The sequence below is a fragment of the Periophthalmus magnuspinnatus genome, chromosome 24 (genome assembly GCF_009829125.3).
Source record: "Periophthalmus magnuspinnatus isolate fPerMag1 chromosome 24, fPerMag1.2.pri, whole genome shotgun sequence".
NCBI lineage: Eukaryota > Metazoa > Chordata > Actinopteri > Gobiiformes > Gobiidae > Periophthalmus > Periophthalmus magnuspinnatus.
Genome location: NC_047149.1, coordinates 23,964,688 through 24,226,517, shown reverse-complemented (window position 1 = coordinate 24,226,517; position 261,830 = coordinate 23,964,688). Strand labels below are relative to the sequence as shown.

At 40.5% G+C, this 261,830-nt stretch overlaps 1 protein-coding gene and 1 long non-coding RNA gene across 2 annotated transcripts in view; both read left to right on the top strand.

Annotated features, from left to right (window-relative positions):
- Nucleotides 1-31,346: 31,346 nt before the first annotated feature.
- LOC129457394 (uncharacterized) lies at nucleotides 31,347-145,867 on the top strand. Its single transcript, XR_008649230.1, has 3 exons — nucleotides 31,347-31,725; nucleotides 64,446-64,514; nucleotides 145,788-145,867. It is a non-coding gene; the product is annotated as an uncharacterized LOC129457394 (long non-coding RNA).
- A 53,468-nt stretch (nucleotides 145,868-199,335) lies between these two features.
- Nucleotides 199,336-261,830, top strand: part of LOC117392565 (kelch-like protein 29) — a 566,396-nt gene continuing 503,901 nt past the window's right edge. The window contains exon 1 of the mRNA XM_055232188.1: nucleotides 199,336-199,396. The gene's annotated coding sequence lies outside the window, so the exon portion shown is untranslated. The remainder of the gene's footprint in view (nucleotides 199,397-261,830) is intronic.

The window sequence follows — 261,830 nt, the reverse complement described above, 5'->3', positions numbered from 1 at the left end:
TTGACGTCTCATAAACGTAGAATACAGAGGTTGTATTAAATAAAAGCAGTACTCTGGGACATGTGGACTGACCCTCTGCTCTGAAAATCCTGCTGTGCTGCTAATCTCCTGATGCAATCCAGTCTGTACTCAGATTAATATTAGCAGCTCAGATTAACAGAGCGGCCCCTCCCCAAATGGAAAGATACAGAAATATGTCTGTGGAGCTTCAGCTGTGAAACACTGAAGGAACAACGAGACCGTTTCAGACGGAGATGGAGAAAATACACAAACTACTGCATCTGTGTTTAAGTTTCAGTGTAGAATTTAACAGTTGTCGAATGAACTGATGTGATGAGCTTCTCAGATTCGACAGAGGGATGATGGGAAATTCACAAATGTTGAACCTGATCCGTCCATTTTCTTCATCTTCATCCAGTTTCAGTCGAGGCCCAGACGTCCCTCTCCTCACACACACCTCCAGCTCTCCTTAAATCGATTTTTTCATGTGATACTTTTACTTTTACTTGAATATTCTTTTGCTCCTGTATCTGTACTTTTACTTAACAAACTGAGTACTTCATCCCCCAGTGAAGAGCAGTAATCTCGTGCCCTCTGCCTCAGCGTGTCCTGGGTCGTCCCCGGGGCCTCCTCTCGGTGGGACATGCCCGGAACACCTCCCCAGGGAGACGTTCAGGTTCTCTAGGCATCCTGAACAGATGCCCGAGTCACCTCAGCGGACTCCCCGTCGACGTGGAGGAGCAGCAACTCTACTCCGAGCTCCTCCCGTGTGACCGAGCTCCTCCCCCTGTCGCTAAGGGAGCGTCCAGCCGACTCTTTCCGGCCACTCGTATCCGTGATCTTGTCCTTTCAGTCATTATCCAAAGCTCGTTCGCATTAGCTTAATTTTAATGTCAGTTAGCATTAGCTTAATTTCAATTTTAGTTAGCATTAGCTTCATTCTAATTTCGGTTAACATCAGCTTCATTTGAATGTCAGTTAGCATTAGCTTCATTTTAATTTCAGTTAGCATTAGCTTCATTTTAATTTCAGTTAACATTAGCTTCATTTCCATTTCAATTAACATTAGCTTAATTTCAATTTTTTGTTAGCATTAGCTTCATTTTAATTTCAGTTAGCATTACCTTCATTTTATTTTCAGTTAACATTAGCTTCATTTCCATTTCAATTAACATTAGCTTAATTTCAATTTTAGGTAGCATTAGCTTCATTTTAATTTCAGTTAACATTAGCTTCATCTGAATGTCAGTTAGCATTAGCTTCATTTTAATTTCAGTTAACATTAGCTTCATTTCCATTTCAATTAACATTAGCTTAATTTCAATTTTTAGTTAGCATTAGCTTCATTTTAATTTCAGCTAACATTAGCTTCATCTGAATGTCAGTTAGCATCATCTTAATTTTAATTTCAGTTAGTTAGTTTGTTAGCATTAGATTAATTTGAATTTCAGTTAGCATTAGCTTCATTTGAATGTCAGTTAGCATTAGCTTCATTTGAATGTCATATTTATTTGAAGCTAATGCTAACTGACATTCAAATGAAGCTCATGTTAACTGAACTTAAAATTAAGATAATGCTAACTGAAATTAAAACGACGCTAATGCTAACAAACCAACTCACTGAAATAAAAATTGTGCTAACACTAACTGACGTGAAACATTATCGTCCTGTAGAATGTGGTGATTTCATCTGAAACAGCCGTTTACTCTTTATTTAACCAGAGGAATCCAATGAGAGCAGAAGAATACTCGAGTAAAAGTATCAAAACAGGAGGCAAACTCAGAAAAATACACAGTTACCAAAATTTATTGCAGGTCCCTGTGGAAAAATAATACATATTTACAAAATTAACGATGTTCAACTAAAGTAAAAGGAACAGAAATGAACAAACTGAGGAGAAACCCACATGACCCCGGCTGCACTGATCCTCTTAAATACTCTCCTCAGGACTGTACCATCTACTTCACGGGCGCTAAAAGTGTAAATTTAAACAGATCTCCTCAACAACTGCGCACTTTCAAGTCGCTTTCACTCAAAAGTGTTTAAAAATAACCCATAAACACTTAAATATCGAAAGAAAATGTGCAAAGACACTGAAACAAAACAAAAAAACGAAGAAAAAAACTCCCCTCCACATGGTCCGACCCACAGCCACACCCAGTGCTTTCAAAATGGCCGACACAAGCCACGCCCTCTCTTTGTCTGGACCATGTGGAGACTCAGGTAAGAAAAGATGCATGTGTTTGTAACTAAAATGAATACATTTAGCCAAATAAATGATTTAAAGTGACAGGTGTAAGTGTGGAGTTTAACTTAAAGGTCGAATAAATGAAATATTAAACAAAACAAACGCGAGATATTTACGTTTAGTGTTTAGCTGCGTGTTAAAGGAGTCACATTTCACCTGAAACGCATCTCCTTAAGTAAAAGTATTAAAGTATCTGTTTAAAAATGTACTTAAAGAGTAAAAAAAAAGTAGATTTTGATGGAATAAATCTTCAAGTGTAGTGATGATGTTTGATAATTTTGACTTTTAATAAGTTTGCACTGAGTTTTGCTCAACAGAAACGGTTAAATCAGTCGTTTTTTTCGCTGTTTTTATCTGTATATTTTTGTTTTTGCGCAAATTATGAAAATGTAACGGCCTTTTCCAGAGTTTTTTTTTCCGTGGGTGCCCTGTTTAAAATGCAAAACAACTAAAAAACAACGTACGTAAGTCCATATAAAACATTAAACACAGGTGCAGGTGTGTATAAAAGTGCATTATGACATTATTAAATTACTTTTGTGGCACCAGAGAATCCAGTTTTGCTTCACCTAGAAATGTTTTTTTTCATTTTTTCAAGGCAAATTGTTCAAACCCTCTTTTTCCTGTCTCAGTTCTCACTATTTTTGCGATTAAATTCTGTTTTAAAACACTGAAACTTGGACGGAGAGATGGAAGTTTACGTTATTAGTCTGAAAACGCCACAGGTTTCATCTTTCTGTATCAGTGCTGGAACGTAACGGAGTACAAGTAGTGAAGTACTGCACTTAAATGGGTACTTTTTACTTTTACTTCACTACTTTTTTGCACAGGACTGAACAGTAAAAGTGTTTTTTGTTTATTTTTTTAACATGTTCATACTTTGCACAAACAAAAATATACAAACAGCTGTAAAAAACAAAACAAAATATAAATATACAGTTATTTCATTTAATTCCAACTTGATATATTTACTGTCCATATATATATCCAAACTTTTGACCCATAGAGTATTTATTTATTTTATTAATCCCCATCACAGTCACAACGAGCAGAACATCCATAGTTTTCAGAACAATTAAAACAAATGACCATCGTTTCTGGTTTGATATTTTTGAAGTACGAGATGTTTTGTCTTTCACTTATTGCAAGAAATGTCATTTTAATTCATTAAAAACAAAAATCCCCACTTAGCTTCATTAGATGGATAAGAGACTTTACGTACTTTTTCAAATTCAAAAAAATTAGATTCCAGACGGCAATTTTTGGAGACCTGGACTCCATTTTTGAATTATTTTGAGGGACTAAAACATCTCTTAATGAAGGGAACACTGACTAATTTCACCTGTACATTTTTATTTTTTTATTTACTGATTTATTTATTTTTTATTTTGTATTAGTACCATTATTGATATTATTATTTAATTTATTTATGCATTTATTTTCAGTGCTGTATATTTTGTCCTCGCTTTGTTTCCTTTGTTTTGTTTTTTGTTTTTATTTCTATAATACAATAATAATACAATTGTAAATCTTTTGTTCACTTCTGGAAATTGTTTTATTGAATATATGATGTACCCCAGACTTTTTTCACCGCGGGCCGCAAACTGAAGCGTATTTGAAGCGTTGGTCTATGTCACGATGCAAAGTGATGTTATTCAGGTTATAGAAGTAGAATCTCTTCAATTTGTAGTAAAAAAAAAAAACAAACTTCCTGATCAATTGAGCCAGTTTAGGAGGAGGTACGAGGGCCGACAAAAATTGGTCTGCGGGCCGCATTTGGCCCATGGGCCGTAGTTTGGACAACCCTGACGTGAGGGTGTATCTTGCAGGTCAGATGGAGTTGAACATTGTTGTGCAAATAAACAAGGAAAAAAAAAAGAAATGACGATCGTTACCATAGCAATGAACAATTTAACCCAAAATATATCATAACATCGACGAACAGGAAACGCATAAACAGATATTTTACGCAAAAAGTCCAGAGTAAATGGGCTTTAGATCCGAGCTGGAAGAATCCTCGGTTAAACTTGCTAACATTTATAAATAATTTGAATCTCCCCTCGCTGTTTTAGGACCCCCCTGCGTTCCCTTATCGGCCTATTCGGCGCCGTTAGCTCAGCCCGGGCGCAAAATTAAGCACTGCTAATTCTTTGGTGTTTTGGATATTGCTTTTCAGACGGGCTCTACATCACATCAAGCAGAAGGAGGCTACTTTTCTCACCCATTGTTGCGCGGTAACTCTCCAAGTCTCTGTATTTTGCAATTCAATTAACTCGGTTTCGATTTTATGCAACTCCAGGGGACGATAGCCGCGTCTGGATGGGCTGAAAGTTTTCCTCTGCGCTCCCAAGCCGCTCCAATTAAGGCTAATGGCGAGCTTGTGTAACAGTCCCATCCCAAATGCGGTTCTTATCTAACGGCTCGCTGTTTTGTTTTTGGCAGAGTCATGTGATGTGGCGAGGAGGTCCCCCGGGTGCTGTTGTGCCGGCGTTTGGGGCCCTCGGGTGCTTTGCCACAGAAAGAACACGTTAGGTAAAGTCACTTCTGTTGGATTTGGAGCTGATGAAGTGTAAGGTAGGTGTTTAAAGTTGTTCTATGGAACCTTTTTGGTGCTAGAAATTGTCTGTGGCTGCTTTATATCTGTCTGAAGGGAGGAGCTAACCACGCTGAAACGGTAAACAGCTTTTGTCTCCGGTTTCAGCTTAAACCAGACATGTCAAACTCAGACCCGCGGGCCAAATTTCGCCCTCGATGTGATTATATTTGGCCCGCGAGATACCGAATGTGTATTAGAGCTGGTCCGCCGGCCGCCGCACTAGAAACGAGCATGTACCTCTAATACTACGAATCCCAGAATGCTTTGCAAATGTGATGTCGCTGGCTTCTGTTGACACTCATTTGCATCTGCTACCTGTCGCCTCATTTAAATTTAATCCAGCCCTTCTGAAAAACATGCAGATGTTGTTGAAATTTTTCAGTAAATATTTAGTCTTTGGTTCTTTGATTTAAAGCACTTTCAGAGACAAATGGTCTATAACACATGTGTCAAACTCAAGGCCCGGGGGCCAAACGCGGCCCGCCACGTCATTTTATGCGGCCCGTGAGAAGTTAAATTAAAAGGCACGACTGTCATTTTAAAATAAGTCTCTGCTGCTTTAATGTTTGCACTGACAATAAACGAATGAGATTTTCCCAACAAGTGGAACTGAGAAATATTTGCAAATAATCATCACAAAATGTTCACGAAGAGGAAAATTGTTGGAGTGGAAGGAAGAAAGGTGAAGGTGAATACAAGTTTGTGGTTTGATGAGGAAAAACCTGTATGTTTTTTGTGTTTTGAGGCAGAGTCGGTACAATCTACGTCGACATTTTGACACCAAACACGGAGCTAAGCATGAAAAAGTGAGTCTTCAAGAAAAACAAACTGTCCAATAATTAAAAGGCCGTATTTGAAGCAGAACTGAAGGTCTGTGAGCAGCTGTGTCCCGATCAGAAACACACTTTTAAAAATGTCAGTTTATCACAGAAACCGTTATTTAACAAGTTAGAAAGTAATTACATTTATTTTACATGACATTCAGTTACATTTAGTGACATTTACTCTGCCGCACAGTCACATCTGGCCCTTGATGGCGGCCATTTTGCTGATGTGGCCCTCGGTGAAAATGACTGACGCCCCTGTCTATAAAAATATGACCGTTTACCATTAGATTCTCATTATACTGGTCGCCTCTCCTTAGATCTGACCTGTAACTTGTCCTGGTGGTGTCGTCTGGTTGTTTCCATGGAGATAGAAGTTAATTTTACTGCGAAACGTACTCGGCCAAGTGATACCATCTCAAAAAGAGTTGGAGATGAGCAGGTTTTGTACATAATTTTGTCATTTTGAATCTGTTTCTATTTGTTTAGTTTATTTTTTCTTTATATTTTGGTTTAGTTTAGTTGTGGATTCGTGCTAGTCCCTGGTCTGACACTAGAGGGAGCTCACCATCCAATTCTCAGGCTTTTTTTTTTTTTTTTTTAGGAAAATATCAAAAGTACTAGATATAGATTTAAAATACTTTTGTAAACGGTTGTTACATGTAGTAAAATAAAGAGTATATATATATATAAAAAACTTGTATATGACCAGTTCCAGTCGCTTCGTTTTTGGAGAGTTTGTCCTCTGACCTCAAGGTTGCCGGTTTGAATCCCTTGACCCACACTTTGCTGATGTTGTTGTGTCCTTGGGCAAGACACTTAACCCACCTCCCCCTAGTGTTAAGTAACGGTCTAAACTGTACTGAACTGAAATGAAATGAACACGCAATTCCAATGCAGTATCGAAATGTAAAACAAAAATTACTAATCTACTGCAGTAAGTACGAAGAACTGGAAGTCTGTTTGCAGAATTTTGTTATTTTGTGTTAATTTAGGCGTTTAATATTTCAACTGGGCAATACTTTCAGTGCTAGTTAACCTCATAGAATACAAGTGACAGATGAAGTACTCCATTTTGTTAGGGGATATTTTACTTCTATGAGGTATTTTGCTTCTGTGGGGTATTAAAGAGGAGGTATTTTACTTCTGTGGGGTATTAAAGAGGAGGTATTTTACTTCTATGGGGTATTAAAGAGGAGGTATTTTACTTCTATGGGGTATTAAAGAGGAGGTATTTTACTTCTATCAGGTATTAAATAGGAGGTATTTACTTCTATGGGGTATTAAAGACGAGGTATTTTACTACTTTGGGGTATTAAAGAGGAGGTATTTTACTTCTGTGGGGTATTAAAGGAGGTATTTTACTTCTGTGGGGTATTAAAGAGGAGGTATTTTACTTCTGTGGGGTATTAAAGAGGAGGTATTTTACTTCTGTGGGGTACTAAAGGAGGTATTTTACTTCTATTGGGTATTAAAGAGGAGGTATTTTACTTCTGTGGGGTATTAAAGACGAGGTATTTTACTTCTATGGGGTATTAAAGACGAGGTACTTCTATGGGGTATTAAAGAGGAGGCATTTACTTCTGTGGGGTATTAAAGGAGGTATTTTACTTCTGTGGGGAATTAAAGGAGGTATTTTACTTCTGTGGGGTTTTAAAGAGGAGGTATTTTAGGAGGTACTTAAGTAAAAGTACAGAAACGGGTAAAATGTTCCTCAAGTAAAAGTATCACATGAAAAAATCCACTGAAATAAAAGAATGTAACTACCTGTTTAAAAATGTACTTTAAGAGAAAAAAGTAAAAGTATTTCACATCAGGTTTGTTTATTTTGGTCACAGTTCAATCAATTTCTTAATTTTTCTCGTGAATTTTATGTATTTTTGTTTTGCTTGAACTCATAACATAAAAATAACCCCTCAAATCATATGAAAAGTACTTTTTACTTTTCAGTCCTGTTCAGAAATGTAGCGGAGTAGAAAGTACAGATACTGCTCTCAAATGTACTGAAGTAAAAGTAAAGAAGTATCCACTGTAAAATGTACTTAAGTAAAGTTCAGGTACCTAAAATACCGTATATACTTGTGTTTTCTCTGGACAGATTGTGCCGGTCTAAATGTGTCTTAATAATGAGACTTCAGATCCAAGTGGACAGGAGTATGTGCCAGTACTTTTATAATTACACACAGTACATGGAGGCATCTGCTGTGTACTGCTGCCAATATCCGCTATTAATAAAGTCACGTTCAGGTGTTTAACTCGCGTAATTATGTCTTTGAGTTCTCTTTGAAATAGTTGAATAATAATAATAATGATAAATACAATAATAATAAAGAAACATATTAATAAGTAGAAGTAACTTTATATTTTCACTTGTATATTTAAAATGTTTATTCAACATTTTGGCTGAGAGTGAATTTAAAATTGGTGGCAGAATCATAGTCTTGAGGTTTAGTCCTGGTCAAAAGATTTGGTTTAGACCTGGTTTGGTCCTGGTCTGGTCCCGATCTTGTCCTGGTCTACTTTGTGTTTAGTCCTGATCTAGTCCCGCTCTAGTCCTGATCTAGTCCTCTTTTAGTCCTAGTTTGGTCCTGGTCTAGTCCTGGTCTAGTCCTAGTTTAGTCCCAGTCTAGTCCTTTTCTAGTCCCGCTCCAGTCCTGATCTAGTCCTCTTTTAGTCCTCTTTTAGTCCTAGTTTGGTCCTGGTCTAGTCCTGGTCTAGTCCTGGTCTAGTCCTGGTCTAGTCCTGGTCTAGTCCTGGTCTAGTCCCGCTCCAGTCCTGGTCTAGTCCCGCTCCAGTCCTGGTCTAGTCCCGCTCCAGTCCCGGTCTAGTCCCGGTCCAGTCCCGGTCTAGTCCCGGTCTAGTCCCGGTCTAGTCCCGGTCTAGTCCCGGTCTAGTCCCGGTCTAGTCCTGGTCTAGTCCCGCTCCTGTTCTCTTTTAGTCCTGGTCTGGTCCTGGTCTGGTCCTGGTCTGGTCCTGGTCTGGTCCTGGTCTAGTCCTGGTCTAGTCCTGGTCTAGTCCTGGTCTAGTCCTGGTCTAGTCCCGCTCCAGTCCCGCTCCAGTCCCGCTCCAGTCCTCTTTTAGTCCTAGTTTGGTCCTGGTCTGGTCCCGCTCTAGTCCCGCTCTTGTCCCGCAGCCTTAATACTTGTAGTAATCATGAATCTGCGTGACTGTAGTAGCAGTACTAGTGGATTTATAGTAGTAGTAATCACAGGGTCAGTAGATGTATTTTTAGACGGGGCAGAAGTATTAGTGGGAGTAGAGGTTGTACAGTCACAGATGGAAGTGGTATTATAATAACAGGAGTACTGGTAGTAGTCACTGTAGTGTAGTCGTAGTAAAAGAAATAGTAGCAGTAGCCAAAGAAGTAACAGTGGTAGTATTTGTAGTAATCAGACCTATTCTACAAAATCAGTTTTTCATTTCATTTCATTTTTCTCTCTTAATTTGCTGTTAAAAATACGGTTTATGATCAACTGGGCCGGTTCAGCAGGAGACGTGAGGACCAATAAACACTGGTCTGAGAGCCGCATTTAGCCCCGGGGCCGTAGTTTGGACACCCCTGCCATAAACAATACCCAACCAACCAACTAAAAACACAACAGCGGTGTCGTAGATTATAACGATATCGCAGACACAAGCACAATAGTTCTGCTTTAAATGTGTCGTCGTAGTTCAGGTTCTATCTATAGGCGCCAGTCGTCACCTTTAATTTGAAACAGCAGCAGACGCGGTGAAGCCTCCATTTTCCGCACGTAAACACACGACCCTCTGTGCAGCCCTTTGTACTCGAGTCAATGCCCCCGTGTTGTGCAAAGGTATTAATTAGCAGTTAGCAACACCTTTAGCTTAGCGCGTCCCTCGGGACCGTGTTCGCTCTCCAAACTCTTTCAAAACAGAGGAAATCTGCCCTCCGAATTTCTTCTCCCTCGTTAGAATAAAACCACACAACTCCTATTAGCTAATATTTTTATACTTTCCATTTGACGCTAAAGTGTTTGTTTCTTATCAGACGATGCCCCAATTATGTGGACAGTAAACATCGTAATCAGAGGCGCGTGGTGACGGCGTAAATGCTCTTCGCTCGGCTCCTCTTCTGTCAATAGGTAATTACGGTCCGGGCCGCCGCTGTCGCCCTGATACTGCCGCACTTAAAATAGCTCCTTTTTTTTTTTTTGCGGTTAGAACATTCCCATTGTTTTGTAATTGCGACAATCCAGAGCGACTTGGCACATTGATCTCACGTTAATGGCGTTTAAATAGTTCAGAATAGACACGTTTCACGGAGCTGAGGAGTCGGCGGGTCGTAGAGCGTTTGACTGAAGGAACAAGTGGGTGGGATTTTGTGAGTTTAAAATAATAGAAGTTGATTAGTTTGTGGAGTGTTGACGAGACACGGCGAGTTTATTTGAATTACTTTGTACCAATTGTGCCGTACAAAGTGTTTTACAGGATATGAAAGACATGAAAATTACAATACGACTAATCAAGACATAAATAATAACAAATAATCATCATTAAATTAACATTAAAGGAGAAAAGTGCAGAATAAACAAGATAAATAAAAATAAAACTGTTATAATAAATCAAATAAGTAAAATTGTAAATAAATAGAAGTGTTTGGAGCCTGGACTTAAACATTGTCAAAGTAGAGGCCTGTCTCACATCTTCAGGAAGAAGATTTTAGCTGCACAAAACTGAAACACTGATTGACCGTGTTTAGTCCCCGTTTAGTCCTAGTTTGGTCCTGATTTAGTCCCAGTTTGGTTCTTGTTTAGTTCTGGTTTAGCCCTGCTTTAGTCCCGCTTTAGTTCCACTTTAGTCCCCGTTTAGTCCTGGTTTGGGTCTGGTTTGGTCCTGGTTTAGATCCGGTTTAATCCTGATTTATTCCTGGTTTAGTCCATTTTTACTCCTGGTTTAGTCTTAATTTAGTCCTGGTTTAGTCCTGGTTTAGTCCTGGTTTAGTCCTGGTTTAGTCCTGGTTTAGTCCTGGTTTAGTCCTGGTTTAATTCTGGTTTAGTCCTAATTTAGTCCTGGTTTAGTCCTGGTTTAGTCCATTTTTAGTCCTAATTTAATCCTGGTTTTGTCCTGGTTTAGTCCTGGTTTAGTCTTAATTTAATCCTGGTTTAGTCCTGGTTTAGTCCATTTTTAATCCTGGTTTTGTCCTGGTTTAGTCTTAATTTAATCCTGGTTTAGTCCTGATTTATTCCTGGTTCAGTCCTGGTTTAATTCTGGTTTAGTCCTAATTTAGTCCTGGTTTAGTCCTGGTTTAGTCCATTTTTAGTCCTAATTTAATCCTGGTTTTGTCCTGGTTTAGTCCTGGTTTAGTCTTAATTTAATCCTGGTTTAGTCCTGGTTTAGTCTTAATTTAATCCTGGTTTAGTCCTGGTTTAGTCCTAATTTAGTCCTGGTTTAGTCCTGGTTTAGTCCATTTTTAGTCCTGGTTTAGTCCTAATTTAATCCTGGTTTTGTCCTGGTTTAGTCCTGGTTTAGTCTTAATTTAGTCCTGGTTTAGTCCTGGTTTAGTCCATTTTTAGTCCTGGTTTAGTCCTAATTTAATCCTGGTTTTGTCCTGGTTTAGTCTTAATTTAATCCTGGTTTAGTCCTGGTGTAATTCTGGTTTAGTCCTAATTTAATCCTGGTTCAATCCTGGTTTAGTCCTAATTTAATCCTGGTTTAGTCCTAATTTAATCCTGGTTTAGTCCTGGTTTAATCCTGATTTAGTCCTGGTTTAATCCTGGTTTAGTCCTGGTTTAGTCCTGGTTTAATTCTGGTTTAGTCTTAATTTAATCCTGGTTTAGTCCTGGTTTAATCCTGGTTTAATTCTGGTTTAGTCTTAATTTAATCCTGGTTTAGTCCTGACTCTGGGCTCCAGCAGGAGGCCGGTCCCTGAAGTCCTCAGAGTGTGTGACTCGTGTGGTTAAACTGACTCTTGTGAGCTTTAAGTCACATTTTAACGCTGTTTCCTCATTAAAAACAGACCTGGACTTGTGTTTTGTTTCACTCACACATGTTTGAGTCACATCTGCAAAGCTCAAAATGCTCTATTCCACCTTGTGATGTCATGAAGTGGTAGTTTGTAGGTCTGTTTTTGATGAGGAAACGGCATTTTAACATAAAAACAGAGCGGTCTCTTTAAGTGCGCCCGTGTCAGGTGGGGTTGTCATATTGCGCTGAGGTGATGATTACACTGGAGATGTGTCAGAGTCATTATAGAAAATCCATGTCTCCTCAGAGCGCTGGATCCATTCTGCACAGCCCTGTATCGCTGTGGACAGTAATTATAGACATTTGTCAGGACCGGTGCGGACACGTCGCTGCTGATGTTTGGAGGCGAGTGTATGTAAATGTAGTTAATGTTCAGAGAAGACGTGAGAAGAATCTGCGCGTGTTTGAGGACACTGTGACGTCACTAATCACATCGTTTTGTAATGTTTTTTGTTTAAATAATCAGGTTTTGAATCCCAGTTATTCTAAAATTTGCACAGTTTCAATCTAATCTAAGGTCTGAGTTGATGCGGCCAAGTTAAAGAGGAGGTATTTTACTTCTATGGGGTATTAAAGAGGAGGTATTTTACTTCTATGGGGTATTAAAGAGGAAGTATTTTCCTTCTATGGGGTATTAAAAAGGTATTTTACTTCTATGGGGTATTAGAGGAGGCATTTTAGTTCTATGTGGTATTAAAAAGGAGGTATTTTAGTTCTTTAAGGTATTAAAGAGGAGGTATTTTCCTTCTATGGGGTATTAAAGAGGAGGTATTTACTTCTATGGGGTATTAAAGAGGAGGTATTTTACTTCTATGGGGTATTAAAGAGGAGGTATTTTACTACTTTGGGTATTAAAAAGGAGGTATTTTAGTTCTTTGGGGTATTAAAGAGGAGGTATTTTACTTTTATGGGGTATTAAAGAGGAGGTATTTTACTTCTATGGGGTATTAAAGAGGAGGTGTTTTCCTTCTATGGGGTATTAAAGAGGGGGTATTTACTTCTATGGGGTATTAAAGAGGGGGTATTTACTTCTATGGGGTATTAAAGAGGAGGTATTTTACTTCTATAGGACATTAAAGAGGGGGTATTTTACTACTTTGGGTATTAAAGAGGAGGTATTTGACTTAAATAACACATTTAGATCACCATGTTTCCTTTTATTATTTTGTAAATGCCATATTCACCCAAAAAACATATTTAAATATTTCAGTTTCGTTTTTTGACGTTCTCAGTCCCTCCTTTCCTTTGCTCTCTGCGCTAAGTCACTCCCCCTTCAGAGCACCATCACAACACAATCAGCATACATCCCGCTAATGAAACTTCTGCACATCGCATCAGGTTTGTGAAGTCGTAGTGCACAGTTTTGCATCATGTTTTTGTATATTTGCGCAGAATTGTGTGGGAGCGTGGGCGATGTAGACGGTAGACGTGGGGGCGGAGCTTTGGACGCAACCCTTTATTATTAGTCTATCTGCGTAACAACATTAGAACATAGATTAAAAAAAAAAAAAAAGTGTAATCTGGGCCTTTTTAAACTGTTCATTTGTGTGTCTCCTTTTCACAAATCCAAGTTTTCGTTATCTCATCCTCGCAGACCACCTGACTCTTTACATCCTTACTTCACCTCTCCCGACCCAGTGAAGCAGTCACGTTTTCCTTTCATGACAGTTCCATAATTAAAGTTTGCTCCCTGAACCCCTCGTGCTACGATTTGACTCGCACATAAACTCTGGCGCAGCAGTGGCACATACAGATATAATTACACTTGTTAATTGGAACAAAGCCTCCTGCGGCACAAAGGGGAGTTGACCATAAACGAAGACGAACTATACGAGTGCTTTTCATCTGTTAAAGGAGTATTCTGCAACTTCTCTGGTGGAGTTTCTGCTGTGTGCTTGTTTCCATGGAGATATAACAGCTGTATGGCATTAAATAAAAATGGCGATTGATGTGTGAATGGGTTAGCGGTTCCTTGATGTAAAGTACTGTGAGCGAGGAAAATTGTTGCTAAAAAACATTCTTACTGTCGGGATCGCCTCTCCATAGATCTGACCTGTAACCCGGTGTTCATGGAGGTGGATAACTTCAATGCAAACATCCCACACAAAGCAATGAAGAGTCTATGGAAACAAGCGGAGACCTTCTACTGGAAAAGTGACATAGGCCGTGTCCCAATTCGCCAAATCCACCGTCCGAAGTACCGTTCAAAGTGCTTTTTGAAGTACCCTTCGATGTACAGTTCAAAGTGCTTTTTGAAGTACCCTTCGATGTACAGTTCAAAGTGCTGTTTGAAGTACCCTTCGATGTACCCTTTGATGTACCTTTCGAAGTGCCGTTCAAAGTACCCGCCCGACGAAGAGTACTCCATGTAGTGTAGTTTTCGTGTCAAAGGGACACGGAGCGTACTTCAACCTCAGTCCGTGCGCTTGTGGAGAATTTGGCCCTGGTGAATAAGAGCCCATTCTCCCCCCTCAGCCGGATAAATTCCCTCTGCTCGTCGCTCCCTAAAGACAAAAGAATATTCTTAAATTAGGACGAATATTAAACATTACGATAGCTACACTAATATACAAGTGTAAGGGATAATTCCGCTAAATGTTTGATTACTGTAAACCCAAAGGACTTCAGTAAGTTTGAGTCGCCCCGTACAGTTTCATGTCGCACCGTTGTAGGTGCGACATGAAACCAGTACTTACATTTAAACGTATATTGCGTACCGTACTCCATTTTTGTCTTTTTTGCGTAGGCGTGGTACATGACGGGATATAGCAGTGCGTGACGTGTTCTTGGATGCACGCTTCGGCTACGGTCGATCTCCATGGAAAAGCAGGGCACATTTTTGGCCGCGTTCATCGGGGGCGTGAAATGGAACAGCATTTGTCGCAGCAGAAATTACGTAAGCCCTTAAATGCACCGTTCGAACTGCGCATTTAAGGGCACGTCAGCGAATTGGGACATGGACACGGTGTCGCTTGGGGAAAAAAAATGCATTCTTACTGTGAGCACGGTCGCTACTCCATAGTTTTCAGAAGGACGATTCTTAAAAAAAAAAAAAGAGTAATTTGTCCTAGTGATTGATCCGTTTAATGCCATTCTTGGAGCATCCCAGTCAAGCTAATTGAGAGGAGCAGACCCTGTAAGAAGTCACAAGGGCAATATTATTCACACGGAGGAAACATTCAGGCACAAAAGTCACCCACTGAGGCGCGCTGCTGCCACCTGTAGGCGCCGTCTGGGAGTCAGGGACCGTGAAGCGGAGCCGGGTCGCAGCACGGGACGACTGTAGAAACATACGCCGAGCTCAAAGACTCAACACAAACACTTTCTGACGGAGAGAGCGGAGCAGAGGCACAAATGTCATAATGAGTAAACACAGGGCACGCCGCTCCACCTGACGGCCTCCTGCTCCTCCATCTGCATTCCCAAAACCCGGGGAGGAGGGAAGGGCCTCGTCTCGCATGTGAATTTGGATTACAAGCAAGTAAAGAAGAACTGTGGCAAATGTGGAGGTGTCATTTTAGTATTCACCTTCCTCCGAATGAGCGTACATTGTGTTCTGCGTCCTGATTGGCTAAGGGACTGTGGACCATCGTTAATTTACATAAACGTTGGATCTCAGTGTGACTCTGAAGTGCTGTACATTTGCGATTTGTTTTCTCCCCGACAAAACCCACAATGTCGATGAAACGTTCTGCACCGACAAAGACGCCTACGAAGGTTTGAACTTTGAGAGAGTTTAAACGAGAGAGAAATGTGAGAACATTCTTTTTCTTTTCCTTCCTTTCTCTCTGTTCTTTCCTTTCCACATCTCTTTTTAGAATTCTTTCCTTCATCCTACCATTCCGGTTTTATTCACTTATTCATTCATTTATTCCTTTCTTTCTTCTTTATCCTATTCTTTCTTCTTTCTGATTTCATCCTCCATCCCATGCTTTTCTGTTTCTTTTTCTTTTCTTCCTAGTTCCCTCCTTTCCTATTTTAGTTTCTTTCTTTCCTTCTTTCCTTCCCCTCGATTCTCTTCTTTCTTTTTCTTTCCTTTTTTCCTTCTTCCTTTCCTTCCTTTCTTCCTTACTTCCCCTCGATTCTCTTCTTTCTTTTTTCTTTCTTTCTTTCCTTCCTTCTCCATTCTCTTCTCTATTTGCAATTTGTTTTCTCCCCGACAAAACCCACAATGTCGATGAAACGTTCTGCACCGACAAAGACGCCTACGAAGGTTTGAACTTTCTGAACTCCAGATCTGTTTGTGATGATAAAACATAGAGGAGTAAAACCGTGTAAGACGTGCAGTTTAATCAATGCAGTAAAGAAAAGGCATGTTTTATAAATCTAATACCATTTTTGAACAGTTCCTTGTTACAGCCTTGGCCCCGAGTTCTTTTCATTTGCTGTTATTTGCCTGTTGTGTTCGTGCGTTTGAATCTCCTGTTTCCTCATATAATCCCGTCTGTGTGAGCTCTCGTTGTGGGTCGGACGACCATTTTCCCACCTGGCCAATCCCGACGCTCACCTGCAGCCGCCTCCCCCCATTTAAGGAGACTAATTGTGTGTTTATCTGCCACATCACTAACCTGAAAGTGACCGTTTTTGACAGTTTTTGAGACAGTTCTGAGTTTGTGTTTGTCAAAGTCAGAACTGAAACTATTATTGCAAAATTTGTTGCTTAGTTGAACTTGACCTTTGTTACTTTTGTTTAAACCTCGCGTGTTATCGTTTGTTTGGATATTTTTGATTCCTTTTGTTTCGTTTATCCTTTACATTCCTGTTCATTAAATTCTTTATTTTACCAATTTTCCACTTTCATTTTTGCTACTTCCTTGACCCATAGCAGCTCCTTTTACCCTTTTTTTAGTAGACACTGGCCATTCCAGAGCTGAAATCATCCAAATCACTCTATCCATTCATCCATTTTCTTCCGTTTATCCGGTGCTGAGTCTCGGGGGCATCAGTCTAAGCGGGGACTCCCAGACTTCCCTCACCCCAGACACGTCCTCCAGCTCCTCAGGTGGGACCCCAAGTCGTTCCCAGTCCAGCCACGAGACACAGTCCCTCCAGCGTGTCCTAAGTCTTCCCTACGGCCTCCTTCTGACGGGAAATGCCCGGAACACCTCTCCAGGGAGGCGTCCGAGTCCACCTCAGCTGCTCCTCTCCTCTCCATTACCACTTGATGACATCACAAGGTGGAACAAAGCATTTTTTTTTTTTGCGTGAGAGAAGAACTCCGCCAGAATCTGCAGCTTGTACGCATCTCCAGATTTCTTTTGCGACGAGGAAACGTTAGAACAGATCAGAAAATGGTGTAAAACGGGGCTTTTGACGTAACTCGAGTACAACTTTTTAATAAAATAAACGCACAACGGCGTCTCTTTCTCTTTGTACAAATCCCGTGCGCGTCGTCGTGCCCTCGCCGCGCTGTAATGTTCACGTCAAACGCAGAGTAGTTCCCAGACTCGGTCCATCAGACGGATATGGATTATGCCGAGGCTGTAGACTGTGTGTCTGCTCCGGCTCCTCTTAACAGCATCAGTCCACACCCCTGGTCCCGGGACTCTCACATCCTCACACATCCTCGCTCTGTTTGGACTGGGCTCTGCGTTTGTCCGGGTTCAGACGGGAGACGAGGCGCTGCCGCTGTCGGGCCGTTAATGCACGATGTGATTCATTGGAAACGGATATCGATGCTTTTAAAGAGGCACTAAGTAACTTTTCTGCCCATCACCTGCTCTGGCTCCACGGTGGTGTTGTAATACTGGCTGAAATGTTTGACGACTTCATGCAGATGGGCCGAGTTACAGGACAGATCAGTGGAGAGGCGAGCCCAGATATGTATTAATGCTTTTAAAGAGGCACTAAGTAACTTTTCTGCCCATCTCCTGCTCGTCTCCATGGAGATGTTATAGTTATTGGTTGAAATGTTCCATAAAAACGTCCATTTCCATCTTCCACGTTTCATAGACAAAAGTAATGCAGATAGGCCAGGTTACAGGACAGATCAGTGGAAAGGCGAGCCCAGATATGTACTAATTCTTTTAAAGAGGTACTAAGTAACTTTTCTGCCCATCACCGGCTCGTCTCCATAGAAATATTATAATTATTGGTCGAAATGTTCCATAAAAACGTCCAACTTCCAGGTTCCATAGAGACAAGTCGTGCAGACAGGCCGAGTTACAGGACAGATCAGTGGAGAGGCGAGCCCAGATATGTATTAATGCTTTTAAAGGGGCACTAAGTAACTTTTCTGCCCATCTCCTGCTCGTCTCCATGGAGATGTTATAATCCAGGGCAGCCCAAAAGTCCCTGACACTTTTAAATCATCAATAGCTCCTATATTTCTTAAGTTTTACTCACCAAAACTGAACCTTCTGAGTTTTTTGTCAATATTTACAGTTATAATTGTCACTTACACTTGAACTTATCACTACTTAAACTACAGGAACTAAAAATTATCTAATTTTTGTGTCCACTATTTTCGTTTTCACCCTGAACAGTCCGATCCAACACACTTTGCGTCACATTTTCAGCATTTTCGGGCTTATGTCTCTTATTTGATCCTCGATATTACGTTTTAAGTCGTTTATTAAGTCGTCTGAGGTTTATTCACAAACACCTTTTCTTTAAGATCGTCCCACAGGAAGAAATCAGGACGAGTCAGGTCTGTGGAGATCACATACTGCCCCCTGCCTGTGAAAAACACTTATTATTCCTTTAATGGCGTTTACGCTCGGGGCATCTCTGGTATTAAAATGTTGACTCCACTGTACAATATGTATTAATGCTTTTTAAAGGTGCATTCTGCCTCCTGCTCGTCTCCATGGAGATGTTATAACATTGTCTGAAATGTTTTACAGTAGGGCATTAAACCTCTCCACAGAGACGAGCCGGTGATGCAGCCAGGCCAAGTTACAGGACAGATCACTGGAGAGGCAATCCCGTTCACAGCTCATTCAGCAATAAACACTCCTGTAATTGAATAGATAAATCAATCAGACAAGTTCAGTGCCATAGTGCGGAACATTATGGGTAAAGCAATAACATCTCCATGGAGACGAGCGTATACCAGGAGTTACAGAAGTCCGAGCTCCTTAAACTGCAGGAAAGTGACTGAGTTATGTTTGTGTTATGACCAGAAGTGGATGAAATACTCAGTTTAGTCAAGTAAAAGTGCAAATACGGAGGCAAAAAGTTACTCAAGTATCACATAAAGTACATTTCAAACGGTACTTAAGTAAATATATAAGTATAAATGTAGTTATATTGATTCGAAATGTAACAAAACTAAACAATTTCTTACCTTTTCTTATGAATTTTGTGTTTTTATTTTAGTTTTTGCTCAAAGTCGAAGCTCAAACTCGAAAACTTTAGTCAGGATGTTTCCACGAACATGGTAAAAATAACCCCTCAAATCAGATGAAAAGTACTTTTTACTTTGCAGTCCTGCTCAAAACTGTAGTGGAGTAGAAAGTACAGATACTGCGCTCAAACGTAGTGAAGTAAAAGTAAAAAGTAAAGTACAGATACCTAAAAATGAGGCTTAAATACAGCACTTAAATGCAGCAGTTTTCTTCCATCACTACTTTTGACTGCAATCTCAACATTTCATTCCTTATATTATTCGGATTTACTGGGAATAGCACTCGCCTCACGTCAAGAAGCTCCACGGTTCAATCCCCGCAGCGTATAGACTCCGTACGCGTTCCCCGTATCCATGTTTTTACCTTGAAATAATCCGCTACCGACCAATTTCAAACCAGCAAACGTCAACTAGAAATCCGATCCTACGCAGCCCAACCCCGCTGTATATATGCGACGCAGCTCTACCACTGAGCCACCCGGCAGCCCACGTTTGATTAGTTTTGACACAGTGAAGGCCAAAACACAGCTGAAGCAATATATTGGGTTTATTTCAGACATAACGCTGGAAAAAGGCGTCTGGTTCTCGACCGAGCGGAGTCCGGGGAGCTCCAGACAGATATATTAGCGCATGTAAATAATAGATAGAACGTGATCGATTGAGCCGGAGCAGAATAGCTTTGGCTAAAAATCACATGGTTTCAGGTTTCTTACTCCAGACGCTGCATTTCTCGCTTTAAAACTCTGGCTTATTTTTAAACGTCTCATATTACGCTGTTTTCTGATCTGTTTTAATGTTGTTTTTCTCGTCACAAACCGCGACTGTACCTGGAGTTTTTGTTTCATTTTCGCACGTTTAACGCACAAACTCTGCGTATTTAAGCTGATTTCTTCTCTCAAAACTGAAAAAAAATTCTGCTCCACCTCGTGATGTCATCAAGTGGTAATACAGGAAGTGCTCTACTGCGTTTTTAAACTCCACACGCGAAAGGAAGTAGCAAAACCCAGATGGTAAAAGGGTCAACAATAAGTGGATTTTTAATTACAATGGGCCCTCGTTTATCGCGGGGGTTACGTTCTAAAAATACAAAGCGAAATCCGTGAAGTAACAGCTTTATTTTTTACGATTATTCTCTATGTTTTTGTCTGTAAAACCCCTCACCACACACTTTATACACTTTTCTCACACAGGCGTTAACATTCTCTCAAATCAGCAGGTTTTCCAAGTAAAAGTCGGGTATTAACACGCAAACTACTGCCTCTTCATGACATCACAAGGTGGAACGGGGCATTTTCAGTTTTAGAGACGTCAACAGACCAATAATAAAGTGTTTCTCGGACACGTGAATGAAACAAAACACGACTCCACGTCTGTTTTTGACGCGGTAACGCCATCACAACACGCCTTTAAATCTCACGTAAGTCAATTTCGTGTAATATTGAACCTTTAACCAAAAGTTGAAGATTACGTTTAATTCCTCGTTGCTCTATCCCGACGTCCCCGGAGCCCAATTACGGTTGTTTACGGGCTGCGGATCGGTCACGCCAAGTACAGTAAAGGGCAGGAGAGGCTGAATAACTCCAGGTAATTGCTACGAGTTGTGAAAAAGAGAAACGTAAATGAGCGTCACTGCGGGCTGTGGACCTGAAAAACACAGAACTTACACAAATGCACCGGGATAACAACTGCGCTTTTATTTTGAAATTCAAATCCGTCTCTGGCTGTGCTTTTAGGAGGCCTCATAACATTCTGAGCCTGTAGTCGCTGCGTGGAGACGGGAGCGTGACTCACTGTGTAACTTTCTTTTGCTTGTAGCTATGGAGATGTTATTGCGCGGTGTGTTCTGCAGTGGAGTCGTACATTTGCATTTGGAGGCAGGGGGCGCCGCCAGGTCGAGTTACAGACTTTTTTTTTCCAATTTTTTAATAGCAATAACTCCTGTGATTGTATATACGCACAATATGGACGTGTATAATCACTTTAATGTGCAGTTTTTTTGTGTGTGGTTGGAAATGTTTTCACGAGATCTTTTATTTTAGTTTTGCTCTTAGTTTTGCTCTGTACTTAAGTAAAAATATAAGTATAAATGTAGTTATATTGATTCAAAATGTAACAAAACTAAACAATTTCTTACCTTTTCTTACGAATTGTGTTTTTATTTTAGTTTTGCTCAAAGTCGAAGCTCGAACTCGAAAAGTTTAGTCAGGATGAAATACTCACTTTCGTTAAGGAAAAGTGCAAATACGGAGGCAAAAAGTTACTCAAGTATCACATAAAGTACATTTCAAACGGTACTTAAGTAAAAATATAAGTATAAATGTAGTTATATTGATTCGAAATGTAACAAAACTAAACAATTTCTTACCTTTTCTTACGAATTTTGTGTTTTTATTTTAGTTTTGCTCAAAGTCGAGTCAAAGTTTAGTCGCGATTTTACCTCGAACATGGTAAAAATAACCCCTCAAATCAGATGAAAAGTACTTTTTACTTTGCAGTCCTGCTCAAAAATGCAGTGGAGTAGAAAGTACAGATACTGCGCTCAGACGTAGTGAAGTAAAAGTAAAAAATAAAGTACAGATACCTAAAAATGAGGCTTAAATAGCAATAACTCCTGTGATTGTATATACTTACAATATGGACGTGTGTAATGACTTTAATGTGCAGTTTTTTGTGTGTGGTTGGAAATATTTTGACGAGATCTTTTATTTTAGTTTTGCTCTTAGTTTTGCTCTGTACTTAAGTAAAAATATAAGTATAAATGTAGTTATATTGATTTGAAATGTAACAAAACTACACAATTTTTTACCTTTTCTTAGGAATTGTGTTTTTATTTTAGTTTTGCTCAAAGTCGAAGCTCGAACTCGAAAAGTTTAGTCGGGATGAAATACTCAGTTTTGTTAAGTGCAAATACGGAGGCAAAAAGTTACTCAAGTATCACATAAAGTACATTTCAAATGGTACTTAAGTAAAAATATAAGTATAAATGTAGTTATATTGATTCGAAATGTAACAAAACTAAACAAGTTCTTACCTTTTCTTACGAATTGTGTTTTTATTTTAGTTTTGCTCAAAGTCGAGTCAAAGTTTAGTCGGGATTTTACCTCAAACATGGTAAAAATAACCCCTCAAATCAGATGAAAAGTACTTTTTACTTTGGAGTCCTGTTCAAAAATGTAGTGGAGTAGAAAGTACAGATACTGCGCTCAAACGTAGTGAAGTAAAAGTAAAAAGTAAAGTACAGATACCTGAAAATGTGGCTTAAATAGCAGTAACTCCTGTGATTGTATATACGCAAATTATGGACGTGTATAATGACTTTAATGTGAAAATATTTCCAACCACACACAAAAAACTGCACAAGATTTTGAAAAAAAAGTTCCCGATTTAGTCTTGAGCTGGTTTGTAATGGAGAACCAAGAGCAGCGTTTTTTATCCTTATACTGCGGCTCTACATGTTTAATTGAAGTGTATTTTATTTGTGTTAGTTTTTTTTTTTATTGTACTTCGAAATTGGCAGATTATTGTGATCTTGGAATATTAAGACGTAATTATATTTACATTTTTTGTCGCTCAAAATAAGATTCACACCCCTAGAAGCCGGTGTACCCGCCAAAATAGCGTGCATTTATCGAAACTTTCCGTCCCCGACACCGACATAAAGCTGAAGAAATACGTATTCGAAGTCCTGTCGATGTTTGGATCCACGTTCGTCTCTGAGCAGCTTTTCTCCACCATGAGCCGTGTGAAAAACAAACAGCACAATTGCGGCCCGTGTATAAATGTTTTGTAACGGGAACATAAGAAGTACTGCAGTAAACTTCACTACGCCTCTTATTTAGTCCTCGTTATCCGGCCTATATCATCAGTAGGTATAATACTCCCTACAAAAGAGGCATAGACGTGACTGGACAACCTTTCCACAGTGAGTTTTCATGTCTGCAGGTCCTGTACTGATGCTAAATAAACTTTCCCTCAAACGTTACATATAATATTCCAACGTTCTATATTCAAATCTGACTCAAAACATATTAAATCTATAAACCTGAAGTCTGATTACCGCCTGCGCTCGGATGTGAGGATCTTTCTTTTTCCCGTTGAGCCCGGAGCGGCGCAGGTGACGTCTCAAAAAACACCTTAAACAAACTGATAAATATTTATGTGCAAATGTGCTTTTAAGAAATGGAAATTTACCTCCACCATCTGTAAGCAACACTCATGAATAATGTGTGAATCGTAAGCGCGTACCCCCAAAGTGCTGTTACTGCTAAATAGAACAAAATAGAACAAAATACTAGAAAATAACTTACGCAAAATGGACTTAAACGGCCTGCGTGTTTAAATGAGTGTAGCTTCTCTTGGTAACGCTCATAATGCTACGTCTGTGTAATAAATATAATATACTATTACAACAACTACAGCTACTACTACTATTATTATTAGAGAGGGGCCCATGTGAGGCTTGTTGCCCCGGGGCCCCCAAATTTCTGATGACAGGCCTACTACTTATACTACAAAAAACACAACTACTACAGCTACTACTACTACCACTGTTAGTACTAGTACTGCTATTAGGGGCCCATGTGAGGCGTGTTGAGCCGGGTCCCCAAATTTGTGTCAACGGGCCTGCTACATCTACTACAAAAACTACTACTACTACAACAACTACCAATATCACTACTACTACTACCACTTTCACAACTACTACTATTACTACTACTACTACTACTACACAGAGAAGGCAAGAGGGGGGAACATTGGGCTGTGTTGTCCCAGGCCCCAGGGTCTTGGGGGCCGACATTTAGACCCTCTTCGTATTCATTTATATTAAAGAGGGGCCCCCAAATTTCTGTCGACATGCCTAGTACTTTTACTACAGAAACTACTACTTCTGCTACTACAACAACTACTACTCCTACTACTTTTACTTTTAGAGAGGGGCCCATGTGAGGCTTGTTGTCCCGGGCCCCAAAATTTCTGTCGACTGGCCTGCTACTTCTCCTACAAAAACTACCACTTGTACTACTACGACGACAAATACTACTATTACACAAATAAGTCAACAGGGGGCAACAACAGGGTGTGTTGTCCCAGGCCCCAGGGTTTTAGGGGCCTAGATTTGAACCCTCTTCCTATTCATTTATATTAGAGAGGGGCCCATGTGAGGCTCACTGTCCCGGGCCCCCAAATTTCTGTCGACAGGCCTACTACTACAACAATTACAACTACAGCTACTACTGCTACAACTACTACTACTATGGGCCCCTCTACTACTTTTAGAGAGGGGCCCATGTGAGGCTTGTTGCCCCAGGCCCCCAAAATTTCTGTTGACGGGCCTGCTGTTACAAAAACAACTAAACTACTACTGCTACAACAACAACGACGAGGGCTGCTGCTGCGACTACTGCTGCTACGACGAGGGCTAATACTACTACTGCTACTACGACGAGAGCTAATACTACTACTGCTACTACTACTACACAGAAGTCAACAGGGTGTATTGTCCTAGGTCCCAGGGTCTTAGGGGCCCAGATTTAGACCCTCTTCGTATTTATTCATATTAAAGAGGGGCCCCCAAATTTCTGTCAACAGGCCTACTACTTTTACTACAAAAAACTACTACTTCTGCTACTATAACCACAACAACAAGCACAACAACTGCAGCGACTACTACTATTGCTACTACTACTACTACCAGTACTATTAGAGAGGGGCCCATGTGAGGTATGTTGCCCTGGGGCCCCAAAATTTCTATCGACAGACCTGCTGTTACAAAAACTACAACTACTACTTTCCACTACTACTAACCACTAAAAATATAATAGTATTTGTGTTTTTCTCGTCCAAACTGCTCGGTTAAACATGTTTTCTAAAATGGTTTGGTTAATACTTCATGACGGTGAAATAAACTCCAGGACGTTCCATTATTTGTCTTGTCACTTCGGTTTAATGATTTCTCAAACTGTGACGCTGCTTCGTTCACACCCTCAAAATGAAAAGTACTTTTAATTCATGCCACTTCCTGCTGGTACAGACACTGGAGTGATCAGTACTGCGCCCGTCTCATGTCACGACGAGGAAATACAAGTAAAACACGGCCATTGTGTGTCACTGGGAAAAGTACTTTAATTAAGACGAGAGTGATTTTTGTAAACTGTATTTGAGCATCTTCTACTATCACTACTATTACTACTTCTTCTACTGCTACTACATCTGCTACTATCTCTACTACTACTACTTCTTCTACTACTACTTGTACTGCTACCTCTACTACTATTATTACTACTACTATTACTACTTCTACTACCTCTACTACTTCTACTACCACTACTACTTCTACTTCTACCACTACTTCTACTACTACTATTACTACTTCTACTGCTACCTCTACTACTATTACTACTTCTACTACCTCTACTTCTACTTGTACTACTACCACCACTACTACTACTTCTACTACTACTACTACGTCTACCACTACTTCTACTATTACTACTTCTACTTCTACTACTACCTCTACTACTATTACTACTACTACTACTTCTACCACTACTTCTTCTACTTCTGCTACATTTGTAGCAGAAGTGTTAGATATTTGGCTGAAGTCAATTTAGGCGATAGCGATAATATTTAAACCATAAAACAGAAGTACCCACACAAAAGTACTCTAAATGTGCAGTATTATTAAATATTGAGTTGTACAAATGAACTGCAGATTTGAGTTCGGTGGGAATTGAACCACCAACATTTAGACCACGACCATAGACCAGGGGACGGCGACACGCGGCTCCGGAGCCACATACGGCTCTTTCATCCTTAAACTGAGGCTTGGGCAAATGAATTATAAGTATTTAATTGAAGTGTATTTAATTTTATTTATTTTTTTTATTGGAAGATTATTGTGGTCTTGAAACATTAAAATAAAGTAATTTTTTATTTATTTATTTTTTCATAGCTCAAAGTAACCGTCAGACTCACGAAAACCAGTATAAAAATAAACCGCGCTCAGGCCTCACAGACGACGGCTCAGTCCTGATCTGCAGACGTCCCATTAAACAGGTAAAATAAATAACTATGCAGATATTTTTGCAAATACTAGTTAGTTGTTCATACAAAGTGTAGATGGAAAAAAAAAAAAACAATATCCACAGTGTTGTCTTCATTTTAGATGTCAAAGTCTGTGCGGCTCCCAGTCTTTTCTTTTTCGTGGAAACCAGGTCCAAATGGCTTTTTTGGGGTTAAAGGTCACCTGACCCCTGACCTAAACTGTAAAAAGAAGTGAACTGAGTGAGTGTGACGTCACCCACAACGTTTCGCTTCAGTCAAATGAAGCTAATCGAGGCTAGTGGTTATAGCAGCGAATTTGAAGCAGAGTTTCATATCTGGAAGTCTGACCACGAGTGTCATGGCAACCAAAGAGCCAATCAGGAGCCAGTTTATTGAAGGTAACGCCCCTTCTCACTCGCACCACTGGTTTCGCAGGGAGAGAAAGCTTAGCGACGCTGTCAATCAAACCTGTTGCTAACGGTAGCGGGAACAACTTTGGGGGAAAAAAGGCGTCTGATTTGTCTGTTATTAATGTTTGTATTTTACGTTACAGACAAAACGGCGAAAATAAAAACCCCAGGATCACGTAGAGCGGGTTAATACGAACATTTAAGACCAAAACGACGAGTCTGAAGTAGTTACACGACGGCTAGCAGGTTAGCTACATCCATTTATACAAACAGTCTATGATCGTGGCTAAACGCTCGTTTCTTGATCCTTTTCCCCCCAAACTTCTCGCTGAAACTGAACTCATTTGATCGTTTGAAACTCGAACGCGGACGAACAGCTTAAATCTGTTTTGAAGTTTGTAGCGTGTTCAATTACCTCATCACCCGCTCCCCTCGTCTCCCCCTCGAGTCGTTAGCGCCGTACCGCTACGCAAAATGCTCTATTAATGCAATTTTATGTAATTCCACTTTCATTTCGGGCTTTCTGCTGTTTAAAACGTCTCAAAGCTGCATTGATCTTTCGCTGTTTGGACCGCGGCTCATTCACATTCTCTTCACCTAATCAGGATTTGACTTACAGCCCGGATGCAAACTGAATGTAATTACCTGCATTTAAGGAACGGGTTTAAAGTGGAACGGACGATACTCCAGCCCCTTTTTGGACCAACAATAATTAAACAGTGAGACGTTTATTTAAAGCTCCTTTTTGTGAGATTTAAGTCGTGTTCTTATGCTGTTTCCTCATTAAAAACAGACCTGGAGTTGTGTTTTGTTTCATTCACACGTTTGAGTCGCATCTCCAAAGCTCAAAATGCTCCGTTCCACCTTGTGATGTCATAAAGTGGTAGTTTTCAACAGTTTTTACAGCTCCTTTTGCCTTTAGTTCAGTAGATTGCGGCTGAAATCATCCAAATTCAATGTCATGGTCCATTTTTTTTTTTAAACAGACGAGGACAGTGACAATACAAACGTTGACATTTACGTTTTTAAAAAGACGACACCAGAGTCTCACATCTTGGACTGAAGCGTTTTGGACTGAATCTTAACTTTGAGTGACTTTATTATTTCGTTTTCAAACTTATTCCGCTGCAAATAAACCTGTAACGTTCTCAGAGCGTGCAAAGTGTGCAAACATCTGGGCAAACTAAGGCCCCGGGGCCACACACGGTCCTTTGGGTTTATTAATCCAGCCCCGCGAACACACACCTCACATACAGACACCACACATACACACACACTACACACACATATTCACATACAACACACCACACACACAATTGTAAATAGCTGTTATTTATTTACTTATTTTTAAATATTTATTTTTTCTCTCTTCCATTTATATTCTCTTCCTTTTCACTTACACAACACACACACACTCACACCACATATATAAACAAACATACACACACACACACCACATATATAAACAAACATACACACACTCACACCACATATATAAACAAACATACACACACACACACCACATATATAAACAAACATACACACACTCACACCACATATATAAACAAACATACACACACACACACCACATATATAAACAAACATACACACACACACACCACATATATAAACAAACATACACACACACACACCACATATATAAACAAACATACACACACACACACCACATATATAAACAAACACACACACACACACCACATATATAAACAAACACACACACACTCACACCACATATATAAACAAACACACACACACTCACACCACATATATAAACAAACATACACACACACACACCACATATATAAACAAACATACACACACTCACACCACATATATAAACAAACATACACACACACACACACACACCACATATATAAACAAACATACACACACACACACCACATATATAAACACAAACATACACACACACACACACCACATATATAAACACAAACATACACACACACTCACACCACATATATAAACACAAACATACACACACTCACACCACATATATAAACACAAACATACACACACACACCCCCACACACATATAGACACACCCACACACACACAAACACACACACATTGCAGTGACATGTCCACAGTGATGTTTAATTTTAGTTGTAACGTTCAACACATTAGACACAAAAATCAGGATGTGTCGTGTGTTTATTCTCTTTGGTCACACACAAGTGAAGGTGTGTGGAGTTTAAAAACACAGCGGAGCACTTCCTGTATCACCACACGATGACATCACGAGGTGGAACAGGGTGTTTTTCAGTTTGAGAGAAGAACTCAGCCTAAATATGCAGGATTTGTGCGTTAAACGTGAGTGAAACAAAAAAACACGAGGAAACATTATAGCATCAAAAAATAATGTAACCTGAGCCGTTTAAATAAGCTTCATGAATCTGTAACTCCATATTCTAAACTTTTGTTCATGTGAGTTGTAGTTTTCTGTTTTATACAATGTTTTTTTGAGGAATTTTCCATGTGCAGACGTAAGAAGAACATGCAAAATCCCAGTTTAGGAAGTCAAACCCAACACCTCCTCGTTCAGAAACAAAACAGATTTAACAGAAATATCCAAACAGCAAATGCAAATATAACTGAGGTGGTGGTACTTGTTACTTTTAGACCTGACACAATAACAATTTTTGGAGAAATATCGCGATAAATGATAAATATCGAAACTATTTAATGGCACTGATGCAATAAAAATAAATCGGGGTAATCCCATTTTTAAAAATATACAAAATCATAAAAAGAGCTGCAACTAACAAATAGAAAAACTGTAAAAAATGAAGTTTACACCTTAAAGTTACTTATTCAACCCTGTGTTCTCCCCCGACTGCAAATAAAATAATATTAATGTCCAAAATGTGTCAAAGTTTCCATAAATCACTGTAGTGTTTATTGGGACAGACCGAGTTACATTTACATCAGCAACTTTTAAAATAAATAGTACTTTTCAGAGTACTTTGCAGCGTACTTTTACTTTTGAGCGAGTCTAAAGTGACAAAAGCTTTACGTCGACAAAATGATCTGAACGTTTGAGTTTCTTGCAGATTCTTCAAATATGATTTAATTAATTTTTTGTGTTTATCCTTTGAATTGAAAACAACAGATTTTATTATTTTTTTAAATGTTGTGCTTCAAATTAACTTCCTTTTAACTTCAAATATAAATAAACGGAACATCCCAAGTTGCTCTTTAAGTTACTCTTACTTGAGCTGTAGTTTTGTCTGTACTTGAGTATTTACTGGACCACTGCTTTTTTCTTTTAATTGTGTGATATTATTTTGATGTGACGTTACCAGGCACATTTTTGGTGAATCAGCTCAAAGAGCCAGAGTTTCCCAAAATGATCCTGTCTGTGATTATTTATCCTGCTGTTTATTCTTAAACCAAACCATAAGAAACACTGCAGTAGAATTCAGTGTTTGTGTGTTTTGTGTGTTGTGTGTTTTGTGTATTCTCAGTTAAACTTCAGACTTGTACAGAGCCGCATTTACTATGACATAATCTGAAACTCAGTAAAATTTACTGTTTAGAATCAACAACAACAACAACAACCACCGAGCCGAACAACTGACTCCACTGATCACAACACTATTCATTTTATTTATTTCATTATTGTTTTTGTTATTATTATTAGTATTAGTATAAATTAATTTTATATTTTTATTTATATTTTTTTAGATTACACACACAAACACAATTGTAAATAGCTGTTATTTATTTACTTTTTATTTTTTAAATGTAATTATTTTTCTTCCCATCTATATTCTTTATTTTCCTTTTTCAGTTATACACACACACATACAACACACATATACACACACACACACATGCAACACACACACATACACCCACTCACGTATACACACACACACACACACCCACCCCCATACACTCACATATACACACAGACACTCACACACACACACATACAACACACACACATACACTCACACACACGCAACACACACATACTCACTCACATATACACACAGACACACTCACTCACATATACACACAGACACTCACACACACACATGCAACACATATACACTCACTCACTCACATACACTCACACCCCCCCCCCCACATATACACACTCACATATACACACTCAGTACACTCATACACACACACTCTCATACACAGACACACACACTCAGTACACTCACACACACTCATATATATACACACACACATGCACTCGGTACACTCACACAAATACACTCTCACACACATACACTTATATATACACACACTCACACACACCCCCACCTACACTCAGTACAAACACCCCCCCCACACACATTTAGACACACACACACACACACACACACACACACACACTTGTAAATTGCTGTTATATCTATAAACCTTGTTAAAGTCTTGAGTCTTGTCATTTGTCACTGTTGTATATTTATAGTCACTGTCCTGCATTAAATAAAATAATAAACACAATAAAAATAATCCAATGCCATTTCCAGCCAAGTCTAATTCCCTTCCCCTTAAATAAATAAATGTGTGTGTGTAAATATACATGTGTGTGTAAATGTATGTGTGTGTACATGTGTGTGTGTAAATGTAGATATGTGTGTGTAAATATGCGTGTGTAAATGTACATGTGTGTGTGTGTAAATATGTGTGTGTAAATGTATGTGTGTGTAAATGTGTGTGTAAATGTGTGTGTAAATGTACATCTGTGTAATTTGCTGCTCATGCCTCTTGTCCCTGCAGTTCCTGACAGTCGCCGGCAGAGGGCGCAGCAGGGCTTACTCGAGTGCAAACAAACTGAAAGGGGAGGAGCGGCAGCATCGGGAGTAAAGTGGCCACACGGTGTGCCAGTCTGTCCGAGGCAGAGGCAGCAGCAGCAGCATCTGAGAGCCGCCTGCGCACAGACACAGACACGAGCCTCCCCGTGCGTAAAAGGCTCCACTATCCGGGAACGTGCGCGTGACCAGAGCGTGGAAGGACGAGTTTACACTTTACCCACAGCTGCTGTCATCACCATCCGGCCCGGGCGCGCTGTCTTCGCCGCTGTGTGATGTAAAATGCAACGGGAAAGCGGGATAAAGCCACGGATTCGCGCATAAGCAGCAGCAGCAGAAGAAGAAACAGCGACGGAGCGAAACAAGGACAAACCCAAAGCCCAACCAAAGGGGGGAGCAAACGAACCAACCAGCCAGCAAACCCGAGTGGGGACAGCCACGAGAGGCAAACCGAGGAGGTAAGCGCACAAACGGGCACGGGGTAAGCGGAGGAAACACGCTCTCCCCCCCTCCACAAACACACACACACATTACGCTCCTCTCATTACGCACACGGATAAAATGTCAGGTAGTACTTTAAACCTCCAAACCCTGGTCTAATTATGAATGACACAACACAATCCACCCAAACACACACGTACACGCACCCCCCACGTCCTGACAGGGGGGCAAAAATGAAACTCCACCACGAGTTGTAGTGTTTTTTGTGTGTGTGAAAGTGAAAATATCAATTGGTCCTTGGAGGTGAGCGCGCGACGTACCCAACAGCAGCCTCCCCTTTCCCCAAGCACGTGGTGGTGGTGGTGGTGGTGGTGGTAACGGTGCCTGCGAAATGAAACGACCCAAATCATATCAGGGGCTGTTGTGCCTGCAGCTAGACACACACCGACACACACCGACACACACAGAAACACAACTATCACAATAATAATGTGCGTTTACGAACATATAGAGCGGATAATGGAGCGAGCGCGCACCTGGACTGTTGTTTTAACGTGAAATTACGCACAAAAATAAACGTTTGCAAATGCGCTGCCATCGTGGATTTGGGTTTTTATTTGTGCACGTGCTGGTTTTTTAAGTGTTTAATGGTTTCAGGATGACATAACAGTCCCGTTTTGTCAGAGTATTTAAGCGATTAGGATAAAAAAGTGAAGTGTTTGGGTGAGGAAAGGTGCAAAAATGGTTCAATTCTGGATGAAATCATCTCCCTGCAGCCTGGAAAAACTGTTATTTATGTGTAAAAATGTGGATTAAATGCAAAGGACAGACATTATTCCAAACTGATTTCACTCTATGTCCACAATTATAATAAAAAAACACTCTTTTTAAATAAGAATAATCATAACAATAGTATTTTTAATTAGCTTTGATACGGACCATTTAAACATCCATTTACGTCGTATTTATGTGTTTTTTTCCAGTGTTTATTATTTTTAGGGTCAGTTTGGACCAAATTAACGGTCCCACTTCGCCGTAGCGTTTAAGCAATTAGAATAAATCTATTTTGAATAAGGAAAAGTGCAAAAATGGGTCAAATCTGGATGAAATAATCTGCCCGCAGCTCATGAAAAACTATTATTTATGTGTAAAATGTGGGTTTGCGTGGGACAAATGCAAAGGTCAGACTTTAATCTTAACCTTTTATAAACTGGATATTGTTGGGATAGTGGAATTATTTCAGATTTGATAAGACAATTTATAATAAAAACACACTCTTTTAATAAGAATTGTAATGACAACAGTCGTATTTATGAATTGGCTTTGACACAGACCATTTAAAACGCACATTTATGTCGTATTTCTGTATTTTTTCAGTATCGTGTGCACAGTATCTTTGTCAAACGAGTGTTGTTTTGATCCGAAAGTGGAACAAAACATATTTATTCAACAAATATCAAGTCCCGATACTAGTTTTAGCGTTTAAGTAACTAGAATGAATATATTTTGAGTAAGAAAAGCTGCAAAAATGGTTAAAATCTGGATAAAATCATTTGCATTTGCAGTGTTATCAGCCGTATATAAAATGTGGGTTGCGTGGGTCAAATACAGAGGACAAACATTGACCTTTAACCTTTCATAAATTGGATTAACGTTTGTCAAGATTGGATAAGGAGAACGCTTCACTCCAAACTGATTTCACTCTGCACAACCGCGATTATAATAAAAACACACTCTTTTTACATAAGAATTGTAACGATAACAATAGTATTTATGAATTAACTTTGACGCAGACCATTTAAAACACACATTTATGTCGTATTTCTGTGTTTTTTTGCAGTATAGTGTGTCAAGTACTCAGTATCTTTGTCAAATGAGTGTCGTTTTGATCCAAAAGTGGAACAAAACCGGGGACAAAACTCTCAAATTGGTCGAGGGCGGGGCAATAAATCGACGCAAAATAAAAACTCTCCTTTCATCCTTTATGTGATTATGATAAACTGTGTGGATACTGTGTACATTCTGATATATAAATACTTTGTTTTTACCATAATTCGCTGTTTTTTATAAAGCTTTAATGCAAGAAAGAGGGGGACACTCGTCAGAAAGGGCCCCCCGTCCCCCCTGAGATTTCCGCCCATGAACAAAACGCATTTATTCATCGAGTATCAAGTCCCGACACTAGTTTTAGGATCAGTTTGGATGTTGATATGACTTTTTTTTTAAATAATCCTAATCCAGATTACACTTCTGTTGTGTTTTATCGTGCGTCTTTAACCTCCTGTGCTGTCGTCGTATCCGAGCGTGAGTACGATTCCCTTCTCCTGATTTTGTTTTCATGATGTGGTTTTGGTACAGATCGTTTTAGTGTATTTTTGGTGCGACGTTTTTGGTGGGAAAAGTGCGACGTTTTTGGTGGGAAAAGTGCGACGTTTTGGTGGGAAAAGTGCGACGTTTTGGTGGGAAAAGTACGACATTTTGTTAAGGAAAAGTACGGCATTTTGGTGGGTAAATTATGACATTTTGTTAAGGAAAAGTATGGCATTTTGGTGGGAAAAGTGCGATGTTTTTGGTGGGAAAAGTGCGGCGTTTTGGTGGGAAAAGTGCGGCGTTTTGGTGGGAAAAGTGCGGCGTTTTGGTGGGAAAAGTGCGGCGTTTTGGTGGGAAAAGTGCGGCGTTTTGGTGGGAAAAGTGCGGCGTTTTGGTGGGAAAAGTGCGGCGTTTTGTTAAGGAAAAGTACGGCGTTTTTGGTGGGAAAAGTGCGACGTTTTTGGTGGGAAAAGTGCGACGTTTTGGTGGGAAAAGTGCGACGTTTTGGTGGGAAAAGTGCGACGTTTTTGGTGGGAAAAGTGCGACGTTTTTGGTGGGAAAAGTGCGACGTTTTTGGTGGGAAAAGTGCGACGTTTTTGGTGGGAAAAGTGCGACGTTTTTGGTGGGAAAAGGGCGACGTTTTTGGTGGGAAAAGGGCGACGTTTTTGGTGGGAAAAGGGCGACGTTTTTGGTGGGAAAAGGGCGACGTTTTTGGTGGGAAAAGGGCGACGTTTTTGGTGGGAAAAGGGCGACGTTTTTGGTGGGAAAAGGGCGACGTTTTTGGTGGGAAAAGGGCGACGTTTTTGGTGGGAAAAGGGCGACGTTTTGTTAACTAAAAGTACAAATACTGGAGCGAAAAAAAGCATCACATGAAAGAATCTATGTAAGTAAAAGTATTAAAGTATCTGTTTAAAAATGCTTAGAAGTATTTCACGCAGGTTTTGAGTCTTTAAAGCTTCAAATGTGGTGGTTTTGATAAAGATTTCAGTTGATTTTTGTTTAACAGAAACAGAATCGATCGGGTTTTTTAATCTTTTTTTTATTTGTATATTTTTGTTTTTTCAAATTATGAACATGGTAAAAATAAACCCTCAGGCAATAATAAAAAGTACATTTACTTTTCAGTCCTGTTCAAAATGTAGTGGAGTAGAAAGTACAGATACTGCTCTCAAATATAGTGAAGTAAAAGTAAAAAATATCCACGTTTTCTTCTTCTCTCTCCTTCTCGAGCTTAAATAAAAAAAATAAAAATGTGAAATGTGCGTTAAGTGAACTGGATACATGTGTTAATGAATCTGCTCAAAACAAATATACTTTAAAATCTACTTAAGTATATGTTTTGGGTATCTTCACTTTGATTAGGTGCAGTACTTTACTACTTTTACTCTGTTCTGTTCCACCAGGTCTGTCCAATTTGTCGTATTTTAATAATATTTTATGATTTTATGATATTGTTTATGGCCCCGTCCCTATTTATGACCCAAACACACAAAAATATATTAAGTCTCAAGTTCCAATAGTACTTTTATACTTTTATATATTTGCACGAATTCTGAACGTGTTAAAAATAAACCCTCAGCCTTTTATCTCAAACTATAATGAAAAATACTTTTACTTTTCAGTCCTGCTCAAAAATTCAAATCAATAGAGTCAAAGTAAAAAGTATCTACTGTAAAATGTACGTAAAATACCTCAAATTTATACTTCATTACTGTACTTTACTAGTTTTGCTTTGAAAGGTCTGTCATATTTATGTATTTTTTTAAGTATCGATACTTTTTCAAATAAATATCAAGTTCTGATACTAGTTTTAGAATCATTTTGTATTTTCCGATCAAATTTCCTCCATCGCTGACCCTCAAATTTGTCGTATTTATGTATTTTTTTCCGAGTACTCAGTATCTTTTAAAAAATATCTATCTTATTACTCGACCTGGGGTATATGGAAATGTGATGTTACTATTATCACGGCCAAGATAATTGCGATTAACAATTAAATCACGATAATTATCAAAGTTTAAACATGCTATGGATATGAATATTATAATTTTAATAATATAATGAAGAATTTCTGTATTTAAACAAGAGAAAACATAAGTGAAAACAGTGATTTAGAGGAAACCATCAGGGAGAAACGGCTTTTTTCACACGTTAATTTATATAAAATGTATCGTTAACCCTTATTTTCTCGATAAATGACATGACTGTTTATGTTTCCATCCCTCGTTAGGACCAAAACGTGGACCAAAATATATTTAGCAGGCAACTCTCAAGTTCGGATGCTACTTTTAGAATCAATTTATATTTTCCGATCAAATTTCCCGTCTACGCTGCTGCCGTTTCTCCGTCGCCGGCTCATTTAACCTGCCGTACCTGTGTTGATTTTGGTCGTCTATCTGGAAATAATTGGGCTCCTCCGTGGCGTTATTTTTACTCGAGAGCCCGGAGCGAGTCGCTGATGAAAAGCCCAAACTGCTGCTAATCCCAGTTTTATCTGTTTTAATCTCGGCACATGATTGGGTGTCACATCGTGCCGGGGTGACGTGTTTTGTCAGGGTTACGGGTTTTGTCCGGATACTTGCTTTGCAGTGGTTGCGTGTTTTGTTTTGCCAGGGATACGCGTTTTATGTTGCCGAGGTTACGTATGTTGCCGAGGTTTGCGTATTTTGCCGGCATTACGTGTTATTTTGTTTTGGTTACGTGTTTTGATTTACCAGGGTTACGTGTTTTGTTTTGTCGGGGTTGCTTATTTTTCTGTGGTTACGTATTTTACCAGGGTTACGTGCATGGCCAGCGTGACTTTTGTGTTGCCGGGTTTACGTTTGTTTTGTCAGCGTTACGTGTTTTGTTTTGCTAGGGTTACTTATTTTGCTGTGGTTACATGTTTTGTTTTGTCAGGGTTACGCGTTTTGCTGTGGTTACGTGTTTTGCCAGGGTTACGTGCATGGCCAGTGTGACTTGTTTTGTGTTGTCAGGGTTACGTGTTTTGTTTTGTCAGGGTTACGTGTTTTGTTTTGTCAGGGATACGTGTTTTACTGTGGTTATGCTTTGTTTTACCAGGGATTACATTTTGTCAGGGTTATGTTATATGATTTGTTTTGCCAGGGTTACGCGTTTTGCCACGATTACGTATTTTGCCAAGGTTACGTGCATGGCCAGCATGACCTGTTATGTCTTACCTGCGTTATTTGTTTTGCAGTGTTACATGTTTTGTTTTCCCAGCGTTGCATGTTTTATTTAGCCGGGTTTACGTGTTTTATTTTACCAGGTTTACGTGTTTTATTTTACCAGGTTTACGTGTTTTATTTTGCCAGTGTTACACGTTTTATTTTATCGGGTTTACATGTTTTATTTTGCTGGGTTTACGTGTTTTATTTTGCCGGGTTTACGTGTTTTATTTTGCTGGGTTTACGTGTTTTATTTTGCTGGGTTTACGTGTTTTATTTTGCTGGGTTTACGTGTTTTATTTTGCTGGGTTTACGTGTTTTATTTTGCCGGGTTTACGTGTTTTATTTTGCCGGGTTTACGTGTTTTATTTTACCGGGTTTACGTGTTTTATTTTACCGGGTTTACGTGTTTTATTTTACCGGGTTTACACGTTTTATTTTACCAGGATTACGTGTTTTATTTTGCCGGTTTACGTGTTTTATTTTGCCGGGTTTACGTGTTTTATTTTACCGGGTTTACGTGTTTTATTTTGCCGGGTTTACGTGTTTTATTTTGCCAGTGTTACACGTTTTATTTTGCCAGGTTTACGTGTTTTGTTTTACCGGGCTTACGTGTTTTATTTTGCCGGGGTTGCATGTTTCCCCGCGCTGGCACTGCTGGCTGTTTACAGGAGCGTGCGTTACTAAATATATCCATGAATGAACGCTGCTCGCTGTGTTAAGACGACGTGTGGTAAAGGAAAGATCAGATGAGGAGACGCAGAAACACTTCTATCCCAGACCGAACGGCATTTAACCAGCTCAGGATATCATGAAACAGGCGAGGGATTAAAGGCTTTAGTCGTGGGCGTATTTGAACAAGCGCTGAGCTAAGACCGTGGAGTTTTTACAGTAGTGAAGGTCCGGTCGCCGTTGACGCGCATGTTCTGTGACGGGGAGCTCGGGTAGATCGAACCGAAAGTGCGATTTGAAAATGCTCTGGTCCACTTTGTGATGTCACGAACAGGGATGAGGTAATAAACAAAAATAATACAGTTTATCGTGATTAAAAAAGGGTTGACGTTAATCATTTGTGGCACTTTTTATACGTGTTAAAAGTAAAACCTCAGCCTTTTCAGCAGGTCTCAAACTACAATAAAGACTTTTACTTTCCAGTCCTGTTCAAAAACTCTCAAATGTACTCAAGGAAAAGTAAAATACCCACTCAAAAATGTACAAATACCTCAGATTTATGCAGTATTTTACCACTTTTACTTTGTTCCGTTGCACCACCATTCAGGAAAAGTCCATCCGATTTGTCGTATTTACGTTTTTTTCAGTATCAACACTTAAAAAAATAAAATAAAATCAAGTTCTGATACTAGTTTTAGAACCGTTTTGTATTTTCCGATCATATTTCCCGTCTACACTTGTGTCTTATCTCCATCGCTGACTCCGTCCTTAAAACATTTCACGAAACGTCCCTCAAATTTGTCGTATTTACATATTTTTTATTTATTTTTTTGCATTCAGTTCCTTTTTAAAATGAGTTTCTTTATGACCAGGGCTGGGACGATATGGAAATTTGACGTCACTGTTGTCACGACCAAGATAACGGCGATTAACGATAATATCACGATAAGTTTAAACATGTCAGGGATGTGATTATTATAGTTTTAATAATATATATTTTCACTGATGTTTTCACTTAGATTTAGAGGAAACCATCAGGGAGAAATGGGGTTTTTCACACATTAATTTATATAAAATGCATCGTTAACCCTTATTTTCTCGATAAATTATATAATTGTTTTTGTTCCCATCCCTCGTTATGACCTAAAAATATATTTAGCAACCGACTCTGAAGTTCGGATGCTACGTTTAGAATCGATTTATATTTTTCTGTCGTATTTCCATCGTTTCCATTGTTTTACTCTTATCACACGGACTCGTACGCGCTTTGATTTAGACCATTTTTAAAACATTTCAGGAAACAATAATCATTCGCTGCACTTTTTATATAATCGTGATAATCGGCAGCAAAGATAAATCGCCGTTGTCGCTAGAATGTGCAGAAAAAAATGACTTAAATATAAAACGTGCCCTTTAATAGAGTGTTTTTTATATATATATATGTGCATTTATTGTGAATTTTATAGTTACACAACAGCGTTAATAGTTTGTTTGTCCGTCTTAAGCTGCTGTATCTGAAACGCTGAGCTAAGACTGTAGTTTTTACAGTCCTGAGGTGTTATGTAACAGGGAATAAGGCTTTTTCAATTTGAACTGCGATCAAATTGAAATTACGAGTTGAATGGAAGCAGCTGGCGAGTTTTAACGTTTGGAGTTTTATTTTTAATCCAAGTAACGTCTCTGTAGTTTTGACGTCTACAAATGTTTCTGAAATGTATTTGATTCTTGTAGTATATCACGTTATGTATTGCTGAAATGTTAACACTTTTGGATTTATAAAACTAATCTGTTGTAGAGTTTATGAGGAAAAAAATCCAGTTGAATTACATCAGAATATAAATATGAACTGATAAAACGCATTTTTAAATCAGACCTATTCTGCAAAATGGACTTTTCAGAGCGTTTAAACATGTTATAGTTGTTTTCTTGTCGTTTACTCTCTGAAGTTGTATTTGGAGTGAGTCGTGTTTGAGTTTAATCTTTAATCGTTTATTTTCAAGACGCCATTTTGTCGAGCAACCCTCCGTTTTCACCTCCACCTTGACACGCCCACTGTGACGTACGCACTTAATTCACGTACCGCAGTTTTCTAACCCGGAAAACAGCGGATTTGTTTCTTTTATCGAGCCGTTTTTTTAAAGAATATTGTGATTTCAAATGTGTAAATTAAAACATAAGGATCCACGGGTGTCATAGATTATAAATATAGAGCGACACGAGCGCAACAGGAGGGATTTAAATAAAAAACATGATTTTTGTTCTTTGCAGACGACGTTAAAACTGAACCAACGCAAAGTGATTTTTCGTTTCGCTTTACAAACTTTAACCGTCACCAAAAATGACACGGGAACATGTCGTGTTATGATTTGTATATTTTGAAATGTTGGTTATTTCTTAGTGAAGTAACTAGTTTTAAGTTCTATTTCTTTAATACTACTACTACTACTAATACTACTACTGATCATAATAAAAATATATTAAAAAATGCATATATAGAAAATGAATACAGAATTTAAAAAATGCATATATAAATAAAAAAAAGAATACATAAATACAAAAAATACATAAATTAATACAAAAATGCAGACATAAATGCAGAAATAAATAAATAGAAAAATGAAGAAATAAATAAATAGAAAAATGAATAAATAAATAAATAGAAAAATGAAGAAATAAATAAATAGAAAAATGAAGAAATAAATACAAAATGCAGAAATAAATACAAAAATGCAAAAAGAAATAAATGCAAAAATGTAGAAATAAATACAAAAATTTAGAAATAAATAAATACAAAAATGCAGATATAAATAAATGCAAAAAGAAATGAATACAAAAATGCAGAAATATATACATAAATAAATAAAAATAATAATGCCTTGGTCGTGTAGCACTGTTTTCCAGGCGGTTCCTCACTCTCCTCCACACTCACTTGGTATCGATGGGTGAAATGTTCTGTAGCCCGTCTGAACCATTTTGGAAACACATCTGCCATTTGAAATTAGAATTTTCTGGTGTTTCCTGCCGCCCTGTTCTGTAGCGCATTGTAAAGCAAACGCCAGGGATGGAATGAGACACGATTCCCACAAGACGAGACCGGAAACTCAGGGTTAGATCGACGAGAAAGAGACGAAATGGAATTTTTTTTTTTTTATCCATTTCCAACATTTTTCATATTTATTTTATTTATATTTCGTTGTCCTTTTGCCCTTTTAGATCTGCAGCTTCTGAACGAGACGTAACTCACCAGTTTGTCACCCCATTTGTCCAACTCAAATACAAAAACGTGACTCATTTTCATCTTTTTTTTTTTTTTGACCCGCTCCTTCAAACATTATCCCTCGTTAGCTCATAGCCGGTGCAGTTTAGCTCCACCAAACGCAGTGCATTCTGGGTCGCTGTTCCCGGCGTGTTGGTGCTTTTGGGTCAGTGTGCTCCACCTTTGTCTCTTCTCTTCTATTTCGAGACGCTTCAGTGAGATTATCGCTGGGGCTCTGTGCGTAGTATAATGTCACCACAGATTACTGACCCACTACTTCAACTTTTGTGTTTGTATTTTGTGTATTTCATAAAACACACCTTGGAACGGTACTTTTCTGTGTGAAGTACGACGGAGCTTTTATTTATATCGTATTTATTGTTAGCCCAGACTATGCAACACCTTTTCTCCCTGGCATTTAATACGGAGCGTCTTTTATTGTATTTTTCTTTTATTTTCTTAAGTTTTTTTTATTGTTCTGTTCCTATTAAACGTGAGACGATATTGAAATTTACTGTTGCGATTATCACGGCCAAAATAATTGCGATTAACGATAAATATCACGATAACGATTAAAGTTTCTGACAGTTTAAGAATGTTATGGATATGAAAAATTATAAAAAATCCTAATAATATAAATAATGTTAAGAAAAAGTTCCATGTTTAAACAACTTTTACATAATTGTACTTTATTAGTGAAAAAAAACGACGATATTTGCAGCAGAGAATGTTATGTATGAGCAGGGCCGTCAACAGAAATGTGGGGGCCCGGGTCAAAAAGCGTTGCATGGGCCCCCCACAATAAAAAATTTATAGGAAGAGGGTTCAGTTCTGGGCCCCTAAGACCCTGGAGCCGGGACAACAGACCCGTTTGTCCCCCCCGTCGACTCCGCTGTGGATAAGTCGCTTTTTTCTGCACATTGTCGTGATTTAACAGCGATTTTCTTTGTCGGCGTTTATCACGATTATATAAAATGTCCCTCGTTAATCACGACAAACGATATTATTGCTTATTGTCCCGCTCATTGTTCCTTTATATCATGTTATCTGTATATATTTTTTGTTGAGTTTTATATTAAATGTGCTGTAGGAATAAACTTGAATTGATGAATTTTAATTTTAAACAAACGTTACCATCTGGAGAAAACTGATACACACCCTCATATTCAATGTTTGTTCATTTTTATTTAAACATTTTATACACACACAGAAGACGTCAAATAATATACATATAAAGTAAGATATATGGAATTATGTAGTAAAGAAGAAACGTTAAATAACTATTTTTTTTTCTTTTTGACAAACCAAAGAGTAGAATATAAATTATAAAAGAGTTTTGAATATAAACGATAACAAAATTTAGTAGATATTTACCTGTTTTTCTTTTTTTTGCATAATTATATATATTTTACTTCATATATTTGACGTCTTCTGTTTATAAAATGTAAAAAGTAGTAAAAATAAAGACAAAAAATATGAGATGTAAAAGGTTAAGATTCCACGATATACAGAAATAGATTATTACAGGATTTGCCGTTATTTAGCTGAAGTTTTGATTCATTTTTCTCACCTCGGATGCAGAATACGTGAGTCTGGTTTTCAGATGGGGCGTGATTGACAAGTGGATTCGGCCAATCAGGGACAAGTGTGGGCCGTCACAGTAAATCACAGGAGGCTGAAAAACACGGTGGATTTCTGCATAATCAATGAGCGAAACGCAAAAATCTGTTAATCTGAAGTGAGAGAAATGTGATTTTATTTGTAAATCACAGGTGACCAATGAGCTCCTTCGTTTCACACGTGTCACTGGAAAGAACGGCTCTGATTGGACGAACACGTTTGACTGGGTTTGAGACGAAACAAACTGATAAGTCTAAAAAAACGCACGAGAGATCAGTTTGGATTCACCAGGCGTCCGTTTTTCAGTTGAATGTACATATTGAATAAAAAATAAATTAAAAATCCATGCACCAATTGATACAAAACTCAATCGTCTTTTTCGCGAGTATTGATCCTGTAAAAAATCCGGCGAAACTGTACCGTTCCAGATGGCGTCTCTGTTGTGTTTTGTTGAACAGTCGCTTCTTTTGTATAAAAAATAATTGGGGAATCAAAATAACGTCTGTTCCTTATTATGCTAATTGAGTTATCGAGTGCGTTTTGTTGTTTTTTTGTTGCGTTTTTGTGACGACGCTTCAAAGACTCAGCCGAGCAGCGGAAATCTGAAACTTACACATCCTTATACTTAACATATAGAACATTGTCGCTCTTTTTTTAGGCATAAAAATCATGTTAAAGGAAGAATCAGCCTGTACTTTTTCCTTTTTTTCCACACAACTACCTCTATTTTACACATCCGTCCTTATTTTTCCATTGACACATTAAATAATTGTATAAAATCAGTTTAAATAGAAGAAAAATATAAAAACAAATGTACTTTTGAGTAATGTTAATGCAAGTAAACGAGGAAAAAACTATGTGGCAGCTCAGAAACGCTTTAAATTACATATATGAACAATAATCAACATTTATACAGGAGATTATCGCTTTAAATAACTGACTGGAAGAACCCGGCGGCTCCTGCGCTCCGATTGGTCGTCTGAGTGTGACGTAAACTCATTACCGTAATGACAGTGACATATTTAAAGAGCCCCACGCCTCTGCTTTGAGACGCCGTTTGGATTTACACGAAGCGCAATCGGTCGCGGAGTTACGGTGATGGAAAGTCCACAACCGCGAGTTTATCGGTGGCGTTAGCATCCGACGCTATAGAGTTAAAGGTCCTGAAAAATGTGAGGTTTAAGTGTTATAATGCTGTTACGTCCTCAAAAACAGACCTGGAGTTGTGTTTTGTTTCACTGTATTATTAGTCTGTTACATCTGCAAAGCTCAAAACGCTCTGTTCCACTTTGTGATGTCATCAAGTGGAAATTTTCAAGTTAACAGCTCATTTTTTACCCTTTTAATTCAGTAGAAATTGGCAGTTCCAGCGCTGAAATCATCCAAATTAATCTTAGTGAAGGTGCGTGGATACAGTGGACAACACAGCAGGGCACTTCCTGTACCACATGATGACATCACAAGGTGGAACAGAGCGTTTTCAGCTTGAGAAATCAACTCCGCTTGCAGGATTTGCGCGTTTTTAAACATGCGTAAACGAAACAAAAACACAACTCCGGGTCCGTTTACGACGACTAAACGACATCAGAACACGGCGTAACACGTGCGCTTTAATAAAACTTTACACGTGTGCGTTTACTACGAAAGTGGGTGATCGTCAAACGTCCGATATTACGCAAAAAAATCGAGGTTTAAGTCGTGTTTTAATGTCCCCCTCTCCCCCATCCTGCTCCCTGTTTGTCTCTTCTCTTTGTCTCTCTCTCCCCCTTTCTGTCTTTCCTTCCCCCTCTTTTTCTGTGCCCTCCTCTCTATCTCACTCTCTCTGTCCCCCTCTGTCTTTCTCTCCCCCTTTCCTCCCTCTTCCCCTTCCCGCTCCCTGTTTGTCTCTTATCTTTGTCTCTCTCTCCCCCTTTCTCTCTTTCCTTCCCCCTCTGTCTCTGTGTCTCTGCCCTCCTCTCTATCTCCCTCTCTGTCCACCTTTCTCTCTGTCTCTCTCTGTCCCCCTCTGTCTTTCTCTCCCTCTTTCCTCCCTCTCCCCCTTCCCGCTCCCTGTTTGTCTCTTTGTCTCTCTCTCCCACTTTCTCTTTCCTTCCCCCTCTTTGTTTCTCTGCCCTCCTCTCTATCTCACTCTCTGTCCCCCTTTCTCTCTCTGTCCCTCTCTCTCTTTCTCTCTCCCTTTCCTCCCTCTCCCCCTTCCCGCTCCCTGTTTCTCTTATCTTTGTCTCTCTCCCCCTTTCTCTCTTTCCTTCCCCCTCTGTGTCTCTGTCCCCCTCTCTCCGTCCCCCTTTCTCTCCCCTCTCTCTTTTCCACTCCCCCCTTTGTCTCTTTCCCTCCCCCTCTCTCTCTCTGTCCTCCTCTCTCTCCTTCTCTCCCCTCTCTTTTCCACTCCCCCCTTTGTCTTTCTCTTTCCCTCCCCCTCTCTCTCTCTGTCCTCCTGTCTCTCCTTCTCTCCCTTTCTCTTTTCCACTCCCTGATCGTCAAACGTCCGATATTACGCAAAAAAAATGGAGGTTTAAGTCGTGTTTTAACGCCGTTATCTCGTCGAAAACACGCCCGGAGTTGCGTTTTCATTCGTTCATATACGTCTTGAGTGATCCCGTGTTATTACTCCGAAGCTCAAAACGCTCTGCTGCACCTTGTGATGTCATGACGTGGTAGTTTTCAAGTTAACTTATACAATATTTGCGTAGGGAGGAGAGGAAAACTAAAACATTTCAGGTCGTGTTAAAGGTTTTATGTTAAGCAAATGTGACTTTTGTGAGCTTTATCTTTAAACTTTACACGTGTGCATTTACTACCAATTCTATTTTTTTTTGCACAACATCGTTAATCGTCCAGTTCGTCCATTTTAATCTCAATTTCTCTGCGTTTTTTTCCCTCCAGTTTGTCACCGGCGTCCTCTGTAAACCCAATCAGGCCTAATCCCTCTATATCAATGTGATTTAGGGCCGCGCTAGAGCTACTTTGGCCCGAGGAATTCATTTAGAAATTACCCAGAGGCATTTATCCTATTAGGAAAGGCCAAGCACAAACCCTCTTGTGTTGTTCTGGTCGGCACATCACAGCTCCGGCTCTCGGACATGGAGTTTATATACTTTTTTTTTCCTCCCTCGTTCGGTTTTGCGAGGCCGAGCTGCGTGTGCGGTTTATAATTTTACACCCGGGATGTCGACGTTAATCAGTTGCTGTGATTAATCGTGGATGTTTTGTGGAGGAAGTAGAGGGGCGTGTCAAAATATCGATCTGTTGTATCGTTTTCGTTTAATTATGTTGATGTGTTGATTGATCTTGGGCCGATTTATATCAGCAAAAGTGTTTTATTTTATTGTTTTTTTTTGGATGTTTTACCAAATTATTCTGTCACAGCTCCTTTTACCTTTTCCTGTGTCTTTCTCTCCCTCTCTCCTCCCTCTCCCCCTCTTTCTTTGTCTCTCTCCCTCCCCCTCCCTGTTTGTCTCTCTCCTCCCTCTTTGTCGCTGTCTCTTTCCTTCCCTCTCTCTTTGCCTCTTTGTCTCTGTCTCTGCCCTACTCTGTCTCCCTCTCTCCGTCGAGGGAGGAAGAGAGAGAGAAAGGGTTCTCTCTCTCTCTCCCTCCCTCTCCCCCTTTGTCTGTCTCCCTCTTTCTCTCCTTCCCCCTCTCTTTGTGTCTCTGCCCTCCTCTCTGTGTCCCTCTCTCTGTCCCACTTTCTCTCTGTCTCTCTCTCTGTCCCCCTCTCTTTCTCTCCCCCTTCCTCCCTCTCCCCCTTCCAGCTCCCCGTTTGTCTCTCTCCTCCCTCTTTGTCTCTCTCTCCCCCTTTCTCTTTCCTTCCCCCCTCTCTTTGTCTCTGTGTCTCTGTCCCCTCTCCATCTCCCTCTCTCCATCCCCCTTTCTCTCCCCTCTCTTTTCCACTCCTCCCCTTTGTCTCTCTTTCCCTCCCCCTCTCTGTCTCTTTCCTCCTCTCTCCCTTTCTCTTTTCCACTCCATATCTCTCTCCCCCTTTCTCTCTATTTTCTTCCCCCTCTTTGTTTCTCTTCCCTCTTCTCTATCTCCCTCTCCCGTCCCCCTTTCTCTCCTCTCTCTCTCATTTCCACTCTCTATCCCTCTCTCCCCCTCTCTTCGTCTCTCTCTGTCCCCTCAGAGAGAGATCGGCAAATCCACATCTGAAACGATCCAGATGATTCTAGTTCAGGTGAAGTTTAAAAACACAGCGGAGCACTTCCTGTATCGCCACACGATGACATCACAAGGTGGAACCGAGCGTTTTCCGGCTAAAGACGCAGCGTTTGTGCATTTTAAACACGCGCAAATTAAACAAAACAGAACTCCAGGTCTATTTGCGACGAGAAAACAACATAACACATCAGAAAAAAAAATAAATAAATCACAAAAAGTCCAAAGTGCTGCACAAATACATTATAAATAAAAACAACTAATTGACTAGAATAAAATAGCAAAATCAAAATAATAAATATGTATATAAAAGCAATAAAACAATAAAATCAAATAAGACGAGCAAATAAAATCAACAGGACCAAATCAATAAAAGTGGGTCTTAAGAAATCACTAAAGAAATGTCACTTTTTTTTTTTTTTTTTTAATGTAACGCCGTTTTTAATTCATTTTTCTTAAACGGTGAAGTGTTCGTTTGTCCCCGGCGTGCGCTCAGATCGTCCTCGCGTTTCCGATCTCTCGAATCTCTCCGATGGCGTTCACAGTTAACCCTCGGCGAAGACGCTGGCGAGCTCGTTATGAGAATCGCACATGGAAACGCGTCGTCCCGTTGCGTAAGAACCGGCTCTTTCGCCACAGTCATTTTTTACAAGTGCTTCTGCCGCTTCCCACACACTTGGACGCAGCTCTATTTTAATTTTTGAGCGATGGAAACGCTTTAATGTTTTTTTGTGTTGGCGATTAAACAAAAGGCTCCACGTTATGCATCAGCTCAGATAACAGTCAGGACGGCGAGACGATGATCCGCCGTCACCCACACTTTAAAGAAACAATGAGATTTTTATTTTTGATGGATATGAAGCTGTTAGAAAAAGACTCGATTTAGACGAGACCAGCGCAGTCTCTCTCTCTCTGTCCCCCTCTTTCTCTCCCCCTTTCCTCCCTCTCCCCCTTCCTGCTCCATGTTTGTCTCTCTCTCCCCCTTTCTCTCTTTCCTTCCCCCTCTTTGCCTCTTTGTCTGTGTTTCTGCCCTACTCTGTCTCCCTCTCCCCTTCTTTGTCTGTCTCTGTCCCACTCTTTCTCTCTCCCTCCCTCTTCCTCTCCCCTCTCTTTTCCACTCCCCCCTTTGTCTCTCTTTCCCTCCCCCTCTCTCTGTCCTCCTCTCTCTCCTTCTCTCCCTTTCTCTTTTCCTCTCTCTATCTCTCTCCCCCTTTCTCTTTCCTTCCCCCTCTGTCTCTGCCCTCCTCTCTATCTCCCTCTCTCCATCCCCCTTTCTCTCCCCTCTCTTTTCCACTCCCCCCTTTGTCTCTCTTTCCCTCCCCCTCTCTGTCCTCCTCTCTCCTTCTCTCCCTTTCTCTTTTCCTCTCTCTATCTCTCTCCCCCTTTCTCTTTCCTTCCCCCTCTGTGTCTCTGTCCCCCTCTCTCTCCCTCCCACCGTCCCCCTTTCTCTCCCCACTCTTTTCCACTCCCCCCTTTGTCTCTCTCTTTCCACTCCCCCTCTCTGTCTCTGTCCCCCTCTATCTCCCTCTCTCTTTCCACCTTTCTCTCTCTGTCCCCCTCTTTGTCTTTCTCTCCCCTCTCTTTTCCACTCCCCCCTTTGTCTTTCTCTTTCCACTCCCCCTCTCTGTCTCTGTCCTCCTCTCTCCTTCTCTCCCTTTCTCTTTTCCACTCCCTGATCGTCAAACGTTCGATATTACGCAAAAAAATTAAGGTTTAAGTCGTGTTTTAATGCTGTTATCTCGTCGAAAATGCGCCCGGAGTTGTGTTTTCGTTCGTTCATATACGTCTGAGTGATCCCGCGTTATTACTCCAAAGCTCAAAACGCTCTGCTGCACCTTGTGATGTCATGAAGTGGTAGTTTTCAAGTTAACTTATACAATATTTGCGTAGGGAGGAGAGGAAAACTAAAACAAACATTTCAGGTCATGTTAAAGGTTTTATCTTAAGCAAATGTGACTTTTGTGAGCTTTATCTCCTCAAAAACAAACCTGGAGTTGTGTTTTGTTTCATTCACGCATGTTTGAGTCTGTCAAAAAAGCTCAAAATGCTCCGTCCCACCTTGTGATGTCACGAAGTGGTAGTTTTCACGCTAACCGCTAACTTTTACCTTTTTGCTCAGTCGAGATCGGCAACTCCAGGCGCTGAAATCATCCAAGTGATTCTAGAAATGAAGGTGTGTGGAGTTTAAAAACACAGCGGAGCACTTCCTGTATCACCACACGATGACATCACAAGGTGGAACGGAGTGTTTTCAGTTTCGAGAATAAGCCCAAATACGCAGAGTTTGTGTGTTTTAAACATGTGCGAATGAAACAAAACACAACTCCAGGTCTGTTTGTGACGAGGAAACATTATAACATAGATCAGAAAATAGTGCACTACGTAACTTTTCTGATCTGTCGCCGTGGAGATGTCTTTTTTTCGCGTCAAATGTTACACTGTACGGCCTAAAACTGGTGTATTTTGCATTTATTTAATTACAGGCAGGGGAGTCGATGAGGAGGCGGGGCAAAGGGGGCTTTTTCCCCCAGAATTCAACCTCCTTCCTATTAATTTACATTGGAGGGGGGCCCCAGGTGCAGCTTCTTGCCCCCGGGCCCCCAAATGTCTGGTAACGGCCCTGCTCACACGTGTTCTTAATGCTAAAAAAAATACCTCGAAGCAGATTTGCCTTTCCACAGATCTGTCGTGTAACTAAACCTGGTGTCGACTGCGTTTTTTTTCCCGATAAGACGAACAAGTTTAATGTAATACTTCGGAACATTCCAGGCAAAGCGATTGAACTGAAAACTTCCATAGCTTCCACTTATTTTTTTAGCGTTAAACAAACTTAATTTAATCGATTATTATTAGAAAAATATTAGTTCTCGTTCACGATTTACAAGACGAACGTATAAATTGTTGTTCCTCATTTTATTCCCACGTTTATTTCCGTCAAAACGATCAAATCTAAACAAATCGATACCAAAACGAGCGACGTGTTTTCCTCAAATTTACTTCATTGTAAAAAAAAAAAAAACCAAAAAACTTCTCCCTGGTCTTCCCCTTGTCCCCCACAAACTCCCCGGCGCACCCATTTATCGTTAGCAGCTAGCGCGTCTCTGTACCCGCGCTCCTCCTCCGCTGCGTTTGTGCGCCCCCTGCTGCGCGCGGCTCAGCGGGGGGCGAGCTTAAGCCGGTTTCACGCGCGACGACGACTCCGGGGGTCAGCTTCACGCGTATGCAAAGAGAACTCCTTTTAGGAATTTGAAAATCTATCCCCCCGCGCGCGCTACTCTCTCTCTCTCTCTCAATCCCATCCGCCGCCGCCGTCGTCACCGTAGCCCCGCTTGTTTACGCCCATTAGCTTTAGCGGCTGTACGCGCATATTTCTGCCGCGCGGTTCGCTGACAGCCACTGCTCCCCCGGCGTCGCCTCACGATTCTCCGTCATTTTAATAAGGTGTGTTTTACTAGCTTTAACTTCGCCGTGGAATAAGCGTCGTATATAATAAAGCCCACGGCGTTGTCCCGCGTATCGCACGGGCCATTACGCCGAGAAGCAGCCGAGGGGTCGCGCAGACGTATCGCCGCGTTATGTAATCATTTATTAGAAAGCGAATAAGCCCGAAGGTGAAGCGGCGGCCGCGCGAACAGATCCGTCTAAAGTTACCTGGACTCGGGAAGTCGCCTCGGAGGGATTAGAACAACTTTCATATCGGATACAGTTGTTTAGAAGTTTGTGTTTTGTCGTTTAATCAAAAGTAAATGCGGGAAGTTAAAAGCGGACGGATTATGTAAAATGGAGCGTTTAACCTTTAGCCCGAAGAAGTGGCGTTTAAAGGTGATTCCGCGAGAAACGTGCGTGACTTCGGTCTCCGGTTTGACTCGTCTTAATTCACTTTGGTTCTGTCGTAAAATAAAGACTTTAGTTTGAATGTGGTGAATAAATGAAGAGGGGAATGGGCGTGTTTTTATGTGGAGGTTTGTCTCATTCACACAGGCGGGTTAAGTGTCTTGCCCAAGGACACGATGACGGTGTGTTTTTAGGTTTTGGAAAGAGAGGGAGAAGAGAGAAAGAGGAGAGGAAGAAGAGAGACAGACAGGAGGAGGGAAAGAGATAGCGAGATGAAGGGGGGGGGGTGAGAGGGAGTGGAAAAGAGAGAGGGGAGAGAAAGAGGGGCCCAAGGAGACGGAGACAAAGAGGGGGGAGAGGGGGACGAAGAGAGAGATGGGGGGAGAGAGATGAGGAGTGGAGGAGGAGAGACAAAGGGGGAGGCAGTGGAAAAGAGAGGGGAGAGAAAGAGGGGCCCAGAGAGACGGAGACAAAGAGGGGGGAGAGGGGGACGAAGAAGAGAGAGACAGACAGGGGGAGGGAAAGAGATAGCGAGACGAAGGGGGGGGGGGGGGTGAGAGGGAGTGGAAAAGAGAGAGGGGAGAGAAAGAGGGGCCCAGAGCGACGGAGACAAAGAGGGGGGAGAGGGAGAAAGAGACAAAGGAGGGAGAGGAAGAAGAGAGAGACAGGGGGAGAGAGATGAGGAGTGGACGAGAGAGAGGAGGAGGAGAGAGACAAAGGGGGAGGGAGTGGAAAAAAGAGAGGGGAGAGAAAGAGGGGCCCAGAGAGACAGAGACAAAGAGGGGGGGAGAGAGGGACAAAGAGAGAGAGACAGTGACAAAAAACAACAAAAATGCAATAAATGGCAAAAAAAAAAAAAAATGCAATAAATGGCCAAAAACAACCAAAAAAAAAAACAAAAATGCAAAAAACGCCAAAAAAAACCCCTCTCAAATATTGTAACCTTTCTATTCCTGTCTGTGTGTACTTTAGTGCTGTGTGTCATTCAGATTCTCCAAATGTTCCGGCGGCTCGTGTGTCTTTCAGCTCTGAGGATCATCGTGGCGTTGGGAGCGTCCACGCCGCACGTCTGTAAACGCCTCGTTGTATTTCCGAGCTGCTTTTAAAACACTGGCTCGATCCCAGAGACGAGACGTGATGAATTTCAGCGAGAGGTTTACCGTCGGATAAAGACGCAAAAAACTGAAATGACGACGAACATTAATTGTATTTGGTGATTAAGAAAGTGTCAGAAAACAGAATGAGTTTACTCTGAGAGGGAGGGAGAGGGGGAGGAGAGAGGGAGGAGAGAGGGAGGAGGGAGAGAGGGAGAAAGAGGGAGAGATGGGGGGGGGGAAGAGGGAGGGATGGAGAAGGAGAAAGAGGGACACGGGGAGAGGAAGAGACAGAGGGAGAAAGAGATAAAGACATGGAGAGAAAAAGAGGGAGGAGGGAGAAAGAGGGAGCGATGGGGGAGAAAAAGAGGGAGGGATCGAGGAGACAGAATGAGAAAGATGGAGAGAAAGAGATGGAGACGGAAAAGGGGAGATAAAGATGGAGAGAAAGAGGGGGAGCAGGGAAAAAGAGGCACAGGGGGAGAGAAGAAGACAGGGAGAAAGAGATGTAGACAGGGAGACGGGGAGATGGAGAGGAAAAAGAGGGGGGGGGGAGAAAGAGATGGAGAGGAGAGGGAGAAAGGGGGAGAGATGTGGGGAGAGAAAAAGAGGGAGGGATGGAGAAAGACAATGAGAGGGAGAGATGGAGAGAAGGAGACAGAGGAAAGAGATGGAGACAGGAAGATGGAGAGGAAAAAGGGAGGAGGGAGAAAGACAGGGGGAGTGGAGAGGGAGAGATGGGGCGAGAGAGAAAAAGAGGGAGGGATGGAGAAGGAGACAGAATGAGAGGGGGAGAGAAAGAGATTGAGATGGAAAGGGAGAGATGGAGAGAAAAAGGGGTAGGAGGGAAAAAGGACACAGGGAGAGAGAAGGAGACAGGAAGAAAGAGACAGGGAGATGGAGGAGGGAGAAAGAGGGGGAGGAGGGAGGTATGGAGAGGAGAAGGAGGGAGAGAGGGAGGGGAGGTGGGTGAAAGAGGGGGTAAAGAGAGAGAGGAGGGAGGTATGGAGAGGAGAAGGAGGGAGAGAGGGAGGGGAGGTGGGTGAAAGAGGGGGTAAAGAGAGAGAGGAGGAAGGGTGAGGAAGAGGGAGAAGGAGACGTGCAAGAGGGGGAGAGAGCAACAGTTGGTGAGGAAGAGGGGGAAGATGGAGAGAGGGGGGAGAGAAAAAAAGAGAGAAGGACATATCAGGGGCGTCAGGGGGAGAGAGTAAGTGAAAGAGAAAGAAGGGGGTAAATGAGGGCAAGGGAGAGAAGGTAAGAGACAGAAATTAGAGAGACAGGAGGATTTAGAAAGAATATAAAAGAACAGAGAGAGCGAGGGAGGGAGGGATGGAGGGAGGGAGTTGTCTGTCAGGAGGGTCCAGCTGTTGAGCCTGATACAAACTCGATGATGAAATATTGCGCGGCGTCTCTTTCATTTCCAGAGACGGAGGGTCACACGAGCTAATGGGAAACATCAAGAGAAGAGACACGAACATCAGAGTCAAACCGAGACCGGCTCCCGTGACTCCGCCTCCTCTTAAGTCAAACGCACGAGCGACGGGACACGCGGCGAGATCGTTACGAGGCGGGAGGAGTCGGTTAAGGACGTTTGACAATAATCATTCGTGGGACGTTTTATACCATCGTGATAATCGCCGTTAAATCTCCAAAATGTGCAGAAAAAAAAAAAAGTCTTATCTACAGGGGCGTCGAGAGGAGGGGGGCAAAGGGGTGTGTCATCGGGGGCCCCAGGGTTTTAGGGGGCCCAGAATTGGACTCTTCCTATTAATTTGTATTACAGGGGGCCCATGTGAGGCTTATTGCCCCGGGTCATTTCAGTTGACGCCCCTGCGCATCCATAATGTTCAGTTATAATTATTCATATCTATAAAAACTTTAATAATTATCGTGATATAATCGTTAATCACAATTATTTTAACAATGATAATCCTCACATAAAATTTCAATATCGCGTTTGACAGGTTGGTTTAACGTTATGATCCTTATTAGCGCTGTATTCGCTACGCGCTAGTTGACGTTAGCATACTTTCCGTTTTTATTTGAGTTTGATTTCAGCTGCAGTATTTATTTAAAATGTACTTGTACACAGTCACACAGCTACTGCTTTTTAGTTTGTGAAATTTGCTCTTGGTAATTTTATATTTTTTTAAACTCATATTAAAGTGCACGAATTACGCTGTTTTCTGATCTACGTTATTATAATGTTGTTTACTCGTCACAAACCGACCTGGAGTTGTTTTGTTTCATTCCCACACAAATCCTGCATGTTTAGGCTGAAAAAAACACTCTGTTCCACCTTGTGATGTCATCGTGTGGTGATCCAGGAAGTGCTCCGCTGTGTTTTTAAACTCCACACTCCTTCACTTCAATCATTTGGATCATTTCAGCTTCTGGAATTGCTCATTTCTACAGAACTAAAAGGTAAAAAGTAGCGGTTAGCTTGAAAACTACCACATCATGACATCACAAGGTGGAACTGAGCGTTTTGAGCTTTGGAGATGTTACTCAAACATGTGTGAATGAAACGAAACACAACTCCAGGTCTGTTTTTGATGAGGTAACATTAGAACACGACTTAAACCTCACAAGAGTCAATTTTGTGTAATATAGGACCTTTTTAATCTTGTATTTTTAATAAATTCTCATTATTGATGCTAAAGGCAGTTATCACAGTTAAGACAATGCAGTGCAGTACATAGTGTATTTGTTGTAGTAGTCTGTAGTAGTCAGTAGTAATAGCATTAGTAAGTAGCTGTAATTGGATTTGTAGGGCTTTTCTCTGTGATGCTTTAAATCAGATCTATTCTACAAAATGGACTTTTCAGAGCGATTAAACATGTTGTAGTCGTTTTCTTTTGATTGTTTTTGGACTGATTCATGTTAATCGTTTATTTCCAAGACGCCATTTTGTCGATCAACCCCCGTTTTCACCTCCACCTGTGACGTACGCACTTCGTCCTCCAGTTTTATTTTCTTAATCGGTGATACTCGTAGGATTCGGCAGCATCGCGTACAAGTCATAAAACAAATCCGCTGCTCGCTAGTGTGACGTGCAGCTGTCCGTAGGGGGCGCCGACGGCTCCACGGCGCTTTGTTGTGACGACGTTTACGGCGACGTCAGCTCCTATTGGACGCCGTAGTTTTCTAACGTGAAACTCAGAGGATTTGTTTCTTTTATTAAGTCATTTTAGTTGAATATTGTGATTTAAAATGTGCAAATTATAACATAAAGATCCACGAGTGTCACAGATTATAAATATAGAGCGACACAAACACAATAGGACGGATTTAAAGTGAAATATTTTTGTCACTTTGCTCAGCCCTGGTACAATAAGTAACAATAATACTGTTAATGTTACTTTAAGTCAGAAGAATACACAGTAGCAGTAGTAGTAGCAGTATAAAACATAGTGTAGTAGAAGCATCAGTAGTAGTAGCAATAGCAGTAGTAGCAGTAATAGCAATAGCAGTAGTACTAGCAGCAGTAGTAGTAATGTTTCCGATAGCATTAGTATTAGCTGTGAGTGGGTGGTGCTGTAATAGTGTTGATAGTAGTAGTATTAGCAAGAGTAGTAGTAGTGCTATATTTGGTGATAACATTAGTATTTTCTGAGTATCTCTGTGGGCTGTTGTAGTTGTAGTAGTAGTACTGGTGTTAGCAATAGCATTAGTATTAGCTGTGAGTGTCTATCTATGGGCTGTGCTGTAGTAGCAGTAGTGGTAGTATTAGTATTGTCTGAGTATCTCTGTGGGCTGTGCTGTAGTAGTAGTGGTGTTGGTGGTAGTAGTAGTAGCGATAGTATTTGTTGTGGGTATCTCTGTGGGCTGTGTAGTAGTAGTAGCAGTAGTATTATCTGAGTGTCTCTGGGCTATGTAGTAGTAGTAGTATTAGTATTATCTGTGAGTGTCTCTGTGGGCTGTGTAGTAGTAGTAGTAGTAGTAGTATCTGTGAGTGTCTCTGTGGGCTGTGTAGTAGTAGTAGTAGTAGTAGCAGTAGTATTATCTGTGAGTGTCTCTGTGGGCTGTGTAGTAGTAGTAGTAGTATTAGTTGTGAGTGTCTCTGGGCTGTGTAGTAGTAGCAGTAGTAGTATTATCTGAGTGTCTCTGTGGGCTGTGTAGTAGTAGTAGTAGTAGTAGCAGTAGTGGTAGTATTAGTTGTGAGTGTCTGTGGGCTGTGTAGTAGTAGTAGTAGTAGTATTAGTAGTATTAGTATTATCTGAGTGTCCCGTTCCACCCGTCTCTTCCGTCTCTTCCGTCTCTCCCGTCTCTTCCGTCTCGTCTGTTTTGCATTCAGAGCCTCTGCAGCGTCGTCTGTGATAAAACCTCCATAATGTTAATAAGCTGCTGGAGGAGCGTTGTAAAGAGATTGTCTTTTGTGGCGTCGGCGCCCGTAGCTCCGGCGTGGCTTTAGAGCCTTCCCAAAGTCCACATTTCCATTTCTGTGTGAGATAGGCCTTTTTCAGAGCCGCTCTCTGCTCTCATTACACTCGAGGATAGAATACTTTTAGGACGAGATCTTTACACAGGAGCCGGAGCAGGTCCTTTGACGCTTCTGTGGTTGTGGGACGTTAATGTGAATCACTGGCTTTTTTAAAATCGAGGTTAAGTTAAATATGACATGAAAAAAACACTGTATTTGCAAATATTCCTCTGTCAAAAAAGCCCTCGACCTCCATATTTCAATAAGTGATCATTAGACTAGTCAAAACTAATCAAAATCGAGAAAAAAAAAACATTGATAATTGCCGTTTTATATTTTTTTTAATATATTTATATCAGTGTTTGGATTTAGTTTTCGGATTAGACGACCTCAAGGCCCGGTTTGGATTTCGGACCATCAGTTCAGCCAGGCAGGGGCGGGGCGAGGCCATTAAGAACTTTAAAAAACAAAAAGTAAAATGTTAAAATCAACTCTAAAAGAAACAGGAAGCCAATGGAGCGAATAAAGAACTGGGGCGATGTGTTTGGTGTCTGGGTGCTGCGGCGTTTTGCGCAAGTTGGAGGCGACTCGGGGACGACTGGGAGACACCGACGTAAAGTGAGTTGCGATAATCTATTCTAGAGCTGATAAAAGCGTGAATCGTTTTCTCGATCATGTAGAGAAGTGTTTTTGTTTTTTTTTTGCCCTCTGAGTTATGACGGAGATGTAATGGAACCTCTTGGGGGAGTCAGTTATGTCATTTCTTCTGTGTTTTTACAAAAATCTAAAAAAAAAAAAAGAAAAAATCTGCTATTTTTTCTGATTGATTATATATTTTTCTGGTTATTATCCATGCATTTTAACTCGCAAAAAAAAATGTCTATATAGTGAATTATGCACAATCTCGCGTGTGTCTTTTTGGCGTCTGATTGTGAATATGCGTCTCACGACTATCGGTTGATTAAACTAAAGGGGGCGGTCCCTTAATTTATATAAAAACGGAGCGGAAGGGGCCGTCCTCACAGCTGAAAGAAGGTCAGAGCCACCGGAACGTCAGACGGTGTGCGGGAGTTTCCTTTTTATTCTTCACACACGTCCAAAAATCCAGAATTAAAACCCTATGTAATTCCTCCAGGTACTACAGACACGTCCATCTCGCACATGAATCTAAATAAATACGCTCGTGAAAACTAAAGAAACACATAGACAAAACAATAATTAACTTAATGAACAATAAAGACGTTCAACAATTACCCTTTGAAAATAAAATACTGTGGACAAACTGTTTACCGAGAGGGATTAACTGAAATATCTTCTTTCTTCTTAAATGTATCCTGAAACTGCAACCCAATCGTCTGCTTTTAATCGTGCCACTCTTCTTCTACGCTACTAGCATTGCTTCACGTGTGCGCAGACCTTAAACTGCGCCCTCTAGTGACACTCCACAAAATTACACCTAAATAATATAAAACATGAAAACTAAAAAGTGGCAGTTACACCCTAAAACGCCAAAACATCCACGTCCAAAAGCGTTCAAGATCGTCCCAAAAGCGAGCGTAAATCGTGCGGCGTTTCCCTTTTTTTAAATCCACTGCGTAGCGCTTCAGTCCTGGCGGTTACGTGACGATGGAGCGCTGCCAGGACAGTTTCATTATTAATGCAGGGGCCCTATCTCTCGGGCCCTAATTGGTCTGTGCTGATTGCAGAAAGTTCTGATTAAGAAATACCATTAAAATTGATGTATTGGGCGTCTAAGTGTTTTGGTTTTTTTTCTTTTTTTCCCTCAGTGAGACGCTACAGCCTCAATCAATTGATAATTACACAGATGATTAATCGCCAGGCCTCATTTTGACAAGTTTACAATAATTGGCTTGGAAATACTTTTTAGCAGAAAAGAGTGTTTCCTTGTGTCGGGATGGTTTCCTTATCAAAGCCGAAGTACTGGAACAGAATCTTTTATCTCAAATGTAATAAATTTGATGATTTATGTCGTCCCCGGTGATGGTTTGTCTTGTTTTGGGATTTTTAGGTACCAGTTTTTTTTTATTAAATTTATTTGTCACATTAATACAGATGAACATAGATTTTAATGACTTTACTGAACATAAACTGTAAAGATATTTCACACAAATATTACCCAAAGTGTCTTAAACTGATCGTTGATATTTAGAAATGCGTGAGTCTTAATTGCACTGTACCATAAGAATGTCCTTAATCTAGAGACTGTTCAGTTCCAAATGGTTGAACTCGTTTATTCAGACTTGAACCGTAGTCGCCAAACTCCTTCGTTATCGTCACTTTGAGCTGCTTTGTTTGGAAAGTCGTTTATCGCTGTAGTACGTGGAACTGGACAATACTCCAAGAAGCTTCAGGGCCACGAAAAATTGGTCTGAGGGCTGTCAAATTAATTTTTCTGTTTGCAAAAATGTGCAATTGACCACCAGATTAAAAAAGAAATGTAACTACTTTTTTAACTTATTAACTGTTTCCGTATTTATTACTTACAAATATAAATTACAAATGTTGCATATGCGTTTGCAAAGATGTAAAAAATATGGCTGTGTTAACTGTGCATCTCCTGATAAAATGTCATTTTAAGACCATCATACCTTTAATTTACCCTGTCGTGGGCCACATAAAATGATATGGAGGGCCACATTTGGGCCGTGGGCCTTGAGTTTGACACATGTGCCCTATGCCCGGTTCAGATATTGTATAAAATAAGTTTGTACATGGTCTGGATCTAATTATAAAGCGTTTTATTCAGTCAGAGAATCAGGAAGTACAGTATTAGCTTGCTAGTTGTTGTTGGCGTTACCGTGACAACCTCGGAAAGTCTAGAAAAGCCTGTGTGAACTCATTGGGGTGAATCGTTGGGATGATCGGCATAAGGCAAGTGAGGAATAAGTTTAGACTGTAAACTGTTTAAAATGAATTAGTTCTGTTTTTCAATTTTATTTTATTTATTTTTAAGATGGTAAAAAAATGGGAACAGCGCCTTTTATGTGACATTTGTGTTAGTTTGAACTAGACATGGACGATATTGAAATTTTGTGTGACAATTATGGCCAAATTAATTGTGAATAACTATTATAGACAGACAACAGACCCACTACTTCAAGTTTGTGTTTATGTATTTTGTGTACTGCATAAAACACTTCGGACAGTATTTTTCTGTGTGAAATACGACGTGGGTCTCATTATTTATATCGTCATTGTTACCCCAGACTATGTAACAGCGCCCCCTGCCTGTCAGATCATCTCAGGCTTTAAGACTAGACTGAAAACCCACATCTTCTCCCTGGTATTTAACACAAGCTACACAGGATAAATCTCGATGTTTTATTGATCTGTTCCTATTAGGCCTGGGACGATACTGAAATTTTGTGTTTTTGCGATCATCACGGCCAAAACAATCGCAATTAACGATAAATATCACGATGATGATTAAAGTTTCTGAAAGTTTTAAAATGTTATGGATATGAAAAATGATAATTATTCCTAAAAATAAAACATAATATGAATAAACTCCATGTCTAAACAACTTTTATAAAATTATACTTATCGATGAAAACGAGCGGAGAATTTTGCGTATGAGCAGGGCCGTCAACAGAAATTTGGGGGCCCGGGCCAAGAAGCCTCGCATGGGCCCCCCGTAATACAAATTAATAGGAAGCAAACAGTCACATCACCCCGGTTCTGTGCTCCCTCCACTGGCTCCCTGTACGTTTCAGGATTGATTTTAAACTTTTAATGTTTGTTTTTAAAGCTCCGCGTGGTCTTGCACCTTCACATCTTTGCGGTCGGCCAGTCCACACCTGCTGGACGTCCCCCGAACCAAAAGGAAACGGTGGGGTGACCGTTCATTTTCTGTGGCTGGTCCCAAACTTTGGAACTCTTTGACCCTAGAGTTAGGCTCAGTCACTACTTTGTCTCTGTTTTAAAGCTAAAGACTCATTTGTTCATGTTTGCCTTCAGCTAATGACTGTTTTTATTGTTTGTTGTTTTGTATATAGAATTTTTATTGTTGTTTTTACATTTTACACTGTACATTTTACATTTTAATGCACTTGAAAAGCACTTTGGTTCCATTTTTGCTGTTGTAAAGTGCCATACAAATAAAGTCTGATTATATAAAATGTCCGACGAATGATTATTGTCGACCCTTTTTATCACGATAAACGATATTATTGCTTATCGTCCCGTCCCTAGTTTGATGTCCATACCTAAAACTGCACAAACTGTATATGTTTACGTGCGCGGCGTCTGGCTCTTGGGTCGCGTACGCACAGATGTGAAGAGGCAGCAGCTTCCGTATCTGCGCAATCATCACAATGGAAATCCGTCTTCGGAAGCAGCCACAACGAAACGCGCTCCTCGTTCCATTTTTCACTTTAAAAGGAAAATCCAGTCAAAATAATGTTCGACAGACTATTAGGCCCGGCTGATGTATTCTCCCCACAAGCTCCAGTCAGCGACGCCTGATGAACGAGCGCGCAACGTTTTACTTTTAGCGCTTTCGGACTTACGCTGATCTGCGCTTTTACGCCTCTGAGCGATGGGTACTGCAGAACGGAGACAGAAGTACTCGAGTGGAAGTATGTTTAGGAAGTAGTGCTGAGGTTGAGGGAGAAGTAAAAAGTGTTTGTCAGATAAGTTTTTACTGTCTAATGGAAGTAAAGTGACGCTGATGTGGACTTTTACGGCGCTAAGTGCTGTGAGTACTGCAGAAGAAAGACCAAAGTACTCTAAAAGTGTGTTTAGTAGTTACTTTACTTCTCCCTAACTTCAGTACTACCTAACACACTTCTACTTGAGTACTCTTGTCTCTCTGTGTAAAAGACATCTGTGTCACTTTTCTTAGTATTTGTCAAATAACTTTTACTTCTCCCTAACCTCAGTATTGGGGAGTAAAAGTAGTAGTACTGATGTTAGGGAGATGTAAAAAGTATTTGTCAAGTAACTTTTACCGTCTTATACAAGTAAAGTGACGCTGATGTGTACTTTTACGCCTCTGAGTGCTATGAGTACTGCAGAAGAAAGACCAAAGTACTCTGGAAGTATGTTTAGTAGTTCCCTAACTTCAGTACTACTAAATATACTTCCACTTGAGTACTCTTGTCTCTCCTCTGCAGTACTCATAGTGCTCAGAGGTGTAAAAGACATTGGTGTCACTTTGCTTAGTATTTGTCAAATAACTTTTACTTCTCCCTAACCTCAGTATTGGGGAGTAAAAGTAGCAGTACTCAGGTTAGGGAGATGTAAAAAGTTTTTGTCAAGTAACTTTTACCGCCTTATACAAGTAAAGTGACGCTGATGTGTACTTTTATGCCTCCGAGTGCTAGGGGTACTGCAGAGGAGAGACAAAAGTACTCAAGTGGAAGTAAGTATGTTAGTACCTTTAACTTCTTTCTAACCTCAGTACCACTGAACGTACTTCCACTTGAGTACTTTTGTCTCTCCTCTGCAGTACCCCTAGCACTCAGAGGCATAAAAGTACACATCAGCGTCACTTAAGTTTTATTACATCATACAAGTAATCTGACAAATACTTTTTACTCCTCCCTAATCTCAGTACTACTAAATATTCTTCCACTTGAGTACTCTTGTCTCTCCTCTGCAGTACTCATAGTGCTCAGAGGTGTAAAAGAACACATCAGCGTCACTTTACTTAGTATTTGTCAAATAACGTTTACTACCTAATACTTTTACTTTTCCCTAACCTCAGTATTGCGTTGTAAAAATAGTAGTACTCAGGTTACAGAGAAGTAAAAAGTATTTGTCAGATAAATCTTACTACCTAATGGAAGTAAAGTGACGCTGATGTGTAGTTTTAAGGCTCTGAGCGATGGGTACTGCAGAGGAGAGACTGAAGTACTCAAATGGAAGTACTGCAGAGGAGAGACTGAAGTACTCAAATGGAAGTATGTTTTGCAGTACTCAAGTATATTAGGTAGTAAAAGTTATTTGACAAATACCTTTTGCTTCTCCCTAACCTAAGTAAAGTGACACTAGTCTGTGTTTTTATGGCTCTGTGTGGTGAGTACTTTTGTCTCTCCTCTGCAGTACTCAAGTGGAAGTATGTTTTCGTAGTACTCGGGTCAGGGAGATGTGTACTGTATATACATAATACACCTGCTCGTCTCCATGGAGAGATGAGTTTAACATCATATTGTGGAACATTCCAGGCAAACTAATAACAAACCATGAAGACAAACAGACAAACAGGTGGCTGACGTTGTGCCAGAAAAGTTCCGCAGTGCCCCTTTAAAACGTATCGACGCTCCCTCTTCTGTTCTCGGTGTTTGTGTCTAATTCAGGCGTCTGTGGTCAGTCTCAGTCAGTGCCTTGGTGCGGTCACAAACAGGGCTGTTGTACGTGTCACAAAGCAGCCTTTTGAAGTGCCCTCGCCCCATCTGCCCCTTCACCCCTTCACCCCTCTGCCCCTCGGCCCATTGCCCCATCTGCCCCCTCACCCCTTCACCCCTCTGCCCCTCGGCCCATTGCCCCATCGGCCCCTCTCCTAAAACACGCATGTACTTTTACTCACTTCTGCTTTTCCTTCACCCTGTACAAAAGTGAGGAGGAGTCAAAAAATTGTGTTCAAACAAGATGATTACTTAAAAAAAACAAAAAGATAAAAAAAAAAAAAATAATAATAGAAATATGATACAAAAAACCCAATAAAAACTATTAATAATAATATATAAAACTAATACAAAATAAACAAAAGTAGTAACAATAATAGTAATAGTGCTGCTAATAATAATAATGATAATAATGATGATAAATACAATGTAAAAAATTATAAAAGTAGTTGTAATAATAAATAATACATAAAAATAATACAAAATAAACAAAAGTAGTAACAATAATAGTAATAGTACTGCTAATAATAATAATGATGATGATAAATACAATGTAAAAAAAAAAGATAAGTAGTCGTAATGATAATAATAAATAATAATACATAAAAATAATAACAAATACAGGTAAAATATAACATTTAATCATAACAATAATAATAATACATTTTTTTCATAAGAGCCTTTCAAAACGAGGTGTCCCTGGGCAAACCCTCATCTGTGTGTTAATGTAAATGTAGCTGATGTTAAAACCCTGCTCTAGTAGTGATGAATTCTCCACTGACCCACAGGTTGGCGGTGCGATTCCAGCTCCCACAGATGAATGGTGTCGTCGTGTCCTTGGGCAAGACACTTAACCCGCCTCCCTCCAGTGTCTGTGTGCACTGGTGTGTGAATGTGTGTGTGGTTTCTTGACGTAAAGTGCTTTGAGTGACTTGGAGGAAAAGCAGTATATAAAAATGTGACTATTGATGAAGACCGTAGATTATAAGGCATTAAAAAATAAAATTGTCAGCTATAGATTAGAGCAGGGGCGTCAAACTCAATTTCACCGCGGGCCACATCAGCAAAATGGTTCTAAAATTTGCAAAGATATATATAAAAAAATGTCTATGCAACTGCGTAACTCCTGATAAACTGACATACATTTAAATTTACCTTGTTGCGGGCCACATAAAATGACATGGCGGGCCGCATTTGGCTACCGGGCCTTGCGTTTGACACATGTGCGTTAGAGGTAAAAAAAACAAAAAAGTTGAAAGCCAAGTTGTTAGCCAAGCTTTTCTGATGGGCTTGAGTCTCCATATAGATCTTGGAATGTTCCACTATACTGCATTAAACTTATCTGGAGACAAGCCATCATGGGGCCAAGTTAAAAAGTCAGATCTGTGGAGACGCGAGCTTGCCTAAAGTAAATACGAACGCTTTCCAAAGGTGTTTTTCAGCCATTAAAAACACCCGTAAAGACAAATACAAGCTGGATAACGCCATACCGCGGAACATTCCAAGCCAAGCGATAACATCTCCCCGGAGACAAACAAGTAGCCTGTACACCGCCTTTTTAAATGTTACACAGTGCAGCTTTAGTGTGGGATTATCCTATTTGACCTCTGCTGTTTTCTCTGGAACGCTGGTCATTTTTCGATAACGTTTCCCATCGGGTCTTTTAGCGAAATCATCTTTTCTTCGCGCAAACTAACAAATCTCGTGACGCACATTTTAAAATAATCTTTGGCTGTTTTTCCTGCCGAACAGATGGTAAAAGGGAGAGTTTTGGGACCAGATTCATCGCAAATTAATTTCAGTTTTTAAAAGCCTTATTCATGAAGTCTTATTGTTTTCTGCAGGTGAAGACGGCAACACTCCAAAGATCTCATTTGCCTGTGATGAGCAGCTCCCTCCAGCAGAGACCAAAGGTACGGAGAGATATTAAAATTCATTATCTTATGTTGCAATAATAATTTTATCATGGCGCGCACAAGGCCGAGTGTGGATTATGTGGCTGTGTCTTGTCCTGGTTTCTCGCTACAGCGGTTTGACTTGACAGTTGGCGTTTGGGTTGTTTACGTTGGATTTTTCTGCCCTAAAATTATAAAATTGGACATGGATAACTTAAATTATTGTTATATTGTGTTGTTTTCTTTTTGAATACCTTTTAAAACACTACAAAATACAACTTCATTTACATTTAAAATCAAGACGATTCACATTTAAACATTAGCATCTTGTTTACAACCATTTTTGATCGACTTTAGAACATGTTACTGATATTTTTGTGGAAGTATTATAGTTTATTCATACATTTTATATAATAATCGAACAAAATTACCATAATAAAATACTTTCCATCGCTGTCAAATGATCAGTTCAGTCATTTAGCAAGAAGCAGGGCCGTTTACAGAAATTTGGGGGCCCGGGGGCAAGAAGTCTCACATGGCCCCCCCGCTATTATAAATGAATTGGAAAGAGGGATCAATTCGGGGGGCCCTTAGACGCTGGGGCCCGTGACATCAGACCCATTTTAAGCCCCTTTGGTCAACTCCCCTGGCTTTTGTAGTATTTTATAACGGATGGGGGGGACCAGTTTTTCCCTATTAATTACATCGTGTTTGTTATGAAATATCCAAAAAGTTAATTCACAAATGTTGAACCTGATTATTTTTATCAATGACTCAGACATTTAGCATCTTGTTTACAACCATTTTTGACCGACTTTAGAACAAGTTACTAATGTTGTTGTGGAAATAGTATAGTTTACGTTAATAACTTTGTGAATTTACGTTGTATTTGTCATGAAATATCCACAAATGTTGAACATGATTTTATTTTTATTAATGACTCAGACATTAGCATCTTGTTTACAACCATTTTTGACCGATTTTAGAACATGTTACTGAAGTTTTTGTGGAAGTATTATAGTTTATTCATACATTTCATATAATAATTAAACAAAATTACCATCATAAAATACTTTCCATCTCTGTCAAAATGATCAGTTCAGTCATTTAGCTAGTGACAGGGCCGTCGACAGAAATTTGGGGGCCCCTGGGCAAGAAGCCTCACATGGGCCCCCTGCCAATATAAATGAATAGGAAGAGGAACCAAATCGGCGATACCAAACCTACAAATGACAGAATAATAAACAGATTGTGTTTATCTAAATTAAATATTTATTCTTATACATGTCTGGTAACTCGTATAAACAAATTTAATCGAGATGAAAACACAATATTTTCCAACTAATTGCTCCAGTGTGTTAATGTTCTGTTTACACACAGATGTACACGGCTGAAACCGGCTCCAGTAAATTGTGCGTCGTGAAATAATTATGGACAGGTTTTCATGATAAAGGCGGCGTTTCAATGAGACAAGAGGATTATAAATACTGTGGGATTTTTAATGACAAATAATCCTCTTAATAATCGTTTTTTTCTCTGTATTAATGTGCCTCCGTTCACCATTTGGCATATTTAGCTTTAACTGGATTATTAAAAAAAAAAAAAAAAAAAAGAGGAAAAATCCAAGCCATGTTGATTTTATTTTTTTATTTTTAACTAATCAAAAAAAAAAAGAAAAGAAAATCCTTAGTAATTTTTAAATTGTTAAAAAAAGAGGAAAAAAAATCCAAGCCACATTAGATTTTTTTTTCAACACCCCCCCCAAAATTTTTTTTATAAATAAATACTGTAAATATAAATAAAATATAAAATTCTTAATCTTACAATTGTAAAAATAATAATAATAATAAATAAATAAATAAAATAATAATCATAAAACAAACGACATAAGAATTTTTGTCAACTAAAAATAAAACCAAAAAAAGTAGTAGACAACACATTTTTATTAATTGTTTAAATTAAGGACAATAAAATAAAACATAAAACACAGTAATAATAAACAAACAATAGACACAAATACCTAAAACATAAAACAACAAAAGTCACAACCCCTTAACCCTTTAACCCAAAAGACAGAATAAAAAGACACTATACAAAACTGATAGTAAAATAAACAAAATAGTTGTTAATTGCAGCATAAAAATGTAATAAAACTCCATGTATGATGATGTAACCCCCCTCCTCACCTTTGACCTTGACCGCTTCAAACCTTTCACATTAAAAAGGAATCCCATTGTTTTCCATGATAAATTCTGGAAAAGTTTCGCCTTAAATTTGACATTAAGTAGCGTTGATTTATGTAAAATGCTCATTTGCACCAACAGCTCAACACAGGATACATTTATGTTGAATTTAGACAGTTTTAATTAAAAAAAAAAATCCTTTAAAACCTGATTTATTTCATGACTCAAGACGTTTGTGTCAATCCTTTTTTGGTTTGCAATTAATGGTGAAAATTTGGTTTGTTCCATTTTTTGGGGGAAAAAAAACGAAACAAAATACAATAAACTTCATTCACGCACTGCCCCCTTTTGTCTGGGAGGTTTTAAAACAGCTTTTTAATCCGAACTTGAACACATTTCCTTTCAAAATCGCCAGCTCTATTCAAAATAATACAACCCAAATGACAATGGCGGCGCCCACGGCCACTTCCGCAATAAGACGAATAAAAAAAGACATTTATTTTATCATTATTCCATTGAACATTTTACCATGACGACGACAAAACCCGACTATAACCTCCCGCCGTTTCTACCATTATGATGATCCCATTTAGCCGCGTTATATATCGCTCCGTAGGCATCATTTATTCATGAAAAGCAGAATCGTACGCGTCGTAGCGACCTGCGTAACCCGTTTTAGCCGCGGTTTCCTTATCTCGGCTGAAGCAGGTGAAGCGTGGAGCGTGCGGGAGGTGAGAGAGCGCTGTCCTGGTTTAGCGGGGGGTTGATCGCGCGGAATCATTTGAAATACAGCGGCGTTAATTCTGCTTGACTTGTCCGCCGTGTCCGCACAACGCGCTGTCCGGTCTGGTTTGGTTTCTGTGCGGTCGGTATAAGGAGAGAGTTTGTAATGTAAAGAGAACGGGGAGCGGGGTGAGCCGTTAAAGGCGGTTATTGCGCTCGGGTGGAAGTATTTTTGACTGTTTTAATTTTATTGCTGGTTGTAATTCTCTAAGTGTGCGGATAAAAGCGGACGCGTTGGCTCGGGAAATACGGCCTAGTGACTTTTTTTTTTTTTTTTTTTAAGCAGTTTGTTTTTGTATTATCACTTCCTGGGGGCAGTTATTTCATTATGTTTTTTGTTACTTCAGTGTTTCGTTTCTTCACCGTTTACGTGTTTTTTTAAAAGCTACTATACGTAACATTTGGATTTTAAACTGCCTTAACTTTTCTTTCTGTACCTCCAGATGTGATGTAAACATGTTCAAATCAAATATGGCTTTTACTGATAATTTTAATTAACATTTTACTTCTGTTATACTGAAAATGAGGGGTGTCCAATCTACGGCCCACGGGCAAAATGCGGCCCTCAGACCAATTTCTAGTGGTCCTCAGACCTTCAGGTGAACTGGCCCAATTGATCATAATCACTGCTTTTTACGGCAAATTTCAGTAATTCTACCAATATAACCTAAATAAATCACATTGTGTCGTTATACAGACCTGATATTAATATTTCAAGCCTCCGTGTCAAATATTTTTCAAGATACGGCCCTCGGTGAAAAAAGTTTGCGCGCCCCTGCTGTAAATAATTTGCTGTTTTGGTTCTCAAGACGATCGTCCAATCACAAAACAGAATGTGTAGGGACGGGACGGTAAACAATATCGTTTATCGTGATTTAAAAGGGTTGACAATAATCATTCGTGGGACGTTTTATTTAATCGTAACAAAAATAATCGTCATTGTATCACCGGAACGTGCGGAAAAAAACGACTTATCCACAGGGGAGTCGACAGGGGGGACAAACACGTCTGTTGTCCCGGGGTTTAGGGGGCCCAGAATTGGACTCTCTTCTTATTAATTTGTATTAGAGGGGGGCCCCATGTCAGATTTCTTGCCCATGGGCCCCCAAATTTCAGTTGACGGCCCTGTTCATCCAGAATATTCAGTTCGATCGTAGTTTTTTTTCACTGACGACAAAGTACAAGACTATAACAGTTAATAAGAGTAAAATTATAATTATTCATATGGATTCAGATGGAATTTGACAAAACAAAATGATAAAACTGAAAATAAAAGGTAAAAAATATATTAAAATACGTTAATATATGACATAATTCAGAGTTTTATAATAATCGTAATAACTTTTATAGAGAATTAGAGGTGTTAATGCGGATTGTGTTGTCTCAAGTGCATTGCTCAAAGGCACAACTGCTGTATGTGTGCCTGGAGGCGACGGTGGCTCAGTTGGTAGAGCGTTTGTCCACCGATCAGAAGGTTGTCAGTTTGAAAATCCCGCTCCCAACCGTAGTCGTTTCATCCATTCCGTCCGGTCGAGTTTCACTGCAGGTGCGATTCCCCCTGAAGTGTCTTGCCAAAGGGACACGGTAACGCTGTTTGTTTAGGCAGAACTGAAACTGTTGACTTTGTGGTTGGCGGGCGAATGCTGGACCGGTTATTTTTACGCCTCATAAAGTATAAGACACATGATCGTGCGCCCCACAAATGTAGAGAGTGCGTCACCGCTAATAAAGTCGTCTTAATGAGGTCACCAGAGTAAAGATTAGAACGGTACATCAGACCTGAGAGTGTGTGTGTGTGTGTGGGAGTGTGTGTGAGAGAGGGAGAGGGTGTGTGTGGGTGTGAGAGTGTGGGTGTGTGTGTGAGGAGGGACAGGGGGAGGGGCGAGTGTGTGACTGCCCGTCCTGGGTCACTGCTCTCCTCATATCCTCCGATCATTATCTCTTTCTCTCTGTCTTTGTCTTCTCTCCCTCTCCATCTTCTCTTGCTCTTGTTCTCCCCGTCTGTTTCTTCTCTTTCTTTTATATCTCTCCCTCTGTCTTCTCTCCCTCTGTCTTCTCCTGTCTCTCTTTGCTTTTCTGTCTGTCTTCTCTCCCTCTTATCCCTCTCTGTTTCTTCTCTTTCTCTTTCCTCTGTTTCTTTTGTCTTTGTCTCTGTGTCTTCTCTCAGTTTCACCTCTTTTTGTCCGTCTTCTCTCCCTCTCTTTCCGTCTTCTTTCTTCTCTCTCTGTCTCTCTCTTCTCTCCCTCTATCTTCTCTCGCTCTCTCCCTTTCCTCTCTCTTTTCTCTTTCTCTCTGTGTCTTCTCTCCATCTCCTCTTTCTTCTCTTTTCTCTTTGTCTCTCTGAATCTGTCTTCTCTCCTTTATCATTTCCTCTTTTCTTTGTCTGTCTTCTCTCCCTCTCCGTCTTTCCGTCTTCTTTGTTTCTTTCTTCTCTCTCTCTCTGTGTCTTTCTCTCCCTCTTTATCTTCTCTCACTCTCTCCCTCTCCCTTTCCTCTTTTCTTTCTCTGTGTCTTCTCTCCGTCTCCTCTTTCTTCTCTTTGTGAGTGTCTCTTTTCTCTTTGTCTCTCTGCATCCGTATTCTCTCCTTGATCATTTCTTTTTTCTTCTCTGTCTTCTCTCCCTCTTTATCTTCTCTTACTATCTCTCTTTCCTCTCCTCCTTTGTCTCTCAAAACAAAACGTACATGTGAAAAGCAGAAATACAGAAATATGTCGTCGTTGTGCGTCTCAGTTTAAACGTCTTCGTTTAAATATCGTGGTTGTGCGTCTCATGTTTAAATGTCGTCGTTGTGCGTCTCATGTTTAAATATCGTGGTTGTGCGTCTGTTTAAATGTCGTTGTTGTGCGTCTCATGTTTAAATATCGTCATTGTGCGTCGCAGTTTAAATATCGTGGTTGTGCGTCTCATGTTTAAATATCGTCATTGTGCGTCGCAGTTTAAATATCGTGGTTGTGCGTCTCAGTTTAAATGTCGTTGTGCGTTGCAGTTACACATGTTGTACCTGTGATCACACGTCCTGCTGCGTCCCACCTCTGTCACACACAAACATCATGTACCCACACGTTTACGGACGAGGACTTTTAACGCGCCGCTGAATCTTGAGACGATAAATAGACGGTTTGTAAAAGTAAGATGCCCCCAGCCCCTAGCCCCGCCCCCAGCCCCTCCCCCCTGCACTCTGTCGTCTACAGAGCGATTCAGACATGCAGTTTACTACTTTTACTCACTTTTATTACTTTTTCCCCCTTTAATATCACCATAATTTTATTTATATTCACACATTTGTTCATTTTCAATCATTTTTCCGGACGTCACTAAACATGTGGACATCCCGACACAGACTTTGCCTCCAGTGTGTTTGACGGGGCAGTACGGTTCATTTCACGAGGCAGAGGGAGGGTTATTTGTGCAGTGGGTTATTTGCTCGGAGAGGGGTCTGACTCTGGAGGGTCCCGGCTCCCACGGTGGGTCTGGGGGCCGGGACGGTGCGGCTCCGGGGATGTGATTTTAACTTTTCTACGGAGATATATTTGCGTGTTTGGGCAAAATATGAACAGTGTGAGGGTAAAATGTAATTGACCTGAATGGGGCCAAACTGACTGAAATATCGGGATTGTGCAATAAATAAAATGTGCAATATTTTGGATGGTGTGCAAGTTTTTTTCTTTATTTTATTTTTTGCCGCTTTGTGACCCCAGCCTTTGGAACAACGGAAATTAGCCTTTGCCTATAATCTGGTGTTTATATTCATGTTGTACCGTGTCTGTTTATTAGCATGCAATGTCCCAAATAAATAAATAAAATGAACAAAATAAATAAAATAAATAAAATGAATAAAATAAATAAAATAAAAATAAAACAAATAAAATAAACAAAAACAAAATAAATAAAATGAATAAAATAAATACAATAAAAAATAAAACAAATAAAATAAACAAAATAAAGTACAATAAATCCAATAAATAAAATAAAAAATAAAACAAATAAAATAAATACAACAAAAAATAAATACATAAAAAATAAATGAATTAAAAAATAAATAATAAAAAGAAATTAGACAAGAGAACACAGGGTCAGACAAAAACAAGACAGCAAAAAGTCGATATAAACATAAAAAAAAAAATTCTCACCAAATGCTGACTTGATCTTGGGTTAAACCTGAAGAAGTTTAATGTTTACGCTAGCATTAGCTTTAGCCTCGTCCTGTTTGGTCATTCCCCAAAGTTCATGATCATAGGTGAGGGTAGGAACGTGAAGCTAAACGAGGACTTGAACAGGACTTAACTAGTACAAACCTGTGGTAAACACATTATACTGTGTTGTGGTTGTTGCGTAGGGCCAATTTTGACTATTGTAGTAAATTAAAATGATATAATTTTAGGAACATAAAGCTCTCTTATCGAGTTTAAGTGTATTATTTATGCAGCTGGTGGTGTGTTCTGGAGATTTAAGGTCGATAACTGACACGCTACAAATATCTGCCCAATACACTGGTCAAAAAAGCTCCTAAAAGGTTGATTTTTGCCTCGTTTTTTAACATTTTGGGTTGATTCTTTCTCATATTTTGCGTGTCCAGTCCAGTGTTCCTCCTCCTCTTCCTCGGTGTTGTGTTGTTGTGTTGTTGTTGTGCCTGAGGTAAGCTCCATGCCGATTCCTTTGAGTACACAGCCCTGTTTTCTCCTGCGTGGGCTTGTCATCTGTCATTACATGTACTGGCCTTGAGAATGATTCCGGCCGACAGCTCAGGCTTACCATCAGGGGGCGCTCTACGTAAACACACCGCGGGGCGAAACGAGAGAGATGATGACCACTACTTCAGACGGGACGCTGCAGATAGTCCTGTGTGTGTTGTGTGTGTGTGGGGGGGGGGGGGACATTTTGAATTGGGTTAATTTAGAGCGACTGAACTGGAATGGAGGGAATTCTGCAAGATTCTGTGTGAAAAAATAAATTATTATTATTAAAAAGTGTTAAACTGAGAAAAATGTACAACACAATATATATCGGCCACGCCAAAATCTGTGCGGTGTCCATGGTGATGCAGTTGCGGAGTCAAAAGGCAAAGTTCTCGATTTACCGGTCAATCTACGTTCCTACTCTGACATATGGTCTCTGGTTCAGTCCTGGTTTAGTCCTGGTCCTGGTCTTCTCCCCTCTCCTTCTCTGTCCAATTCTCTGTTCCCTCTGCTCCTCTCTCTCTCTCTCTCTCTCTCTCTCTCTCTCTCTCTCTCTCTCTCTCTCTCCCCTCTGCTCCTCCTTCTCTCTCCAGCTGTTTCTCTGCTTCTCCTCCTCTCCCCTGTCCAGCTCTCTGCTCCCTCTCTTCTTCCTTCTCCTCTCTTCTCCACTGCTTCTCTCCAGCTTTCTACTTCCTCAGCTCCTCTCTTGCTGTACTCCACTCCTCCTCTGTCCAGCTCTCTGCTCCCTCTCTTCTTCCTCCTCTCTCCTCTGCTCCTCCTCCTCTCTCCATCTCTTTGTTTCTCTCTCCTCTGCTCCTCCTCTCTCCTCCACTCCTTCTCTCCAGCTTTCTGCTCCTCTTTCTCTCTCTGTCCAGCTCTCTGCTCCCTCTCTTCTTCCTCCTCCTCCTTTCTCTCGCCCCCTCTCTCTCCTCCACTCCTCCTCCTGTCCTCCATCTCTCTGTTCCCCCTGCTCCTCTCTGTTTCTCTCTCCTCTGTTCCTCCTCCTTCTGTCCAGCTCTCTCCTCTCTCGCTCTCTCCCCTGCACTCCTCTGTCTAGCTCTCTGCTCCCTCTCTTCTTCCTCCTCCTCCTCTTTCTCTCGCCTTCTCTCTCTCCCCTCCACTCCTCCTGTCCTCCATCTCTCTGTTCCCCCTGCTCCTCTCTGTTTCTCTCTCCTCTGTTCCTCCTCTTCTGTCCGGCCCTCTCCTCTGCCCCTCTCCCTCTCTCTCTCTCTCCTCCACTCCTCCTATCTCCATCTCTCTCTTCCCCCTGCTCCTCTCTGTTCCTCTCTCCTCTGCTCCTCCCTCTCTCTCTCTCCTCCACTCCTCCTCTCAATCTCTCTTTTCCCTCTGCTCCTCACCAAAACCCCCCACCCTTTTGCATTACTCTGACACATTTACTTTTCTCCCGATATCGATTCCTACGCCATCCAACATCACGATATCGATATTTTCTCCTGTCACGATATCGCTCTGTTCGCTCTCATCCAAAATCAAACCCCGTCATCTCCGAATATCCTGAAACGCTGCCCCCGGTGGAGTTGAAGGACGAGTCAAACGGACAGATTTCCCCACGAGACCCTTAAATCACCTTAAACAGACCCCAGTGCTTTTCTCTAAAACAACATTATGTAACTTCACCTTCCAAATGCACCAAATCTGGAAGAAATTAAACTAATAATCTGTAATTAACTGTAATTGGCTGTTGACATAAAAGGTGAAGAATTTGCCATGTGTTTTAGTGAGACAGATGTTCCACTATGTAACTCAGAGCCTGTCTCATTATTGAAATTGATAGAAACTTGTTGTAGCGCTGAACGATTTGGATAAACTGTCTAATTTTTTTTTTTTTTCCAAGCAACTGTTGCGATTAGATTTATGTTTTTAAGGTTCTACACTCGCTAAAATGGACTCTTGCGTGTTTTAAGTCATGTTTTAATCCCGTTACCTCATCGAAAAACGTACCCGGAGCTGTTTCTCTGCGTCTCCAAAGCTCAAAATGCTGCGTTCCATCCAGGGCCGGTCCCAGCTTTCAGGGGGCCCTAGGCTGAATTTGTCTGAGGCCCCCCCCGACAACATTCTGACTCTGCGCTCATCACTTAGAACAGTTGTATTTGTGTTTATCCGACCGACATCAGACTGAAAACGTCCAAAATGTCACAAAAACAGAACACAAACGTATAAAGGGGGCCCCAAGATTTTTTTTTATTTAACAAGTTTCTGGTGGATTTTAATGTGTTCCAGTTGGCGACAGTCGGCGTAAATTTACATCATGTCGGGTCCTTGCTCCGGTGTAAACACAGAGCTGCCCTCACCTCTGCCCGACTCAAAAACAAACGTAGCAGGAGTAGATGTTTTGCTACTATAGATATAAAAAAAATTAATTAAAATGTACCGTATTTTCTGGATTATAAGTCAAAAAATGCATAATAAGAAAAAAAAAGCGGTTGTCAGTGTGATCGTAACGTAGATGTGAAATTATATACTCCGATACGACTTCCATATTCTGAGTATAAGTCGCCCCCCCCTGGCCAAACTATGAAAAGAAAAAAAAAAGTGTGACTTGTAGTTTGGAAAATACGGTAATTGTTTTAGAGGGATATTTAAGCTGCTGTAAACACACAAGCCCCGTGTCCAATAAAACTTGATGTATTATAATATTTTCAGTATAAATATATGGGCTCTTGGGGGGCCCCCTGCTGGCCTTGGGACCCTCAGCAGCTGCTCAGTCTGCTTACAGTCTGATCCGGCCCTGGTTCCACCTTGTGATGTCATGAAGTGTTGTTTTTTTTTCCAAGCTAAAAACGACACTTTTTACCTTGACCGATTGGGAATTCCAGGTTTGAAATGATCCAAATGATTCTAGAAATGGTGTGTGGAGTTTACAAACGCAGCGGAGCACTTCCTGTATCACCACATGATGACATCACGAGGTGGAACAGAGCATTTTCAGTGTAAATATGCAGGGTTTGTACGTTTAAACATGTGCGAATGAAACAAAACACAACTCAACGCATCCAGAAATTGACAAAAAAAATCACATTTAATCACAATAATGTTACTTTGCGTTTGCGATTTGGCTAATTACTCCCACTTCATTTTGGTTTTGACTCATTTCTCCGGCTCTTAACTCGCGGCGAAAACATAACCGCGTCACATTCCGTTTCCTCCTGTAAAAAAAAGTGCGAGTCTGCGGCGGTCTCCTCGCGTCCTCTCGTCCTTGAAGCAGACGTCTTTAAAAGTTGCACGGTCTTGCTTTAAATGTCAGATGAGGGGAATACAAGTGCGGTTTCTATTTTCGTTGCCGTCCGCCTCGTCTCTCCTTGAAACAAATGCCTAACTGCGCGTCGGCTCGGAATACAGTGTCCTTTCTCCTGACAACAACGTTTCCTTGGTCTGTAATGATTCAGCTTCAGTAAAAGTGATGACAGTATTAAACGTCCATGGAGCCTCATTAGCATATTACCTTCACGGAGCAGCTAGCGTACATTTTTGTGTGTTAAAGTCAGCGTTGGAACGTTATGATTGTATATACAAATGGACAAAGCTAACCTGCTACCCGCGGCGTTCCGAATAGGAAGCGAACACGTGCGATTCTGGCTCCGATTCACTTTACATTGGAAAACTGTCGCCGCTAACGCCATAACCGCTGACGTCAGACTCGTCGTTTCGGGCTTAAATGTTCGTATTTAACCCGCTCTACGTGATCCCGGTGTTTTTATTTTGTTGTTGTTGTTGTGTTCGTAAATCAAGATGTGAAAGTTAATAACAGATAAATTAAGTGCTTTATTTCCCAGAGGTCGCTCCCGTTAGCGTTAGCAACAGGTTTGATTGACGGCGTTCTCAAGAGCCTGGTCGCTGCGAAACCAGCTGTTCAGACGGGAAAGTACGTTACCTTCAACAGCCTTGCTTTGGCACAGCTACTACTACTACTACTACTACTACTACTACCACAGTATAATATGCAGTTCTATTAGTTTTACTGTAACTACTATCTCCACTACTACCATTACCACTACCACAGTATAATATGCAGTTCTAGTAGTTTTACTGTAACTATCTCCACTACTATATAATATGCAGTTGTATACTACTACTACCACCACTACTACCACTACCACTATATTGTATTCTACTACTACCACCACTACTACCACTATATTGTATACTACTACCACTACTATGACCACCACCACCACTACTACCACTGTATTGTATGCTACTACTACCACCACTACTACTATATAATATGCAGTTGTATACTACTACCACCACCACCACCACTATTACTACTACTACTAACAACTCAATATAATGTTCAGTTATATTAGTTTTACCTCAACTATCTCCACTACTACTACTACTACTACTACTACCACTATATAATATGCTGTTCTGTTAGTTTTGCCGTAACTACTATGTCCACTACCACCGCCACTACCACTACTACCACCACTATATAATAGTTATATTAGTTTTTACTGTAACTACTACCTAAACTACCACCACTAATAATACTACTATATAATATGTAATTCCATTAGTTTTACTGTCACTACTACTAACACTACCACTAATATTACTACTACTGTTACTTCTACCACTAGTACCACCACCACTACTACTACTACTACTACTACTACTACCACTCTCACTCTATAATATGCAGTTCCATTAGTTTTACTGTCAGTACTACCTAAATTACCTCTTCTTCTTCCACAGTCTCAGTCCTGTACTTCATCCGTCGCTTCCCGTCGTGTCTGATCTAACATTTGCATAACGTCTACGTTCGGTCCTTGGTCCGTTGAGGCGCTGTCAGAGCCGTCCGGCGTTCCTCCCGTTCTCCGATGCAGAGCCGTCTCCCGCTGACGAAGTACAACGGCCTTAAGAGGGGCATTTGTCTGGCCCGGCCGCACACACACACTTAGCCCTACAAACAAAATGGATGTCGTCGTTCCTCAGTACTACGCAATAAGCAGAAAACTAATGACCCGACCCGTGACCCGCGCCGCCTTCAAGTACGCGTTTGATATTGCGTTTCGCCGCGGTGAGCAATCAACTGCGGAGAAGGAATGTTGAAAATAAGCAGGACCTCTCCCCCCGTCTGCCTTTCACAGCGCGACCTTTGACCTTGACGGAGTACCGCTGCAGCGTAATGATAAAGATGGCCGACTCCTTCCTCCTTCCACATGTTTTTTTTTTTTTTTTTTCCAGAGGATTTGCCATAGTCGCTTCTTCTTGTTGCTGTTGTTGTTGTTGTTGCCAGGGCGAAAAGATGAGACGCCGCTGAATCGAAATAGCAGTTTGAACGAATCGGCGTCGGGTAATTCATCAAATTTTAATCGCAATTGAGTTTCCGTCATGTCTAATTGTCAAAGATTAGTTTGGGTCTTCCCGAGGTCCACGGACTGTTCTCTAACGGTGAAAGAGAGCGGTTCAGAGCAGAGTTCAGACGGCGGACAAAACGAAATTGTGCCGTTTTTTTCTTGTGTTTAAATGGGATGTGTTTTAAGTCTGGCCTGTTTTTGTCAAAGAAATCAGAGGTAAAACTGTTTTTGAGAAGAAAATTGGACGAGTACGAGGGGAAAAAAGAGGATTAATTAATGTTTTTGTCAAAATTTCAGTGTTCACAATTGGCAAAGTAAAATGACTTGATAGTAAACTGTGAAACAACAAATATCATGTTTTATCTTGTAAAAAAAAACAACAGCTTTTCTTGTATTTTTATTATTATTATTATTTATTTTTTTTGCAATAGTTTGGCAGTTTATATTTCCCAGGCTAATCCAGACTGATCTCTCTGTACTTTTTACACAACTTGGTCCACGTCCTCAAACCTCGTTGTGTCTCAAACCCGATCGTCCAATCAGATCGGTTCTTTCCAGTGACACGTGTGAAACGAAGGAGCTCATTGGTCACCTGTGATTTACAACTTTAAGGCTTCTTCGCTCATTAATTCGGCAGAAATACACCATGTTCTTCATACCTTCTCTTTAATACTCCATAAAAGTAAAACACCTCCTCTTTAATACCCCATAGAACTAAAATACTCCTCTTTAATACCCCATAGTAGTAAAATACCTCCTCTTTAATACCCCATAGAACTAAAATACTCCTCTTTAATACCCCATAGTAGTAAAATACCTCCTCTTTAATACCCCATATAACTAAAATACCCTGTTTAACACTCCATAGTAGTAAAATACTCCTCTTTAATACCCCATAGTAGTAAAATACCTCCTCTTTAGTACCTCATAGTAGTAAAATACTCCTTTTTAATACCCCATAGTAGTGAAATGCAGAGCTCATTGGTCACTTGTGATTTACAGTTGTTTTAGTGCTTTGCTCATTAATTCTGCAGAAATTCACCATGTTTTTTATTCCCGTGACATATATTTTTTCCTTTTATTGTTTGACGGACCGTGTGTGTCCCTGATTGGCTGATCCACCTGTCAATCACGCCCATTTGTAAACGGGGAGATTCACTGGTGATCAGACTCACATCTTCATAAAGTTTTCTCAAATGTTGGTTCTCTAGTGTTCCGAAGGTTGGCGGTTCGAATCCTGCTCTCGACAAAAAAAAAAAAGGATTAGCCGTGAGCGAGGGATGCGACGATAAACAACAATATCGTTTATCGTGATAATAAAGGGCGACAATAATCATTCACGAGACATTTTACGTAATCGTGATAATCGCCAACGAAGATAATCGCCTTTAAATCACCAAAATGTGCAGAAAAAGCTACTTAACAGGGGCGTCGACGGGCGGGGGGACAAAGAGGTCTGTTGTCGGGGGCCCCAGGGGGAGTTAGGGGGCCCAGAATGGTGAAACTTCTTCCGTTTAATCCTTTCCTGTACTTTCATGTAGCTGTATGTTCCTTTATCGTAGGAATGTCCAGGTAAATCTCATTGTTTTCCAAGATAAATTATTTATTACAACATCGTGGGGGAGGATAACTGTAAAGTAAAGGAATTCCAGAGCAGAGGGCTTTGTGTGTAGTCCCAGGAAATATGTTTGTTTATGTATCTCACAAGTCCACAGTGTTAGTTTTGATATGAGGTTTTGACAGCTTTTGTTACATCCCTATTTCAAAGCATAATAAAATACAAGGAATACTTAGAAATACTGTGACAAAAACAGTTTTATTTGCGCGTGGTCGGCTACGGAGGACGTACTTGATGTGCGACACAAAGCTTTGATCAGCGCTATCAAATATTTAACTTGGTTCTTTGTTGGGTCTTTGCGCTCGTGTCAGATTTAAAAGTAATTATGGGCAGGAAAAACAAGCTCGCGTCACAAGTTACAAATCTGTTTTTTTGCTTTTTAAACATGAGCAGTTGAACTTGTTAGCTTAGTCGGATATAAGGATAAAAATATCACTGTTAATGAAGATGTTAAACTACTGTATGAGCGGCTCAGCTAAGGAATAATTTATTGTAATTTATTAGTTGATAAAAATAGAGGTAAGAAAAATACTAACACACACAAAAAATAAATACAAAAAAATTTGGTCAAATATTTTCTACAGATTTTTTTTTTTTTTAAGCAAATCTATCAATTTTTTTCTCAGATGGAAATAGCAATAAACCAGTTAGCATGTGGATGTAAATGTAATTTATTGACAAAACACACAAAAAAAATCAGAAATTTGGAAAATATTTACTACATCTTTTTTTTGAAGAAAATGGATGAATTTGTAAAAAAATAAAATAAAATAATAGTATGTAGAAAATATTTGACCAAATGTAGATTATTTTTATTATTTAAAAATAAATCTTCTGAACAATCCAAGCTCAACTAAACCGAACTCTAATTACAAACATCTTTTAAACAATACAAAGTTTGTAATAATAAGAACCAAGTGTTTCAACAAAAAAAAAAAAAAACTCCAAAGAAAAACAAGTTACCGCAGCTAAGAAACAACTAAAGAGTAACAAGAGACACAGTTTGAGTCATTTAGCGATCTCTTCTGGACCCTATTTGGACACTTACGGTGAGCGGGAAGATTCTGTCCATAACTCCGCCCACAAGTCACGTCACCTATTCCCCTTATTTAATACTCCATAGATGTAAAATACCTCCCCTTTAATACCCCATAAAAGTAAAACACCTCTTTAATGCCCCATAAAAGTAAAATACCTCCTCTTTAATACCCCATAGAAGTAAAATACCTCCTCTTTAATACCCCATAGAAGTAAAACACCACCGCTTTAATACCCCACAGTAGTAAAACCTCCTCTTTAATGCCCCACAGTAGTAAAACACCTCCTCTTTAATACCCCACAGTAGTAAAACCTCCTCTTTAATACCCCACAGTAGTAAAACCTCCTCTTTAATACCCCACAGTAGTAAAACACCTCCTCTTTAATACCCCACAGTAGTAAAACACCTCCTCTTTAATACCCCACAGTAGTAAAACCTCCTCTTTAATACCCCACAGTAGTAAAACCTCCTCTTTAAACGCTTGCTCTGGTTTTGGTCACACTGTTTTCATTCTGGTCACATTGAGGCATCGTTTGGCGCCCGCCCCCTGATCTGATTAAGACGCCGAGGGTTAAAAGAGCCAGAGAATCCAAAGAGACAAACACAGAGCCGCACAGCGTGGGCCCACTACGCTCGCTTATCCACCGCATTCAAGCTAATATCTGTGAATGACAAGCGCGTTTTAAACAAGACTATCAAGATGGAGAAGGACTTTGTTTAAAATTCTGCAAAGGGTGAAGGCGCCGCATCAGATACACAAGTACACAAAGGACGTACGCGTAATTCAAAAAGTCCGTTTTAAAAAGAGGCCGGACAAGGGCAAAAAGCTCACGTTAAAAGTTGACGCGGTTCGGCTGTCGGATCGCGTTTGGATCAACCCCGTCCCGTCCTTTTGATAGCACTACAGTATGCTAATGTCCAAAATATAACCAGATTTGTTGCAGCTTTGTGTAGAATTTTAAAAAGTGCATTAAGTTTGGAAGGAGTTCAAAAGCTTCACCGGACCTTTAGAGTTTAGCGTTTTTGTTTTGCTAATGGGAAATCTGAAAATGCGGCTATTTGTTCAGTCAAGACGTCAAAAGAATCGAAAAAACAGACGCAAAATGATGCTAAAATGAAAGTATCGAACCTGGATACTCATCTCCATCCATTTGCTTCTCTCTTTTTCTCTCTCCCTCTTTTTTGTTGTTGCACATTTTAACTCAGAAGTGACGCACAATAAATGTATTGTTCAAAGTCAAATTCTCTCGGTCTGTCGCACTTTCTCTTTTTTTCCATCATTTCCCTCTGCCCCTTTTTCCTCTTCAGTTTTTTCCTCTTCTGTCGCTATCCTCTTTTTATATTTTTTCTACTCCTCCCTCTCACTCTTTTTTCTCTCTCTCTGCCTCTATGTATCTCTCCATCTCCTCTCTCTGCCTCTATCTCTTCATCCATCTCCTCTCTCTGTCTCGGTTTCTCTCTCTCCATCTATGCATCTTCTTTCTGTCTTGCGCTCTCTCTCTGTATCTCTCTCTCTATCTACTCTCTATCTGTTTTCTCTCTCTCTCTGTCTCTATCTCCTCCCTTTGACTGTCTATATATATATATATACTCTGTCTCTAACTCTCCATTTATCTCCTCCCATTCTCTCTCGCTCAATATCTAGCTCCTCTCTATCTCTCTTTTCTCTCTGTCCTCTTTCTTTCTCTTTCTATATCTAGCTCCTCATCTCTTTGTGTCTCTTTTCCTTCTCTATCTTCTCTCTCTGTCCTGTCTCTTTCTATCTATCTAGCTCCTCTCTCTATCTCTGTCTCTCTTTTCTCTGTCTCTCTGTCCTGTCTCTTTCTTTCTCTTTCTATATCTAGCTCCTCTTGTCTCTCTCTGTCTCTTTTCTGTCTCAATCTTTTCTCTCTCTCTGTCCTGACTCTATATCTAGCTCCTCTTGTCTCTCTTTGTCTATTTTCTCTCTCTCTGTCCTGTTTTCCTTTCTTTCTATCTAGCTCCTCTTGTCTCTTGTCTGTCTTTGTCTCTCTTTTGTCTCTCTCTCTGTCCTGTCTTTCTTTCTTTCTAGCTCCTCTTGTCTCTCTGTCTGTCTTTATCTCTTCTCTCTCTCTCTCTCTCTGTCCTGTCTTTCTTTCTTTCTAGCTCCTCTTGTCTCTCTGTCTGTCTTTATCTCTTCTCTCTCTCTCTCTGTCCTGTCTTTCTTTCTTTCGATCTAGCTCCTCTGTCTCTCTCTGAAGTACCGATACTAAAGTCACATTCACAGGACGTCACAAATGAACGTTTCCTGAATATAAAACAAAGTCCAACCATTTAATGTTAAAATTATATTACTTTGTCTTTATCGTTGTGGTATCGGACTTCGTATCGAGTATCGATTCTATTCCTTAGTATCGAAATCAAGTTTGAACTTTTATTATCGTGACACCAGTGTAAATCTAAACATGGTGTGTCCCCCTTGTTACGTTTCCTTCATATTCGCGACAGACTTTCCTGATATGGGCGCCATTTTGAGGACTTTTTACCATTTAAACATAAGCAGTGTTTAGTTTCCTCCTTATTCTACATCAGTTGATTTGAAACTGTTAAACAAATGGAACCAATTTGTCTGTATCAAAACGATTCATATTCCTAATCATAAATACTGCTGCGTTATTGTTTGTCCCGGAAAATGAGATGCAGAGAGATAAAAAACATTTGTCATCTGCCAAATGAAATGGTTTGGGATAAATCAGACGTATAGAAAGAGAAAGTATTCTGTCGTTCTCATTATGCCCATCACACTCTGCTCCCATCTCCACACAGCCCTAAATAAAATTACTCTTCTCTCTTTTCTCTTCTGTCTTTATCCAACATCTCACTCCCTCCATCTCTTTCTGTTCTTTGTCTCTCTTCCCGTCTCTCCCACACTCTTTCTGTCTCTCCCTCTTGCACTTTGTCTCTCTGTCCCTCCCTCTTTCTCTCTCAGTCTTTGTCTCTCTCTCCCCCCTCTTTCTCTTTCTCCCCTCTCTCTCTCCTTCCCCCTCTCTGTCTCGCTCTCCCTTTCTCCCTCTTTGTCTCTTTCCCTGTCTTCCTCTGTCTCTCTCTCCCTTGTCCTTTTCTTCCTCTCCTCTCTCTGTCTCGCTCTCCCTCTCTGCCTCTTTCTCTCTCTCTTCGCCCTCTCTCTTTGTCTCTCCTCCCTCTTTCTCCCTCTCTTTTCCACTCCCCCTCTTTTTCCTCCCTCCCCCTCTCTCCCTCCCTCTCTCTCTCCTCCCACTCCCTCTCTCCCTCTTTGTCTCTCTCCCTGTCTTCTTGTCTCTCTCTCTCCTTGTCCTTTTCTTCCTCTCCCCTCTCTCTCCCCTCCCTCTTTGTCTCTCTCTATCCCTCTTCCTCTACTTATCTTTTTTTCCACTCCCCTCTTTGTTTTCCTCCCCCTCTCTCCCTTCCTCTCTCTCTTCCCACTCCCCCTCTTTGTCTCTCTCTCACTCTTTTCGTGTCTCTCTCCCTGTCCTTGTCCCTCTCTGTCTTACTCTCCCTCCCTCTCTCTCTCTCTTTCCAAACCTTATATCTAAATCAGTTTCTCTCTTCCCCTCCACTCTCCAGACTCTTTCCATCCGTGGAGTTCTGTCTTTTTTTCGTCTAATTCACTGTGAGAATCGAACTATAATAGAGCAGTGAGTTAATGCAAACGCTGTGACAGTATCTCTCCATCCATCTCCTTCACTTCGTCATGTCGGCCTCATACCTCCGACCACATCCCCCACTCTGTCTATTTTCTCTTTCTCTTGTCACCTCTCTCTCCTTTTCTCCCTCTTATTTTGCACATTAAGTGACAAGTGACGTATAATAAATGTGGTGTTCAAAGTCAAAATCTCAGTCTCTCACTTTCTCTTTCTTTCTACCTTTTCTCTCTACCCCTCTTTCTTCAGTCTTCTTCCTTTTTTCTCTTTATCCTCTCTATATTCTTTTTCTTTTCAATCCCAACCTCATTATCTTTGTCTCTTTCTGCCTCTATCCAGCTGTGTTCTCTCTCACTTCCATTTTCTTAATTTGTCTCTCCCTTTATCGGTCTATCCTCTTTCTATCTCTCTGCTTCCTCTCTCTCTCTGTTCCTCTCTATCTCTTTCTCTGTCCCTCTTTCCTTTCTCTATATTCTCTTACCCTCTCACTTCCATTTTTTCTTCATTTGCCTCTTTCTCTCTCTGTCTCTGTTTTTCTTTTTTCCTCTCGCTTTTTTCTTCATTTGTCTCTTCTCTCTCCCTGTCTCTACTGTGTGTCTCTCGCTCTCTTTCTCTTTGTCTCTTTATCTGTCTCTGCCACTTCTCTCTTCTTTCTGTTTCTCTCTCTCTCTTTCCCACTCTCTCCTGTCTTTCTGACTCTTCTCCCTCTTTCTGTCCATCTCTCTCTTCTCTATCTTCTCTCTCTCCTGTCTCTTTCCCTCTCTCTTCCCTTCTGCCATAGTTCCGTTTCCTCCAGAGCGTCGTGTCCGTGCGTGGCGTTCCGTGCGTGGCGTTCCGTGCGTGGCGTTCCGTACGTGGCGTTCCGTACGTGGAGTTCCGTGCGTGGCGTTCCGTGCGTGGCGTTCCATGCGTGGCGTTCCATGCGTGGCGTTCCATGCGTGGCGTTCCGTATGTACTGTATGATTTGTGGCGTGTTCCTCTCGTGTCATATCAGTCGTCTCTTTGGAGCCTGGAGCTGGTCGTGGATCTCAGGGGGCTCTTGATTGATTTCCATCCCAGCTCGGTGGCCTCGTCTGTGGGGAGGTGTCGCGCGGCGCGGCCTGGGTGTCGCCGAGAGCTGGATGTCATAACTTGTGATGATGGCGTTTGACCGTCCACTTCGGAGACTCACAAAATGTCCTCCACACGCAGCGCTCCGGGCTGAGGCTGGGAAAAGTCACAACTGGGAAAATATTACATTTGCGTAATATTTAAAGCCCCACTGCGTAACATTTCAGGCATTAAATACACACTGGAACTGCTGAAAAATACTTTATGATGAACACGTTGGCTTCTCTATAGATTTACAGGCGTGCTTATGCGTCGTCATGGAGATATTGTGTGGCCTGGAATGTTCCACAATGTCATTAGACTCGCTACCATGCCACAGGTAACAGGTCAGATCTGTGGTGAGGTGAGTTCGCGTTTGGTTGTGTCCTTGGGCAAGACACTTAACCCACCTCCCTCTTTCTCTTTGTCCTTATCCTCCTCTCTCATCGTCTCTCTCTCCTCCCCCCTCTTTGACTCTCACTACACCTCTCTCTTTGTCTCTGTCCCCCTCTCTCTTTCCTCTCCCTCTTTGTCTCTCTCTCTGTGTCCCCGTCTCTGTCTTCCTTTCTCTCTCTGCCTCTTTGTCTCTCTCCTCCCTCTCTTTCTCCCTCTCTCTGTCTTTCTCTCCCTTTTTGTCTCTCTCCCTCCCTCCCTCTCTCCGTCTTTCTCTCCCTCTCCCCCTTTCTCTCTGTCTCCCTCTCCAATTCCCTCTTTCCATCCCTTATTTCTCTCCCCTCTCTCTTTTACTCTCCCTCTCTCTCTGTACCCCTCCCTCCTCTCTTTCATTTACACCCCCCCTCTCCCCCTCTCTCTTTGTCTCCCTCTCCAATTCCCTCTTTCCATCCCTTCTTTCTCTCCCCTCTCTTTTACACTCCCTCTTTCTCTGTACCCCTCCCTTCTCTCTCTTTTACACTCCTCCCCTCTGTCCCCCTCTTTCTCTCCCCCTCTCTCTTCTTCCCTCTCTTTCGCTCTCTTCCCGAAGCCCAAATCTAAAACACTGTCATTGTGTCCTTGGGCAAGACACTTAACCCATTAGTGCATGAGTCATTGTGACGTCCTCTTTATAAAAACGACCATTTACCATCACTTCATGTTTTTGACCCGTTACATTTTGAGTGTCTTGCTCGGGGACACAACAGAACCCCCTTAAGCCCCGCCCCCTGTTTACCGTCTCTTTAAATGAGGCTGGAGTTATCACTTAAAGACGCCGCGACTATAACGGCGTCAGCGTTTTCAGCGCCGTGACTGTGGACTTTATCCGTTTTTCATGAAGATGCATTTCACACATAAACGCCGTCTTTTACCGCGGCTCTTGAATCTACTCCGAACGTAATGCAATATTTGAATTTGTCAAAACGACGTATTCATTCTCGCCGTTTCGTTATACGTCAAAAACACTTTCCTCGTCCGTCTGCTGTCAGGTACATTTGAACGAATGTCGTTTTCCGGGCCATGAAAAACGCCTTTAAAATCGTGATTATTTTCCGAATCTGAAGAATCCTTACGTAATCCCAATCAGGAATTCTCGTCAATGAATTGGCTAATAATGATGCGTTAGCCTATAGCGCTTTTCCACACACTCCGAGTCGTTTTACAATTCCGTGTGCGTTTCATTCGCTCCGTACTCTTCGCGGTAAGACGTTATTGTGGTCGCAGCTGCCCTGGTGTAGACAGACTGAAGCCAAGCGGCCGATCTGCGCCACGTTTCAACCGCTCTGACCGCTACCTCTTGCGCACGGACCGCCTTAATGCTAATGCGAGGTGGGGGAAGTGTCTTGCCGAAGGACACGACGCTAGAACCACTGCTGCCCCATTGCGGTCTCCATCCAAGTGCCGTATTTTCCGGACTACACGTTGCTCTGGAGTATAAGTCGCACCAGTTTGTATTTTTTTATATATATTTTGTACAGGGCGCCCATGAAAAAAAAGTCTGCTATAAATAAAGATAAGTAAATAAAATAAATTTGCAACTTTACAGCTGATTTCTAGACAATTACCGTATTTTCTGGACTATACGTCGCTCTGGAGTATAAGTCGCACCAGCTAAAAAATGCAAAATAATGAAGAAAAAACATGTATAAGTCGCATTTTTTGGGGAAATTTATTTTGCAAAATCCCAGACCATGAACGGACATTTTATCTTTAAAGTCAAGTTATAATAAGAATGAAGAGTGAAGATGCGGTACTTCAATATTTTTACTCAAGTAGATTTTCCATTTGATACTTTTACATGAGTATTTCTTTACTCCGGTATCTGTACTTTTCTTAAATAACAACATTGAGTATTTCGTCCACCACTGATCAGACATAAGTGTGTTCATTTTGATTGGAGTATTTCCTTTTTTGATAAGACCCCGACTATTTGATGTTTATGTCTTATGTCCTGTGGTATTTAAAGCTGTACTGCGTAACTTTTCTGAGGGTATTCTAGCTGATTCTGGCTCTACATGAAGCACAGACAGAACTGAACATGTGTCTGGTTTAACGTAAGATATTAATAGTTAATCAAATATGCTACGCTAACGTAACATGCAGCTTGTCCACAAACACGAGAATCATGAGATATTTTACTTTTCAACTGTTTCTTAAGTAGTGCTCTGTTAAGTCTACGCATCAGCATAAAAGGCGAAACCGGAAAACAGGAAGTAGTTTTCCCAATTTTAAACGAGACTTATGATAAAATAAACATTTACAATATTGTTCCAAATTAAAAATGATCACCTTTATCATTTGTCTTATAAATTAACAGGAAATTAAATATGAAATGTGTAAAAGAAAATGAGTCAAGTAGATTTTCTCACAGGTATTACAAACACACCGGTGCCATCTATTGGTCAAACAAGTGAACTGCAACATGTGTGATCAACTGTTACCGAACACATATTTATTCAGCGACATGAAGCACAGACAGAACTGAACATGTGTCTGGTTTGTTAACGTAAGATATTAACCAGATTAAACAGATAAATAAAGCAGAAAAAACAAGCAACAAGTTTACTCTGGATCTCACTGCAAATCAATAAATCCATTAAATTCTTTGTCCTCGGTGTCACTTCTGAACAACTTCGCCAACTCTGGAGGAAGTTCTGCTCCCTCTTCTGCAGAATACGATTTTCTTTTAGGGGCATTTTTTACATTTTCATTAGATACTGGTCCACAAGTCTGGAGTGTCCTCGCGAGGTCGTCAGTGTGAGAATAACGAAGATGTGAAATTATATATTTTAATAATTTCACATATAAGTCGCATCTGAGCGTAAGTCGCACCCCCGGACAAACTATGAAAAAGTGCGACTTATACTCTGGAAAATACAGTACTAACCATAGGCCATAGACTGTTTATATAAATACACATAGCTAACCCGCTAGCTGCCAAATGGGAAGTTGGCATGGACGCGCTTCTGGCTCCATCGACTCTGACAGCAGCAGTTACAGAGAGAGGACAGTTTTTCAATAGAAAGTGAATTGGAGCCAGACTCGTCATTTTGCTCTTAAATGTTCGTATTAACTCGCTCTACATGATCCTGGGGTTTTTATTTCACTTTTGTGTCTGTAAATCAAAATATGAACAACAACAAAAGAATCAGGCGCCTTTTTTCCCCTAGCGTTAGCAACGGGTTTGATTGACAGCGTTGCTAAGCATCCACTCCGTTTCCTTCAACAGCCTCGCTCTGGATTGGCTCTTTAGTTGCTATGATACTAATGGTCAGAATCCCCCCCAAAAAAATGGAAATCGTCTCCAAATTCGCCGCTATAACTGCTAGCCTCGATTAGCTCACTTAGTTCTTTTTACCGTCTATGAACAAGGCTCAATCTCGTTTAGCTTCTGAGATCAGATGAGATTGGGGATTGACAAGATATTATAGCCACATATTTGTAAGAAAGGACCGTATTTTACAATTTTTTAACTATATCGTACGAAGTTTTTACCGTATTTCTCGTTTCCAGTCCGCGTTAAACCGTTTGCAGAGGCTCACAGCTTTACCTCAGCTACCTTACGCGCTCCGAACGTCTTTAGTATTCACATCGAAGAGTTTATAATCCCTTTCACAGCCGCAGAGCTTGGCCACGACGGTTAAGCTAACAACAAACAGCATGCTAACACACATTTCCTACTTATCGGACAATAAAAACGCTTTATAATTGAATCCAAATGGCGCACAACGGACTTATTTTGACCTGTCTGTACTGGAGTAACACACATTTTGCTCAAGCGCATGTCCACGACTTTGAATATACAGTATTTTTCTGGTATTTATTGAAAAGAAGCGCTCATACCTGCACGCCAAATACACAAAAAACACGTAGTACCATCCGTAGACGACTTCGTAAAGCGCTGATGTCATGCGAGCCACGTCGACAGTAACTCGATCCGCTTTTTCCAATAGTCGGCCATGTTGAGTTGATTGATGTCTTTTAAAAGGATTCCTGTGTTTTTATAGATAGCTAGCACATGTCCAGCAGATGTCTAACGCTAAAGCTATAGGAGCCGACTCTTGTAAACGCGCTCGACTCAACATGTGTTTTCATGCAGCGATCCCCCAGACTACATTCACAAAGTCTCTCACTGATCAAAGCAACAGTCGCTATAGAGTCAAATGTGTATATTTATTATTTATAAATGCGATTCTGTGTTAATATTTTATGAGGTTTTGAAGCTAAACTGCTAATCGTGTTTGTAGCGCGTGGAGATTATACTAAAGTTCGGGTTTTCTCTGCGTTTAGTTGCGTGCGGTTTCGTTTTAATCATTTCAGTGACTCGTCTGATGGTGTTTTTGGACATTTTTACACGAAATTTACACAAAATCTGGACTGATAATTGTTAACGACACGCTAAGTGAGCGTGACGTCACCCACATGAAGCTAATCGGGGCTAGCAGTTATAGCGGCGAATTTGGAGCAGTGTTTTATATTTGGGAATGCTGATCATGAGTATCATAGCAACCAAAGAGCCAATTCGCACCACTGGTTTAATGGGGAGCGGCTGCTTAGCAACGCTGTCAATCAAACCTGTTGCTAACGCTAGCGGGAGTGACCTCGGAGAACAAAAGGCACCTGATTTGACTGTTATTAATGCTGAGTCACGGACACAATAGTGAAATAAAAACCCCAGGATCATGTAGAGCGAGTTAATACGATTTTAAGACCAAAATGACGAGTCTGACAGCTAGCACGTTAGCTATGTCCATTTATATATACAATACAGCGCTCCCTCTCACATTTCTCTCTCGTTTAAACTCTCTCAAAGTTCAAACCTTCGTAGGCGTCTTTGTCGGTGCAGAACGTTTCATCGACATTGTGGGTTTTGTCGGGGAGAAAACAAATTGCAAACGTACAGCACTTCAGAGTTACACTGAGATCCAACGTTTATGTAAATTTGTCTGAACACATTCTGTACTGGACAGGAGACACGGCACGGAGGAGACTGATGGACAATGGTCTACAGTCCAACAGCCAATCAGGACGCACGACACAATGGTCTACAGTCCAACAGCCAATCAGGACGCACGACACAATGGTCTACAGTCCAACAGCCAATCAGGACGCACGACACAATGGTCTACAGTCCAACAGCCAATCAGGACACACAACACAATGCATGATCATATGGTGAAGAATAGGGAGAGACATTCATAGTCAGAAATGGATCTAATGCCGCTGAAACTGGCGCAGAATCGAGGATCTGCACCGTCATGATGCCCTGTGCCAGTTTTTTACCACTGGCGCTGTTGTTTCACTCCACAAAGTCCTCATTTAAATTCGTCCTTCTGTAGTTTCTGTATATTTTGGGTCTTCATGACGACGCCTTTATCCACCTCCTCAAGAAAGAGAGAAACTCGTATATATGACATATTTGTGTAAGTTGAACGCAGGTTAACCTCACCTCTGCAGCAGTACATCACATCAGGCTCACACGTCCCCCGTCATTCTCCCTCCTCTCCTTTGACCTTTGACCTCCGACCTCTGCAGCTCAAAGTCTGAATCAAAGCCAAACCTCCAGCTCCGCTCCTCCGCAGGTGCAACTTCTCACCTTCTCCTACACATTTATTTTATTTATAAATATTTTTCGCCACAGGTATTTTTGAAGTGTCAGCAACGCACAAATACATATACACACAAATACACAAACATACACATATATACATACACTTATGCACAAATACACACACATACACACACACAAATACTCACACGAATATATATACACACACATACACAAATACACACATATATACACATTCACTTATATACATACACTTATGCACAAATACACACATACACACACACACAAATACACAAATATATATATATACTCACACATACACTCATACACAAATACACATACACACAAATATATACATATACACATACAACATATATACACTTATACGCATACACGGATATACATACACACATATACATACACACACATGCATACACGGATATACACACATACATACACACATACTACACGTACTCACACATACACGTACACACACACATACAAACACACCCCTTTGCACAAACATACATACACACACATGCACACATATACACACACTCACTCATACACATATACACTCACATATACACACACACATACATATACACACACTCACACATAGACATACACATACACACTCTCACACACACACACCCTCATACACTGTTGAACGCCCCGTGTCTTTTATATTGGTAGCGCGTTGTCGTCCCGTTTCATCTCTTGCGTCGCTTCATGTTACTTTGCATACACCGCTGAAGTGCTGCCACCCGCTGGGACGATATTAAAGCTGCGACGTTCAACACCAAACAGCGAGGAGGGCGCCTGGAGCAAAGCATGCTGGGACAGACTGACACGGTGACACGCTGCCGTCATGTGTGACAGACGAAAGACGGATCCTTCGATACTTTACACCACGATGTTTGTCTCCGTGGGGATGACACTGTATTGCTTTGCTGAGAATGTTCCACAGTACGGCATTAAACTTATCGTCCTCGTGTTTATTCAGTTACAGGTGTTTGTTTTTTTTTGCTCCAAACGTGTGTTCAGATGTAACTTTGTTTAATGCCACATTGCGGGATATTCCAGGCAAAGCAAAAACATCCAGTGGTGAAAAGCAGCAACATTAACTTTTCACTTTGACAAAAAAATAAATAAAAATTACAAAATGTGTTTTTCTGGATGGTTATAATTTGCAGTTTGAATTGAAATCACAATTTGAGTGGACGCAGTTTAAAAAATTGCAAAGTGTTTTTTAAAGTACCATAATTTCTCCCACAAACAACAAAAACTATCCTGTTTTGTTTTGCATAAAAACTAATAACTGCGTAGTTTAGATTTGTACAAACACGTTCTGAAATGTCCCTGTGTCAGATGCCCTCCCTGTGTCTCCGTGGGGGTTTATTCTGCATGAAAACTGCTAACCCTGTACTTTTAAGCTCTGAAATGTGATGTTTTTTGTTTTTTTTTACTAGTTTGCCTGTTCATATTTCACCCTTTTTGTCAAATCTTAAACGCTTTTAAAATGTGAACTTTTGAACTATGTCATATTATTAAAACATTAATCACTCATCTAATCGCAATCCCACAGTTTGTCCGAAAAATTAGATATTTTTCCTCAAAACTTACAGCCCTGTTGTGTTGTGTAACTTAGCGTCATTGTTCCTCCATTTCCATTTAAGCTCTGGAAAATGAAACAAAGATGGCGTCGTATTGTTTTGGTTTGAGCAGACTGGCGTGAAATACCAAAAAAAAAGTTTAAAAGTAAAATCTACCTATCCTAGCTCCACCCACCATGTAAAATCAGAAACATGACACCAGTTTGGATCAATCAGAGCGCTGTTTGCTAACGTGGGCTAGTAGCGTGGGCTAGGCTAAACCTTACAAAGCTAACTTTTACGATTTTTTTGAGAAGTTCCCGTTAAAATCCAGAAGAATCCTTACAAAACCAGACTTTTGTGAACGCGGTGGATGCCCCGTCAGCCGAACATTCGCAGTTAGAATTCCCCAAAAAATGCATTGCGCGCTACTGGACGGCTGCAGTACCGGGAATGGCCACTAGTTGCTCTCACACGGAGACGGAGGAAATGCGTCGTATCCAGTTCTTCTTGCACATCCGTGATTTGAACTCACCAGTCTGTTTAAAAAGCAAAGAAACTACAGCAACTTACAAAAAAAATCAGTTTTCCTATTGCCAATTTTTACCCTGTACGTTGAAATTCCCGACAATCCATAGTCATTCCTTCAACCGCGACCGCTTTGAGCACCGCTGTCTCTTCTTATTGCCCTGAATTGGATTTGGATGTATGGTTTTCGTGGGCCGGTTTTTCGCTTTAATACATTTTTTATGAGATTTGGGCTAATCTGGTTTGTCTGGGGGGATCGCCGCGCACATGTCGTTGCTAGTCTTTAGTTTCGTCGGAGACACACGGCGCGACGGTTCTTCGCTCTTAACGTTTTCTTCATCAAAAGCCCTGAAATGTTTAATTACTTGAGAGGAAGCTAACGAGCGCGGGCTACAGTGTTGTCCCCCGGTGTTTGTGCGGATCGTGTGACGTCTGTTGATAGAACGAAATTGGATATTGCAGGACGCGTTGGTATAATTTTGGCTAGCTGTTTTTACTCGTATAACTCATTTAAAGTTACAGGGAGCTAACCAACGCAATCTGTTGTCCGCTGTGCTTACGTTATATTGTGTATCGTCCAAATTGGAAAGCAACGAATTGGATTTGTGAGTGTTTTTGGGGTAATACTGTTGTTTTTCTTTATATTGTCTCCTTAAGTTATATAAGTTGATTTGAAATGAGTTGAAGTTTGTGTAGCTTGAGTTAGCTTTACTTTAGCTCGCAGCTCTGTCTCTCTGTCTCTGTTGTTTTTCCTTATTTTGTCTCCTTAAGTTACATAAGGTGACTTGAGTTGTCTGTAAAGTTAGCGTCGCTTGCATGACTTGGCTCACTCAAACTTGCAGGTCTGTCTCTTTCTGTTTCTTTCTCCTTATCACTCTTTGTCTCTCTCTGTTTCAGTCTCTCTCTCTCTCTACCATCTTTTATCTCTCTTGTGTCCCTGTTTGTCTCTTTTTCTCTCTTTGTCTCTATCTCCTTTTCTTTCTCTCTTGAGTCATTTTTTTCAGTCTCTTGTTTTCTCTCTCTCTCTCTGTCTCTCTCACTCTGTCTCTCTCCCTCCCTTTCGCTCTCTCTTCCTGCCTCTTTACCGCTCTCTCTCCTTCTGTCTCTTTACATCTCTGTATCTCTGTTTTTCCTTATACTCTGTGCTTAATTTATATTAGGTGATTTGAATTGACCATAAAGTTAGCGTAGCTTGCATGAGTTAGCTTTACTTTAGCTCGCAGCTCTGTCTCTCTCTCGCTGTTGCTTTTCATTATATTGTCTCCTTAAGTCATAAAATGACTTGACTTGAATTGAGTTGAAGTCAGTGTAGCTCGCAGCTTCGTGTTCCTCTTTCTCTTTTTCTGTTGTTTTTCCTTATTATTTTATTATTCTAACCCTAACCCTTCAGTTACATAACTCTGTCCCCCTCTCTGTCTCTCTCTCTTTCTGTCCTGGTCCGTCGCTCTCTCTCTGCCCCTCTCTAATCTGTCTCTCTCTCTCTGTCTGTCACAGCCTCTCTCTTTTCTCTTCTCTGTCTCTCTCTCGGTCTCTTTTTTTGTTTCTCCCCTGCTCTGTCTCTCTCTCTCTCTCTCTCTCTCTCTCTCTCCCTCTCTCTGTCTCCAGTTTTACACGTCCTTGAAATCTCTTCCATTCTTGAGCAGCAAAATAACCAAAATCTTTTTTCCTGGTGTCAGTTCTCGTTTGCTCAGGTTTTATCCATAGACCATCATGAGATCTTGGATTAAAAGTTCCTGTATCAAAGTTCAACACGTGAGACACTGAGTCTAAAAACATTTAGAAGTGAAAATCTAACACAGCGACGTCCAATCCTTTTTCTTTTCAAACATTTTTTTTACCAGTTGATTTGGTTCAGTTTTTTGTTTTGGCTGGAAAATCGATGACTATTTGCAGCGGAGGAGAATCAAACCATCCCTTTATTTCTGTCTCTCTATTCTCCCTTTTTCATTCCCTTCCTCTCTCTGTCCCCACCAGCTCCCCTTCTTGCTCTTTCACTCCCTCTCCTCACCCCTTTGTCCCCTCTCTCTTCCTGTCCACCTCTTTCTTCTCCTCTCCCTCCCACTCCCCTTCTCTCTCCTCTCTTGCTCTCTGTCTTCTCTTTCACTCTCTGTCTCTCTCCCACTCTCTCCAACTCTGTACCCTCTCTTCTCTGTGTCTCTTTCACACTTTTTCTCTCCTACTCCTCTCTCTCTCCCCTCCATCTTTCTGTCTCCCACTCTCCCACTCTTTTTCCTATCCTTCCCTATGTGTCTCCCACTCCCTTGTTCTCTCTCCCACTCCCCCTCTCTCTCCTGTCTTCTCTCTCTCTGTTTCTTCCTCTCCCACTCTCTGTCTCCCACTCCCGCTCTCTCTCCTGTCTTCTCTCTCTGTTTCTTCCTCTCCCACTCTGTCTCACTCCCTCTTTCTGTCTCCCACTCCCTCTCTCTCCTGTCTTCTCTCTCTCTGTTTCTTCCTCTCCCACTCTCTCTCACTCCCTCTTTCTGTCTCCCTCTCCTGTCTTCTCTCTCTCTCTCTGTTTCTTCCTCTCCCACTCCCTCTTTCTGTCTCCCACTCCCTCTCTCTCTCCTGTCTTGTCTCTCTCTGTTTCTTCCTCTCCCACTCTGTCTGTCACTCACTCTCTTCTCTTTTTCTCTTTCTCTCCCACTCTTTATCTCCTTTCCACTCTCTTCGCTCTCCCTCCCACTCTGTTTCTTCCTCTCCCACTCTCTCGCTCCCATTTTCTCCCCCAAACACTCTCCCTACACTCTCTCTCCTTCTGTCTGTTCCTTTCTCTCCCACTTTGTCTCCTTCCCACTCTCTTCTCTCTCTTCTCTTCTTTCTCCCCCAAACTCTCTCCTCTCTCTCGCTGTCCTTCTCCGTCTGTTTCTTTCTCTCCTACTCTCTTCCCCGATCTCTCTCTCCCATTCTCTTTCCTTTCCTGTCCTTCCCTCCCCCCTCCCTCCCTCTCACTCTCTTTCCTCTCTTCCCCCTCTCTCTCTCTTTCCATCAGTCCATCAGAGTCCTGTCATCTCCTTTAATTGCTTTGCTAATATCGTTCTCTTAGGCGCTCTGTGTGGATGTGGGTCAGCGCTCTCTCTCTCTCTTTCCTCTCTCCCTCTCCTCCTCTTTCTCTCTCTCTCTCTTTCATCGCTCCTTCTGTTTTTACACATGGCACAGGCCCAAGTGGAGTCACATTTGACGGAGCTCTTCTAGTAAACGTTCAGGTCGGGAGTGAACACTTCTGCCAACAAATTACACTTTTATTTAACATTTTGCATCTTTTATTTTGCACTGATCAAGTTAATCATCCATAAAGAGCCACATCGAGAGTTTTTTGGTCCGAAAACTGAACCAAAACGACCAGATCTGACTCGTAATAACTCACCGCAATCACATTTTTAAACGATAAATGCGCACGGTCACGTTTTATAAAGATCTTTTCCACCTTCAAGTCGCTCAAAACACTTTAAAAGACAAAATATTTGAGTATCAGACACATTTGCGACGACTTATTTATCACAACAGTGGAGGAAAATCACTTTTTAATCAGCTTTTTTCAGCGTTTTGAGATTTATTTTTACTCAGACCCTTCTGCAAAATGGACTCTTCACAACTTTTAGCCATTTTCGAGTTGTTTCCTTCTCGTTTTCCCTCTGAAGTTGTGATTCATGTTTGTGGAATCTTTAATTACTTTATTTTCGAGACGCCATTTTGTCGATTGACCCCCGTTTTCACCTCCGCGGTGATGTGCGCACTTCGTTCTTCCATTTTTATTTTCTTGATCGGTGATAAAATGTCGCGTCCTGAAGAATCCAAACTCATGTCCAGTCTACTTATTATTTTAAAACTTTTTTTTTTACCAGTTGATTTGGTTCAGTTGTTTTTTTGTTTTGGCTGGAAAATCGATGACTATTACAAGAGAAAAGCAGCGGAGGAGAACAAAACCATCCCTCTATTTCTATCTCTATTCTCCCTTCCTCTCTCTGTCCCCCACCAGCTCCACTTCTCGTTCTTTCTGTCCACTTGTTCTTTCGCTCTCTCCTCCCCCTTTGTTCCCTCTCTTGCTGTCCTCCTCTCTTCTCGTCTACCTCTCACTCCCCTTCTCTCTGCTCTCGTCTGTTCCTCTCTCTCCCTCTCCTCTCCACTTTCTTCTTCCCCATCTCCCTTTCTCTCTCCCTCCCACTTTCTCCCATCTCTGTTCCTCTTCCCTCTCTCGTTTCTCTGTCTCTTGCTTTCTTCTACTTTACCCTCTCTTTACCTGCCCCTTTTTTCTCTCTCCCTCTCTCCTCACTTTCTGTCATCTCTCTCTGTTTCTATCTCTCCCACTCCCTCTCTTTCTCCCACTCCATCTCCAAGTCTCTCCCCTCTCTTCCCTTTGTGTCTCTCCCCCCTCTCTCTCCCATCTCTTTTTTCTCATCTGTCTGTTTCTCCCACTCTCTACTCTCTTTCTGTGTCTGGCTCTTTCTTGCTCCCACTGTCTCCTCGCTCTCTTTTTGATTCTTTGTGTCTCTTCCACTTTTTTCTCTTCCCTCTGTCTCTCTCTCTCTCCCACTCCCTCTCTATATTTCTTTCCTTCTCTCTTCCCTGTCTCTCGTTCTCTCCTCTCTCCCCTCTCTCTCTCCCTCTTTCTTTCTGTCCCACTCCCCCTGTCTCTCTCACTTTCTCTCCCACTCTTTCCTCTCTCTATCTCCGTTTCTATCTCTTCCACTCTCTCCCCCCACTGTCTCTCCTCGCTTCTCTCCGATTTCTCATATTTTGATATAACAAACCTCTTTTATATGAAGAATCCAAACTCTCATAACGATCACAGAAGCAGATTAACCCTGGCCTGACTCTGCGCGCTCCACTGTCCGTTGCGCCATCTCCAGTGTCTGTTGCGCGCGCTCCAGTGTCTGTTGCGCCCTCTCCAGTGTCTGTTGCGCCCTCTCCAGTGTCTGTTGCGCCCTCTCCAGTGTCTGTTGCGCGCCCTCTCCAGTGTCTGTTGCGCCCTCTCCAGTGTCTGTTGCGCCATCTCCAGTGTCTGTTGCGCGCGCTCCAGTGTCTGTTGCGCCCTCTCCAGTGTCTGTTGCGCGCCCTCTCCAGTGTCTGTTGCGCCCTCTCCAGTGTCTGTTGCGCCCTCTCCAGTGTCTGTTGCGCCCTCTCCACTGTCTGTTGCGCGCTTCAGTGTCTGTTGTGCCCGCTCCAGTGTCCGTTGCGCGCGCTCCGCTGTCTGTTGCGCCCTCTCCACTGTCTGTTGCGCCCTCTCCACTGTCCGTCACGAGCTCACAGTTTCCTCCATGTTTTATGGAGCAGGAGGGGGGCACAGAGCGCAGCCTCAGCCCACCCTCGCCTCTCCTCTCCTGGCCTCCTGTCCCTCACACGTGGCCTGGTGGATCTGGGCCCTCCTCAGGTAACACAGCTGGTTCAGACATTACCGTGTGATCTCAAAGACAAACCTGACCCTGTCTGTCAGTGTAACTCTCAAATCCACCGTGAAGAACAATACGATGTGAGGTGTGTTCTCTCCCTGTTTGATGTGAAATCAGCCGTGTTTTTGGGCACCAACATTGCAAAAAAAGACTGATATTAACCTCCTGAGACTCGAGCTCCTGCAGGACTTTATTTGCAAAAACTATTAAGAGCTTGAACACAGACATTTAGTGTAAAAAACTAAATGAGAAACAAATGTGCCTCTAGGAACAGTGTGTCTCATTTGTGCTGCTGACAGGTGCAGGAAGATGTATGCCTTTAAATAAAAAAAAATAAAATAAAAAATAAATAAATAAATAAAAATAATATTAAATACAATGAAATAAATGTAAAAAAAATAATTAAAAAATACATTAATTAAAATACATAATAATAATAATAATAATACAATTAAAAAAATTTAATAAAAATAAATTTAAAAATAAAAATTTGCACTGTGGCCTAAACAGCCCAAAATGTGTTGTCCACAGATGAGGACGCCAGGTCTCAGGAGGTTAAAAGAGCAGATGTAGGGTTGATATTGTAAATGAACATTAAGGTGTCGTGTGCTCTTCAGACCAGGGTGCGTGTGGTTGTGCATTTGTGTTTTTATATCTACTGTGTTTTTCAGACTATAAATCACACTTTTTTTCATAGTTTGTCGGGGGGTGCGACTTATACTCATATGCGACTTCGTTATTGTTACACAAACTGCATGAGGGCGCTCTAGACTTGTGTACCAGTGTCTACTCCTCCTATGGTCAATACTGGTTATTTAAAATATCAACATTACGGTAATTTAACAGACGTCTGAGAAAGACTAAACAAAAATGCCGCTAAAAGAAAATCGTATTCTGCAGAAGAGGGAGCAGAACTTTTTCCGGAGTTGGTGGAGTTGTTCAGAAGCGACACCGAGGACGAAGAATTTAATGGATTGTTGTTTTTTTTTGCTTTATTGATCAGATTAACTGTTAATATCTTACGTTAACAAACCAGACACGTGTTCAGTTCTGTCTGTGCTTCATGTCGCTGAATAAATATAAATGTGTTAGCGTTAGCGTGATGTACTGATATTCAGCCTGTTGTTTGACATTTTATTATCATTATTATAACTTGCCTTTAAAGATAAAATGTCTTTTCTTGGTATTGGATTTTGTAAAATAAATTGCTCCCAAAATGCGACTTATACTCCAGTGCGACTTATGTGTTTTTCTTCATTATTATGCATTTTTTGGCTGCTGCGACTTATACTCCAGAGCGATGTATAGTCCGGATAATACCGTATGTCAATCTATCTGTCTATTTACACACACACATACACTCTGTTCCACCTTGTGATGTCATATGGTAATACAGGAAGTGCTCTATTTGGTTAATTACAGCTCTGAAACTGCCAATCTACTGAACTAAAGGTAAAAAAGCTGCTGAAAACTACCACTTCATGACATTACAAGGTGGAACGGAGCGTTTTTTGAGGTTTGGAGATGAAGCTGAAATGTAGACGACGTGCGATTGAAACAAAACGCAACTCCAGGTGTGTTTTTGATGAGGTGACGGCCTTAGAACATGGTTTAAAGCTCACAAGAGTCAATTTTGTGTAATATTGCACCTTTAAACCTAACCTCGAACAGCATTTACTGTATGAAAGGTATGTATAGAATTCCAGTATTCCCATATCGACTCTGCCGCTCCACAGACGTTATATTGAGCGTCTTAAACTCGCTGCTCAAGGTCGAGTTTTTGGGTTTTTTTCGAAAGCCGTCTCTGGTGAGCTGTAATCTTGTGTGGTTTTTGGCTGGAGTTTGCAGATTCCACTGTGAGTCCACCCAAAGCTTTGCCTCTGCTTCTCCTCATGGCACAGAGCGAAAGTCCAGCTGTCACCGGCGCTGTGGCGGGCGCGGACTCCAAACTGCATTTCAAATAGTTTATATATGATAACAAGTCGAAGGTTTTGAATTATTGAGGCGTTAGGCGGTGGACCAACTATTCGATCTCCGCTGGGTCTTGTAAAAACCTGCTCCATCGCTGCGGACGTAGACGTGTTTCAGCGCGGTGGACGTCAGGTTAGCTTAGCGATTTTCACACAAGTCAAAACGCTGTGGACTTTATAAGGTGAAAAAAAAGTGGTCAGATCAATTTTTTTCTCTCAAAGTTCCTCAGGTGTTCTCTATATGAAACAGTATTAAAAACAAACAAAAAAAACAAAAAAAAACTGTCAAAAACCTGAAAAATATTAATAATCCTTTCCATTCAGATTAATAGATTACAATGTTTGAATTATGGCCATTTTTTAAAGCATTTTTTCTTTGTACCTGGTTTATTTTATGTACAACCTGTTTCCTTTTATTGTTTGGAAAATGCTATATTTGTCGAAAAGAAAGTATTAATACATTTAATAAGTTTCAGTTTTGCTTTTGTCACTCCGTGCTAAGTTACTCCCCCTTCAGAGCGCTATCACAACACAATCGGCGTGCGCTCCCTAATGAAACCACTGCATATCGCATCAGGTTTGTGAAGTCGTAGTGTATTGTTTCGTGTCATGTTTTTGTATATTTATGGCGAGTTGTCATGTGATCCCCTCTTTAAAATGAATTTTCTGACATTCCTTTTCTTCTTGTCCTCCTTCCTCTTTTTGTTCTATTTCTTCTTCCTCTTTCTATTCCTTTTTTTCTTGTCCTTCATTCTTCCTTGTTCTTCCTCTTCTTCCCTTTCTTCTTCTTCCTTTTCTTTCTGTTCTTCCTGTTCTTATCGTTGGTCTTCTACATTCTTCTTGTCCTTCGTTCTTCTTCCTCTTCCTCTTTCTATTACTTTTTTCTTGTCCTTCATTCCTTGTTCTTCCTCTTCTTCCCCTTTTTCTTCTTCCTTTTCTTCCTATTCTTCTCATCGTTGGTCTTCTACATTGTTCTTGTCCTTCGTCGTTCTTCTCCTTTTTCTTGTTCCGATTTGCACTTCTTATTCTTTTTCTTGTTCTCCCTCTTTCTATTTTATTTTATTTTTTCTTTTGACCAAACACGTGGACTTTGGCCCTCCTCAGCTCTGATCTAATGAGCTTTTGTGGACCTCCTCGCTGCGGTCCTCCTCCTCCTCCTCCTCGCCGCGGTCCTCCTCCTCCTCCTCGCGTGGTCCTCCTCCTCCTCCTCGCGTGGTCCTCCTCCTCCTCCTCACCGCGGTCCTCCTCGCCGCGGTCCTCCTCCTCGCCGCGGTCCCATTGTGCGCCGCATGCTACAGTGTCTGCCACTTTATTTCCTGCCCTCATCGCAGAGTTTATTATCGACTCCTCTCTGCAACACGCCAAGCACCAAACTCCAGTCTCATTACACACTGCGCTGGTTTTGCTTAGTGTTAGCCAAACCAAGTCGACTCATTTAGCTCCCACAAAAATATACAGGTCTGAAACCCCTCCTTTTGTCGAGTATCGATCAGACAGACCAATAATATTTATGCGTTTTAATTTAAAATGGGGTGTTTCGTTCTTCAATAGAGGCGACCAGTGTTTGTTACTGTACTTAAAGGGTCTGTATTACACAAAATGGACTCGTGAATGTTGTTACCTCCACAAAAATGTCTGAATTTTGGTTGTGGTTGGTTTTGTTCGAGAGGCTATTAACAGATTCATATTTCCCACGTATTATTGTCGTCGGTTACCGTGTTTTCCAGAGTCGCACCAGTGAAAAAATGCGTAATAATGAAGAAAAATACCATATAAGTCACACTTTTTGCGGAAATTTACTGTAGAGTTTGCCAAAAGACAGTTCACAGTTGGATAATGGGCTTAAAATGTGCCAGATATCATAAGGTTAAGGTTAATTTAGATTATTTTGTAAGAAAATTCCACTGTATTTGGTCCATTTTTTTCATGGGATTGTTAAGTAATTATGTAAGTTCTGGGTCCGACTGGAAGTGACATCTGTTTTTAATGTTTTAAATGGACTAACATACTTATTTTGTTTGGGGTTGTTTTTGTTTGTAATTTTTCTATATTTTGAACAGGGCGTCCATGAAAAAGAGTCTAAGTGCTCTCTTTGCGTCTCCCTGTATAAATATAAGTAAATGTTTAAAAATCAGCAACTTTACAGCTGATTTCTTGACAATTAAAATACGGTACATTATATATTAGACTTTAACTAAAGATGCACTATAACTTTCCCATCCTCTGCTTGTCTTCATAGAGTTCCACAGTTACCTTATCTATCTACTTACCCATCATTTATTCAATCACAGATATAGTAAGAGTCCATGTTTTTAAAGGAAATTCCAAAAAGTGGGGCCTGTTTTCCACAGATCTGACTTGTAACTTCTCCTGGTGACACCATCTGCACGTCTCCACGGAATTCTGCAGTTATCTTATCCATTTAATTACCCGTCTTGCATTTATTCAATCACAGATATTGAAATTGCCTTTAAAAATAGGCATTTTTAAAGGGTCTTACTGTGAGCGGGGTCGCCTCTCCACAGATCTGACTTGTAACTTGTCCTGGTGACGCCATCTGCTTGTCTCCAGGGAGTTTCTCAGTTATCTTATCTACTTATCAATCTTTCATTTATCCACTCACAGATATTGGAATTCCCTTTAAAAACAAGCATTTTTAAAAAGGGACTTACAGTGAGCGGGGTCGCCTCTCCACAGATCTGACTTCTACTTTATCCTGGTGACGCCATCTGCTCATCTCTATGGAGTTCTACACTTATCTTATCCATCTACTCATCCATGTTGCATTTATCCAATCACAAATATTGAAATTCCCTTTAAAAACTCGATTTAAAAAAAAGGATCTTACTGTAAGCGGGGTCGCCTCTCCACAGATCTGACTTGTAACTTGTCCTGGTAACACCATCTGCTTGTCTCTATAGATTTCCGCAGTTATCTTATCCATTTAATTCCCCATCTTGCGTTTATTCAATCACAGATATTGGAATTCCCTTTAAAAAAACATGCTTTTTTTTTTTCCAAGTTACTGTAAGCGGGGTCGCCTCTCCACAGACCTGACTTCTAACTTATCCCGGTGACGCCATCTGCTCGTCTCCATGGCGATACACGAAGACAGGTTGATTAATCCCCAGAAAGCTACCAGACGCCGCTAATTTTGTTTCACGATTCGGGCCGGTTTGTCATTGGATTATTTTTGTGTATTTTCGTCCGTCGTCGTTTACTCTGGACGAGGAAACATAATTATTTGTCCAGCTGGGATTTAAACTGACGGCACGTTTAAAAAAAAAAAAAAAAAAAGCCTTCCGCCGTGATGAAGCAGACGCCCGGCAACTCCGCTATCGGGCTGGCCTAGTTTCCGACTCGTTCCCGCCTCGGAGACAGGTCCCTCGCGCCGCAGTCTCCGTGTGAAATGTCACCAAACGCTTTTGTAATAGTTTTGGGGGGGACGATGGTGCGTTTTCCGTCGGATTTCGCTTTAAGGTTCTTTCTGTTTTTAGGGCAGGTCAAGTGCGAGTCAAGTGAAAATGCCAGATTACATTTTGCGTCGCCGCGTTGAGATTTACGAGTTTTGCCGAGCGGCGTTTTAAAAATGGAAAATGCAAACCCAAAAATAACAGACTGTACGTTTTAGTTTTGTTGTCCAGGGGAAGAGACGCATTAAAAGTCCATTAACCCAGATGTAACTTTAACGTCGTCTTTGGCTGTTCGCCCAAAATGAACCGACCGCGTATGACGGCGAAAAGTCACGCCGACGTTTAAATTTAAGTACGAACTGTTACGGTTTTAGTCTATACAGTGGTCCCTCGTTTACGTTCTGAAATTTACCCACAAAAGTCGAAATCCACGAAGTTTCAGCTTTTTCAGATTTTTTTAAAGTGTCTTGCTGTGAACGGGCTCGCCTCTCCACAGATCTGACTTGTAACTTAACCTGGTGGTGCCATCTGCTCGTCTCTATGGACTTCCACTCTTCTCTTATCCATCTACTGATCCATGTTTCGTTTGTTCAATCACAAATATTTAAATTCCCTTTAAAAACTCAATTTTTTAAAAGGATCTTACTGTAAGCGGGGTCGCCTCTCCATAGATCTGACTTGTAACTTGTCCTGGTAACGCCATCTGCTTGTCTCTACGGATTTCCGCAGTTATCTTATCCATTTAATTCCCCATCTTGCGTTTATTCAATCACAGATATTGGAATTCCCTTTAAAAAAAAAAGGCTTTTTTTTTTTTTCAAGTTTCTGTGAGCGGGGTCGCCTCTCCACAGATCTGACTTCTACTTTACCCTGATGACGCCATCTGCTCGTTTCTATGGAGTTTCAGCTTTATTTTTTTTACGATTATTCTATGTTTTGTATTAACATCAGTCTCAACCACTTCATGACATCACAAGGTGGAACAGCATTTTTGAAGGAAGGAAAGAAACGAAAGATGAATTAAACTAAAATGGTAGGATGAAGGAAAGCATTAGGAAAGGAGGGAGCTAGGAAGAAAAGAGAAAAGCCTGGGAGGGAGGATGAAAAACAAGGAAAGAAAGAAAAAGAATAGTGGATAAAGAAAGAATGATGAAGGAAAGAATTATGAAAAGAGGGATGTGGAAAGAGAAGGAAGGAAAAGATGGAAAGGAGAATGGGGAAGGAAGGAAAGAAAGATGAAGAGATGAACAGAGCATTTTAAAGGAAGGAAGGAAGAAGGAAACTAAAATATTAGGATGAAGGAAAGCATTAGGAAAGAAGGGAGCTAGAAAGAAAAGAATGAAGGAATGAAGTAAAAGAATGAGATGAACAGATGAACAGAGCGTTTTTGAAGGAAGGAAGAAAAAGAAACTAAAATCGTAGGATGAAGGAAAGCATTAGGAAAGGAGGGAGCTAGAAAGAGAAGAAAAAAAGAAAAGCCTGGGAGGGAGGATGAAAAACAAGGAAAGAAAGAAAAGGAATAGTGGATAAAGAAAGAATGATGAAGTAAAGAAGAAGGAAGAGATGAACAGAGCATTTTTTAAGGAAGGAAGGAAGAAGGAAAGAAAGAAAAAGATGAATGAAACTAAAATGTTAGGATGAAGGAAAGCATTAGGAAAGGAGGGAGCTAGGAAGAAAAAAGAAAACAAGGAAAGAGACAAAGAAGAAAAAAACTAGTGGATAAAGAAAGAAAGGAATGAATAAAACTGGAAAGGTCGGATGAAGGAAAAATTTTGAAAAGAGGGATATGGAAAGACAAGAACAGAAAGAAAGGAAGGAAAAAAATGGAGAAGGAAGGAAAAGAGATGCTCCAAAGAACCACTGTCCCATTCGCAGACACTGGAGGCAAAGTGGGTTAAGTGTCTTGCCCAAGGACACGACCACAGCGTTCATCTGTGGGAGCGGGAATCGCACCGCCAACCTGTGGATCTGACGCGTAAACAGGCGCAGATAGACGACTCTTTGCTTTTGAATGTGTTGAAATGTACAGTTTTCCTCCCGATGTTTGACACTTTTTAACTTAGAAATGATGTAATACGCCCGAGTCCTTGAATTTATTTTGTGAATGACTCGCTGTCGTTCAAGTTACGTTTTTGTAGTTATCGAAAAAACAGAAATTAAGTGGGCGACAGTGGCTCAGTTGGTAGAGCGAGGGTGAAAGTGGAAAACTGCTGTATAAAATGTGACCGCAAACCATTTAACATAATTTAGAGCGGCAAGATCAGGAAAAAATATGTATAACCTCCTGAGACCTGGTGTCCTCATCTGTGGACAACACATTTTTTGGGTTGTTTAGGCCACAGTGCAAATTTTTAGAAGAACAACAACAAGAACATGTTCAATTTTGAATATTTCTAGGAGTTTAGAATATTTATTTATTTATTCATTTATTTTTTATCTATTTTTATTTGATTTGATTTTTTAAAATGTTTTTTAAATTATTTTTTGATTTGATTTTTTTTAATTGTATTTTTATTTTTTATCTTTATTTTTATTTTATTTTAGTATTTATGTTTTATTTGATTTTATATTTTTGTATTTGTATTTGTTTTATTATTTTTTATTGTATTTAAATTTTTATTGATTTTTTTTTTATTTAAAGGCATACGTCTTCCTGCACCTGTCAGCAGCACAAATGAGACACACTGTTCCTAGAGGCACAATTGTTTCTAATTTTGTTTTTTACAATGTCTGTGTTCAAGCTCTTAATAGTTTTTGCAAATAAAGTCCTGCAAGAGCTCGGGTCTCAGGAGGATAATATCTATATCTATACATCTCCCGCTAGCAAGAAAATCGGCCAGACCGCCAAAGGTGAACCGCGATATAGCGAGAGACAACTGCGTCAAACACGAAATACGAAGCTAATATTTGTTTTATTTTGTTGATAATCGTGAATTATTGTAAAATCGCAATATTTTTCCTCAAAAATTCAATACGTTAGTCGGTTCCAACATTTCAAACTTGATTTTAATAATAAATAAAAGGGTTTTCCACCTTCAAGACGCTCCAAGGAACCGCTCACCCACTCGCAGACACTGGGGATGAGGCGGGTTTAAGTGTCTTGCCCGAGGACACGACGACAGCGTTCATCTGCGGGAGCGGGAATCGGGACGCCGACCTGTGGAATGGGTGGATCTGACCGCTCAAACCAACCCGCTCTCGACAAAAAACGTCATTGGTAAAGCTCCACTGATCCACAGGTTGGCGGTGCGATTCCAGCTCCCACAATAATGAATGAATAATGTCGTTGTGTCCTTGGGCAAGACACTTAACCCGCCTCGTCCAAAGTGTCTGCGCACACTGTTGTATGAATACGTGAGTGATTCCTTGACGTAAAACGCTTTGAGTGTCTTGAAGGTGGAAAACCGCGATGATTCACCCTAAACCTGGACCAGACCGGGACTAAACCAGGATTATAACCGGATCAAACCAGGACTTGTACAAACCCGGCATCGCTCACTCGTGACGGATGAGTCTGCGATGAAGTTTCCCTCCCTGAGAAACTAGGATCGTGTTTTGTTTCGTGTTGAGAGACGATAAAAGTTGGGTTCTTGTTTGGAAAACTTTGCACCTTTGGGTTTTCGTTCAAAGTCGGCACCAGAGCTGGGATAATGCGGCGAGAAGAAGTGCTCAGATACATTTATGATTTATTCTCTGACCTGTTTACAATCACTTTGTTCCGAGACAGCTGTGTGTCCCTGCTGAGACGCCGTAGAGCAGCATCTGATATGAAACCCTCTTATTACGTAACGGTAAAATCTCCTTTTGACTTTTCCCCTTTACAAAATGGACACATCTTCTTTACATTTACGTGTTTAAGTCAGACGCCCCGCCCACGCCAACCCGGGAGTAAACATTCACGTGGTTTGGTCGATATAGGAGTGTGATTTTACGTTCTACGATCTGAAAAACACCAGCTGAATTAAAAATATAGTTGTTTTAAACCTGTGCGATTGTGGCAGAAGTTAGACAGGTTTGTAAAGTTTGGTTTTCTTTACCAAAAACGAACTAAAAATGGTTTTCAGTGTTGATTTCATGAGCAAAAATCGTAAAAAGAACAATTTTGTCCCATTGAACGACTTGGATTTTTCTCTTACTATGGATTAGCGATCGACGAACATGTTTTTTTGTTTGTTTTTTTTCCACAGCCGATGCCAATATCGATTATTTGTTTGATTGTTGTAAGTAACCGTAGAGTAATCGGTTGGTCGTGGATTTTCATACTATTTGTGGTGAAAACGGGTGTGTATTTTCCTGAGTATAAGCCGCACTTTTTTCATAGTTTGTCCAGGGGTGCGACTTATACTCAGATGCGACTTATATGTGAAATTATTCAAATATATAATGTCATATTTCCTTTATTTTCACTCTGATAACTGCGCGAGGCCACTCCAGACTTATGTACCAGCATCTACGACTCGACAAATTGTTGAGAAGCGACACCGAGGATGAAGAATTGAATGGATTTATTGATTTGCAGTGAGATCCAAACTAAACTCGTTGCTTGTTTTTTCTGCTTTATTTATCAGATTAACTGTTAATATCTTACGTTAACAAACCAGACACGTGTTCAGTTCTGTCTGTGCTTCATGTCGCTGAATAAATATAAATTACGTTAGCGTGATGTACTGATATTCAGCCTGTTGTTCCACATTTTAAACTTGCCTTTTACGATAAAATGTCTGTTCTCGATCTCAGATTTTGTAAAATAAATTTCCCCCAAAAATGCGACTTATCGTCCAGTGCGATTTACATATGTTTTTTCTTCATTATTACGCATTTTTTGGCTGGTGCGACTTACGGAAAATACAGTTATTGTCTAGAAATCATGTGTAAAGTTGCTGATTTATTTTATTTACTTATTTTTATTTATACAGTGAGAACCAATGAGAGCGTTTAGACTTTCTCATGGACGCCCTGTACAAAATATATAAAAAATACAAACAAAAACAATATAAATAACTATACAAGTCCTTTTAAAACAATCTTTTAATAATCCCATGGAAGAATGGACTTTTCCTACAAAATCGTCTAAACTAACCTTAACTTTATTATATCTGGCACATTTCAAACCCATTACCCGACTGTTATAACTGTTTTTTCAATCAATTAATCAATCAAACTTTATTTGTATGGCACTTTACAACAGCAAAAACTGAACCAAAGTGCTTTTCAAGTGCATTAAAATGTAAAACGTACAGTGTAAAATGTAAAATCAGCAACAAAAATTCTATATACAAAACAACAAACAATAAAAACAGTCATTAGCTGAAGGAAATCGTGAACAAATGAGTCTTTAGCTTTGGGTTTAAACAGAGACAAAATAGTGACTGAGCCTAACTCTAGGGCCAAAGAGTTCCCAAGTCTTTTGACCAACGTCTCAGCTCCCGTCGTCTTTACTGGCAAAGCGAACCGTAAAACGACTCCTCGATACTTCGGCACCAACGTCTCGGCCCGTCCAGGAAATTACACAGTCTCTTCCAACACATTGTTCTACCCGTCTTCTCCTCCGCTCTCCATCCACCGCTCTGCTCCTTTGATTAGCCATTTTCCCTCCTCGCTAGAACCCCATCTGCACCGTAGTCCCCCCCCCCCAACCCCAACCCCGCTCATGTCCATGCCAAAACAATCAGCCAGCAAGACGAAGACACAAGCACTCCCGAGACCGAATTTGCGAGTCAAATTTTGAGCGTTGTCGTAAACAGATTTTTGAAGCTTTTGGTTGTCGAGTGGCATCATTTAGAGCTGCGAGGCCGTGAAACAAATATCTATAAATTGTCGTCGTCCCTCTCTCTGAAATCAAGTTCTCATTCTGACCTTAAAATACTCATCTTAAACCAAGATCCTGGTGTTTTTATTTCACTATTTTGTCCTTAAATCAAGATATGATCCTTAAATTACGCGAGTACCTTCAATAACCTCACTCCTGATTGGTTCTTTTGGGGTTTTTTTTTCCGCTTATTCAAATAAAGAACCTGTTTGCAGATTACCACCAGGGGCGTAGACGGGGAATGGACAAAGGAGTCTGTTGTCCCGGGCCCCCTCATTCATTTTAGGGGCCCCCTCATTCTATTAATTTACATTAGAGCGGGGCCCACGTGAGACGTCTTGCACCAGACCCCCAAATTTCTGTTGCCGGGCCTGTTAGCTGCTATAACTGCTAGCCTCGATCGCTAAATCACGCTCCTTCAGTCCTTTTCTGTATTTCCATTTATTTTAACCCTTCGACTGAATAATTCCTCCTCCACCTCAGGCCCCAAGTAGGCGGGATGTGCGTCATTCGTCGAGTGGCATCATTTTTTTTCGAACTATACTCAAACAGGAAGTAATAAACGCCACGATGGGGAGGACGACGGCGAAGCTTATACTAGGATCATCGCTCATTTAAAACAAAAAAAAAACAAAAAATAAACTGCATTTGTGCGTGCGCCAGACTGAACTCGGCGGGGAAAGTGGCGGTTATCAGGTTTGACATCGAAAATTGACTCGCATCAGTCGCTCTCGAGCTGGAAAAAAACGGTAGGAAACCAAAGGAAAAGGCTTTTAGGGTAAAAAAAAAAAAAAGAGAGAATACAAAACCGTGTTGATTTGTGCGTTTTCAGGTCATCTCGTGTTCGCTGAACCGTGTCGCAGGCTGGTGTAACGTATTCGGCGATGCAGCGAGCACAAGGGAAAATGGCTTCTATCAGTTCTCAATCATGCTGATGTGGGGGCGCCATGGCGACACAATTTACAGCCAAAATCAGGCCTAACGGAGTGACATCAGCGCGAGCAACTGTAGACTGACGACCGTATGAATGTGAATGTGAAATGTACAGTTTTTCCCCCGATGTTTGATGCTTTTTATTCTAGGGATTATGTAAGACAGCGCTCCCTCGTTTATCGCGGGGGTTATGTTCTAAAAATAACCCGCAATAGCTGAAATAGCAGTTTTCTGTCTGTAAAACCCCTCACCACACACTTTATACACTTTTCTCACACAGGCGTTAACATTTTCTCACATTTCTCTCTCGTTTAAACTCTCTCAAAGTTCAAACCTTCGTAGGCGTCTTTGTCGGTGCAGAACGTTTCATCGACATTGTGGGTTTTGTCGGGGAGAAAACTAATTGCAAACAGAAGAGAATGGAGGAGAAGGAAGGAAAGAAAGAAGGAAGAAGAGAATGGAGGAGAATGAAGGAAGGAAGAAGAGAATGGAGGAGGAAGGAAGGAAGGAAGGAAAGAGAATGGAGGAGGAAGGAAAGAAAGAAGAGAATGGAGGAGAATGAAGGAAGGAAAGAGAAAAAGGAAAGAGAATCGAGGGGAAGGAAGGAAAGAAAGAAGGAAAAAAGAAGGAAAGAAAAAGAAAAGACCCCCAAACTTCTGTTGCCGGGCCTGTTAGCTGCTATAACTGCTAGCCTCGATCGCTAAATCACGCTCCTTCAGTCCTTTTCTGCATTTCCATTTATTTTAACCCTTCGACTGAATAATTCCCCCTCCACCTCAGGCCCCAAGTAGGCAGGATGTGCGTCATTCGCCGTCGTACGAGAAGTTAACTGTCGATATCTGAACAAAAAAGCCGGTGATTGACATGTTTTTGAATTCCACTTTATGTTCTCGTACGATTTCTACCACGTATAAATATTTAATCTGAAATGTGCGACAAGATTGACACAGCGTTTTGGGTAATATATTCATAAAACATATCACTCTGGCATCAAACGCGTGGCCAATGGTGGATATTAAAGTGCGCGTTTCAGGTTTTTGTAACATTACTGCGTTTTAAAACTTCAGATATTTGATTTTTATTCTTCAAGGCCACTATGTTGTACGTCTCACCTTTAGTTTTTTTTTTTTTTTTTTCCAATAGGAGCTGATTGCACAAAGGGCTGGGTAGGTTATTGAAACGTTTTTGAGATAAAATTTGAAAATGGAGGTTGTCGTTTAGAATAAAAGGAAATGAAAGAAACGTGCGGTTCTTGAAAAAAATAAGGTACGCGATACTTTTGCTCCTTTTGTGAGTCGTTTCATGTACGTCTGATACTTTAAACAGCCCTTTTTACGCTGTTTTCTGATCTATGTTATAACGTTAAACCCTGGATCTTTAGGCTGAGTTCTTCTCTCAAACGGAAAACGCCCTGTCCCACCTTGTGATGTCATCGTGTGGTGATACAGGAAGTGCTCCAGTGTGTTTTTAAACTCCATACTCCTTCGCTAGAATCATTTGGATCATTTCAATCCTGGTATTTCCAATTTCTACTGAAAAAAAGGAGCTGTTAACTTGAAAACTACCACTTCATGACATCACAAGGTGGAACAGAGCGTTTTGAGCTTGATTAAAAAACTACTCAAACATGTGTAAATGAAAAAAAACAACAACTCCAGGTCTGTTTTTGATGAGGTAACAGCATTATAACATAATTTAAAGCTCACAAGAGTCAATTTTGTGTAAATATTGGACCTTTAACCTCAAATTATACATTAAAAGACGTATTTTAAAACATTTGTGTTGGATTGACATGTTTTGTTATCGCAAAATAAGGTTAATGTTACACTTTACACTTAAGGCTGTGGGACCCATCTCCAACTCCTGAGCTGGTCCTGTTCAGGAGTACCTTAACTAAGGGATTTTGCCTTTGGTGCATGTTTTGTGTTGATGGGGGAAACCTTAGCACCTGGAGGAAACAGAACATGCAAACTCCACACAGAAAGGCTCAGGAGTTGAACCTTGCTTGTCCCTGCATTTGTGTCCAGTAGATTAGACGACTGTAACGTCCTGCTCATCGGTCTCTACATACGAGCCTTAAGACAGAACAGAACATCCAGAACATCCAGAACACTGCTGCTCGGGTCAGGACTAGAACCAGGAAGTACTTCACACATGTGTCCTGTGGCTCAGGTCTGTGGCTCCTGTGGCTCAGAGACTTTAAAGCAGCTCAGTGTGAACAAGTCTCTCCATGGACCAGCACCAAAGAACATCTCCCACATGAGCCACAAGAACCATCTCACATGAGGAGGACTGAACCAGGACTGAACCAGGACTGAACCAGGACTGAACCAGGACTGAACCAGGACTAAACCAGGACTAAACCAGGACTAAACCAGGACTAAACCAGGACTAAACCAGGACTAAACCAGGACTAAACCAGGACTAAACCAGGACTAAACCAGGACTGAACCAGGACTAAACCAGGACTAAACCAGGACTAAACCAGGACTAAACCAGGACTAAACCAGGACTAAACCAGGACTAAACCAGGAGGACTAAAACGGAGCTAAATCTGCACGATTATTTGTGATTATTTATGTTTAGATTTGTTGTACTGTGATTTTAATGTCTTTCGTGCACCAATTGTACTGTACAGATAAACTTATCTCGCCGTGCTACGAAACTTTAAACTCAGCCACCCTGCCGCCATCTTGACATTTTCTTCATATTATTTTTTTCACACTTTCACCGGGCCCTAAACCGTCTTAAAACCTTATTAAAACGCGGCGTTGTCCTGTCTCAGCCTGGGCCGGCCCGTTCGATGGATGTCCCTCAGATCACACTTTACGAGCGACTAATTGAAGTGGCCAGTCATTTTTTACGCGTGTCCGACTGTTTTACAACCTCTCTTTAAGTCGATGACTCACGCTGATCGCAGAAGTACTTTCCTGTCATTACTCAAAATGGCCTTTTTCCACCTGCAGCCACAGAACCCTGCCCCCTGTAGGAAAAACGACGTTAACGCGGTTTAATTTGGTCTTAAGGTGGACTGCGGATTTTCATTTCATTTCATTCATTTCTCTTTTTTTCATGAAATATACACCACGTGCCTGGCTTGGAATGTTACACAGTATGGCATTAAGCTTCTACTTATATCGCCATGGAGACAAGTTGGGGTCAGATCTGCGTTGAGGCGATCACACACTGAGTAAGAATGGCAGTTTTTTAAAGTAAATACACCTGTAATGACAAAAAAAAAAAAAAAATATGCTAGATTGACAGGGTTAATGACATACTGTGGAACATTCCAGGCCAAGCTAAAACATCTCCATGGAGACAAGCAAGAGAAGTTGCGCAGTGCAGCTTTAAACGGTTTGAATAAGGCACAATAATAAGATCTTGTATTTCACTCAAAGTCTCAGAGTGGCATTTAGATTTGAACATTATAAACGCTAGATAAGTTTAATGACATACTGTGGAACATTCCAGGCCTGGCAATAACATCTCCATGGAGACGAGCAAGAAAAGCTACCCGGTGCAGCTTTAAATGGCTTGTATAACTCATAATAGGACTTCTGATTTAAACATTATACCTGCAAGATGGATAAGTTTAATGAGGTACTGTGGAACATTTCAGGCCAAGCAGTAACATCTCCATGGAGACAAGCAAGAGAAATTATGCAGTGCAGCTTTAAACGGTTTGAATAAGGCATAATATAAGTCTTGTATTTCACTCAAGGTCCCGGAGTGGCATATAAATGGTAGATTGATAAGTTTAATGACGTACTGTGGAACATTCCAGGCCTGGCAATAACATCTCCATGGAGACGAGCAAGAAAAGCCACCCAGTGCAGCTTTAAATGGCTTGTATAACGCAAAACAGGACTGATTTAAACATATGTTACATGGATAAGTTTGATGAGGCTTGCGTGATTAATACATTTTTTATTTTATTTTTATTTTATTATGATTATTATTGTATTATTTTTGATTAATTCATGTATTTTATTATTATTAATTGTTTTTATTATGTTTTATTATAATTTTATTTTATTTTAGTTCTCATTACCGTAAATTTCGGACTACAGAGCGCACCTTGATATAAGCCGCACCAGCTAAATTTGAAGAGAAAATCAATTTTGTACATATATAAGCCGCACCTGAATAAAAGCCGCAGGTTTTCATATTGTAACATGAGACATTTACACAGAAAGACGCTGCACCGACACGCTTTTTTTTAAACTGTGCCTGAAAATTGGCACCAACACGACAACAACACGGGATGAACACATCTGCAGGTTTAGAAAATAAAGCTGCACCAACACGGAAAATCTGCTTTTATTTCCTCTGAAAACTTTTGTCGTCTTTTTACATTGACCAAGTTGGATTCATTGATGTCGAGCTTACGTGCAGTGGCTCTATTTCAGGGGTCGGCAACTCGCGGCTCCGGAGCCGCATGCGCCTCTTTCCGCCTCATACTGCGGCTCTGCGTGGCTTGGGAACTAACACAGACACAGCTCAGTCCTGCGTAAAGAGCCCTGATTTTGAGACGTTGTGCGCACAGGGGTCAGGAGCAACTTTGGCCCGTCCCTAATGACACACTAATAAGCTCGTCCGTAGATGTATCATGAAAATCCTGCTGGAAATCGCCACAGAAATCTATTTGATGTAGTAGCAAGTATATTATCTGCTCTTGTCTCCGCGGTGACGTATCACGTTTAACACATCAGACACGACGCATTAAAGTAGAGCCACAAGCGAGTGAAAATGAGCCAAAACAAAAGTCTTTGGAGATCTTTTTAACAAAGGGGAAAAGGACAACTGAGGAGCCAGAAGAAGAGACTACGACCTCCAAGAAAAAGAAAGATAAATTTAACAGACAATGCCTACTTAAAATCTGGGTTTGTCGCTACAGGTGACTCACGCACAGAGTCCGCTCTGCGTAACATACGGGAAAAGCAAATAAGGCAATGAAACCTTCAAAACTGCTTTGGCACATGGAGAATAAGCACCTGGGATTAAACGATACGCTACGAGTTTTTTTGTTGTTGTTTTTTTAAAGAAACTGCGGAGTAGAGTAGACATAATCACATAATCAGCGCGATGCATGATGCAGCGGTTTGGTGAGTTGTATTTTTTTAATGCACTTAAGTTGTTTTTGCCATATTTATCTGCCACGTGTAGAAGGCTTGTCCGTGAAAGTAAAACCTACATTATTCCGTTACATTATTGTTATTATACAGTGTTATCTTCATTTTAGATGTCAAAAAGTATTTGCGGCTCCCAGTGTTTTATTTTATGTGGAAAGTGGGTCCAAATGGCTCTTTGCGTGTTAAAGGCCGACCCCTGCTCTATTTCCTTTCTGTTTCTTTATCTTAAAAACTGCATCATATCCATTTCATGATGCGCAAAATGATCGTTCAAAATCAAAACTAGTGAATTCTTCAGAGCAGAATCTTTCCCCACGTCTGTCTCACTTTTACGTTTACAGCTAGAGAGCGCCCCCCAGGGGTCGTTATCCAGTAAAATTCCATATATAAGCCGCACTGCTGTAAAAGCCGCAGGGTTCAAAGCGTGGAAAAAAAGTAGCGGCTTATAATCCGAAATTTACGGTATATAAAAATTAACGGTCTGTATCCATTGTTTAAATGACAGTATAATATTTGTTCCCACATCAATAAAAACATGAAACATAGATGAGTTTAATGTCGTACTGCGGAACATCCCAGGCCACCCAAAAACATCCCCATGGAGACGAGCAGGAAAAGTTACCTAGTGCATCTTTAAATGGCTAGTAAAATGCATAATAGGACTAATGATTTAAACATTATACCTGCTACATAGATAAGTTTATTTTTATTTTTTTGATGCACTTCTTATTCATCTATTCACTCAAGATTTGTGTGATTCATTTATTTATATTTATTTTTATTTTATGTATTTATTTATTATTTTTTATATTATTTTCTTATTTTATTTTATAACTCATAACAGACTTACTGATTACATTATCCTCGGTAGATACGTGTAACGCCGTACTGCGGAACGCCTCCGTGGAGACAGGAAAGGTTACGCAGCGCTGATTTAAACGATCCTCCGATGGTCCCCGCGTGTCGTATAGATTTGGACATTATCAAATCACACGGACGTCAATGCTCGCAACTAATTAGCCATTCTGCCGCTACGTTTGTCCGTCATGTTGTTAATTAGCGAGCGGCGTTATGGCTCGTTTTGACGGGGCCGACGTGTTGCGTGTGTTTGCGGCTCTGTGGGTTGCGTCGGCTTTAGTTCCCCCCCTGGTTGTGATTGGATGTGTGAACCACTAGACAATTTTCACTTTATTACTGCTGCGTCCTGGCCAGTCCCTGATAAGATTAACCAATGTCCATGAATCATCGCGGCGCAGCGTTGGACGCGTGGTCAGCGGCTGTCGGCGTGCGTCCCGTAGAGAGCCGACGGGAGAATGGAGCCCCAGTGAAAAGAGTTTATGAAGGAGCGGAGACCTTTGTGTTCTGGACGCACGGACACTTTTCAAACATAATTTTTATATGGGTTTTTTAATGAATTCACATGGAGTAGACTTAGGGTGTAATATATTTGCATTAGCAGTAAAAAAAAACAACATTAGAGTAATTAGGTCTGATTTTGGGCGTGAGTTAAATCCATGGGACTCCTGTATTTGGAAGTGTCGTATTATCTGGAGTATAAGTCGCACTGTAGTATAAGTCGCACTGGAGTATAAGTCGCACTGTAGTATAAGTCGCACTGGAGTATAAGTCGCACTGTAGTATGAGTAAGTCGCACTGGAGTATAAATAAGTCGCACTGTAGTATAAATAAGTCGCACTGTAGTACAAGTAAGTCGCACTGTAGTATAAGTAAGTCGCACTGTAGTACAAGTCGCACTGTAGTACAAGTCGCACTGTAGTATGAGTAAGTCGCACTGTAGTATGAGTAAGTCGCACTGTAGTATGAGTAAGTCGCACTGTAGTACAAGTAAGTCGCACTGGAGTACGAGTAAGTGGCACTGTAGTATAAGTCGCACTGTAGTATAAATAAGTCGCACTGTAGTATAAATAAGTCGCACTGTAGTATAAATAAGTCGCACTGTAGTATAAATAAGTCACACTGTAGTACAAGTAAGTCGCACTGGAGTATAAATAAGTCGCACTGTAGTATAAATAAGTCGCACTGTAGTATAAATAAGTCACACTGTAGTACAAGTAAGTCGCACTGGAGTATAAACACCAGCTAAAAAATGCATAATCATGAAGAAAAAAACATAAATTTCACACATAAATCACATCTGAGTTTAAGTCGCACCCTCGGCCAAACGATGAAATACAGTCCGGAAAATACAGTAGTACCACAGAAAAGGCTGGATATGGGACGATAGTGAAATTTTGTGTTGCGATTATCACGGCCAAAATAATTACGATTAACGATAATATCACGATAATGATGCGATTCCAGCTCCCACAGATGAACGCTGTCGTGTCCTTGAGCAAGACACTTAACGAGCCCAGTGACATCATTACACGCCGCTGTTTGTTTATATGTCGCGCAGAAAATAAAACCAGAGGCGTGAAATATCTTTTAAACTCCGAGGCAGATACGAGTCGCAACGTGATGTATTTATGGATTAAACGACAGTGTGGAGCAGCGAGGACGACGGGAGAGTTTGGAGCAGAGTTCATTCACTTTTTCCTCTTCTCCTCCTCCTCCTCTTCCTCTTCGCTTACATCCCACAGCCCATAAACATAAATGGCGCGTGTGTGCGTTCATAATTAACCGCGCCGTGTTTTCTCCCATCTCCTCCAAAACCGGGTCAAATTTCGGTTTCATTTTGCCCTCAAACGAGACAAACCGACCGCGTTTTACAGGCTCGTGTTTGGTTTAATTGGGCCAGTGTGAGCGCCCCCTACGTTACCGTGTCGTTCTGCACTGGTGTTCTTAAAGCTAACAAGCTAACAACAGTCAATTTTGCGCAATATAGGACCTTTAAGTTACGGCGTGCGTTTATACTGGTGTTAATAAAGTTCAAAATTACTCAAACTGTTCAGGAAAGGTCACGTTTTTTCAGTATCGATATTTAGCGAAAGAAAAATTCAATTGTCTGTTTCGATTTAGGTCTGAGGGTGGAGTTGCGTAACAAGGTCAACAATAGTGTTAGCCAGTATGCTAACAGTTGTGAGAGCTTCTTTTAGGAGCGTGAACAAGCCCAGCAAAATTATTTTCGATTTTCAGACGACTCATTTCAATAATCTGAAATAATCACTCCAGAAATCAGATTATGATCCGATTTTTTTTGGTGTATTTTTTGTTTTAATCTCAAGAAATGCTTCGGTTTGCAACGCACATGCACAACGCACAAAAGACCTGTAGAATGGAGACTATTTTTGACTTGAATGTTCCGCAGTCTGGCATTGACTCGTCTGTCTCCATGGAAACAAGCAGGTTGCACCGCAAGTCAAAGTCGTCATAGTCAGATTTGGTCAGTTCAGTGTTTTTCAAGGCATTTCAGCAAAAAAAAAACCCCCAAAAAACCCGTAATTGAATAAATGAATCGGACATCGCCGTGGATACAAGCAAATGGCAGAAACTCAACCAGAAAAGTTCCATTTTACACCTTTAAATACTTGAAACCGTCACCATTTGTTGATTGAGACCATTTAAATTTGATTGTAACGCGTCTTCAGCCGTGAATTAAAAGCAAAGCGGAGGACACTGATTGGCCGACAGCTCCGTAATCCATAATCCAAATCCCGAACGACCTCTGTATTTCTTAAACAGATGCATATTTAATTTTTTATTGTTTATTTCAAGAGAGACGGATACATCTACATACGTCTCAAGACAAAACCAAACGTGATCGTCCAATCGGATTCGGTTTCTTCAGTGACACGAATGAAGTGAAGGAGGTTTCTCACGTCAGATTAAGAGTTTGGTTCTTCGTTTATTTTATTCTGCAGAAATACAATGTTTTTCAGCTCGCCTTTATATATTTCCCTGTTTCTTTTTTTCCTCGTAAGCAGCCATATTTGTTTCACAGACAGACCATGCACGTCCCTGATTGGCTAATCCACCTGTCAATCATGTCCATTTAAAGGCGTGTGGTTTGGATAAGGCCACGTGAGGTAGAACCAAGTAGGAATACAGTATTTCAGGAGGTAACAACCTTCTAACGTGACTTATCTGGGTCTGAGGTTGGAGTTACGCAATGAAGTGAAGAAGGTGCTAGCCCGTATGCTAATAGGTGTGAGAGCTTCCCTTAGGGGCCTGAATGATTACGCTAAATAGGACTCAGGCACAGATATAAGGCAGTGTCCGCCATCTTCATAAAATAGTGGAAAAGTATGTGGTTTGGACAAGGTGACAGGAAGTAGAAGCAGGTAGGAATCCAGTATTTGAGGAGCTAGCAACGTTCTAGCATGGCTTAAAGGTCGTTTATTACGCAAAATTGACTCTTGTGAGCTTTAAGTTGCCATGTGGTTACTCAAACTGTTCAAGAAAGGTAATTTTTTTTCATTATTGATATTTGGCAGATGAAAAATGTAATTCTGTCAGGGGTTAGGTGATAAGGAAAACAATAGTAATAGCCAGTATGCTAATAATATGCTCCCATTAAGGGCCTGAATGGTTATGCTAAATGTGACTCGGGCATAGTTCACACAATAGACGTAGCTAACGGAGACTGTAAACAAACAAAAGTGGAGGTAGAACCAGGTAGGAATCCAGTTTTTGACAAGGTAACAACATTCTGACACGGCTTAAAGCTCACAAGAGTCAATTTTGTGTAATAAACGATTTTTATTTTACAATGTTGTTACTCAAACTGTTGAAGAGAGGTCACATTTTTTTCAGTACTGATATTTGGAAAAAGAAAAATTGAAAAGTGTCAGTTTTGATTTAGGTCTGAGGATGGAGTGGGGTAAAAAGTTCAACAATAGTGCTAGCCAGTACGCTAATAGGTGTGAGAGTATAATCATTCAGGCCCTTAATGGTTGCTATTTATGACTCAGGCACAGTTCACACAATAGACGTAGCTAACAGAGACTTTGAACAAACAGATGGAGGTAGAACCAGGTAGGAATCCAGTATTTGAGGCGCTAACAACATTGTAGCATGGCTTAAAGGTCGTATATTACGCAAAATTGGTTCTTGCGAGCGTTAAGTTGCCACGTTGTTACTCAAACTGTTCAAGAGAGCTCACATTTTTTCAGTATTGATATTTGGCAAAAGAAAAATGCAAATGTGTCAGTTTTGATTTAGGTGGTGTGAGAGCAACCATTAAGGGCCTGAATGATTATACTAAATATGACTGACTCAATATGTTCACACAGTAGACCTAGCTAATAAAAACGGACGTGTTTTAGATGGATATAAGGCAGTGTCCACCAGTAATCCAACTAGAAATGAGGAAGACGCTTGGATGAGCAGCGAAATGTTGTCACTCTTACAACTTTTGCCATTTTTGCTGCCATCTTTACAAAGAATTGGAGACGTGTGTGTGTTTGAACATGGCTTATCTGGGTCTGGGGATGTAGTTATGTAACAAGGAAAACGATAGTGCTAGCCAGTATGCTAATAAGTGTGAGAGCAATCATTAAGGGCCTGGATGGTTATACTAAATATGACTTAGACGCAGTTCACACATTAAACAGGCGTGTTTTAGATGGATATAAGGCAGCGTCCAGCAGTAATCTGACCAAAACTGAAGAAACGGCGTGGATGCGCAGTGAAACGTCATGAATCTTACAACTTTTGTCACTTTTTTCGCCATCTCCACAAAGAATCGGAGACGTGTGCGCTCTGGATAAGGCGACACGAGGTAGAACCGCGTAGGAATCGAGTATTTGAGGAAGAAAACGCCATTCTGACACGGCTTATCTGGGTCTGGGGATGGAGTTATCTAAGACGGTGAACAATAGGGCTAGCCAGCATGCTAATAGGTGTGAGAGCAACTATTAAGGGCCTGAATGGTTATACTAAATATGACTCAGGCACAGTTCACACAATAAACTGACAGATATAAGGCAGCGTCCAGCAGTAATCTGACCAAAACTGAAGAAACGGCGTGGATGCGCAGTGAAATGTCATGAATCTTACAACTTTTGTCACTTTCGCCGGCATCTTCACAAAAAATCGGAGACGTGTGCGCTCCGGATAAGGCGACACGAGGTGGAACCGTGTAGGAATCCAGTATTCTTTGTGGCAGGGTGACCTTAATTTCTCTGCTCCGGCTCTGAATAGACGTTAGCTTCAACAAAACACCCACTCTGATCTGAGTGATTACTCTCGCTCACACAATAATATTCTTTTTAATAATTTCTTTTTTTTTATGATATGTGAATAAAAAGGCTTCTTTGTGTCATGCCGAATTAATGAAACTACCATTGGGTTTAAAAGCGCTCTCGAAACAAGTGGCTCTCCAGTGTAAGAACAGCGTGAACGGGAGGGCGGCTCTTTCATTGTGAGAATTCATGTGCCCTGCTGTGAAGGTGGAAATGCTTTTTCTCAGGTAATTTTTAAATAGATCGAGCTGTTCAAATGGTAAAATATAAGAGCGGGTCATTTCGGTGTGTGTTTTCTGGTTCGCTCGAGGCTGTAAGCGTTTTGTTATTGGCAGCGCTGCACTCAAGCTGATAAGGTCCAGCTATTTCCTGTCGGTGTAATATCGAGCTGGACACGTGTATGGATTTTATTGTTACCGCCAGATCAGAAATGGGCAAATGTTAGCGTTCTTTCACTGGGATGGCGTAAATACGACTTGTGCGATTGCCTCGGATCCATAAAAAAACGGAATACACACGTGTTCACTGCTTTACGAAGGTGGTTTTCAAATGAGCGTGATTGACATGTGGATTAGCCAATCAGGGACAGGCACGATTTAGCCATTTTGGAAATAATAAAGGACAAAAATATCACAAGAGGCTGAACAACTTAGCGGATTTCTTCAGAATTAATGCGCAATGTGTTAATCTGAGGCGAGAGAAATGTGATTTTATTGTAAATCATAAGTGACCAATAAGCTCCTTCGTTTCGCATGCGTCGCTGGAAAGAACAAATCCAATTGGACGATCGCGTTGGACCGGGTTTGAGACGAAACGGAGGATGTGATGTGTATAAAAATATCACTCTGAATGTGATGTGTTCAAAATTGAGATTGTAAGAAGCTTTTGTGAAGGAATCTCTGGACAAATCCAAGCAGAAATGACACAAAATTCTAAAATGCGCATTTGTTTTTGGTTTATAATTGTTTTTTTACTAATTTGACTATATCCAGTTCATTCCTGTTGTAGATTCGTCCTGGTTTAGTCCTGGTTTAGTCCTGGTTTAGTCCACATTTTGCCTCTTTTTAAATTTAGTCCTTGCATCTTAAAGAGGGGATATTATGCTAAATAGATTTTTTTTTAGCTTTCTACCTTGTTATATCATTATTCCCTCACAAAAACATGCCTGAAGAAGTTTTAACTGTCATTCTTGCATGTTTCAGTAATCTAGCGATCTCTCCCAGGCCCTTTATGAACCCTCTTTACGGTTAGCTGTACGATTCTGTACATTGCTCCGCCCAAAAACCTACACCACCTGCGCTCCTGCATCGCAAATTCCCATAAATTTACAACAACACGAATCAAAACTGTACACTACAACTTCACAAACCTGATGCGATGTGCAGTAGTTTCATTGTACGTACGCTGATTGTGCTCTGAAGGGGAGTGACTTAGCACAGAGAGCACATAGAGCGGAAACTCAGAGCGGTGAATGTTAAAACCGAAAATGAGACTTATAAAACATGTTAGTGCGTAGTTTTTGGAGAATATAACATTTACAAAACAATAAAAGGAAACATGGTGATTTAAATGTTATGTGTGCAGTTAATACCCCATAGAAGTAAAATACCCCCTCTTTAATACCACATAGGAGTAAAATACCCCCTCTTTAATACCACATAGGAGTAAAATACCCCCTCTTTAATACCACATAGGAGTAAAATACCCCCTCTTTAATACCCCATAGAAGTAAAATACCTCCTCTTTAATACCCCATAGAAGTAAAATATTTCTCTTTAATACCCCATAGAAGTAAAATACCTCCTCTTTAATACCCCATAGAAGTAAAATATTCCTCTTTAATACTCCTTAGTAGTAAAATACCTCCTCTTTAATACCCTAGAAGTAAAATACCACCTCTTTAATACCCCATAGAAGTAAAATATTTATCTTTAATACCCCATAGAAGTAAAATACCTCCTCTTTAATACCCTAGAAGTAAAATACCTCCTCTTTAATACCCCATAGAAGTAAAATGCCTCCTCTTTAATACCCCATAGAAGTAAAATATTTCTCTTTAATACCCCATAGAAGTAAAATACCTCCTCTTTAATACCCTAGAAGTAAAATACCTCCTCTTTAATACCCCATAGAAGTAAAATACCTCCTCTTTAATACCCCATAGAAGTAAAATACCTCCTCTTTAATACCCCATAGAAGTAAAATACCTCCTCTTTAATACCCTAGAAGTAAAATACCTCCTCTTTAATACCCCATAGAAGTAAAATATTTATCTTTAATACCCCATAGAAGTAAAATACCTCCTCTTTAATACCCTAGAAGTAAAATACCACCTCTTTAATACCCCATAGAAGTAAAATATTTATCTTTAATACCCCATAGAAGTAAAATACCTCCTCTTTAATACCCCATAGAAGTAAAATACCTCCTCTTTAATACCCCATAGAAGTAAAATACCTCCTCTTTAATACCCCATAGAAGTAAAATACCTCCTCTTTAATACCCCATAGAAGTAAAATACTCCTCTTTAATACCCCATAGAAGTAAAATACCTCCTCTTTAATACCCCATAGAAGTAAAATATTCCTCTTTAATACTCCTTAGTAGTAAAATACCTCCTCTTTAATACCCTAGAAGTAAAATACCACCTCTTTAATACCCCATAGAAGTAAAATATTTATCTTTAATACCCCATAGAAGTAAAATATTTATCTTTAATACCCCATAGAAGTAAAATATTTATCTTTAATACCCCATAGAAGTAAAATATTTATCTTTAATACCCCATAGAAGTAAAATATTTATCTTTAATACCCCATAGAAGTAAAATACCTCCTCTTTAATACCCCATAGAAGTAAAATACCTCCTCTTTAATACCCCATAGAAGTAAAATATTCCTCTTTAATACTCCTTAGTAGTAAAATACCTCCTCTTTAATACCCTAGAAGTAAAATACCACCTCTTTAATACAATATTAAGACGAATATTGCGATTTAAAATGTGTAAAATCTAACATAATGATCCACAGGTGTCACGAGCGCAATAGGATGGATTTAAAAAAAGAACTGTGACGGTTTATGTGAGAATTACAACAACACTGATTAGCAAAAAGAAAGTGAGTTTTTATACGAGTGAAACGGGGGAAGTAATAAAAATGTAATTAAGCCGGAGTTTCAGTCGTGTTTAATGGTCAGTGATCAGCTCAGGTCTTTTTAATGGAGAGGTCCACAGCCGATTCTCTGTAAAAACGTGCGATTCAGACTCACGAGGAAGAAAATAATGACTATTTTTAAGTTATATTGGCAATTACTCAAAGTGTGTACTATTTATGTTTAGGGAATTATTTTGTGGGGCATTTGATTTTAGTAAAACGATGAAACAGAATAAAAAATCGTGATCGTTTTAATATGTTGCAAAGCTCTAGATGCAGCCAACAATTACTGAGAATCGGTTCATCTGAGAATTGTTTTTACGGTCAAACGTTTTAAAATCTGATGGTGAAACGTTAATATAAAAACGAGTCCAGAATTTGAACCATTTAAAGAGACGGTATTTTATTTCTATGGGGTTTTAAACTTAATAAGGCAAGTTTATTTGTACAGCACAAATCGTACACAAGGTTATTCAAAGTGCTTTACAGAATAAGAAAGACATTAAAATCACACAAATCAAAACATAAATGATCACAAATAATCATCATAAATTTACCATTAAGAGACCTGAGCACAGGACACATGTGCTCATACTTCCTGGTTCTAGTCCTGACCTGAGCAGCAGTGTTCTGGATGTTCTGTTCTGTGTTGAGGCTCGTTTGGAGAGGCCAGTGAGCTGGACGTTACAGTCGTCAAACCTACTGGAGACAAACGCAGGATAAGTCTCTCCAAGTCTAGTTTTGACAGTTTACCTTTGATTTTTGCAGTGTTTTTTAGGTGGTAAAAAGCTGCAGATGTTACTGATTTGATGTGGCTGTTAAAGTTCAAGTCTGAGTCCATTATTACCCCTAAATTTCTCGCCTGATTTGAAGGTTTTAGAGAGACTGGAGGTGACGCTGACACTTTCTCTATGTTTCTGTGGCCAAAGATGATGATTTCAGTCTTGTCTGAGTTTAGTTGGAGAAAGTTGTTTTTCCTCCACACACTGATCTGTGAGTGAATCCACTGGTCCATATTCACCTGCTGCAGTGAGACATAGATCTGACTCGTCTGCAGAGTTGTGGTAGGACACATTGTTGCTGCGTATTAACTGGCCTAACAGCAGCATGTAGAGACTGAACAGCAGGGGTCCCAGGATTGAACCCTGGGGCACCCCGCAGGTCAGGGATATTTTATCTAAAATAAAAGACAAATCCGCAGACTTTCACGGTGTCCAATGGGAGCTGACGTCGCCGTAAACGTCATCACAACAAAGAGCCGTGTAGCTGTTGGCGCCCCCTATGGACGGCTGCACGTCACACTAGCGAGCAGCAGCCTTTTTTTTTTTGTTCATTTGTACAAAAATGACGATGCAACGCTGCAAAATCCTATGAGTATCACAGATTCACAGAAAATTAAATTGCAGAATGAAGTGCGTACGTCACAGTGGGCGTGTCCAGGTGGAGGTGAAAACGGGGGTTGATCAACAAAATGGCGTTTTGAAAATAAACGATTAAAGATTAACTCAAACTTGTATCACTCTAAAAACAACTATAACACGGTTAAAAGCTCTGAAAAGTCGATTTTGCAGAATAGATTTGATTACTAGAGATACTACCATTGTTACTTCTTTGGCTACTACTTTAATTAAAATCTACTGTCCACTGCTACTACTTCTTTTACTATGAATACACTACAACGACTGACATATTTTCTGGAGTATAAGTCGCACCAGCCAAAAAAATGCATAATAATGAAGAAAAATACATATATTTCACATTTAAATCACATCTGTTCAGTTAGTTTTGGGTTTTTTCCAGCAAAAGTTATACATTCTTGCTGTGCGTAGTCTTGCCTGATTTGACCTGCTTGTCTCCATGGTGATAGATGCATTAAAATTCACACTGAGGAACATTTTCGCCAAAAAAAGTCCACCAGATTATGGGCCTCACCTTTAAAAAAAAATAAAAATAAAAAATACTAAAAACAGAAACAACAGAACAGAAAATATCATTTGCACTTTCAAATTCACTCGTGGAGGGAGAATTATTGACAGAATTTGACAGCATTTTGTATATATATTTTTTCTCAATTTCTTCAAGTTTATGTTGAGAGCAGGATTTAAACTGCCAACTGAGCTACTGTCGCTTTGTGATACTGAGCAGGGCCGGTTCAGGGCTGCTTAGAGCCCTGAGGCCAGCAGGGGGCCCCCAAGAGCCCATACATTTATATTGAAAATAATACAATATATGAAGTTTTATTGGACACGGGGCTTGTGTGTTTACAGCAGCTTAAATATCCCTCAAACTATTACATTTTTAAATATTTATAGTAGTAAAATATCTGCTCTTCTACATTTGTTTTTGAGTCGGGCAGAGGTGAGGGCAGCTCTGTGTTTACACCGGAGCAAGGACCCGACATAATGTAAATTTAAGCCGACTGTCGCCAACTGGAACACATTAAAATCCACCAGAAACAAAGAGAAAATGTCTAGAATTTCAAAAATAATAACTTCCCCTCTTATATGTTTGTGTTCTGTTCTTGTGACTGTGGTAGTTTTTGTGACATTCTGGATGTTTTCAGTCTGATGTTGTTCAGATAAACACAAAAACAACTGGTCAAAGTGATGAGAGCAGAGTCAGAATGTGTCAAATGTGAATCACCAACAGCTGAATCACCAGGAGGGGGCCCCAGAGACACATTCAGCTTAGGGCCCCCTGAAAGCTGGGACTGGCCCTGCTACTGAGTATAAGTCGCACCCCCGGCCAAACTCTGAAAAAAAAGTGCGACTTACACTCCTAATTCGAGACTAAACGAGAAAAAAACAACTACAACACGGTTAAACGCTCTGAAAAGTCCATTTTAACCCTTCCTGATCTGTTTCCCGCTAAACGCCGCGCGGTTCTTTAGCTCTTTTATAAACCTCTTTACTCACCGGTGGATGTAGTTTTCCCATAATGCAGCTGACGTTGACGGATGTTGCGGCCTTAAACACACGTGTGCACTTACCGGGGAGGGAGATGACTTACGTATCGCCGCATTGAAGACGAAACGATCGATGGCGTCTGGCTGCGGTATCGACGAGCGCGCGCTTCGCTTTTAGCCGAGAGGGAGGATTTTAAGTTAAATGATAATGCGTGTGTATATGAGGACTGTACGAGGACTCTTTTACATCAGATTTTAAACCGTCTTGAATCTGCGTGTTGACTAAAGCGGTTCGATCGATACGAGCCAGAGGATTTATGCATTAAAGCTGCACTGCGTAACCTGCTTGTGTCCGTGGAGATGCGGTTGCGCTCCACCGTAGGTCCTTACACGTATCTTTCTTGTGTTTTTTTCAGTTCGTTTTGGGTGTTTTTTCCAGCAAAAGTAATACATTTTTGCTGCGTTAAGGCTTGCATGATTTGGCCTGCTTGTCTCCATGGTGATAGATGCATTAAAATCAACACTGCGGAACATTTTAGCAAAAGGGTTAACCAGATTTTGGGCTAAATATCAAAACGGAAGAGAAATTGACACGTAGAGGGAGAATTATTGACAGAATTTGACAATATTTTCTGTATATTGCAGTTTATTATTCTACGTAAGGCTTGCGTGATTTGGCCTGCTTGTCTCCATGGTGATAGATGCATTAAAATCAATACTGCGGAACATTTTAGCGAAAGGGTTAACCAGATTTTGGGCTAAAAAATATCAAAACGGAAGAGAAATTGACACGTAGAGGGAGAATTATTGACAGAATTTGACCATTTTGTGTATATTGCGCTTTTTTTATTCCACATACTTCAACAAAAAGTAAATATTTACAAAAAAATCTTCTAAAAACACAAAAAATCAACGATCCAGACGTGTTTTTTTGCAGTTTGTTGGTGTAAATACAGATCGTGTTGTTGCATACGCCTCATGAAGTAAAGGGTTTAGTGTCTGTAGAGTCTGGCTGTGTAATAGACCTGTGTGTGGTTTATATCAGGGGTGTGTGTGTGTGTGTGGGTGTGTGTGTGTGTGTGTGTGTATATGTGTGTGTTAATCCCAGCAGCTCCGTGTTGTTCTCTTCTCTTCTGCTCTTCAATGTGATACTGATAAACTCTGTCAAATCAATAAGCTTTTCTCCTCCACGGCTTCTGTCCCCCCCTCCCTCTCCTCCTCTTCTCCCTCTTTCCCCCTCTCTCTCCTCCTTCCTCTTCTCTTCTGCTCCCCCTCTTCTCCTCTCTCCTCCGCTTCTTCCCTCTCTCCCTTTCCCCCCTTTCTTCTTCTTTTCTATATTCTCCTCTCTCTCCTCCTCTTCTCCCCGTCCTCCTCTCTTCTTCTCCCCCTCTGTGTCCGCTCTCTTTCTCCTCTACTCCTCCCACCTCTTCTTATTTTCCCCTCCTTCTCCTCTCTCTCCTCCTCTTCTTCTTCCTCTTTTCTACTCCCCCTCTTCTCCTCCTCTCTCCTCTACTCCTCCCTCCGCTTCTCCCCATCTCCTCTCTCTGTCCTCCTCTTCTTTCTGCTCTCCCTTTCTCCCCTCTCCTCTTGTCTTATTCTCCCCTTCTCTTCTTCCGCATCTCCTCCTCTCTCTCCCCTCTTCTTCCCCCTCTCCTCCTCTTTCCTCCTGTTCTCCTCCCTCCTCTTCTCTTCTATCTCCCTCTCCTCCTCTTTCTCCTCCTCTTCTTCCTCTCTCCTCCTCTCTGCTCCTCTTTGTCCCCATCTCCTCCTCTTTCTCCTCCTCTTCTTCCCCTCTCCTCCTCTCTCTCCTCACGCCTCTTCTCTTCTTCTCCCCCTCTCCTCCTCTCTGCTCCTCTTTGTCCCCCTCTCCTCCTCTTTCCTCCTCTTCTCCTCCCTCCTCTTCTCTTCTATCTCCCTCTCCTCCTCTCTCTCCTCACGCCTCTTCTCTTCTTCTCCCCCTCTCCTCCTCTCTGCTCCTCTTTGTCCCCCTCTCCTCCTCTCTTCTTCTCCTCCGTCCTCTTCTCTTCCATCTCCCTCTCCTCCTCTTTCTCCTCCTCTTCTTCCTCTCTCCTCTTCTCCTCACACCTCTTCTCTTCTCCTCCTCTCTGCTCCTCTGTGTCCCCCTCTCCTCCTCTCTTCTCCTCACGCCTCTTCTCTTCTTCTCCCCCTCTCTGCTCCTCTGTGTCCCCCTCTCCTCCTCTTCTCCTCACTCTTCTTCTCTTCTTCTCTCCATTTCCTCCTCTCCTCTCCTCTTCCTCCCCCCTCTCTCCTCTCCTCCATCTCCTCATCACTTGATTTTTTTTTTTTTTTTTCAAAGAAACATTGTCAAATTCAGATTAAAACATGAACTTTATAAAAAGAAACGACAGGGTTAACTTTTTTTTTCTTGTCATTCATTTTTATTTTTATGCAGAATAAAACCGAATATTTACTTTTCAGCTCTTTGCGATTTATTTCATCCACTCAAATTGCAGTTTCCATCACTCCTCTCCTCCCTCTCTCCTCCTCACATCACCTCTCTCCTCCTTTAAGCCCCTCCCCCCTCAAAGGTCGTATTCCTCCTCTTCCTCTCTTCCGTCGCTCTCTCCATGTCCTGCTTTAATGATGTGCCGGCAGCGCGTTAACGTCTTTCTCTCCTCCGTCTTCCTCCTCTCTCTCTCTCCGCTCGCTAGTCACCGATCGCTTCTGCTTTTTGATTAGCTACAAGATGGATGGCGCTAACGTCCTTGACATTTTTTTTTCTTCCCTTTTCATGTTTTTCACTTGGGCTCAAAGATTTATTGCATTAGAGTCGGAATTGGAATATAAATGACAATTAGCGGATCACAGGCTGCAGTCGCGTCGTCAGATTATAAACTGTTTATGTGCCAAAAAAGTCAGATTATAAACTGTATGTGCCAAAAAAATCAGATTATAAACTGTATATGTGCCAAAAAAGTGAGATTATAAACTGTATATGTGCCAAAAAAATCAGATTATAAACTGTTTATGTGCCAAAAAATTCAGATTATAAACTGTATATGTGCCAAAAAAGTGAGATTATAAACTGTGTATGTGCCCAAAAAAAATCAGATTATAAACTGTTTATGTGCCAAAAAATTCAGATTATAAACTGTATGTGTCAAAAAAGTCAGATTATAAACTGTATGTGCCAAAAAAATCAGATTATAAACTGTATATGTGCCAAAAAAGTGAGATTATAAACTGTATATGTGCCAAAAAAATCAGATTATAAACTATGTGCCAAAAAAGTCAGATTATAAACTGTATATGTGCCAAAAAAGTGAGATTATAAACTGTATATGTGCCAAAAAAGTCAGATTATAAACTGTATGTGCCAAAAAAAAGTGCCAAAAAATCAGATTATAAACTTTATATGTGGCAAACAAAAATGAGATTATAAACTGTTAATGTGCAAAAAAAGTCAGATTATAAACTGTATGTGTCTAAAAAATTCAAATTATAAACCGTATATATGTCCCAAAAAAGTCACGTTATAGACTGTATGTGCCAAAAAACATAAATCAGATTATAAACTGTAAAAGTCCTCTTCTTCTTCTTCTTCCTCCTCCTCTTTTCTTTCTGCTCCTCTTCCTCTTTATTTTCTTCTTCCTCTTCTTCTTCATCTTATTTCTCTTCCTCCTCTTCTTCCTCCTCCTCTTCTGCTTCTTCCACTCCTTCCTCTTCCTCTTCCCCTTCCTCCTCCTCCTCCTCCTCCTCCTCGTCCCAGAGCTGATTCTGCTTCAGGTCGACCTGAAACATTTCAAACTCTCATTATGAAACCGTCCTGCAGCGGCGGAGGAAGTACTCAGTGTTACTCGAGTAAAAGTACAGATACAGAGGTCAAAAGTAACTCAAGACAAAGTAAAAGTATCACCTGAAAAACCTACTTAAGTAAAAGTATCAAAGTACCTGTTTAAATATGTACTTTAACAGATGAACAACACTAGGAAATACTTTTACTTTGACTTAGTGTTAAATTTAATTATATCAATTAAAAATGATTCATATTTTGTTCAAACTGTAAAAATACAAATATATTTCTTAGTTTTTCTCATGAATTTTGTGTTTATTTATTTTTGTTTTGCTCAAAGTCGAAGCTTGAACTTGAAAACTTTAGTCAGGATTTTACCACGAACATGTTACTTAAGTAAAAGTACAGATACAGAGGTCAAAACTTACTCAAGTAAAAGCAAAATGATCAAAGTACCTGTTTAAATATGTACTTAAAGAGTCAAAACTAGAAGTATTTCATAGTGTTGTTCATCTGTTAAAGTGTAAAATAATTATATTGATAAAAATGATTCATATTTTGCTCAAACAGTAAAAATACAAATCAATTTCTTATTTTTTCTCATTAATTTTTTTAGTATTTTCTTTTGTGTTTCCTCAAAGTCGAAGCTTAAACTCCCTCAAAATCATACGAAAAGTACTTTTTACTTTTCACTCCTGTTCCAAAACGTAGCGAAGTAGAAAGTACAGATACTGCTCTCAAATGCAGTGCAGTAAAAGTAAAAAGTACACACAGTAACATGTACTTAAGATACCTAAAAAGTCTATTTAAACACAGTACTTCACTCCTTGTACTTCGTTCCCTTCCTCAGTCTTGGATCATTTCTCCCAATATTAAAAAAGATTCCGTGTTCCCAAATAAACCTGGATGAATTAACCCCGGGCTTATTTCCTGATGAATAAACTATAATCGAGCAGAAAGTGAAGCTGCGGTTTTAATTTTAGCTGGTGTTTGTGGCGAGGGCAAATGAGGTGTGGCCTTATTAAACTGAGCCGCACAAAGCGACGGAAATGTGACCCGGCGTAATGTAACGAGAGAGCGCGAGTGCGAGCGTCTGCGGCCGCGACCTTGGTCTATATTCATCACGATTAGAACTGAGGGAATAACGCGGGGATTATCTGCTCCGGCTTTGAAAGTGCGGCGCGTCTGGACACGGACACGGACGGTTAAAGGTCCCGTGGTCGGCGGAAACGGACTCACGTGAGGGTTAAGACGTGTTGTGACGCGGAAAAACAGACCTGGAGTTGTGTTTTTGTTTCATTTACACGTGTTTGAGTCACGCTGGTTTATTTACGTCGACATTTCCAAAGATCAAAATGGTCCGTTCCACCTTGTGATGTCATGAAGTGGAAGTTTGGCAAGTTAAGGAGGAAGAGGAGGAGAAGGAAGAGGAAGGAGAAAGGGGGAGTAGAGGAGGAGGAAGAGGAGGGAGGGGGAGTAGAGGATGAGAAAGAGGAGGAAGGAGGAGTAGAGGAGGAGGAAGAGGAGGAAGGGGAGGAAGAGGGAATAGAGGAGGAGGAGGAGGAGGAAGGGGAGGAAGGGGGAATAGAGGAGGAAGGGGGAATGGAGGAGGAGGAAGAAAAGGAGGAAGAGGAAGAAGAAATAGAAGAGGAAGAAGAGAAATAAAAAGAGCTCTTCCTCTTGCTCTTCTTCCTTTATTTCTCCTCTTCCTCTATTTCCTCCTCTTCCTGCTGCTGTTCCTCTTCTTCCTCTCCTTTTCTTCCTCTTGCTCATCTCCATCTTCCTCTTCCTCATCTCCATCTTCCTCTTCTTCTTCCTCCTCTTCTTCATCATCATCATCATCTTCTTGCTCCTCTTCTGCTTCCTCCTCTTGCCCCTCTTCTTCCTCTTCTTGCCACTCTTCTTCCTCCTCTTGCCCCTCTTCTTCCTCCTCTTGCCCCTCTTCTTCCTCTTCTTGCCCCTCTTCTTCCTCTTCTTGCCCCTCTTCTTCCTCTTCTTCCTCCTCTTGCCTCTCTTCTTCTTCTTCCTCTTCCTCTTCTTCCTTTTCTTCTACCTCTTCCTGATGGATATAAATATAAAGATGTGCTTCTGGTCACTGTCTCCTATTGATTTCAAATGGGGGTGATTGACAGGTGGATTAGCCAATCAGAGACACACATGGTCTGTCTGTATCAAAACAAATATGGCGGCTAAGGAGGAAGGAAATACTACAGGGAAATGTAAAAAAAAAAAAAAAAAGGCGGATTACTGCAGGAGAGAGAGAAATGTGATTTTATTTGTCAATGATGTGCGACCAATGAGCTCCTTTGTTTCACACGTGTCACTGAAATGCACAAATCTGATTGGACAGTTGCGCTTGAGTCAGGCTTGAGGTGTAATGGAGGGATCGGTGACTCAGTGGGTAGAGCGTTTGTACATGCGATCCCAGCTCCCACAGTTCGATGACGTAATGAGCTTTGAGTGACTTGGAGGTGGAAAATTGCTACATAAAAATCAGAAAATCGAACCTGAACATTTGTTTTTACGTAAAAAAAACCCAAAAAACGCCCCACGCACGTTTGTCGTAAACGCAACTGAACAGCGCCATTTGTGGTGGCACTTCTGGGAATCCTTAAAGTCTTGAAATTGGAAAAACGCAATATAAAAATGTGCTATCATTGCTACCGTTTTTTCTGATTTATTTATATATTTTATTCCAGATTGGTTCATTACCGAATCTCACATGTTGTACTTTCGCTTTCAAAGGACCACACCCCCACAATAGTGTCTAATACAGATATTTATTGATGATATAGTTGGTTAGCCCCGCCCATTCACGACCACTTCCCCCTCCTCCTCTGTAGATGGCGACGTCTTTAAACTGGGATCGTCTCGTACAAACGGGGCTTCTGGGTAATTGGGGGCGTGTTTGAGGTTGAAGAGCAGGAGGTGGATCTGTCCGTCACATTAACTCCGTTTAAAAGTCACGTCCAGGATGTTGTTCATGACTCCGCCCAGTCTCGGTGTGACATTCACGTTGGCGCTAATGGCTCCGGTGGCATTCGCTCGCCTCATCCGCCGTTTCGTTCCGTCGTGTACCATGTAGTTCAGTGTAATTATAGAAAAGTCTTAGCGTACAACTTGTTTTTTTTTTATGGGAATTTACTGTTTAAAGGTCAATGCTGTGAAAGTGTTGTTCATTTTGATGATGTTAGGTCAAAATATAAGTGAGGGTTTTTTTTAGTTTTTTTTATGTATTTAGTAATTTTGATTGTATTACAGGTCAAAATATATGAGTTTTTTGTTTTTTTGTTTTTTTTTTATGTATTTAGTCATTTTGATGGTGTTAGGTCAAAAATGTGAGGTTTATTTTTTAATGTATTTAGTAATTTTGATGGTGTTAGGTCAAAATATGAGTTTTTTTGTTTATGTATTTAGTAATTTTGACAGTGTTGGGTCAAAATATATGCTAGTTCTTTTTTTATTTTTTTTTATGTATTTGGTAATTTTGATGGTGTTAGGTCAAAATATATGTGAGGGTTGTTTTTTTTTTTGTTTTTTTTTTTAATGTATTTAGTAATTTTGATGGTGTTAGGTAAAAAAAAAATGAGTTTAAAAAAAAAAATTAATGTATTTAGTAATTTTGATGGTGTTAGGTCAAAATATATGTGAATTGTTTTTTTTTTTTGTTTTTTTATGTATTTAGTAATTTTGATGGTGTTAGACAGGTCAAAATATATGAGTTTTTTGTTTTTTTTAATTTTTTTAATGTATTTAGTAATAATGACAAGCCACTTTCTGTGTTTTGTTCATATATTTACTCTTTAATTACCATTATTTGCGTACTAACAAGCAGGTTACACCACCGAGGCCAAGGTACAGGTCAGATCTGTGGAGAGTGTAGACTGAGCATGGATAAAAAAGTGGGCTAAGTGAGTTTGACGTCACCCGTAGTGTTCAGCTTCAGTCACAAAAAGAAGTTCATCGACGCTAGCAGTTGTAGTAATCCCAACCTCGAGTATCATAGCAACCAAAGAGCCAATCAGGAGCGAAGATCTGGGTCACTTTGATTTTTAATAGATTCTACACATCAAATCATTTTTATAATTCTACTCTGGTTGCAGATTGAACACAACAAAACCACATATTTCACCACATATATTTATTAAAAAAAATAAAATCTGTCAAACTTAGCATAGTCATTCAAACCCTTAAGTGATTTCACACATATGGACTGGTGTGGGCAGAGTTGTGTTTTAGTTTTTCCCCAAGTGATGCAGAAAAAGGGAGCGACTATGTGAAAGTATGTTAGCTGAGTCCTACTTAGCATAGCATAGTCATTCAAGCCCCTAATGAGCGCTTTCACACCTATGGACTGGTGTGGGCAGAGTTGTGTTTTAGTTTTAGTTTTTCCCCAAGTGATGCAGAAAAAAGGGAGCGACTGTCTGTGTGAATGTTCATGCATGTTAGCTGGGTCCTACTTAGCATAGCATAGTCATTCAAGCCCCTAATGACTGATTTCACACCCATGGACTGGTGTGTTTAGTTTTTGTTTTTCCTTGAGTAATGTAGAAAAAAGGGAGCTACTGTTGGTGTGAAAGTATGCTAGCTGACTCCTACTTAGCATAGTCATTCAAGCCCCTAATGAGCGATTTCACACCTATGGACTGGTGTGGGCAGAGTTGTGTTTTAGTTTTTTCTCGAGTGATGCAGAAAAGAGGGAGCCACTATCTGTGTGAATGTTTATGTATGTTAGCTGACTCCTACTTAGCATAGCATAGTCATTCAAGCCCCTAATGAGTGATTTCACACCCATGGACTGGTGTGTTTAGTTTTTTCCTCGAGTTTAGTTTTTGTTTTTCCTTGAGTGATGTAGAAAAAAGGGAGCCACTGTCTGTGTGAAAGTATGTTAGCTGAGTCCTACTTAGCATAGCATAGTCATTCAAACCCCTAATGAGCGATTTCACACCTATGGACTGGTGTGGGCAGAGTTGTGTTTTAGTTTTAGTTTTTTCTCGGGTGATGCAGAAAAGAGGGAGCTACTATCTGTGTGAATGTTTATGTATGTTAGCTGACTCCTACTTAGCATAGCATAGTCATTCAAGCCCCTAATGAGTGATTTCACACCCATGGACTGGTGTGTTTAGTTTTTTTCCTCGAGTTTAGTTTTTGTTTTTCCTTGAGTGATGTAGAAAAAAGGGAGCGACTGTCTGTGTGAAAGTATGTTAGCTGAGTCCTACTTAGCATAGCATAGTCATTCAAACCACTAATGAGCGCTTTCACACCTATGGACTGGCGTGGGCAGCGTTGTGTGCAGAAAAGACTGAGCCACTGTCTGTGTGAACGGTCATGTGTGTTAGCTTTTAGCATCCTGGCTAGCTCTACTCTGTTTTCCTTCGGGTCTGAGGACGGAGTCATAGATGGGGGACAGCGATTATGTCTGAGGCCCTGATTCGTGTTTGACCTCTCGCAAAGTCATGACTGGCAACACAACCCCAATATTTGTGCAGGTGATATTCATGGCACTGCACCTGTATTGTCGTATTTGTTTTACCTTTTGTGTGTACCAGATCCTATCGCGCCGGCACCGGGGCCCGCGCGCTCGTATCCAGGGAGGCCGAAAATAACGCGTCTATTTAAAATCCCTTTCTATTTTCCTGTTTGTTTATTTCCGTCCTCATTGCGTAGAAGCGACTCAACACTTTTTCTTCACACGTTTGCGATGTCTCTCTTACCCCCTCGTTCCTCCACAGAGCTGGTTTAACCCAAAAGCCGAGCGCCGCGAGGATGTTGGCAGAATGCTATTACTCTATGACATATTGCAATGCATATGTCCATTTGATCCAGATGAAGGACAGGGGGAGCGCGGCGTGTTCGGCTTGTCACTTGGAGCAGAAGTCTAATATTTCCCATAGTGCACTGCACGCTGGATTAGGTGACAGAATGACACCGCTGCTACCTCCGCGTGGCGATGTGAAAGCCCCTGATGGTGGGATTTGGATTCACTGTCACCGCAGAGCTAAAAGACATAGCGCTGGAGAGAGACAGGCTAAAGAAGCTAATCTCATAAATGCTACTTAGCCATAGTGCAGTGTTTGGAGGCCTCTCTTAATGATTACTACGTAAATTTAACAACCATTTTCGGGTAAATATTTATAATAAGTACTTTTTGATTGCGCTAGTGTGGATTTAAAGGTCTTATATTACACAAAATAGACACGTTTGAGGTTTAAGTCGTGTTATAATGCTGTTACTTCATCAAAAACAGACCTGGAGTTGTGTTTTGTTTCATTCACATGTTTGGGTCACGCTTTATTATTAGTCTGTCTACATCTCCAAAGCTCAAAACGCTCTGTTCCACCTTGTGATGTCATCAGGTGGTAGTTTACAGCAAGTTAACAGCTGCTTTTTGACCTTTAGTTCAGTACAGATTAGCAACTCCAGGGCTGAAATCATCCAAATGATTCTAGTGAAGGTGTGTGGAGTTTAAAAACACACACAGTGGAGCACTTCCTGTATCACCACACGATGACATCACAAGGTGGAACAGAGTGTTTTCAGTGTGAGAGAAGAACTAAATGAGGCTAAATATGCAGGGTTTGTGTGTTTTAAACATGTGTGAATGAAACAAAACACAACTCCAGGTCTGTTTGAGATGAGGAAACAACATTACGTAGATCAGAAAATGCCGTTAAGTCGGTTTTTTTTCTGCACATCTGGTGATATAACGGCGATTATCTTTGTTGGCGATTATCACGATTATATAAAATGTCCTGGGAATGATTATCGTCTACACTTTTTATCACGATAAACGATATTATGGCTCATTGTCCCATCCCTAATTTGGAGCGAGGCTGTTGAAGGAAACGCCCCTTCTCGCCCGCTTAGCAACGCTGTCAATCAAACCTGTTGCTAACGTTAGCGGGAGACATTTGCTGACCAAAATATCAAAATATATCTAATTTTTTAACCAATATCACGACATTTACGCTTGAACAAATGAACAACACGTGTGAAATACTTTTTTACTTATTTACTCTTACGTTTTACCTCAGTATTTGTGCTTTTTAGCGAAGCAACAAAATGGCACCAGCCCATTCCCCGTGTCCCCTCTCCCATTTCAAACTCCCATTAACTGCTCTTAAGTGTTTGTTTGTGACCAATTATCCACACTTTAACCTGCTCCACTGATCCACCGAGCTCGCCGCCGCAGCCACCGCAGCCGCCGCCGCTCGTCTGAAAATACCAAGCCCTGCTCCAAATTCCCAGGCGCCGCCACACCACCTGTAATTTCGAATACATTTCTTCAATCGCACGGTTTATTAAGCCCGATGTCACCTGTCCCTGACTCCACTTATGCGCTGCAGGCTGCAAAATGAACACAAACGCAACAGTAGAACAACACTTACAGCGCTTTATGAAAAAATATCTGTCTTTCTTTGATGGATGAACCTTTTTCACTCGGGTTCAGGTCTCGATAGATTCAATTTAAAAATCCAGGCTTTCCTCAAGATTGGAAATGCTTTTATTGAAAGACCTCCTTTAACATCTGTAATGATTATTTGAGAGGATTTAACTTGTCAGCGCGAATCAGAAATGCGCTCGAGTTATCCGGGGGTCGGGAGCATGCGTGCGGTGTAGTGGGTTAGGTTTGTGCCCTGTGTTTGGGGAGTAACCGGTTCAGTTTGCTGTACTAGGGCATCGGATGTGAAAATCTAATAAAAAAATCACCTTGAACCAGCACCGTGTTTAAAATGGATTCAGATATTACCTTTTTTTTTCATGGTGTTTATTTGACTGTGTATTGGCCATGTTGTTTTTATGTCAGATGCCCTTCCTGCCACAACTAACCTTATTTTTGTGACCTGAGTGAGCAATAAAAAATTTTCTTGCTCTTGTTTCATATTCCTCTTCTTCTTGATCCTCTTCTTCCTTTTCTCATACCTTTTTCTTCCTCCTCCTTTTATTCCTCTTCTTCTTCTCTTCTTTTTCTTCCTCCTCCTCTTCTTCCTTTTTTATTCCTCTTCTTGATCCTTTTCTCATACCTCTTTTTCTTCCTCCTCTTCCTCTTCTTCTTGATCCTCTTCTTCCTTTTCTCATACCTCTTTTTCTTCCTCCTCCTCTTCCTTTTTATTCCTCTTCTTCTTGATCCTCTTCTTCCTTTTCTCATACCTCTTTTTCTTCCTCCTTTTTTTATTCCTCTTCTTCCTTTTCTCATACCTCTTTTTCTTCCTCCTCGTCTTCCTTTTTATTCCTCTTCTTCTTGATCCTCTTCTTCCTTTTCTCATACCTCTTTTTCTTCCTCCTTTTTTTATTCCTCTTCTTCCTTTTCTCATACCTCTTTTTCTTCCCCTCTTCTTCCTTTTTTATTCCTCTTCTTCTTGATCCTCTTCTTCCTTTTCTCATACCTTTTTCTTCCTCCTCCTTTTATTCCTCTTCTTCTTCTCTTCTTTTTCTTCCTCCTCCTCTTCTTCCTTTTTTATTCCTCTTCTTGATCCTTTTCTTCCTTTTCTCATACCTCTTTTTCTTCCTCCTCTTCCTCTTCTTCTTGATCCTCTTCTTCCTTTTCTCATACCTCTTTTTCTTCCTCCGCCTCCTTTTTTATTCCTCTTCTTCTTGATCCTCTTCTTCCTTTTCTCATACCTTTTTCTTCCTCCTCCTTCTTTTATTCCTCTTCTCTTTTTCTTCCTCCTCCTCTTCTTCCTTTTTTATTCCTCTTCTTCCTTTTCTCATACCTCTTTTTCTTCCTCCTCCTTTTTTTCTTCCTCTTCTTGATCCTTTTCTTCCTTTTCTCATACCTCTTTTTCTTCCTCCTCTTCCTCTTCTTCTTCCTCCTCTTCTTCCTTTTTTTATTCTTCTTCAGTGTAGGCTTAGGTGGGATTCAAACTAGTAACCCCGTGGTTCCCAAACAAAACCTACCCCACAGCACCACTGCTGATCTTACATCATTTTTGGACATTTTTTAGTGTACGGTATGCCACCTGCTCGTCTCCACGTTGTCTGAATGTTCCAAATTATGGCATTAAACTTGCTTATCTCCATGGTGACAAACCGATACACGCGAATTTGGAGCCGAGTTTAATATTTGGAATGCTGGTTGCGAGTGTCATAGCAACCAGAGAGCCAATCAGGAGCGAGGCTGTTGAAGGTAACGCCCCTTTGTACCGCTTAGCAACCCTGTCAATCAGACCTGTTGCTAACGCTAGCGGGAACAACCTTAGAAGAAGAAGAAGGCGCCTGATTTGTTTTTATCAACATTTATACCTTGATTTATGGACAAAATGGCAAAATAAAAACCCCAGGATCACGTAGAGCGGGTTAGTACGAACATTTAAGAACAAAATGACGAGTCGGACAGCAGCAGAGACAGAGAGAGGACACAGTTTTACAATAGAAAGTGAATTGGAGCCAGAGTCGATGGTGCGAGAAGATGTAAAACAAATCTACTTTTTTAACTTCTTAATTAACTGTTTCTGTATTTATTATTTATTCAAGTTACAAATATTACATACGAATTTGCCTAGATGTAAAAATATGGTTGTGTAACTGCGTATCTCATGAAAAAAATGACACTTTAAGACCAGCGTAACTTTTAATTTACCCTGTTGACGTCTGTGGAGAAGCGAGCTCGCTCAGAGTAAGGACGTTTCAAAGAACACATGAATAAATATAAGATGTATAATTAATGCCATGCTGTGGAACATTCAACGCAAAGCAGTAAGTTATTCATGGAGACGAGCTGATGTTGTACTGTACTAGAAAAGTTCCGCAGTGCAGCTTTAGCGATAGCATTGAAACAGAAGCTTTATAATGCGGTGATTCAGTCGATGGAGCCGAGCGGGCGATGACACACAGTCCAGACCGATTCATATTAAAGGGGCTGTTCCGGCACATTCCCGGCGGTCGTCAAGGGCGCGCGAACACCCAGAGCGCTCCACCTCGCCCCACCCGTCATTCCGTGTCGCGCGCTAATTAGCAAGCGCCGTGTTTTAATCAGTCTGCACATAAATGAGGAGGAAGAAGTCAGTATATTAAAAAAAAATATCAGATTAGAGCGGCGTATGTTCCCGTTTGATTTTACTGATTGACTGAAAAGAGCAGATATTTAGTCATTTTTTAAAGCTCTGCTACGTAGCTTTTCTGGGCGTCTGCCATGTGCTTGTCTCCATGGAGATGTTACAGCAGGTATTACGTGTAAACTGTACATCCAGCTTGCGTTTATTAAATTATGTTTTTTATGGTTCAAAATCTCTTGTAAAAACGTGCGTACATATTGTGAGCAGGATCGCCTCTCCATAGATCTGATCTGTAACTTGTCCTGTTGATTTTATAAATGTGTGACAAATATTTCAGGAGTAAATAAAGTAAAGTTTAGGCTGGATTCAAACTTGCACAAGACGTCACAGTGGACTAAACTGGACCATGACGAGACTGGGACTGGACTAGGACTAAATCAGAACTGGACTAGGACTAGACCAGGACTAGTGCAGGACTAAATCAGAACTGGACCAGGACTAAATCAGAACTGGACCAGGACTAAATCAGAACTGGACTAGGACTAGACCAGGACTAGTGCAGGACTAAATCAGGCCTAGACCATGACGAGACTAGGACTAAACCAGGACTAGACTAGGACAGGACTAGGACAGGACTAGGACAGGACCCGGACCAGTACTTGGCCAGGACCCGGCCAGGACTAGACTAGGACTTGACTAGGACTTGACTAGGACTTGACTAGGACTTGACGGGGACGAAATCAGGACTAAACCAGATCTAGACGCAGACTAGACCGGGACTAAATCAGGACTAAAGTGGGACTAAACCAGGACTAGACTAGGACTAAACCAGGACTAAACTAGGACTAAACCGGGACCAGACCAAGTGTAAACTAAAGGACTAAATAAGGACGACATAAATACAACTTGTTTTTAAGGCTAATATTACATTTTTTGATTAGCGAACTATCACATCATTTCTGTTGTTCATTTAGATTTTTAAAGTACATTTTTAAACAAATAAAGGTTGAAATATGAGGATACTTTTTTTTTTTTTTCTTTTTTTTTTTTTTTTTTTTTTACAATTTATTCTTTTTTTATTTTTGATACAATTTTTTTTATTTTATTCAATTATATTTATATTTCTGTCGTTACGTTTGCTCTAATACGTCTTTGCTTTACGTTTTGGCGTCCGTCTTGTCCACGATTTCCCCCGTTAATCATTCCGGCCTTGTACTTTTTAGTTTAAACTTCCTTTTCACATGAAGCGCGCCGCCTAATCAAGACATTCAGGACTAGAACTCCCTCTGCAAACGTGCACCTCCAAGATTATTCCAAATCCTGCTTCAGCTACATATAAAATCCCGCTCTGTCTGCCGGGGCTGATTGCCGGGGAGAACCACCAGAACAGCCCATTAAATTCCCAACCTCACCCTTCTCCCTGCTCCTACCCGCCGGGGATCAGGAGAGGCGTACGTCCCCCCCCCTGGATCCACCGAGACCTCTCCACCGCGCTGTACGTTTTTGCCGTTTGTAAAGCAATCATTTCCCCTCCTCCCACCGCCCCGGGACGACGGCGGCGGCGACTGCTGACTCAGCCCCTCCTCTTCATATGGAGAGTAGCTTCCTCAGCCGAGACCGTATTGATTCGGGCGCTGTTTGTAAAAGTGGAATGTACTCGCACCTCTCTGGCCAATTTCTGCGCGGCGTACGGAGGGGAGAGACCGCTGGGGTTTGGGCGGAGAGCGGAGGTAGAGCTAAACATACTAATCACAAGTGTGTAGCGGCGCAGCGCAGCCAAGAACCTCATTAAGGCCGAGGCTACGGCTAATCATTATTGTGTTGACTGGACTCGCGCGCGCTTGGGTAGACATTTTTCATATTTGAATCAGCATTGGCAGCGTGGAGGCAGCGGCGGACGGAGCGCTCAATTTTATTACTTAAAGGTCCTATATACACGCTAAATTAACTCTTCTGAGCTTCGGGCCGCGCTATAATGTCGTTACTTACTCAAAAAAAACATGCAACACGAACCGTCTCGCTTGTATTTCCAGCCAAGTAAGTTCGTTACGGTCAAATTATGATATGATAAAACTCAGGTTGAAGTCTAACACGATCTCAGACGGAGCAGTGCCTACGGTTAGCGCCAGCTGCGAAGTATCGATAGACGTTTTGAGCTAGAACTTCGTTTGCAAACGTGCACCAAGGCAATAGCAGATAGCACAGCGTTATTGTGAATACTGAACTTAACACAGACTGTATATATAAACGGACATAGCTAACCCGCTAGCCGTGGCATTCCAAACAGGAAGTGAGCATGGGCGCGCTTCCTGTTCCATAAATTCTGGTTAAAATGTTCGTATTAACCCGCTCTACGTGATTCTGGTGTTTTTATTTTGTCGTTTTGTTCCGTAAATTAAAGATGTGAGCATTAATAAGACAAATCCGATGCCGTTTTCACAGAGGTCGCTCCCGCTAGCGTTAGCAACAGGTTTGATTGACAGCGTTGTTAAGTGCCTGCCCTCTAGAATGGAAAACTACCGGGCATAATTAGCCAACATGAAGCACAGCGCAAGTGTCAATACAACGTGAAAAGTATTATAAAGGCTCATAAAACAATTGTAAATCAGTATTTCTTTGTGTTACTCAAGTTTTTTGTAAAAATGGAGACGTACTGAACGCCTGAGTTAGCTAAAACGTTATGTAATGAGCGTATTGTTCTCTTCTGTTCTTTAACTATATACATAAATGGACATAGCTAACCTGCTAGCTGTTGCGTTCCAAATAAGAAGTGATCATGTGAGCGCTTCCGGGTCCATCAATTCTGGCGACAATTCGCTTTCTATTGAAAAACCGTCACTCTACTCTCTGTAACTGCTGCTGTCAGACTCGTCGTTTTGGGTTTGAAATGTTCGTATTAACCCGCTCTACATGATCCTGGGGTTTTTATTTAGCTATTTTGTCAATAAATCAAGATATGAACATTAATAACAGACAAATCAGGCGCCATTTTTTTCCAGGGTTTGATTGACAGCGTTGCTAAGTGCCTGCTCGCTGCTAAACCAGAATTACAGGCAGGAAAAGGCTTTACCTTCAACAATCTCGCTCCTTATTGGCTGTTTGGTTCAGAATTCCAGGCCCTAAATTCACCGCTATAACTGCTAGCATCTACGAGCTAGCTTCATTTGACTGGAGCTGAACGCTAAGGGTGACGTCACACTCGCTTAGCCCACGTCTTTATCCACTCTATGGTACTTTACTTACGCGTACTCGGATCGCTACGCACGTTAGATCATTTTCTGATATTTGTTGACGCGGCGGCGCAGGCCAGAACCGTTAGCATAAGCAGGAAACGTACTCGCGGCTCAATTAGCTCCATTGTTTATACAGTGAGTTTTCGTAGCGCATTTAAGATTCAACACATAACATGACTCATCCATCTTCAGCGCACACACACACACACACACAGAGTCTTCCCCCTCCCCAGACACCTCCGCCCCCCCTCTTCCTTCAGGCCTGTTCCGGCGCGTTCTCAGCGCTCGCCTATAGCCTAACCAGCTCCCTCTGTCCACACATAGGCCTGGTCCAGTGAGCTACATCATTACTTCATTTCACCAGGCGCTCTGCAGTCATCCATCTACATAATGTCTGTCTGGCCAGAAGAAACCAACGCCATTAGAACCTAAATTCACCTAAATGTCGCCTAAATAATTCAAAATACGGCAATCCGCCAACCGTTCTTCTGAGATTTATTTATTTAAAGGTCCGATATTACGCAAAACGGACTCTTGTGAGATTTAAGCCGTGTTTATTCATCAAAAACAGACCTGGAGTTGTGTTTTGTTTCATTTACACACGTTTGAGCGTTAGTCTGTGTACGTCTCCCAAGCTCAAAATGGTCCGTTCCACCTCGTGATGTCATCAAGTGGTAGTTTTTCAAGCTAACGGCTAACTTTTACCGTTTAGTTCTGTAGAAATGTGCAATTCCACAGCTGAAATTATCCAAATGATTCAAGTGAAGGTGTGTGGAGTTTATAAACAAAATGGAGCACTTCCTGTGTTACCACATGATGACATCACAATGTGGAACAGAGTGTGAAGAGCACAGCCATGAAACAAAACACAACTCCACGAAACAACCTTACACAGATCTGAAAATAGTGTAGTATGGGCCGTTTAAAGATTCATTGTGTGATTTTTCTGCTTTACCGGAGATGCTAATGTTTGCCTGTAATGTTCCACAGCGCGGCGTTAAACCTGCATCCATGGAGACAAGCTGGTGAAGCTTCTATGTGAAGTTAAAAGGTTGGATCTGCGGAGAGGCGACCCCACTCACAGTAAGTATACATGCTTTACAGTACGATAAAGAAGTGCAGTTGATGTTAATGCCGTATTGCGGAACATTCCCAATATAACAATAATATAAATAAATCACCAGAATGTGTAGAAAAAAAAACACACAAAAAAAACTTATCCACAGGGGAGTCGATGAGGGGGACAAACGGGTCTGTTGTCCCGGGGTTTAGGGGGCCCAGAATTGGACTCTCTTCCTATTAATTTGTATTAGACGGGGGCCCATGTCAGACGTCTTGCCCCGGGGCCCCCACATTTCAGTTGACGGCCCTGTTCATCCAGAATATTCTCCGCTAGATCGTAGTTTTTTTCACCGGTAACAAAGTACAGTACTATTACTATTAATCTTTAAAAATGCAAGTTATTCATAAACTTAAAATTATAATTATTCATATCCATAACATTTAAACTGTCAGCAACTTGAATCATCATCGTGATATAATCGTTAATCGCAATTACTTTGGCCGTGATAATCGTGACGCTAAATTTCAATATCGGACACACACGTGAAATGTTACGCAGTTCACCTTTAACTGTTATTTTACCTGGAGATTTGTATTACTGTGTTTTCTGGAGTATAAGTCACACCAGCCAAAAAAAAAAGCATAATAATGAATAAAAAAACATACTCGGATGCGATTTATATGTGAAAAACAAGTCGCACCCTCGGCCAAACTATGAAAAAAGCGCGACTTATACTCAGGAAAATACGGCAGAATTAATCGTAATAACTCCTACAGGGACTTTACCTTTGTGAATTTTTATACGTGCCAAACACCAATGTCTGTCAGGGATGTTAAACTCATTTTCACCGAGGGCCACATCAACAAAATGGTTCCTCTCAAAGGGCCAGATGTAACTAAGATAAATGTCACTACGATTTTATCTCGTTAATTAACCGTTTCCATATTTATCGCTTATTCAAGTTACAAATATTGCGTATAGATTTGCATAGATATGAAAAAAATGCTGTTTAACTGTGTATCTAATGATAAACTGACATTTTAACACAGTCATACCTTTCAATTTACTTCGTCGCGGCCACATAAAACGACGTGGCGGACCGCATTTGGCTCACGGGCCTCGAGTTTGACACATGTGGTCGACGCGAAAAATCTGCTCAGCTGGAATTGTTTTTTAAAAGCGACATATATATAAATAAACCAGATCTATTGAACGTATACAGAGCTTTGTTTGGAGCGTTCTCCCATTGATTTGAAGTTGTTTTTGTTGCGCTCTCGTTCTGGCTCGATCCTTAACGCTTTGAAAACCTTGACAAGACAATGGCTTCCGCACAAACCCGTAATTGCTTCTAGGTGAATATTGTTCGTCTGTAGCGTAGCCTGAAATAGCCCCCCGTAATCAGTTACCGTGTGATGATGGAGCTGCATTATTCAAATATTTAAACGCTCGCCTTTGGTTGTTGTGCTTCGCCGCCGTTGGCCTTTTTTAAAAAACACAAAGCCGGTTGCCAGAGGAGGAGCGCGCTTGTATGAAAATGTCAAGGAGATGTAGACAGCGGCGGAATTCACGAGGTGGCGGCGCGCTATTATCGGCCGAGCGGAGTTTGGCGGCGGTTTTGCTCTTCGGGGGGGAGTTGTTTTGAGAGTCGTCTGCGTCTACGACAGACTCGGACTGAAACTTCGACGAACTGAATCGATCCAGAAGGAAACGACTCAAACGACTTTTATGGGAAAAACTTTGGACGTTTGAAGATGGATTTAAATGTAATATAAATAAAATGACATCAAATTCATAAAAAAATACAACTACGAGCTGCAAGTACTTATACAAATACTGCTGCCTGCTACTTTTACAAATACTACTATGAATTACATGACTGTTACAACAACTACTACTACTACTACTACTACTACTATTATTTCTGTATGCCCTCCATAGAGGTGAGAGTATTTATACCATGGCTAGAAATATTCAAGTACTAGTATTACAAAGTACTACTGTTACTGATGCTACTGGTACTGCTCCTCCTCCTACTACTACAACTACTACTGCCAATACTACTACTGTTACTATTACTACTACTGCTACTTGAGCTGCTACTACTTCTACTACTACAGCTACATCTGCTACTATTACTACTACTACTACTACCACTACTATTACTGCTGCTACTGCTACTTGTGCTGCTACTACTACTACCTCTACTGCTACTACAGTTACTATTACTTCTGCTATTACTACTATTACTACTTCTGTTTTGTGTGCTGCTCTTCTGTGTCCTATTACGAAGAACTACTGTCACAAAGTACTACTACTATACTGCTACTATTAATACTGCTACTACTGTTTTCATGTGTCCTCTGAAGGTTGAAGCATCACAAAGTACTACTACAAGTACTACTATCTCTCCTGCCGCTGTACTTTGCTCTACTTCTCCACCTCCTCTTTCAGTTTTTAAACCGTTCTGTTTTTCATCTATTTTTAATTATCTTTCTTACAAACAAGTGGTACATTTTTGAAAAAAAGAAAAAAATGCAATTTTTCTAACAAGTTTTGCGACTGCGTTTTCAGATCAGTATTCACAGTGAGCAGCTGAAACGCACCGGGGGCATTCACGTTTCAGAGACCAGATTAACGGCTAAAACTAATACAAGAATCACAGCCATTTTACAAGTCGTTTGCAGATTTATAAACTTCAGGGCGAACGTTTTCACCCCAAGATGTTTTTGTATAGTTTTTTATTATTATTATTTATTTATTTTTGCAGAGAAAGCATTTTATTTCCTGGCAAAATCCAAACTGATATCGCTCTATGTTTTTATACAGATTTATATCAGTTTGGTCCTTTGTTGCGTCTCAAACGTGATCGTCCAATCAGATCCGTTCTTTTCAGTGACGCGTGTGAAACGAAGCAGCTCATTGGTCACTTGTGATTTACAAACAAAATCACGTTTCTCTCACCTCCGTCATAGATTCTGCAGAAATCCGCCATGTTTTTCAGATTGTTTTTCTTTATTTTTCCCCGATAGACGGACCACGCTTGTCCCTGATTGGCTAATCCTCCTGTCAATCACAACCATTCACCAGTGACCAGACGCACATCTTCATAAAGTATTAAAAAAGTGTGTGTTCTGGATCCCGGGCGATGCATTTTACCGTGTTCCCTCGTTTACGGTTTACGGTTGCGTTTTCAGAAATCCACATAATCAGCTTTATTTTTTACATTATTCTCTCTGTTTTTGTGTGTAAAACCCCTCACCACACACTTTATACACTTTTCTCACACAGGCGTTAACATTTTCTCACATTTCTCTCTCGTTTAAACTCTCTCAAAGTTCAAACCTTCATAGACATTTGTTTTAGAAATAAAAATATAATTGTTTTCCTGTACAGTTGTCCCTCACTATATCGCAGTTCAACTTTTGTGGTCTTGTTGTTTCGCAGATTTTTTTGTGCGTCCTGATTGGCTGTTGGACTGTAGACCATTGTCCATCAGTCTCCTCCGTGCCGTGTCTCCTGTCCAGTACAGAATGTGTTCAGACAAATTTACATAAACGTTGGATCTCAGTGTGACTCTGAAGTGCTGTACGTTTGCAATTTGTTTTCTCCCCGACAAAACCCACAATGTCGATGAAACGTTCTGCACCGACAAAGACGCCTACGAAGGTTTGAACTTTGAGAGAGTTTAAACGAGAGAGAAATGTGAGAAAATGTTAACGCCTGTGTGAGAAAAGTGTATAAAGTGTGTGGTGAGGGGTTTTACAGACAAAAACATAGAGAATAATGTAAAAAATAAAGCTGGATTTTGCTTATTGCGGGTTATTTTGAGACACGACACGGAGGAGACTGATGGACAATGGTCTACAGTCCCTCAGCCAATCAGGACGCACAACACAATACACATTCAAACGCTGGAAAAGAAGCGTAAAACTGCGCTAAAAAAAAAAGCTAAACCGCGATATAGCGAGGGACGACCGTAGCTCAAATAGGCGTTTCTCACGTTGTCAGTGACGTCCACCTGCAGCTCCTCGTCCGGCGTCTTATCTGTCACCGCGACCTATTTATTGACCTGACCGCGAACCCCACGGGGACAGAACGGAGCGGAAATAGCGTCGCTCGTGGCCCCTGGACCGAAAGTCTCCAGCTGACCTCTCCTTTTTCTGCGTTGTTCTTGTGCTCAGGTCTCTGTGTCACCGATGAGATCTGTTTAGCCCCGTCCCCCTGTCCCCCGTCTCCCGTCCCCTGTCCAGTATTTCATGTCCCTCGTGGCCCTCCCAGGTGGACCACCCCACTCGCACGCTCATACCGGGTGTCCCTGCTAAACGGGGACACTGCGTTCACTTACATTACGGCTGCGTCATGTCGAGAAAGACGAAATTGGATCAAAAAGAACGTGTCCATGTCCTAATTTATGAGTAAACGGAGACAAAACCAATACTAAATCCAGACTAATTTGGGATTTTTACGTTATTCATCCATCCATCCATTTTCTTCTTCTTATCCAGGGCCGGGTTGTGAGGATTTTTAAGTTAACTCTTCATAAAATCTGCCTTTTTTTGTTGTTTTTACACGCTTTTTTCTCGTGTTGTTGCGATATATTTCTATTTATTTAATTACACAAAACGGTGCTTTTGTTTATTATAGTTTTGCTCATCTTTGCCGTTTGATTTGTCGTGCAGTCTTGGTCCTCCAGACACTTCTTCTTCTTCTGTGCTTTTGTTTCTTCTTCGTTTGTCCTTCGCGTCGTCCTTCGTATAAATTCTTGGTTTGACCGCTGCCTTTTCTCTTTGCAAATCCAGTTTTTGGGAAGAGGTCAGTCATTTATTGTAATACCAGGATTAAAATGTGCTCTTTTGTTCTCGTTTTTGCCTTTATTTACATCTGTAATTATATTTTACTTGTTTTTAAGTCAATATTGAGCCGGGATGTTGCTCCGTTGTTTTCATTTATTCATGTGAACGAGTGCGGCACAAGTCCACCGGTCACATGACTAACCTTAAACAATTTCAACCCTTATCTTAGACGTTACCTGATTTTTCCTGCCTTACAGTTTGCAGTTTCCTGACCCTTTTTCATTGAGCTCAAGTGCTGCTTATACAGTATATCTGTTCTAGAGCAAGATTCTGTGAGCAAATATTTAAAATCAGCTTGTAATGTTAATAATAGTAGTAGTAATAATAATAATAAATGCACAATAAAGACAAAATAAATACAAAATAAACATATAGAAATAATACAATGTAATAATAATTTAAATAATAAAATAAATAAATCAACAATAAAGACAAAATAAATACAAAATAAACATAGAAATAATACAATGTAATAATAGTAATAATAATAATAATTCAAATAATATAGTAATAATAATAATAATAATAATAATAATAATAATAATAATAATAATAATAATAAAGACAAAATAAATACAAAATAAACATATAGAAATAATACAATGTAGTAGTAATAATAGTAATGATAAATACACAAAGACAAAATAAACATTGACATAATACAATGTAATAATAATAATAAAAATAAATAAATACAAAATAAAGACAAATACAATAATAATAAGACAAAATAAACATATAGAAATAATACAATGTAATAATAATAGAAAATAATATTATAAATAATAAAAAATAAAATAGAAAGATTTCGGTCAAATACATGCGGAAAAAAACACACAAACAAATGCACAGGGACTTTAACTTTATGTTGTTGGTTCCTGACGCGTCTCCAAAAACGGCGGTGGGTCTCCATGAATCGAGACCGTAGCCCCCGCAGTGTGATAAATACACGCTCACACACTCGCGCTCTCCTGTTCCTCGTCTCTTGTGTCTCCGGTTTTGTGGCGGTACAGTTTGATTGACAGCTCATGGTCGGTCGGGGTAGCCGTGGTAACAGCCGCGGGGGCCGGAGCTGTCATCACCGCGTTCTATAGTCTGAAACTGGACACTCCTGGACAGGTCAGGCCTCTGCTCCACCTCCTCCTCCTCCTCCTCTGCTCCTCCTCCTGCTCCTCCTCCTCCTCTGCTCTTCATCTGGACGCCCCTCCTGGTCAGACGCGGTATGACATGTTGAAAAATGAATAAACACTCGAGTCCGTTATCCGTTAATTACCGTGACAGGACTTGTCCCTTTGGTTTAGATCTATTTATATGGAGAGGTTGGATTAGTAAACTGCTTGCGGAACATTCCAAGAAAAAAAAAAAAAACATCTCCATGGCGACCACAAGATTGTAGGACCCTCCACTGACCAAATTACGTGATGTCCCTTTAATAAACGTCATTATTATTTATTTATTCATTTATTTTTAACCGCAGTTGCGACGTAATTCACAGACAGACCCATTTTTGTTAAAGCCGTAGTGCGTAGCTTTTTGCCAAATAAAAGAGAGGCGCGCTGCTTCATTACGGATGTTTTTATTGTACTGAAAAACACTAGAGCGGGCTTGCATTTCCGCAAACCTGACTCTCATTTAGCCTGGAGGAGGACTTTTTCCTGCTGGTTTCCATGGAGATGATGTTCCTTTGTCGATAACAGAGGTGTGCAAACTTTTTTCACCGAGGGTTGCGCACTGAAACATATTTGAAGCGGGGGGAGTACGTTTAACACAGGTTTGACAGCGACGGCGTATGTTTAATAAGACTTGGAAGATTATTTTTAGATCTGTGTCACAATGCAAAGTGGTCATAGAAGTAGAATCTCTTCAATTTGTAGTAAAAAGTCAAATTGAGAAGTCAAAAAGGAGTCGAATCTCGTCAAAAAGGAGTCGAATCTCGTCAAAAAGGAGTCGAATCTCGTCAAAAAGGAGTCGAATCTCGTCAAAAAGGAGTCGAATCTCGTCAAAAAGGAGTCGAATCTCGTCAAAAAGGAGTCGAATCTCGTCAAAAAGGAGTCGAATCTCGTCAAAAAGGAGTCGAATCTCGTCAAAAAGGAGTCGAATCTCTTCAATTTGTAGTAAAAAGTCAAATTGAAAAGTCAAAAAGAAGTAGAATCTCTTCAATTTGTAGTAAAAAGTCCTTCCTGGTCAATTGGGCCAGTTTAGGCGGAGGCATGAGGGCCGAAAAAAATAGGTCTGAGGGCCGCGTTTGGCCCCGGGGCCGTAGTTTGGACAGCCCTGGTCTTTTAATCTTCCACAGTACGGCATCAAACACATATCCATGGAGAATGTTCCAAAGTATAGTTTGAACTTTCTATATCCTTGGATTTGTGTAGTTGATTTTCCACCCACAAAAAGTTACATACTGTCACTTTAAAGAGTTCTTCACTCATGTGGTGATACAGGAAGTGCTCCACTGCCTTTTTAAACTCCACACCTTCATTTCTGGAATCATTTGTTTTTTTTTTCAGCCCTGGAATCGCTAACATCTCCCAAACAAAATGTAAAAAAAAAGTAGCTGTTAACTTTGAAAACTACCACTTCATGACATCACAAGGTGGAACAGAGCGTTTTGAGCTTGGGCGATATAGACAAACTAATAATAAAGTGCTACTCAGACGTGTGTGAATGACGCAAAACACATCTCCCGGTATATTTATGATGCGCTAACAACGTTATAACACGACTTAAAGCTCAGAAGAGTCGATGTTGTGTAATACAGGAGCTTTAAATAGAGCACTGCGTAAAATAAACAGTCTGACTATTTAAATTCTTCGCTTCTGATTATTACGACAGGGTAAGATTATAAGATTAAACGTAGATTTTGATCGTAGCATTTGCGGCCCGTCGTAGCGTGCTATGGCTAATTGAGACCTCGCGTTTGATCCCTCAGCATTCGTCATTGAGACTGGCCTTATTTCGGATTAGTTGAGTGATCTCCGCAAAGCTCTGAGTGGTTGTGTTGGCGGCGTACGACTTGGTGACATTTTTATTGGGTGAGGAGGAGGAGGAGGAGGTGGAGGAGGTGGTGGAGGAGGCGGAGCTCTGCGGGATGCGTTCGGGACTCGCGTTTTTTTGCGCTAGCCGTTAGAAGAGCCGTCACTTCTGTCAGCTTTATCGCGTTGACAATATATCATCACGTGGTCTACCCTTTCACACATACCTCCGAGCTCCGCCTCCTCGTTTTAAACATCTGATCCCGGAGTATTCGTACTATGTTCTAATCTTGTAGTGGGGTGCAGTCAAATATATATAAGCAGGTCATGGTATTAGCATAACATAGGCTGCCTGCCAAATTGTGCTAGCTTTCCATTTTGGCTACCCACACCGCGACGGCTACTTTTGGCCAGCGGGATGTTGTTTAAATCTGTAGAACAAGGACCTTCTGATGCGGAGATAAACTGTAAAGTATAAACAATAATATCGTTTATCGTGGTTAAAAAGGGTCGACAATAATCATTCGTGGGACATTTTATATAATTGTGATAATCGCTAACAAAGATAATCGCCGTTATGTGCAGAAAAAATGACTTATCCACAGGGGAGTCGACAGGAAGGGGGGCAAAGGGGTGTGGTGTCCGGGGTCCCAGGGTCTTAGGGGGCCCCGAATTTGACTCTCTTCTTATTAATTTGTGTTAGCCCCCCAAAATTTCATTTAACGGCCCTGCTGATGCATAATATTCTCTGTTGAAGTTATAATTATTCATATTCGTAACAACTTTAATCATTTTTGTGATATAATTGTTAATCGCGAGTACGTTGGCCACGATGATCGTCACACAAAATTTCAATATCGTCCCATGTCTAGTAGAAAGAATGTTTAAAATTGTTTATTATATTTATTATTGTTAATTGTTTATTATTGTTTAATGTTGACTAAACTTTACAAATCACCAAGTTAGCTTCTTGCTAGTTGCAGGATCTAGTATCTGATATCGATGCCAATCCTGAAAAAAATGTATCAGATATCGCCTTACAAATATCGATTCAGCCGATATCCTGGTTGGACACATGAATTGATGTAATTAGACTATTTCCTGGTTGTAGTTGGTCCAGAAAGTCTCATAATGTTAGAATTTTTATTTATACAAAACTGTTTTATAGACTTGAGAGATAAGAACAGCAACTTGGATGGGAATTTTTTATTTTTTATCCTTTTGTCTGTTAAACATGATTTTGATTATTATTATTATTATTTGCTTTATTATTATTATTATTATTATTATTATTATTATTATTATTATTTTAATTTGTATTATTTTCATTATTATTATTACATTATATTATATGTATTTTTTTTATTGTTATTGTGTATTTATTAATTTATTAATCGATTATTAGTTTACTTTTTTTTTTCATTGTATGTGCCCATAAAAAGATCTTGTGGAAAACATGTGTAAAAAGTAGAAAATTAGCTAAATTAATCTTGTATAACTGCAGAGAATATCAACATTTAATTAAAAAAAATATATCACAAGAAAGATGAACAGTTGCATAACACAATTCGATCCGTTTCATCTTATTTCATTTTTGTTTTATTTATTTTATTGACCTTGTGACCTTATTCGGCCCCGCCCGCTTTCCCCCATAGACTTTGTGATGTCACTTCCTGTTGCGTTCATGTCACCAACAAGTGAACACTGCCCCCGTCTGTCTGGAGGTTTTAGTTATGATTTCTTGTAAATATATATCTTGATTTTTATTGCTGTTTTCACTTCTCTGGGGGATTTCTCCACTCTGAGATCTGTAATCTTCTGCCCAGCTCTTTATAGAAGTATTTTTTACTAACTCAACTCCACCGAGTCACAGTGCAGTCCTGTTTTGGACCCACAGGGGACCCATCTCAGCTGCGGAGGATCTCGGTCAACCGCAAAAGAGAAAGTCTATAGAGAGAGAGTCTATACAATTTAAAGACCTATAGTGTTTGTGTCGCTCTGTAGTTAAAATCCGTAACACTCGTGGATCATTACGTTATAATTTACACATTTTAAATCGCAATATTCACGTAAAACGGCCTAATAAAAGACAAAAATCTGCGTTAGAAAACCGCGGCATCCAATGAGAGCTGCACGTCACACTTGCAAATAGCAGATTTTTTTTTTTCAATGATTAAACGACGCTGCCGAATCCTACGCGTATCAGCGATGAAGGAAATAAAACTGAAGAACTGAAGTAAATACGGCACAGTGGGCGTTAATGATGGGACAATAAACAATAATATCGTTTATCGTGATAAAAAGGCTACACAATAGTCGTTAAATCGGCATTATATCACCAGAATGTGCAGGAAAAAATGACATTTACACAGGGGAGTCGACAGAGGGAGACAAAGGGACCCCAGAGTGTTAGGGGGCCCAGAATTAGAACTGCCCCGGGCCCCCAAATTTCAGTTGACGGCCCTGCTCATCCATAATATCGTCCGTTAAATTGTAGTTTTCACTGTTCACAAAGTACAGCTGTTTAAACATGAAACTTATTCATAATTTTAAAGTTATAATTATTCATATCCATAACATTTTTAAACTTTGATCATTGTTGTGAAGTAAAAACGTGATAATCGTCCGTCAGAATTGCCAAGTGGGCGTGTCCGGTGGAGGCGAAAACGGGACTTTTTTGGGCAAAATGGCGTCTTGAAAATAAGCGATGAATCACTCCAAACACACAACAGAGGGTAAACGTGAAGAAAACAACTAGAACATGGTTAAAACTTGTGACAAGTCAGTTTTGCGGAGTAGGTTTTGTTTGAGTATAACTGTTTTAGTGCTGATTTCGGAACCATTTTGATTTTGTGTGTGTTTGCAGCTTTTATAGATCCAGAAATAAACTACGAGACGCGATCAAACTCACTCAAAAAGCTGATTTAAGCGCGTCCCAAATAGACCGGTGGGCCGTCGGGCAGTGGGCCGTCGGGCGGTGGCCTGGCAGCTCGTTCGGGGGTGACAGTCCAACACCGAGATCGTATGATAAGAGTTGCATTACCATTACTAAGACTTCTGAGTTGTCACATTTGTCATCCGTATTTATACTGCAGAGGTCAGAGGTCACGGTTGGGTATTGGGGCAGCTGCCTGTTCCGCTCCTGCCCTACGCGCTGGTGCTAACAGGCCTGACTGACCCACAGGCGCGAGGGGAGGGGGTGGAGGGGGCGTGGGATAGGGTTACGAGGCTCTAGAGTGTCCTGCTGTGTCTGCTTTCAAATAACACATGTACGACAGCGGCTGGATTTGTGTAACGAGCCACGGCTGAAACTGACATGAGAGCGAGCGACGGAGGAGACGGGCGAAGTAAAGGGGTTTAAAGTCGACTAAAGTGTGGAAAATGTTATATTAGAGTCTATTTTTAAGTCTATTTTTTATTATTTTAAGCTATTTATCTATTATCTTGTTTTACTGCATGTACCATTTTCCTTTTGTTCTTTAACTGTGCGGTGCAACACTGGAATTTCCCCCCTGTGGGACTAATAAAGGCAGATCTGATCTTATCTTATCTTAAAATCAGGCACTAATCGATAAAACTAAAGTTAGTATTGAAACTAGACACGCATTTGAGCAGGTTTTTATTTTATTTTTTTTAATTTAACCTTTATTTAAGCAGGAAAGTCCCACTGAGACCATATCTTTTTCAAGGGATCATAAAAAAATACAATAAAAATCATAAAATGGATTCGTAAAAGCAATTACAAATCATAGACTTAATTTCCAAACCTTTCGACATAGATTTAAACTGAACTATTGAAGTCAGTTTTTGTCAGTTTTGGTACAGTTTTTGTAGTTTTTGGTACTAAAAAGTCACATTCGCAGGTTGAGGTGTGCAAAAATATGGAAAAATCTGCATTTCGTATTTAATTTAATGATAAATACCAATTCAGTTCATCTTTATTCCAGTTTCATGGTCCATTTTTAAAACAGACAAGGACAGTGACGATACAAACAGTAAGATTTATGTTTTATCCTCCTAAGACTCGAGTTCTTGCATGATGTTTTATTAATTTCTTTTTGTTGTTTGGGACCGATGAGAGTAAAAACAAAGAATTATCTGAGAAAAATGATGTAAAACCAATGTCCTCATATGTGGACGTTTTGGTTATTTTGATAAAACAATTGAATAATGATTTGCTAAAACTATTAAGTGCGTGAAACAGCAACATTTGAGTAAAAACAAAATAAAACATGTGAAGAGCTGCTGAGGGGAGCAGGAAGATGCATTTACAAAAAAAATAAAAATAAATAAATATTCTGAACTTTCTAAACTCTTAAATATTCTAGATTGCACAGTTTTGCATTGTTGCTGTTCTTGTATGTTGTTATTCTTCTAAAAATGTGCGCACATCTTGGACTGAAGCAGATTGCACTGAATCTTATGTTTGTGAGTGACATGATTATTTTATTTTCTCACTTATTCAACTGCAAATAAAACTGTACGTTAAAGCTCTTAGTGCAGCAAAGTGACAAACGTCTCAGTCGCACTCGTCCGTCGTGGCCTCCTCAGCGTCATTTTAATCCACCCGCAGCCTTTGGACTCTGGCGTTTTTGTGATAAATCCAGAGGGGGGCAGTGTAGAGCGATGCACAATATGATTTAAACGACATCAGCTTTACATCGTCAGAACATGAACCAAACGTGAACAAAAGAGAAATATCATCATCTGACACGTCCATAGAGATGATTCATTTTAGTTGTAACGTTCAACACATTAGACACAAAAGTCAGGATGTGTCATGTGTTTATTTATTCTGTCCAGACTGCACATCGTAAACAACTCCAGGAGACGGAAATATGAACCGTTGAAACTAATCCAAGAGTCACGTGTGTTTCAGAACATGTTGGCAAAGATCTAACGTGTGACATCATTTTTTTATTTATTATTAGAACATTCTGTTACGATAAAAGAAAAGCTCTCCCAGTGATGTTTATGTGGAGAGCGGGATTCGAACTGCCAACCTTCAGCTCAATGTCACTCTGAGTAATTGTAGACTTTTCCATCTCATTTATTTATTTATTTTTACTTTTTTACTTATTTATTTATTTATTTATTTATTCACTTATTTATTTACGTGTTTATTTATTTATTTATTTATTCACTTATTTATTTACGTGTTTATTTATTTATTTATTTACTTATTTTTTTATTTATTCATTTACTCATTTATTTTTTTACTTATTTATTCATTTACTCTTATTTATTTTTTAACTTTTATTTATTTATTATTTATGTGTTTATTTACTTATGTATTTATTTACTTTTTTATTCATTTACTTTATTTATTCACTTATTGATTTACTTATTTATGTGTTATTTATTCATTTTCATTTATCTATTCATTTATTTATTTATTCATTCATTTATTTATTTACCTATGTATTTATTTATTTACTTATTTATGTATTTATTTATTTACTTTATTTATTTGAAAGGGCACAATTAATAGTATAATATTAAAAAAAACATTTCTGTTTATTTTATTTATCTTTATTTATACAGGGGAACCCAATAAAAACACTTTGTTTTTCCTGAGCGTCCTGTTTAAAATACCAAACAAACTAATCGTGGCACATTTACGGGTCGTTTCCAGCTGTGGTCCCCTGGCGACGCGTAAAAATGGACATTATTTACATTATACACTGTAAAAGGTTAGTAAAAAGATATAAAAGTCAAGAGGCGTCGTAAAAGCAGATTAGAGGGTGAAACGGCAGCGAGCACAAGGACGCGGACGTGTACGACAAAAACAACAAAAACAACGACAACGACAATGGACACGCACAGGTGTTTGGAGTCATTTCATAATTAAACCAACGCAAACTACAATTTTGATTTGATTATGGTCTGTTCTGCTGCTCTGTTCAACTCAAGGAGACGATTGGATGAGCAGCGACACGGCTTTAACTTTTTGTCAATTTTTTTTTTGTTAGATTTGACTTTTTCTTTTATTATTTTTAATGAAAGTTGCTAAAGGTTTAATACGACCACTGTCCTGACACTGTTACTTGATACTTACAGTGTATACAGAGTGCAGTACAACAGACATTTTAAAAACACAGATAAATGACAGACACAAATAAATAACTACAAACTGTACACCATATGTGTCAAACTCGAGGCCCGTGGGCCAAATGCGGCCCGTCAGGTGATTTTTATGTGGCCCGCGAGAAGGCGAATTAAAAGGTGTGTGTGTGTGTGTGTGTGAGCAGGTGTGCCCCAATCAGATACACACTTTTAAAAATGTCAGTTTATCAGGAAATACACAGTTACCCAGACGTATTTTTTTATATGTGTAAATGCGTATGTAATATTTGTCATTTGAATTAGTAATAAATACATAAATAGTTCATTTACAAGTCAAAAAGTACTTCATTTTACTTTAAATTACATCTGATTACATTTTTACTGCATTACATTTACATCTGGCCCCATTTTGCCGACGTGGCCCTCAGTGAAAATCAGTTTGACGCCTCTGCTCTTCACCGTAAAAGTCAAATCAGTGAAAAGCTAAAGAGAAAAAGTGCGTTTTAAGAGCGGATTTAAAAGTAAAAAGTGCGTTCCACAGTTGTGCCACAGAGAAGGCCCCTCCAAGTTTCCTCCTCACTTTTGGGACGACTAACAGTGAAAGATCTGCAGACCCGAGAGAGCAGGAGCATAAGGCTGAACCAGGTCGGACAGATGTGGAGCGAGACCGAGGAGGCGTTTAAAGACAAACAAAAGGATTTTTTTTTTTTTTTTTTTTTTTCATAACTTAAATTTTATTCATTTTTTCAATCACAAACATGTCTGGGCTGCACATTTCTAGTCACTTTGCTTATATAACATCCATTTTTTTCCATTTTTTCGTTCATTTGTGGCTCCTGTTGTCTCAGTTTGTGTGTACGTTTTCCCGTTACAATCATGTCTTCAGTCGTTGTTACCCGCTGCTCCTTTGTCGGTGATATATTCTTCCCCCATTTCCTCGTTATACATTTTTTTAGCTGCGATCAACATCACCGTCATCGTATTTATCACATTCAGTAACACCGTCGTCCCCAAAGTTATAGGTAGAGTTTCTGGTTTCCATAATATTGCGTATCCCAGTACTTCACTTATCACTTCACACATTATTTTCCAACATTTCTGAGGTACCTGTAGTTGTTTACTTAAAAAAAAAATCGAATCAAATTTTTCCAGGCAAACTCCCTCCATTTGCTCTTGCCTCGGTGCACGTTTGCAAAAGGAAGTTCTCGCTCGAAATGTCTATTGATACTTCGCAGTTGATGCTAACCGCAGGCACTGCTCTGTCTGAGGTCGCGTTAGACTTATGCTTGGTTTGTCTGTTATTAATGTTTGTCATGATTTACAGACACGATAGCGAAATAAGAACAGCAGGATCATGTAGAGGGTTAATATGAACATTTAAGACCAAAATGATGAGTCTGACAGCAGCAGGTACAGAGAGGGGACACAGTTTTTTCAATAAAATGAAAAATAAACTCAAAATAAAAAAAAATTAAAACACTCAAAATAACAAAAAAATAAAGAAATAACAAAAAAAAGTATAATAAAAATAACAAGAAAAAAAGAAAAAAATAGTAAATAAATAAAAATAACAAATAAAAAAATAAATAAATAAAAAAAAACTCAAAAATGAACACCAGGATCATGTAGAGGGTTAGTACGAACATTTAAGACCAAAATAACGAGTCTGACATCAGCAGGTACAGAGAGAGGACACAGTTTTTCAATAAAACGAAAAATAAACTTAAAAAAAAACTCAAAATAAAGAAATAACAAAAAAAAAGTATAATAAAAATAACAAAAAAATAAATAAAATAAAAAATGAACACCAGGATCATGTAGAGGATTAATACAAACATTTAAGACCAAAATGGCGAGTCTGACATCAGCAGGTACAGAGGAGAGGACACAGTTTTTCAATAGAAACTCAACTGGAGCCAGAATTGATGAAGCTGGTCGCGCGCACATGCTCACTCGCTGTTTAGAACGCGGTGGCTAGCAGGTCAGCTACATCCACTCGTGTATATATATATATCCATTTACGATATATCCAATACGCACATTACGTAACGTTTTAGCTAACTCCGGCGTTCAGTACATCTCTATTTTCACAAAAAACTTGAAAAACACAAACAAATACTGATTTACAATAGTTTTATCGGCCTTTCTACGACATTTAACCTTGTACTGACGCTTACGTTGTGCTACACGTCGGCTAATTACGCCCGGTTGTTTTCCATTCCGTTCATTAGTCCTTTTCACGCTGGTCTAATCCTCGACTAATGCCTGGTCATGTGAGTTATTCTAAAGTGTTACACATGTACTTAAGTTAAGCACCACTGGAGTAACTGTATCCGCCCTCAGAGAGACGGGACAGAAAAAGAGGTGGCCATTCCTCCCCCCGGTCGCTCCATCTGCCCCTCTGCTGCCCCAAGAGGAAGGCACTGGGATTGAAATATTGAAATAAATGCGTGCGAATTTCAACCTTTCTTGGCACGTTTTTGAAACTTTTGGGTTGTATCAGAACTAGTTTAACCCCAAAATGTAAAATTAAAGAAACAACTCCAGCCCAGGCTCAATATCCAACCAGTTTTAGACACTGTAATGTATTTTTCAACATAAAATACGTTGTTTATGCCGTGTAACTTTTCCTCCATGGAGATGTTCTTGTTTTGCCTCTAATCTTCCACAGTACAGTATTAAATGGATCTGTCCCGCAGGTGTTAAATGATAAAAATACATTTGGAAACGGGAAGACGAGTTTATCTGTAAGAACAATTTATACAAACAGAAACTGAAAGTGTTTTACAGAATAAGAACGATTAAAATCACAATGCAACAAATCAAAACATAAATAATCATCAGAAAATTAACAGTAAAGGAAAAAATTGCAGAATAAAACAGTCCTGGTTTAGTCCTGGTTCAGTCCTGGTTCAGTCCTGGTTCAGTCCTGGTTCAGTCCTGGTTCAGTCCTGGTTCAGTCCTGGTTTCGTCCTGGTTCCGTCCTGGTTCCGTCCTGGTTCAGTCCTGGTTTAGTCCTGGTTCAGTCCTGGTTTAGTCCTGGTTCAGTCCTGGTTTAGTCCTGGTTTCGTCCTGGTTCAGTCCTGGTTTAGTCCTGGTTTAGTCCTGGTTTAGTCCTGGTTTAGTCCTGGTTTAGTCTTGGTTCAGTCCTGGTTTAGTCCTGGTTCAGTCCTGGTTTAGTCTTGGTTCAGTCCTGGTTCAGTCCTGGTTACGTCCTGGTTTCGTCCTGGTTTCGTCCTGGTTTCGTCCTGGTTTAGTCCTGGTTCAGTCCTGGTTTAGTCCTGGTTTAGTCTTGGTTTCGTCCTGGTTCAGTCCTGGTTCCGTCCTGGTTCAGTCCTGGTTTAGTCCTGGTTCAGCCCTGGTTCAGTCCTGGTTCAGTCCTGGTTCAGTCCTGGTTCAGTCCTGGTTTAGTCCTCAGATGGTCCATGGAGATAGTTGCATTCACACTGTACACAGCCCCTTTTCTCCACAGATCTCACCTGTAACTTCTTGACTCCACGGAGATGGACATATTTAACGCCACACTGTGGGACATTTCAGGCGAAGCAGTAACATCTCCATGAAGACGAGCGAGACAAACCCACTCGACACAATATATTACACCTTTAATATTCTCATTAATCCAGTGTAGCGGCTCAGTCGGTAGAGCGTTCGTCCAGTGATCCACAGGTTGTCGGTGCAATTCCAGCTCCCACAGATAAACGCTGTCATTGTGTCCTTGAGCAAGACACTTAACCCACCTCGCCCAAAGCATCTGCAGACACTGTTGTATGAATTTGCGTGTGAATAAGTGACTTTTTCCTTGACGTAAACCTCTTCACGAGCTTCGAAAGTGGAAAACCGCCGTACAAAACCGCGCCCAATTATGATATTCTCACAACCCGTAAAAAAACGACTTGCGCGTTAAAAAAAAAAAAGCGTTCCCAGTCCACATAAAGGCGGCTTTTATCCTCATCCCGGTATGGAAATGTGCATCCGCTAACGAGTCTCTACCTTTAGTGTTAAAATAGAGCTTGAAATTTCCGTAGAACGCCGGCGCCCTGTATCTACGCGTACACGTGGGGGCAGCGCTAATGAGAATATTTAACATTCGCTGAGTCCGCCGTGTGTTGGAAGTCGCCGAGTTCTGGCCTTTACATGCGGCGTACGCGAGAAACCTGCCCTCCGGCCTCAAAAAAGGTGCGCGCGCTGCAAAAAAACACCAGCTCCGTAATGGACAGCGGCTAATTGATGGAGCAAAAGTGCAGGTTTTTCATGATTTTTGTAGTTTTTTTTCTTTTTTTTTTCTTTTTTTTTTGTCCTCCGAGGGGTCCGGGACATGTTGAGGTCTTAATGACAAGCGCTAAAAGCCAATCAGTCACACAATGGAGAGAGAGGGAACATGGGCTAATGGAAGTATTCATTAAATCAGGCATCAGACCAAAACGGCTGCATTATCTGCTCCGGGCTCCACTGGTGTGACGATGTAATACTGTAATTAGTATTGGGAATAATCAGAGCCACTTGAAAAGGAAACGAGTGTAAATACTGTCTAATATTTTAACCCCGCTGAGTTGTTTAGAAGTATGGTTTGAAGTACTTTCGATTGATGAAACTCTTTGCGTTTTAAATCGTTTTTTATGACGCGAAATGGATGAATGTGAGGTTTAAGTCGTGTTATGATGCTCAAAAACATACTGGAGTTGTGTTTTGTTTCGTTCACGTGTTTGAGTAACTGTTTATTATTCGTCTTTTCTAAATCGCCAAAGCTCAAAATGCTCTGTTGCACCTTGTGATGTCACGAAGTGGTAGTCTTCAATAACAGTTTAACAGCTCCTTTTTTTTTTAACCTTTTGTTTAGTAGAAATCGGCAATTCCAGGGCTGAAATGATCCAAATGATTCTAGTTCAGGTGTGTGGAGTTTAAAAACACAGTGGAGCACTTCCTGTATGACCAAACGATGACATCACAAGGTGGAACAGTGTGTTTTCAGTTTGAGAGAAGAACTCAGGACCACTGAAAACCACTTGTTTTTCATGTTTTAAGACGGTAAAAACCTTTAATCTTCTTATTTGTGTATATTTCCCAACACATCTCTCACCTCTAATCGACTATTATCATTTGTGTAACATCCCAGGCGATGCAACAACATCTCCATGGAGACTAGAAGGTGGCAGACCTCCTCCAAAAAGTGACATGTTGCATCTTTTAAACGTCCTATATTAGATAAACTTGACTCTTCTGAGCTTCAAGTCGTGTTATAATTTTGTTACCTCGTCAAAAACAGACCTGGAGTTGTGTTTTGTTTCATTCACACACGTTTGAGTCACATTTTATTATTAGTCTGTCACATTTCCAAAGCTCAAAACGCTCTGTTCCACCTTGTGATGTCATCAAGTGGTAGTTTTCAAGTTAACTGCTTCCTTTTACCTTTTAGTTCTGTAGAAATGTGAAATTCCAGAGCTGAAACTACCCAAATGATTCTAGAAATGAAGGTGTGTGGAGTTTAAAAACACAGCGGAGCACTTCCTGTATCACCACACGATGACATCACAAAGTGGAACAGAGCGTTTTCAGTTTGAGAGAAGAACTCAGCGTAAATATACAGGTTTGTTTGTGCGTTAAACATGTGAGAATGAAACAAAACACAACTCCAGGTCTGTTTGTGATGAGGAAACGACATTAGAGCATAAAAAATAGTGTAAAATGGGCAAATTGGCACTTTGTAACATTTGCGGTAGGGAGTTCGCCACCTCCTCGTCTTCATGGAGATATTATTGTTTAGTTTTGAATGTTTTGCTGTATGGCATTAAAATGACCTATCGTGCATGTATTAAATTTTGTGTTTTTGTTGCTATAGATACCGTGAAACATGCATTTTTACTCAGAGTGGGGTTTCTACTCTGAGAACGTTTCAAAACCCGAGTTAGAAAATCCAGTTGAGCGTTAAAATCAGGATCAGACTTGTGTTTTTTGGGTTTTTTTTGTCTTTAGTTGCTCATACTATCCACCCACTTCTGCAGTTACTGTTATAAACGCTAACAAAAGCAGAAATCCGTCTCATACATCGCTGTTAATGTTCAAACAAAATCTGGGTTTCTACCTTAAGTTGATTAGATCTTCATTTTGTCTGATTTGAGCTTCACTTTCCTCGTACAGTGTGGCCCAAAAGTCACTGACAGTTGTAAAAACCTCATAACTCTTTTGTTTCTAAATATTTGTCCTTTATTTTTTCAGGGTATTTAGAACAATCCTTCCCACATTAATCTGAGCAAATACAGCACCGAGGAACGAACCCTCATCGTACAGTGGGACTTTGAGTCACATGGGTCAAACTCGACATTTTAACACCAGAGATGCCCCGAGCGTAAACGCCATTAAAGGAATAATAAGTGTTTTTCAAAGACAGGGGGCAGTATCTCCACAGACCTGACTAGTCCTGATTTCTTCCTGTGGGGCGGTCTTAAAGATAAGATGTTTGTGAATAAACCTCAGACAATAAACAACTTAAAACATGGATCAAATAAGAGCCATAAACCCGGGAATGCTTTCAAATGTTATGTAAAGTGTGTGGGTTTTTTTTGTATTTTTAAGTCGTGATAAGTTCAAGTGTAAGTGAACAATTATAACCATATATAACACCAAAAATCTCAGAAGGTTCAGTTTACTTACTGCTAAAATTAGGTGAGTATAACTTCAGAATTATAGAAGCTACTGAAGATTTAAAAGTGTCAGTGACTTTTGGGCCGCCCTGTATTTGTTACTTTATTAAGTCTTTACTGTAATCGTCTCATCGCTGCTTTTCCAACTCGACAACTGGAACGAGCCCCCGACGCACGTTTAACTCTGAGATTACGTCATCCCGCGATCCGAGTTCCAACCTCCGAGAGCGACTGGAGCCAGGCCGAACCGGTCCAGATTCTCCTTGAAAGTCCGTCAATAGTTTCTGCTACATATAAAAACATGAAAGTACAGAAAAAGACGGTAAAATGATGTCAAAGTCTGTGGAAAAAGACCTGATGTTTTCATTCAGTTTCCATCGTAGCATCTGGACACAATCAGGAGCGATATATCATCACAGAACATCAGCTCGCGAAAAGACTTTATTATCTTTACATCGTCGAAAATGTTTTACGAAAGTGTTGCATTTTATTTTCGATAAAAACTAACGAAACGACTTAATTCATCATAAAAAAATAGCTTATTAAGAATGATTCAAGCTTTGGAATTGCTAAAAACGTGAGTATTTTGTGAAGATTTCTACCATGTTTTAACGTTATTCTCATCAAAAACATGTCGGAAGAAGTTTTAGACGTCGTCCGTGCGTGTTTGAGTAATCTAGCGATCTCTCCCAAACCCTATTCGACCCCTTTTTACGGTTAGTTGTAAGATTCTGTGCCAAACTCCATGCTCCCACGCGACATTTCTCCATAAATACACCAAAACATGATACAAAACTGTACACTTGTTGCGTTAGCGCTCGGAACGGGGGGTGACTTAGCACAGAGAGCAAAGTGAAATCTCATAAAACGGGTTAATATGTTGTTTTGGACAAAGGTAACATGGTGATTTTAATTGTTTTGGTGACACTTTGTTGGTATTTGGACGAGGTTTCCAAAAGGCTAACGATCTCAAATTGTAGAAAAGTAGATGGTCGCGTTGTTGTTACTGCGGATGTGGTGGGGCGTGGCCAAAACGAGCCGCAAAATTTTTATTAAATCGCACGTTTTTGTACGTCAATCAGCAGTGAAATAGTGGGACAAAGGACAGGACGACCACAAGAGGGACAGGTTTGGAGCCTAGTGTCTAAACATTTGTGGCACTTGGGTTTTTTTGTTGCCTTATAGATGGAAAATATATATTGACAAATGGATAATATCGCTGTTGTTTTTATAGATATGCAAAATTTTAATATCCGGTGTTTGTTTTTTTTCATTAAAACTATAAATAACTACGTCAAAAGTCTAATAACCTGATATTTCTGTCCTTTTGTGTTAAGTTTTATCGCCAATTCACGTTTTGTGTCATTTTTAAACCTCAAACATGACTAGATATGTGTTAGCGGCTAATATTACCCTCTAATTTAATAGTTACTAAGCCTTTCTCATTCTTAATAAACCCTTTGTTCATTGTTAATTAAGTCTTTGTCCATGGTTTAATAAGGCGAGTGTGTAGCTGTGATTAAAAAAGTTGACAAAAATCCAGTGATGTTTTATTGTTTACATTGATATTCCACACAGAAACTATACAAAACAAAACAAAGCAAAACTAGTTTATATTCTTCATGCCTGTTCTGGTTGTAGATGGAATCAACATTCACACTGTTGCCGGGGCCTTGCCATTTAAAAACATCGAGTTGGAGCCACACGCTGCATTAAACATGAGCGGAACTGAGACACATGCGAGTCTATACCAGGCCGTACATGTCCATATATGTCCATGTATGTCCACACGAGTCTGTACAAGTCCTCACATGTCCGTACAAGTCCTCACATGTCCATACAAGTTCACACAAGTCCGTACTAGTCCTTGCAAGTCCACACCAGTCCATACAAGTCCATAATAGTCCTCGCAAGTCCATACAAGTCCATAATAGTCCTCGCAAGTCCATACAAGTCCATAATAGTCCTTGCAAGTCCATACAAGTCCATAATAGTCCTTGCAAGTCCATACCGGACCTCGCAAGTCCATACAAATTCACACAAGTCCCCACAAGTTAATTTAAGTTCATGCAACTTTGTGCAGGTCCCCACAGGTCCACACAAGTTTATATGCAAAAAATCTATAGACACAGACACTATGTAACTTCTCTGGAGGAGGGTCTGCCACCTTCTTGTCTCCATGGAGATGTTATTGCTTTGCCTGGATATTCCATAATATAACATTAAATTTACCTGTTTCTATGAGGTCAAGCAGGTGACCCCACTAAGCCAAGTCACAAGTCAGATCTAGGGAGAGGCGATATCTCTTACAATAAAAATGTTTTTCAAGCTATTTTGAGTAATAAAAAGACCTGTAATTGAATACTGTAAATGCAAAATGGATTGGTTTCATGGCATACTGTGGAACATTCCAGGCAAAGCAATAACATCTCCATGGAGACGGCAGGAAGCAAACGCTCTACTAGGAAAGTGACGTAGTGGATCGTTAAACAACGCGTACCTCATGTTTTTTCCCATGTATTTGAGCAGAATTTATCATTGTAAAGCGTTTTGATGTCCTGTATTTAGAAAGTGTGTGTTAGCATGCTAGTTGTTGTTAGCTTTACGATAATTTCAAAACTCCACACTGGTCTGAGAGTTGATATCAACTCATTAAGATGCTCAGAATGGATAAGGAAAGTGAGGAATAACTTTGGACCACCGCAAAACGTTTAAAATGAATTGGTTAATCAGGAAGTGGCTGTTAGCATGCTAGTTGTTACCGTCATGGCAAAAAAAACATGGCGTTATTTGTGACTTACCTTATGAAAACGGATTAAAATGAGTTTGTTTTTCATGTTTTTTTGTTTTTTTTAAGACCGTAAAAATCACGTACATATACAAACTGGTACATATACAAGTCGAAAACTCCCATCATGCCCCTGTTTTCCCCCGCCCTCCTTCTCAACAGAAACAAACCGGCTCCGAAACGCCTGCCCGTCGAAACACTAGACAGCTCCCAAATAGTCTGGTCCCGGTCCCATGACGCACCCCGTCGCTCGGTGACCGTAAATCGACCCCAACGCGACATGCAGGCGTGACTGTGGAGGGGTTAGCTCGAGGTAAAGAGTGTGCGCTAGCTAGCATACATGTGCGCGTTAAGGGTGGGGGGGTGGGGGGACACATGTGGCGGCGGTTGGCGGGTGGCGTAACAGTAGAACATGCCTTGGACTCTCCCTGACCCCGCGGTGATGAGGAGTAAACCTTCACAGAGCGAGACATCACATCATTATTTCATGAGCGTTAGCCGGGCGCGGGCCTAAGCTAACATGAATATAGTGTGGGGTATTCAGCCATATAGGTCACACGTGGGACTCGGCACTTAGACGAGCCGTGGGACTTTCGGCTCCTTTGCGGGATTCGAATCTTTTGGATCGGTTCGTGCCAAAGAGCCGTTCAAAACACTGTCTGTTTTTATGTTTATTCTCTCATTTAACTGCAAAACAAATCACAAAGAGGAACGATCGAGGCTAAAATCGGTTTGGAATTGTTCAAACTAAGCGACAACGGCGACATTAGCTCAGTTGGTGACGCGTTTGCCCCCTGATCAGAAGGTTGCCGGTTCAAATCCCACTCTCGATATAGTTTTATTCGGTCATTGCTTTCAAAATCAAACTATTCGACTTGTATAAAGTTGTACGTAACATTTCGATCATGACCGAAACGTTTTTTTTTTTAGGCTGAAGTAAAAATTACGTATAATGTTTAACGCATTTTAATAATGACGCACAAGAATTCCAAGAAAAGCAGCGTCAGTTCTACAACAAATGACTCAATATGTAAACAAAATAAAAACTACAAATCACACCAGTTCATATAAATCATTCCTGAGTCCTGTAATTTTCAAAAAGTAATGTTTTATACCTCTTTTTAAATGCTTCTATTGTACGAGCTTTTTAATTTATCGTCAACTCGAACAGAAATACATTCATATAAATTCATATAAAGATGTGTCTGCGTACACTGGGGTATGAATGTGTTACTTTTTATTTTTTCAGTATTTAGAACGACTCTTCCGACATTAATCTGAGCAAATCCAGCACCGAGGAACGAACCCTCATTGTCCAGTGGAACTTTGAGTCACGTGGGTCAAATTCGACATTTTAATACCAGAGATGCCCCGAGCGTAAATGCTTAAAAGGAATAACAAGTCGTTTTCACAGACAGGGGGCAGTATGTGATCTCCACAGACCTGACTAGTCCTGATTTCTTCCTGTGGGTCGATCTTAAAGAAAAAGTGTTTGTGAATAAACCTCAGACGACTTAATAAACGACTTAAAACGGAATATGGAGGATCAAATAAGAGACATAAGCCCGGAAATGCTGAAAATGTGACGCAAAGTGTGTTGGATCGGGCTGTTCGGGGCCAAACACAAAATGGCGGACACTTAAAAACATTATTTTTACTTCCCTTAGTTTAAGTAGTGATAACTTCAAAGTGTAAGTGAACAATTGTAACCGTATATATTGCCAAAAATCTCAGAAGATTCAGTTTTGTGAGTATAATTTAAGAAATATAGGAGCTACTGAAGATTTAAAAGTGTCAGGGGCTTTTATAACAGCGACACAACACATTTGGATCAGTTTTGTCTTGTATTTTATTTTCGTTTTAAGGGGAAAAGTCCAATTTCTTGTCATTGCTCTGTTATCGGTCGATATTGGGAATCAGCAGACACTTAAATCCGTCGTATCGAAATCGTATCAGGAGTGAAAAAAGCCGAATCGGTGCTTCCCGAATTCATTCCTTCCTTTCGACGTAGCAGAAATTCCCATCCAGAGCGAGCGTGAACGTGCGAAATCCACTGGTACCACCCGAAATCGAACCAGAGACCTTCTAGTTGCGAGGCGAGTCCGCTAACCACTCTGCCACTGCCACCCATGTTAACGCACACAGAGTCCGAGTCCTGTTTTTATTTGAACGAGTTTGAATGATGCAACGTAAACTCTCCCTGACCCTCTCGCCGCTAAATTTTTAATGAGGAATAACGGCAAGATTCATTTTTAAAGACGACAGGCGCATTGACAATAAATGGAACGGCTTTTATGAAATACAATCGGACGTAAACATTAAGTAGATTTTATTTGGACGGAGCTCTAATATCTGTAAATGCTTCTGCTGTTTTAAGCCCCATAAAACTTTAACTCAAATGTGCACAAATCAGTATCGTTCTGGTTTGTGAGGAATTAGAAAAAGGGGGCGCGGCGACGTCAAGTGATACCTCGATTAATTTTGAATGTTCCTACTTTTACTATCACATATTTATAACCCTGCATGCATCGGGAAAGTATTTTAGCCTCACGTGCCGTCGTTTTTTTTTGCTGATGAGTAGAAAAGGAGCAGAGAAACACAAAATGTATTTATGTATTTATAAGAAAAGATGCAGTGGTGGAACGTAACAAAGTGACTGTACTTAAGTAAAGTACAGATACCTAAAATATTTACTTAATACTTAAGTTGATTCTTTTTACTTTTACTTTACTACATTTGAGAGCAGGTATCTGTACTTTCTATTTTGCTACATTTATGAACAGGATTTTGAGCAGATTTGACGCGTAACTTTGTCTTGTGTAACTTTGCTTGATGTAACTGCTCGATGTAACTTTGGCGTAACTTTGCTTGATGTAATTTTGACATAACTTTGCTCAACGTAACTTTTCTTAACAAAACTTTGCTCGACGTAACTTTCTGTGACCTAACTTTGCTTGATGTAATTTTGACGTAATTTTGACGTAATTTTGACGTAATTTTGACGTAATTTTGACGTAATTTTGACGTAATTTTGACGTAATTTTGACGTAACTTTGCTTGGCGTAACTTTGCTTAACGTAACTGTTCTTGCTGTAACTTTGGCGTAACTTTTTTTGACGTAACTTTTTTTGATGTAACTTTGCTAGCCGTAACTTTACTTGGCGTAACTTTGCTTGGCGTAACTTTGGGTGACGTAACTTTGCTTGGTGTAACTTTTTTGACGTAACTTTGCTTGCCATAACTTTGCTTGCCGTAACTTTGATGTAACTTTGCTTGGTGTAACTTTGACGTAACTTTGCTTGGCGTAACTTTGCTTAATGTAACTTTGCTTGATGTAATTTTGATATAACTTTGCTTAACGTAACTGTTCTTGCCGTAACGCTGCGTGACGTAACTTTACTTAACATAACTTTGCTTTGTGTAACTTTGCTTGACGTAACTTTATTTGGCGTACCGTTGCTTGTCTTTGTGGAGATTGTGCTTTACTGTGGAACATTCTTGGCAAAGTTATGACATCTCCATAGAGACAAATAGCTGGGTTTAAACCAACAGCTGTACATTTGGAGTTTTCTGGGACAGTACAGTTTAAGTTCAGATTCAGGCACAATGAGTTTTAGTGTTATGTAGTATTGTCATGATGCTAACTTTTCAAACTTGATGTTGATACTAAGGACTAGAACCAATACCGATTCCGATACCATAATGATAATAAAGACACTTTATTTAGACGTTAGAATGTGATTTTCAACGTTTTTTTATTCCCACATGGCCTTATATCAGTGTAATCCCTCAGTCGTCCAGTAGGTTCCATAGTGTGTGTCTTATACTTGTTCTGTTACAGCTCGAGATCATTCCAAAGCTTCAGGAAAGGTTCATTTTCCATTCTGTCATGACTGTCGCAATGGCACAACAACAACACCGCAACATGAATAAACATATTTCTGCAGAAACATGGACAAACTTTGGACAGGTTCCTCCTCCTTACCCGTCACGAAGGCCACAAAACACGACTCTTTTGTAGGTCGTCGTGAAAAGCCGGAATCTTGATGTTTTTGTGGTTTGTTTTAGTCTGCGAAATTGCTACCTCTTTTATATCCCCGCCATTATCTTGGAGGAGCAATTTCCCGTCGTCATAATGTTGTTTTTTTCCCATTTTCCAAACAACTTTTTAGCATGCCGGCCGCTGTCTGTGAAATCCATGTTGCAATATTGACAGCGCGGTGGTAAACACGGGGAGGTAATTGGAGTTGACACAGCAGCCTGACTCACCGGGTTGGTGACAGTAAATGTACCATATTTAGCGCAGATTCTTTTGTTGTCTTGTCTTTTCCGAATGCACACTTTTGAACCGCCGGTGTTTGCCAAAGGTACCAAAAGTGCTCAAATGAAGGGTGAGAATAGAAGTAAACATAGAAAGAGATGTGCGTGGGGATGTATAGTCCTATAGTAGCTAACGTGACAGGTTAGCATCACGTTTTTATATAGCGCTTTCCCACTTTACATCGAGGAACCGCTCACCCGTTCAAGCGCACATTCATACACCGGTGTTCGCAGACACTTTTTGTTCATTATGCTTTCTAAAATCTATGGTAAACGAGAAGGAAACCGCTAAAACATGGTTAAAAGTAGCGTAGCTGGTGACTTTTTTAGCTTTGATACCAGTTTTCGTTTCGATTAGTATCTGATTTTTTGATACTTTGGACAACGCCGTTTAAAAGTTGACCCATTTTGCGCAAACTTTTTCTTAATTTACGTCAAGGAACCACCCAGTCAGCCACATATTCATGGACCAATGTTTGCTGATCGTTGCTTTTCGTTCATTATAAATTCCAAAATGAATCTAAAATCTATGATCATAGTAGCTCAGTTGGTAGAGCGTTTCATTGGTGGTTTGAATCCCGCTGAATGAGTATCCAGTTTCGATACCAGTTTTAGTCCCTGATTTTTGATTTACTTTCTAAAATTCATGGTAAACGAGAAGTAAACAGCTGTAACATGGTTAAAAGTAGCTTAGCCGGTGACTTTTTTTTAGTTTCGAGACCAGTTTTGGTATCGATTAGTACCTGATTTTTGATAATTTTGAGAACGTTATTTAAAAGTCGCTCCATTTTGCTCAAACGTTTTCCAAATTTACATCAAGGAACCACCCATTCACACACACATATACACCGATGTTCGCAGATACTTTTCGTTCATTATAAATTCCAAAATAAATCTAAAATCTATGGTGACAGTAGCTTAGTTGGTAGAGCGTTTGGTTTTGTGGTTTGAATCCCGCTGCTCAAACGAGTATCCAGTTTCGATACCAGTTTTAGTATCTCATTTTCGATACTTTTGACAACCCTATTTTAAAGTTTCCCCATTTTGCGCCAGCTTTTTCCAAATTTACGTCAAGGAACCACCCATTCTTGTCCGCTCTACCAACTGAGCTACTGGCAATTTTTGTAGTACACTTGTCCCTCGTTTATCGCGGGGGTCACGTTCTAAAAATAACCCGCAACAGGCGAAATCCACCAAGTATCAGCTTTATTTTTTACATTATTCTCTGTTTTTGTCTGTAAAACCCCTCACCACACACTTTATACACTTTTCTCACACGGGCGTTAACATTTTCTCACATTTCTCTCTCGTTTAAACTCTCTCAAAGTTCAAACCTTCGTCGGCGTCTTTGTCGGTGCAGAACGTTTCATCGACATTGTGGGTTTTGTCGGGGAGAAAACAAATTGCAAATGGAAGAGAAGGAAGGAAAGAAAGAAGAGAATTGAGGAGAAGGAAGGAAGGAAGGAAGGAAGGAAAGAAGAGAATTGAAGAGAAGGAAGGAAAGAAGGAAGGAGAGAAAGAAGAGAATTGAGGAGAAGGAAGGAAAGAAGAGAATTGAAGAGAAGGAAGGAAAGGAGGAAGGAAAGAAAGAAGAGAATTGAAGAGAAGGAAGGAAAGGAAGGAAAGAAAGAAGAGAATTGAGGAGAAGGAAGGAAAGAAAGAAGAGAATTGAAGAGAAGGAAGGAAAGAAGGAAGGAAAGGAAGAGAATTGAGGAGAAGGAAGGAAAGAGAATTGAGGAGAAGGAAGGAAAGAGAATCGAGGAGAAGGAAGGAAAGAAAAAAAGAAACTGAAATGGTAGGATGAAGGAAAGCACTAGAAAAGGAGGGAGCTTGGAAGAAAAGAAGAAAAAGAAACAAAGAGAAAAGCATGGGATGGACGATGAAAGACAGAAAGAAGAAAAAGAATAGTGGATCAAGAAAGAAAGGAATGAATAAAACCGGAATGGTAGGATGAAGGAAAGAATTATGAAAAGAGAGATGTGGAAAGGAAAGAACAGGAAAGGACATTTCTGTCTCGTTTAAACTCTCAAAGTTCAAACCTTCGTCGGCGTCTTTGTCGGTGCAGAACGTTTCATCGACATTGTGGGTTTTGTCCGGGAAAAAACTCACAAACGTACAGCACTTCAGAGTCACACTGCGATCCAACGTTTATGTAAATTTGAACACATTCTGTACTGGACAGGAGACACGGCACGGAGGAGACTGATGGACAATGGTCTACAGTCCAACAGCCAATCAGGACGCACGACACAATGGTCTACAGTCCAACAGCCAATCAGGACGTAGGACACAATGCACGTTCAGACGCTGTAAAATCATGCAAAATCACACTAAAAAAATCCGCGAGACGGCGAAAGTTGAACCGCGATATAGCGAGGGACGACTGTAGTAGTTTTGCTTTGATAAAATGATTAAAAGGCCCATTTCTGAGCATCGTTTGACCAGAGCTGAACGCTGTGGGTGACGTGACACTCACTCAGTCCACGTCTTTGTACAGTCTATGGTCCAGACGCACATTTTTGTAAAGAATTGGAGAAGTGTGTGTACTTGGCTCGCCAGGCAAAGTAAAACTTAACAAGATTAACGACTGTATTCATACACGTGAGCTGGAATCGCACCACCGCCGCCGCCAACCTGACAGCTCTACCAATTATATTTATGTGGAGAGCAGGATTTGAACTGCCAACCTTTAGATCAGTGGACAAACGCTCTACCAACTGAGCCACTGGCACCCCTGTAGAAGTAGTTTCGCTTTGATAAAATGATTAAAAGGCCCATTCCCGACTTTTAATTCATCTAGTTCAGAATAACGCTCGCAGCATCATGAAGTCTGTTATAAAAGAAGCAATTTAAACTTAATCGCTATCACTAAGATTTTAATGAAATTTTGTTGGATGAGAACCACGTGGAAGCAACTGCCAAGAATCGGGCCGGTGCCAAGTACACACTTCAGCACGAACTCCAACGACAAGATAGGTGAAGCGTCTTATCAGCGAGTTTGAACAATGGAGGGGGTCGTGTTGCCTTGGATCCACATCGGTTCTCTTTATATTCTTTGTCTGCCACGTCGTTTCAGGTCAAACTCGGGCAGAATCGTCCAATCAGGTTCGTTTATTTCGGTGAAACGGAGGAGCTCATTGGTTATTCATCATTTAGAACAAAATCCAGCTTTCCTTACCTCAGATTTTATATAAATTTATATAAATGGAGTCGGAAGTGCGTCCATGATCACTTTTATTTGGAACGTGACGGCTATGTCCATTGACTCTGGCTCCAATTCACTTTCTATTGAAAAACCACGGCCCCTCTCTCTGTAACTGCTGCTGTCAGACTCGTCATTTTGGTTTTAAATGTTCGTATTATCACTCGCTTTGCAGATCCTGGTATTTTTATTTCGCTGTTGTGTCCGTAAATCAAGATATGAACATTAATAAGCGAAAAATCAGCTGCCGTCTTTCCCCAAAGTCAGCATTAGCTAGCGTTAGCAACAGGTTTGACTGACATTGTTGCTTTTGTTTAGCTTAGTATACGACTGAAAGGATTTTATTCTGCACTTTTGTCTTTTAATGTTAATTTTATGATGATGATTTGTGATTATTTATGTTTCGATTTGTTGTATTTTCGATTTCAATGTCTTTCTTATTCTGTAAAGTACTTTGAATTACTTTGCGTACGAATTGTGCTGTACAAATGAACTCGCCTTGCCTTGCCCAAGTGCCCGCCTCCTGCCAAACCAGCAGTGCGGGCGGGAAGAGGCATTACTTTCAACAACCTCGCTCCTGATTGGCTCTTTGGTTGCTATGATACTCGCAGTCGGAATTCCAAACATGGACCTTGACTCCAAATTGGCCGCTATAACTGCTAGCCTCGATTAGCTTCATTTGACTGCGGCCGAACACTGTAAATCAGGGGTCACCAACCTTTTTTTAACCTGAGAGCTACTTTATGGGCACTGAGTCATACGAAGGGCGACCAGTTTGAGACACTCTTCTGTTTTCTCAGTTTTCCTTTAGTTTTACATTATTAATAATGACAAATGATAATTATCTATGATCATGTTGCAAGACACTGATCACATTAATGATTTCTCAAAATAATTATCAACAATGAGCAAGGAGGGAAACGGATATCAGTATTCAGCACTTTAACTTAACTAATCTTAGTAATTGTTAAATTTCCAGATGACACATCACTACGTCTCATAGGAAAAGTGTCCCATTTTCACTATCCACTGACAAACCTTTTTAACAAAACATAAATAATATACATTGCATCATGTTTCATAAAGTTATCAATTATGTAATGTTAAAGAAAAATAAGCTTACATATTTTTAAATAAATCTCGGTTGCCTTGTGTGACTTTTTCACCGGTGTCGTGGAAAAAGCCTGTTGTTTCCCCAAAGCTGCGTTTAGCTCTGGGCTTGTTCTGCCCATAGTGTGCGTCCCTCTGGGTAGTTAGTGTGGAGTTTTGTGAGACGTAGTGACGTGTCCCTCCACATTGTGCCGCTTTGCCGTCACCACAGTCGCTCCGCAGATGAGATACGCGCAGGTTTCTTTTGTCTTAAATCGTTGTGAAAGTGATCTCTTTATTTTCTACCATGTTTTGGAGTAAGAAACTGCATTGAGCTCATCCTCACAGCGAGCGGAGCACTGGTTTTGTCACGCGCACAATACTGACCTTTGAAGTGAGTAGGTCAAAGTTCACCTTAACTTATCTAAACTTCACGTATAATGAACATATGTTTAAGATATTGTCATTTTTAAATCTATATAAACTCAAGGGTGATTAAAAAAAATGGCAACAGAGTAAAATTAAGTTTTAGATGCAGCTCATTAGTGAGTTGTGCTACTTTTAGAACCGGTTTGTGGGCGACTCATGTGGGGCTTGGGGGCGACATGGCGCCCGCGGGCATAGGTTTGGTGACCCCTGCTGTAAAGTATTAGAGAAGTGTGCGTACTTGTCCAGGCGAAGTATCCAGCGTAATAAGACTTAACAGATTTAACCAGGAAACCCCCCCTCCCCTTCCTCTAAAACATCAGGACGAAGAGAGTTCGAATTCGCTGGAATAATGAAATCGATCTGGACTTTCGCTCTGCTGAAACACGAGCGAAACATCAGGCTTTTATTGGGTATTCTCATTATCTGTACGCTCTCCCGTCAGTGCCTCGGTTCCTCTTAAATCTATTTCCACCATTGAACAGAATGGACCAATCTAATATCAGACTGCGGCATGAAAACCATTTCTATTGTGTCTTCGGAGCACGATGACCTTGTAAGAATGACCCTCCATTTGCACCGGAACAGACCACAGCGCATCCAGATATCTGCTCTATTGTAGCTTCTGTATCTCGTGTTTTTCTTATAGACCCAACGCACTACTGTTGCGATGGTAACGATGGCGTTTTAGTACTTAAACGGCGACTATACGTGGATCATAATTTCACTTTTTGATCATTATAAATCCCAAAATGAATCTAAAATCCATGGTGACAGTGGGTAGAGCTTTTATCCGCTGATCCGAAGGTTGGTTGGTGGTTCGAATCCCGCCGCTTAAACAAGTATCCAGTTTCGATATCAGTTTTCGTATCTGATTTTCGATACCGTTGACGACCCCGTTTTTAAAGTCGCCCCATTTTGCCCAAACTTTTACCGTCCGTTTGAACTTTCGCACTCCATTTTCAAATCCCGCCCTCGACACAAACGTCATTGGTTGAGCGGTTTGATCCATTGACCCACAGGTTGTCGGTGCGATTCCAGCTCCCATAGATGAATGCTGCTGTTGTGTCCTTGGGCAAGACATGTGTGAACGCTTCGAAGGTGGAAAAGTGCTGCTTAAAAATGTGTATTTACCGATATCTTAGTAATGGAAATGGGACCGTTTCAAAAGTGATGAGAATTGATAATCCCTGCCTCTTCAGATTAGAACGCAGTCGATTTTCATGTATGTGTTTTTATTGTTGAAAAATGGCTCCACATTATATTTGAACCTTCCCTTCGCTCCTTAATGTCGCTCCCTCCTCGTTGGCCCAAAACGTGACGCCCCTTCCCTTAATGCTGGGGTGTCAAATTCATTTTCGACGAGATGTTACTGCAAGATAAATGTCCCTAAATGTAATGTAAAATAAATGCAACTACTTTTTAATCTTGTTAATTAACCGTTTCTATATTTATTACTACTTCAAATTACAAATATTGCATATGGACTTGCATGGATATGAAAAAATGGCTGTAAACTGACATTTTAAGACAGTCATACCTTTTAATTAACTTTGTCGCGGGCCACATAAAATGACATGGCGGGCTACATTTGACCCACGGGCCTTGAGTTGGACACATGTTCTATATTACACAAACTTGACTCTTGAGGTTTAAGTCATGTTATAATGCGGTTTGCTCATCAAAAACACACTTGGAGTTGTGTTTTTTGTTTCATTCACACGTGTTTGAGTAACTTTATTATTAGTCTGTCTATATCTCCGAGACTCAACACGCTCTGCTCCACCTTGTGATGTCATGAAGTGGTAGGTTTCAAGTTAGCATCTACCTTTTACCTTTAGTTCAGCGGAGATTGGCAAGTCCTGGGGCTGAAATCATCCAAATGATCACAGTGAAGGTGGATGTCGCTTAAAAACACAGTGGAGCGTTTCCTGTATCACCACATGATGACATCACAAGGTGGAACAGGGCGTTTTCAGTTTGAGAGAAGAACAAAACACAACTTCAGGTCTGTTTGTGATTATGAAACAACATTAACTGATCAGAAAACGGCGTAACATGGGCACTTTAAGTTGGACTAAATCGTCAGCGCTCCGTTTGGCTCTGGCCGTTCGCCTTTTTCGACTGAACAATCTCCAGGGTTTCGTTAAGAATTTAGATTTTTTATGGCGAGGAAACGGAGGAAAAACATAGAAAGTTGACGGGACCGGACCATATTCCAAATTGAAAATCTTCCCTGCGTCTCTAGTTGTGTATTGGCGTCTCTAGTTGTGTATTGGCGTCTCTTGAAATATAATGTGTTTTTCCATCTCTTGCTCCCTCTGGCTTTATTTTTTTCATCTCGAGAGATTTTCATAAACTGCAACAAAAACAATGGCTCCCTTTAGATTGTCTTTTTAGAAGTTCTTTATTTGTCGTGTTTTCCAACTCACCCGGGAATAGTTCAGTCTGTTTTTTTTTTTAACAGTAGAGTTATAAATGCCATAGAGACTGGACAAGTTCTCTATCTGTCCATCTATTCATCCTTCTATCCATCCATTTATTGATCCATCTGTCCATTTAACCATCCATCTATCAATCCACCTATTCATCCATCTAACTATCATCCATCTTTCCATTTATCCATCTATTCATTTATCTATCCACCCATTTATTCATCCATCTATCTATCATTCTATCTATCCATCCATCCGTCCATCCATCTGTCCATCTATCTAGCCATTTTTCTATCCATCCATCTGTCCATCTATCTATCCATCCATCTATCTATTCATCTATCCATCTATACATCTCTATCCATCCATCAATCCATCAATTCATCCATCTATCCTTTCATCCTTCATTTATCCATCTATTCATCCATCTATCCACCCATTTATTCATCCATCTATCCATTTAACCATCCATCTATCTATTGTTCTATCTATCCATCCATCCGTCCATCCATCTGTCCATCTATCTATTCATCTAGCCATCTATCCATCCATCTGTCCATTTATATGTCCATCCATCCATCTATCTATCTTTATCTATTCATCTATCCATCCATCTATACATCTCAATCTATCCATCCATCTATCAATCTGTCAATTCATCTATCCATCTTTCAATTTATCCATCTATTCACCCATCTATCCACCCATTTATTCATCTATCTGTCCATCTTTCCATCCATACATCTTTCCATCAATTCATCCAACTATCCAGCCATCTTTCCATTCATCCATCTGTTCTTATCTATCTGTCCATCTATTCATTCATCTGTCTATCCCTGCATCTGTCCATCTATTCATCCATCTGTCCATCTATTCATCCATCTATCATCCATTTTATTCATCTATCGATGTATCGATACATCGATCGATCTATACATCTATCTATCTACACATCTTTCCATCATTTCATCCAACTATCCAGCCATCTTTCCATTCATCCATCTATTCTTATCTATCTATCCATCCATCCAACTTTCCATCTGTCCATCCATACATCTATCCATCTATTCATCCATCTGTCTGTCCATTTATTCATCCATCTCTCTGCTCATCTATCCAACCATCTATCTGTCCATCTATTCATTTGTCTGTCCATCCATACATCTATCATCTACTCATCCATCTATCTATCCATCCATCCGTCCATCTATCTACCTGTCTGTCCGTCTGTCTCTATCCATCCGTCCATGTAAATCCAGTCAAACCCAATGAGAGGTCTTAGTCTTACTCTTTTTCATGAGCTCCCTGTTCAAAATACAGAGTAAATACAAACAAACAAATAAACAAATAAATCTCTCCGTATTTCCATGAGAAACTTTAAATCAGGGGCAGGTGTGATCATAAAATCTCGTTAACAGTTTATTAAATTGCGTTTGCGGCCCCAAAGTCTCCAGTTTTCCTCGTCCTTCAGATAAACTCCGTTGTTGAGATTAACACTGGTCTACGCCTCATTTCAGAGTCGATTTGAGCCGATCTGCAGATCCGTCGTGGCGGCGGTGGCTCAGTAGTTTGAGCGTTTGCCCACCATCCTGAAGGTCACCGGTTCAATCCCAGCTTTGACTGCCATCGTGTCCTTCGCCGAGACGTTTACTTTGCTCGTGTGAATATGAAAAACGAGGAAGTGATCGGAGGTTGGGACAGATTTGCAGCCTCGTTTTTTTTAAATCTGTCAGTTTTATAGTTATAATCGATGACACCTGTGGATCATTCTGTTTTATTTGGATATTTTTAAACTGCATTTCATCAAAAACGACTTGGGGGAAAGAAAAAATTCTGCGAAAACTGCAGTGTCCGATGGGAGCAGAGATAAACGTTAGTGGATTTTGTACGAAAACGAAAACGCGTCGCTGCCGAATCCTGTGCGTTTCATCGATTAAGAAAACGTCACAGTGGAGGTGAAAACGAGGGTTGATTGTCAAAATGGCGTCGTGAAAATAAACGATTAAAGATTATTCAAACCTCCAAAACCGACTTCGACAAGGTAAACGAAAAGGAAATGACTATAACATCGTTTAAAGTTTCAAAAAGTCAATTTAAAAAAAAAATAATCAAGTTTTACTTTAAATCCATCAATTCATCCATCTATCCACCCATTTATTCATCCATTTATTGTTCTATCTGTCCATCCATCTTTATTTATCCATCTATTCATCCATCTATCCACCCATTTATTCATCCATCTATCTATCGTTCTATCTGTCATCTATCTTTCATTTATCCATCTATCCACCCATTTATTCATCCATTTATTGTTCTATCTGTCCATCCATCTTTATTTATCCATCTATTCATCCATCTATCCACCCATTTATTCATCCATTTATCATTCTATCTGTCCATCTATCTATCTATCTATCCATCCAAGTAAAAGTACATAATGAAACAATGCAAAGTACATACATAAAGAAGATAACAGATGTATAATGAAATAAATAAAACAAATAAAAAAAAGAATAAATTAAAATAAAAGGGGGAGGGGGCGGGGCTCAGGTTGTATATTCTACATTTTCATATTCACCTGTTTGTCAAAATACAACAAAAAACACATCCCATGTCACGTGAAAAGTGTCCACTTTCCCTCTAAGTTTAGATCAAATTTTTTCTCGTTGGACATACTTCATTATGTCATACAGTAGTTTAACGTAAATTGGAGTTGTTTTTTTTGTTGTTTCCAGTTCAATAACGTAAGTCTTCTACCCAACAATGTTACAAACTTGACAAATGAGAAAAAGTCTGATCTACTATGACCTTGGGAAGAATTTTTCCCAACCAGCCTGCAGTTATTTCATACAAATAAACACATTTTTTTAGTTGTTTTTTTTGTCAATTTTACTATGAAATTTGCACAAATCACACTTTTCATGACCGTACAATCTCTAGAGTCGTCCACGTTTGAAAGCGCGAGCAAATACGCCGTCAAAACATGCTAAACACAAGCTAGTTTCTAGGTTTTCTAAGCGTAACGGGTTTAGCCTTATCACAAAACTCAAAAGACGACGTTCCTTTGCCTTGTAACGCTAATATTTTTGCTTCGTTTGATTGAACTTTTTACATCATTTGCTTAATTCTCATCGCTATCCACCAATTTTTACGTATCCGTTTAATGAGCTAGCACTGTAACGGCGCAAATCAACACAGAATCGAACCCCTTTGAGAAAACCCTTAACCGTTCCCAGCGTTTAATCATCACTTCTTGCTTCCTTATTAGCGCTGACAAATAATGAAAAGATGGCTAACGCTCGCAGATTTTAAATGGAAAATGGGTACGTTTGTGTGTGGTTTTTTTTGTTGTTTTTTTTTTTATGCTAGCGAGTGGTCCGGACCTGCAGAGAGCTGATAGGGCTCAGTATTCTAGAGGCGTCGTCAATCCGAAAGCTGCGACGTTACTTCACTGTCATTTAGAGCAGTGACCGTGGGGAGAGCACACAGAGAGGAGCTTGAGGGGATCCAACCTGCAAATGGAAACTAACACCCGCTGAGCGCTTCCTCACGCGGCCAAACGCACCTCCGCCATTGTGTGCTGAGCTTTTATTTAAAATTCTATCGTTATTTTTTTGTGAAATGGCTGAACGATAATGCCGTTGTTAGACACGCCGTTTCAGGTCATTTCACTTTGAGGTGGGAAGCGTCGTACTTATGTGGAGTTTAATGTGGTTCAAACACTTTCGATCATCTACTTTTCGCTGGTTCTCAAAGTATTTTTCGCATTCGTTTTTGCCATAGATGTTTCGAAAAAAAAAAAAAAAAATTACCGTAAATTTCGGACTAGAAGCCGCTACTTTTTCCCCTGCGCTTTAAACTCTGAGGCCTGGCTATAATGGCCACCAGGGGGCACTCTCTAGCAGTAAAAGTGAGACAGACGTAGGGAAATGCGTCGAAGAATACGCTAGTTTTGATTTTGAACTGTCATTTTGCGTGTCAAGCCGCGCCCTCATCATGGAGAAAACACACAAAGAAATGCAAATGATGCAGCTTTTAAGATAAAGGCAATGGATCTGGCGTCAAAGAAGGAAATGGAGCCAGTGAACGTAAGTTTTTTTTAATCAAAGAAGGAAATGGAGCCACTGCACGTAAGTTTTTTATTCAAGAAGGAAATAGAGTTGCTGTACGTAAGGGTTTTTTTTGTTATCAAAGAAGGAAATAGAGCCACTGCACATAAGGTTTTTTTTATCAAAGAAGGAAATAGAGCCGCTGCACGTAAGTTTTTTATTAAAGAAGGAAATAGTCGCTGCACGTAAGTTTTGTTTTTTTATCAATGAAGGAAATAGAGCCACTGCACATAAATTTGGTATTAAAGAAGGAAATAGAGTTGCTGTACGTGAGTTTGGCATCAAAGAAGGAAATGGAGCTACTGCACGTAAGTTTGACATTAATAAACCGATGGTGCGACATTGGAGGCGGCAGTGGGAAGAACTTAGTCAGTGTAAAAAAGATGACAAAAGCTTTCAGAGGAAATAAAATCAGATGGCCCGTGTTGATGCGGGTTTATTTTCTAAACCTGCAGGTCTGTTCACGTTGTCATGCTGGGGCCAAATTTTTATCGTGAACGGCTGGAACCAGATCTTGTTTGTTTGTTTTCAAAGAACCAAATCTTTTTCTTTGTGATTTGTATTCGATTTTATATTTATTAACCCTGAAAAATTACAAAAATCAGCACAGAACCAGAACAGAAAACAAGAGTGAGCATCATAATAAGTTAGATTTTTAAAAATTATTATTGTAGTGCCTTGTTTTATCAAGTTTATTTATCATTTCAAAGGATAAACACTCTCCCGCTCTCACTTTGAACCGTTTTAAACTCATCTGAGCGTTGATCGTCTCTTTCTTGGTGATTATTTTGTAGTTAAAATGAGTTTTCACATTGGCTTCGCTCATATAAACACATACACGTACGGCTCTTTGAAACTAACGGAAAGATTCGGATCCCCTAAAAGAGCCAAATGTCCCTGCACTTCTAATCAGCTCTGTGGAAACTAACGACCGCCAGACCTACACTTTTATGTAATATCTGTTTCTGAAACTTTAGAAACTGCAAAGTTATTAAAACTTTTCACCAGATCTTGAGTTTTAAATGTGCTTTTTCGATGAATATGAGTTAGCACGTTGCTGGTTAGCCTTTTCCGCGACGCCTTGAAACTATTAGTGGTTGAATTTTTGGAAAAGTCTATGGGAAAATGAATCGAATCGGATGGTTTCTGTTGAGCTCCGTTAGTGTTTGACCTGTCGTAAATGAGTGACAGGCGAATTTAGCCAATCACAATGAAGTATGAACTCTCAAAAGAAGAACGGGGCTTTAATTTCCTCTTACGGGCGTCAATCTAAGAATAATTGTCATTCACACACGGAATAATCTTGTTGGGACGAACTATAAGACGACTGTAGTTTACAATACCAAAAAACAGAACAAAAAACTAAAAAAATCCCACTTTTTCCCTCATAACTGTGGCCGTGAACGTTGAATTATCATACAGACTTTAGAAGCAACGTCTTCTTATTCTCGTCAGACGGGCAGCGGTAGAAATAGTTACATAATTTAAAGTTTGCCTTAAGACACCGGTCTGAGTTCATAGAGAAAAATACAAGAAAGCGTTAGCAATGAGGACGTTAGCGCTGAGGAAAAGGCTCGGAACTCGGTCAAATGTCAAACAAAAGTGTGTTTTAATAATGTCATATTGAGATTTGTACTGAGATCATTCCACAACTTCTTTTTTCGAGGAGTAATGCTTCATCAGTTTAGTCTCAACTCAGCTGTTTTCCACAATTATTCTCTCTGTTTTTGTCTGTAAAACCCCTCACCACACACTTTATACACTTTTCTCACACAGGCGTTAACATTTTCTCACATTTCACATCAGTCTCAAGCACTTCATGACATCACGAGCTGGAATAGAGCATTTTTGAAGGAAGGAAGGAAGGAAGGAAAGGAGGAAGGAAGAAAAGGAAAGGAAGAGAAAGAGAAAGGAAAGGAGGAAGGAAGGAAGGAAGGAAGGAAAGGAGGAAGGAATTAAGGAAAGAAGAAAAGGAAGGAAAGAAGAAAAGGAAGGAAAGGAAAGGAGGAAGGAAGAAAGGAAGGAAGGAAAGGAAAGGAAGGAAGAAACTAAAAATGGAAGGATGAAGGCAAGCATTAGGAAAGGAGTGAGCTATGAAGAAAAGAAAAAGAAAGAAAAAATCCTGGGAGGGAGGATGAAAAACAAGGAAAGAAACACAGAAAGAAGAAAATAAAGAATAGTGGATGAAGAAAATATGATGAAGGAAAGAATTATGAAAAGGAATGAACAGAAAGAAAGGAAGGAAGGAAAAGAAAGAAGAGAATGGAGGAGAAGGAAGGAAGGAAAAAAGAATAGAAGTCAAGAAAAGTAAGAATTTCTCTCTCGTTTAAACTCTCTCAAAGTTCAAACCTTCGTAGGCGTCTTTGTCGGTGCAGAACGTTTCATCGACATTGTGGGTTTTGTCGGGGAGAAAACAAATTGCAAACGTACAGCACTTCAGAGTCACACTGAGATCCAACGTTTATGTAAATTTGCCTGAACACATTCTGTACTGGACAGGAGACACGGCACGGAGGAGACTGATGGACAACGCTTCTTAAAACTCCACTTTTGGCTTTACGATTCTTGAAACGACGAACCAACGGCTTCGTCCGAGTCTCTCAACGTGACGTCTTTGCGCAAACGTAAACGAACCAGAAATGCAAACTTAACCAGCGCTACAGAAGATTGAGTTAAGATTTACTCGCGCTATAACGGATTAATCAATACGTTTGCTTCGTTGTGTGTGTTTTTAGATTTACATTCTAGCGTTTTCTTTCATTTTGACGTATATTAAAGTCGGTTTTAAACGCCTCCGTCTCAGAGCGGCAGTGTCGAGGTCCACACAAAGCGGTTGATTGGATTCCTTTATGATTTCATTATCGCTCTGAAGATGGCGCCTGGTTCTAAGATGTGCCGCGCGAAAGTCAATTTATTACCGACGCCAACCTCCCGTCGCACGTAAACGCACATTATACACACACATATACAAACATTACACACACACATCCTTCCCGGCGTCTGCTCCAATCGCCCCATTCAGCATCTTCAGGGTTATAGAGTTATACCGTTCTATTTTTTTTTTTTTACTGTCGGTACTTAAAGATGGACTGTGTAGCTTTTCTAGTGCAAGGTCTGACACCGGCTCGTCTCCATGGCGATGTATAAGTGTAAAGATCTACCGTGGAACATATAGGCAAAGCAAAAAAACAAGTTCACGGTCACGTTTTTATACAGCGCCGTTCCAACTTCAAGACACTCGAATCGCAGACACTGGGGGGGGGGGGCGAAGTGGGTTAAGTGTCTTGCCCAAGGACACAACACCAGTGTTCATCCGTGGGAGCTGGAATCGCACCGACAACCTGTGGGTCAGTGAATCTTGACCGCTCAATCGGTGACGTTTTCTGTCTTGCGTTTCCTCAATTATTCCTTAAAAATACATTGAAAAATATATATTCCTACTGTGAACGGGCTCGCCTCTCCGCAGAGATCACCTGTTCGTCTCCGTGGAGATAAGTACCGTATTTTCCAGACTATAAATCGTGCTTTTTTTCCATAGTTTGTCGGGGGTGCGACTTATACTCAGATGCGACTTATATGGTGCGACTTATACTCCAGAAAACACGTTAATACAAATCTACAGGTAAAATAACAGTTAAAGGTGAACTGCGTAACATTTCACGTGGGTGTGTGATATTGAAATTCAGCGTCACGGTTATCACGGCCAAAATAATTGCAATTAACGGTTACATCATAAAAATTATTCAAGCTGCAGTTTAAATGTTATGGATGTGAATAATTATAATTTAAATCTTACGAATAACTTTGATTTTTAAATAATAATAAATCGTCTCCATGGAGATAAGTACCGTATTTTCCGCAGTATAAGTCGCACTTTTTTTTCATAATTTGACCGGGGGTGCAATTTACATGTGAAATGTTTTTTTTTCTTCATTATTATGTATTTTTTGGCTGGTGCGACTTATACTCCAGTGCGAAAATACAGTAAATATAAAGACATACTGTGGAACAATAGGCAAAGACGTAACATCTCCATGGAGACGAGCGTTTCAGAATGTGTTTGAAGAGGTCTAGATTAGCAGCTGTTGTGCCCAATAAGAAAAAAAACACTTATTAGTGAAGTTAAATTAATTTCCAGTTCAATTCAGCAGTTGCAGCTCTGACAATTGAATGCTGTTGTTGTTGTGTCCTTGAGCAAAACACTTAACCCACTTCAACACTGCCCAGGAGGTAGAAAAACGCTGTGTAAATACGATCACGCACATACTCACCTAAAATACAAATATCTAGGAATTATAGTCACTTTTATATCACCCTTACGTAATCCAAGAAGTACAAAACAACCAAATACTTCAAAAATAAAATAAGTAAAATAATAATAAAAATACATAAAAAATAATAAAATAATAAAATAAATAGGTAAAATAAAAATAATAAAAATAATCAAATAATAAAAAATAATCAAATAAGTAAAATAAAATTAAAAATAAATATAAATAATAAAAAATAAAAATGGTGATCATAATAAAAAATAAATAAGTAAAATAAAATAAAAAATAATAATCAAATAAATAAAAATAAATAAAAAAAATAAAAATGGTGATGATCATAATAAAATAAAATAAAAAAATAATAAAAAAAATAAAATAAAATAAATGATGATCATAAAAAAATAAATAAGTAAAAATCTAATCAAAATAAAATCAGTTATTTTCACTATCCTTGAAATGTTGGACTTGAGAGAAGCTTTGACGCATAAAATAATAACAATAATACAGTTTCTCCAAATGTAATTGTCCAGACCGTCTCTGAACGCACCGCGGCTCACTGTCTGCCTCTTCCAGCGCGGCGTCTTAGTCGGCGGCGCGCGAGTGGTGCGTTGTCACTCAAAAGTACATCCCATAATAGTCCTGTTAAGTTGTCAGGCGATGGTGACGGATCCCCATTGTACCTGCTCCGCTCTAAACAGCAGCGTGATGAAGTGAAAGCGTGACAGCCGTTTCTGCTCCACTGAAACAAAACAATTCCTGATCAACACGAGCATCAAAGTGTCAAATGTGTGATATCACAAACGTACAGGAACACACTGGGAAAGTTTGGAGTCGGTGCGGTGCGGGTGGAGCGATAAATACTCAAAGTGATGGTTCGAATCCCAGTTTGAGTCTTTTGGGCAAGACACTTACGCACGTTTTGCTAGTTTGTGTTTTAAAGGTTCATTTTTAAAAGCTTTGCAGTGGTTTAAAGTTTGTTCCAAGCATCCTAATCATTCACCGCGATGAGTTTATAAGAGGAGTATTGCAGTTGTGGTTACGCTAACGACAACTAACATGCTAACACGCACTTCCTGGTTCCATGAAGTGAAAGCGTGACAGCCATTTCTCTTCCAGTGAAATAAAACAGTTCCCGATCAACAGAAATGTCAAATGTGTGATATCAGAAACATGCAAAAACGAAGAGAATGTTTGGAGTCAGTGCGGTGTGGGTGGAGCGATAAATACTCAAAGTGATGGTTCGAATCCCAGTTTGAGTCTTTTGGGCAAGACACTTAAGCGCGTCTTTCTAGTGTGTGTCTTAAAAACATGAAAAATTGTTGCTTTTAGTTCATTTTAAACGGTTTGCAGTGATCCAAAGAGTTTATAAGAGGAGTATTGCAGTTTTGGGTTATGCTAATGACAACTAGCATGCAAACACGCACTTCCTGGTTCCATTAAGTGAAAGCGTGACAGCCGTTTCTGCGTCAGTGAAACAAAACAAAACAAAACACGAGCATTAATTTGTTTCCAGTAACAACGGAAAAAGTTTGGAGCCAGTGCGGTGCGGGTGGAGCGATAAATACTCAAAGTGATGGTTCGAATCCCAGTTTGAATCTTTTTGGGCAAGACACTTACGTACGTCGTTGCGAGTGTGTCTTAAAAACATGAAAAACAGATAATTTTCGTTCATTTTTAAACAGTTTGCAATGGTCCAAATGGTTCCTCACTTACGTTATGTATACACGTACCCTAATTATTCACCACGATGAGTTTATAAGCAGTTTTGGCATCGTGGTTATGCTAACGACATCTAGCATGCTAACGTGCACGTCCTTTTTATAGGACATCGAAAAGGTTTATAATTACATGCAGATAGAACGCAGCAGACAGAGTTTAACCTTAAGAGCTGCTCAAAAATGGACTGTATTTAATGCAATAGTAAAAAAAACACAAAAACAAAAAACATATATATATTTTCAGTTTGTGGTTCTAACTGATTCATGTTGTTAATTTGTCTCTTGGCCCTGGCCCTGAGGTCTTAGAGGCTCAGAATTGAACCTTCTTCCTATTAATTTGTATTAAAGGGGGGCCCATACACGGCTCCTTGACCCGGGCCCCCAAACTTTTGTTGAAATTTCATCCATAATATTCTCCGCTAGATCGTAGTCATTTTCACTGATAACAAAGTACAATTATATAAAAGTTGGATATGGCTATTAATAATAATTTTTCACATCCATAACATTTTTAAACAGTCGGCAACTTTAATAATTAGTGATATTTATCGTTAATCGCAGTTAAATTTGTCCGTGATAATCGCAAAAACACAATTTCTCTATCGTCTCACGCCTGTTGTTTATTTTTATGAACATTTGCGGACGTAAAGGCCGAAGGAACAACATTATTATCACGCGAATGCAGCGACCGGTTCGTTAGCCACATCGTTAGCGCTCGCACTCCCACACTCACTGTACATGTTATGATCTGGGTTTATTTCATGGTGCGGTCTCGTTCTGTCGTGAATCTTTGACTCCCCTCCTCTTCTCGCAGAGGTAGTAAACTTAACCCGGTGTTTGTGGCTCTCCGCGCATACATTATGAACTAATAAAGCCCACAGTTCAAGGCGCCCGTGCGTGACAATTTAGCACATCTGCATTGTAAAGAGCCGCCGGAGCGCTTGTAAATCGACTGGTGAAAAGTAGACGGGAGGGCCGCAAATCTGAACAGTTAAGAGCGTCATGGCGTACTAAAAAAAGATGGAGAGAGAGGGGGAGAGATGATGGAAAGTGAGGGAGAGAGGTTAAGACTGAGACTGAGTGGTGGAGGAGGGAGGGGCAAGATGGGGAGAGAAGAGAGAAACAAGAGGTGAAGTGAGAGGGAAAGTTAGTGCGATGAGAGGGAGGGAGAAATAAAGATTAAGAGCGGTAGAGAGAGAGTCGGAGAAGCAGGTGAAGAGAAAGAGGAGCAGACATAGTGTGACAGGAGAGGAGCAGAGAGACTGAGTGAGTGTCAGGAGAGGTGCAGAGAGAGACAGAGGAGCAGACAGAGAGAGAGAGAGATCAGCAGAGAGAGAGACTGACTGAGTGTCAGGAGAGAGAGTCAGGAGAGGTGCAGAGAGAGAGGTGCAGAGAGAGAGAGGAGCAGACAGAGAAAGGAGCAGAGAGAGAAAGTAGCAGGCAGACAGAGAGGAGCAGACAGACAGAAAGGAGCAGACGGACAGAGAGAGAGATCAGCAGAGAGAGACTGAGTGAGTGTCAGGAGAGAGAGTCAGGAGAGGTGCAGAGAGAGAGAGAGGAGCAGGCAGAGAGAGAGGAGCAGACAAAGAGAGAGAGGAGCAGACAGAGACTGAGAGTGTGAGGAGAGGAGCAGAGAGAGTGTGAGGAGAGGAGCAGAGAGAGAGTCAGGAGACAGTGTTAGACGCAGGTTTCGTCTCTTTGCCTGTTTAACTCTCTCTCTTTACACTGGTCTCTGGCTCTGACCTTTTCTGCCGTGTCCAGACAAAATGGAGAAACAGATGGAGGTAAACGGAGGAGTGTTATTCCACACAGCTGTACGGAATAAAACACCGGAGTTATGGATGTAAAGAAATGGACCGTGTAGATTCCACTGATGCACAGGTCGATGGTGCGATTCCAGCTCCAAAAGTGAATCACAATGAAAATACAATGTACAGAATGTCTTTGTTTTATTTTTTCAACTGTTCATCATTTGACCCATAATGCCGCTGGGTCGACCTGTGAGGGGCGGGGCCCGTCTCCAGACCTGGAGCTGGTCCTGGTCAGAACAAACTTAACTGGAGAATTTGAGCTAGTGTGATTTTTATTTATTTTTTCACTGTTTATTTTCATAGTTTCTCCAATAAAGAATGGATACATAATAATAATAATTAAAAAAAAGAAAGGAAAAAGGAGAAAGGAAAAAAGGAAAAAATAATAATAAATAATACAAATAGAAAAAGAAAAAAAACTATAATAAAAAAAATAATAATACAAATATAGAAATGAAAAAACAAAGAGAAAAGGAAAACAAAACTATAATAGAAATATAGAAATGAAAAAGAAAGAAAAAAAGGAAAAAAAATAAATAAAAAAATAATTATACAAATATAGAAATGAAAAAACAAAGAAAAAAGGAAAAAAAAAATAATAATACAAATATAGAAATGAAAAAAAGGAGAAAGGGAAAAAAGTAAAAAATAATAATAAATAAATAAAATAATAATACAAATATAGAAAGGAAAAAGAGAAAAAAAAAAGGGAAAAAACTATATACACATTACACATGCATCCTTATACACACGAATACACACATCTACATATACATACACATAAGTGCACATTAAACACACACACACAGGGGGACACTGTCATTATTACCCACAGGAGCCAAAGGGGCCCCGTATTGATAATTATTAATCACATTGGCTGCACAGTAATGGAAAACTACATTTGTTTGAGAGAGAAACATGATTTATACTATAATTTTTACCATAAAATGACAAATAAATAATAAAAGGCACAAGAGTTGCAAGAGGCACCACATTATTACACCAGCATTTAACTTTTTAACATAATCCATGATCTGATCCTCTTCACATTCACTTCACAAAACCACAGGAGATACTTCGGCTGTTTACTTTTTCATTCATTCATGTGTTATTATCTGCCATTCTGCGCCAAAAAAAGCCACTTAGAGTCTCCAGTCCTTAACAAAAGCGTCCACGTTTCCTTCGAACACACCGTAGAGCACGCTGACAACAGTTTTTCCACGCCAGAGAGTAAAACCGCAGCCCCCCAGAACGAAGAAACCCCACCCATTTTCAGAGAAGAACACATCACGCTCCGACCTGCTCCTGGAAACCGAACCCTTCTCGTTCTCGGGAGACTATTAACCACCGTTCCATCAGATAAACCCGGTTATTTGACTCTTCAGACATTATATCAGCTCGTATGGACCAGTTTTACACGAATAAACCCCCAAATATGTGACCTGAACCCCCCCCCCCCAGCCCCTTTACGTGGCTTAATACAACACAATCACATCCGTCTGTCAAAGGCGCCTTCCTGAATGAACAGCTTTGATAATTACATTTTGTTGTCTAGGAAAAAAAAAACGTGGCCAATTCGGTCTCTCCCTGGTTTGGGCGAAGTGGCGGAGTTTGTTTTGTGGCGTATATTAATAAATCGAACACGTAGACTTGATTGCTCGGGCCCCGTCATCCAAATGCACATTAGTAATCTCCGAGATAAACCCCCGTTTCAAAGCTGCTGATGTAGATGGATTTGTCATACAGATAACTTGGTCTATTTGTATCGTTTCCTCTCGGTGTGTTTCGAAGCGCTGAAGCCACTTTTATTATTCTAATTTCGCCACGTGATTGGGAGACGTGCCCTGCCAGGAATTTGTTCATTACCCTGCATTTGTAAAACATAATAACAGCCCGAACCGAGCGTGAACCTCATAAAAGCGAGATTTGGCCTCGCTGACGCTCTGCTACGCTACTGCGACGAGTCCGGGGAAATCTGAACACTTTACCCCCCAAATAATGTTTATGAATGAAAGGATGAATGTTTATTTCGGTTGTATTAAAACATAAATACGTATATGTCCGGTACAAATGAATACCATGTCGATTTTGAGGGATTGTTGTGAAATTCGTGGGATTCTTTATGACGTTTTGGGAGTTTCTTCTCTCAGATGCTGCTGCTCTTAGACACATTTAAAATATTATAACTATATAACAATAAACTGAAGCTAAATTTTAAAACATAATTTGCAAATCTAATTGGGCCGCTCTTCAGCTCTGGAACTCACTCCCACTCGACCTCCGCTGCATCGATTTCTTTCCTGTCTTCAAATCACGACTCAAAACCGACCTGTTCAGACAATTTAAACTATTTTTGTTTTTTTTATGTTGTGTACTTTGGTGTATTGAAATAATTATGATTAATAATAATAATAATAATAAGTATTATTATTATTATGATTATTTACTATATTATGCTTTATATTTTTTATTTATTTTGCATTTTTAGTTTTTTGATATTTTTTATTTTAATATTTGTATAATTTTTATTTAGTATTGTTTATTTTTGTTTATTATTTATGCATTTATATATTTGTATTTTTGTGTAACTTTATTTTTATTGTTTATTATTATTTACTTTTCATTATTATTTTTTACTATATTATCTTTTTATTTTATTATTTATTTATTTTACATTTTACTTTTTTTTAAATATTTGTATAATTTTTATTTAGTATTTATTTTTATTTATTATTAGTTTCATTATTTACATATTTATATATTTTCATTTTTATAACTTTATTTGTATTGTTTTATTTACTTTTTATTATTCACTTTTGATTGTTTTATTTTTATTTATTTTTTATTTAAATATTTTATACATTTTATATTTTTTGTTTTATTATTTGAATTATTTAGCATTGTTTATTTTTTATTATTATTTATCATTATTATTAGTAGTAGTTGTAGTATCATCATCATTATTATTATTATTATTATTATTATTATTATTATTATTTATTATCACAATCAAAATACTGATTTATTTTCCCCAAAGTCCTTTTTCTACCTGCAGCACTTTGCGTTCACTCGTCTGGACACTTTTACCTAACGCAGGAGCAGAATGTGATGATGTGTTTGGCCCAGTTGGCGTCACACGTTGTCCGTAGTAACCCACTTCAGGCCCAAATGGGTTACTACGAGCAACGTCCTAGAAACTTACCCCAGAAACCCTCACACGTTTAAAACTCCTCTGTGATATTTGCTATTTCTGTGTTTTACTGCAGGTGGCGCTGTAACGAGGTGTTTGCGACCTGCCCGTGTCCAAAATGTCTCCTGTGTGTGTTACATTTGTGTTCTGTGTGCGTCACGTTACTCCTCGCTTCTGTTCGTTTAATTATAGTTTATAATTACGTGACCGGCTGATATTATTATTCATTTTTAATCCAGCTGCTCATTAAACATTACACTGAACACATGTGGCCGAACGTTTAAATTACTTTGATAAATTGGTCTGTCTGCAAGGTACTACTACTACTACTACTACTGCTAATTCTACTGCTACTACTACCACTTACAGATTGAGTAATGTTTTTTTTCATGGCCAATACTGATCGTTTAGAATCGAGAAATCAGCCCCAAATATCGGCTCAAAAATATCAGCATTTTCCTCATAAATATATGACCACGATTACCACTACTACTGCTACTACTGCTGCTACTACTACTACTGCTACTACTACTACTACTACTACTACTACTACTGCTACTGCTACTGCTACTGCCACTACTGCTACCGCTACTATTACTGCTACTACTATTGCTGTTGCTATCACTACTACTTCAGCTACTGCTGCTACTACTGGTACTACGACTACTACTACCTACTACTGTTACTGCTACTACTTCGGCTACTACCACTACTATTACCAGTACTGCCACTACTGCTAGCGCTACTATTACCGCTACTACCGCTACTACTGCTGCTACCACTAGCGATACTACTACCACCGCTACCACTACTGCTGCTACTTTCGCTATCACTATCACTACTACTTCCACTACTGCTTACCACTACTACAACTACTGCTGCTACTTCTGATACTACAGCTACTTCTACTTCTAATGCTACTACTTTCCCTACTACCACTACTAATTCTGCTACAACCATTACCACTACTACTACCCCTATCACTACCACTACTACTACTACTACTGCTACTACTTCCGATACTACCGCTACTTCTACCTCTACTCCTAATGCTACTACTTCCCCTACTACTACTACTACCACTACTACTGTTTCCGCTACTTCCGCTACTGCTGCTACTTCTGCTACAACCACTAGTACTACCACTACTGCTAGCGCTACTATTACCACTACTACTAGTATTACCACCACCAAACTGTCAAATCGATCCCGACCCTTAAAGTATTTAAAAAAGTTACTTCAAATTGCTTCATGCTACTGAAAATAATGAAACATCCCCTTAATTCTGTACTGTACTACGTAATCTTAACTACATAACTTCACTTTTATCACTATATTTATTTATACAACTAACAAAATATTCAATATATACACGAGAACCTTGATTTTTTGTAGAAATTCCAGCGTTGCACGAGAGAAATACAGAAATATAACTGTGTAAATATACGACACGACATATTTAAATTCAGTTATTCACACCAAACCGACACATAACACAATTCAAAAGTCCACAGATCTGATCCGTGTTCTGTCGGACACTTAAACGTCCCCGGCGTGGGATCGTATTGGCTCGTGTCTCGGCGTTGGCCCCGACTCAAAGCCTCGTCCTTGGTCCTGATGGGGCGACACAGCTGGGCCCATTCACGCCGCTTTGTCGGACATGAGTGCTTCCTGTGATACACGTCCACATTATCTGCTCTGGTGTGAACGCCGCTCGATGGGAGGCGCAGATACGAGCGCCGCGTGGCTTCGTCGGCGCCGTCTGCCCTCGTTTATACGCTCCGGGATAAATGTAGTGTGGTATAATAAAAGCTCACGTGTCGTATTTTTGTAGTATTTTCAGAAGTTAAACCTTTTTGGACCTGTTTTTTCCCACGCGTTCGGCTCCACTCAAATGAAGCTAATCGAGGCTAGCAGTTTTAGCGGCTAATTTAGAGCCGAGTTTCGTATTTGGAATTCCGACTGTGAGTGTCATGACAACCAGAGAGCCAATCAGGAGTGAGGCTGTTGCAATTACCCACACTGCTGGTTTAGCAACGCTGTCAATCAAACCTGTTGCTAACGCTAACAGGAGCGACTTTGGGGGAAAAAAGGCGCCTGATTCGTCTGTTATTAATGTTCATATTTTGAATTACGGACAAAATAGCGAAATAAAAATGTATCGCTGGTTAATACGAACATTTTAAGACCAAAATGACGAGTCTGACATCAGCAGTAACGGAGAGACGGGCCACGGTTTTTCAATAGAAAGTGGTCGTGGAGAAAGTCGTTTGCTCTCTCTCTCTCTCTCTCCTTCTCAGCCTCGCTCACTTTCTCTCTTTCACTCTTTCTCTCTCTCTTTTGCTCTCACTTTCTTTCACTTTCCTTCTTGCTCTCTCTCTTTCTCTATGTTGCTCTCTCTCATTTGCTCTTTCATTCTTGCTCTCTTTCCCCATCTCTTTTGGTCTTTCTCTCTCCTGCTCGTTCGCTCTTGCTCTCTTTTCCTTTCTCTCTTGCTTTCTCGCTCTTGCTGGATTTCTCTTTTGATCTTACTCTTTCTTGCTCTTTCTCTCTTATTTGCACTCTCTCTTGCTCTCTTTTCCTCTTTCACTCTCTTCTCTCTTTTGCTCTTTCTTGCTCTTGCGCTCTCTCTTTGTTGCTCTCTTGTTCTTTCTCTCACTCTCTCACTCTTGTTATCTTTCTCTTTTTTCTCTTCCTCTCTCTCTTGTTGTCTTTCTCTTTTTTTCTCTTCCTCTCTGTCTTTGTTGCTCTCTTGTTCTTTCTCTCACTCTCTCTCATGTTGTCTTTCTCTTTTTTCTCTTCCTCTCTTTGTTGCTCTCTTGTTCTTTCTCTCACTCTTTCACTCTTGTTGTCTTTCTCTCTTTTTTCTCTCTTTGTTGCTCTCTTGTTCTTTCTCTCACTCTCTCTCTTGTTGTCTTTCTTTGTCTTCCTCTCTCTCTTTGTTGCTCTCTTGTTCTTCCTCTCTCTCGTTGTCTTTCTCTCTTTTTTTCTTCCTCTTTGTTGCTCTCTTGTTCTTCCTCTCTCTCGTTGTCTTTCTCTTTTTTTCTTCCTCTTTGTTGCTCTCTTGTTCTTCCTCTCTCTCGTTGTCTTTCTCTTTTTTTCTTCCTCTCTTTGTTGCTCTCTTGTTCTTCCTCTCTCTCTTGTTGCCTTTCTCTCTTTTTTCTCTTCCTCTTTTTCTATATTATTTATGACACATTTATCTGTAGCTTGTTTCTTTGTAAATAAAACAAGGTGAAAAACTTAAACCAAAATCAGTCTCTCTCTTTTTAAACTCATCTGTCTCTGAGGTAAAGTGGGCGATGCCATCAGGCGAAGTTACACGTCAGATCTACGGAGGGGCGAGCCATTTTCACAGCTAAAATTCACATTTATCGTGATTTGATGAATAAAACCTCCTGTATTTGTCCTCACGGATCCACAGCTTCAGTTTCATCCGATCCATTTCTTCATTTCTCCTGTGTTGTGTTTCAGGCTCGGAGGGCTGGCTTCTATCCCGACTGACTCCGTTTGAGGTTTGGGGGGGAAAAAACGTGGAATACTTAAGTTTTCCTGCAGCGCGGACACTGGGAGAGATCATCTGTTCAGCTCGTCCTGCTATGGTCAACCTGGACTGACCACTTCCTCCAGAGCATCTCCTCAGACTGAGTAAGTCACAAACTCCCGCACGGTTTTGTCACGGTGCAGTTTGTTTATGGAATTTTTGGGTTCAGATTTGGAAAAAGATGTTTGGGAACGTTTCTATAGTTTGATTTGTTTTTGAGCAGCTCTGATTTGATAAAGTTTAAGCTCAAGTCGTTGTAATTTACGCTGATCAGACGTGTTGTTTTGAGTGTTTTTTTGGAGCTCGTGTCGTCGGCGTTTCGTTATTTCTGAGTGTAGTGACGTCGCGCTGCCACACGGGGGCAGGTGTGAGTTTTACCAGTTTATGATGTGTTTTTATAAAGTCACTATGTGGAGCTTTAATCCGCCGTGAACATCAGTGTTTTTAATCGTAGTCATTTTGTGTAAGATTTTGTCACGTGATATAGAGACGTGTGTGTGTGTGTCTATGGGGTGTGTCTCTCACGTTCTCACACTCGTTTGTTCACTCCTTTTCTTTCTTTTGCACTCTTTCACTCACTGTCTCTTTCCCTCTTTCTCACTCTTGCTCTTTCTTTCGCTATCTCTCATGCTCACACTCTCTCCTTCGCTCTCTCGCTCGCTTGCTGTCTCACTCTTTCTCGCTCTCTCACCCTCACTCTTTCCGCCTCGCTTTCTATTTCTCCATCTCACTCTCTTTTGCTTTCTCTCGCTATCTCCCTCTCTCGCTGTCTACCTCGCTCTCTCACCCTACTCCCTATCTCTCTATCTTGCTCTCTTTCGTTCTCTCCCTCTATCTCAGCTCTCCGTTTCTCTCTTTCTCTCCCTCGTATTGTCTCCTTTGCTCTCAATCTTGCTCTCCCTCTTTCTCATTCTGCCTTTCTCGCACTCACTTTCTCGCTTTCTCTCTCGCTCTATCTATCTTTCTTTCTCGCTCTCTCACCCTCTCAATCTCTCTCCCTCGCTTTCTCTCTCTATCTCGCTCTTTTGCTCTCTCCCTCTATCTCAGCTCTGCCTCTCTCTCTCTTATTGTCTCCCTCGCTCTCTCAATCTCTCCCTCTCATTCTGTCTTTCTCGCACCCTCGCTCTCTCCGTCTCTCTTGCTCTCTCCTTCTTTCATGCGCTCTCACTCTCTCTCCTTCGCTTTCTGTTCCTCCACCTCGCTGTCTTTCGCTCTCCATCTCCCTCTTCACCTCTTTCTTACTGTCTATCTCACTGTCTTTTGTTCTCTCCCTCTATCTCAGCTCTCCCTCTTTCTCTTTCTCTCCCTCTTTCTTTCTTTCTTTCTTTCTCTCTTTATCAGGCCCATGTACAAACTCATTAATCTCACAAAATAAAACATGATTCGTACCAGATTACGCTGCTGCTGTTTTCCCTCTGCAGTCCCAGTCGTCTTCCTCTCGTTCTTTTTTCATCCCTCCGTTTCTGCAGTATAAATAGTACAAATATATAAATACAAACCGTACTCGCGTTTGTGTGTCGTCGTTTCTTTATTTCTTTTATAAATCGCACGATATTTAGATGAAATTTAACACAAAATGGTTAAAAATCTGTTAAAAATACTTCATTTTCCGTGAGATTACACAAGTTTCCAAATATCTCTGTGTAAAAATCCTGCAAAATCATGTCATAAAAAGTATTTCCTGCACTAGTACTAACACACAAAAGTACTAGATCTGACAATATCGACGCAGATTATTAAAAACCTTCCATTTTTTCTGTGTTTTTCGTTGAAACCGGCCTCTAGTTCTGCTCTTCTCCGTTGTGGGAGCTGGAATCGCACCGCAAAGTTTAGTACTGGTTTAGTTCAAGTTTAGTCCAGGTTTAGTCCAGGTTTAGTCCAGGTTTAGTCCAGGTTTAGTCCATGTTTAGTTCATGTTTAGTTCATGTTTAGTCCACGTTTGGCCCAGGTTTAGTCCAGGTTTAGTACAGATTTCATCCAAGTTTGGTCCAAGTTTAGTCCACGTTTGGTCCATGTTTAGCCCAGGTTTAGCCCCAAGTTTATCCTCAGTTTAGCCCTAGTTTAGTCCAAGTTTAGCCCAGTTTTAACCCAAGTTTAGTCCAGGTTTAGCCCAGTTTTAGCCCAAGTTTTGTCCAGGTTTAGTCCAGGTTTAGTCCAAGTTTAGTCCAAGTTTAGTCCAAGTTTAGCCCCAGTTTAGCCCCAGTTTAGCCCCAGTTTAGCCCCAGTTTAGCCCCAGTTTAGCCTCAGTTTAGCCCCAGTTTAGCCCAAGTACAGCCTGGGTTAGTGTGCACTGCAGTTTCCCTGTGGGAGCTGGAATCAAACCACCAACCAATGTTCTACCAACTGAGCCACTGTTGCCCATTCGTTCAGTCTGGACCTGGTTGGACCTGGTTGGACCTGGTTGGACCTGGTTGGACCTGGTTGGACCTGGTTTAGTCCTGGTGAAGCTTTGGTTTGTTCCTGTTTTAGTCCGGGTGTGTTCTGGCTTCATTCTGGGTTTAGTCTACTTCTGCTCTTCTCCGTTATTATCGATCAGTATCCGTTCGGTTTTATTTCTTTTTTTCTCTTTGCTTCTTTTGTTTTGCATCACGAGCTCGAAGGGCCCGACGGAGCTCGCCGACGTAGACCCGGCTCGTATCGACTCGCCGGATCTTTGCGCCGCTCTAGTTGTTTTTGTTGTAATTAAGAGAAATGGAGCAAAAGTTGAATGGGCCAGTGCTCGGCGCCGGATACACTGGATTATGGGATTAGAGAGTCGGGCTCGTCGCTTAAGCTGTGACCAAACACCACTCTGTTTGTTTGTCCTGGAGATGGAGGGGGAGGTCTTTTAAGGACGCTTACCTTCTACGGACACTTTAGACTTTAGAGTTTTACAGAGATACTTCCTCGTACTCGTTTAACGGCGTCGCAACGTAGGAAAAACGGCGATTGAGCGGTGGAGTTTTGGCGTTTTGAGTTTAAATAATCCCGTTTTTAAATAGTCGCGCTTTACGAGTTTTGCGTTTCCGCTCAGACGTTAATAATAATAATATGGAGGAAAGAACAGAGAGAAAGGAAGGAAGGAAAAGAAAGAAGAGAATGGAGGGGGAAAAGGAAGGAAAAAGAAGAGAATGGTGGGGAAAAGGGAAGGAAAAGAAGAGAATGGTGGGGAAAAGGAAGGAAAAGAAAGAAGAGAATGGAGGGGGAAAAGGAAGGAAAGAAAGAAGAGAATGGTGGGGGAAAAGGAAGGAAGGAAAGAAAGAAGAGAATGGTGGGGAAAAGGGAAGGAAAAGAAAGAAGAGAATGGAGGGGAAAAAGGAAGGAAAAGAAAGAAGCGAATGGAGGGGGAAAAGGAAGGAAAGAAAGAAGAGAATGGAGGGGGAAAAGGAAGGAAAGAAAGCATTAGGAAAGGAGTGAACTAGGAAGAAAACAAGAAAAAGAAACAAAGAAAAGCATGGGATGGAGGATGAAAGACAGAAAGAAGAGAAGAATAGTGGATGAAGAAAGAAAGGAATGGATAAAACTGGAATGGTAGGATGAAGGAAAGAATTATGAAAAAGAGGGATGTGGAAAGGAAAGAACAGAGAGGAAGGAAGGAAGGAAAGGAAAGAAGGAAGAGAATGGTGGGGGAAAAAGGAAGGAAAGAAGACAATGGAGGGGAAAAAGGAAGGAAAGAAGACAATGGAGGGGAAAAAGGAAGGAAAGCATTAGGAAAGGAGGGAACTAGGAAGAAAACAAGAAAAAGAAACAGAGAAAAGCCTGGGATGGAGGATGAAAGATGGAAAGAGAAGAAAGAAAAAGGAATGAATAAAACCGGAATGGTAGAATGAAGGAAAGAATTATGAAAAAAGAGGGATGTGGAAAGGAAAGAAGGAAAAGAAATTGCACCAAAAAACCAGCGAAACCGCGAAAGTTGAACCGCGATGCATCGAGGGGACGGATGTACTTTAGTATTTTTCTTCTACTTCCTCCAAAATGATCAAACGTGAGCGTCTGCGTACACTGGCGTAGAAACGAGCGTGCGAATGTTTACGTCGTTTGCGTAGCCCTGAAAGTAGAAAAATGTAAAAAAAACGCTGTATAAAAATGTGACCGTTTACCATTTACAATCCCGTCTAGTCTCGCGGTGGCGGCTCTTTTCCGAGAACCTCCGGAGACCTTCTGGGAATCTCCGAGCCCTGGGAACGACTCGGTAAACACGATCTCTCTAATTCCTCGTGAATGAAGCGTCGCGCACCACGGCGTCTGAGCAGCCTCCACGCCGCAGACGCACAGAAGGAAAGGGAGCCGCGAGCAGCCGAGCCCCGCCGTCCCCGCCGTCCCCAGCCGAGTCCTGATTGAAGGTTTTGGGCCGCGGTTCTGACAGGAACAGACCCGGAGAGAGACGCAAAACACGGGCGCAAATGTGCTTTTTTAAGGACGCTGCTGCAGTATTTATTCTCGCTGTGTATCCGTAATAGGTTTGCTTTCCCAGTCTGGAGTTCGTGACAATCTCAAACGGAGGACAGGGGCCAATTCACCTTATTCCGGAAGTTGCCGTGGGCGTCTCCGGCGTCGTTGGGGTCGTGTTATTTTGCGCGGGGCTGCTGATCTTAACTGCAAATAAGTTCTATAGGGACTGCAGATGTTTTAACGGGGACAGTGTCGACTTGTTTTTGCACAAATAAACCGACTTTATATCGGATTTTAGTTGTGAAAGTTTTTCCAGTTTCTATGTTGGAAATGAGTGGGATTCTCGAAGTGTCGTCGCAAACACGGGGCTGTTGCTGTTTAGTTGCGTTTATGGTTTAAGTGCGTGGGGCGATACGCTTGGAGTTTGTTTTTTAAAGTGCAAAAAGATGGACAGGTTCTGATTTTTATTAAATGGTCATGAGGTGGGTTGTGTGTCTTGCCCAAGGACACAGTGACGGCGTTCACCTGTGGGAGCTGGAATCGCACCGCCAAGTTTAGTTCAGGTTTAGTCCACGTTTTGTCCACATTTTGTTTAGGTTTACTCCAGGTTTAGTCCATGTTTAGTTCATGTTTAGTCCACGTTTGGCCCAGGTTTAGTACAGGTTTAGTACAGATTTTGTCCAAGTTTGGTCCAAGTTTAGTCCATGTTTAGCCCAGGTTTAGCCTCAAGTTTATCCTCAGTTTAGCCCAAGTTTAGCCCGGGTTTGGCCCAGGTTTAGTCCAAGTTTAGCCCAGTTTTAGCCGAAGTTTATTTAAGGTTTAGCCCCAGTTTAGCCCAAGTACAGCCTGGTTAGCGTGCACTGCAGTTTCCCTGTGGGAGCTGGAATCAAACCACCAACCAATGTTCTACCAACTGAGCCACTGTTGTGTTCAGTCTGGACCTGGTTGGACCTGGTTGGACCTGGTTTAGTCCTGGTGAAGCTTTGGTTTGTTCCTGTTTTAGTCTGGGTGTGTTCTGGCTTCATTCTGGCTTCATTCTGGGTTTAGTCTGCGTTTAGTCGAGATTTAGTTCTGTATTTTTAGACCCGGTTGTCGTGTGCAGTGTGACACACAACGACACACACACGTGTGTGTGACTGTGTGCAGATGACATTGTGTATTTACATTTGAAGTGTGTGGAATGGCTTTGGTTGGACTGTGTAAGGCTCTGTGTTCATTAGGCTTCTCCTTAGTCTCGGTTTAGTCTGGGTTAGGACCAGGTTTATGCCAGGTTTAGTTTGAGTTTAGTCTGGGTTTAGTCCGTGTTTAGTTTGGGTTTAGTCCAAATTTACTCTGTGTTTAGTCCGGGTTTTATCCAGTTTTATGCCAGGTAGTCTCTGTTTAGTCCAGATTTAGTCCTGGATTTCTAGCTCTAGTTAATCCTAATTTCACACACACACACACACACACACACACCCCCACACACACACACACACACACACACACACACACACACACACACAGTCCATATTTCTTGTGTGGATCTGACATTATTCTGCCATATTTGCGTGGTGTATTTGCGTCTTGTATTTGCGTTGTGTATTTGTGTCGTGTATTTGCGTTGTGTATTTGTGTCGTGTATTTGCGTCTTGTATTTGCGTTGTGGTGTTTTGCGTTGTGGCATATTTGCGTTGTGTTTTTGCGTCGTGTATTTGCGTTGTAGCACATCGGGCGGAGCATTTTAAGTGTGCGTAATGCTCCGTGGTTGCGCGGCGTAATGCTCCGTGTTCATTAGGCTTCTCCTTGGACCAGAATATGAAATCCCCCATAATGCACTTGTCTTGAGTGAGTGCTTTAAATCTCCTTGGCGCCTTGTAATGGGTTTGCTTAAAAAGACGAGATTGATTTGAGCTCAGAGGGCTGGATACCGGCCGCTTGTTTGTGAGACAGACAAAAGTTTCGAGAGGATGGGAGAAAAGTAGACGAAAGTTTGCACAAAGCCCGTCGCCGAGTGCCTCCCCTCCTCTGCGGCGTCTCCACGGTGAATCGGCTGGCGGTGTTTGCAGATCGAACAGCGGGAGGTATAGAAGTGCGCTTTGAAATGTGACAAGAGCCATATAGTGAATTCATTTGTGTTCAACGGCACGCTAATTAAAAACATTACAATCGTTGTCATTTATACGCGGCGGCGGCGGCGGCGGCGTCTATAGCCTCCCCGTGTTGCAGTGAGTTCGGTGCGAGCGTGCGCCAGATGGGACGTAATGGGTTGGTAATTTACTGACAGTTAAATTATCGCTAGTGAATGAATATGAGGCCGAACGGTCCAGGGTTTTGCAGCATCGACTAGAGCTTTGAATGAAAAGGTAAAACTCCAGCGAGGTACTCACAGGGAGGGAGCAAACGGTGTACGGGGTTTAGTCTGGGTTTAGTCTGAGTTTAGGCCAGGTTTAGGCCAGGTTTAGTCCACGTTCAGCCCACGTTTGGTCCATGTTTAGTCCAGGTTTAGCCCAGGTTTAGTCTAGGTTTAATCCAGGTTTAGTCCAAGTTTAGTCCAGGTTTAGTCGTGGTTTAGGCCAGGTTTAGGCCAGGTTTAGGCCAGGTTTAGGCCAGGTTTAGTCCAGGTTTAGTCCAGGTTTAGTCCACGTTCAGCCCACGTTTAGTCCATGTTTAGTCCAAGTGCAGTCCGAGTTTAATCCAAGTTTAACCCACGTTTAGTCCACGTTCGGTCCAGGTTCGGTCCAGGTTTAATCGTAGTGTAGTCCAAGTGTAGTCCAGGTTTAGTTCAGGTTTTGTCCAAGTTTAACCCGCATTTAGCCCAAGTTTAGCCCAAGTTTAGCCCAAGTTTATCCTCACTCTCTTTCTCCTTCCTCTCTCTCCTCACTCGCTTTCCTTTCTACCACCCTCACTTTCTATTTTTTCTCTCTTTCTCGTTCTCCCTCTTTCCCTCTCTCTCTCACTCCCATTTGGATCCCTCTTTTTCTCCCCCATCTTTTTCTCTCGACTTTCTCTCCTATTTTCTTTCTCCCCTTGTCTCCTAGGTCTGTCTCTTTCTCTCCTCTTCCCCTCTTTCTATCTGTCCTTCTACCTCTTTCTCTCCCTTTTCTCCCCATCCCACCTCTCTTCTGTCTCTGAACTCTTTCGCTTTTTCCTCTGTCCTTCCTCTTTTTCTCGCTCTCTCTCCCTCCCTCCCTCCTCACTCTTCTATTTCCTCACTTGTCCCTCCTTTTCTCTCTCTCCTTCTCTCACTCTCTCCTTTCCTCCGCTCTCCGTCTCTCTTCACTCTCTATCCTCTTTTTTTCTCCCCCCTTTCTCTTGTCACGCTCTTTCAATCATTGAAACACTTCATCGCTTCTCCCTCCTTCTTTCATTCTTTCGTTCCTTTTGCGTCCTCTCTGTCGCTTGTCCCTCTCCTTCTTTCACTCTTTCACTCTTTCATTCCTCTCCTCCGGGCGTCACTCGTTTATCTTGTTTCATTCATTTTGTTAATTTGATGTTTGGTCTTGATATCAGTCTCAATGGTTCTGTGTTTCACATTTGGCCGTGTCTCGCTGTCTTTCATTTTTCTCTCCATTTCTCTTCCTCCGCTCTTTCGCTGTAGACATAATAGATTCTTTCTGTTTCTCTTTCTCTTTAACCCCCTCTCTGTTTTGCTCCTCTCTCTTCCTACTCTCTTTTTCTCTTTCTTCTCTTTCTTTCCCCTCTTTCTCTTCTCTCTCTCCCTTTGCTCTCCTCTTTCTCTCACCACTAACTCCAAACTCTCTCCCTCCCCTCTTTCCTCATCGCTTCCTCTCTTTCTCTCTCCTTTCTGACTCTCCATTCACTTTCTCTTCTTTCTCTCCTCTCTCCCCTCTTTCTTCATTTCTATCTCTTTATCCTCTCTAACTCCCCACTCTCCCTCTCCTCTTTTTCTTCATCTCTTCCTCTCCTCTCTAACTTCCAACTCACTCTTTTTCTCTCTCCTCTCCCTCTCTTCTTTTGCTGTCCTTTCTCTCCCTCCTCTCTAACTCCCCACTCTTTGTTTCTCTCCTCTCTCCCCTTTTTCTTCATTTCTTCCTCTCTCTCCGCTCTAACTCCCAGCTCTCCCCTCTTTCTTCATCTCCTCCTCTCGTCCTCTTTTTCTCTCGCCCCCTCTCTTCCTCCTCTCTCCCTCTCTTCCTCCTCTCTCCCCCTCTCTGCCCCTCTCTCCTCCTCTCCCCCTCTCTCCCTCTTGTCCTCCCCTCTCTTCCTCCTCTCCCCCCTCTCTCCCTCTCTTCCTCCTCTCCCCCTCTCGTCCTCCCCTCTCCCCCCTCTCTTCCTCCCCCCCTCTCTTCCTCCTCTCTCCCTCTCTACCCCTCTCCTCCTCTCTTCCTCCTCTCCCTCTCTCCTCCTCTCCCCTCTCTTCCTCCTCTCCCCCCTCTCTTCCTCCTCTTCCTCTCTCTTCCTCCTCTCCCCCTCTCCCCCCTCTCTTCCTCCTCTCCCCCTCTCGTCCTCCTCTCCTCCTCCTCTTCCTGTCTTCCTCCTCTCTCCTCTCCTCCTCCTCTCCCTCTCTTCCTCCTCTCCTCCTCCTCTCCCTCTCTTCCTCCTCTCCCCCTCTCTCTTCCTCCTCTTTCTCTTCCTCTTTCTCCGTCCTCATACTACACTCCAGACTCTTTCATGTGCGTTAGCCGTATTCGCGCGCTAACTGTTCGCTAATATCTCCGCCTCCGATTCGCCAAATTGAAAAGCATTAGCATGATTTAGCTCGTCGTCTTTCTCCTCCTCAAATCCAGCTCTTCACTCGTGGAAATAAAGTCGCGTTTGATCAGATTTGAACCGCGTTTCGTGATTAGCGACGAATCAAAGGAAACGCGCGACGAAAGCGCTAACGTTCAAATAACTTTATTGATCGAACTGACGACGAACACACTGGATTTATTTTATCTTCTGACAAGTTAGTCTGATTCTTTTCAATATTTTGCTTCAGTTATTTATTTTTAACACACAAACTCTGCATATTTAGACTGAGCTCTTCTCTCAAACTGAAAACACTCTGTTCCACCTTGTGATGTCATCATGTGGTGACAGGAAGTGCGAGGAAAGAGTTGGATGATTTCAACTCTACCCTGTCACCAGCTCTAAATAATGAACCTTTCCATCTCTCTCTCATCTGTTCTCTTGTCCCTCTCTTGTCCCTTTCTCCCTCTCACTCTCTCCTCTCTTTCTCTCTCCTCCCTCTCTATTTCGTGATCCCTTCCTCCTTCCTCTCGTTCTTTCTCACCTTCTATCCTGTCTTTCTCCCTCCTTCCTTCTCCTCAGACTCTCTCACCCTCTATCCTCATTTTTTCTTTCCTTTCTACCAAACTCTTTCTCTCCTTCCTCTTTCTTTCTCTATCCCTCCCTCCTTCTCCTCAGTCTTTCTCATTCTCTATCCTCACTTTCTCTCCTTGCTCTCTCTCACTCTTTTTCTCGATCCCTCCTTCCTTCGCCTCGGTCTCACTCACCTTCTATCTTCACTTTCTCTCCTTATTCTCTCTCTCTCTTTCTCTGTCCTCCTTCCCCTCGCTCTCTCTCATCCTCCATCCTCACTCTCTCCTTTTTACCATACCCCCTTTCTCTCTTTCCCTTCTTTCTCGCTCCCTTCCTCCTTCCCCTTGGTCTCTCTCAGCCACTATCCTCTCTCTCCGTCTCTTCTCTTTTGTCCTCTCTCTGTCTCGTCTCTCTCTTTCTGTCTTTCACCTCTCTCTTCTCTTTCTTTCTCTTTCTGTCTCTCTTCTCTCTCTTCTCTTTCTCTTTCTTCTCATATGGAGGGATTGGGACACATGTTTAACGTGTGATTGTTTTATTTGGTTTTGCACATTTCTTTTTAAGTGACGAGTGAAACAAATGTATTGTTAAAGTCTCTCTCTCTCCTTCTCTTCTCCCCCCTCTCTCCTATCTCTCTCTCTGTCTTTCTCCTCTCCCTCTCCTCTGTCTGTTCTCTTTCTGCCTCTCTCTCTCCTCTTTCTCCTCTCTCTGTCTCGTCTCTCTTTCACTTCTCCCCTATCTCTTCTCTTTCTCTCTCTTTCTGTCTTTCCCCTCTCCCTCTTCTCTCTCTCTTTCTCTTTCTCTCTTCTCATATGGATGGATTGTGACATGTTTAACGTGTGATTGTTTTATTTGGTTTTGCACATTTCTTTTTAAGTGACGAGTGAAACATAAATGTATTGTTAAAGTTTCTCTCTCTCCTTCTCTTCTCTCTCTCTCTCTCTCTCTTCCTCCCATCTTCCCATTTCTGCGTTAATGCCGCTGGCCCGGGGTGGTTGCTGGGATTGTGGGAGTCGTGTCACGGTTGGTAAACTATACGCCGAGCCCAAAGGGAAGGTGCTCGAGTAATAGCACGGAGAGTGTTACTTTAAAAGAACAGGAAAAAAGCAGTGAAATAAATGACCACGGCGCCCCCTCTGTCCTGGAGCCAGATTGCGTGAGCAGTGGCCCGTCCAAAGGTGCAGCCCAAAAGAAAAAATATTTGCAGTATTACCATTTCCACTCCGCGTCGACGATATTGACGATTATATCACGATAATCATTAAACAGAGAATATTATGGATGATCAGGGCCGTCGACTGAGATTTGGGGGGCCCCAGGGCAATACGCCGCACACGGGCCCCTGTGATACAAATGAATAAGAAGAATGTGACGGACGTTTACGGGAACAGTTAACGTTAGAACAGCTGTTTGGGTTAGCGTGATTTCAACTTTAAATGAAAACCTAAAACTAAACCAGGACTAAACAAGGACTAAACCAGGACTAAGCCGGGACTAAACCGGGACTAAACAACCACTAAACCAGGACTAAACCAGGACTAAACCAGGGCTAAACAAGCACTAAACCAGGACTAAACCGGGACTAAACAAGCACTAAACCAGGACTAAACCGGGACTAAACAAGCACTAAACCAGGACTAAACCGGGAGTAAACGAGCACTAAACCAGGACTAAACAAGGACTAAACGAGCACTAAACAAGCACTAAACCAGGACTAAACCGGGACTAAAGCAGGACCAAACTGGGACTAAAGCAGGACTAAACAAGCACTAAACCAGGACTAAGTCGGGACTAAACTGGGACTAAACCAAGACTGATTCAGGATTAAATCAGGGCTAAACTAGGACTAAACTGTGACTAAACTGGGACTAAACTGGGACTAAACTGGGACTAAACTGGGACTAAACGAGGACTAAAAGAGGACTAAATCAGGTTTTTAATCTGCACTTTTCTCTTTTAACGTAAATTTTATGATGATTATTTGTGATTATTTATGTTTTGATTCGTTGTATTATGATTTTACCGTCTTTCTTATTCTGTAAAACACTTTGACTTTGAGCGATCTGTGCCGTACAGATAAACTCACGTTGTGTACTTCTGTTGTACCACTCCTACCTCTTCCTCCAGTCCACACTGTAACCACTACACTCTTTCTACCACACAGTTGCGTGTCTCTCTCCGCACTTCCCTCCCATAATGCCGTTCGCCCGGGGTCCTTGCTGGGATTATGGGAGTAGTGTCACGCTCCGTAAACTGCGGCAGACCCAGGGGGGAGAGAGCGCTCGCTGAGAGGGGCCCGATGTGGTGTTCAGAGCTGGGAGAGTGGAGAAAGAGCGAGACGGGAAGAGGGATGTTGGGAAACTGTGGGGAGTATGATCCAAAATGGCCGCCGGGATGAAACCTTTATCAAAGTGAAGCGCCCAGAGGGGAGACGCGTCGCAGAGTGAAGTGTGTGACAGGTTTTCATGTTTTTGTAATAACTTTAGTTTGGGGGATAGAACCTGTGGCGAAACGTCTTTTTTACCTTGGGCTGCGTCATCAGGAGTATAATACTCCCTACAATGGAAGTGTGACGGGACCAGACGGGACCAGACGGGACCAGACGGGACCAGACGGGACCAGACGGGACCAGACGGGACCAGACGGGACCAGACAACTGTTATTTATCTCTTCAGTTACTACAAAACAACATTGCGTTAATTAAACTCCCTCTCCGTCTCTTTCTCTTTCTTTCTTCTCTGTCTCTCTCCCCCTCTCCCTCTCTCTGTCTCTCTCCCTCTCTCTGTCTCTGTCCCCCTCTCTCTCTGTCTGTTTTTTTCTTCCTCTCTCTGTCTGTTTCTTTCTTCCTCTCTCTCTGTCTGTTTCTCTTTCTTTCTTCTCTCTCTGTCTCTCTCCCCCTCTCTCTCTGTCTGTTTCTCTCTCTTCCTCTCTCCTCTCTCTCTCTGTTTCTCTTCCTCTCTGTCTGTTTCTCTTCTGTCTCTCTCCCCCTCTCTCTCTGTCTCTGTCCCCCTCTTTCTGTCTCTGTCCCACTCTCTCTCTCTGTTTCTCTCTTCCTCTCTCTCTGTCTGTTTCTCTTTCTTTCTTCTCTCTCTGTCTCTCTCCCTCTCTTTCTCTGTCTCTGCCCCCCCTCTCTCTCTCTCTTTCTCTCTCCCTCTTTTTCTCTCTCTTGAATCAAAATCACAGTTTAAATTGACACGAGCTGAAATTATTCAGATAAAACAAAGCAAATAACCAAATGTCTTATATTTTAATATCCTGTTGTGCCTGTAGTTTAGACTTTTACAAACATGTTCTTCTCGTGTTCCTTTCATTTCATATTTCAGTCGTTCAAACGTAAACGCTCCTGGAGTTTTACTTACAGTGGGACTGTCCTGGGTCAAACATGTGGGGACTGTCTCTGGGTCAAACATGTGGGGACTGTCTGTGGGTCAAACATGCGGGGACTGTCTCTGGGTCAAACATGTGGGGACTGTCTGTGGGTCAAACATGCGGGGACTGTCTCTGGGTCAAACATGCGGGGACTGTCCTGGGTCAAACATGCGGGGACTGTCCTGGGTCAAACATGCGGGGACTGTCCTGGGTCAAACATGCGGGGACTGTCCTGGGTCAAACATGCGGGGACTGTCCTGGGTCAAACATGCGGGGACTGTCCTGGGTCAAACATGTGGGGACTGTCCGTGGGTCAAACATGCGGGGACTGTCACTGGGTCAAACATGCGGGGACTGTCCCGGGTCAAACATGCGGGGACTGTCCCGGGTCAAACATGCGGGGACTGTCTCTGGGTCAAACATGCGGGGACTGTCCTGGGTCAAACATGTGGGGGCTGTCTCTGGGTCAAACATGCGGGGACTGTCTCTGGGTCAAACATGTGGGGACTGTCTCTGGGTCAAACATGCGGGGACTGTCCTGGGTCAAACATGTGGGGGACTGTCCTGGGTCAAACATGCGGGGACTGTCTGTGGGTCAAACATGCGGGGACTGTCTGTGGGTCAAACATGTGGGGACTGTCTGTGGGTCAAACATGTGGGGACTGTCTGTGGGTCAAACATGTGGGGACTGTCTGTGGGTCAAACATGTGGGGACTGTCTGTGGGTCAAACATGTGGGGACTGTCTGTGGGTCAAACATGTGGGGACTGTCCCGGGTCAAACATGTGGGGACTGTCCCGGGTCAAACATGTGGGGACTGTCTCTGGGTTTGAGGTGATGCAAAAAAAAAAGATTTCACATAACTGCCCTTCACTATTGTGTCCTGACCTCAAAAAATAATTTTAAAATACCTGTTCAAATACTGAAATAAAACTTTTTTTTTTTTGTAGAAAATACCTGTTCAAAATACTGAAATAAAACTATATTTTTTGTAGAAAATATCTTGTCAAAATACTGAATTTAATCTTTTTTTTTTTTTTTCAAATAGAAAATACCTGTTCAAAATACTGAAGTAAAACAATTTTTTGTAGAAGTACTTAATTTGTAGAAGTACAAGTCCAAAATACCTGTTGAAAATACTAAAGTAAAACATTTTTTTAGTAGAAGTACAAAATACCTGTTATAAATATTGAAGTAAAGCTGTGTTTTATAGAAGTAGAAGGTTAGGTGTTTAACTCCATGGTTGGTGGTTCTGGTGGTTGGTTCTTTCATAGTTGGTGAGATGGCTGCCATAATTGTGCCAGTCTGTCCCGGGGCAGCTGTGTTCATGTTGTGACTGAGGAATAGATGCTCTGGTGTCAAATGTAAATGTTTTCTCAAAAAGACGTGTTGCCAGAGCCTTGGGTTTCACATCAAGGACAGTTTCATGTTTTTATCTTCTGTGTGGACAGGCCTCGTGTGAAAGTCCTGGACCTGCAGGGCCTGAGGTTTATGAGGTGAAGACTCAGATCAGAGAGTCTTTTTTAGGTTTAAACTGACTGGATTTCAACATTAACCCTCTGGTGCACAGCGGTCACTGCAGTGGACAACAACTAAAACAGAACTTTCTCTTTAATGCATTGGTTTATGTGGTGGAGCTGCACATCAGACTCTAGAGTGCTCTCTGCTGCCACACTCCATTGAGGTCAATTCAGTGGTCAGTCAGTGTAACTGCAAGTAAAAGTCCTCTGGTTTTCTTATTCAGGCCTCAACATTGCACCTAAACAGTGTTGAAATTTCCCCCAAAAAATGTTGAAATGTTTTTCAAAGCATAAAAAGTAACATGTGTTTGTATATTTACAATAGAACACAAGTTAATTCATTTTTACAGGCAGTTCACAATGTTGTTTCATGTCCTGAGAAGAATAAAAACACTTCAGAAAAAAATCTTGACCGAGGCTTTTATAATTCATGCATCAGAGGGTTAAAACTGGCAATGCAAAAAAAAAAAAAGAAGCTTATTCTGCTTTCTGATTGGTTAATCATCCGGATCATCCACTGTTTTTGTAATTAAAAATGAATCCGTGTTACATTTTCTTTAAGCGGAGTGTGGTCTGAACATGTTTACTCTGTGTCTGGGGACAGTGACAGCTCATTTTTATGATATCTAACAGTTCCTTTAAGAAGTATTTACCATATTTTCTGGAATCAATCAATCAAACTTTATTTCTATAGCACCTTCCAACAACCAAAGCTGCCCAAAGTGCTGCACGACATTAAAAACACGATTAAAAACAATAAACATCACACAGAGCACATTAAAATAAAGTGTCACAGGGAATATAAGTCGCGCTTTTTTTTCATAGTTTGTCCGGGGGTGCGACTTATACATGAAATTATTTAAATATATCATTTCACATCTTCGTTATCGTCTGTATTATTATTGTATCTACTGCTCCTGTAACATTAAAATCTTAAAATTTCAACATTACGGTAATTTAAAAGACACATGAAAATGCAAACGCAAAAGAAAATCCTGTTCTGCTGCGTCTGAGTCAAACCAGACACGTGTTCAGTTCTGTCTGTGCTTCATGTCGCTCAATAAATATAAATGTGTTACGTTAGCGTTAGCATTAGCATTAGCGTTAGCGTGCTGTACTGATATTCAGCCTGTTGTTCTATAATTTATTATTACTATTTTAAACTTGCCTTTAAAGATAAAATGTCTGTTCTTGGTCTCAAATTTTGTCAAATCAATTTCCACGAAAAGCAAAAAACGCGACTTATACTCCAGTGCGACTTACATATGTTTTTCTTCTTCATTATTATGCATTTTTTGGCTGGTGCGACTTATTCTCCAGAGCGACGTATAATCCGGAAAATACGGTATATTAAAAAACAACAAAAAACTCCAATAACTATCTTTTATTTTAGCCTCTTTGCTACCTGCAGTTGTACCTTCCTCGTTGCCAAATGTCGTAAATATTTATCGCACTTATTCGACGGCCAATAGCGGCGTTCCTTATTGGTCTGTGGCAGCGGAGACTAAATCCCCCTAAAAACAAACGGTGTAAGGTTTTTGCCTGTCCAACGTTATTCATAGTTTATGAATCCCGGCTCGTTTTATGTCTGCTTCTCCGTTCTCCGCCGTATCTGTCTGCTTGGCTGTAAACCCCAGGCTGACCCTTTACTGCATATCAAATTCAACTTTTCTCCACTTTTTCCGCCGCGCTGCTGACACCGTGGAATATTATACGCCTATTTATTCTTATCTGGCCCTGAGTTTCTAATGCACACGCGATGAAGGGGTTTGTCACCGCGCCGAGAGGTCAAAGGCCAAAGGCACGCCCCCCCTATTTGCTTTAGCGCTCGGTCCATTTGCATTGATTCCGGCTACGACATGAAAAATCCCACTAACCGCAAACTGTTTTATGTATGAACACGAGGCTATAGAAGCGTCCGTTATCCTGGTGGGACCTTGGCGAGCTAGCATGACCCCGCGTGAATTCAGCGTATTTATATCCTAGCGTCGTCTTTGTTGTTCACATGAGCCACGTACGATGTTTGTGCTGTTACTTTAGAAACACAATAGTGATGTATAGAAGCTGGGGCGATGCGTTTTCTTAAGTGTTTTGTCGAATAGGCTCGCTAGCTAGCTCAATGCGCGTCAAAGCAAACGGTCGCTTTTATTTGAATCGGAAAACATAAAATAAACAAGCTATTAGAATAACTTCGTCTATGTCGTCAGTGAAACGTTCAGCACTTTCTAAAGAAGCGGATTGAGTGAGAGTGACGTCGCCGACAGCGTTCGACTCCAGTCAAATGAAGCTAATCGAGGCTAGCAGTTATAGCGGCTAATTTGGAGCAGAGTGCCATGTTTAAGGTACTATACCACACCGGGAGTACCATAGCAGCCAAACACTAATCTGTTGAAGGTAACGTCCCTTCCCGACCGCACCACTGGTTTAGGAGGGAGCGGGCGCTTAGCATCGTTGTCAATCAAACCTATCGCTAACGCTAGCGGGACTGACCTCGGTGAATGAAGGCGCCTAATTTGTTTGCTGTTAATGTTCATTATTTTGGAATAACTTTGGACCACTGTAAATTGTTTAAAATGAACAGAATGTTTTTCAATTGAAACGATGTTCAGAATGTATGTGTTAGCATGCTAGTTGTTGTTAGCTTTACGACAAACTCCGCTCTAGTCTCTGAAAGTTATGAAACGCGTGGGATGCATAAGGTAAGTGAGGAATAACTTGGAACCTCTGTAAATCGTTTAAAATAAACAAGATCAGTTTTTCATTTTAAACAATATTCAGGATGTGTGTGTTAGCATGCTAGTTGTTGTTTGATGATTTACTCCGCTCTAGCCTCTGAACGTAGTAAAAGCACTTATAAACTCATCGTGGTGAGTACTTGGGATGCTCGGAATGCATAAAGTGAGGAATAAGTTTAGACCGCTGTAAATCTTTTGAAATGAATCTATTTTTTATTTTAAACGAGATTCAGGATGTGTGTGTTAGCATGCTAATTCTTGTTGGCTTTGACTCTCTGAAAAGCACTTATAAACTCATCATGGTGAGTACTTAGCATGCTCGGTATGTATAAAACAAGTGAGGAATAAGTTTAGACCGCTGTAAATCTTTTGAAATGAATCTATTTTTTATTTTAAACGATATTCAGGATGTGTGTGTTAGCATGCTAGTTGTTGTTTGATGATTTACTCCGCTCTAGTGTCTGAAAAGCACTTATAAACTCATCATGGTGAGTACTTAGCATGCTCGGTATGTATAAAACAAGCGAGGAATAACTTTGACGCGCTGTAAATCGTTAAAAATGAACAAATCCTGTTTTTTTCATGTTTTTAAGACGGTAAAATCTGCACTTTTCGGTCGACATTACATTATCTAACTTTACGGAATTACTATAGGAGTCCACTTTTCTCTGTGCTCCTTTCAAAGCGCACGGATAAGATATACTCTGCACTTTGAAAGCCCAGTTCGCATGTGTCATATCTGTGCAGGAAATTAGAAGCGCCACTTTAAAGTCGGCGTACGCGAGGACACGTTTGATCCGCGCGTCCGTGTCCCGCGCCGCCACCTTTGATTCAGACCACAGCGAAACACAGATGAATAGGCTCCATTACCGAGACTAGAGCCACACGCTGTTCCGACGGAGAGAGTGTGAAAATCGCGTGACACGTATGACAGAGGACGGGCTAGCTCGCGCCGCCGTTAGCCCTTATCCGCGGCGCTTTGTGGTCGGCTAATTAAGATGAGATGTGAGGCATTGATTTGACTCGGGGCAGACGTGGTTTGGCCCGACGACAGAGCTGTTGTGGGAAGGGGAAACTTCAAACGGAGCGAGGAGGAGGTGGGAGTTTGTGAGTGGACGAATTAAAGCTGATTTTATTTGCATTAATTAGTGCGAAATAGTGTGAGGTCACGATGCTTAAAGGGGCGGGGTCACGATGCTTAAAGGGGCGGAGTCGCAAGGAACGGACTCTTGTGAGGTTTAAGTCGTGTTATAAAGTTGTTACGTCGTCAAAAACAGACCTGGACTTGTGTTTCATTCACACGTTTGAGTAACGCTTTCTTCATTCTTTCTTTCTCTCTCTCTGTCTCTCTCTTCCTTCCTTCCTTCCTTCCTTCCTTCTTTTCCTTCTTTCCCCTCCATTCTTTCTTTCTTCCCTTTTTCCCGTCCACTTTCTTTTTCTTTATTTCTTTTTCTTTCTCTTTCTTTCTTTCCTTTTTCCCCCTCTACTTTCTTTTTCTTTCTTTCCTTTCCTTTCTTTCCTTCTTTCCCCTCCATTTTCTTTCTTTCCTTTTTCCCCTGCACTTTCTTTTTCTTTATTTCTTTTTCTTTCTTTATCTTTCTTTCTTTCCTTTTTCCCCTCCACTTTCTTTTTCTTTCTTTCCTTTTCTTTCCTTCCTTTTTCCCCTCCACTTTTTTTCTTTCCTTTCTTTTCTTTCTTTCCCCTCCTTTCTCTTCTTTCTTTCCTTTCTTTCTTTGAGTGGTGCTCAAACATGTGTGAATGAAGAAAGAAAGAAAAAAAAGAGAATGGAGGAGACGGAATGAAAGAAAGGGGAGAATGGAGGGGAAAGAAAAAGAACGGGAATGAAAGAGGAAGAAGAAATGGGAGGGGGAAAAGGAAAGAAAGAAGAGAATGGAGGAGATGGAAGGAACGAAGGAAAGAAAGAAGGAACGAAGGAAAGAAAGAAGGAATGAAGGAAAGAAGAGAATGGAGGAGACGAAGGAAGGGAAGAAAGAGAAGAAAATAGAGGGGAGGAAGGAATGAAGGAAGTGTTACTCAAACATGTGAATGAAACAAAACACGACTCCAGGTCTGTTTTTGAACATTATAACAGTTTAAATCTCATAAGAGTCGGTTTTGTGAGATACTGGACCTTTAACGTTGGCGGCGTTTTCCGGCGTTGGCGATGAACTTAATTAAAACGCCGTAATAAGACGATCCATATCCTCAGTCTCCTTAAAGGTGACATTGTAGCGCTCCATTATATTTAAACACAAACCGGTGTTGAGTGGAGCCGAGTGCAGATCATTAGACGCACTTCCCCTTTAACCCGCAGGTGCCCAGAGACCTGACCCGGGACGGACTTCACCTGCTCCCGTAGCGCTCGCCTTGGCTCGCCGCTGTTTGACCTTGAAACTCGCTCTACCGTGTGCAATTTCAGACTCTGGATCCCATTGCTGCCACTTTGAACGGAAACACTATCAGCGCGACTAAATGTGGCGTCATCCTAAAAGGCTGTTTTGCTCCGAAGCACCAATTAAATTTTAATTCTCCAAAGCAGCGTTTTCGTTTTTTTTTTTTTTTGTTTTTTTTTAAGTAGCAGTTTTTGACAATATTTGGTTTTAAAAGGTTCAGTTTTGGTTAGAATTGTAGAATCTCTGTAGTTTGAAATTAAACTGGAGACAGATCTGATATAGTTGAATTTTTTGTTAATATTTTTTGTTAATATTTTTGTAATTACTGTAATTTCTATTCACGTAAAAAATGGAAAAAAAGGTTTAATGTCTTTATCTTTTTTGTTTTGTTTCCTCGTTCTGATAATTTGAGGTAATAAAGATAATTATTCTTGCGTTGTATGTGTTCTGAAGTGACGTCACCCGCAGCGTTCACCCCAGTCAAATGAAGCTAATCGAGGCTAGCAGTTATAGCGGCGAATTTGGAGCTGAATTCCATATTTTGAATTTCGACCGCGAGTATCATAGCAACCAAAGAGCCAATCCGGGGCGAGGCTGTTGAAGGTAACGCCCCTTCCCCGCCCGGACTGCTGGTTTAGCAAGGAGCGGGTGCTTAGCAACGCTGTCAATCAAACCTGTTGCTAACGCTAACAGAAGCAACCACGGGGAAAGAAGGCGCCTGATTTGTCTGTTAGTAACTTTGGAATAACTTCGGCCCGCTGTAAATCGTTTAAAATGAACAAGATCTTTATTATTTTAAACAATATTCAGATATTCGTGTGTGTGTGTGTGTGTTAGCATGCTAGTTGCAAAGTTGTTAGCTTTGATGATAGACTCCGCTCTAGAAAGTTGTTAAAGCGCTAAATATATAATATAAACTCATCGTGGTGAATAATTTGTCTGTTATTAATGTTCATATCTTGATAATATCGGACAAAATAGCGAAATAAAAACGCCAGGATCATTTCGAGCGAGTTAAAACGAACATTTTAACACGAAAATGCCGAGTAACAGAGAGAGGAGCCACAGGTTTTCAATAGAAAGTGAATTGGAGCCAGGAGCAGGAAGCGCAGCTCGTGATCATTTCCTATTTGGGACGTAGCGGTTAGCAGGTTAGCTACGTCCATTTACATAAACCGTCTATGGTGACAACAGCGCAGTCGTTTTAACCGCCGCGGTATCAATCCTCAAAACCTTCAACCCCTGCGTCTCAGTCCTGAAATTGCGTTTGAACGATGACGGCATAACAAATACCGCGTTGCACTGTGGTCGTACTCGAACTCCTCGCTCGCCGTTTCGCGATAAGGAGCCGTTATGTTATTTGCTGATCCATTAACGTCTTTACTGTAAGCGATCCGAGCGGCGGCAGACCAAACAGACCAGAGCATTACTTATTCACGAGCACTTTAAAGGCGACCGAGTCAATTGAGCTGCTACACTCGTTTACGGTAACAGCGTTTGAACGGGACCGGGCTGTCGACGCGCGAGGAAGAGTTCGTACAAATGATGAAGACGTGTTTCTGGGCGGGTCAGGAGAGGTCGCGTAAGGCACGACTTAATGGACACGTCTACAGCTGCACGTCTGTTTTTCTCCTTAAAATGTATCTTTTTCCCACTTCCCGATGCGATATTGAAATTTCGTGTTACGATTATCATGTCCAAAATATTTCCGATTAACTATTACATCACGATAATGATTAAAGTCGTTATGGATATGAATAATTTTAAGTTTAACGAAGAATATTATCGATGAGCAGGGCCGTCGACTGAAAATTTGGGGGGTCCCAGGGCAATAAGCCTCACATGGCCCCCCCTGGCAACTTTTTTTTTTTCCAGTTTACAGATTTTCCTTTTGTCTTTTACTATGTCTCAGATCTGGACGACTGAGGGATTACACCGACGTCTCATGTTAAATCGTTTTAGTTTAATGTTTTAATGTTTTTAGTTGTTTGTTTTAATGTTTAAATTACAACATAATGATCCACAGGTGCAAACACAAGCGATAGTTCCGCTTTAAGGTACTAAAAAGTGTAATTTGACCAATACCGTTACGTTCCGCTCATTAAAAATTACTGTACGTCACATTTACTGCATTCGTTTTCACGTCCACGTAGTACAGACTTGTTTCGGGGGGGGCCTGAGACATAATCTTTCACCAATCTATAATTTCACCCCCAGACCCAAAGCAAACAAAAGGAACAAGAGAACAATAGCACCATTAAAGGTTGAATAGGGCCATTAAGGCTGAAACTGGAGACAATAGCTCATTAGAAATTACTGTACGTCACATTCACAGCATTCGTTTTCACATCCATGTAGTACAAATACACTCTTACGTACTTTTTTTTTACATAATTTTACCGCAAAGAGACGAATAGCTCTGGTGATAGCTTGAGCTGAGAATCGTTCACAGAATCTTTACACGGCCGATAATTTATGCGGACGGAAGGTAACAGCCAGCCAATGCACGTCTCACTGTGTCTCCAGAGTGTGAGCGATGCAACGACCCAAATATATCTTAAATATATTTGCATATTTTACATTTTAACACTTTTTTACACGATGAAAGTGCTCCTTCGTCAGTTCTCGGCGACGTGTCACCAACTTTCTAATAACCAGTGCAAATGCGATTGGGTTTTGAGACAGAAAAGCTATTTGACACATAAAAAAAAAAGAGAGATTTGAAGTGTAATTTTACAAAGATTGATGCCGGAGGTGTGAAACTACAGTCAGTCCAAACTTAGCCCTAATTTACACCAATCAGAGCGGCATTATCGTCACGCGCTCCCACACGCCATGTCAGAAGTGCAGCTCGCTCTGAGATCATGAAACAAAAGCCGTTTCTCAAGTTATCAACGGCTTTTGGTGATCTCCAGCTCGTACGGCGAACTTAACCCCGTTTTAAAGCGATACTCGGGTCTTCATCGGAGTAGAATACACCGTAATTAGCCTTATTAAAGCATGAACAAAGGCTTAATTAATAATGAACAAGGAGTTTATTAAAGGGCCGGCGTGGACAATCACAAACAGACCTGGAGTTGTTTTGTTTTTGTTTCTTTCGCACATGTTTAACGCACAAATCCTGCATTTTTAGGTGTTTGACGACTTCTCTCCAACGCAAAACGCTCTGTTCCACCTTGTGATGTCATCGTGTGGTGATACAGGAAGTGTGTTTTTAAACTCCACGCACCTTTACTAGAATCATTTGGATGCTTTTAGATCTGGAATTGCCCATTTCTGGAGAGCTAAAGGTAAAAGGAGATGTTAACTTGAAAATGATCACTTGATGACATCACAAGGTGGAACAGAGAGCGGTTTGAGCTTTGGAAATGTTACAGACTAATAAGATAGAGTGAAACAAAACAGAACTCCAGGTGTGTTTTTGAGAATTTTAACATGACTTAAAGCACAATTTTGTGTAATATAAAACCTTTCCTTTATAACCTGTTTATTTATTGTTAATTAAATCTTTGTTCATGCTTTATTAAGGCTATTAAAAATGTAATGTTAGAGTTATTTTACTTATTCTAGTTTTTCTAAAATGTTGCCAAATCAGTGAACGTCATTGGTTGAGTGGTCACATCCACTGACCCACAGGTTGTCGGTGCAATTCCAGCTCCCACAGATGAACGCTGTTGTTGTGTCCTTGGGCAAGACACTTAACCCAACCCCCCCGTGTGTGCGTACACTGGTGTATGAATGTGTGTGTGGACGGGTGAGTGGTTCCTTGATGTGAAGCATTTTGAGTGCGATATAAAAATGTGACTGTTTACCAATAAGAAATTATGCATGTTGTATACCAAGTTTTTACATTAAGTGCATTATATTGAATTTATTATTATTATTTTTTAAATTTTATTTATTTTGTATTTTATTTTTATTTTGTATCTTTGTTTTGTATTTTTTTTCTTTTGTATTTATTTTTATTCTTTTATTTATTTTTTATTATATTTTTATTTTGTATCTTTTTGTTTTTTTATTTTGTATTTTTTAATTTTTTTTTAATTTTGTATCTTTGTTTTGTTTTTTTGTTTTTTATTTTGTATTTATTTTTTTATTTTTTTTATTTTGTATCTTTGTTTTTTTTATTTTGTATTTATTTTGTTTTTATTTTGTATCTTTGTATGTATTTTTATTTGTACATTTTTGTAATATTCTCATTAATCACATATTTGACAATCATAATTTTGACACAGAATTTCAAACAGTCTCATGCCTAATACCGTCATTTAATTTCTTACCTTTAAAATATTCAATTGAGCTGATTTGGTTTAAATAAAGCCCTGTACGGCACATTAGACGCCGCGCTGTATCCAGGCAGCACTTTTACAGGTAAATAGCAGATAAAGGCAAAACCAAAAAGCACTTTGACAATATTTTGGTCCTTGAATGTTTTGTTTTCCATCAGTGACATTTTCAACATGGGGAAAATAGCTGTTTTTGTGTTAGTTTCAGAATCTGCTAAAGTGATCAAAACATGCCACGGGACGTAAACACGCTTTTACGACGGAGCAGCGTAAACAATCACATGAAACGCACGGCAGATCGCTTCTTATTTCTTATTATATTTGCACGTACGTTGAAGTTTATGTCTTTGCGTCTTTCAAACCGACATGACTTCCAGGACTCACGCTGGGCAGGTGGATTTCACTCGACAAAAGAACGAGAGTTGATTGTTCTCGTTGCGTTTTGAGTTTTGCGTAGAGTAAAGACGCTGCTGTAGACTTATGTACATAGACTTTTTTTTGCTCCTAAGCTGCTGTTGTCGAGTGTCTTGCCTTAGGACACAACGACAAAACTTGGTACGAGTAGTTGCGTTGCTTTTTAATCTGTTTTTTTTAAGCTAATTATTGAAAATGAACGGGTTTATATCGGCCAGACGTCGCAAACCCTCGTCTCTTTCATCCTTATATTATTTTTTATTATTATTATTATGAGTATTTACCGTATTTTCTGGAGTATAAGTCGCACCAGACAAAAAAAAACATAATAATGAAGAAAAAAAAAACATATTTCACATATAAGTCTCACTACACAAAAAAAAACACCATAATAATGAAGAAAAAAAACAAACATATTTCACATATAAGTCGCATCAGACAAAAAAAAAAACATAATGAAGAAAAAAACCCAAACATATTTCACATATAAGTTGCATCTGAGTATAAGTCACACCAGCCAACAAAAAAGCATAATAATGAAGAAAAAAACAACATATTTCACATATAAGTCGCACCCTGGGACAAAAAGTGTGACGTATACTCCAGAAAATACAGTAATTGAAGTGGATTTTCTTTGTGTTAGTTCTTGTTTTAAATTGTAGTTTAACTTGGAAGCTTATTGTAGTCTTGAAATATTAAAATAAAATTACGCAGAAGCCATTAAACCCGATAAAACGCTGTGGATTTATCGAGAAATCTGAAGCAGGAAAAATGAAAATGACGTCGTACAATCCCGGCAGACGCTGTGTAGAAGTAATAATAATAATAATGATAATAATAATGATAATAATAATGATAATAATAATGATAATAATAATAATAATAATGATAATGATAATAATAATAATAATAATAATAATAATGATAATAATAATAATAATAATAATAATAATGATGATGATGATGATGATGATGATGATGATGATGATGATGATGATGATGATGATGATAATAATAATAATGATAATAATGATAAATTCGCCCAAAACAACGCATGTTTAATAAGTTTGTTTTATTTTTGATGCTCTGACTCCTCCCTCCCTTTGCTCTCCATGCTAAGTCACTCCCCCTTCAGAGCGCACGATCAGCCGCATCCCCCTAACAAAACTACTGCGCATTACATCAGGTTTGTGAAGTCGTAGTATGCCGCTTTGCACCACGTTTTTGTATATTTACGGAGAATCGCCGTGCTGTGATGTCTGCAGAGATCTCTAGATTACTCAAACATGCACGGACGAAATTTAAAACCTCTTTAGCGCATGTTTTTGACGAGGAAACAACTTTATATCTCGGGTAGAAAGCTCCGAAAAGTCGATTTTGCATAATACCCTCTTTTTTAACAACTGTGTTCTTCGTGAGTCAGCGTCTGCCGGATGCATTTTGTTATCTGTAATAAAAATGTATTTATTTTTTAAAAGTCAGTTCAACCCTCATCTCTTTAACAATACCAAAATGCCGCGTGCACACACTCCTCCGTATTTATCGCTCCGCCGCAGCTTCAACTGTAAATACTGTACCGACTCATTTTTAAATCCCGGTTTGGTTCACATCAGGCGACATTTTCCAAACCATTGTGTACATTTTCCTGAAACATCTTAAGGATTCGTGCCGTTTCGTCTTTATAAATAAAACATTAAATGATAGAAATCGCGGCGAGCTCTAAACACCGGCTCGGGCTGGCGCTACGGCGACACCCGACGGGAGAACGTGAGGTTTAGTCCCGTTTAAGGATTCCGTTTGAGGGGCGGGTGCAGTCAACTCCCGGAGAATGTTTAATGCGAAACCTGAAGTGCTTCACCGCGAGTATCCGAGGATGTAAGGATTTAACGAGAGAGAGAAAAAAGACGGTTTCTATCCCCTTTTGGCGTCTGGTATTTTATTTATCGTTTGGAGCGAGTCTTTCATGAAAAGTACGAGGTCAAAAGGTGTTTCTGCTGCGTCACGTTTTAATAATGTAGGACGAGAATGTTTAAAGTATCACACTGTTTTCTGATGTTAAAATGTTCTGGAGTTGTGTTTTGTTTCATTCACACATGTTTAACACACAAATCCTGCATATTTAGGCTGAGAAAACACTCTGTTCCACCTTGTGATGTCATCATGTGCTAATACAGGAAGTGCTCCGCTTTGGGCCCATATCACGCTGTTTTCTGATGTTATAATGTTGGTTCGTCATCAAAAAACGACCTGGAGTTGTGTTTTGTTTCATTCTCACATGTTTAACACACAAATTCTGCATATTTAGGCTGAGAAAACACTCTGTTCCACCTTGTGATGTCATCATTTGGTAATACAGGAAGTGCTCCGCTTTGACACGTATTGCGCTGTTTTTTTTATCTGTTTTAATGTCGTTTCCTCGTCAAAAACAGATCTGGAGTTGTGTTTTGTTTCATTCACACATGTTTAACACACAAAACCTTCATATTTAGGCTGAGCTCTCCAGAAAACACTCTGTTCCACCTTGTGATGTCATCATTTGGTAATACAGGAAGTGCTCCGCTTTGACACGTATTGCGCTGTTTTTTTATCTGTTTTAATGTCGTTTCCTCGTCAAAAACGGACCTGGAGTTGTGTTTTGTTACATTTACACATGTTTGACACGCAAAAACTTCATATTTAGGCTGAGAAAACCCTCTGTTCAACCTTGTGATGTCATCATGTGGCAATACAGGAAGTGCTCCGCTTTGACACGTATTACGCTGTTTTCTGATGTGTTATAATGCCGTTTCCTCGTCAGAAACAGACCTGGAGTTGTGTTCCGTTACATTCACACGTTTAACGCACAAACCCTGCATATCGCTATATTCTTAATGACGTATTGTGGAGCCGTCCAGCCGAAAGTAACGACATCTCTGTTACGATCCGTTCCTGTCGTAGAAAGGAAGTAACGCGACCCTGTAAAAAGGCAAATAATAAGCGGAGAAAGTTGTTTTGCATCCACACACAGTGACAGAGCGAATCCACTGGTCCATATTCACCCGCTAGCTAGCCGCTGCTACCGTCCCTTATTTTGAATCCGTTTCCCCAGTGTCGTTGCGCGTTGGCACTGTAGGCGGAGGTGATATATGAGGCTAGACGCTCGCTCCGATAAACCGCGCACGTCATAATTAGCTTTATGACTAAAACAGCGGCGCTAAAGAAAGATAAGGGAAGTGTCCTCGCTCGCCGAAGTCGCCGCGCGTTCATCGTTATGAGGCTCGATGCATCACAAGCAGCGGGACTCGGCGTAATATGGCAGAGGTGAAGAGTGACGTTATCAAGATGATCGTTCTATTGCTCTGGTTAAATTGTTATGGGAGATTATAGAAGGGCAGAGTACGCATAAATCCAGCGAGAAATAGACGAACGGAGGACGTGAGCCTATGTTAGAAAAGTGTTTTGTGTTTTTGTCATGGAAGACGCTAATACCAAGAGTTGATTTTGAACATTTTGGCCGCATAACAAATTATTTTAAATTAGTTCCAACTCTGTCGCTGTCTATATATTGCACTGGTCTCCGTATAAATAAAACAATAAGGGGAAATAATGTATATCAGCAGTGATTTTTGTACATCCAGTCTCTGTTTAAAGAGCAGAGTTACATTTGTTCAGTTCCACTTTTGCATTTAAATGGAAAAATAAAACTTTATGTATTTAATTTACGCAGTAGATCAGCCCAAACTAAATATTGGCCAATGCTGGAGACTGAAAGCAGCAGCTAATACGCTAAAAAGTGCAAATATCTGAGCACAACAGCGACGGGGAACCTCACTGTTAGCGTCACTACTTCCTGTCCAATTGTATTTCCTTGAGTTTTTTGTAGAGTCACAATAAAATGTGACTAAAATGTTTAAAACTGCATAAATTAAATGAAAACTTCACCTGAGACACTTCTGTGTTTAGACAGAGACATGTTTGTGCCTCAATGCTAACGCTAATGCTAACTTTGAGGCATAACTATTAAAACAACACCACAAACTGAAGTGATCTACACAGAAAAATAATTGTATAGTCTTTATTTTAATTAATTTAAATTGGAATAGGTTGTTTATTTTATGTTTTCCGATTTTAACAAAAGTGACTGTTAGCTTTGAGACACAGTGAGCTAGCTAGCATGCTACTGTGCACAGAGCCTATTGGACTGATGTATTGTTCAACAGATTTCTTTACTTTTAGGAGTGAGACGAGATTTTGCCATAAATTTAATTCACAATTTGAATTTTTGCTCATGTTTCTTCTCCAGTTTTTCTGTTAAAAACGCGATTCTGTGGCAACGATTACAGCCGTCTGACGTAACCATAAATCGCGTATATATAAATGGACATAGCTAACCTGCTAGCCGTCACGTTCCAAACAGGAAGTGAGCATGGGCGCGCTTCCGGCTCCGTTGACTCTGGCTCCGATTCACTTTCTATTGAAAAACTCTCACCTTTCTCTCTGTACGTGCTTCTGTCAGACTCGTCATTTTGGTCTTAAAATGTCCGTATTAACCCTCTCTACATGATCCACGTACTGTTTGTTTCACTATTATGCCCGTAAATCAAGATATGAGCATTAATAACAGACAAATCGGGCTGTGAATGTAACCAAAAGTTTTAGCAGTGACAGTTTGTTGGTGGTTGAGGAGATCTCGTCCTTCCCAAACTGCTTTTTGCTGAATCCCGACGTGGCAAAGCAGAGTTATGTAAACATATTGGTGCGACTGGAATGACAGTAATTCCCTGTGTGTAAAGTGCCTAATGCAGCAGATAGCCTGGATGTTTCAGTCTGTGCTCGGCTTAGAGGAGCTGAAGTCGGACTCGGAGTTAAATATTGAACAGCTTGGTGGATACGACTGTGGTCTCTCTACATTCACAATAATATGGGAGAAAAAAAAAGAAAAAATGATATTGGCTATGTACTTTTATGTTATTAACTTTGCGTAGACAGGAACAATAGTAGTGGATATAAAACAAAACACAAAATTAACTTGGGTTAAGCTAAACCTCGATCATTTCTACTGACTTATCGTTCGTAGTATATAAAGCTGGAACTATATTTTTGGGGCGTCAGTATTTATCTTGTGTACTTTTTCTTTGCAGTACTTTGAAATTGTGTATTATTTTTTGGCTGTATCATAAGATTTAAATCGTAAAAGGTTGAATTTATAAGTTCTATGACTCATTAAATGTTTTTTTTGTTGTTTGTTGTAGATTTAGAATACTTTTTGTGGTTTAAATCTGCTCTTGGATTGTTGTGTCTGTAGCATAAATTAGTTTCAATATTATCGTGTGTATTTACTTCCGCAATATATATTGAACTTCAAAATGTGTTATCGTTCAGTTCAAATGTGCGTATACAGCTTGAAAACACTTTGTTTAGACAATAGAATGTGATTTTCAACATTAGATTGTAGTACTTTCTTTTATATTCCCATGTGGCCTTATATCTGTGTAATCCCTCAGTCGTCCAGCTTGACATTGGACGATATTGAAATTTTGTGTGACGATTATCACGGCCAACGATCAAATCACGATAATGATTAAAGTTGTTATGGATATGAATAATTGTAACTTTAACAGAGAATATTAAGGATGAGCAGGGTCGTGAAGTGAAATTTGGGGGCCCGGGGCAATAAGCCTCACATGTTCCCCCTGTGATACAAATTAATAGGAAGAGAGTCCAATCTGGGCCCCCTAAGACCCTGGGGCCCCGGACAACAGACCCCTTTGTCGCCTCCTGTTGACTCCCCTGTGGATACGTTTTTTTTGTTTCTTTTTTTCTGCACATTCAGGTGATATAATGGTGATTATCATGATTATATTAAATATCCCACGAACGATTATTGTCAAGACTTTTTTATCAGGATAAACGATGTTGTTTATTGTCCCATCCCTGTGTCCAGAAGGTTCATAGTGGTCCATGGTCGTGTATTTGTACTGATACAGCTCAAGATCAGTCTAAAGATGTTCAGGAAAGGTTCATTTCTGTCCTGTGAATGTGACTTGAGTATCTAGTTTCGATACTAGTTTTAGTAGTAGTTAGTATCTGATTTTCGATACTTTTGACAACCCTATTTGCCATACAGAGCTTGTAATCCTTATAGTAAAAGATTTTCTGCGGTACAGTTATAGACTGTATAAAGAAGTGGACGAAGTGTCGTAACGTCTGGGCGGATTAAAGATACAGACTCGGAGTAAAGGTTTAACAGAGTTTAACAGTGAGGATGTGAATGCTGGTTGGAGGAGCAGGTCGTAGGAAGCTGGGTCGGAGGCTGAGGTGCAAGGTGGGTCCAAGAAATGGGATCACGGAGGATACACTGACGATCTGGTGGCGTGTGTAGGATCCTTGGTCCCATTGTACTCCAGAAGTAGAAGCTCGATTTGCTGGGATCTTGACATAAAGGTCATGTCCCAATTCGCCAAATGCACCGTTCGAAGTACGTAAGTAAATGTGTACTCCTCAGTCTTGCTGAAATGGGACAGCCCTTGTCATGTCGGTTATGTTAGTTAGCAAGTTATGTAAGTGCCCTTCAATGCACACTTCGAACGGTGCATTTAAGGGCACTTTGGTGAATTGGGACACGAGTAAGTGTGTTTGGCTCCAGTCAAATGAAGCTCATCGATTCTAGCAGTTATAGCGGTGAATTTGGAGCCAAGTTTCATATTAGAAATTCCGACCGCGAGTATCATAGCAACAAAAGAGCCAATCCAGGGCGAGGCCATTGATGCGGCTCATTGTAGCAGTTACAGAGAGGGGAGACAGTTTTCCAACGTAAAGTAAATTGGAGCTGGAAGCGCTCCCATGCTCATTTCTTTGTATTTGGAACATGAGCGCTAACTTGCTAGCAGCCATGTTTATTCATATATAGTCTATGGATTCAATATATCGCCATTTTTTAAGAAGCAAAAACATTTCAGCAATATTCCCATCGATCATGTGTTTGTTTCCATGGAGATCTTAATGCTTTGGCTGGAACGTTCCATAGTATTCCATTTAACTCACCCATACCTGTGCAGACAAGCAGGCGACACCATCAGGCCAAGTTACAGGTCAAATCTGCGAAGAGGTCACCCCCATTTTCCTAATCCTAACCTTGACCAATCACAGCAGCCCGTCCTTCCGGAGCGCACTACCTTGGCATTAACTTCAAACCGCAGTGACGAGTACTCCGACGAAGAACGCCATTTTTCTTGGACAATAAAGTTGATTTATTGCGCGGACGATTACAAACACATTTGATTTGATTTGGATTGTATGGGCTGTTAGGGCGCCGTGCTTTTTCAATTTTGAGTGATGGCATCAGAGGAGATATTAGTCATTCTCCGGTCGAAAAAATCCGACAGAACAAAACGCGGGGACAGATTTAATTATCTTTAATGAATAAACGGTCAGGTCAATGGAAAGTGCAGGGGGAGATCTTATACATTCAAGATTGGTTTACTTTTCAATTAGGTTAAAACAGTTCAGACGTGCGCTGTGCCAAATTCGTCTATTGAGTGGGGTTCTTTTCAAAGTGCAGGGCTTCATAATGACACAGCCTCTGGGGTCCCTGTGTCTATTCACTGTGTGTTCTGACAGAGCAGTCACTGTGGGAGGGACAGGGATCCAACAGTGTTTTAAGTGAAATAAAGTTCATTATAATATGAAACGTACTGGGGGGAAAAAAAAAAAAAAGTTTTATCATATTTTTTAAGGCCAGACCAAGGTTTAGTTTGTTTTCACACCTGAAACCAGTTTGGACTGCTCACTAGCGCCTCACAGTGGGCATGAAATGTTGCTGCGACGTGTCCAATCAGCTGATTTAAACCGGTTTTGCATCTACGGTCCGACTTCTTCAGGACAGTATCCCAGGTGTGTGAAAGTAAAGAAGCTCCCTCGTCTTGGTTCATAGTCCCGTGGGCACATTTTCTGTATTTCCATTGTCTCCTTAATCCAGCGACGATGTTTGTTTGTTGTCCTCTGTCCCAATGTCTGTGTAATCCCTCAGTCGTCCAGGTCTGATCCATCGCAAAAGACGAAGTTTAAATGTGTCAACTGGTCAAATCGTTGTAGGAGTGAAGATGTTTCGCTGCTTCTTCAGTTCCGTATGGCCCTCCTATTGTTCTCTTTGTTTTGGGTCTGAGGATGGGGGAGAGATTATGTTCTTTTTGTTAGGAAAGACAATCTTCCCCATCTATAACTCCATCCTCACACCCAAAACAAAGAGAACAATAGCAGGATCGTTAAAGGTTGAGTAGATTAGTTTCAGCTGGAAATGGAGATAATTGCATTCTCAGACCCAAAGCAAACAAATGAAACAAAGAGAACAATATGGCGAGCCAGTAGGGCCATTAAAGGTTGAATTAAGGCTGAAGCTGGAGACAATAGCTAGTTTCAGTGTAGTTAGCTCCTCCCTTCAGACAGATATAAGGCAGTGTCCAGCAGTAATCTGACCAGAACTGAAGAAGCAGCGAAACGTCTTCACTCCTACAACGATTTGTCCAGTTGACAGATTTAAACTTCATCTTTGCCTCTGTCCCTATAATGTTTGCATCCTTTTTAGTCCATAATTTAGTTCTCTTTTTGCAGTGGTCAGAAAAGGCCGATTTGAGTTGTTTGAGTTGTTCTACGTTGTGTTTTGTTGCTCGTGTTTACGCCTTTGCTGTTTGCTTCTCACGTTCTGTCCCTTGGGATGAAGCAAACATCATTGGGGCCTAGGACAACAAACATCTTCTCTGGATTAAGGCCGGAAACGTGCTCACTGGACTACTAACCGGGACGAGGGGGCTTTTTTACTCGCACACACCTGGTATACCGTCCTGAATAAGTCGGACTGCAGATGGCGCTGTCGTCCTGCCTCCACCAGTAGGAAGACGGCATCAAAACCTGTTTAAATCAGCTGATCGGACACATCAACATCACTTGACCACTCTGAGGCGCTAGTGAGCAGAACAAACTGTCAAAACAAACAAAACCATATGAGCCTTATTGAACTAAACAGTCACATAATGTTATACTTTATCTCATTTTTATCTTGCACTTTTATTGTATTTACGTTTTAACTTCCCAAATGTGGCTTCTCTTACCTGATATTTAATTCTCTTGGCAAATTCACTGTATTTATTGCTTTTTCTGCAACTAATCCCTCTGCTTTTTAGTGAAATTTGAAGAGTTTAAAGCCCTTCTGGGGACTGGGGTTGCATCAGATTACTGAATTGATATTCTGAGTTTGCTGTATCTATCCCTACTCAAATAAACAATAATAATAATAATAATAATAATAATAATAATAATAATAATAATACTGTATTTTTTTTAATGCTGAACAGATGCATTATTTTTTTTGGAAGTTATTGGATTTTATTTTGCACCTTTTGAATCATTACATTTTAATTTACACTATGGAATTGTCCGTAAAATTATCACAAATCGCACAAGTTATATAATGTATTTTTGTTATATATTTTCGTCTGTGTAATCCCTCAGTCGTCCAGGTCAATCCATAATAAAAACCAAAAGTAAATCTGTCAACTAGGATATGTTTTATATTTTCCTTTGCAGACAACAAAAAGTCTGCAAATTTAGATGTTCTGTAATGTGATTCTTGTGTGCGTTAGTTTAGTTTTCTTATTATCTGTGTTTAATAATGTACTAAAGTTTATTTAATGTGTTTTTTATATAGTAAAAATTCAAATCTGTAAACTGGACAAAAGGTTTGGTTTGGTTAGAATTTTTCTTTTTACTATGGATCATACCTGGACGACTGAGGGATTCCACAGACGTCTCAATGTGTTTTTACAATGTGCCTTGTAAACAGGGCCGGTCCAGACTATAATCGGACTGAGCAGCTGCTTGGGGCCCCGAGGCCAGCAGGGGGCCCTTGAAAACCCATACATTTATATTGAAAATAATACAATATATGAAGTTTTATTGGACACATTAATTCAAGTCACAAGTGACTTGAATTAATGTTTGTATCGTGTCTGTGTCGCATGTGTGATGTTAATGTGTAGCAACGGAGCCACTGTTTTTATGTGCAAGACAAATTTCAGATCTCTGATCTGACAATAAAGTATTATCTAATCTAATCTAACACAGGGCTTGTGTGTTTATAGCAGACTAAATATCCCTTTAAAACTATTACATTAGTTTTATATCTATAGTAGTAAAATATCTGCTCTTCTACTTTTGTTTTTGAGTCGGGCAGAGGTGAGGGCAGCTCTGTGTTTACACCGGAGCAAGGACCCGACATAATGTAAATTTACGCCGACTGTCGCCAACTGGAACACATTAAAATCCACCAGAAATGAAGAAAAAATGTCTAGAATTTAAAAAATCTCGCTTCTCTTACATGTTTGTGTTCTGTTCTTGTGACTGTGGTAGTTTTTGTGACATTCTGGATGTTTTCAGTCTAATGTTGTTCAGATAAACACAAAAACAAACTGGTCAAAGTGACGAGAGCAGAGTCAGAATGTGTCAAATGTGAATCACCAACAGCTGAATCACCAGGAGGGGGGGCCCCGGAGACACATTCAGCTTAGGGCCCCCTGAAAGCTGGGACCGGCCCTGTCTGGTAAACTCAATAAACATTTAAATTTGTCCTCAAACTTGTATCCAGGCTTTAAACTTTGCTCTGCACGTAAGTAAAAAGAACCCGCCCGCTCCCCTCGTGAACATAACAATCAGAGTGAAAAATGCAGGAGCTTTGGACAGTGGTGTTTGGGTGATTAAACAGGCCATCTGCTCCTGTCCCTTTGCCCCTGTCCGGCTGCCTGTCAGCGCCCTAAGCACCCCCCGAAGCCCCCCCTGCACGGCCCTGTATACAGCACGGAGCAGCGCGGCTAAAATACTCCAGAGGTCCATATGCTCATTTCAATACTTTTAATTATGAATGACTATAATCCAAGTTTGGTCTGGTTTATGTTCGCAGACAAGGCACTTTCTAAATCTTTCCTGTTGTGCAATAAAAACACACAAACATAATTTTATTCACACTAAAATATCTAGGCGTTATTAACTACATTTGGGATTAAAGGTGCTGCGTGTATCTTCTCCGGTGGAAGGCGTGCCACCTGCTTTCCAGAAAACCATACAGGAATGTTCCATAGTATCTCAAGAAGGAGGAGCTAGCAACAGTGAAACTAACACACCCTAGTTTGCGGCGAGGAGTGTCTGTTATTAATCAGGTCCATTGAATGATTCTAAGGTGTGAACTGTCTCCAGTGACATAATTAGCCGGAACGTTCAAGGCTCGATCTTCCATATTTGCAATCCCGACCGTGAGCAACCGAAGAGCCAATCCGGAGCGAGGCTGTTGGAGGCTCCTGCTTAGCAACGCTGCCGATCAAACCTGTTGCTAACGCTAGCGGGAGTGACCTCGGAGAAAGAAGACGCCTGATTTGTCTCTTATTAATGTTCATATCTTAATTTACAGACACAAAAGTGAAACAAAAATACCGGGATTGTGCAGAGAGGATTAAAAGAATATTTTAAGACCAAAATTATGAGGCGACGCAGCAGGAAGCTCATGAACACTTTTTGTTTGAAAAGGGTTGGCTAGCGCGTTAGCTATGTCCATTTATATATACAGCCTATGGTTTTATAGCAAAAAAGTCCAAAAATTTTATCCTGTCACCTCGATTAAACGTTTGACAGTGAATTAAAAAGTACAATTTTAATTTAAAGGGAAAGTGAACATTTTTCACTTGACATGGGATGTGTTTAAAGTGTAGAATGTTACCTGAACCTCACCCCCTCCCTCCTTTATTTTTATTTATTTATTTTATTTTATTAATACATTTTATTATCTGTCTGATGACTTATTTATGTAATTACTTAGTATATTGATTTAATTATTATTTTTTTTATTATTTATTTGATTAATTTTATTATGTCTTTTGTCTTATTTATGTAATTACTTTGAATATTGATTTTAGGAGCTCCGGGCCGCTGCGTCTGTGCACGCCGCCATCTTGTCAATTTTATTATTATTATTGTTATTATTTATTTTATTTACATATTTATTTATTTATGTATATATTTTATTATCTGTCATCTCTCTTTGTATATTGATTTAATTATTGATTTATTATTTTTATTTATTTTCACCTCACATATTAAAAACTTTAATAATTTTTTTTTTTTTTTTTATCTACTATTTTCATCAAAACCTAACCTAAATCTATCACCGCTGTCAGAACTTCAAACTGGATATATCTACACATCCGACGACACCCTGATCCCACCCGGACTCGCCCTTCCCGGAGACGAGCCCGACTCCGCGCTAACCCCATTTACTCCGCTCTTATTCAGGGCAGCGTCATGTGGCCCTTTGACTCCTTTAAATACACGGCCCTGTCACTTCTGCCTTAAACCACACGACGACTGAACGCAAGAGACAGCCACTTCCCCTGCCCCCGTGTCCCCTCCCTCCTCTTCCTCCCTCTTCCTCCCTCTCTCCATTTATCTCCTGTCTCTACGTGGCCCGTCTAAGAGCTATTCTGTGTCCCTGCTCATAGTTTCATAGCAGAAGAAGAAGAAAGTCTGTGGCGTTTCCAAGCAGAGCGTAGACGGCGAAGGTTTGGCCCATAGAAATGCAGAGGATTAATGAGCCGTGAGGAGGAAAGTAGAACTAGAATATTTATGAATGGAAACTCACAAGAATAGACGGGATAGGATGAAAGTCGCAGTGATGGAGGGATGATTAAGAGAATTAGGAAAATCGCAAACGCTGCAGATTTTTAAATAAATAACGCAAGTTGATCCACAAAAAAACTAAATATCTGGTGCTAACTGTGTAATTTAGATCTGTACAAACGTGTTCTGAAATGTGGTTGTTGTATGGATAGGCGACTGTGGCTCAGTTGGTAGAGCTTTTGCCCCGCTCTCTACGTAAACATCATCGGTAGAGCGTTCCGATTAGTCATGGGAAGATATTGAAATGTTGTGTGGCGATTATCATGGCCGATAACGATGAATAATTATAACTTTGTAACAGAATATTATGGATGAACAGGGCCGTCGACTGAAATTTGGGGGGCCCGGGACAAGAAGTCTCACATGGGCCCCCCCTGTAATACAAATTAATAAGAAGAGAGTCCAGTTCCGGGCCCCCTAAGACTCTACGGCCCCGGACAACAGACCTGTTTGTCCCCCCCGTTGATTCCCCTGTGGATAAGTGTTTTTTGTTTTGTTTTTTCCTGCAAATTTTGGTGATATAAAGGCGATTATCTTTGTTAGCGATTATCCCAATTATGAATGTGACTATTTGACCATTTACCATTAGTTTGCCAGTTCATACCCGAGTCTTTTGGTCAATTCTTCTGGATGCGTTTAACCTGTGAGCTCTGAACAGAATCCTATCATGAAAACGTAAATTGTAACTCAAATTGCAGTTGTAGTACTTAGTAAAAGCCTAAATTAAATCTGTCAACTGGGTAAAAAGTTGTAGGAGTGAAGTCGTTTCGCTGCGTCTTAAGTTCTGGTCAGATTTCTGCTGGACACGGCCTTGAATCTGTCTGAAGGGAGGAGCTAACGACACTGAAACGGCTTTTGTTTACAGTTTCAGCCTAAAGTCCCCATCCCTTGAACAAGAATGGAGGCCTTAGACGTGACCTGTCTCCCATTTACAACTCCATCCTCAGACCCAAAGCAAACAAATGAAACAAAGAGAACAATAGAGCGAGCCAGTAGGTCCATTAAGGCTGAAACTGTAAACAAATGCTTGCTTCCAGTTTCAGTGTCTTTAGCTCCGATATAAGGCAGTGTCCAGAACTGAAGAAGCAGCGAAACGTCTTCACTCCTACAACTTTTTGTCCAGTCGTCAGATTTAACTTTGGCTTTTTACGATGGAACAGACCTGGACGACTGAGGGATCACACACATTTTTGTCAGAAAAATCCCAATTATTATATATTAATTAATAAATAAATGAATATATTTTTTTCCCCAGTCATTCTGCCATAATCTGTAGTTTATAAAATTAGTAAAAATGGCTACTTTCCCAATCTAAACATAATAGACTGGGAAAGTAGCTCGGAGTTTAATTAAAAATTCTATTAACGACATATTGTTCCATCTATTACAACCGATTTAATCAATATATTGGTGATAACATTTGCGTGTGCGATTGTGTATTTCGGACAGTATGCGATGCTTCAAATTGGACTGTGTCATTTTTTTCTGATCGAGCGTAATCCACCTCCTCGTTTCCATGGAGACGTCACTCCGCTTCAGCCGCAAACGTTCCGCAGCGTAACCTTTAAACTCCGTAGTATGTTGCTCGTATTTGATGTCGTGCAGATGGAACAATGTTTTTCTTTTAAATATTTAGAGGAGTTTGCGTCGCCGTCACCGGAGAGATAACGCAGGAGGCTGTTGTCTAGACTGAGCCTCGGAGGAAAATGAGATTCCGTGTTTGGGCCCAGATCTGGTTCAATACTCACAGCTGCCTTTGGGTAAATCACCAAATCTGTATCCACACTGAAGAAGCACCAAAATCACAATCAAACTCGCTCTGAAATCTCATTCTCACTTTTTAAATTTGGGGAAAAAAAAGAGAGTTTTGGTTTGATTTTTTTTTTTTTTCTGTTTTTCTGATGAGATTTTTCCAATTTTCTTTCTTTCTCATCTTCATTTTCATATTTCACGGAACGACGGCGGTGTTGCCTGATTTCGAACATGGTTAAAACACATTTTTGTCGTGTTCTTTGGCAAGACACTTTGGAAAATAGATGGATTTACTGTCACGCTGTGGAACATTCCGGTTTATTCAGTTACAGGTGTGTTTTTATCGCATGCCTCTCCACAGATCTGGCCTGTAACTTGCTCTAGTGGTGTCATCTGCTTCTTTCCATGGAGATAAAAATTACGCCATACGACACCATATATTTTGGAGCCAAGCAAGCGACAGGTCTCCACTAGAAAAGTTCCATAATGTGACTTTAAGTGTCAGCCCTGTGATAATGAACTAGACATTTTTCAGGCTTCAGTTTAAGATTTTATTTCGATAAAGAAGCCTGTAGTATTTTTATTTATTTTTTCTCATTACGTTTATTTTTTTTTTTCCATTTTAAAGCCACAATATGTAACATTTTGGCCAAAAAACAGACAAAAATAAAATGTTTCTATCATTTTGTTTGAGGAATTGAGGAAAAACCTGCGTTCTTACTGTGAGAGAGCTTGCTTCTCCGTAAACCTTATTTGGTCTGTTGTTCCTTTGGGGGCTTGCTTCTCCACAAACCTGACTCTCTTTGGCTATAATCTTCCATAGTGTAGCGTAAAATGTGTCTATCTCCATGGAGAACGTTCTGAAATGGAGCTCAACGGCAACGCCTGCTCAGATTCTCGCAGTCGTTAGTTCATTTTTCATTCGTCATTCATTTTTCCGAGCGACTTTTGGAAAAATTCAAGCCCCGCGGTCTAAACATGGCCGCCCGTTAAAGTCAGCGGGTCGTGCTCAGTGGTGCGTGTCGCGAGTTTAGCCTTTAGCAGCGACGTACACCACGAAACTTTGAGCGACGAGAAAGACGAGAGCGAGCGGACGTGAAGTAGACGAGGGAATAATGGATTGCAAATGATAAATGAAAATGTTCACGCTTCCAGGAGCTTCCGAGCCATGTTCTAAACCTGCGGCTCGTTCGTGACAGTTTGGCTTGTCCACGTCGCTCACATGCACGTTCGAGTCGTACCATGTGACCGCTCTAACCAATCAGAGTTTGAGTTTAGCTAGAGCGGACACACACGTCTGTCGTTTTTTTTTTTAAGACGACAGACGGATTTTGAGCCGAGACAAAGTTTATGATCTGAAAATTGATCAAAATCTGCACGAAATTGTCACGATTATCACAGAAAACAATTGCGATTAACGATTATATCACGATAATTATTAAAATTCCTGACAGCTTAAAATGTTACGGATATAAATCATACTTTTAGTCTTATAACTTTGATTTTTAAAGAACTGTTAGTCTTGTACTTATCAGTGAAAAAAAACTACGATCTAGCGGAGAATATTCTGGATGAGCAGGGCCGTCAACTGAAAATTTGGGGGCCCGGGGGCGAGACGTCTGACATGGGCCCCCCTCTAATACAAATTAATAGAAAGAGAGTCCAATTCTTTTATTTTTTTCTGCACATTCTGGTGATATAACGGCGATTATCTTTGTTGGCGACTATCACCATAAATTGTATTATTGTTGATTGTCCCGTCCCTACGTGTCACCTCCAGAAAGTTCCACGCTGCGCCGTTAACTCGTGATTTATCGGGAATTCTGTCCACTTCCTCCTCCTCCTCTTCCTCTTCCTGAACCTGCAGCTCACACTCCGGCTGACTTCGAGATGGAGTTGTAACTTTGCCGAAGTTGTTGACTGTACAGATTGTTTCGAGTATTTTTTTCCTCTTTTCCTCAGACAGGCTCCAGTTTCAAACCAGTGAGCGCTCCAGTTGGATTACCATTCCACGGTCCCTGCTGTCAAAAAAAACGAAATTTTGAATTTTTATCCAGAGAAGAGAAGTGCTTTTTTGTGCAAGGTGTCACTTCCTACTCACCTACTGTAAAACCGGACGATTTAATTAAGCCGTACTATCACTTTCCTGCCAAGAAAAAGGCTTAAATTGGCTCATAGAATTTAATTTCTTAATAAATTTGAGCAGTGGGTTTTCTCACGCACTGATCAGCCATATCATTACGACGGTCTAATATCTGTCAGTAAAACGTTTGTGGAGTGCGGTGGCCGTTATACGACCTGAAATGGAAATATTTGATACTCTCTACTGACTTTGCAACCATAATAATAAAGGAAATGCATTTTATTATGTATAAAATGTAATAAAAGGTCATTCTTGTACAGGGTTTGACTCCTGCTTTTGACATAAACCTCAGTGGTTGAATGGTCAGATCCACAGATTGCGGGTGCGATTCCAGCTCCCACAGATGAATGCTGTCGTTGTGTCCTTGGGCAAGACACTTCACTCACATTGCCCCCAGTGTGTGTGTAAACTGGTGTGTGAATGTGTGTGTGGTTCCTTGATGTTAAAGCGCTTTGAGTGTCTTGAAAGTGGAAAATCGCCGTATAAAGACAAGGCAAGTTTATTTATTTAGCACAGTTCGTACACAAGGTAATTCAAAGTGCTTTATAGAATAAAAAATACATAAAAGTCACAATACAGCCGATCAAAACATAAATAATCGTCATGAAATTAACATTAAAAGGGTAAAGTGCAGAATAAAACCATTTCAGTCATATCCACAGACAAACAGAACCGTTTTGAGCCTGGATTAAAACACGGTCAAAGTCGAGGCCTGAGTCACATCTTCAGCCAGAAAACAAACACTGATTCAACATGTTCAGTCCTGGTTCAGTCCTGGTTCAGTCCTGGTTTAGTCCTGGTTTAGTCCTGGTTTAGCCCTGGTTTAGTCCATGTTTAGCGCTGGTTTAGCCCTGTTTTTGTTCTCCTTTAGTCCTGGTTTAGTCCTCGTTTAGTCCTGTTTTAGTCCTGGTTTAGTCCTTGTTTAGCGCTAGTTTAGCCCTGTTTTTGTTCTCCTTTAGTCCTGGTTTAGTCCCAGTTTAGTCCTTGTTTTATCCCTGTTTAGTCCCTCTTTAGTCCCAGTTTAGTCCCACTTTAGTCCTTGTTTAGTCGTGCTTTAGTCCTGGTTTAATTAGTCCCGATTTAGCACTGGTTTAGTCCTGGTTCAGTCCCAGTTTAGTCCTGGTGTAGTCCCGGTGTAATGCCTATGTAGTCCTGGTTTAGTCCTCAGAGTGTGAGATGGTTCATGTGGCTCTAACATGTGGGAGATGTTCTTGTACTACATGTGTGAAGTACTTCCTGGTTCTAGACCTGAGCACAGGACACATGTGTGAAGTACTTCCTGGTTCTAGTCCTGAGCACAGGACACATGTGTGAAGTACTTCCTGGTTCTAGTCCTGACCCGAGCTGCAGTGTTCTGGATGTTCTGTTCTGTCTTGAGGCTCATTTGGAGATAAACATGTGATCATTTACCGTTCTAGCTTTGGTATAGAGAAAAACTATTATAAAACTGTTGAGGAATGTTAAAATTTGTCTTTTTCATGTCATTTTTGTTAAGTATCAATATCATACTTGTTCAAATGAGCTCTATGAACCCCATACCCACTACATCTTTCAATTCTGACTAAATATAACGTCGTAATCGAACTTGAGCCTCATCTTTGTCCTGCTTAAACAACCTTTCGCTCATATTTAGCATTTTTTCCTGATTACTATTTCAGTTAGCGTCGCTTTTAAATTCTGAATATCAAGATGTAGTTCAAAGTGTACCGTTTAAACACACCGAGAGCATTAACATTTCAAAGAACGCTAAAATTTGGTCGGCTAAACTAATACAACACGTAGTTCAAAACATGCTCGTTGAGGGCTAATTTACAAGGCTGGGTTGGTTGCTTTGCTGGTTTTTGTGGTGAAAGGACGTTTTGTTATCTGTGGAGAACATAATACGAGCAAATTAACAGCAGATGTTTTGCTAATAGCGACTTGCTAGTTTGGTCTAAGTTGGGCTAACCTTCAAACGATTAATATCTTTTGCTTCTAAAACACATTTTACTTTGAAGAAAAATGTTGCTACCCAGATTTCAACTCTACCCAACCTGCTACTTTTGGATTATCTTTGTAATTTACAGAGTTCATGGCGTATTTTTCTTTGTTATATGTTGGATAATTGTTCATGACTTAGGTGCAGTTCACACCTTAGGGTAGTTCAATGGATTTAACTCATAAAAATGTACTCTTGTGAGCTTTAAACCACGTTATAACGCTGTTACGTGCTCAAAAACACACCTAGAGTTGTGTTTTGTTTCGTTTGTCCACATCTCCAAACCTCAAAACGCTCTGTTCCACCTTGTGATGTCATGAAGTGGTAGTTTTCAAGTTAACAGCTGCCTTTTACCTTTAGTTCGGTAAAAATTGGTAATTCCAGGGCTGAAATGTTCCACAGTATGACAGTAAACTCATCTATTTTGCATTTATTCATTTACAGGTGTGTTTATTGCATGCCCTTCCGCAGATCTGACCTGTAACTTGCTCTATTGGCGTCATCTGCTTGTTTCCATGGAGATAAATATTACTCTGCACTATGCCATATTTTTGGAGACAAGCAAAACAACAGGCCTCCGTTAGAAAAGCTTCATAGTGTGACTTTAAGTGTTAGTCCTGTGATAATGAACCAGACATTTTTCAGGTTTGTTATGATTTTATTTGGATTACGTTTCTTTTTATTTCCATTCTAAAGCCACAATATGTAACATTTTGACCTACTACAAAAACAGACTCCCCATAGTAAATGATAAATGATTCTAGTCAAGGTGTTTGGAGTTTAAAAACACAGTGGAGCACTTCCTGTATCACCACATGATGACATCACGAGGTGGAACAGAGCGTTTTCGGTGTGAGAGAAGAACTGAGCGTAAACAACAGCGCAAAAACACAGAACGTAAAAAATGACATACGAAAAAGACAAACAATATACGGAACAAAGTACAAAATGACGTAAAAACAGACAACATAAAAACAACGTACAAAAAGGCATGGAAAACAACGTACAAAACAAACAACGTAAAAAACGATACAAAACAAAGAACGGCATACAAAATGACGTCAAAAACGTAAAAACACACAATGTACAAAAAGACGTAAAAACACCGTACAAAACAATGTACCAAACAACGCAAAAACACACAACGTACAAAAAGACATGATAAAACGACGTACAAAAAGACGTAAAAAAACACCGTACAAAATGATGTGCAGAAAACACAACGTAAAAAACGATGTACAAAAAAACAAAGAACGGCATACAAAATGACGTCAAAAACAACGTAAAAACACACAATGTACAAAATACGTAAAAACACCGTACAAAACAATGTACCAAACAACGTAAAAAGACATAATAAAACGACATACAAAACAACGTAAAAACGCACAACGTAAACATGCAAAACAGCGTATAAAACAGCATACCAAACAACATAAAAACACAAAGTTCATAGTTTTTTACATAGTGTGTTTTTACAGCTTTTTCTACGCTGGGTTTGTGCGTTTAAACATGTGTGAATGAAACAAAACAACTCGTATCAGACAATAGCGTAAAATGGGCTTTTTAACGAGAGCGTGTTAGCGTCTGCGTCGACAGAACCAAGAACTTTCTTTTGCTGACGTCTATCGCGCGCCTAGTATCTGGACTCCTGCGTATTAGAGCAGTTTTCTTACCGACATGGAGCTATAGGTCGTGACCTGCCCTCAGGGGTTAAACATCGTGCTAAAGGCGCTAGCTAACACCCACCCTCCCGTGTTTGTAAACCGCTCCAGTCTTCTATCAGCCCGGCCGCTCATGTAAGGTCAAGTGGAGGAGGTCTTATATTCCCATGATCCTTTGCATCTCAGAGTCAAGATGCAGGCCAAAGCCCCCGAGCGTCGCTATGGTAATGACTCGAGAAAATCGAATAGATGTGGGATATCGCCATGGCGACGTGGGCGATGTCTGCGAAGCAAACGTGCGCTTTTATTGTTCAACGCGATGGCTTCTTTTCAAATAATGCCTCTTTTAACGGTGAATAGATGCGATAAAAGATTATTCCTATTGTACAATTTGATTTTTGAATGCACTTGAATGACAATTAAGTTTGAAATGAAACGGCGACTGAACGTTTCAAGGTGGAGCAGAGGCGTCAAACTCATTTTTAGAGGGCCACGTCAACAAAACGGTTACTCTCAAAGGGCCAGGTGTAACTATAAGATAAAATGTGACTAAACGTAACCAAATGTAACGTAAAATAAATGCAACTACTTTTTAACATTGTTAGTTAACCGTTTCTATATTTATTACTTATTCAACGTACAAATATTGCGTATGGACTTGCATAGATATGAAAAAATGTCTGTTTATTTGCGTATCTAAAGATAACTGACATTTTAAGACAGTCATACATTTTATTTCACGTTGTCGCGGCCACATAAAATGACGTGACGGGCCGTATTTAGCCCACGGGCCTTGAGTTTGACACATGTGAGATAGAGGATATTTACAAACCACCTTGTTTTACTACAAACTGTATATGAGAACAGTGTGATCACATTTTTACAGCGCCCTCTGAAGTGTTTAAATAAAGTTTCAAGTGTATACTGTTTAACCTCCTGAGACCTGGTGTCCTCATCTGTGGACAACACATTTTGGATTGTTTAGGCCACAGTGCAAATTTTTAGAAGAACAGCAACTAGAACATGTTCAATTTGGAATATTTCTAAGAGTTTAGAATATTTATTTTTTTGTTTATTTTTATTTTATTTTTTTATTTAATTATTTGTATTTAATTATTTTATTTTCATTTGTTTTTATTATTTTTATTGTTTTTTTTTTTTTATTTACTTTTTATTTTATTTGATTAAAGCTCGGGTCTCAGGAGGTTAAGAATATTGTAAGAATGTTCGTTTCTGGTGTAAGCGTCAAAGAGGACAAGAGTCTGAAACGTGTCTTAATGTATTTGTGAGTGTAAGGCGGGGGGTCGTCTTCTGGTCTGCACGACGTCGCAGAAAGAAACTCTAAGCAAAGTCGAACAAGGTGACTGTTTTATCACACATCCCTGAGTGCGAGGGGGCTACGGATAAGAACCAAAATGACCAGAACGCAGCTGTTATCTTATTGTACGCCCACGTTTATCTACACGGCGTCTTCACGAGTCCCCAACGCAATCCATATCCACCGGTGTGCGCGTGTATTTAGCTTAGCATTAGTAAATTAAAGATACCGGGTTGATGTAGTGCCGCACGGCTAGAAAATACCTCACGACGAACACGGAGGCGGGCGCTAAAATATCGGACTCTGCTGGAGATTTAAGACCGATAGCCGACCAATCGCAACTATCCTGATGATTCACTCAGCTCAAGTCGCTTTACGAGTGCATATTTTACGTCAGTGGCCATGTTGTTGTTATTATAATCTGTATAAAAATGTGGATTTAAGCGATTGTGACGTCAACTGAAGTTAAAGAGTGTCATAGCAACCAAAGAGCCAATCCAGAGCGAGGTTCCCGCACTGCACTGCTGGTTTAAGACGGAGTAGGAGCTTAGCAACGCTGTCAATCAAACCTGTCGCTAACGCTAATAGGAACGACGTCTGGGAGCGTTCGGCGGCTGATTTGTCTGTTTTTAAGGTTCGTATCTTGATTTTACAGACAAAATAGTGACGTAAAAAACAGCAGGATCACGTCGAACGGGTTAATACGAACGAGAGGCGGCGGTTTTTTCAATAGAAAGTGAATTGAAGTTGGAAACGTGCCCTCGCTCGCTTCATATTTGGGTGGTTTGTGCTTTGGATGTTTGTCTTTGGGCATATTTAACACAAAAGTTGCTGCTGCACATTCTGCCCAAAAGACAGCTGTTTTCCCCGTCTCCATCTGAGCATCTGTTTTTGAGAATCTCTTTGAAAATCTTTGAAATTTCTATGGACCCACGCAGCGTTTCATCCCAGTCACCATATGTTTGGGGGTTGAGGATACTATTTAAACGTGTGAAGTCGGAACTGGAGTTAAAATGTTGCTGAAAATACCAACAGAGAGGGATTTTTAAGTGTTAAAGGTCCAATATCACACAAAATCGACTCTGAGCCGCACAACTCCAGGTCTGTTTGTGATGAGGAAACAACATTATAACATAGATCAGAAAACGTTGTACTTTGGGCCCTTTAAATATAAACAAAACACTGCTCTGGTCCTTCTCTCCTCAGTCACGTCCCATAAAACAAATCTATGTCTCTGGAGTGTTTCTAATTCTTAATATAGTGTGAACAATATAACCTTTGTGTGTGATGCACCTGTAATAAGAGACGCTCTTTTCCTCCTTTCTCAACCCCTTCTCTCTCTCCCGCCGTCCCTCTCCCTCTAGCTCTCCACCCTTCCTTTCTTTCTCCCTCCCTCCCTTTCTCTTTCTCCCTCTGTCTCCCTTCGTCCTTCCCTCTGTCTCTTGCTCTCCCTCCCTACCTTTCTCTCTCTGTCCCTCTCTCTCTCTGTCCCTCCATCCCTCCATGTTTCTCACTCTCCCTCTCTTTCTCTCTCCCTCTGTCCCAGCCCCTCTCTCTCCCTCCCTTCCTTTCTCTCTCTCTCTCTTTCCCGCTCTCCCTCCTTCCCTCTCTCTCTCGGTCTCTCTCTCCTGTGCCCTGCTGAACTCCTCCTCTCCTCCTCTGTCCCTGTACCTCTCTCCCTCCCTCTTCCTCCCTCCTTCCCTCCTTCCTTCCTTCCTTCCCTCCCTCTCTCCTGTGCCCTGCTGAACTCCTCCTCTCCTCCTCTGTCCCTGTACCTCTCTCCCTCCCTCTTCCTCCTTCCTTCCTTCCCTCCTTCCTTCCTTCCTTCCCTCCCTCCCTCCTGTGCCCTGTTGAACTTCTCCTCTCCTGCTCTGTCCCTGTACCTCTCCCTCCCTCCTTCTCTCCTTCCCTCTCTCACTCCCTCCCTCCCTCCCTCCTGTGCCCTGCTGAACTCCTCCTCTGTCCCTGTACCTCTCTCCCTCCCTCTCCCTCCCTCTTCCTCCCTCCTTCCCTCCCTCCCTCCCTCCCTCCTGTGCCGTGCTGAACTCCTCCTCTCCTCCTCTGTCCCTGTACCTCTCTCCCTCCCTCTCCCTCCTTCCCTCCCTCCCTCCTGTGCCGTGCTGAACTCCTCCTCTCCTCCTCTGTCCCTGTACCTCTCTCCCTCCCTCTCCTTCCCTCCCTCCCTCCCTCCCTCCCTCCTGTGCCCTGCTGAACTCCTCCTCTCCTCCTCTGTCCCTGCGCCGCTCTCGCTCTAATCCTCCGGTGTTGAGAAGATGGATGTGCGCTGCCCCCGGTGGTGATCTCTGCAGCAGTCATTTTGATAATTAAGTTCCTATTCTTGCACTTTGTCCCATGGCGAGGGCGGAGACAGCGCGGAGACGGCGCGGCGATGTACTACGGCGTTGTCATGACGCGTAATCAGTTAAAGTCATCACGGCTCATCATTTAAATTGAATGATGCGACGTGCCGACGTACAGCGGCGTGTTCGCTATTTATTTCACCGCAGAAGTACTTTCATTTTGGCTCGTGGTAACAGGGTTTAAGTATTTATTAGACCTACAATCAGAAAACAATGAAAGAACTGGTTAAAGACACAGTTTGTAACTTTCTGGAAGTGGCACGTCACTGCAACATTCTATGGAAATACATAGCAACTGTAGAAGTCAGGTTTGTGGAGATGCAAGGTCGCTCAGACTAAGAACGCTGTTTTTTCAATGAAACAAATACACCCAATAGACTTTTATTTTTGTCTATTTTTGGTTAAAAAGTTACATACTGTGGCTTTAATAAACTGTACATCGTCGAGAGAGCAGCTCAGGACGCCAATCGGATGTTCATCTCCTCCTCTTTAATTCCTCATAGAATTAAAATTACCTCCTCTTTAAGTTTATGGAAACACATAGCCGGTATAAGAGTCAGGTTTGTGGAGATGCAAGCCCGTTCAGAGTAAGAATGCTAGTTTTTCAATGAAATAAATACAACGAATAAGCTTTATTTTAGTCTATTTTGGGGTAAAAAGTTACTTACATTGTGGCTTTAATAAATTGTGCTTCATAAGAGAATGTACCAACACCGTCGAGAGAGCAGCTCAGGACCACAATCGGATGTTCATCTCGATCTCAAAGACACTAAACTCTCCTTTGAACTCAGTGAGGTACAGATTTTAGCCAAAGAAAATAAATGGTTTAAGAGAGGAGTTAAAGAAGCTATTTTTTAATGACAACGACAATCCATCTTTGAACATTGTCCATCTCCTATTTATAACTCCGTCCTCAGACCTAAATCTAAACAAAGAAAACAATAGGGCTAGCTAGTATGCTAATAGGTGTAAGAGTGCCCACTAGCGGCCTGACGATTATGCAAAATATGACTCGGACACGGCTCACACTTGTAGTTCAATAGACCCAGCTAACAAACTATAAACAAACAGGTGTGTTAGCTTAAGTGTAGCTAGCTCCTTCCGTCAGATATAAGGCGGTGTCCAGCGATAATCTGACCAGAACTGAAGAAGCGACTTGGATGAGCAGCCAGTTGACAGAATTGAATTTTTCTTTTACTATTTTTCTTATTTTTCTTTTATTATGAAAATATATAATCAGTATTGTGATCTGTCAAATTGCAGTAATAAAGTGCTTTATTTCACATTAGATGAACGTCAGATTGTGGTCCTGAGCTGCTCTCTTGACGGCGTTAGTACATTCTCTTTTTTACTTTTGTGGGGTATTAAAGAGGAGGTCATTTGAGTTGGAGATGAACGTCAGATTGTGGTCCTGAGCTGCTCTTGTGGCGGTGTTAGTACATTCTCTTATGTAAAAAAAAAAAAAAAAGACTAAAAGTATTGGTAGTTGTGATTATATTTGCAATTTACGTTTTTAAATCAGGGCAGGAGTGAGTGATGTTTATGTCTAGAGCGGGATTCGAACCACCAACCTTCGCATCACCGGACAAAAGCTTCAAACTGAGCTACTGTCGCAATAAAAGGCGACAGTAAAAGGCTTTTCTGAACAGTTTATATTGATATTAACATCAAGGTTAATAAGACATAATATTTTTCTACGCAAAAGACAATCTTACACCTAAATAATACCCGTCTTTGCGTTTTCATAATGGCGCCAATTCAAGCTGCTCGTTCAGTTTGATTGTGAGATATTGTTCGGTGCTAATGGAAAACACTTAAGTCTAAAATACATAGTTTTGTCTCAGTGGAAAGTGAAAAGTAGATGATGTTTTGTCCATGATTTTCTGTTTCCTCCTGAGCGCTCAACACGCAGCAATTATCATTTTTTCTTTAGTCTTTGTCTTTTGAAATATGAAACGGTAACTACACCAAAGGCCCGTTTCATTTGAAGTGAAAAGCAGCGTTTAAAACCGTCTCCGCTGGAAATATCGCCACAAATTCGCAGTAAGTTTTGTCCAAAATCGAACCCTCAACCTCAATCCGTGAAGCTGTAACTCCTCGTCCAGTCCACAGGGTTTGTTTTTTTGTTTTTTTTTCATGCTATAATGTTGTTTCCTCTTCAAAAACCTGCCTGAAGAGGTTTTAGACGTCATCCATGGGTGTTTGAGTAATCTAGCGATCTCTCTTTAGCTCTAAGACTCTGTACAAGGCTCCGCCCACAAGCCTATGTGACAATTCTCCATAAATATACAATAAAACGACACAAAACTTTACACTACAACTTCACAAACCTGATGCAATGTGGCGTAGTTTCATTCGTGGGATTCATGATGATTGTGTTGTGATAGTGCTCTGAAGGGGGAGTGACTTAGCGCAGTGAACGAAGGAAACATGGCGATGTAAATGTAGTTGTTAGTTAATACCCCAAAGAAGTAAAATACCCTCTTTAATACCCCGTAAAAGTAAAATACCTCCTCTTTAATACCCCATAAAAGTAAAATACCTCCTCTTTAATACCCCATAGAAGTAAAATACCTCCTCTTTAATACCCCATAGAAGTAAAATACCTCCTCTTTAATACCCCATAGAAGTAAAATACCTGCTCTTTAATACCCCATAGAAGTAAAATACCTCCTCTTTAATACCCCATAGAAGTAAAATACCTCCTCTTTAATACCACATAGAAGTAAAATACCTCCTCTTTAATACCCCATAGAAGTAAAATACCTCCTCTTTAATACCCCATAGAAGATACTCCCTCTTTAATACCCCATAGAAGTAAAATACCTCCTCTTTAATACCCCATAGAAGTAAAATACCTCCTCTTTAATACCCCATAAAAGTAAAATACCCCCTCTTTAATACCACATAGAAGTTAATACCTCCTCTTTAATACCCCATAGAAGTAAAATACCTCCTCTTTAATACTCCATAAAAGTAAAATACCTCCTCTTTAATACCCATAGAAGTAAGATACCCCCTCTTTAATATCCCAAAGAAGTAAAATACCTCCTCTTTAATACCCCACAGAAGTAAAATACCCCCCTTTAATACCCCATAGAAGTAAAATACCTCCTCTTTAATACCCCATAGAAGATACTCCCTCTTTAATACCCCATAGAAGTAAAATACCTCCTCTTTAATACCCCATAGAAGTAAAATACCTCCTCTTTAATACCCCATAAAAGTAAAATACCCCCTCTTTAATACCACATAGAAGTTAATACCTCCTCTTTAATACCCCATAGAAGTAAAATACCTCCTCTTTAATACCCCATAAAAGTAAAATACCCCCTCTTTAATACCACATAGAAGTTAATACCTCCTCTTTAATACCCCATAGAAGTAAAATACCTCCTCTTTAATACCCCATAAAAGTAAAATACCCCCTCTTTAATACCACATAGAAGTTAATACCTCCTCTTTAATACCCCATAGAAGTAAAATACCTCCTCTTTAATACTCCATAAAAGTAAAATACCTCCTCTTTAATACCCATAGAAGTAAAATACCTCCTCTTTAATACCCCATAGAAGTAAATACCCCTCTTTAATACCCCATAGAAGTAAAATACCTCCTCTTTAATACCCCATAGAAGTAAATACCCCTCTTTAATACCCCATAGAAGTAAAATACCCCCTCTAACTGTCTCCATTAGCGTTACTTCATCTTGTCACGAGCGGATTACTGCACTACTATTATAGCAGTAATTACACTTGAACGAGCAGTTTTACACCAAAGATACTTCATAGTAATTAGTGGATTTGCACGCGGTCGTGGGACGGGGTCAAACTCGTTCAGAGCAGCAGGAGTGAAAGTGGATCATGGACAAATGGAGCGTTTGAGTTGAAACATGTTCGGGTTTTGTGCAGTGTGTAGTTTCCATGTTTTGCGTTCGGACGGGTGGGTTTTTGATATTTCCCCGTCAGTATTAAAACACCAACTCTGCAATACTGTGTCCATGAAGTATCGTTTAGAGCAGGGGTGTCAAACTCGAGGCCTGGGGGCAAATTGCGGCCCGCGAGATGATATTTTGTGGCCCTGCGGAACAGTATGAAAGTTTAATGTTAGCGCGGCGTTACCATGTTGCGTGTAGAAGGTTCCGGCAAATCGGTAAACTCCAAAAACAACATCGTCCCGTCACAGAAGATTAAAAAAATAACAACGTATATCCATAAAATCCACAAGAATTGGTGTATTTCCTCATGTATGTTGAAAACAGCGATGACGTTTGAGAAAATTTTAACTTTTTTTTTTTTTTTGTGGAATATCTGATGCGTGATAATCGCCGACAAAGATAATTATTATGTGCAGAAAAAAAATGACCTATTCCAAGAAGTCAATGGGGGGGACAAAGGGGTCTGTTGTCCTGGGGTTTAGGGGGCCCAGAATTGGACTCTCTTCCTATTAATTTGTATTAGAGGGGGGCCCCATGTGAGACGTCTTGCCCCGGGGCCCCCAGATTTCAGTTTGACGGCCCTGCTCATCCAGAATATTCTCCAGTAGATCGTAGTTGTTTTCACTGACGACAAAGTTACGTTATGATTCCACATTACCGCAGTTTTAGCTCAGCTCCGTTGGCGTCCAGTGAAGTCTCGAATACGTTTAAAGATTTTACAGTTTGTTTTTAAAGTCCCTCCGTCCCGTTTCCACACCGAAGGCGATAGGATCTTCTCCCAAACTTTGGAATGAGCTCCCGATCCATGTAAAGAACGCGGCGTCGACTGATCATCTCTGACTTAACTAGGGCCAATGTTTGTCGTTGCAAATGTCCTGTTGTTGTTTTTATATCTTTTTGCTGTATTATGTTTCGTTTTTCTGTTTTAATCCTCAAAATATCACCTCAAATATTCAGCTAGTTTTGCCCAGAATTGAACCCTCAACCTCCTCCGTGAAGCTGTAACCCCTCGACAAGTCCACACGTTTGTTTTTGTTTTTTTTTGTTTTTGTTTTTGCTTCTTTTTTCTAACATGTTATAATGTTGTTGCCTCATCAAAAGTTTTCCTGAAGAGGTTTTAAATTTCATTCATACATGTTTGAGTAATTTATCCACAATTCTCCGTAAATATACAAAAAAATGACACAAAACTATACTACAACTTCACAAACCTGATGTGATGTGCAGTAGTTTTGTGTGTGAAATAAAGAAAGAAAAAAGTAAACTAAAAAAAGTAAATGCCTCCTCTTTAATACCCCATAGAACTAAAATACCTCCTCTTTAATACCCCACAGAAGTGTGTGTATGTGTGAGTGGTTCCTTGAAAAGCGCTGTATTAAATGTCACTATTTGTCACTTTCTAACCCTATCCCGTGATGAGCATAAGTATTTAAGTCCACACACCTCCTCCTCCTCCACCTCCTCCACCTCCACCTCCTCCACCTCCTCCTCCCCCCTCGGCGTGTTTACATCTGCAGTGACGAGATGTTTGTTTGGTGCTGTTTGGTTTTTGTTTAGACGAACAGAAAGACGCACAAAAGGAAGTGGCGAGGAGCGAGCGGGAGACAGCTGCCGAGGGCCACCGAGACTACACACACACACACAGACGCACACATACACTCACACCCCCACACACACACACAAACGCACACAACCAAATCACATTTCCAGGGCGTAGTGGGGACGTCCCGTTGACTTGCGCTCATTTCCCGGAGACTCATCCCAACATTAATCACACTATGAGTTGTCTAATATTAAAAGTGCACTGTGTAACTTTTCAGGAAGAGCGTCCACCACCCTGTTATGTATTTGCCTGGAATGTTTCACAGCGAGTCATTAATCTTAACTATCTCCGTGGAGACGAGCAGGAGATCCCATTAAAGGTCTTAGATTACGCAGAATGAAGCTTTAATTCATGTTCTAAAGCCTCAAAAACAAACCTCACACTTTATTATTAGTTTGTAACATCTCCAAAGCTCAAAACGCTCTGTTCCACCTTGTGATGTCATCAAGTAGTAGTTTTCAAGTTAACAGCTACTTTTACCTTTAAGCCCAGTTCCAGGTCAGATCTGTGGAGAGCTGAGCCCACTCATTGCACTAATGCCTGATTTTCCAGGTGTTTTTCAGAAATAAAACACCCTTAATTCAATAAATGCTCCATAAATAGGTTTAGTGCCATATTGTGGAACATTTCAGTCAAAACAACATCATCTCCATGGAGACAAGCAGGTAGCAAACTCTCCACTAGAAAAGTTACATAGTACGTCTCTGTGACCTGCCTTTCGAAAGGCAAAGCTCTGGATTTACCGATCAATCACCCACCTATGGTCCCTGGTTTAGTCCTGGTTCAGTCCTGGTTCCATGCTGTTTTAGTCCTTTTTTAGTCCTGGTTTAGTCCTGTTTTAGTCCTGTTTTAGTCCTGTTTTCGTCCCGGTTCAGTCCTGTTTTAGTCCTGTTTTAGTCCTGTTTTAGTCCTGGTTCAGTCCTGTTTTAGTCCTGGTTTAGTCCTGGTTCAGTCCTGGTTTAGTCCTGGTTCCATGCTGTTTTAGTCCTGGTTTAGTCCTGTTTTAGTCCTGTTTTCGTCCCAGTTCAGTCCTGTTTTAGTCCTGGTTCAGTCCTGTTTTAGTCCTGGTTTAGTCCTGTTTTAGTCCTGTTTTAGTCCTGGTTTAGTCCTCGTTTAGTCCTCGTTTAGTCCTGTTTTCGTCCCGGTTCTATCCTGTCTTAGTCCTTATGTCTCTGGTCTGGCCTGGGAACACCTTGGAATCCCACCGAAGGAACTGGAGGACATGTCTGGGGTGAGGGAAGTCTGGGAGAGGGATTGATAGAACTATTCCATCTTTAACCTAAGCCAAAACCAAAAACATAAATGAACCCAAATCTTTAACTTTAAACCTTATTCTTGACGTAACATTTTCAGATTTACCTGGTGGAGACTTTTATTTCAAATCCCCGTTAAATGAGCGTGTGTACAGGTCCCCACGATGTGACGAACACCCGAGCACACACGCACACACACACACACACACACACACACACACGGTCGATATAAAAACGCACTCGTGTTAGCTCTCGTGTTAGCTCTCGCGTTTACTCCGGTTGGGTGCGTTGCCGTGGTGATAATGTGGTCGTTTGGTAATACACTGGTTTAATGAAGTGAGCAGCGGCGGCGGCGCGTGGGGCGGAGGTAATAACGGCGGAGTTTCTTTCCTTAAGCAAATCAACCCTGAAAGACACAACCAGGAAACACCCGCGCGATGCCACGTTTAACCTAATAATTCTGAAAAACATTTGGATTTTTGTGTTAAAGTTGGGGTTTTACTTTTATGGCGTATTAAAGAGACGGTGTTTAACTTCTGTGGGGCAATAATTACGAACATTTTACATTTTTAGTTTTAATTTATTTCTAATATTGGAAACAACGTACAGTTTTAGGGTGTTTGAGTTTTACGTAGCCGCCGTCCCTTTGCTCTCCGCGCTAAGGCACTCCCCCTTTAGAGCAATGAAACTACTGCACCATCGCGCCAGGTTTGTGAAGTTGTAGTGTTCAAAACAATCAAAAGAAACATGGTGATCTAAATATGTAATGTGTTACAGTTAATACCCCATAGAAGTAAAATACCTCCTCTTTAATACCCCATAGAAGTAAAATACCCCTCTTTAATACCCCATAGAAGTAAAATACCTCCTCTTTAATACCCCATAGAAGTAAAATACCTCCTCTTTAATACCCCATAGAATTAAATACCTCCTCTTTAATACCCCATAGAAGTAAAATACCTCCTCTTTAATACCCCATAGAATTAAATACCTCCTCTTTAATACCCCATAGAAGTAAAATACCTCCTCTTTAATACCCCATAGAAGTAAATACCTCCTCTTTAATACCCCATAGAAGTAAAATACCTCCTCTTTAATACCCCATAGAATTAAATACCTCCTCTTTAATACCCCATAGAAGTAAAATACCTCCTCTTTAATACCCCATAGAATTAAATACCTCCTCTTTAATACCCCATAGAAGTAAAATACCTCCTCTTTAATACCCCGTAAAAGTAAAATACCTCCTCTTTAATACCCCCAAAGAAGTAAAATACCTCCTCTTTAATACCCCATAGAAGTAAAATACCTCCTCTTTAATACCCCATAAAAGTAAAAATACCTCCTCTTTAATACTCCACAAAAGTAAAAATACCTCCTCTTTAATACTCCACAAAAGTAAAAATACCTCCTCTTTAATACCCCATAGAAGTAAAATACCTCCTCTTTAATACCCCATAAAAGTAAAAATACCTCCTCTTTAATACTCCACAAAAGTAAAAATACCTCCTCTTTAATACTCCACAAAAGTAAAAATACCTCCTCTTTAATACCCCATAGAAGTAAAATACCTCCTCTTTAATACCCCATAGAAGTAAAATACCTCCTCTTTAATACCCCATAAAAGTAAAATACCCCCTCTTTAATACCCCATAGAAGTAAAATACCTCCTCTTTAATACCCCATAGAAGTAAAATACCTCCTATTTAATACCCCATAGAAGTAAAATACCTCCTCTTTAATACCCCATAAAAGTAAAAATACCTCCTCTTTAATACTCCACAAAAGTAAAATACCTCCTCTTTAATACCCCATAGAAGTAAAATACCTCCTCTTTAATACCCCATAGAAGTAAAATACCTCCTCTTTAATACCCTAGAAGTAAAATACCTCCTCTTTAATACCCCATAAAAGTAAAAATACCTCCTCTTTAATACTCCACAAAAGTAAAATACCTCCTCTTTAATACCCCATAGAAGTAAAATACCTCCTCTTTAATACCCCATAGAAGTAAAATACCTCCTCTTTAATTAATATTAATATTTAGATCACGTTTCCATTTATTGTAATACTGAAAACAACATATTAACATGTTTAAGAATTTTAAATAGCCGCCCTCCATTTGCTCTGAGGAAAAACACCCTCCCTGCACATCGCACCAGGTTTGTGAAGCTGTAGTGTACACTTTTTTATCATGTTTTTGTATATTTATGGAGAATTGTCACGTGGGAGGATGGATACTGTAGGTTTGTGGGCGGAGCTTTGGACAGAATCTTGTAGCTGACAGTAACGAGGGTTCGAATAAGGCGTTGGGAGATCGCTAGATTACTCAAACATGCACGGATGACATTTTAAACACGTTTTTGACGGGAGAACGTTATAAGATGTGCCCAGCTTTAGTCTTGTAACTGTGTGAAGTTGTGTTTTGTGATTTCAGATGTGATCATTGCTTTAGGGTGAAAGTTTTGGTCAGTTTTTTTTTTTTGGTCGTTTTCTCTTTTACATCATCCCCAAAAAACTGCGTAAAAACCCCAATCTGTCCGCTCGGGGCCTACAGTAAACACGAGGCTTTGAAAGGCTTGCATCATGGAGAGACGCTGAAAACGCTCACAGCCCACACTCACGTTAGAACGAGAGAGTTTGACTTAATAATAATAAAAAAGATATATGCTGATGCTGCTGAGAGGAAGTACCGTCACGAGGAACAGTATCTGCAGTACGTCTTAACCCTTGTGTGTTCCTCCCTGTAGAGTTACATTGAAGTTCCTCTGGGCTCAATTTGAATTTATTTTTCTTATAACTCAGCCATAAAATAACATACTTTTTTTTTTTTTTTTTTTTTTTGGGTTAGTCGGCCGTATTTTAGTGAAGATTGTGTATTTTTGGACCTCAAAATCTCCTGCAATTCTTAATTTTCATCACTGTACTGTGCTTGTCAAGTTCAGTGGTGGAAATTAAGTCGATCTGAGCTATAAGAGAAACAAACTGGGGTCAAATTGAACTTTAACGTAACTTGTTTTTCAGGCAGTTCTTATTATACAATCAACGTTTTTGTCAAGTGGCCCAATTTTCTACCTATTTGATAAAGAAATGTCCAAGTTCTGCTGTGAGTGAGTTATTTTTTTGGGGTCATAAATTACCCCAGGACAAGACAAGGGTTTTAATCTACCAGAAAAACTCCTGCGTCTGGGTTTAAAAGTGCACAAAGTGTGTAACTCTTGTGTTTGCAGGTCAGTCATCATCATAGTCGTATCATTCTAAGACTCGAGCTCTTGCCTGGTGTGGCTTCTTTTAGTTTCTCTTTGTTATTTGGGCTGATTGGACCTGATGAGTGAAAAAAATCAAGAATTCAAGAAGAAAATCAAGAATTATCCTGGTTTCAAGACGCTCAAAGGCGCTTCACAGAACATACGAGAGTAAAATATCACAAAATTTACAACATAAAATCAAACGTTAAAAGCGATTTTGAACAGGTGAGTTTTGAGTTCTTTTTTGAAGGTGGGGAGGTCAGAGGTCACGGAGGGGTTTGGGTAGTGAGTTCCAGAGGGTGGGGGCAGCGATGGAGACGGCTCTGTCCCCTTTGGGTTCGGAGCTTGGTCCTACAGGGCAGGGACAGGAGGTTTGGAGCTGGAGGAGGCGAGATGGAGGAGTGTGGAGGTGGAGCAGGTCTGTGAGGTGAGGAGGGGCCGGGTTGTGGAGAAGGATTTCGAAGTGGATGCGCTGAGGGACGGGAAGACAATGGAGCTCGTGGAGAACAGGGGTGATGTGGGCGTGGGTGAGGAGCCGGGCAGCGGAGTTCTGAACGTACTGTCGTCTGTTTTGGGTTTTGGATGGCGTACCGTAGAGGACGCCATTGCAGTAGTCGATTCTGGATGTGATGAACTGCGTGGATGAGAGTTTCCGCGGCGGAGAAGGTGAGCGATGGGCGGGGACGGGCTGTGTTTTTGAGGTGAAAGACTCCAGTCCGGGTTTTGTGCCTGACGTGGGGTTCAAATGAAAGAGTGGGGTCGAGGCGCGAATGAAGCTAATCGAGGCTAGAGCCGTTATAGGGGCCAATATCGCGAGTATCATAGCAACCGAAGAGCCAATCAGGAGCGAACCTGTTGCTAACGCTAACGGGAGTGACCTCTGGGAAAGAAAGCGCCTGATTTGTGTGTTATTAATGTTCATATCTTGATTTACGGAGAACCCTGCACATTTAGGGTTCTCTCTTCTTCTCTCAAACAGAAAACACTTTGTTCCACTTTGTGATGTCATTTGGTAAACCAGGAAGTGCTCCACTGTGTCTTATCTGTGGTGCATTTATTGAATTATGTGTGTTTTATGGCTCAAAAACACCTGGAAACTCTGGCATTAGTCCTGTGAGTGGGCACGTCTCTCCGCAGATCTGACCCGGAACTGGGCTTAAAGGGCTCATATTACACTGTTTTCTGGTTTATTCTGTTATAATGTTGTTTCCTCGTCGCAAACACACCTGGAGTTGTGTTTTTAATTCGCACAAACTCTGCATATTTAGGCTGAGTTCTTCTCTCAAACAGAAAACACTCCGTTCCACCTTGTGATGTCATCATGTGGCAATACAGGAAGTGCACCCCTGTGTTTTTAATCTCCGTACACCTTCATTTCTTGGATCATTTGGATGATTTCAGCCCTGGAATTGCGAATCTGTGCTGAACTAAAGCTAAAAAAATGTAGCTGATAACTTGAAAACTACCACTTCATGACATCACAAGGTGGAACGGAGCGTTTTGAGGTGTGGAGATGTGGACAGACTAATAATAAAGTGTTACTGAAACATGTGTGAATGAAACAAAACACAACTCCAGGTCTGTTTTTGAGGAGATAACATTATAACACGACTTAACGCTCACAAGAATCCATTTCGTGCGATGTTGGACGTTTAAATTGAAAGTTAGACCTAAAACGGTTCTAATATAGTGAAAATGCAGTAGGTTTTGGCTGTGATTGTGCCCGAGGCGTAGTGCGGCGTCTGTTTGCTGTCGGTGGATTGCTCTCACGCCGTTAATGAGGCGTTCTTATTGTAGCGAGGAGCTAATTCCAACGCAAACTGCTGGGATTAATTGGAGCCACTAATGCTGAGAATCAGTCCCAGAGAGCGGCTCGTTGGTTTCCATGTCAGCAGGTAGCATCCTTCCTCTCCACCTCTCCTCCTCTCCTCCTCCCGTGAACACGCAAATCAGCCAGGGATGTACTGCGTGTGTGCGAGGACTACGAGAGGGAACACTGGGATTTTAATGTGTCGTTATAAAAAAAAATCTATTTGTGAGTTTAAAGTGCTTGTACCTGGTTTGAATTTAAACGACCTACATTACGCAAAATGGACTCTTGTGAGCTTTAAGACATGTTTTAATATTATTATTCATCAAAAACAGACAGAGAGTTGTGTTTTTTTCATTCACACATGTTTGAGTAACACTTTATTATCAGTCTGTAACATCTCCAAAGCTCAAAATGCTCCGTTCCACCTTGTGATGTCATGAAGTGGTAGTTTTCAAGTTAAGAGCGACGTTTTACCTTGTGCTCAGTAGAGAAAGTTGGAAATTCCAGGGGTGAAATCGTCCAAATGATTTGAGTTGAGGTGAATGCAGTTTAAAAAAAAACAGTGGAGCACTTCCTGTATCACCACGTGACATCACAAGGTGGAACAGAGTGTTATCGGTTTGAGGGAAGAACTCAGCGTAAAAGGTAGAAAATAGTGTCAAGTAGAAAATGGGGCCTTTTAAAGCTGGAGATTGGAAAACAATATGCAAATAAAGACGAAGTGGGCGGGGCTAACAGTTTGAAAATAAAACATTTTTGTGGCTCATGGTTCAGAATCAGGTACCGGCCCTTTAAGTTTTTGTTTTTTTCCACCCCAGTACAGATATATTTTAAAAGCAGCTCAAAAATAGATACTTTTTTTTAAACTTTCCATCTAATTCCAGAGCATTTTTATCCTCCGCGAATGAGGAAGTGCAGTATTAGCATGCTAGTTGACTGCAAAACTGCACTCTGGCCTCGGAAAGTTGTGAAAACTTATAATAAACTCAACGTCATGATTTTAAAAAGGAGGGAAAGGACGTATATGTGTTGTAAAAGCAGCTCTCGTGGTCAAAATAAGTCCACTTTTTTGCTGTCTTCATCTAATTTTAGAGCATTTTTATCCTCCGTGAATGAGGAAGTGCGGTATTAGCATGCTAGTTGTCGCTACCATGACTGCAAAACTGCTTTCTGGCCTCTGAAAGTTGTGAAAAGTGATTATAAACCCATCGTCGTCATTTAAAATGGAGGAAAAGGACATATATGTGTTGTAAAAGTAGGTCTTGTTATAAAAATTAGCCCATTTTTATTCTTCGCAAACTAGGAAGTGCAGTATTGGCATGCTAGTTGACTGCAAAACTGCTCTGTGGCCTTGGAAAGTTGTGAAAAGTGATTATAAACCCATCGTCGTGATTTAAAAATGGAGGGAAAGGAAGTATAAAAGCAGTTCTTGTGGTCAAAATTAATCCACTTTTTGCTGTGTTCATCTAATTCCAAAGCATTTTAATCCTTTGCGAACTAGAAAGTGCGGTATTAGCATGCTAGTTGACTGCAAAACTGCTCTGTGGCCTCGGAAAGTTGTAAAAAGTGATTATAAACCCCTCGTTGTGATTTAAAATGGAGGGAAAGGACGTAAATGTGTTGTAAAAGCAGTTCTCGTGGTCAAAATAAGTAATTTTTTTGCTGTCTTCACTTAATTTCACAGCATTTTTATCCTTCTCGAACCAGGAAGTGCAATATTAGCATGCTAGTTGACTGCAAAACTGCTCTGTGGCGCCTCTGAAAGTTGTAAAAAGTGATTATAAACCCATCGTTGTGACTCAAAATGGAGGGAAAGGACGTTTATGTGTTGTTATGTTGCGTGTTGGCGTTGGTTTATTGGTTTTTACAAGTGGGGGAGTGGTTAAAGTGTGAAAATTGTATTCTTGAGAGTGTTTTTTCTCATAATTGTGCTGTCGAAATTGGTTTACAGACCTGAGACGGTTCCTTAGTATTGAAATAAGTTGAAATGTCAGTATTGTATCAGCTTTTGTTTCTTCTACTGCTTCCATCTCCATATTCTCCATGACTTTATCGTTACTACTGATGTTTTTTCCTAACAGACGGCAATTTTTCTAGTGTTTTTTGATTTTTGTTTTTCCTCCCTGATCTCAGCTTGGCTCCTCTGGTATCAAGTCCCGTGGAGGCTGAGGTAAAAATAACCAGGAAGCCTAAGCGCTGCGCCGAAAGATCTGTTTCCTGCAATCAATATTTCACAAAGGCGAGAAAAGACGAGTCATTTCCCAAGAATCGCCTCCTTCAGTCTTATATGAAAACCTGCCAGATTTTTACAGGTCTGTCGGCTGTTTAGCGTTTGTCCGTCGCGGTTTTACTGAAATAGTACGATAATAACTGTACCTGATAAAGTGCGAACAAAGATTTCAGACGTATTGTGCTTTTGTCTCTTCTATAGTTATAATCTAATAA